This window comes from Anabrus simplex, chromosome 4 (assembly GCF_040414725.1).
Source record: "Anabrus simplex isolate iqAnaSimp1 chromosome 4, ASM4041472v1, whole genome shotgun sequence".
Lineage (NCBI taxonomy): Eukaryota > Metazoa > Arthropoda > Insecta > Orthoptera > Tettigoniidae > Anabrus > Anabrus simplex.
The window spans coordinates 307,724,411-307,978,911 of NC_090268.1; the positions used below are offsets into that span (position 1 = coordinate 307,724,411).

Below are 254,501 nucleotides of genomic sequence, written 5' to 3' on the forward strand. Positions count from 1 at the left end.
CGCAGTGATTAACTTAGAGTGGATCCAAGGAGATTATGAATTAAGACATATATTAACAAGGCTTGTCGTGCATGGATTTCAATATAAACTGTATGAATACAAGCATTCCATGACCCCTGCCATGAGTGTAAGTGCAAAAGATGTGGCGAACTCTGTGAGAGATACCATGTTCTAAAGTGCAAACTGAGAACAGAATTTTTGAGAAACTTTTGTGAGTCAGTGTAATACTTTGTATACTTGTATTGTTGCACATTGTACGCAATTAAATATTTATTAGATATCTTTCTGTACCATCGACACCTCAAGCCATTGCTCATCTAATTCTGAGGTTAAGCAAAAGGGAAGAAATCTGGCCGGAGGTTTACGTGACAGATGCTATGACAAGTAGAGACTGTATGGGCCCAAATCAGAACATGTGCAGTGCCATCAACAGGCTAGCTGTTCACGGATTTCATCATAAGTTATGTTTAAAAGAGATATATCACCAACCAAGCGACGAATGCGTGTGCAAACTGTGTGAGAAAATATGTGAACGATACCACTTCAATAAGTGCAGCAAAAGATAAAAGACCTTACATGAATATAGTAAAGAGTAGAACAATTTATATGCACATTCGTGCGCTCTTCTCATTGGTACATGACATATATTTCTTCCCAATAGTTGATCCGGTCCTGTTCGTCTGGTAAGAAGACGCCAAGATGGATAATTTCGGCGTGAAGATTAGAACCTTGTGTCCATGTGCTTTCTCCTACGTTTATTTATCTGTATGACTATTTGTTACTTCTCACTACTATTAGAGGTTATTGGGTGATAGTAAATTTCGCATAGTAACATCTCTCCTACATACTAATGAGGGATTCCTTACTCACCATAGCTCATAGCTTGTTGTGGATTGAGTTTTAGAGATATCAGTTCAAAAGGAAATGTTGCAATCACATTAACATTATTGCCGGATATAATCCTAAACGGAATAGTGCCGTTCCATTGCTGAGTTCTCTTGAACAATTTCTCAGTGAACCTAATAGGCCTAACAAGCTGTGTTTGTTCCTAAGTGATGTCAATATTGATGTTTAATCCAGTGACTAATGAAAAAGTATCTCAAAGTTCTAACTTGCTAATGTTTTGCTCATTGCAATAGAACATATCCAACTCGAATAAGTGATTCTGCTAGCACCTTACTTGACCACATATCGTTGAATAATTCTGAATTATGCTATACAGTATCAAATATTAATAATGACTCAAGTGACCATAATATTTTAGTTTTTGACATGCCATGGCCAAACCAAAACACTCAGCCATCATCTCCTCACTCTAATATTTCTGCAATACCTAGTAGGTGTAAGGAGAATGAATCGACCAATACCTAAATGACATCGGTGTACACAATACAGATACATATAATGCGAACAGTTGCCACATAGACATATTGTATGATTCATTCATTAACCAAGTACAACAAAAGGACAATTATACGAGCTGTCCTAATTAACATAATACAACATTAAGGGGCATAAACAAACATACGAAAATTCCTTGGGTTACTAATGATCTTCTTACACTTATAAAGAGACAAGTCTTCTTGCATGCAAATCTCAAACATCCTACTCACAAGACTAACATGCTTCTGAGACAAGAATACTGCAGATGTAGAAATACAGTAAGAAATTTGAAAAGAAGACTCAAACATGACTACTACTCAAACCTATTGAAATCTCATAATAACAATCCAAAACAGACATGGAAATTAATGAACGAAATCATTCATAATAAAAAGGTAACGAGTGTCTCATGTACCACGCTTGAAATTGAGAGCAAAGTAATAACTGATAAATAGGTTCTGTGTGACTCATCAACTCCTTTTGTACAAACATTGCCAAAAACATAGCTCTAAATATTCCTGAACATAATACTGTGCCTTTATGTGAATTTACTAGTCTTGAATCCCTTTACCTGTACCCAACGGGTGTAGCAGAAGTAAAGTCCATCATATTACACCCTTCCGGGCCTCGAATAGACGACCCACGCATAAGAATGCCTCCGCGTAACCTGGTAAACAATCACGGATGAGACTATATCGAAGAGCGGCTCGGAATTGCCTTACGAGCTTCGAACCGCTCCCCTCCTACTCTCTGTGCTGGCCTCGGCAGCTCGAGCACTTGGGGGGTGGTACGTTCGCAAGAGGAAAAACAAATACTCAAGATAGAGCCCTATGTAATGTGAAACTAGGATTCTCTGGGTTCAACTGTCTACTGGATACTGCTTAGCACTGCTACAAATGACAAGAATCATACAATGGGGGTTACGAAGACTAATTTATTCAAAATATGACATAATAAAACATACAACCCTATATAATGAATTCTCCGCAAACGGGAGGAAAAGAAAATAACTAACACTTTAAATTCGACTCGCCGAGGGCGTCGTCTGCACAAAGGTAGAATTGAGGTTTTGCGACCACTATCGTCTATCTTTCCCTCGTTAGTTCGTACCGTTGTCGTTAAATTTTAATATTCTGTCGATCACACCGTGTTGTCTGAACTACGTCCCTCTACATAGAACAAACTATTCTTAGTACGTAATTAACCGGTCCCTACACGACATGAGTGCCATATTAAAGGGTATTTACATAACACACATACAAAAACACACATACCACTGAGCTAAACCTGGGCTTCCCTTATCTGTCACCAAGACAAACAACGTTGAACATCGGTTCTGTTTGAACTCAAAATAATGCACACTAAATACTAAACACACTCTTATGTATACATCATGCATAAATGGGGCCATTCCTGTAAGAAAAAACATGGTTATCGCTGTCTTCTGCCACCGGCGCAAGCTTAATGGAAGCTTGCCCAAGGTGGCCCATTCTGACCTGGGCTCGAACTGGACGACTCCAGACTGAGAGGTACATTCCTGAAATTCCTAAACTAGATACTGTCTCATACTACCGGAAATTGGGGAGATCCATAATCATTTATTAATTACCTTCTAAATGGCCGTGATATTATCATTGCATAAGTGTTCTCATCCGAACAATTTAAACAAACAAGCAAGCACGGTGTGGAGGCCCAGAGCCCGAGTCTTACTACAATAGCACGGCAGGGTCGCTTTGTCGCGAAGGGAGAGAAGCAAACACGCACAAGAAAAGGAAGGGAAGGTCATTCGCTTAGTACTACCATCACTCATTCATTTGCTACGCCGGAATCTTCTCTGAATTACAACGGCCAGCCCTCCTTTCTCGGAGACACATATCTATGGCCCACTTCATTTGTTTATTCATCTTACCGCAGAAAGTCCAAGAAATACTGATTTATTCTCTATCTTCTCATTCTTATCGTTGAGCGCCGAATGTGCGCAGCATCACTTCCGAATTATCTCATCGTAACATTATCTGGGCATTCGGCCCTCTCATTACGTCTCATATCGCGTATACTCTCTCCTCGGGCATAGGACTCTCATGATTCCTCAGTTCCACGTTTCTCATCCTCTTCGCTCATCGCCCAAAGTTATGCATATATTTATATTTTTACCATACATAAGACTCTGGTTTCCCTGGGTATCATCTCGGTTTCAGACAAAAATACTCCATACAATTCTGGTTAACTAATCAAGAATCACGGGAAAGTCGCAAACCTTCCTTCACAATTATACCTAAATAACACATTTATGTACCTCTCTCGGTCAGGATCCCTTCTCTCATGCTGCACATGCAATGATTATATGTATAAGTTACGCATGCATCGTCTGACTGACCCATGAGTTTCCCCAACATATACGATAGCCATCTTGGACATTAACTAACAGCCTTTGGACATGGTTTTCCCTGCTCAACACTCTTGTTCTAACCACCCCTAGGGGAACTCAAATATTCTCCTATCCGTGTTTCCCATACTTGCTAAGATATTCTACATATTACTAAGAATAACCCCTCACGATAAACTAATCATTAAGGGAAAAAACGGGTCGTCCGGGGAGTTAGCTCCCTTGAATTTACGTTAACATGATAAAGAACAATAAAATTTCCATATTAGGACATGCATTATTTACAACATTTAGGTATTACAAAGGAAAGGCTCATCCTCCGACCCGGTTATTTATATATTTTGACATCAACTCATCTGTTTGGTGGCCGTGGTTTTTCCTTCTACGGGAGACCCATGGCGGAGCTTACTGCTGCATGGCCTCGGTGCTGGAGTTGAACGTGCTGTCCTTCGACCCTGCTCCACCCAAGTCCGTCATCCTGGTTAGCTCGTTCACTGGTGAAATCTTAGAGTAATCCAAAGGGTAACACTCCACAACTCGTCACACGGTCCTCTGTTTACCGCGACACACACACACACAAACTTTACACTGTAAACAGGCAGGTCATTCTAATCACAGCGGGTGCGTTCACAGCATGAATCGGGTGGCTCACGATACTTGAGAACCCTGGCTCGGAGTAGCGATTTGGACGATACCAATTTATTGATATCACGTACTCGTTTAGGCCGGCATTGTCCATAGCCGACTCCCGCTACTCGTTTATAAATTAGGCTCGCGGCTTAATTAATTGATACGCGGCACAGAGACATTTGCCGAGGCTCGCTTGGCTTCCCATCTACACTTCACAAGGCTTTTGTATTTCACGGCCGCGACGGACACAATAACACTGTTAGTATGCTGTCAATAGGTTTCGGACTGTAAAAGCTGGAACACAATGTAACACACTGTCCTCTCTCAGCGACCCGCTATGTACTGTGTCCAGCGAGGGCCAGCCCAGCCTTTATGATCTCCACACCGGAAGACAATGGGCGTAAACGTTTCACGGTTCATTAAGGACAACAGCTCCTTTCATCACAGGAATTCCAGACATTTAAATGATGCGTATTGTAACCCTCTCTTTCCTCTACCAGTGAACCAGGTGCGCTCCACCAGCGATCGGCAGTTCTGCCGTAATGTTTTTCCAGCCCTTTTAATTAATCCATTAGCGTCCCCTGGTGGGTGGAGTCAATTTTGAGCGCGATTGTTCGCTTGGGGGACGCTTTACATCCACACGTGTTTGCAATATGTTGCCGCTGGACATCTGGTGACCTCCTTTCGGCCCTTGAATAAAGTATTCCTATTTTCAGTCAGGGATTTGCAGAAAATTCAGCTCTATTCATTGGTGTGTCTCCCATAATTTTCCCATGTCTAGATAAAAATATCCTATAATTTTTACCCTCCAAAATTCGACGTTGGCATCCATGAAACGTGCATAAAAACCGGAAGTTCCTGCTGTTAGTTTGGAACCCTGGGAAACTAGGCCACACCTCGGGGCGTGTTTGACTACCGTAGCGTCGCGTTATATCTCCAACTCTGTCTGCGAGTTGAGAGGGCTTTTTCACGAGGGCTTGGTTCCGGACCGACCTTTGCTTTGTTTTCCAGACGATCTTTCGCGGGTTCCGTTCTGGCCAGACGCTGCTCGATCCCCATCGCCCATCTTCCTACCAATGACGCGACTTTTAGAAGTGATTTTAATAGGGTAGAAAGGCACCTATGATTTCAATGAGCTGTACAGGACACTGTACGGTTTCAATATCTAACCTTAAAAGTATGAATAGCTGCGGAATAGATGACATTAATACCTCACTATTAAAAAGCAAAGGGTCCTATAATAGGTTTACTGGTAGAGATCATTAATGAGTCCCCGACTACCGGTATAATACCCAATAAACTAAAGATAGCTAAAGTGATTCCTGTGTTTAAGGGAGCGAATATACTAAATCCGAGTTATTACAGGCCAATCTCGATTTTATCAATTGTTTCCAAAATTATGGAAACAGTTTTGAAGAAAAGACTTTTGGCATTTCTAAACAAAAATAATTTCTTCTATAAGGGGCAATATGGGTTCAGAGAGAGATCTAGTACCTAGGTAGCTATTGTTGATCTCATTACAATGTTACAATCCACCGTAGACAACAACAACATTGCAGCAGGCTTATTTATTGATCTTACCAAAGCTTTTGATACTGTTGGCAATAACATTCTTTTTAGAAAATTAGAAGAGACTGGAATTCCTGTCCATGCCCTGAAATGGTTTCAAAATTACTTAACAAAACGAAAGCAAATTGTTACCGAGATTAATAACTCGAGCTCTTCCAATTATGTGACTCAAGGTGTACCACAAGTTTCCATACTAGGTCCTGTTTTATTTCTCATTTATATTAAATATTTATATTAATGATTTAAATGGCTATATCACATTATACGCTGATGACACCAATATCTTCTATAGGGCAAAAGTAAGGACAGCCGGGCTGAGTGGCTCAGACGGTTAAGGCGCTGGCCTTCTAACCCCAACTTGGCAGGTTCGATCCGGTGGTATTTGAAGCTGCTCAAATACGACGGCCTCGTGTCAGCAGATTTACTGGCACGTAAAAGAACTCCTGCGGGACTAAATTCCGCCACCTCGGCGTCTCCGAAGACCGTAAAAGTAGTTAGTGGGACTTAAAGCAAATAACATTATTGTTAAAGTAAGGACACAGTTTTAGAAAGCATGTGGCAGGACATACTCACTCTCTTACTCTGGTACCAGTGTAACAAACGGACAATGAAACTGCAGAAAACCAAATATATAATTATTTTAAAACAGAAAATACTTTACTCAAATAGTGAGAACTTACTAATAAATGATGCGGAGATAGAGAAAGTAAATAAAGTGAATTATCTTGGATTAATTATTGATGAGAACCTGAATTTGTATGATCATGTTGAATACATAACTAAGAAAATCGCCCCAGTTGCTGGCATACAAAAAAGACTTATAGTATATATTTAATCCCTACACACATCCTCCTAGTACATAGCCACTTGCAGTACTTGTGTGTAATTTTGTCACATTGTATAAAGTCTTCCTTGAGTGAACTAATAGTGATACAGAACAGGGCAATAAGGAACATTTTAAACTTACCATTATACATCCTAGTAAAAGACCTGTACATTCAGACCTCTCAGCATAATTACTGAGCTTAATTCTGTCGTACTAATGTATAAAATAAAATGAAACATAATGTTTCACAACAGTACTTTAATAACCAATTCAGATAACCACAGGTATCAAACTAGACATGCAGATGATTTGGCCTTGTATCACATCCACTCTTCAAAATATGGGAAGAATAGTTGTAAATTCTCAGCAATTCAAGCATACAACAAACTTCTGCTGACAAAAATTGCCCGTACCTTAATAACTTTCGAACAAAAGGCAAAGGAAAATCTATGGAATAGATACATCATGGGTCAATGTATATAATCAGGCAATGTTTAAAATAACCACCCGCCCCGCTTAGTCAATCATCCCGTTGCATTGTTACTCACTTTTAGTACTAAATATTTCAAGTATCTTAGTATAATTAAGGGAACTATAGAATGGCATTTTATTTTTTACACTTTCGTTTTAAGTCACCTGATCAAATCATTGTAAGTATCAGAGTTTGTAGATCCGCCATTGAGTATATTAATCATTGTACAATTCCTCCTGTATGAGCCTTTGGCTCGTTGGAATTAATTATTGAAATTAATATCTATCTATCTATCTATCCTTTTCCAGATTTTAACATGTTCTGTCACATATGGCAATTTTTGTACTGTGCTTCTATCAAATACAGTAAAGACAATACGCGACACTTCCGGATTTAGCCTTGTTAAAATGGGAGACAAGTCGCAAGTGGCGCTCATGGTGGCTTGGCCTGAAAACTCGCGCTAAATTCAAATATCAACTGAAATGTATACACGGAAGTGGATAAATAAATTACGTCTAGAAAGAAAGTGCTACTAAGGTATTAACTTCAAAGTTGCTAAAGCAATTCTGGATACATGAACTGAGAATTATTTAACAGATTATTATTTAAAGACTGAAATTAGATATATAATCAAGATGTGAAGTGGACTGCTGTGAAAGGGCTTGATCTTTCACTTATGCATTACATTTTTCGCTTTAGAATTCCTGCCTGAACGTTCACGGCTAGACACCTGTCAACAAAAATATCGGCACATCCCTTACACACATGATTCAATGAATTTAGATTAAAGAGCTGGACAATTTTCCTTTTAACTTGAAGCCCACTAACTGAAAAAATCTATAAATTTAGCCTAAAAAACATCCATACTTTCGCTATAATCAATACTTGCCATAATGCCATTACATTAAAGTAAAGCAAATTTGCATCATCATATTGTTTCAACAATATATGTACATTTCTTAAATCACCCATGTTTTCTTCAGTGCTTCACAACGCATTACGGCATTCCAAATGTGGTAACTTGGAACACAACCAGCCACACTCATATGCATATGTAGGGTATTTTCCCTGAATTAAGTCAAACCCACAGATCACACCTACAACAACAGGTCGGTATTGAAGGTTAACTGCTGCACTATACAATAAAATATGCGCATTATATTTTAAGCCAGTTAAAATACGGGTCGAGCGGGTCAGAAGATTATGAAGTACTATAAATATATCTTTGTCACTGGAAGAATATATATGCAAACACAATATTACTTACATTTTCTTGTCACGAGGGAAACGGAAAAAAAAGACCGCGCATTCTTCTCTACTTCATAGTTACTGCAGCCAAACACAGCACATCCCTTTCCCCTCATGTTGAGAGGAGATATCAAGGAATGACACACGTTATTATTTAATTATGTCAACTCACTGAAAACGCATAAATAACACCAAAACCTTCACACACAAATACACGTGCTCTCATGACAGAATCAGTAATTCTCAGGACAATCCGCTAGAAAGAGCTCTAATAGCTGTCCCTCGATATATCACTGAGTATTGCGTATTGTCTCTACTGTATTTTGCTTCTATACATCCTAGCATATTGTGCTTAAAGGTCTATTCACACATATCCGTGACGTGTCAGTTCCGTGAAATTGCATCAGTGTCAGTGTTGAAACATATCGTTCTTTTGAATCTGACTGTCGTGTCCACACTTGTCCGGCGCTGTGCCGTATTTTCTGCGTCAGTATCAGTGCAGTATCCGTTCCGTGATATTTAGTATTGTCGCCAATGATATTTTTTGCTATTTCACGCACGTGTTCTGCTGTGAAGTTTGTACGCGCTAGTGAATATAAAATGAGCGACATAAGTTCAAGTAAATATTTGTTTCATTGTATTTGTACTGTATTATTCACTTACCTCAGACAAACTGCTAACCATTCTCTTGGTATTATCGCCTTTCTCCAGCGGGTATATTGTCGCTCTAAATGAACTTCCAGTTTTCTCAGCAATATGTTAAAACTATTTTCACACATTCTGAAATATTCAAAATATTTAGTTTGATCGTCAATTAGTAGCGAATTCGCCATCATATTCTCTACTGCCATGCCACATGTACCCACTTCCTTTTTTAAACTGACGCTGTTCCTCTTCACCTAGAATTATAGCAAAAGCCACCAATGACCTTGTATTCCATTCATCTGTATTTCTGAGTAGGTCGTTAGTATCCGTAATTTATATTTCGCTCCCTCGATCTTTCATTATTCATGAGCGGTTAGCTAATAATAATAATAAAGTTCATATATCCCAGTACTTGCACTTCAAGTCCCTGGAGTAGTAGTAGTTTTGATAGAAATATTTGAGAAATTATTGTAGACAACTTCGTATTTTTCAGTAGGCCTAATTAAGGACACTTTTTTTCTCCGTCCCGTGGAGTAGGGAAAATAATAGCAATCCACCAGCTGTAATAAACACATAACCACATTTCAGTAGAATTGTAGTGAAGATAAGGTATACTATATTAGATAGTATCTTGCCAGTTATATTCGTGTTTTTCTTCGTGTACGGCAATCCTTTTGATACTTAAGCATTTAACCAAACGCAGTGTAGTGTAGTGTAGATACATTGTAGTATAGATACAGTACATTTAGATAGTGTCGTATCTTGCCTGCTATATTCGTGTGTATCTGTTAGACCGTAATACTATTAATAATTTGTCTAAGCATTTAGCTTCGTTGGTAATCTTTGAGTACAGTAGTTCTTGCAAATTTCATTTCTGTTGTGCTTAGTAGTGACATACGGTACGGTACCTGTATCGTAACTAGGATACGTCTGAAAGTACTTTAAAAATTACTGTAGTGTACTGTACAGTAATATACGAGTAATATCCTATTAGAATTTAGTGTGCTTATTTTATTATTGTAAATTATTTGTGTAGTACTGGTGTAGTAGATGTATCCGTAGAAACTGTTACTAAAATACTGTTGTTGAAATTAGGATAGGCTAGATTGCAGTTTGGAATTGTGTAGTTCTTGTGTATTACTTTCGATATTCAGTAATTAACATCAGTTTTTATCCTGTTAGGGATTGTAGGATAAAAATAGAGTACAACTCAGTAGTATAGTAGTGTAGTCGTATATTAATTACCGTATTGTTGTGTGATCTTTGGGTACTATCCCAGACAATATATACCTCCGTTCTTTTATTTTTTGCAAATAAGTTTATTTAATTTTCATTTTTTCCACAAGAATGGCTGAGGAGCGCGAGTGTACAAACTGTGGGTGTGGCGAGGCATTGAGGGGTATGAGGGAGGAGTTGGAGAGTTTGAGGGAGATAATTAGGATTCTCACAGAAGACAGGAAGGAAGATAGGACTCCCTCAAACAATGTACAGGTTATAGTAGGTGTACAACAGGGAGGGGAAGGAAAGGGGGAGTTGTAGAAGACAGGTGGTCTAATGTTCTAAGGGGAAGGAGATTGCAGGCTAAGGGCTTTATTCAGGATCAGAATTCAGGACAGGTGTCTGTGCGAAATCGGTACGAGTCACTCCAGGTAGAACAACAGAGGGAAGATGAGGGACAGGGAACTATTGCTGAGGTCCGTGGAGTAGGAGGAAGGGAAACGGTAGGAAAGGGAAATGTAGAGTAGAGGATAGGAAAGACAGGTGGAACGGGGTCATGGGAAGGAGAAAAGGGAGGAGGAAGTAGCTTCTGCAGCTATCAAGAGAAATAGGCCTGACCAGGAGGGGAGGGGTTCAAATGAGGTGGGTAGGGTTGAGGCTCTGGACATGGGGGATTCCATCGTTAGACACGTGGGGAAAGTGTGTGGAGGAAAGGGAACCAGGGTAGAATGTTATCCAGGAATTAGGTTGAGGCAGATGTTGAGGAAAGTAGAAGAGAGGGAGGAGGGGAAGGAGAAGGTGGTAGTGTTTCACGTTGGTACCAACAACGTAAGGCAAGCTGATATAAGTAGCAACATAGTTGGAGATGTGTGGAATTTGGTAAATGCAGCACGGGTGAAGTTTAAGAAAGCGGAGATTGTTATTAGTGGAATACTGTGTAGGAGGGATACTGACTGGAGGGTGACTGGGGATTTAAATGAGATTATGGAGTGGGTATGTGGGAAACAGGGAGTGAAATTTCTAGATCCTAATGGGTGGGTAGGAGATAGGGATCTGCGCTCGGATGGCCTTCATTTAAACCGCAGTGGTACGTATAAATTAGGAAATTTGTTTGGAAGTGTAATAGGGAGGTACATTCAGGGAAACGGGATGGCCTAGCGAGCGGTGATAAGGGAACAGGGAACTGGAAATCAAGTAGGTATGACATAAAATTGTTAGTGTTGAACTGTAGAAGTATTGTAAGGAAAGGAATAGAATTAAGTAATTTAATAGATATATATTACCCAGATATTGTAATATGTGTTGAATCATGGCTGAGAAATGATATAATGGATGCAGAAATTTTCTCACGGCACTGGAGTGTGTATCGTAGAAATAGGATAGGAATGGTGGGAGGTTGAGTGTTCATTATGGCGAAAGAAGAATTTGTAAGCTACGAAAAAGTTAAAGATGAGATACATGAAATTCTAGGTGTAAGGTTCATTTCTAAAGATAATAGGCAACTTGATATATTTGGAGTGTACAGATCGGGAAAGGGCAGCACTGACGCGGATTCAGAATTATTTGATAGGATAGTCAGCTATGTGGGAAACGACATGGAAAGAAATGTGATTGTAGCGGGAGATCTAAATTTGCCAGATGGAAATTGGGAAGGAAATGCGAACGACAGGAAGCATGACCAACAAATGGCAAATAAGTTAATATGGGAAGGACAGCTGATTCAGAAAGTGATGGAACCAACCAGAGGGAAAAATATCCTGGATGTCGTGCTGATAAAACCAGATGAGCTCTATAGTGAAACTGAAGTAATAGATGGTATTAGTGATCATGAAGCTGTTTTTGTGGTAGTTAAAAGTAAATGTGATAGAAAGGAAGGTCTTAAAAGTAGGACTATTAGGCAGTACCATATGGCTGATAAAGCAGGCATGAGGCAGTTTCTAAAAGTAACTATGATCGGTGGAAAACGGTAAATAAAAATGTAAACAGACTCTGGGATGGGTTTAAAGAAATCGTTGAGGAATGCGAAAACAGGTTTGTACCTTTAAGGGTGGTAAGGAATGGTAAAGACCCACCTTATTATAATAGAGAAATAAAGAGACTAAGAAGGAGGTGCAGACTGGAAAGAAATATAGTTAGAAATAGCTGTGGAAGTAAGGAGAAATTGAAGGAACTTACTAGAAAATTGAATCTAGCAACGAAGGCAGCTAAGGATAACATGATGGCAAGCATAATTGGTAGTCATACAAATTTTAGTGAGAAATGGAAGGGTATGTATAGGGATTTTAAGGCAGAAACAGGTTCCAAGAAGGACATTCTAGGAATAATTAATGAACAAGGGGAGTGTGCATGTGAGGATCTTCAAAAGGCAGAAGTATTCAGTCAGCAGTATGTAAAGATTGTTGGTTACAAGGATGATGTCGAGATAGAGGAGGAGACTAAGGCCAAAGAAGTAATAAAATTTACATATGATAACAATGACATTTACAATAAGATACAAAAGTTGAAAACTAGAAAAGCGGCCGAATTGATCAGATTTCTGGGGATATACTAAAGACAATGGGTTGGGATATAGTACCATATCTGAAGTACTTATTTGATTATTGTTTGGTTGGAGGAGCTATACCAGATGAATGGAGAGTTGCTATAGTAGCCCCTGTGTATAAAGGAAAGGGTGATATACATAAAGCTGAAAATTACAGGCCAGTAAGTTTGACATGCATTGTTTGTAGGCTTTGGGAAGGCATTCTTTCTGATTATATTAGACATGTTTGTGAAATTAATAACTGGTTCGATAGAAGGCAATTCGGTTTTAGGAAAGCTTATTCCACTGAAGCTCAACTTGTGGGATTAAAGCAAGTTATAGCAGATATCTTGGATTCTGGAGGTCAAATGGACTGTATCGCGATTGACCTGTCTAAAGCATTTGATAAGGTGAATCATGGGAGACTACTGGCAAAAATGATTGCAATTGGACTAGACAAACGAGTGACTGAATGGGTTGCTATATTTCTAGAAAATAGATCTCAGAGAGTTAGAGTAGGTGAAGCTTTGTCTGACCCTGTAATAGTTGAGAGGGGAGTTCCTCAGGGCAGTGTTATCGGACCTTTATGTTTTCTTATATACACTGACTGACAGTGACAATGCAACACCAAGGAGGTGTGGTTCGAAAGGGATGAAAGTTGGGGAAAAAACAGAGACGGCACGGAAGAATAATTGATGTTTATTTCAAACCGATATGCATGTTACACAATGCGCACGGCATCGATTCAGTAGGATGTAGGACCACCGCGAGCGGCGATGCACGCAGAAACACGTCGAGGTACAGAGTCAACAAGAGTGCGGATGGTGTCCTGAGGGATGGTTCTCCATTCTCTGTCAACCATTTGCCACAGTTGGTCGTCCGTACGAGGCTGGGGCAGAGTTTGCAAACGGCGTCCAATGAGATCCCACACGTGTTCGATTGGTGAGAGATCCGGAGAGTACGCTGGCCACGGAAGCATCTGTACACCTCGTAGAGCCTGTTGGGAGATGCGAGCAGTGTGTGGGCGGGCATTATCCTGCTGAAACAGAGCATTGGGCAGCCCCTGAAGGTACGGGAGTGCCACCGGCCGCAGCACATGCTCCACGTAGCGGTTGGCATTTAACGTGCCTTGAATACGCACTAGAGGTGACGTGGAATCATACGCAATAGCGCCCCAAACCATGATGCCGCGTTGTCTAGCGGTAGGGCGCTCCACAGTTACTGCCGGATTTGACCTTCCCCCACGCCGACGCCACACTCGTCTGCGGTGACTATCACTGACAGAACAGAAGCGTGACTCATCGGAGAACACGACGTTCCGCCATTCCCTCATCCAAGTCGCTCTAGCCCGGCACCATGCCAGGCGTGCACGTCTATGCTGTGGAGTCAATGGTAGTCTTCTGAGCGGACGCCGGGAGTGCAGGCCTCCTTCAACCAATCGACGGGACGGGAAATTGTTCTGGTCGATATTGGAACAGCCAGGGTGTCTTGCACATGCTGAAGAATGGCGGTTGACGTGGCGTGCGGGGCTGCCACCGCTTGGCGGCGGATGCGCCGATCCTCGCGTGCTGACGTCACTCGGGCTGCGCCTGGACCCCTCGCACGTGCCACATGTCCCTCCGCCAACCATCTTCGCCATAGGCGCTGCACCGTGGACACACCCCTATGGGTATCGGCTGCGATTTGACGAAGCGACCAACCTGCCCTTCTCAGCCCGATCATCATACCCCTCGTAAAGTCGTCTGTCTGCTGGAAATGCCTCCGTTGACGGCGGGCTGGCATTCTTGGCTATACACGTGTCCTGTGGCACACGACAACACGTTCTACAATGACTGTCGGCTGAGAAATCACGGTACGAAGTGGGCCATTCGCCAACGCCGTGTCCCATTTATCGTTCGCTACGTGAGCAGCACAGCGGCGCATTTCACATCATGAGCATACCTCAGTGACGTCAGTCTACCCTGCAATTGGCATAAAGTTCTGACCACTCCTTCTTGGTGTTGCATTTGCTCTGTCAGTCAGTGTATATAAATGATATGAGTAAAGGAGTGGAATCGGAGGTAAGGCTTTTTGCGGATGATGTTATTCTCTATAGAGTGATAAATAAGTTGCAAGATTCTGAGCGACTGCAACGTGACCTCGAAAGTGTTGTGAGATGGACAGTAGGCAATGGTATGTTGATAAACGGGGTTAAAAGTCAGGTTGTGAGTTTCACAAATAGGAAAAGTCCTCTCAGTTTTAATTACTGCGTTGATGGGGTGAAAGTTCCTTTTGGGGATCATTGTAAGTGTCTAGGTGTTAATATAAGGAAAGATCTTCATTGGGGTAATCACATAAATGGGATTGTAAATAAAGGGTACCGATCTCTGCACATGGTTATGAGGGTGTTTAGGGGTTGTAGTAAGGATGTAAAGGAGAGGGAATATAAGTCTCTGGTAAGACCCCAACTAGAGTATGGTTCCAGTGTATGGGACCCTCACCAGGATTACCTGATTCAAGAACTGGAAAAAATCCAAAGAAAAGCAGCTCGATTTGTTCTGAGTGATTACCGACAGAAGAGTAGCGTTACAAAAATGTTGCAATGTTTGGGTTGGGAAGAATTGAGAGAAAGAAGAAGAGCTGCTCGACTAAGTGGTATGTTCCGAGCTGTCAGCGGAGAGATGGCGTGGAATGACATTAGTAGACGAATAAGTTTGAATGGCGTTTATAAAAGTAGGAAAGATCACAATATGAAGGTAAAATTGGAATTCAAGAGTATAAACTGGGGCAAATATTCATTTATAGGGAAGGGAGTTAGGAATTGGAATACTTACCAAGGGAGATGTTCAATACATTTCCAATTTCTTTGAATTCATTTCGGAAAAGGCTAGGAAAGCAACAGATAGGGAATCTGCCACCTGGGCGACTGCCCTAAATGCAGATCAGTATTGATTGATGATTTGATGAGACAATTCCACATCCGTAAACTTTGACATCTCGGCAGTCGCTGAACTGAAACTGAAACAATACTGATAGGTGTGGATAGCCATCACTGAGACATCACGTATATCACGGAACTGATACGTCACGGATGTGAGAATAGAGCTTAATAGTGTCGTCAGGACGAATAGAAGTACATAGTGTGACGACTTCTGCTGTTTGATGTGTTCCTACACTACGCGGCGCTGGTGTAGGTAAACAGGGATCAGCTGTCCCTGAACATGTGATTTTAAATGAGATCTGATGTGACTTAATTCGGAATTTATCGTTTAAATAAATTATTTAAAACCGTGTGTTTATTATTGTTATGTTTCAGGAATGTGCATTCTCTTTACTGACCGATGACTGCGTTTATGTGCGATCTGTGTTTCGTGCAAATTAAGATTATAGTGTTCCTTGTTTTGAAAGTAATATGTGACAAATTCGTAGGAAATATTTTATATTTAGTAATGATTTAATGACATTACTTCTGAAATTGGTTCGTCAGTGTCTTAACGAATATGTCAAACGGGTATGTGTGTTTATATAGAGCTATTTCATTAATTCACTACAAAATCAAACTCAGTTGCAGTTATCAGCTATAACCTTTAAAAACACATGTTCGACTGTTCGTGTACATGCTGCGTAATATAAACACATTAAAACTCTGCAAGCACCCACATGATGTTACGTACCGGTATGGCATATATATGTAATTCCTACATAACTACTTAAGTTAAATTATATATTAACATGCTCAGCACTCCACCCCATCAATCAGTTAACTGGACACCTTGGACATTTTCCGGGTATGTTTTGCGGTCGTACAAGCTTGCATTTCTTTCCGTACTTCTTTTGTTCGGAAATAAAATCGGCATCGTATGTAATGAAAAATTAATTTTGGTACCAAGTCCTGAGCATGTTCACTACAGCACCCAAGTGTATAAGAAACAGTAACCGAAGGTAAACTATCGAGGCATTTGTGATATACTTCACCCCATATGCTTCTTGTACACTAATATTTCTCACAACAACTTCCTCTACATGAGAAAACATCAATAATAATTTACTCGTTGGATAAATAAGATAGTTGGTTGCGTTAAAATATTCTTCTAGACTTGTTAGGCCCTCTGTATTGTTTTGCATAGAACCAATACATTCTGTACAGCCTATCACTTCGCTTGCATGTTTAACAATATACCCACAGAATTGATGAATGACATTAATTTTTGAACTGGTGAAAGGTGCTATTTGTTCATCCTTTCCAACTTGATAATGGTGGACCGAGCTAGTTGGCCGTGCGGTTAGGGGCACGCGGCTGTGAGCTTGCATCTGGGAGATAGTGGGTTCGAATCCCACTGTCGGCAGCCCTGAAGATGGTTTTCCGTGGTTTCCCATTTTCACACCAGGCAAATTCTGGGGCTGTACCTTAATTAAGCCCATGGCCGCTTCCTTCCAACTCCTAGGCCTTTCCTATCCTATCGTTGCTATAATACCTATCTGTGTCGGTGCGACGTAAAGCAACTAGCAAAAAAAAAAAAAAAAAAAAAAAATTGTGGCTGATCAAAGGTAAGCGTGCTGTAATTTTTTTCCTGAGCTGTACTTGTGATTTTGGCATTCTCTTTGACAACCAGCTTTTGCTATGGCTCTAATCTGACTAAAAAAATATGTTAAGGGTACTATCACTTTAAGGCAGATGTTTACGTGGGATAGCCTTCGACCACTTTGAGAACAGAGTGGGATCTTTTGGGGGTGAAACAAAATGACGCTTATCATTCGAATGTTTATTGTAACCCGAATTACAACCCGGGACATTGCAAGTTGTAGGCATATTCACATGCGGTAGTAAATTGAAGCATATGTCAAAGTATACGTCCTACTTCTCAAATGCATAATCTTTTTCACTTTTCAGTTCATGAAAAGTTAATGCCAGCTATTTTGCACTTATACAAGTGGAGAATGTATAAACCACTGAAAAAGACCACAAACTGTTTGCACACTTCCACAGTAAGCCGACGAAAAGCGCTCGTACTTGGCCCTTTTATCGACAGCAGCGCCTCAGGTTGCGGAGAACATGTACACCGTGTCTGTTAACATGTGATTCAGAGGGAGTCGTCACACTATTCATTTCTATTCGTCCTGGTGTCGTATAGTGTTTAATACTTAACTGGGTGAAAACTGACAAGCCCGTTCATATTTTAAGAAGGAGAAGAAGACCATTTCCTAACAGTAGCACGTGGAAAGAGGGGAGTCGAAGTCGTCTTATTTTTTGGTTTTCTGTAGACCGTGTGGACTGATTGTTCTGTGAATTGATTATCTCTAATTGCTAACTGTGGACGGACCCTCTCCTTGGAAGTGTTGGGATCATTCTCTTTGTGTTGGATGAACGACGATGTAAACCAAATATCATATTAGTTTGATTCGTGTTGGAATAACATGCAAAGTTAACTACCATACATAGAACTCATTTGGGACAGCAATCCCCGAACAACCACTGAAATTAACGTACACCAACATCACAGCACACCCACTCTTGGAGAATATGGGTTTTGCTGAAATTCGAAATCCGCCCAGTATGTCTCCTGAACAGCCGAAATTGGCGTGGAACATGACGCATGGTGGTAAGCAACGGAAAACTTCATTCCCACCAGCTAATCCAGCTCAAATAATGCGTGCTGCTCAAAAAGACAGTACGACAATTAGTTTTATTGCTCAAGAAGTCACCGAATTGTTGCGTGAAATGCTAAGGAATAATCCGAAAAGGGAAAACATTATCCAGATGGCCAAGCGCCTTTCTCATTTGATATATTATGGCTGTACATCATTGAGTGGTTTGCAGACTTTGGGAGAGGAATATTCGGGAATACTAATGATTTCTAGTAATGATCGTATACCAAGCAAATTGACTCTTTCGGAAATGGTATTGCTGAAATGTTTTGGTGATCTTATGGTAACGTTCCTTGTACGAAATGGATTTTTATATTTTCTTTCAACAAAGTTGAAAGCTCAGGGACTTCAACCTAAGAACACAAATGCAAGGAAATATATGGACTGTTTAATTAAAGATACTGTCTCGTGTTTTCCGTTATTGAATACTGGTGTATTTTATCTAACTGGAGATTACTATGACATTTCCAAGAGATTGACTGGGATTCGTTATGTACTTGTTCATATTTGGCTGCGTTGGAAAAATTCTCACTCTGGATTTAAGGTCTTAGGGGTTGTCTCGTTATTGAATTCACTTACGCAGATAGTTCAGGCTATTATGAAATACAATAATCAGATTGATGTAGATGAGATTTATTATCCGTCACAGTCTATTGGTAATTCAAACGATGAGTCCAGATGCTCATTCTGTTTTGACGTAAGAAAAAACCCTACAATTACCCCATGTGGTCATTTATTTTGCTGGAGTTGTATCATGCATGCACTTCAGGTGGATAATAAGTGTCCCCTTTGCCGTGAAAGTGTGAGCCCATCAAGGGTAGTTGTTTTGAAAAATTACTCTTAAGTGATATGCAGATAATTTACTTAAATTCATCAAATGATTTTATGTAGTATAATTCATGCCCTTGTACAGTAATGATGAATAAAACCCTTGTTGCATGTTGTTGAAAGTATTGTACATAGTCTGAAGGAGTTATTTTTACTTGTGTGAATTGGAACTCGTGTTTATCGAGATTGGTGGAATTCTAGACATGAGAGTTTTGGTGACATATTTATGGAAAATTTAGCAGAAATTACAAAGTGGAAAGTGATTTGTTCTGATTCTTTTCGTAGATTGCAGGCACTTGAGTGTACAGTACTCAGAATTTAGTTGAATGTGCTTATAGGTCATTCTCGTATTTATGTACAATCTGTATTAATTATGGACCATTTTATTTCCGTATTTTATTCATTTAAACTGTATGCATATTGTATCTAGCAATCCGTTCAGAGATAACTAGAGCCTTCATTTGAGGATCAGAAAATAGGTCCTGTGCACTCCTATTTGTCTTAGCGGCTGTCCTATCAAAGCTATTCAGTACCTCTCTTGCTATTTGAAAACTGCCACCATGGTATATGCATGCAATCAACCAGGTTCCCCAGCATATTAAAACTGGTCTTTTCTTCGGAGTAGTTTGGGACTGTACGTTTTTTTTACAGTGGAAACTAGTCTGTCTACTTCAGAACATTTTAATCTGACCTCTTCTGTGATTCAGTGAAAATCATCGGCCAGACAAGTAATGTACTGTAATGTGATAGATTTTGCTGCCTTTAACATGTAAGGTGCTGCATCTGTTAGAAGAGCTTGTCCTCATGTTCAGAGTCTGTATTAAACACATTGATTAATTGAACAGTTTGCATATCTGAGTGTGGTAACCACCTGTAAAACCTCTGAGGTCAGAAGAAAAGTTATTCTAGGCCTGTTAATTTCTAGGGCGTCTATCAGTACATTACCAACATAACGTCCTTCTGAATCTGTAGTCTCGTCAGTTGATACGTCATTTTTTCCTCCCCCATTAACATATTTATGTGCTTGAAGCTATTCGACAGGACTAGGTTATGTGCCGGAACTGAGTTTCACCCTCTGCCTCCCTACCATCATATATGTCATTCACCGAGCGAGTGAGCTGTGAGCTTGCATCCGGGAGATAGTGGGTTCAAATCCCACTGTCAGCAGCCCTGAAGATGGTTTTCTGTGGTTTCCCATTTTCACACTAGGCTGTACCTTAATTAAGGCCACGGTTGCTTCCTTCCAAGTCCTAGGCCTTTCCAATCCCATCGTGGCCATGAGACCTGTCGGTGTGACGTAAAGCCACTAGCAAAAAAAAAATATATATATATATATGTCATTCATTCATTCATTCATTTTACCTCATTAACATGTCTGATGAGGCTGACATCAGGGAGGGCATCCAGCAAAAATAACATGCTATGAAGATTCATACTTCATACTTCATACCCGACCCCATAGAGAAATAACTTAAGGGTTGGACACACACATTCCCATATTTGGTTTAATATGACTGTAACATTTTGACAGGTAAGTTTTTACACACTGTTGATTGATTGAATCACCAATGGCATTTAAAGAAGTCACTTTATGATTGGTTAGTTTTCCTAGTGGAATATTTGGACCAACAAACACTTCACGTAAATCTTTATGAACGAAAGATGACGTGATATTTGATGTCAGAACAATTTATTTATTGCTTGGGGCACTACCCTTCTTTTTACGGTGAACCATTTATCTGCAGCGACTTTAATTTTACACACTTTTCAAAACAATACAGCTCCATCAGTTGATATGTTTTCATCGAATTGTGACACATACTGTTTTAAATGGCTTGCAGTTCACTGTTCTTGTTTTGGCCACAACAAATCATCACACATCTACAACACATGCATCGTAAAAGTTCTGTAGTTGCCGGCTAACTGATTGAAGAAGCACACCTGCGTCAAAGCTGTCAACACTTCTAAAAAAAGCAAGACTTGATACAAACCACTTGGCACTTAGTGGATTACCCTGGGTTCTTCGAAATCAGTAACACAAACTGTACACACAAATGCACCAAGGGCAAGAAAGATTAAAACTGCTGCATACAGCTAATGAAAACAGATTATCAGTATCCAGTAATCGGGAGATGGTGTGAACCCCACTATCGGCAGCCTTGAAGATGGTTTTCTGTGATTTCCCATTTTCACACTAGGCAAATGCTAGGGCTGCACCTTAATTAATGTCACGGCTGCTTACTTTCGCACTCCTAGCCCCTTCCTGTCGCATCATCGTTGTAAGATCTATCTGTGTTAGTGCGACGTAAAGCAACTTGAGATACTATAAAAATAACTAAAAAGTGAACATTTACACATATGATTTTTAAAAACGACAAAATTATGAAAAACCAAAAAAATGCACTTAAGTGTTTAAAAAAAAATGTAATCTGGAAATTGTGGAGAAAATGCATTTTGTTGACCTTGAACACCATATATATAAAATATTACTGCTGAATGCACTTATTTACCACTAAGCTTTGTCTGTGAGTACTCAGGAAAAAGATGACTTTCGTCAAAATCTGGGCTCTAATAGTAACCAAAGAAAATCCAACATGCATCATCATATGCAATCTTGTTTCTGCATGTTCTTAATGAATTTCATTCTCGTGGCCGGTCTGAGCGGCTCAGGCGGTTGAGTTTTCGGCCTTCTGACCCCAACTTGGCAGGTTTGATCCTGGTATTTGAAGGTGCTCACTCACTCACTCACTCAGCCTTTTGTCAGTAGATTTACTAGCCGGTAAAAGAACTTCTGCAGGACTAAATTCTGGCACCGTGGCATCTCCAGAAACCATAAAAAAAGTAGTTAGTAGGACGTAAAGCCAATAACATTATCATTCTTGTGACTTCTTGTGCAGAAGAAATCAAACTAACTGTGGGGCAAAGTAACAATGCAGAATCATGAGGACTATATATTTCAGATTTAATCCTTAACTGCTGACCTAACAATAATCTGCCTGACATCGCAAGTGTTTGCTAGCTATTAAGTGGTTGGCCGTTTTGATTACTATGGATGTGTTATGTCTAACACTGAGGGCTGTGGACCTGAGTTCTGCAGGCCCATTGTGATGGCGAGGAATCAACAGCAAATTTTACTTGTATATGGAGACACACCTCCATTACAACAATGACGAAACTTATGCTTTTGCTGAGACTCGTTTTTCCCATTTCCACTTATGCAGCTGAAACCTGGACCTTAAAAATGACAGACTGACTCAGGATTGATCTTTGGAAATGTGGTGCTACAGAAGAATATTGCCAATACCTTGGAAGGCACACTCTACGAGCAAGTCAATTTTGAAACAGCCCGGCATCAAAATAAGGCTATCAACATTTATCAGACAGCAGCAGCTCAGTACTTCAGTCACATCAGAAGACCCAGTGGACTGGAGGAGATGATCATTGAAGGAAAAGTCACTGGACAAAGGCCCTGAGACCGAGCTCGATAGCTGCAGTTGCTTAAGTGCGGTCAGTATCCAGTATTCAGGAGATAGTAGGTTCGAACCCCACTGTCGGCAGCCCTGAGGATGGTTTTCCATGGTTTCCCATTTTCACACCAGGCAAATGCTGGGGCTGTACCTTAATTAAGGCCACGGCCGCATTCTTCCCACTACTAGCCCTTTCCTGCCCCATCATCGCCGTAAGACCTATCTGTGTTGGTGCGACGTAAAGCAACATGCATTAAAAAGGCCCTGAGGACATGCTCCATTGAGATGGGTAATGAAATGAAATGGCGTATGATTTTTAGTGCCGGGAGTGTCCGAGGACAAGTTCAGCTCGCTAGATGCAGGTCTTTTCATGTGACGTCCATAGGCGACCTGCGCGTTGTGATGAGAATGAAATGATGATGAAGACGACACATACACCCAACCCCGTGTCAGCGAAATGAACCAATTAAGGTTAAAAATCCCGTTCCTGCCGGGAATCGAACCCGGGACCCGTGTGACCAAAGGCCAGTATGCTAACCATTTTAGCCATGGAGCTGAACATTGAGATGGGTAAATCAACTGGAGAGAACCTCCAACAAGCAATTTACCTTGCCCAGAACAGAAACGCTTGGAGACAGGTCATCAAGAGGCTAGCTACACGATGTCACTATGCACTTATGGAGGGTTAGAAGAAGACCCGCTTGTATCACTCAGCCTCAATTTCTCTTTTTTTTTTTTTTTTTTTTTTTTGCTTGTATGAGTGACCTTGAAAAATTTATTATCTGTAACCTCCAGTTGTCTCTGTGTTCCCATTTTGATCAAAGCTGCCAGTATTTTCTGGAGGTGACTCTTGTAACAGCACAGTCGCTGGGACCTCACTCAGATCCACAGTTGTGTAAGTAAGTGTGTTCTTTTAATATTCCTCATTCGTGAATTGTCTGTGTCCATAGTGAAACCGTTAGCACTTTTAGCTGCCATACTTGAAAGGCCTGTTTTGATTCTTGGTACTGCCAAAGATATAAGAATTGCAGGAGGGCTGGTGTATGGTTAAAGTGGTATGTGCAGCTCTCTTCCATTTGGGATGTGCCTGAAAAGAGCTGCCCCGCTCGGGCCGAGGACACAAGTTTACTTTTATTTGTGAAGTACAGATATTTACATTGAATTGACATGGATGATAATCCTGACCATTGAAAATGAGATTGAAAGACCCATGTTTTTTAAACAGACACACACTTATTTTAGAAAATATCTCAGAAGAGGAGTTTGATTTATAAGGTGAAAAAAGTGTAAATTTTTTTCGTTACATGTAATTAATATTACGAGCACGTTTTAATATGCTCCATTATATGAACACTACATTTAGGATGAAGTTACGTAAATGTGTGTTATAGAATACAAATATTTGGACATTTCTGAGGCCTCTTCTTTTGTACCAATAAGAACTGCAACATTACAAGTACCTAATAATATTTTTAGGCTTTAATATTGCTATTATCTGCTTATGTTTTAATTTGAATTCATAATGTGTGTGTGTTTTAATGGTTCATGTTTGTGGGTTACTGTAGTCACGTCCTAGTTCGTGAACCATGGGGAACGGCTGAGTGGCCTAGTAAGTGGTCCTGAGAGTCGGGATACCAGTTGCTATGGAATGGGAGTGGGCATCTCGGACATATTCTGAGTCGTGGCCCTTCTTGTGCTCAGGCGGCCAGGACTGTACAATTCACTGGTGGTCCATAACCCGTTAGAGGAGAGATCCTCACTTGGACTATGTGCAAGTAGGGCAGCATCCTGCTTCATGAATTTACCGAGCTCAGAACACTTTAAGCAAGCCTCGGACCTATGGGAGTAATGGAGTCCCACTCCCATTTGACTGGCGAGGGACTCCTTGGAAACAACTTGGCGAACGAAATGGAATTCGATGGGGAGCTATCAATATTAATGGAACTTATGGAAGAAAGAAGGTAGAACTGGCTGAGTCAGCAAAGAGGATGCATCTGGATGTGCTAGGAGTAAGTGATATTCGGGTAAGGGGAGATAATGAGGAAGAGATAGGAGATTATAAGGTGTACTTGACGGGTGCTAGAAAGGGAAGGGCAGAGTCTGGGGTAGGGCTCTTTATCAGGAATACCATTGCACGGAACATAGTTTCGGTTAGGCACGTAAATGTGCGAATGATGTGGGTAGATTTGTCAGTGGGAGGAATTAGGACAAGAATTGTGTCCGTGTATTCACCATGTGAGGGTGCAGATGAGGATGAAGTTGACAAGTTTTATGAAGCATTGAGTGACATCGTGGTCAGGGTCAACAGCAAGGATAGAATAGTGCTAATGGGCGATTTCAATGCGAGAGTTGGGAATAGAACTGAAGGATACGAAAGGGTGATTGGTAAATGTGGGGAAGATATGGAAGCTAATGGGAATGGGAAGCGTTTGCTGGACTTCTGTGCTAGTATGGGTTTAGCTGTTACGAATACATTCTTCAAGCATAAGGCTATTCACCGCTACACATGGGAGGCTAGGGGTACCAGATCCATAATAGACTATATCTTAACAGACTTTGAATTCAGGAAATCTTTTAGGAATGTACAAGTTTTTCGGGGATTTTTCGATGATACAGACCATTATCTGATCTGCAGTGAACTAAGTATCTCTAGGCCTAGGGTAGAGAAAGTGAAATCTGTCTGCAAACGAATAAGGGTAGAAAATCTCCAGGACGAGGAAATTAGATAGAAATACATGGATATGATTAGTGAGAAGTTTCGAACAGTAGACAGTAAGCAGGTTCAGGATATAGAAAGTGAATGGGTGGCATACAGGGATGCTGTAGTAGAAACAGCAAGGGAATGCCTAGGAACAACTGTGTGTAAAGATGGGAAAAAGCGAACATCTTGGTGGAATGATGAAGTGAGAGCAGCCTGTAAACGTAAAAAGAAGGCTTATCAGAAATGGCTCCAAACAAGGGCCGAGGCAGACAGGGATTTGTACGTAGATGAAAGAAACAGAGCGAAACAAACAGTTGTTGAATCCAAAAAGAAGTCATGGGAAGATTTTGGTAATAACCTGGAAAGGCTAGGTCAAGCAGCAGGGAAACCTTTCTGGACAGTAATAAAGAATCTTAGGAAGGGAGGGAAAAAGGAAATGAACAGTGTTTTGAGTAATTCAGGTGAACTCATAACAGATCCCAGGGAATCACTGGAGAGGTGGAGGGAATATTTTGAACATCTTCTCAATGTAAAAGGAAATCATCATGGTGGTGTTGCAAACAGTCAAGCTCATGGGGAGGAGGAAAATGATGTTGGTGAAATTATGCTTGAGGAAGTGGAAAGGATAGTAAATAAACTCCATTGTCATAAGGCAGCAGGAATAGATGAAATTAGACCTGAAATGGTGAAGTATAGTGGGAAGGCAGGGATGAAATGGCTTCATAGAGTAGTCAAATTAGCGTGGAGTATTGGTAAGGTACCTTCTGATTGGACAAAAGCAGTAATTGCACCTATCTATAAGCAAGGGAACAGGAAGGATTGCAACAACTATCGAGGTATCTCATTGATTAGTATACCAGGCAAAGTATTCACAGGCATCTTGGAAGGGAGGGTGCGATCAGTCGTTGAGAGGAAGTTGGATGAAAACCAGTGTGGTTTCAGACCACAGAGAGGCTGTCAGGATCAGATTTTCAGTATGCGCCAGGTAATTGAAAAATGCTACGAGAGGAATAGGCAGTTGTGTTTATGTTTCGTAGATCTAGAGAAAGCATATGACAGGGTACCGAGGGAAAAGATGTTCGCTATACTGGGGGACTATGGAATTAAAGGTAGATTATTAAAATCAATCAAAGGCATTTGTGTTGACAATTGGGCTTCAGTGAGAATTGATGGTAGAATGAGTTCTTGGTTCAGGGTACTTACGGGAGTTAGACAAGGCTGTAATCTTTCACCTTTGCTGTTTGTAGTTTACATGGATCATCTGCTGAAAGGTATAAAATGGCAGGGAGGGATTCAGTTAGGTGGAAATGTAGTAAACAGCCTGGCCTATGCTGACGACTTGGTCTTAATGGCAGACTGTGCCGAAAGCCTGCAGTCTAACATCTTGGAACTTGAAAATAGGTGCAATGAGTATGGTATGAAAATTAGTCTCTCGAAGACTAAATTGATGTCTGTAGGTAAGAAATCCAACAGAATTGAATGTCAGATTGGTGATACAAAGCTAGAACAGGTCGATAATTTCAAGTATTTAGGTTGTGTGTTTTCCCAGGATGGTAATATAGGAAGTGAGATTGAATCAAGGTGTAGTAAAGCTAATGCAGTGAGCTTGCAGTTGCGATCAGCAGTATTCTGTAAGAAGGAAGTCAGCTCCCAGACGAAACTATCTTTACATCGGTCTGTTTTCAGACCAACTTTGCTTTATGGGAGCGAAAGCTGGGTGGACTCAGGATATCTTATTCATAAGTTAGAAGTAACAGACATGAAAGTAGCAAGAATGATTGCTGGTACAAACAGGTGGGAACAATGGCAGGAGGGAACTCGGAATGAGGAGATAAAGGCTAATTTAGGAATGAACTCGATGGATGAAGCTGTACGCATAAACCGGCTTCGGTGGTGGGGTCATGTGAAGCGAATGGAGGAGGATAGGTTACCTAGGAGAATAATGGACTCTGTTGTGGAGGGTAAGAGAAGTAGAGGGAGACCAAGATGACGATGGTTAGACTCTGTTTCTAACGATTTAAAGATAAGAGGTATAGAACTAAATGAGGCCACAACACTAGTTGCAAATCGAGGATTGTGGCGACGTTTAGTAAATTCTCAGAGGCTTGCAGACTGAACGCTGAAAGGCATAACAGTCTATAATGATAATGTATGTATGTATGTATGTGTGTTTTATTAGACTAACATAACTAATACATGAAAATTTATACTTGGGTATTTTCTAACCTATATATCCAGTAGTGGTGTGTGGGACCTCACGTCGGTAACTACGCACAAAATGTTTATGTAAGTAATTAAGGTTTAAATAGTGTGAATGTTGTTGAGCGGACTGAAATATGGCTTTTGAGGGCTAACAATAGTATCTCTCAGTGCTAACTACAGCATATTTTGCCATGATGAGTTACATTGGGTGATGGAGTGTAGTTAGTACTAAACAATGCGCTTCTGTGCAAACAAAGTTCAGATCTTGAACAGAACTGCTACGTAGTCTGGGTGAAGTTACTTGTTTCTAGATACCCTGTACTAGTAAGACGTTACTATTTGCTATTCGCTTTACGTCGCACCGACACAGATAGGTCTTATGGCGACGATGGGATAGGAAAGGGCTAGGAGTGGGAACGAAGCGGCTGTGGCCTTTGTTAAGGTACAGCCCCAGAATTTGCTTGGTGTGAAAATGGGAAACCACAAAACCATCTTCAGGGCTGCCGACAGTGGGGTTCGAACCCACTATCTCCCGGATGCAAGCTCACAGCCGCGCGCCCCTAACAACATGGCCAACTCGCCCGGTAAGACGTTACTATTAGCCACCAAACAGTCCATTCTGTGACCTGAAACAATGTTTGGATGTGGTGCTTGCAATGCTACTTCAGGGTAAAGTAATTATAATGGGTGACTTCAATTGGTGTATAAAGTGGTTTTCTCCCACTAGAGAAGGCACTGATAACTGTGATTTGTACAGTTGAACAATCAAGAACTGACGCATGAAATATGTGCTGTATCAGGTATCATTGTCCTCTGCTAAGGCATACAGCTACAACAAAAAGTGATGCAACTAGCTTTTTTTTAAAAAACAACATGTTCCTGATGAAATGTGACGGCCAGTACACAATGCAATTGTCCGTATGTCAGAGGTGGTCGTGGTGGTGGTGCTGATTGTTGTTTTAAGAGGAAGGTACAACTATGCAACCATACTCTATTAATACTAATCTGAGAGAAAGAATGGAAGGGATCCGACACTTCAAAAAATGAAGGTATTGGGCAAAGGGACACAAGGGCCACAAAGGGTGTGAAAATGAAAGACTCCCTAGGATTCGCAAAACCTGATACCTCCAGGGTCGACCAAGGGAGGTCGGATAGAATAGATGAAAGTGAGGAGTCTGGCACAAGTAAGTGGAATCAATATCAGGACTCAGCTGAGGTGCAGGGGATACAATGGTTGTTATTCTACACCCTCCTCCCACCCACGCACAGTGGTCCGCATGTTAGAATAACATAAAATAATACAATGAATGGACAAGAAACTACCATAATGGTTAAATAAATATATAAATAATAATAATAATATGGCAAGTGAAGCACTTCATAGTGTGTCTGTGTTAGTGTAGGTGAAAGGTCCTTAGTCCTCAAGATCCAGGGTTCAAATAGCAGTATTGAAAATTATTTATTTTACTGGACTCTGTTACTCTAATTGTGTAACTGCACTATACTAACATTCTCTGCATTTTCCACTCTGAATGCTTGCAATAAGTGCATAGTTCATTATTACTGCCCATTAGAGGACTGTTATAGAAATGTGAATATGCTACATACTATGCACAGAGAGGAATAGTCTTGCAATATTAAGCACATTAAGAACCAGGGTTTGAGCCTTACTTTTAGTGTTGTGTTAACCAATTATGTGTATATTTCTATTCATAGTGAAATTTGGCATTGTACTTTTAATTATGGTATTCTTGAAAAGGACTGTTTTAGATATGACTTAATACCATGTCCAGTATCCATCAGCTTGAGCAATTTGTTGGATATGAGGTGACATTGACTCAACAAGCTTCCCAAAGTATCCTCACTGTGGGCAATCTCCCATGTGTCCAATAATGCCCCACAAAGCATCATGCATATACAAGGGAGAGTGAGGCCATTGTTTCTTTATGGTGTTTCTACCTTGTCCACACATGTTCAATGGGGTTCAAGTCTAGAAATCAAGAGGCCCAATTGAGCTGTTCAATGGAGTCCTGTTCAAAAAACCAGCACTGAACACGACCACTCGTGTGGATTCGGGAGTTGTCTTGCATGAATTGAATTACCACATCTGAATCGCACTCTCTCACACTGCAGAATGTCCAAACATTGGGTTGATGTGAGACGTTCATCTATCCGATGAAGCACTCCAGCCCCATCAGAAAATATCTGCCAACACAACACAGATATGTGGCCACTGTGTGAACACTCGGCTATATATCTTGTATTGGGCTCTCAGTGGCCTGTATACATGAACTGGCCCAATCCCCGCCCCGAACTAAAAGAAGTCTTGTCAGAGAAGATCACATGATTTCAAATACCATCTGTTCATTGGGAAAGAGACCATGGTGACAGATTTTCTGCAATGGATTCCAGCTTCTCATAATCATTTATGGACGGTGTATGGACATCCAGGGAAATTAGTCTCGTGCATGAGTTCTGCCAAGTTTAAGAAGGAGTTCTTCTGTGAAGTTTCAACTAATCTCTTGTCCTCTTCCCTAGTAGAAACCCACTTCAGTCCAGTGACCAGTAGACATCCAATGTCCTCTGACACCCGCCATTGTTATATCCATCTCTGAACAGCCCTAGGTGAAACACCACACTTGAGTTGCTACCTCATGAATGCTGAAATTGCTATGTTGGATGAAAGCTAACATTTGCTTTCTTGATGCCTGTGAATAATGTGTCATGCCAGAATGGAATGAAGCATTTAGCATTGAAATTAGCTTGGCCAAACTTGGTGGCTTCATTGCCTGATGTAATAATGGTGTATTTGTTCAGGACGAAGAAGTCATTCACATCGGGATTCAGAACCTTAGCTCTTGTGGTAAGTATGAAGTTTGTAGCCTGCAGCTAACCCATTGCACCACATGAGAGCATGCCATGTGCTTATGATTTCATAGTGCTGTATACAAGTGCATATCACGAGGATGGGAGAGAAGGGTGTGAGAACTATGAGGCATGTTGCAAAACACATCCAGCTGACTGTACAAAGCCAAACATACCCGAAGTAAACTTGTTAATATTTCATGTCTCCAGAGATGCGACAATTTTTGATTGTTCATCTGTACTTGATAGACATCTTCATAAATGCCTAGAACTGAAACAATTCAATATGTCCCAACATAGTGCACCCAATATCTTGGATCTCATACAGTCCTCACTTGAACTTGAAACAGCTGACAATCTGTCATCCATTGACCTGGCTACTGTATGATTGGCTGCTAGTTATTATTAAATGCTTCATATCTGCACAATGGAGTACTACAGGAAAATATCTATATTGGTTACCACAAGATACTAGACTGATATTAACAAGGGAACTATCCATACGGTCATATCAAAACCGACAATTAAATTTCGCAGAGAGGATGAGATGACGGGTCCATAAGAAAGCAATGTACAAAAATTTAGCTGCCATTTCGAGCTGCAAGGTCCTGAAATTGACTTGGAAATGTCTAATAGGATTGTATGTGTTAACATATTACTTGACATGGACAGCTGGTTACCAGGGCTTTGTGTCCCACTGTGGGTGGGGGCGGTAGAATGACACCCACGGTATAACCTGCCTGTCGTAGGAGGTGACTGAAAGGGGCCCCAGAGGCTCTTAACTTGGGGGGGAGCTGGGTTGGCGACCACGGGGCCCTCAGCTGAGTCCTGGCATTACTTCCACCTACAGTACTTGTGCCAGGCTCCTCACTTTCATATATCCTATCGGACCTCCTTTGGTCAACTCTTGTTCTTTTTCGACCCTGGCAGTATTGGAGCACTTGAGGCCTAGGGAGTCTTTCATTTTCACGCCCTTCGTGGCCTTTGTCTTTCTTTGGCCGATATCTTCAGTTTACGAAGTTTCAGATCCATTCCATTTTTTCTCTCTGATTAGTGTTATATAGAGAATGGTTGCCTAGTTGTACTTGCTCTTAAAACAGTAATCACCACCTGAGCTTCCTGTGCCAGGCAGTTAACACATGTTCCAATGAGAGAGCAATTACAAATTCGGCTGATGTTCTAGAGTATGCATTACGTTTTTTCTGTGAAAAAGGTTTCTCCTTTTCCCATGAAATAACATTGGAAGAAAGGGAAAGTGGGTTGACGTGTGATTGAACTAATTGAAAATCATTCCATGGGTGCCAGCATCGTCTCAGAGTCGTGTCTGGAGAGAAACAGTGATAGTGGAGTAGTGATACCTCATCTGCATTATCTGAAGGAGAAGGCAGCACACCATTGCCAGGTATGAGAGATTTATAAGATGCAAAGGTATGAGAGATGTTACGAATCCAAGTTTGAGCCCCAACAGAGCTCGATAGCTGCAGTATTTGGGAGATAGTGTGTTCGAACCCCACTAAAAGCAGCCCTGAAGATGGTTTTGTGTGGTTTCCCACCACACCAGGCAAATGCTGGAGCTTTACCTTAAGGCCACAGCTGCTTTCTTCCCACTTGTAGCCCTTTCTTGTCGCAATGTCACCATAAGATTTTTTTTTTTTTTTTTTTTTTTTTGGTACTAGTGATGGGCAGTCTGAGACAAGGCCTCGGTCTTATGCCTACAGGTACACAATTAGAAATAGGAAAGGACTTCCATCTATCACTACTTATTTATTGCACTTATTATGCTATAATACTGGTTTCGACCCCCTACATAGGGTCCTACAGCTAGACGGAGCTGAATGTTGTTTGTGCTGAATAGGCCAAGAGCCAACCACAGGCCTTCTCCATTCCGTAAATAGGTGTCAACAAGTTACTAGGGCGTTCATTTCTTTCAATTCTACCGAGGTCTATTTTGACACAGTATAACTTAATTATAAAGGATACGCATTCTGGCATTGTATGCAGTGGTAAGTACACGAATGACTAGGCTAAGTACAGAAACTGACTTAGGTACACCTACCTGGATATTAGAGGCGTGTATTATTCAAACTCGAGACGGGTCAAGATGCGCTTTGCTGCATATGCAACCGCCATCACGCATGAGTGGAACGTGTAATCTAAAATGCCTGAGTTTGCTCCCAATTCTTTTGACAAGTAGGTATACATCGTTATAGACCCCACATTCAATATCATATGACCACTGCTTGTGTGTACCAATATTTTGGTGACGAAGGAAATAATTCCTTACAATGTTATAGAGCAGGGATGGTGAACCTATGACACCTGGTGGCACGCGAACACGACTTGTGTGGCATGTCATACAACATATTAACTTATTATAATGTTTTAGCATGTAATGAATATGTAGAAAATCTACCAACATAGCATCTTTAACATTAGGATTTAATAAAGAAGTATGTTACAATTAAATGTATGGAAAATTTTTCAATTTTTTTATTAGTTTAAAGCAAAAGTAGATCTTATTCCCAAAATTGACCTGTTTTTAAATGTAATTTTTAGTTATGTTTGCAAAATATAATCATGAAATATTCAGTCGAACGTATTCAGATTTAATGCAATCTAATGCCTAATTGAAGTAAAATGAGGGGAGTTTCATGATGATTTTAAGGAGAGTATAAAAGGTGGTATTGTTAAAAATGTTGATTTTTAGTTTTTTATGGAAAGTCTTTCTTTAGAGTTTCCTCATTAATTTGATGTATGTTTCATAGATATTGGATGACTACAAGTATTTATAAAGTTTAAAAATATGTTACTGCTCAAGCCATTTCTCCAGATATCATGAGCACTTGTTGAGTTAGATCTAGGGAACTATTTGCTCTACAAGGCAATAAATTACGTTGATGTATAGTGAACATCCCGCTGCATAAGTTGGCTACATTTCTTGCTATGATATCACTCCCTATCTGATGTTTATGTGGTAGGGAACACGGTAGCATCCATGTTTTGTAATTGGCATTACAGTTTGAAGCGTGATTTCTGAAAAAAAAAAACTATTTAAGCTCTGAAATTTTTACCTCACATTAACAGCACTATTGTTTGTATATGGATCTATAATGGCAGGAATACCACACTTATTTTGATCACAAATATTTTTACAAAATTAAAATTAAAAATTAAGAGCTTGACTTAAAAACCATATCTTGATTTCTAATAAATGTAGAAACATGAAAGAAGATCACTAAATTTATTAAATACGATTCTATATCCTATTAAAATCTCGTGTACCGAGCTCGATAGCTGCAGTCGCGTAAGTGCGGCCAGTATCCAGTAATCGGAAGATCGTGGGTTCGAGTCCCACTGTCGGCAGCCTTGAAGATGGTTTTCCGTGGTTTCCCATTTTCACACCAGGCAAATGCCGGGGCTGTACAATAATTAAGGCCACGGCCGCTTCCTTCCAACTCCTAGGCCTTTCCTATCCCATCGTCTGACTGTAATGGGTCAAACAAGGAATATTTGTTAAGATATTCTGTTAGTTGCCGATGGATTATCCATTCAAAGGGTTTGGAGAGAGATGAAAGTATGCACACTGGTCTATAGTCTGATAGGGAGACAGCTGGAGATGGTTTTGGTACCAAATTTATGATTGCCTCTTTCCATATCCTTGGATATGTTCCAGAACTGAGACAGAAATTATATATGTGAGTAATTACTGGGCAAATGATATCTAGAATGTGTTTAATGATGATGAAGGGGAGATCATCTACTCCAGTGGCATTTGACTTGACCGAAAGCAATTCATGCTTCACCTCAATTTCATTAACAGTATGGAATTTGAACATTGGTCTATTTGGTGGTGGTTTAGTCAGTAATTTGTTAATTGTATGAGTTATGATCTGTAGTTGGTGCTTAATTTTAACGCCAGAGAAGTGTTTATGTAAGTCGTCAAGTGATATATCTGGGTTACAGTGTTTAGGTTCAAGTTTCCCTATTCCCATGCAGCAAAGCTCTTGCAATGTGCTTTGTGCATTCAAATTATTAGCGGCTAGCTGCTGGTAGTGAAAGAATTTCTTATTTTGGATCACTACTTTAATTTTTTTGCGCAGAGACTGATTCATTTAGCCGATGTAATGAATCTCGATGGGACATAATGCGTTTAACGTCATCATTTAGCCATAGTGAGGGAGGTCTAGATACTTTTATTTTATTGATAAATAGGGTTCCAGAGAGCAAGAGCTCTGTCAAGAGGAACAATACATAGATAATCACAACAATGGCGGATTAAGGTCTAAAAAGTGAAAGAGTAATAATAGTGGTTTTACATATGCTTTGAGTATCACTATTTACCTAACGGAGAGGATTATATTAAGTGGATTATTATCAAAGTAACAATACAGGAGGAACAACTTCATACAGGGCATATAAAATTGTTTATAACTTAGACTGTAGTGTCTTATTCCCTGACTCTATATGCCGACTTTCATTACATTCTGTTAACCCTTTTTCTTGTGGCTCGGCATTGATATGGACTTGACAACCATCATCATCATCAGTTTTCCACTCCAGTTGCCTGGGTGTGGTTTACGAGCACTCTCCACTTCTGTCTGTCCATGTACCACTCTTCTCTCAAGACGACATCCCAGCTGACTCCTCTTGTTCCTATGTCCTCCTTCACTTGGTCCAGCCATCTCTTCCTAGGTCTTCCTACCGGCCGTTTTCCGGCCACGACTGTGTGTAGCCATTGTTTTGCTGTCCTCCCATCGTCCAATCGTTTGACATGGCCAAACCATTTCAAACGGGCCCTTGTCACTTTTTCATTCAGGGATGGGTACACACCAGCTTCCTCCCTTATTCTTTCATTCCTTACCCTGTCCCTTTTTGTCTTCTGTACCATAGTACGTAGGAACTTCATTTCTGCGGCTTGTAGTTTGCTATCCACTTGTTGGGTTGTTGTGCAGGTTTCTAGGCCATATGTTAGTATGGGGGTGAAGTATGATTGGAATAGAATCTGCTTTGATCTTAAGGGAACTTGTTCGTTCCAGAGGAGGTTCCGAACTTGATGGTAAAACTGAGCTGATTTTTGAATGCGGTTGTTAATCTCATGCTGTATTCTGTTATCACTTGAAATGATGCACCCAAGATATTTATATTGGTCTACTGTTTCCAGCTGTGTACCAGCATTATTTTTCCTTTCTTCTTCTGCCTGTTGACAGACATAGTAACAGTTTTCGATTTATTTATTGTTAATCCGTGTGCTTTCAAATGTTCATTCCAGGTGTTCAGCCTCTCTTGGACTTCCTTCTCTGTATTTCCACAAATGACTACATCATCTGCAAATGCAAATGCATTGATGCCCATATTGTTCTTCTGCTTAATTTCTTTCATGACTTCATCCATGACAGTGATAAAAAGTAAGGGTGAAAGGGTACTGCCTTGTTGCACTCCTTTGGTGGTTTGGAACCAATCAGAATTACCGTTTCCTATCTGTACACAACTGCAGCAGTCTTCGTAAAGCATTTTAACTTTCTGGATAAGACCTTTGGGTACATTTTTCTTTCTTAAGCATTCCCATATAGTCTTCCTTGGAACACTATCAAATGCCTTTTTTCACCGAGCTCGATAGCTGCAGTCGCTTAAGTGCGGCCAGTATCCAGTAATCGGGAGATCGTGGGTTCGAGCCCCACTGTCGGCAGCCCTGAAGATGGTTTTCCGTGGTTTCCCATTTTCACACCAGGCAAATGCCGGGGCTGTACCTTAATTAAGGCCACGGCCGCATCCTTCCACTTCCTAGGCAGTTCCCATCCCATCGTCGCCATAAGACCTATCTGTGTCGGTGCGACGTTAAGCAAATAGCAACAAAAAAAAAATGCTTTTTTCAAGTTCCAAAAACACTAGTGTTAAGTCTTTGCCCTTCTCCCAATGCTTTTCTAACAGTATTCTAAGTGCAAATATGAGATCGGTAATTGATCGGTGTTCTCTGAATCCATATTGTTCTTCCTGTAGTTGTGGTTCTATTATTTTCCTTAGCCTTTTTTCAAGTAGTTTCTCAAATATTTTCAAACCATGAGACAATAAAGTGATCCCTCTATAATTGCTACATTTCTTCCGGCTCCTTTTTTTTGAAGAGAGGTATTATTATTCCCTTTTTCCAATCATCTGGGACTTTCCTATCCTTCCATATTGCATTAATTACTCTATGAAGCCACTGTATTCCTATTGCACCAGTTGCTTTGATCATATCTGCACTGACTTCATCAAATCCTGTTGATCTTTCTTTGGGCATACTATTAAGGGCAGTCTCTACTTCCTTCCATGTTGGCGGGCTCTCTTGGTCAGGCTCATTATTGCAGCTTAAACTGACCTGCATGGTTACATCATTGGAGTCTTTCCCAGTACAGTTGTATAAATTATCAAAATAGGATTTCATGATCTTCCTTATTTCTGTCTCTTCCCTGACTATGTTACCATCTGGTTCCTCTATTGCTATTATGTATTCATTGTTTCTTCTTATATTTCGTATTGTTTGGTAAAGTAGTTTAGAATTAGCTTTGCTGTCTTGCTCTAGTTTATCTGTGAAATCAGTCCAAGCTTTCTGTTTTTCTTCGGCCACAATTTTCTTTACTCGTAGCTTCTGATCTCTGTATTTCTACTGCAGTTCGTTTACTCTAGATTCATTCCTTTGACTTCCTTTTTGCATTTCTTTGTTTCTGGCTTTCCTGGTTTCATTTTTCCTTTTCACAGCAATCTTCACCCGATCGTTCCACCAAGGAGTTTCTTTTGCCTTCATTTTGCTGTTAGTTTTACCACAAACTTCTACTGCAGCTCCGACAATGCTTTCTTTGAATCTAGTCCACTCGATGTTGCCTTCTTGTAATGCATCTGATGGTAATTTATTGGTCACTTTTTTTGTGTATTCAGCTTGTTTCTCTGCCTTCTTTAGCTCCCATGTCTTGATTTTTGGTTTCCTGTATTTCTGAGGTCTGTAAACTTTAATGTACTTTATTGCTGCAAGGAGAAGTCTGTGGTCACTGTCCAGGCTTTCACTTGGTATAACTCTGACATCACATATGGTCTTTCCTGCTTCATTGTCTAATATAAAATAATCTATCAGAGTTTTAGTATCTCCATTCCAACTGTATCTTGTTAGTTTATGACTTAGCTGCTTCTGAAACCAACTGTTGTTTATTCTCAAGCCATTCCTTACACATAGATCTAGAAGACTTTCTCCTTCTGGGTTCCTGTCTCCATATGGAAATTCTAAGTTCCCATGGAGGGAATTAGATTCTTTTCCACCAATAGAGCATATCAAAAATCAGATCAAAAATTAGATGGATGGCTTTTCCGGCGTTTGCTCTATTAACCAGCGTTTCGTCTTAGGTCTGACACTAGACTCTTCAGAGTGGGATGTGTCAGGCCCTACCCACTGACGCTGGGGTGTATGCAGGTGAACTTATCAGAAGCTTATTTATGAAGCACAGTCTGATAACTGCATACGGGAGAGACCTAAGACCTAAGACGAAACGCTGGTTAATAGAGCAAACGCCGGAAAAGCCATCCATCTAATTTTTGATCTGATTTTTGATATGCTCTATTGGTGGAAAAGAATCTAATTCCCTCCATGGGAACTTAGAATTTCCATTTGGAATTGCTAGGCGGGCATTAATTCCATTGTGGAGTTTTATCTCCCGTATGCAGTTATCAGACTGTGCTTCATAAATAAGCTTCTGATAAGTTCACCTGCATACACCCCAGCGTCAGTGGATAGGGCCTGACACATCCCACTCTGAAGAGTCTAGTGTCAGACCTAAGACGAAACGCTGGTTAATAGAGCAAACGCCGGAAAAGCCATCCATCTAATTTTTGATCTGATTCCTGTCTCCATAACCGTGTGGACCTAGTATATTTTCATATCCAAGCCTGTCTGATCCAACTTGAACATTTAGATCTCCCATTACTATGATATTTTCCTCTCTTTCTATAGCTTCTTCTAAATCAGTTCAGAATTGTTCTTTTTCCTCTTCCTTACAGCCAGTCTGTGGGGCATACACCTGGACTACTGTCAGCACACTCTTGTTAAGAGAGATGTTCAACTTAATAATTCTTTCATTAACATATATTACCTCACTGATGACATCAATATCCTCTCTTAATATAAAACCTACACCATTTTTGGCTTCTGTTTCGTTTCCATTCCAGTGTAGTTTGTATCCTTTTCTTAGCTTTCTTGTTCCTCTTCCCTTCCACTTTGCCTCACTCAGGCCAAGAATACAGAGGTTCCTCCTTTCCATCATATCTATTAGCTCCTCGCTTCTGCCAGTCAGGGTCAGGATATTTAATGTTCCAATTCTGTGTTTTGGACTCATCTTTTGGGCTTCTTCTCAAAACATCGTACTTGAACATCAGCCTTACGGTCATCATACGTTGCAGATGTTTGAGAAGATGTGTCTATCCGGTATTTATTTTGCGATCTGAGGCTCGTTTTGTAGTTGAAAGCAATCAATATAACCCGTCAGTTGACTTGCTAAGCCTAACACTGCTGGGGATTTTCTGTCAGGGGTATTTTCCCTTAGCCTTTGGCAGTCCCCTACCTCACTGCAAGGCAGCAGCTGATGAATTTATGTGTCATTTCCTACACAAGGGTCACATCAAACCTTCTAGGGGAAACTCCTCCACCGGTAGCTGTTGGTCTTCCCCTAGTTTGTCGGGTTTGGTATCGGCCGCCCAACCCTCGGTCAGACAGTCGCAGGTAGTTCCATTTACTGTCGCATACGGTAGCAGGATCTCTCCTGACCTGACACATTGGGCTTGACAACAAAAATAAAAATTCATGAATATCTGTGTTATTAAAACGAATTTAATTCTATATAACTTAAGTTATGTAGTATTTATCGACAGGACCACTAATAATATAAATATATGAGAATTAAATTTTAGGTCATTGTAGTTTAGGGGAAGGTGCCTAAAATTTAATTTTTATATACCTATGTTATTGGTTCTATCGAAAAGTACTGCATAACAAAAGTTATAGAGAATACAATTTCCGACCATACATTTTTTATTCAATTTTACTGTACCGACTATGATAAGAGTGATATTTCAGAGTTGGAAGTCATCTAAAACTGGTATTTCATGAACTTGAAAAGGATGTACTGGATTCCTGTCAGCATAAGACATAATAATACAACATCAATCATCACCAACTATTTAACAGCCATTTCTTCTCCTACTTCTGTTTTAGTGTACTTCATAAAACCTACCATTTCCTCTTATTGATCCAGTTTCATATGGCACCTTGTTTTCCTTCTGTCACCCTTATCCAGAAACTCTTGAATTGGGCATTGGATCATTGTCCTTCATCCACTTCTCGCACCTCCCTAGAGAGACAAGAGATGCATGTTGCTTTAGGGGAACTCCCTAGCTCTTTGTCATGATTCACTTTGATGCTTCATATAGGCTGTTATTATGGTGGGCTTGCCATACCCAAAGGCATTTTATACCTAACAGCCAGGTTTGAGTGAGGCCACCTCCAGCCTCTAATGCAGCCATCCCTTATCTGGAGACTGGACGCTGCCTGCTGAATTTCAATGGCATTAACTCCACTGGGGGCGCAGGACTGAAATTAATGAGCTCCTCCACCTAAAGCTGTTGGCCTCTTTAGAAAACCGGATTATTTGCCACCACCGAACACCTTATCCAGTTTAACTACTGCACCAAGTGAAGTTCAACATTTTCTCCAATCCCTTCATACTTATAAAGTTACCGGCCCAGTCGCTTACAGCCCTCTTTTCTTGAAAAACACTGCCAGGAGTCATGGCATCCTTCTGTCTAAATTATTTAACAAATGTTTTGCTATGGGCTCTTTTCCTGTGATCTGGAAATAAGCAAATATTGTTCCAGTGCTTCACTCGGCTAACAAATTCAGTGTTTCATCCTAGCAACCCTTCACCATAGTTTGGATTTTCACCGTGGATTTGCAAGATTTCGGTGTTATATTTGTTAAGAATTATGATTCAAAAGTCACATACAAATATATGCAGTGAAAGCCATAAAATGACTAGGTATTCTCTACCATTTCACAAAAATTTCTGATCCCATTGCTATTTGCCTATTCTTCCTTACAATTATTCAACCTCTCTTAACCTTTAAGTACACACGCTGGTATATAAAGTACACACGCTGGTGTATAAAGTACACCAGCCGTACTAACGAAGGTAATTTTGTTGTTGTAATGTTTCTGTGGGCCCTTAGGAGCCATCTGACCTATTCCTGAAATGTGCACTACAACTGCAAGCGGTGTCGTTGAATTCGTTACTGCTGATTCATGGAAATAGTGTATGCTGAACAAAGTAAACCACATGTGTAGTTATGCAAATGTAATATTGATTCAGTTATTTAACTCATCCATCCATATAGTCATTGTCGATTTCGCTGTCTTCTTTTCTTACATGATATTTTAATAGAATTAGGAACTATCTCCGTGTCTTGTACGGCTCTGTTTTTATAGGGCTTGTATACGAGTTAAAAGTCTGAAGCGGCTTACTGAAATAAGGCTATAGAGCAAGAAAAATTGGAAGAAGAGGATAGAGGAGACACAGATACTTCCAAAGAAGATTTTAGTGGTTCAAGACAAGAAAGGAATAGTTACGATAGCACTGAGGACAGTGACATTGGAGATAAAGTAACCAGGTGGAGTAAAAGCCCATTGAGAAGTAAGTTAAAAGTAGTACGGTAAGCATTATATTGTACAAATATTTCCTGGTCTGTGGCCATGTGCATGGAATATTGTGGATGAAAGAAGTGCTTTTTCACTAAAGATGTTATTCAACATATCCTTGCATGCACGAATTTTCAGGTCAAAAGCATGCGGGAAAACTATGACCATACTCGAGATGCAAAGGATAATGCACTGACTGAAGTACTGGCATTCATCATAATAATGGACTATAATTGCAACAAAGGTGGTGTAGATACCGTGAATTGAACGATACCTATATGGTATCATAAGAACAAGGAGATGGCCTTTGGCTTTATTTTTTCAGTTGGAGAATATAGCAAGAATGAACAATTAAATCTTACAGAATTCAACACATGTTGAAAATGGCCATAAATACCAAAGAGATTTTCTCCAAGCCGTGTTGATGTCTTTGATGAAACCACATCTTGAAGACGGAGCTGAACTTGGGAACCTGCCTGCAGACACCCAGCTCTTTCTGAGAAAATATAAAAGGCAAGAGCAACAGCAAGAAGACCTTCCATCAAAAATACAACAATGGTGATTCTTTTATGGCAGACAGAATAATGGGGGTGACAATGATGATACACAGTGCTTGTAAGAGATTGGTGTGTAAAGTACATCAGGTTACTGTGATCACTTGTCCAGAATGGAGCAATGGAGATTGTGGTGAAGACATAGAGTGACTGGGCTGAAATGTGGCTGAAGTGATATAAACAAAACCCCATGGCACTACAGCCCTTAAAGGGCCTTGGCCTACCAAGCGACCGCTGCTCAGCCCGAAGGCCTGCAGATTGCTAGGTGTCGTGTGGTCAGCACAACGATTTCCCTCGACCGGTATTCTTGGCTTTCGAGACCGGGGGCGCTCTCTCACCGTCAGATAGCTCCTCAATTCTCATCACATAGGCTGAGTGGACCTTGAACTAGCCCTCAGGTTCAGGTAAAAATCCCTGTCCTGGCTGGGAATCGAACCTGGGGCCTCCGGGTAAGAGGCAGGCACGCTACCCCTACACTACGGGGCCAGCGAAGTGATATAAATTAAATCTATATTCTATGTTTATGAACAATATTTCCAAGTAGTTTCAGAATAGTGATACTCTACTGTTTCTCCAAGTTGCCAACTACTTTATGTAATGTTTCCACATTATTATCCAATAAACTATTACAAGCAGTGGCGGCTCATGAAAAAATCGTCCTATGTGCTACAAAAAACGCTAAATACGCTGTTTTAAATCTGCATATTGCCATAATGAACATCTCGCACTTCAAACTTGCTGGAATCAGTTCTTTCATACAGAACACTAAGCTTTGTCATTTGTCTATTCTTGTCCTTTTACAGGAAACTGTTTTGAATATTCACTCAGATTCATCGATTCTAATAAATTTGCAACCTGTAAATGAAAAAGCAGACTCAAATCTACGACCTAGCTGCTCAGTGATTTTATCACAAACATCCTTAGTATCAGCCGTTGTGTAGGATTCATTTCTGCATCTTTTGCTTTGTGACATTTCGAAAGAATCCCTGACTAAAGCAATGGTCTTTATAAAAATGCCAACAGCATTTCCTATTTTCATTTTATCTGCCGATCTTGCTTGTAGTCGGGAGTACAAAATATCCACAGGAGGCATTATTCTGTGAAAGAAGGACAGCCAAAATAAGAACTCTTCATCCTCCAAATTCTGTCTGAGTCCATGTATTTCTTGAACTGTCTTTACATATTTCGACTTTTCCAGGTCCAGAAAGCATTTCAACAAAGCATCTTTATTTTCATGCACGACATTGACGGTTCTAGACTTGAAGTTCAATCTTGTTGATGAACATCCTGGAATTCATCGTGCTATCATTTTTTCCAAAGCTGCCAGACGTTGAGGAGATCTTGAAAAGAGTGCAGGAAATGCAGATAGGCTGCAGAAAAAATACACGCAGAGCTTGATTTTGAGAGGCTGTGTGTTCCAGTACGAGGTTGAGCTGATGGGCGTAGCAGTTAATGTAAATTGGCTTGGGAATAGTGAGCTTTGATTTCTCTTTGAACTCCACCTCTTTCACCACTCAGGACAGTTGCTTCATCATAAGTTTGGGCGATAATTTTCTCTGGATTAACCCGAAAAATACTATTGACCTGCTGCAATATGCACTCAGATATTGCATCTGCGGTTTGTCCATCTAGTTTAATGAATCCCCAAAATCTTTCCAGTGGTTTGGTCATTTAATATGTATCTGAACACAATTGCCAATTGTATCTTTCCAGACATGTCAGTAGTTTCATATGCCATGATAGTGGTGTATTTAGTGTTATGTACTTCCTCCAGTATCTTTTTATGGCAAAATTCCAGCACACAGTCTAGCAATTCATTCTGGATGGTTTTCGATGTGCGCTTAAATACCTTATTAGATTCCATGTGTTCCTTAATGGCACCATCTAAAGTGCTCATTAAATCAACTAATCCCAAACACTCCTAGATTTTCAGATACTGCAGATTCATCATGACCATGTAAAGCTAGTTTGAATGCCCCGCAGAAAATGTATACAATCAATGATTTTAAACAAATTATACAAATTACGTCTCTGAAAAGTGTCTTGATATGCCCTACTAAGTTGTATTGCAATATTCACGCTTCCTAGAGCACTCAGGTTCACTACATTATTGATGTGTTTTCTGTTCGACAAATCCTTCTTCATATACTCGTTGAATGTACCAGATCCTTCATTCCTTTCATACTCCAGATATCTTCATTTCCATATAAGACGCAAGGAAAACATAACAAAGCATTTCTTACATCGCAGCCACGTATCCAACTGTTATTGTTGTAAACGTTACAGTTGAAATGCCTGATATAACTGGAATTTTTCTCTCTCAAGGCCACCTGAGTTAAATTTAAGACTGGAGTGGGACGACCATTAATGTTTATGTTTACTCTTTTTCTTCTAATGTTCTCCTAGAAAGTGGTTCTTTTATCAGACTGTCCACACTATTCATGATGTATACTCACTTCCCAACTTACATCAGTGTAAATAGAATTGTGGGTATATATCCTCACTAAGAACACTAGTTTAATTTCACCGGGCGATTTGGCCATGTGGTTATGGGTGCGCAGTTGTGAGCTTGCTTGCATCCGGGAGATAGTGGGTTCGAACCCCACTGTCGGCAGCCCTGAAGATGGTTTTCTGTGGTTTCCCATTTTCACACCAGGAAGATGCTGGGGCTGTACATTAATTAAGGCCACAGCCTATTCCTTTCCACTCCTAGCCCTTTCCCATCCCATTGTCGCCATAAGACCTCTCTGTGTCGGTGCAACGTAAAGCAAATTCCAAAAAAGAAGTTCTTTTCACTTTGTGTACACTGCAGTGGATAAATAATTGGATAAATCTCCTTATGAACTTTAGCACTAATACAATCATAGAAAAGCACGCCCCAGTAATATAACCGCAAGATCAAAAACTGCACAAAGCAACTGAAAGCGCTGCCTACTTAATCTTTGGGACCTTCCCTATTACATAGCATAAATTACATTCTAATGCAGGATAACATTTAGGATCAGCCCAAGATTCTTTGACTGACCTACGAATTCCTTATTTTTGACATAAAAGGTTGGTTACATTAATAACAACATTATGTTTGCAATAGATTTCCCCCACTTCCACTTATCTTTGAGCCCAGATGATGCTACTCTCTAGTGGCAGAATCACCTACCACATTCAGCATCAGGGTAGCAGGAAGCATTGGGCAGTTCTACCCCTTGCGGGAGGGAAAGTAACTATAGACAGGATCAGTAAAAGTTGATCACGGTTAATTGTATACTCCACCGGTTATGGGGTGTGTTGGAAGCTTGGCTGCGCCAGTGTATTTCTTCCTTCAGGCTATAGGCCAGAGCTTATTTGACATGAGCACAAGCCAAGTTCCCCAGGAGAATAGAGCTAGGTGTTCGACAGATCTCGTCCTGATTTTCACAAAACACAAATTCATACCATACTCAAAACAAAGAAAAGGCACCAGGATAATTGCACTGAAAGTAAATAATTCTTTACATTTCCAAGCTACGTGCTGGATTCTGGTAGTACGTATTGACCGGCCATCACTGATTATAAGTATTGTAAGTATGGATGAACTGAACTATTATGCTTGTACACTAGTGTCCAAAAGTTAAGCATAAGTTACGAGTAAGCAGGGCAACAGGAAATAGACCACAAATCGCACAACATATGTACCTACCAACCTTACGTGTTCGCTCTGTATAGGAAAGGAGTGTTCTCTGCTTTGACTAGCGGCGTAACCGCAAGGTAAACACAGCCAGTGCATGCGCCCCATATTCCCTCAGTCATGTTTGCCCTGCTATAGTGTGTGGAGTGTAGCCTCGTGGTGAACGTGACAACATAATGGCACAACGACGCCATTTAAACTCACATTTTGCAGGGTAGAACACTCGGCCGCTTGGAAGCAGGCCAGACACAGACCAAAGTCGCCCTATCCTTGAATGTGTCACAAAGTGTCATTTCCAGGCTTTGGAGACAATTTCAAAACACAGGAGATGTTAGTTGTAGGCCAGTACCAGGTCAACCAAGGGTAACCACCCCACAGCAGGACCGATATCTGGCCTTAACCGCCTGACAAAATCGGAGTGAACCTGCAAGACAATAGTCGGCGGAGCTTGCAGCCGTCTCAAGGGTTGCCGTTTCCCGGCAAACTGTGTACCGGAGGCTTAGAACAGCAGGGCTGTTTGCCCAATGTCCAGCGGTGTTCGTCACGCTCACTCCAGCTCAGAGACGGGTCCATTTACTGTGGAGCCGTCAACATCGAAACTGGACCATGAATGAATGGAGGCATGTGCTCTTCACAGATGAATTCCGCTTCAGTTTGCAGAACGATTCCTGTCGCACATTAATCTGGAGAGAGCCGGGTAGCCGATACAACCACAGGAACATCGTGGAATGGGACCAGTATGCTGGTGGTGGCGTCATATGTGGGGCGGCATCGTCGAATGGATGTACGAACCTGCACATCTTCATGGGTGGTCCTAGGAACACTGTTAACACTTGGAGATGTAGGGATGAGGTACTGAGACCACATGTTCGACTCTTCAGAGGTGCGGTTGGTCCAGACTTCCTGTTAATGGATGATAATGCCTGACTGCACCGCGCTGCTCTGGTGGATGAATTTCTGGCTGGGGAAGACATTCATTGCATGGACTGGCCAGCGAGGTCTGTGGATCTGAATCCTATGCCTGGGATGCATTGTAGTGTTGGCTACTGAATGCATGATTCGAAGCAGTGTATCGATTCATTCAAGTGTCCGAGTGAATCGATTCACAGGAAAGGCGAGCTCACGGCTCACGATTCAGCTTACTCCCAGCGGACAGTGCTGAGTGGCGCACTCACTGGATGTTGACGGGGAGCCGAGCTTCCGCTGCAGCGAGACAGTGTATCATGGCACATCGAAAGAATCGTGAACGAGCCGGCTCAGTGAGACACAAGATACACACGGCTCCTTCGGCTCACTGGACACGCGGAGAGCCGAGCTTCCGCTGCAGCGAGGCATACAGTGAATCATGGCACATCGAAAGAATCGTGAACGAGCGCGGCTCAGTGAGACGCATGATACACACGGCTCCTTCGGCTCACTGGACACGCGGAGAGCCGAGCTTCCGCTGCAGCGAGACATACAGTGAGACATGCTAGACTGAAAGAATCGTATGCTATAATGGACTCTCGAGCTCAGCTCATTTGAAAATAATACCCATTTGCATTCACTGTCCTCTTCTTACAGGGAGGTTTAAATAATAGATGGATTTATTTGCAGTGTTAAAAAGGTAGTCATAACATAATTCTGAAGTAGGTAGTAAGTAGGTAGGCTATTAGGTTATACTATTTATTAGTTTAATGAATCTTAGTATTATAACTTAATTGACTTTTGACAATTAAACTCGACTCTAGCCTGCCCTATGACTATGAGTCATGCTCATGACCACTCAAAAGTACCTGTTTTATATTGGGAAGAACGGCTCAGTATTTTCTCAGTTCATATGTCACATCGTTGCACAAGACTTCAATCATATGTGGACAGACGCAATAACAGTATGTTGAATCAGAAAACCAGCGGGCTACTGTACATCTCGAGTAGCCTATACAAAATATGACGATTTAAAAAAATCCTCAGCTGATAGAAAAATACTTTTTAAAAAAGACTGAGCGAGTTGTCGTGCGGTTAATATCGCGTGGCTATGCGTTTGCATTCGGGGGGTGGTGGGTTCGAATCCCACCGTCGGCAGCCGTTAAGATGGTTTTTCCGTAGTTTCCCCATTTTCACACCAGGAAATGCTGGCTCTGTACCTTAATTCAGGCCATGGCTGCTACCTTCATAATCCTAACCTTTCCCACCCTGCGTTGCCGGAAACCTTCGATGTATTAGAGTAACTAGCATTTTTTCTAAGAAAGGAGTTCATAGTATGAAGACCAGATGGCAGCTGCGAGCACTGAATGCTGTTGCTGCTGTCTTACCAGCACATACTACACTGATGCAGTAGGAGCGGTGACCAATGAGCCGTGAATCGGATCACTGTATCGATTCAGTAACGTGAACGGAATCAAATGAATCGATTCAGTAAAATGAATCGAATGTCCCATCACTAATGCATTGGGGGAGGCGAATTTCATTCCGTCAGCCTTCACCAAGGACCCTCCAAGACCTTCGCATTGCCCTTTCAGAGGAATGGGTTCGACTGTCACAAGAGCTCTTGGACCATCTGATAGAGAGCATGCCACCTTGTTGCGAAGCATGTGTGGCTGTTAGGGGTAACCATACACCCTATTAACCCATTAGCGCCCACTGATACCATATGGTATCAGGAGACAGTAGAAGTTTAACTGAGCTGGTACCGGCTTGAGTCGCAAGAGGGGTTTAGTTGGAGCTTTATACGTTCTTTGGCTTGAAGTGACGCATGCGCCTGAAGAAGCTTCCGACACTTACGAGTGGTTTGTTGGCGGGAGCGCTTGCATGAATTCAGCTGTGATTCTCTGGAGTGAAAATCATGAACGTTCGATATGTGTAAGTATAATATTGCCCTTATTATCTATTATTCTGTTCTAATCAGTATATTATAACATTGATGATGAATCAAAGAAACCTTCTGTAACATTTGAATTTCAACAATGTTATTTGTGACAACACAGCAATGCCTCTAAGTGCGTGATACCATATGGTATCACTGGGCGTTTATGATATCAAGCCGTTGATACAGTAATTTTTAAAATATTATATCGTACATTGGAAGGTTACTTATGTGCTAAATGTAGTTGATTACATATTTATCTTTTATTAGTCCAGGGGTGGACTGACCTTATCAGAAGTGATGGATATATTGGAAGCAGACGATGAGTTAGGACGTCAGACTGAGGATCTTTTCATTGAACTACCGGATGGTAATGTTGACACAGATGAAGATTCAGCCAATGAAGATGAGGGAGGAATGGTTCATAACCTAACTGGACGTCAACTGCGTGCTGCAGCTGAAACACGCTTAGCAAACAACGAACATATTGGAAGAGATTATGAACCCCTTGAAATTTCCTCTAGTACTTTCTCACCATCCATGCAGCCTACGGAGAAGAATCAACAACAGCAGCAGCGACAACAACAACAACAACAACAACAACAACCTGAAAAACAAGCTCCTGAGTGGATTCTAGAAAGATTAGCCTATTTATGAATGGATTGACGGTGACTTAGAACGTGTTGATGTTCCCTGCCCTCCTCCTGACTACAAGGGCACATCACAACTTGACTTCCGTAGAGAAGTTGTTCAACTTGTTCAAGTGTATCTAAAACGCTATTGTGTCCCACAAAAGATTCCTGGGAGAGTAAGTGTTGCCCGAAATACAATGCCAGCTTTGAGATTTGATGGACTCAATCACTTTGTTGCAAACTGCAATAGGAGAAGATGTGCCAGTGAAGGGTGCAAGTCATTCGGCAGAACGTGTCTGAAGTGTAATGTAGGCTTATGCGTAACATGTTTTGCTACATACCATACTCAGTGAGCTGTGTTAACAGGTTGGAACAATATTAACAATTTATTGTACCCTGTTCAATGATAGCAGTGTAACCGCCCAGTGATACCATATGGTATCGGCTAATATCTCGTAAAATAAATTGTTGTTTGAAAATATTGTGTTATTTTCCCAATTTGTATACACTAACCATCAAAAATTAATGAAAATATCATTAAAGTAGGAACTTTTTTTTTTCTGGGCGCTAATGGGTTAACAGCATATTTTGTTGTGGAAGATATTGCCAAGTTTTGTTAGTTATCAAAGGTATACCTTAGCTATCTGAACCTTGCTGACACTGTTTTTTTTGGACAAGTTGTGTGGCACATGGTGTGTGAGTCAGCTTCCGTTTGTTCAGCAATGCGTCTGACATTCCTATCAGGTGGTATGGCCTTGTTTAGTGATTATGCTTAACTTTTGGATAGTGTAGAAGAGTTGAATTAATGTGTACCATTTATTGAAGATAAAATGTTTAAGTGATTTTGTGACATAATTCTCATGGTGTACAAAATACACCACGTGTGTTGTTATTACATATTAATAGGCGCATATAGTTAAACATTAAACTACTGATTTCTGATTTTCACAACAGCCCCCTCCTCCAGTATTAACCATTTAGAGCTGTGTCCTACTTTACTGGTGTTGTAAGGAACAGAAAACCTCTAATTTAGAAATCAATCTATACAACAGTTATTAAGTGCGATAAATGTATTACCGCAGTATGTTAGGTGGCAGGCAGCTAACCTGAGTTCCCTCCATGGGATTTTAAATGGATATTTCTGCTTGGAGTATCTAGTTTCAGTATATTCTCTCAGTTTCCCTTCCCACTTCATCCAGCAGATTCAAAGACCATCTCCACATTCCTCACACATAGCACAACACTTCTTTTAAATCCATCTTCCAACCCTCTTTAATAATGGTAGCAAGAGAGACAAGCGTGGCATATTGTTAAGTAAAGATGTATTCCAGAGCAAGTTAAATAGATTCTTAAAAATAAATTAATGTGAAACTAGATAACCTGTGCTGCTCCACAGCATTTGTTATAAATAGGTCCAATAATGTGTCTTAATATAAAATTCCTCCATATGCTGCCTTGGAACTGTCACCAATCAGCCTAGTGAACCTGAAAACTGTGAATTCAATACTAATCTCAGCGATTTTGGACATTTCTTTCCTTACCCCTTCTGACATGCATGCCGGAAGAGACTGAACTTGGACAAAGGGCATTCAGAGTGTCACAATTCATCTCAGTGACCCCGAACAGTATGGATTTGACACTAATATTGGTAGTTTCCGATTATTTTTACATGCCACTTCCTGCCAACCCCTAATTGTAGGGGTGCTAGGGTGTCTTACCCCCCACAGTACCAGGTGTATGCATAAGTCCTTTATGGTATCACTAAGAGATGGTGCCAGCAAACAGTAGGCCTACACAGTGTATGAATTTAACACATACGACACTTTGTTTGCCTGACATTAACCTACCTACCAACACACACACACACACACACACACACACACACACACACACACACACACACACACACACACACACACACACACACACACACACACACACACACACACACACACACACACACACACACACACACACACACACACACACACACACACACACACACACACACACACACACACACACACACACACACACACACACACACACACACACACACACACACACACACACACACACACACACACACACACACACACACACACACACACACACACACACACACACACACACACACACACACACACACACACACACACACACACACACACACACACACACACACACACACACACACACACACACACACACACACACACACACACACACACACACACACACACACACACACACACACACACACACACACTAGCGCCTGTGTTGAATTGTTCAATGATCATGTCGACGTTTGTGCCTGAAAAAGAACATTTACGTCTCGCGTAGATTTTCTTATTTAATCAAAAGACAAAGGGTAATGCAAGACATGGTTTTGACAATTTAAACCCGATGATTTCAATGTGAAAGACGGTGTGTGGTCTTATAGACCACAAAAGTGCAAAGACGAGCAATTGCCAGTGAAATAGTTATTGCACAATGCTATTGCCAACAAATGATTAATTTAAATCATGCATTGAATGAAAGACAACCAAGCAGACCTGGCCAACAGCTGGAAACTGCAGATGATGATAATGATGATGATGATGATGATTGAATGGGCCAGAAGACATGGCAAAGTTATTTTGTTACACGACAATACGTCGTCTCACACAGCAAAAGTAATGAAAGACACCTTGAATTCGCTTAGATGGGACATCCTTCTGCACCTGCCGTACTCCCCCGACCTGGCGCCATCTATCACCTCTTCACAGAGCAGCTTTTCAGCAATTTTGAGGAAGTTGGAAAATGGCTCGATGAGTGGTTTGCCACAAAAGATAAGCAGTTTTTCTGGTGTGGTATTCATAACTTACCTGGAAGATGAGCGAAGTGTGTAGAAGCCGATGGCAATATTTTGAATAAACAAAAAATTAATTCCCCTTGAAAATAACGTGTTTTCTTTAGCACATAAACTGGCAAAAACTTGTGCATACACCTGGTATTTTGCTCCAGATAGTAAGTCATATGTGATGTGTACCAATTTTGGTTGAGAGCTATGCTGAAACATATACACATACATACATCATTCAGATTATTTTGGACATTTTCTTTTTCACGCCCTCTCGCCCCCACACTCCCATGCTGATGGTAGCTGAACTTGGATGTAAATATCATCTGGAGTGTCACTATTCATCTCAGCAGTATCGAAAACTGTGGATTCATTAGTAATATGGGTCATTTTAAATTATTTTTACATATCACTCCCTTCCCACTCCACCCCTAAGTATCTTTCTCTCACTGTAGTTTTAATTCATATGTACCAAGTTTGGTTGAAGTTGCAGGTTTACCTGTAGTCACCATCGTTTTTTCATTTAGCTTGTAAGCGTAGCAGTAGCTAATGTAAAGATATTGCTCCTTAACTGTTCCTCTAACAACTAAGTACAGAATATATAAGCCTTCACCTGCAATTATTGGAGTGATCATTTAATGATTTGATTTTATGATACTCAAAATTGGCTGAACTTAGAGACCTATCAATGCTTGATGATTCATCGGCAGGTGATTCCGGAGAGAATGAAGCAAATTGGTCCAGTAGAATAGACGGACTGGACAAAACTGTTTTAGGAACTTTTAACATATATAGATGATTGTCACCACCTTGACCTATGAATGACTTGGCTATTGACATGGACATTTTCTTGGTTTTTGACTTGGACAGTTGTTATATGTATCCTCAACCGCACACAGTATGGGCGCTAGCTAAAATTGAAGAATCCAAGATCACATTTCTAGATCAACACATAAACAACAAATAGTGCAGGAAATGTTTTCTAAAAGATAAGGTGGTGGTAGTGATTATTGTTTTAAGAAGAAGTGCAACTAGGCAACCATCCTCTATATAACATTAATCACAGAGAAAAAATAGGAGGGATCTGATATTTCAAAAAATGAAGGTATTGACCAAAGAAAGACAAAGCCTTTGAAGGGTATGAAAATGAAAGACTGCCTAGCCCTCAGAAACTTAGCTATCTTGCCAATATACCTGGTGGTCGTTAAGTGGATATAATGCAACTTTTTCCAACAAAGAGATGTAGTAGCGTAGTTGGTAGAGGCACTGTATATGTGCCATGGAGTATAAATTGCAGTGGTTTGAATCCACCCACTGATCGCCACCCTTCTTTTTATCACTAACCAGAACAATTTGTGAGTACATTAACAATATTAATGGGGAACAGTTACCATAATTCCCTTATTTCTCTGTATAGCCATATGTATGATAATATACTCACGTTCATAAAAATCAGAACACTTTGAAAGCCTAGAGAGAGGTTCATATTCACAGGACAGGTGCATTAGTATGTTCTGAAGAAAGGATTAGCATTTGAACCCTGTTGGCCTTCAGGTTCAAGGTCCACATCGATATCTTGGCGCACCACCACTCTCTCGTTGTCGCTATAAACCAAAGGTAATGGATCAGCGTGACTTGAGCAGACATATGCAAGAAACGTACCGTCAAATGAGTGAGTTTGAAAGAGGGCGCATTATTGGCATGAGAGAACGTGATGCATCCATCTGGGAAATTGCTGCTCATGTGGGATGAAGTGTGCCAGCAGTGCAATGGGTGTGTACAGAATGGTTCACAGAAGGCCGTAGAACACGACGAGATGCGTCTGGTCGCACCACCCAGAAACCCCCCCCCCGAGAAGATCAGATCTGCATCCTCCTTGGTTCTGGCACAACAGTGGAACAGTGTAACACATCGTACACTATCAGGAATTACAGTCCATCACCGTTTATTACGGTCTGGGTTACCGGAGCTTCATCCATTTCTCCGCCTACCTTTGACTAATGTGCATAAAATGCTAGACTTCAGTGGTGTATGGAACAATGTCACTGGGGACAGGAATGACAGCAGATAGTGTTTTTGGATGTATCCAGGTTCTGTTTGTTTGAATATGATGGCTGCATTTTGGTTCGCCGCAGACAGGGGAAGAGACATGACAGTGACTGCATTTGCACAAGACATACAGCGCCAACTCAGGGCTTTATGGTGTGGGGTGCTATTAGGTACAACCACAAATCACAGATCGTGCATGTTCAGGGCACTATGACCAGTTTGACCTATGTGAATGACATCCTGCGACCCGTAACCATACCCTTTCTGCACGACTCCCCAGACTCCATGTTTCAACAGGACAATGCGTGAAAACATGTTGCTGCATAAACATGTGCCTTCTTGCTGTTGCAGGATGTTGGACTGTTGCCCTAGCCTGCCCCATCACCAGATTTGTTGCCAATCGAAAATGTGTGTGGAATATGGCTCCGTGACCCAATGCCAACCACCAAAGATTAACTGTGGAACCAGGTGAATGCGGCATGGATGTCTATACCCCAGGATGCCATTTGCGCCTTATATGCATCAATGCCATCATTCATGGAACAAGTTGTCAGTGCCCATCACTAGGCAACAGGACACATGCTGAATCTAGGTGACTGAAATGTTAATCTAAAGAAATAAAGAAATGAACTGGATTAAAGCCACTATATATATATATTTATTTATTAATAATAAAGCCAAGCTTTCGGCCAAATTGCATTGGCCTTCATCAGGGCATGTGAAGTTTTGCCTCTGACAGTGAGCAAAGAAATTATCTGAAGGAACATGGAAGTCATGCCCGTACTATCCACGGCCTACCCCAACTAACTGGACTCGAGGATCGTGGCGCTGTGCTGTGGTGGTTGGGAGGAAAGTTACTGATGCACCGCCCTCTGTCGACAATTTGAGTGCGCCCCGCTGTGCCATGGTAGTGTTATGCATGTATTTCTGCAGTACAGGTCTCCATGTATTTGGTAACTTGAAGCCGTCTTCCCTGTTGATGTTATTTGGGCGCAGCTCTATCTCTATGGCTTCCCTCACAAGACGAGCATAGAAGTCTTTTACAGGCGCGATGACCTTCGCCTGGTCAAGGAGGATTTCATGGTCTGTACTGTAGAAATGTTCTGCTGTGGCAGACTGGCTTATAGCGTTCTCCGTGGAGGATGAAAGAGCGACATTCTTTACCAATGTGATGTGCTCTTTCACCCTGGTGCTAACAAGCCTTTTTGTCATGCCAACATATGAACAACCACAACCACATGGAATTTCATATACGCCTGGTGTTTCAAGACGTGGCTTCTCTTTGACTGGTCCAGTTTTCACTGCAGACCGGAAGCTCAAATCCCTGTTTCGACCAGTCAAAGAGAATTGCAAGCTGTCCACTTCATGGCCGTATCGATGAATATAATCGACAAATTAATCTAAAAAGCCACCTAATCGATACTTTATTTCTTTTGCCTTTGGCAAACTTAAAAATACATTAACAAACACAGTACATGTTTTGACCACTTAGTGGTCATCTTCAGCTGTATATAAAAAATTCTTAGATGATAACATTTAAAAGAAAGCACATTGGATCTTAAAACTATATCCCATGGGAATCCAAAAACTATTGTTCTAGATGCTTTAAATAAAATGGAAGATGGGGGGGGGGGCGTGTTGGGGGTAAGGAGATTTATGTGAATGATACTTAAATTACAGTATCGTTTACAATTGTGTTTAAAATCGCGAGGCAAGCTGCCCGAATCAGATCGCCATTTTATATAACAGAAGCCACCACAGGGTTTTAGCAAGTTAAACGACTAACACAATTTCTTTTTTCACATTCCGAAGAGCAATTCTCGGAAGTTAAACAGTCTACACGGCCTTTTAATCACAAGAATATCACTCAAGGAAGTTATTAAATATAAACAATAAATACTTGAAGACTGGTGCATAGGACATAAACTTTCATTCAAGCACAAGTGTTTTTGAATAAGTGCCTTACCATAGACACTTTAGAATATTTTAAAGTATGTTTATTAAAAACAAAGTGTTTAACATCACCACAGACGCGAATTTTAATTAAGTTATTATTTTTCTCACATATGCCTGAAGATTATTACAAACACAAACTTTTTATTCACGCCACCTAATGTTATCAAAAATAATTTTACCATAGATGCTTTTAAAAATTTTAAATATGTTTTTCATCATTTAAGTTTTTTTTTTTAAACACAATTGTAAACGATACTGTAATTTAAGTATCATTCACATAAATCTCCTTACCCCCCCCAATCTTCCATTTCATTTAAAGCATCTAGAACAATAGTTTTTGGATTCCCATGGGATATAGTTTTAAGATCCAATGTGCTTTCTTTTAAATGTTATCATCTAAGAATTTTTTATATACAGCTGAAGATGACCACTAAGTGGTCAAAACATGTACTGTGTTTGTTAATGTATTTTTAAGTTTGCCAAAGGCAAAAGAAATAAAGTATCGATTAGGTGGCTTTTTAGATTAATTTGTTGATCAGTCAAAGAGAAGCCACGTCTTGAAACACCGGGCGTATATGAAATTCCATGTGGTTGTGGTTGTTCATATGTTGGCATGACAAAAAGGCTTGTTAGCAGCAAGGTGAAAGAGCACATCAGATCGGTAAAGAATGTCACTCTTTCATCCTCCACGGAGAACGCTATAAGCCAGTCTGCCATAGCAGAACATTTCTACAGTACAGACCATGAAATCCTCTTTGACCAGGCGAAGGTCATCGCGCCTGTAAAAGACTTCTATGCTCGTCTTGTGAGGGAAGCCATAGAGATAGAGCTGCGCCCAAATAACATCAACAGGGAAGACGGCTTCAAGTTATCAAATACATGGAGACCTGTACTGCAGAAATACATGCATAACACTACCATGGCACAGCGGGACGCACTCAAACTGTCGACAGAGGGCGGTGCATCAGTAACTTTCCTCCCAACCACCACAGCACAGCGCCACGATCCTTGAGTCCAGTTAGTTGGGGTAGGCCGTGGATAGTACGGGCATGACTTCCATGTTCCTTCAGATAATTTCTTTGCTCACTGTCGGAGGCAAAACTTCACATGCCCTGATGAAGGCCAATGCAATTTGGCCGAAAGCTTGGCTTTATTATTAATAAATATATATATAGTGGCTTTAATCCAGTTCATTTCTTTATTTCTTTATGTTAATACAATGAGCCACGAAAACTTACGTTCATTAATTGAAATGTTAATCGTTTCTGCAGAACATACTAATGAACATGTCTTTTGAATATGAACTTATATCTAGTCTTTCAAGGTGTTCTGTTTTATATGAACATGAGTGTATCTGATCCATAGGTAAGATGGTAAGCCTAGAGAGAAGGCATATTTTATTTTGTTACTGCATTTATTTATTTTATTGTTTAATGCACAAAACATGTTAGTTCATTGCTGCGTTAAGCATAACATAAATGGGCCTTGTCTTTGATTCCTATGATTGAAGGCAATAGTCATGTAAGGAGTATTGCTGTATTTCAATAGAAGTATCTCGATGAGTTGTGAATTAATAGCTTAGCTTCTAAAATAGTTGGATGTTGTCAGATACCTTGAGGTTCGAATCGAAGTCTCTACCTTTTTTGTGTGTTCAGTGTTATGTTTGGCATTACTAACCACTGCATGATGCTGTGTGGGAGCTGGTAAACTGACTCCTAGTGGAATGAGAATATATCTCACCATAGTGAGTTAACAACTACTGGTGATTAGTTTTACAGCAGCCGGAACTTGTATTTTTTTATGTGCAGTCCTAACCACCCCGCAAGCTCGTCTAGTAACTCGTATAAAAGCCTTAGGCTTTGTTTACTGGTTGAAGTCTGTGAGGCACAGAAGCCATGAGACGAACGATAAATTGCTCACTCTCGGCAAACTCTTCCCAAGCCTCAGTGGCTGGATTCCAAACGTTATCTAGGCATCTTGGGGTGAGGTGAGAACTCCTTCATGACGTACTTTGTCTCAGCCCACATATTTTCGGTTGGGGTGAAATCCAGGGCGCAATGAGGCCAGTCTATAATAATTTTGTCCTGTTTGGTGAACCATCTCTGGACCATCCCTGATGTGTGTATGGGAGATTGGTCCTGTCAAAAGTGAATTACTCCCTTGAGAGACAGTTGCTGCAATGTTTGGACCATAATATCACTCATAATATGAATGTATTAGGCTGCATCTAGCCAATCTTGTATCCTGTGTGAAGCATTCCAAGTCCAGGGGAGTACATCCATCCCATACTAATAAAGACATGCAACCACTAGAGGAAGACTCCTTGATGTACTGGTGCTCGTATTGAGCCATTGACCCATTTTTTGCTGAGAAAAACAGAAGGTTCACCCAAGAACATAACATTTTCCCAGTCACAATCAATATTTTCATTGGCAATTGCTGGGCGATAGAGCTGATATTCGTTGGAGAGCTTCAGCATAATGGCTGTGCTTCTACTCTGCAAGCCAGCAGAGAAAGAAGTTGTTACCAGACAGTATCTACGAAGTGCTTTAATTGGCCCACATTCTGAAACAGATTCTGACTGATGTGTTCACGAGCTCATTACTCTGGACTGGTGCTGAAACATGCCACTGTCCACTACTGATATTTCGTGTTTTGTGATACTGCTGTCCTGACACGAATCCCATAGTGCTCACTTGTCCTGGATGCTGTCGGTTGACCCTTCTCTACAAGTGCAGATGCTGGTGGTAAGGTATTGTGTTAGAATGATTTCTGTGGTGGGCTTGATATTGGATCAATGCCCTACTGTAAATGCTTGTGAATATTTGGGTTAGTTCGTTTGAGCAGCAAAATACACTATGCCTCAGTGACTTACAGTACAATCACTTAGGCTCATGTGGTTTTGTGGATATGATTCTTGCTTGCTGTTTTGCACATGAGTATTCGTATTCCAAGCTGGACCTGTTTTAAAAAAATACATAAATTAAATTTGTCCATTTTGTAGTGCACTGTACTCATCTTGAACAACCATTTTCGGCGATGGCCAAATTTTGTGCATTTGTGTGAGATATTGCGACTATTGTTATATATTTTTCAGCTTCATCTAATCTCACGTGGAAGAGAAGTATTGTCCAGAAATGGTTTGCCTAATAAGATAAAATTAATCGCACAGACTGACTTTCTTGTGGATCTCAGCCCATTAAAAAAATGCGTGGGCTGAGACAAAGCACATCATGAGGGAGATAATTCCAATGTAATTAGTCCATTATTGGAAATCCTACATTTACCATTATTTATAATTTCCAATAATGGTTCAGATATATTGAAGTTATGAATTTACTCATTCAGGACAAATATTTCCAAGTTCTCTATGGGAATTGAAATCTATATCATGAGGGAAATCCGGGCTGACCCCACCCTGAGATCCCAAGATGACTTTTGGGATCTAGCCCTTGATGTTAGGGAGGAGGCTGATGAGAGCAAGCAATGTATTTCTCATCTCGATGTGTATGTTACACACAGACTTCAAGCGGTAATTGAAACAGATTCTGTGTGAAAATATGTGTTCCAGCTACTGTAAAAGTATCATTAGAAGTCATTAACTCACTAAAGTGAGATATTCTTATTCCATTAGGGGTCTGTTGGCTAACTCCTCCTCTACATTGCGTGATAGCTAGTAATGCCAAACATAATAATGTTGAACACGCAAAAAAAGGTAGAGACTGGGATTCAAATTTCAACTTACTACAGTACTGCAGTATCTGACCCAATTCATCTGTTCAATTTTCTCAACAGTTAGTCATTACAACTGATGATTGTTCCCAGCAGACAGAAATTATCCACCACTTTGATAACTTCATTATTTATCTTGATATCTGATGGTGAACCTGTTGTTAGAATTTTTGTTTTGCTAACATTAAAGTACAGCCCCATCTTTTCACTCTGTTCTTTAACTTTCATTATGATCTCCAAATCTCCTTACTTTTACTACCAGAGTGGTGTCATCTGTGTACTGCAGGTTGTTTATATTTAGACCAGCTATTGTAAATCTATAAGTGGTTTTATATACATTTCAGCTTTTCTTATTATGAACTCAGCAGATTAGTTGACAGGTAAGGTGATATATGCAACCTTGTCTTACCCCTTACTAATTAGAAACCATTCCATGTTGTCATGCTCAGTCCTAACTGTGGCTTCTTGTTACACATCAATACAATGAGATGTTCTGGAATTCCCATCTTCCTAGGCACATCCCATATCTTCTTACGATTTTCACAGTCGAAGGCCTTTCTGTAACCTATGAAGCACATGTAGAGCTCCTTCTGGTTTTCTTTTGCTTCCTCCCCTTCACCTCTCCACATCATTAATGATGTCTGTGTTTCCTCTGCCTCTTCTAAAACCAGTTTGAGTGTTGGATATTTCGTGCTCCACGTAAGTCTCTAATCTTCGCTGTATGATCTTCAACATCACCTTACTAGCATGTAATATTAGTGCAATGTGCAATCCACCAGATCTTCTTTCTTTGGTAATCTAACATACAGGATGTTTGATTAAGTCACTCCCTATTTTCAAATATTTATAATTTTTTTATTAGTCATCTGATTTTATTGAAACCAAGGCATTACACATACAGGACCTTAAAGTTTTATTTGCCATTAGCTAGATTTCCACATAAGCTCCTGCATTGGCAGCACATTTTTATAATCGATCCAGTATGCTTGCAACCACCGCTCTCAACATGTCATGTGGAACATTCGTTAGTGCAGCGGTGCAGGGTGCAATGATTTAAATCAGTTGTTTTTTATAATAAATATCTGTGATTAAAATCAATTGGCTTACTTATTCTCATCATATTACTTGCTGTCCATTGTTCAAAATTAATATAAAATAAAGTTGGAATTCAAGAGGACAAATTGGGGCATGTATTCGTTTATAGGAAGGGGAGTTAGGGGATTGGAATAACTTACCAAGGGAGATGTTCAATAAATTTCCAGTTCTTTGCAATCTTTAAGAAAAGGCTAGGAAAATAACAGATAGGGAATCTGCCACCTGGGCGACAGCCCTAAATGCAGATCATTTTGTGATTGATTGATTGATTGATTGATTGATTGATTGAATTGACATAACACGAACTCCATGATCTGAGGGGCCTAGGAGATAACCCGGACATCATCATTCTTCCCGCCAATATAGAATCGACCAGAGTCGTCATGAACCAACAAGATTATGACTGTGAGGCCCTACGTCAACTGTTCGACACTACCATATGTGCTCCCCTCAAATAAGATCCCACACAAGATCAGATTATGAATGTAGCCACTTAAATCAAACTCTGTGGACCACATGAGGGTCTGTCTAAATCTTCTTATCAGTCTCCTCATCTCAAACCAGCCCCATACTCTAAAGTTCCACATTATTCCTAAGATAAACAAGGTCAATAATCCAGGACACCCCATTATTTCCAGCCAAGGTTCTTCCATGGAACCCATTTCCACATTGGTTGACCAGCATCTTCAACCCTTCATATGTTCCCTTGACCCTTACATTCGTGACACTAGTCATTTTATTTAAAGCCTTGCCACTCTTCCCAACCCCCCTCCTGCCAACAGAGTGCCTTCTGGTTTCTATCGATGTCACTACTCTTTATATCAACATCCCTCACACAGACAGACTTACGGCAATCGAGACCTTCTTGAAAACACAGCAACCCAATGCCCTGCCTCACACTTCCTAATCCACATTGTTTTCAATTTCAAGGGACAATTATTCCATCAGATTTGTTAGCACCACTATAGGCACCAGATGGCTCCATCCTATGCCAAACTCTCCATGAGAAAACTCAAGAAGAATTTGCTTGCAACTGAACATCTCCAGGTTCATTGATGATATCTTTCTCCTGTGGCATCATGGAGCAAACCTACTTGACTCATGCCTGCTCCACCCCAACTGTCATAATTACATTGTCCATTTCACTTGGCAGATCTCCTCCTCCTCTCTTACTTTTATTGACATTGATGTCCACCTGCTGGATGGCAGAATTGACACTTGCCAACCACCAGCATAATCTCCATTATAACAGTTTTCACCCATATTACACAAAACCATCTCTACATTTAGACATGCCATCCTGGGCAAATGGATTTGTTCAACCTCTAAGGCCCGTGCCCCCTACAACAACAAGAATAACCTGAGGAAGGCGTTTACTGCTAGCAGTTACCCCCACCAAATTGGTTGACTGCCAGATCTCCTAGGCAATGAACTCTCCCCAGACTACCTCAGCAATCTAACCCTGTACCCTTCATAACCATTTATCATCCCAGTCTTCACAAGCACTGTATCATCTCTCACCTTCACTCTACGCCTGAGATCTTCTTCCAAAAATCCCCACAGTCACATTCAGTTACCAGTGGTGGTGGTTATTGTTTTAAGAGCAAGTACAAGTAGACAACCATCCTCTATATAACACTAATCAGAGAGAAAAAATGGAAGGGATCCAACACTTCAAAAATGAAGGTATCATCCAAGAAAGACAAGGGCCATGAAGGGTGTGAACATGATAGACTCCCTAGCCCTCAAATGCTCTAATATCGTCGGGGTCAGAGAAAAACAAGAGTTGACCAAGGGAGGTGGGGTAGGATAGGTGAAAGTGAAGAGACTGGCATAAGTACTGTAAGTGGAAGCAATGCCAGGACTCAGCTAAGAGACCTATGATCGCCAACCCACGCTCCCAAGTTCAGAGACTCTGGGGCCCCTTTTAGTCATCTTTTACAACTGACAGGGGATTCTGTGGGTGTTATTCTACTGCCCCACCAACAGGGGGACATTCAGTTGCCTACCTCATTCTCGCTCACAATGAACCTTACCAACCTCCACCCACTAATTCCGACACTTTCTCCTATGAACACAGCCGCCATAAGACTTTCCATTTACACATACCTAACACCACTTTTTACCAGCAGCATCACCAACAAGTCTTACCCCATACAAGGTCTTCATGTCTGTACTTCAACATCATCTACCAGTTTTAATGCAGACTCTGCCCAGCTTTCTACATTGGTTTAACTAGAAACACAATACCTAAACATACGGGGTGTCTGAAAATAAGTTATGGAAATTGTAAGATGACATAGTGTTCTGAAACAAAAATCGATATCTAGCGTATTTTATTTCCTTCTAATGAAAGCTCACCGGAAAATCGAGAAAGAAATGTAAGTTCAGTCATGAACAACTTCTGTGTCTGCCTATCCGAAGTGTGGCCCCAAGCTCTCTTGCTTGACAACCTTTGGCCATCTGTTACTGGAGCACACTGACATGTGTCTCGCTCACATACAACCTTTCTATTAATGACAGCACATCACAGAGCAGCATCTGATCATCATCCCGATAATATAGCATCTTTATTCTAATTATTGTGCACTAAGGTATCCTGAACCAACTGGCGTAAAAGACTGAATTCCTAGTAGTAGTAAAACTCCTCCCGATTTTGGGTGAACGCAATGCAGTTGTTTTATGAAGCATATTGGTAAACACAGTTCATTTTGTGCATGTCAAAGTTTGCCACACTGCAAAATAATTGCTGAAATGACATACCCTTGTAACCTAAGTTATGCAATAAAAGTAAACAATGCAAGTTAATCCTGTGTATTGGCAGGTATTAAAAGCTAAGTTTAGAACATATTATCCTCAGATATAGGCTAATAAAACCAACTACAATGTAGTCCGGTACGTTATTATTGTGTTTTGATAGGTGTTAATCAGAAATGTACACCACTATTAATACCAAACATCTTCTTTACGTTATTTAGATTTCCTGATGTAACAGGCCGGGCCTTTATAGCTCTGCTTAGAGTCCTTAGGCCATGAAGGAGATATGTTTAGTGATAATTGATTTCTGTTTAATTGTTTATGTATCGTACATACTGTTGACATTATTATTATTATTATTATTATTATTATTATTATTATTATTATTATTATTATTATTATCATCATCATCATGGTTGGTGGATCAGCAGAGGTGAAAGAAGGTGCCAGGATGAATGGGTCTAACTACAGAGTCAAAGTTAATTTAAAATTTTAACAAAGGTTATATTTTTTTCCTTTGTAAAAATTACAACAAAAAAACAAAATCACAGGTACTAGTAGCAAAAGACAAGTCTAATTAAGACAAGATTGTTGGTATAAACAGAACTTGTGCCTTAAGTCCTCACTTAACAATTCCTGAGCCTCGCACTTATTTTTACAAAGATCACCATATTATGCAAGGGCAGAACACCCCTCAATACATGGAGCACTAGCTCCGTAATTTACAATGTCAAGCCTCCTAGAGGCACTTTTACAATACATGAAAAGAGCAGACACGCTCTCAGTTTTTCAAGCCTAGTCAAGGCAACACCAAAAATGTCTTACACTTTCTGGCCTTCCATGGCCCAGCTTATAAATTGAAACAGGGGTATCTCATACCCAACCTACAGGGCCTTTGAGTAAAAGAAATAACTGTTAAGTAAATAGCCCAAACAAAAAGGAAGGAGGCGGATACTTGCACTTATCTATGTAGCTTCCTAAAACCTAATGGGCACAAGGCCGATGAAACAGGGGCTATTCCCAAACTATGGAGATGATCCGTATAAGAAAGAAATTTTAAAACATTAATGAAGAGAAGAAAATCAGTTACCAAAATGTAGTCACCTCAAACCAAAATGAAGGGGAGCTCGAGAGGGTAAATCACTCTCTATCCCCGAATTACAGTTACAGATTCAACTAAGTTTTTACATAAGCTGGCATGTTTAGAAAGATAGGTTACAGGGTAAAGGTTTCGGACCTTTCCCGCGGTTTAAACTGCTGAGCTAGCAAGAAATAAAGATGTTAAATGGCCATTACCTTGCTGAAGACCTGCTGCCTGATCAAAGAGGCACCACCCGCCTCCTGCTTCACATCCACATGCTTACATAGACGTTGATCAAATGGCCAAGAGATGTGAAAATCAGCAGTTAATAAACCCTTGGGGAAAGTTCGAGACCTTTCATGAATAATCAAGCCACACCCTCTCACTTTTATTGATAAATGAAAAAGTTACACACAAAATCGAAGAAGAAACCTGTGATAGGCTGAAAATTAATTACAGAAATTAGGGATTGGCTGAATTCAAAACTGGTGGAAAGAAAAGGTCAATATTGCCAATCCAAAAATGAATGAACATAATTTAGTAAAGGACAAACTTATGAATACAAAATTTCTTCAAAAAAGTTCCTTAACTTCGCACCAGAGTGCATGATCATAGTTTTTTTTAGCAGAGACATCTATGAGAGAATGTCTACACTTCTTGAAGAACGGAAAACAAAAAAAGTTGAAATCCACACAGTACTGGCAACTTCATAATCACAAAATTAAGGCAGTGACATCTTCAGAGCAAAAGTTTAAGGAGGTCTAGTTTTAAGTTCAGTGTTTCTCCTATAGAGGAAATCTTATTGGCGCAAGATTTAAATGTGCGTTGTAGAGGTGTACCTTTCAGTACAATTATTATTATTATTATCTTTCACTGTGTGCCTGTTTTCTTTCTTCTGACCACTTAGTCCCCGATCTTTTAGTGACTTCATTCTCTGGCTTTACGTAAATGTTTCTGTCCAGTATTTCTGATGGTTCTATCTGGGCCTTTTCCAGATCATTTTTAACATCTTGTATCCATGGTACATTCTTCAGTTTTTCAGTATATGTCGAAATCTTGTGGGTTAGCCGTGAAGACGATAGTCTGTGAACGTGTCCATAGAATTTTAGTCTTCATTTCCTGACGTCTGCGGCAAGGTTGGACAGTCTTTCTGTAGCTTTGCGTGATTTACTGTTAACATTAATATATTTATTTTATTTTTGTTGTATGTTTCACTCGGCACAGGGTCCAAGTGCAAAACTTCCAGGAAATTATGCTTTAAATTTTTCTTCTCCAATGCTCTGCTTGTCCACTACATAGGCTATTTGAAGTTATCGGTAGTCTCTCATAATGCATTGGCACTCCACTAGCCATTCATCTTGGTAGGTGTGCTATTTACAATGCTAAAAAGAGAGATGTTCCACCTATTCAAATTAGCACACTGGAGTGAAATGCTGGCAACAGGAATGAGTTAGCCTGAAAATTTATAATGTTCAATGATGGACCCATTATGTAGGTATTACATACCACTTAGATGAGCATCTTGTCTCCTATCTCCCAAGTCCTCCTAGTCCAAAGTTTTTCTTATATTTCATACCATATTTGGTTAATTTGTTTGTTAGCTTAATAAATACTGATTTAATAGGTACTATAGGTACTACAATATCTAAATTATTCTTAGCTTACCTTTACATATTCTTGAAGGCTGTTGTACAGGGCTTTGCAAACCTTTGGAATGAAATCAGAAATGGCAGGTTTTGACACTTGGAAGAAATGCTGTAGACTTCTGTAACTATCCCCTGTAGTTTGGAATGATACTACTACTACTAAAATGTTTTCATTCCTCCCCTGAAGGGGGAGGTGGGCCTTTTAGATGATGACGCCATCTCTCAGGCCGGGAGATTTGTTACGGTGAAGGAGATGCTCGGAGAAGGTGAGGGGGTCGGTGACCATGGCCTATACTAGGAACTGTCCCAGCATTTACCTTAGTGCAGGAGAATGAAAAACCATGGAAAACCATTCTCAGGACAGCCGACAGTTGGGGCCAGCCGTGAGGTCCAGCCCTGTCCCGTCTACCGAATGCAGAGGCGTAGAGCCGTGGCCACCCCTCTTCTGCTCGGTTGACCGGTCAGAGTGCAGAGCTGTTGGACCACGGACCAGCCGAGACCCACTCTGCATCTACCGACCTAGGAATGATGGTCTCACTTCCAATTTTAACTTGGGGGATAATGCTTTTGCCACTAATGTGTCTTGTTTTGATATTTTACCTTCCACAAGCTTTAATAGTTCATTAAAACTTTCCAGGTTCATCTTTAAACACATTTTAGACTCTAATGGATCCTCCATATGGAGTTCCCTAAGTAATTGAGATGACGTGCCATGACTGTCTCTTTATAAGAGCCACCTCCTTGTTCACACCCTCTTCTTCTCTATTTCCTCCACTAAAACTTTGCATGACTCAGCAATGAATTCCCAGCACATATCATTACAAATTTAATTTCTCACGGAACACTGCAGATACTGTGCACTCTGTCATTTCTCGTCATCTACTGCTGTGGCAATGTGAACAGGTTCTCGTTCAACTGGACTGGCCAGTGACTTTCCTGTAGCAAGTAGAGGCCAACTGTTGCCAACGACGATCTCATCAGCTGGTGTCATGAAATGCGGCACAAGAAAGGATTTTTCAAAATTCAGTTTCTGTCCTAGTTTTAAGCCCTTTGCCCAGTGGCATAGGCTAATACAGGGAAAAATTGAATTTGTCTTTCAAGGACAAGAAAAAGTTCATTTTAAATCTTATGATGTGAGGTACAAATCTTGGAAAGCCCCTATGAGACTGAAAATCATGTTTTAGGTCCTAAAGCCACCGTTTTTGAGATATTGGCGCAACACTGCCACACTCTTCTGTTTAAGTGCTGGAGAGCACATGTTGACAGACTCACAAACAAGGTGAGCATTACAACTTCTGCTGGGGTAGATTACATAAGATATGCAGAAAGATTGCAGGAAGATTATGATATTCTGTGAGATAATTTTATAGTGCTCTCTGTCAGTTGTCTCATATACAGAAATAGGATCAGCCATGCTTCTGCATTCTATCAGACAGCTTTAGACTGTTCGTTGAACTACCTATTATTTGTCATATCTTCTTTCCTTTTTTCCCTATATTTGATTAATATTTTCCACCTTTGCAGGCTCATTTTTTTCACAATATTTTTTAATTTTACAATTTGCTTTCCATTGCATCAACACTGATAGGTCTTATGGTGATGATGGGTCAGGAAAGGAGTAAGGGTGGAAAGGAAGTAACCGTTGCTTTAATTAACGTACAGCCCAAGCATTTGCCTCATGTGAAAATGGAAAACCATTGGAAAACCATCTTCAGGGCTGTCGATAGTGGGGTTTGAACCCACTATCTCCCGAATGCAAGTTGATAGTTATGTGGCCAAAACCACGCAGGCACTTGCTCGGTTATAATGCTTTAGTTGTTCTACCAGGCTTTCCTAGAGCTCCTGTATACTGTGTGTCTGTTTCTTATAGCTGATTTTATTTCCTTTTCCATCTTCTATACCTGGAAAAGCACAGATGAGCTTCTGCCTGCAGCTGTCTCATTTACAGCAGTATGATCAGACGTACTTCTGTGTTCCATCATACAGCTTCATACTGCTTCATACAACTCACTGAACTTTTATTTGCCATACATGTCTTTTTCTCTTCTTTTCTTTTTAATACTTTTTACCTTTTCAGACTCATTTTGGTCACAATGTTATAGTTGTTCTACCAGATTTTCCTTTCTGTTTACCTGCAGCTCCTGTATTGAGTTGGCTCTGCGGTTAGCAGCGCTCAGCTGTGAACTTGCATTCAGGAGGTACTGGGTTTGAACCCCACTGTTGGCAGCCCTGAAGATGGTTTTCTGTGTTTTCCCATTTTCACACCAGGCTATACCTTAATTAAGGCCTTGGCTGCTTCCTTCCAATTCTGCCCCTTTCCTATCCCATCGTCGCCAGTAGACCTATCCATGTCGGTGCGATGTAAAGCAGATTGTAAAAAAAAAAAAAAAAAAAAATTCATATTAAAAAAAAGCTCCTCTATACTACAGTTTCTGTTTCTCATAGCTGACTCTATTTTACTTTTCTTATCCATAATAGGATTTGTTAGGCATTGGTTCATTGCTATTGGCAGCGTAATGGGACCTTGCTATGTTGTACCAACTGAGGGAGATAGGTCCTGTGTTTTTCTGTTCCCTATCTTAATGTATGGTACTGACTTGCTGGTCAAATTGGCTTAAGGAGAGAGCTATTCTCATTCCTAAGAACAACACTGTAACAAGCATTAATGATTCCTTATTGGACAAACTTCCTACTAATGGTGAGATATAAGTCTGGACTTCATGGTGGAGATAGAGGGCACGATCCACTATCCTGTGGAGTTCCTCCACACTTGAAATTCACCAGGTTTTCCACCTCACAATCTCAGTCTGAAAGTTGGAGCACCTATAATGCTGCTATGGAATCTGATATATCTTAAGCTTTGTAATGACACCAGGCTGCGTGTGAAGTTTTTACATAGTAACATGATCGAAACAACCATCTTCATGGGATGTGGTGCAGGAGAAACAGTTTTCATCTGCTGCATTCCTTTGATTCGCTCAGACTACCACTACCTATTTGCAATTTACAAACTTCCCCTTCCCCTACTAATAGCGCCGCTCCTCCTCCTACTGCCCCCAGCCAAGTTCCACCAGGCGAGAGGAAACATAATTGTAACATGCAGTAGCGTGGCGAGAAGCAGGTCAGAGCTAGGCTCAGATGGGAACCGGCTATAGGGAGGTACATCAGTTTTGAGGGTAAGTCTCTGTGTTATGTAATCATAACAAAAACTCATTTTTCAATTTCTGAGAGTTCAAACCCACTAATATGTACTGTACATATATCTTTTTCTTTCCAGTCCTTGTCTTAAAAAAAAAAAAAAGTCATTAGATTTAAAGCTTCAGTATTCTTCAGTTGATGATAAGGTCCCATTCTCCCATTTCCAAGGCCAGAGTTCAAGTTCTACCTTAGTTAGTACACTGAAGCTACCATATGTCAAATCTCAAGAAATATTAGAAGCAAATTTCAACGCATGAAGAAATTTTGCAAGAAAGTGATGGACAGTTTTATGGAAAAAGAGTGTGTATTGTTTTTAGTGTATTTTTAAATATTTCAGAAAGGACATGGGTTCATCCATTTTAAGTTATTAGACAGTAATAATTATGTATTTTAATTAGATACGGGACGCTATGGCTGAAGAAGTCTTAAATTAGATGAAACATGTACCAAAGAATGTATAACATATTTTAACATTGAATGTGTTCTCACTTGTAAAGTGAAGTGTATTGATTTGGTGGACCATTAAACCTTATACTAGTTTCTAATACCACTATCTATTCAAATTACTGCAATTTCTCATTAAACTGTGCTTCACAGTGACAATAAACAAAGCTCAGAGGCAGTCTTTACAAGTTGCTGGTGTGGATTTAAGGAATGATTGTTTATTTCATGGCCAGTTATATGTAGCCTATTCTCATGTAAGCTCTCCTGACAGTCTTTTGATTCTGCAGCCACAGGGGCGAACGAAAAATGTAGTTTACAAGGATGTTTTATAAAACAACCTGACTTCAACAACACCTTGGACAACATAATTTGAACAGTAGTAGAATTCTGTTGTGACTGGCTATAGGCAAGGGAACCTGCCATTACAATGAGAACTCTCCAATTCGAGTCTGACCGGCACTAGGCAAGGGAACCTGCCATTATAATGAAAACTACCCAGTGTGGACTTGACATGAAAAATAATGCATGACGACCTCCCAGTGGTGTTTCTCGGGTAATGCTAAAAGGAATGCAATCTAATAAAATCTTATGTGTGTAGTATTTTACCTAGAATTCCATATATAATGTAGAATTCCATAGTGAAGCATGGGTACATGAGATAAAGGGTGATCCCTTTTTTTATTTCACTATTATTCTGTCATTAACAATGATACATGGTTGCTTTCAATTCTATTATGTACTATGCTCCTTGCCATTTCATATTTCAACGTAGGCACCAGTATTAGCAGCACACCGTTGCAGTCGGGGCGCAATGTTCCTGACAGACGGTTGCAACATGTCGTTTGGTACCTGCACACACACTTCCCTAATGACTGCTTCCAAAGTGTCCAAGTAACACGGTTTTCTGGCATACACCTTCTCTTTCAAAAACGCCCAGAAAAAAAATCCAATGCGGTCAAGTCTGGACTTCTCGGTGGCCTCTCAACATTACCGCGACATCCAGTAACGCGGCCTGGAAAATCATTGTCAAGCCATTCTCGTGAAATCAATGCAAAATGGAGAGGTGCCCCATCATGCATAAAGTGCACATTGTCCATGGTGTCCCAGGTTGAAACAATGGGATAAACAAAAATTTGAAGCATGTTGCAATGGTCTGTCAGGATCATTGAGCCCTGACTGCAACGGTTTTCTGGTGCCTACATTGAAATGTGAAATGGCAAGGACCATAGTACATAATAGAATTGAAAGCAATCATGTAACATCGTTAATGACAGAATAACAGCGAAATAAAAATAGGGATATAATAGTGGATCACCCTGTAGTTTGCATATACTTACCATTTGTTTTACTGTCATTACTTTTTTGGTGATTCGTTATAATTTTGCCACTGGGAAAAATACCCCATTTGTAAAATGAGTATTTTTGATTGATTGATTGATTGATTGATTGATTGATTGATTGATTGATTGATTGATTGATTGATTGATTGATTTACTTAAAATCTTTAATGTAAAACTCATGTTGATATTAATACTATGAAGCTGACATTGTTTCTTAATTTGCCTTTCAGATTCCTCTTGCAATAGAAAATAGAGTTGTATGTTTAGCTTTGACATGGACTTGAGGAAAAATGTACATTTCTAATGTTGTTAATGTGTAAATTGATAGCACACACTGCTGTTGTAGTTATTCTTAGCTAGTACGTTAAGTAATTGTAACTATAAAATTTCTTATGATGATTTTAAAAATATTTGAAAATAGAAAATAGAAAACATATATATCACAGTGCTTTATTTCAATTTAAAATTTTCCTTATCATTACAGACTGGATTGAAATTACTGCTCCATTTGTTGTCTAGGAGCATTGGTAGATTGTGGAAGATGCTGTGGGGCCCACATGCTCATCCGGTTTGTTGGCGAGATACTTGGTGGTAGTCCTAATAACTGCATTTGCTGTAAAGAACATTACACTTCATTATAGACTTAACACTGCTGGACATGTACACAGTATATTATCATGCTCAAAATTCGAAACTACTATCATAGAATAATAGAGCATTCTGGTTTTACTCGTATATACATACTGTATATTTAGAAGTATATGGACAAATAAGAACACGAATAGGAACACATACTAGGATAAACACTATCACAAGTCAGCATCAGAAGAAGGAGCAGCAGAAAGAGAAGACAGGGAAGAACATGAAAATACAAATGGGCAATGGCAATCTCCACATCGTCATACATTGTCATTTTCAAATAGATAGGTGCTCTTCTCATCGATCCCATTATATGACTTGATTTTTCACTTGTTTGTTCCTTTCCGTTACTTATATACAGAAATATGTACTGTTTGAAGAGAAGGGATTTGATATTGAACCTCTTTCAGCAAGAAGTGACAGCACAAGACATCCCATTATAGTATTCCGAACAGTGTTTTGTAATACATTCTACTATTCTTACCACATCTGCATACATAATTTTATTTCGAAGGGAATTGAGAGTGGAGAAGATATCCTGCAAGCTTATTTCAAATTTCTATAGGAAACAAAAAAAGAAAAAAGAAATGTGGTACCCTCACAAGCTAAGATGTTGTATTAACACCTCATTAAGTTTATTGTGTTATGTGATCTTTTATAGAGACAAACATTTTCCTGTTCCAAATTGGTATTGGGATTGCTGAGGAAAAAATTGCTGGAAATGACCTTCTTAAACTCATTCATATAAAACTGAACTTACTTTGTGCCCTTAAACATTTGAAAGGAAAGGAGGCTCAAGAGGATGGAGTGGATGGTTTCAGTAAGATCAACACACAACACAAGGCACTCTTTGAATCAACGAGAGAAATGAGGAAGTGACATACTTCAAATAACTAGGATGCAAAATTAATGAAGACTGGGACTTCTCTCATCATCATCATCATCATCATCATCATCATCATCATCATCATCATCATCATCATCATCATCATCATCATCATCATCATCATCATGAATTCCTTTCAGCAAGCCAGGTAGGATGTTTAAGAATGATGTGCCTCCATTTATTACAGTTCTGGTATGCTTCTTTTCTCTCTAGGACATCTCATGTTTCTCCTCTTTTATCTAGGTCCCCCCCCACATGGCACTACAGCCCTTGAATGGCCTTGGCCTACCAAGCGACCGCTGCTCAGCACGAAGGCCTGCAGATTATGAGGTGTCGTGTGGTCAGCATGACGATTCTTCTCGGCCGTTATTCTTGGCTTTCGAGATCGGGGCCGCTACCTCACCGTCAGATAACTGCTCGATTTTAATCATGTAGGCTGAGTGGACCTCGAACCAGGTCCAGGTATAAATCCCTGACTTGGCCGGGAATCGAACCCAGGGCTTCCGGGTAAGAGGCAAGCAGGCAGGCTAACTCTACACCACAAGGCCGGCATTCTCTAGGTCCTCTCTTATCTAATCTAACCAACCTTTTTCTAGGGCATCCAATTAGTCTTTGTCCCGGAACGATCTTTTCAAGATGCTTCCTTGGTGTTCAAGTCTCCTGCATCTGCTTAACGTGTCATAGCCAGCCTTTCTTCCATGGTCAGGTTGACCTGCAAGTCTCTTCATAACTGATCATTCCTAATTCTGTCCTTCCTTATTTTCTGTACAGCTGATCTAAGGAACTTCATTTCAACAGCTTGCAGTTGACTGACTTCTCTTTTATGTATGATGCAACTCTCCAGACTATACGTCATGATGGGCAGGAGATAAGTCTTAAACAGGGTCTGTTTAGTCTTCTGAGAACCTCCGTTGTCCCATACTATGTTCCGTACTTGATGGAAGAAATTGGATCCTTTTTGCACCCTATTGAACACTTCGTTCTTGGCACTTATGTCATTTGACATTGTACTCCCCAGATCTTTTCTCTCCCTCAAGGATGAGTTTACAAGGTGTATTTGTCCTACTAACTTTCATTACCACTGTTTTGCTCTTGCTTACAGTTAACTTATATTCTTTAAACTTGATGTTCCAAAGATCCAGTCTTCTCTGAACATCTCTCTCAGTTTCTTCCCAAATGGCAACATCATCAGCAAATCTTCCTTATCTATTTCTTTGAGTTCCTTTATAATAGTATCCATGAGTGAAATGAAGAGCAATGGGGAAAGAAAACTCCATTGTTGGACACCTCTTCTTGTTTTAAACCACCGAGATCTTCCGTCTCCTACTTGCACACTACTTTCACAACCATTATACAATACCTGAACTTTTTAAATTAGTGCATCTGGGATATTATGTTTTTCTAAACATTCCCATATTTTTCCTCTCCCCACCCTGTCATGCTTTTTCCAAATCCAAAAACACTATTATCAAGTCCTTCCCTTTTTACAATTTATTAAAATTCGTATCCACCTTATTCCATACATTAAAATGTTGTTAAGATGAAATTACAACATATATTTTATCAGAACTAGTTTCAACGCCTTATTTTGCGTCATCATCAGCTTTTTCCTAAAATTTTTCCATTAGCTGCCCGAGTGAAAAATTAGGTCTATAGTTCTTCTATTTCTTCTAAATCCATGTTGTTTTCCTTCAAATTGATCTTTCATTACTTCTCTCAGTCTCTGTTCTATAATCATCCCCATTATCTTAGGGCAATGTGACAAAAGGTTGATGCCTGTATTATTGGTACATTTCCTTCTACGTCCTTTTTTAAACAATGGTATTATAATTCCTTTTTTCCAGTCATCTGAGAACTTGTTCTCCTTCCATATAGCTCCCAGTGTTCGATGGAGCCACTGTATTCCAGGGATTCCAGCTGCCTTAATCATGTCTGCTGTTAGTTCATCTGCTCAAACTGATTTTCCACTTTTCATTTTCTTCTGGCGATTTTCTGTTTCCTTCCAAGCAATTGGAAGTTGTTCCTTCTGTAATTCATTGGTGACTTTGGTAACTTGTTCTTGTTCACACTCCCCATTCAATAATTTGTCAAAATAACTCTTCATCTCTTCTCTGATTCCTACCATCTCTGATGATGATCTCGTCCTCTGTTTCACTAGCTTTAATTTCTTCCCTATTTGATATTTTACTTTTCATTAACCTGTATAACATTTTCTGATTTCCTTTACTACCGTCGTCAGTTCTTTGGGTGAACAGTTCCCAGCTCTTCTCCTTTTCGGTTTCACTACTCTTTTTACCCGGAGTTTCTTATTCCTGTATTCCTCTTCCAGTCTTCCTATTTTTTCCTCATCCTTTGGTACAATTCCCTGAGCCTGATTATGTTTCTCAACATCTTTGTTTTTACTTGCTATGTTTCTTTCTTTAATTGTATGCTTTACTCTATCGTTCCACCAACTTGTTTCTTTCTCCTTGACTTTACCTTTCATTTTACCACATACCTCTAAATACCTCTAAATGCATTCCACTCTTCATCAACAGTACCTGCCTCATAATTTGGCAATTTAGTTGCTATCAAATTTTGAAATTACCTCTTGATATCTTCATTTTTCAGTTTCCATTCTTTAATCTTTAGCAATCTCTTTACTGCAGGCAGCTTTAACTGTACAGTTTAGATCCACTACTAGAAGTCTGTGGTCGCTATCCAAGCTTTCACTTGGGATAACTTTCATATCCCTCACTTTTTCTCCAATTAATTTATCAGTTATCACAAAATCAGTACCTAACTGTCTTTGATTTTCCATCCCAGTCATATCTGGTAATCTTATGGCTATGCTGTTTTTTTGAAGAATGTTTTTATTTATTGAAAGATTGTTTCTTACACACAAATTTAGAATACATGTTTCAATATTTTTAAAAGATATTCCAAATACCAGTAATTACATCTGTATTTTCTTCAGATTTATAGATACCAGTATCCTAATAAAATTAATTCAACATCCCAAGCGATTTTTCCGAAAACAAAAAAGTTATGATACTTTATATTTAAAAGAGATTAAAAACATTACTTTTCATGCCTGTAAAGATGTTTCATTTTTGAGATATACTCATTTTAAAAATTCACCCCCTTTGTCAGTCCTGCACACCCCCAGCCCCTTAAGTAGGTTTTCCAAAAACAAAACAAATGCGTGTCACTTTATTTTTAAAGGAGATTCCAAATAAAACTTTTCATAGCTGTAACATCTTCAGTTTTTAGATATAAGTATCCTCAAAAAGGTATTCAACCCCTTTCTCACCTTTTTTCACCCCTTTAAGAGGATTTTTCCAAAAACAAAAAATATGGGTTTTCTTATTTTTAAAGGAGAATTCAAATACCAATTTTCATATCTGTAACATGTTCAGTATTTGATGTATAAGTATCCCCATAACAGGAATTCAACTAAGCTCACTTCCCTTCACCCACCCCACCCCTTAAGTGGATTTTCTAAAAACAAAAAAATACGTGTTTATTTTTAAAGGAGATTCCAAATACCAATTTTCATGTCTGTAACATCTTCAGTTTTTGAGATATAATTATCCACCTAAAAAGAATTCAACCCCTTTTCCATTCCTTTTCACATGCCACCGAGCTCGATAGCTGCAGTCGCTTAAGTGCGGCCAGTATCCAGTATTCGGGAGATAGTAGGTTCGAACCCCACTGTCGGCAGCCCTGAAGATGGTTTTCCGTGGTTTCCCATTTTCACACCAGGCAAATGCCGGGGCTGTACCTTAATTAAGGCCATGGTCGCTTCCTTCCCACTCCCAGCCCTTCCCTGTCCCATCGTCGCCATAAGACCTATCTGTGTCGGTGCGACGTAAAGCAACTAGCAAAAAAAAACAAAAACACATGCCCCACCCACTGAAGTGTATTTTGAAAACAAACAAATACATGTTACTTTTATTTTTAAAAGATTAAAAATACCATAATTCACATCTCTGTAATGTGTTAAGTTTTATATATATACTGTATATAAGTTATGCTCATTTTAAAAATTTACCCTCTTTAACATTTCCCCTTAAGTGGATTTTCAGGAAACAAATTATGCATGCTCCTTTACTTTTACAGGAGATTTCAAATACCAATTTTCACATCTATAACCTGTTACATTTTTGAAATATACTAATTTTAATAATTCACCCCTTTTTTCACTCCTATTCACCACCCCTTAAGTAAATTTTCCAAAAACAAAAAAAATGTGTTTCTTTATTTTTAAAGGAAATTCCAAATACCAATTTTCATGACTGTAACATCTTCAGTTTTTGAGATATAAGTATCCACATAAAAGGTATTCAACACTTTTTTCACCTTTTTCAATCCCCCTTAACAGGATTTTCTGAAAACAAATATACATATTTCTGTATTTTAAAAAGAGGATTCCAAATACCAATTTTCATGACTTAACATGTTCAGTTTTTGAGATATAAGTATCCACATAAAAAGTTCAACCCATTTTTCAGTCCTTTTATACCCCCTTCCATGGAAGTGTTTTTTTTCTGAAAACAAACACATACTTGTTACTCTTATTTTTAAAAGTGGTAAAAGAAATACCAATTTTCACACCTGTAACATGTTAAATTTTTAATATATACTGTATATATGCTCATTTTAAAAATTTATCACCTTTAACACTTCTCTTTAGGTGGATTTTCAGAAAAATTATCGTGTTCCTTTACTTTTATAGGAGATTCTAAATACCAATTTTCATGACAGTATCTTCATTTTTTTTAGGTATACTGTAAGTATCTATATAAAAGGTATTCAACCCTTTTTGTCACCTTTTTACACCCCATTGACAGGATTTTCCTAAAACAAAAAATACGTTTCTTTATTTTTAAAGGAGATTCCAGATACCAATTTATATGTCTTTAAACTATTCAGTTTTCGAGATATAGATACAATCATTTTAAAATTCACCCCGGTTTTCACCCCCTTAGCGACAAAATATCCAAAAATCCTCCCTTAGTGAGTAACTACATTGTAATATGAATATATTGCCAAACTTTCATTTCTTTATGTCCAGTAGTTTTTCTTGGCGATGATGAATCAGTCGGTCAGGACAATTTTATATATCTATATAAAATAACATCCTGACTGACTGACTGACTGACTGATTCATCATTGCCGAGCCGAAACTAATGGACGTAAAGAAATTAAATTTTGGGGAGACATTTATATTATTGTGTAGGTGCTCACTAAGGGAGGATTTTTGGATATTCCTTTGCTAAGGGAATGAAAAGGTGGGGGTGAAACTTTTAAATGAGTACAACTATATCTCAGAAACTTAAAAATTTACAGATGTAAAAAAAATAATTGGTATTTGGAATCTCCTTTGCCGGCGCCGTGGTGTAGGGGTAGCGTGCCTGCCTCTCGCCTGGAGGCCCCGGGTGTCGATTCCTGGCCAAGTCAGGGATTTTTCTCTTGACCTGAGGGCTGGTTCGAGGTCCACTCAGCCTACGTGATTAGAATTGAGGAGCTATCTGACGGTGAGATGGCGGGCCCGGTCTCGAAAGCCCAGAATAACAGCCGAGATGATGCGTCGTGCTGACCACACGGCCCCTTGTAATCTGCAGGCCTTCGGGCTGAGCAGTGGTCACTGGACAGGCCAAAGCCCTTTCGAGGGCATTAAGTGCTGTGGTGGGAGGAGAACCTCCTTTAAAAATAAAGAAACATATTTTTTGTTGTTTTCGGACAATCCCATTAATGGGGGTGAAAAAAGGTGAAAAGGTTTGAGTACCTTTCATGAGGATACTTATATCTCAAAAATGCTACAGACGTGAAAAACCGGGCGAGTTGGCCGTGCGGTTACGAGCGCACAGCTGTGAGCTTACATCCAGGAGATAGTGGGTTCGAACCCCACTGTCGGCAGCCCTAAAGATGGTTTTCCATGGTTTCCCATTTTCACACCGGGCAAATGCTGGAGCTGTACGTTAATTGAGGCCACGGCTGCTTCCCATTCCTAGGCCTTTCCTGTACCGTCATCGCCATAAACCTATCTGTGTCGGTAAAAAGGGGCTGAATTTTTCAACGTGAACATATTTATAGTTTATCTCAAAAACTTAACATGTTACAGAAGTGAAAATTGGTATTTTTAATCTCTTTAAAGAATAAAGGAACATGTATTTTTGGAAAACCACTTAAGGGGGATAAAAAGAACTGAAAGGGGGGGGGGGGATTGAATTCATTTTCTTAGGATACTGATATCTCAAATACTTAAGATGTTACAGACGTGAAAATTGATCTTTGGAATCTCTAATTAAAGATAAAGAAACACATTTTTAGTGGAAAATCATTTTGTTTGGGACAGGGCTGAAAAAGTAGTTAAATTCTTTTTATGAGGATACATATATCTCAAAATCTGAATATGTTACAGTTGTGAAATTGGTATTTGGAATCTCCTTTATAAATAATCACACATTTTTCTGTTTTCAGAAAGTTCTTTTAAGGGGAGGGTGAAGGGAAGTGAAAAATATTGAATTCTTTTTATGGTGTTACTTATATCTCAAAAAAGAAGGTAACAGTCATGAAAATTGGTATTTAGAATCCTTTAAAAATAAAGATACAGGCAATTTTTGGGAGATAACTGAACATAAGGGACCGGGCGAGTTGGCCATGCGGTTAGGAGCACGCAGCTGTGAGCTTGCATCCGGGAGATAGAGGGTTTGTATCCCACTGTCGGCAGCCCTGAAGATGGTTTTCCGTGGTTTCCAATTTCCACACCAGGCAAATGCTGGGGCTGTACCTTAATTAAGGCCATGGCCGCTTCCTTCCCATTCCTAGGCCTTTCCCGTCCCATCATCGCCATGTAAAGCAAAATAGCAAAAAAAAAAAAAAAAAAAAAAATCTTAAGGGAGGGGTTGACAAAGGAGTTGATATCTTTTTATGAGGATACTTATATCTCAATAAACTGAAGATGTTACAGATATTAAAATTTATATTTGGAATCTTCTTTCAAAGTAAAGAAACAAGTATTCTTTTGTTTTTGGAAAGTCCACTTAAGGGGGATGAATAAATTGAAAAATTAGTTTAATTCTTAGTATGATGTTACTTACATCCCGAAAACTAAAGATGTTACAGACGTGAAAATTGGTTTTTGGAATCTACTTTAAAAATAAAGAAACACATCATCTTTTGTTTTTGAAAAGTCCACTTGAGGGGGTGAAGGAATTGAACAATTAGTTGAATTATTTGTTTGAGGATACTTACGTCTAAAAAAACAAAAGTTACAGATGTGAAAATTGGTATTTGGAATCTTCTTTTAAAATAAGGAAACACATAGTTATTGTTTTTGAAAATTCGTCTAAAAGGGGTGGGTTAAAATAAGTAAAAAAGCATTTTAATTCAAATTATGAGGATATTTATCTCAAAAACTGTCGTGAAAGTTGGTATTTTGAACTTTAAAAAAGAAACACAAATTTTTTTTCGGGTGGAGAAGTTTAATTCCTTTTATGAGGATACTTATATCTCAAAAACTGAAGAAGTTACAGTCGTGAAAGTTGGTATTTTGAATCTTCTTTAAAAATAAAGAAACACAATTTTTTTGGAAAGTCCACTTAAGTGGGGGAGGAGAGTAAAAAAGTGGAGAAGTTGAATTCCTTTTATGAATATACTAATATCTCAAAACTGAAGATGTTGCAGAAGTGAAAACTGGTATTTGGAATCTCCATTTAAAAATGAAAAGCACGTATTTTTTATTTTCGGAAAAGGCAGTTAATGAAGGTGGAAACAGAGTTGAATAATTTTTTATGAGGGTACTTATATCTCAAAAACTGAATATGTTAGATGTGGAAATAGGTATTTTTAATCTCCTTTAAAAATAAAGAAACGTGTCTTTTATCTTTTTTGACTTGAGAGAAGACTGTTTCTCACATCTACAGTTCTATGTCACATGGTCATTGTAGCCACAAATGGCAATACTACAAACGTGGTTTACATAGAATTTCTGGGGAAAATGAAACTCAATTTTTTGGTGGGTTTTTATACTTCAGTAGGAATTTTCTGATATTGTCTTAGCATAGTACCGAGGAACGATTACTTTTATCAAATTACGAAATCCTCACGAGTGAAGCTCGTATATTGATATAGATAAGTGTGCATCAAATGGCAGGAAGTTGTATTACTCTGGTCTGAACAAGAACCAGTTTCACGTTAGTGTAGCCCTTTATTTCACAGCCTTCAATGATAATATAAGTTATGTGCTCGTCATTGGCGGTACTGGTACTCCATCAGATTTTGTGTGGCACTGCATTTGTTACTATGGCAGCAGCTTTATGCTATTGCACCACTGGTGTGCACATACAGACAAGCGACTCAGTTTCAAATGAAACAACAGTTTGTGCTACAATGACTGCATTAACACAGTGCGGTCAAGTCCGCATGTCCGCCATGTTCCTCCAAACTACTCAAATAGCCGATTGTATCATGGCAAGTTTAGGGGCAAAGGAAGTGAAGAAAGTATGGATTCATTAAAAAGAAACACAATGAATCTCATAATTACAACTCTTATTACATATTTATTACTTGACAATACAAGAAAATTATGACACTAGCAATTACATACCGTACATGTAATTACATCTAAGTTCTTTATTAGTTGACAGCATGCTGCTTACACAGTTTGCATTATTCTGCTGTAGGCTGCATACAAACTACATACTGTATACACATAAGTTATAAGAGAATTTTTTTTATTTACAATAGATGACAGTTATACGATGCCAGATGATGCTGAATAGAAAGTAGTGTCTCGGACATCTGGCTTTCTTAATCATGATGTGATGACATGATGATTCACAGCGATTGAAATAGGTCAGTTTTTCTTTTGTTGAACAAGAGTTTCTGGTGTTAATTTCTTCGGTATATATGTGTATGGTAATTCAGTGAGACAGATGACTTCAACATACTGTTACAAATAAAACATCTGTTTCAGTACTATAATTTGTTTCAGGATGACCTAATAGATGCGCGCGCGCACACACACGCACGCACGCACGCACGCACGCACACACACACACACACACAATTCTAACCAGTTATGAATAGCCACACTTACTGATTACTGTCTCTTTACAAATTGCTCTTCCTTATGCCACAGCAGGTGGTCCAGCCCGTTACTATACCTGCAGACACTTAATTCTTACTTTCACTTTTCCCAAGTCCAGTCACCTCCTACAGCAGCTGTATGTAGACAGCTGGATCTGAACACAGGACTACGGGCCACTCAACACACGATGACTGTTCATTGGTTCGACTCCACAGACAGTCCAGTAATTCACACAGCCACATGCAGCGAACAACTAAACAGTTCAACAGTATTCAACAGCAGGATGATACAACAGAGAACATTAACGCAGGTCCATTTATCCTCACATTGATGATAGCGGGTTTCATCGCTGACTCACAGCGATTCTCAGTCCACAGATATACACAAGCACAGAGTACTCTCAGGTAGTACACGTCTTCCATTCCATCCTCTCCAGCCCATCTGCTCACTGGTCTCTCTGACATCACAATGGCAGCTCCTAGTTCAGACCGCAGAGGGACACTAGCGACAGCCAACACCTCTGTCGCCTTCAGCCAGGCCACCGAACCCCAACACACTGAGTCTCACACGGAGTCCAATACTGACTCAGAGTCAGCTCCACCTTGGAGCCTGACTGTCACCCGCTGTCCACGGCTAGCCTCCCTTTTTATAGTCAGTATTTTCGCGAGGTCACTAGAGGCAAAGGATTCCCGTTGAATCTCCAAGAAACTCACAGGTAAGCCGGCCGACGAGAACAATACACGGAAAGGCTGGCCCCACCCTACAAGCCGGTTGGGAGATCCCAGGTCATTACATGTAATGAATATCATTTTTGGTCCGTATTGATGATATTAGATTGAAATAATAACATTAAGTTATTTATTAGACCACCTAATCAATACAAAATCGTCTTGGATGATTTACATAAATTTGTTAGCTAATAATGGGACATGTTTCGCCTTCCCTGAAGGCATCATCAGCCATAGTCTTAACCTTAAATTAAAAATAAGCGTCTAAATAACATGTAGTAATGAAATGAATTTTAAAAATCTTGAAGAGATTTGAAGTAAAATAACATTAAAAATAACAATGATGGTTTGAAAATACAATGTGATGAGATACAATAGTGGAAGTATTAACAAAATTAACATTAGAAGGCTGCTAAAATAAGTACAATGGATAAAACAACAGATTGTTATACAACAAGTAGTAAGATTGCATAAAAGTAAAGTTGATAGTCAAGGCGGTTATAATTAGACGATGGCGAAAAATCTTATATAATCAAAGTAAAGAGGAGAGAATAAAAGTTGAAGTTAGTAGAGAGATCCAAAGTTCATCATGATCTTGAAGATAAAAGACGAAAGTCAGATGCATATGGTGAAGTTGAAGAACAGTTTCAAATAGGATCACTATGGACCATCTCAAAATTTGAAGTGATGTTCAAATGTTGTAAATTGTGAGTTTGTAGATATTCTAGTTGAAAAAGCATATAAAAGTGGAATCTGTAAATGGAAGCAAGAAACGTAGAGTTAATTGTGTGAAAAGATATTTGAAAAATATTGAAGTAGAATCGTATGCACTTACCATTTGACGGTGACAAAGATAGCTTGTAATATTATGAGTTAGAAGAATTTGCAACCGTAGACGTCTTGCTACGTGTGTTATAACTGAAGTTTTGTGCTGGAGGGGGATCTGTTTGCGTTGACGTAACTATTGGAGGGGGGCTGCTATTGGTGGGAGGGAAGGAAGAGAGTGTATTACTGCGCGTGTTGTAACGGTGTAAGGCTATTGGAGGGAGCGATGTTCCGGTGGGTGTGGCTATGGGTTTATTGGTTGTATTTGAATTAGAGGTACTAGCGGCGGGGGGAAGGGAGGGGGGTATATTAGCTGTAGGGGAGGTGGGAACTCTAATTGATGTGAGGTTGAAGATTTTTAAGAATTTGTTGGTGAGGGAAGTTGATTCTCGTAATAAAATAAGAATCTGTTCATACAAGGGGCTTTTTTTATCAATAGTGTCGTTTAGATTTTTATCTTTATTAAAATGTTGGTCGAGGAAAATAAATAAGTTTTCATATTCTGTCATGAGTTTGCTTTTATCGACTCTTTTTAGGATATGGAGGTCTTGTTCTATTGTGGTGAATTTATGCCCGGTGTCCCTCATATGGTTGGCCATTGCGGAGAATTTGTTGTGTCTTTGGGCATTGTAATGCTCGGCATATCTGGTAGAGAAGCTGCGGCCAGTTTGGCCAACATAAGAAAAATTACATGTAGAGCATTTCAATCTGTATATTCCTGATCCAGAGTAACTATTGTCTGTGATGTTGATAGAGTTGTGATTGAAGAAGAAATTACGATTAGTGTTTTTTGTTGTGTAGGCTATTTTTATTTCGTGCTTCATTAATGAATTGGTTATCGGGTAAATGCTATGGTTAGTGAACGTGAATTTAGCGTATTTTGGTTTGACGGGTTTTAATGGGGTTAAATTGGTAGCTAGTTTCAGTTTGGTTTTATTGATGATTTTATCAATCATACTCGTGTTAAATCCATTGAATTTAGCTATTTCCTTGATGAATAGTAATTCTTTCTTTAAATTAGTAGAGGACATAGGGATCTTTAATGCTCTATATATTAAACTGTGATAAGTGGCTTTTTTATGTGAGTTGGGATGTAAAGAATCATTTTTTATGGTTGTTGGAGAAAAGGTGGGTTTTCTGTATATTTGGAAGTCGAATTTGTTCAATGCTCGTGTGATTTTGTTATCTAAGAAGTTCAAAGAGTTATTGAACTCATCTTCTTTAGTGAATTTAATATTATTATCTAAGTTGTTGAGGAATGATAGTATGTTATTGCTGTTGTTGATTTGTTTATCAATGATAGCTATGGTATCATCAACATAGCGATGCCAAAGACAGAGTCCATTGATGTTATTAATAATCTTACTATGTTCGAGATTATCTAAGTATATATCGGCTAGTATTCCAGACAATGGGTCTCCCATCGCTAGACCTTCTTGTTTGTAAATTTTCTTATTGAAGGTAAAATAGTTGTTGTCTAAAACGAAATTAAGTAATTTTAACCATTCATCAATTTCGATTTTACTCAATGTGCTATGTTTCAACAGATTGTTTTTTATGATGTTAATAGTATTGTTGATAGGGATATTAGTATACATGTTGGTGATGTCAAAAGAACATAAAACGTGGTTTGGTTGTAGACTGAAATTATTTAGGGAATTACAAAGTTCGATCGAGTTCTTTATGGGGTTGGAGTTGTGAAATTTGAAGTGTTTTTTTAGGAATTTGTGTAGGAATTGAGAGGTTTTATAGGTAGGACTATTGATACTATTAATTATAGGCCGAATGGGGACATCATTTTTATGAATTTTGGGCAGTGATCTGACTGTAGGTAATTTTGGGTTCATTACAGTTAATTTCTGATAATCTTGATCATTTAAAATGAAGTTAGAATTTTTAAGAAGGTTCTTTAAGTTACGCTGTATTTTGTTTGTTGGATCTTTGTTAATTAAGGTATAGGTATTGTCTGAAAAAAAGGTTTCAGTTTTATTGATGTAATCTTGTTTGTTCATTATTACTATGGTGTTGCCCTTATCTGCTTTTGTAATTACTACGTTGTTGTTATGGATTTTGGATTTCAGGTTTAGAATTTGTTTCGAGACATTGTAGTTATTATTAGATGTTATCTCATTAATCAAAGTTGGGAGTTTCTTTTTTACTTCATATCGTACGTCATTCTGTTTATCAATTGGGATTTGTTTATCGATATTAGTTTCGGTTTCAGCGATGGTAGTGATGATGTCTTCTGCCTTTTTGTGATTGGGCCAATTATGTTTGATGCCTTTATCTAATAGATTTAATTCTTGGTTAGAGAAGGTTGCATTAGATAGGTTGATTGTAGTGGGAATGTTAGTCAAATGGGAAGGGGACACTTTGTTGTTTGTATTTTGGTCAGGAGTTTTACATTTGTTTTCTTGAAGACAAAAAGTAATTTATGGTTTAGGGTTTTCTGTTTCTTGTCTAATACGTAAGATAGTTTGATGTCAGTGTACCTTAAAAATGAGCTCCATTCAAGTGGGGGTAATTTCTGAGAGATTGTCAAATGAGTCCTATATAATTGTAAATTTAGTAAAGATTTCTTCTTGTATAATAGTTTAATTTCATTTTTCAACCATATGTTGTTTACTTTCTTTTGAGTGGCATTAGATTTTGAATAGGGATGACTTTTTCTTTGTAAAGATTTGAGAAATTTAGGTACCAACTCTAATTTCAAGCAATCTTTAAGAAACTTGATATCTCTAGAAATCTTGCCTATTTTAATTTTTAGGTTCAAGTACTTGTTAGGTTTTACTATTGCCTGGTTGGCATTGACATTACATGTAATGAATATCATTTTTGGTCCGTATTGATGATATTAGATTGAAATAATAACATTAAGTTATTTATTAGACCACCTAATCAATACAAAATCGTCTTGGATGATTTACATAAATTTGTTAGCTAATAATGGGACATGTTTCGCCTTCCCTGAAGGCATCATCAGCCATAGTCTTAACCTTAAATTAAAAATAAGCGTCTAAATAACATGTAGTAATGAAATGAATTTTAAAAATCTTGAAGAGATTTAAAGAAAGAATTACTATTCATCAAGGAAATAGCTAAATTCAATGGATTTAACACGAGTATGATTGATAAAATCATCAATAAAACCAAACTGAAACTAGCTACCAATTTAACCCCATTAAAACCCGTCAAACCAAAATACGCTAAATTCACGTTCACTAACCATAGCATTTACCCGATAACCAATTCATTAATGAAGCACGAAATAAAAATAGCCTACACAACAAAAAACACTAATCGTAATTTCTTCTTCAATCACAACTCTATCAACATCACAGACAATAGTTACTCTGGATCAGGAATATACAGATTGAAATGCTCTACATGTAATTTTTCTTATGTTGGCCAAACTGGCCGCAGCTTCTCTACCAGATATGCCGAGCATTACAATGCCCAAAGACACAACAAATTCTCCGCAATGGCCAACCATATGAGGGACACCGGGCATAAATTCACCACAATAGAACAAGACCTCCATATCCTAAAAAGAGTCGATAAAAGCAAACTCATGACAGAATATGAAAACTTATTTATTTTCCTCGACCAACATTTTAATAAAGATAAAAATCTAAACGACACTATTGATAAAAAAAGCCCCTTGTATGAACAGATTCTTATTTTATTACGAGAATCAACTTCCCTCACCAACAAATTCTTAAAAATCTTCAACCTCACATCAATTAGAGTTCCCACCTCCCCTACAGCTAATATACCCCCCTCCCTTCCCCCCGCCGCTAGTACCTCTAATTCAAATACAACCAATAAACCCATAGCCACACCCACCGGAACATCGCTCCCTCCAATAGCCTTACACCGTTACAACACGCGCAGTAATACACTCTCTTCCTTCCCTCCCACCAATAGCAGCCCCCCTCCAATAGTTACGTCAACGCAAACAGATCCCCCTCCAGCACAAAACTTCAGTTATAACACACGTAGCAAGACGTCTACGGTTGCAAATTCTTCTAACTCATAATATTACAAGCTATCTTTGTCACCGTCAAATGGTAAGTGCATACGATTCTACTTCAATATTTTTCAAATATCTTTTCACACAATTAACTCTACGTTTCTTGCTTCCATTTACAGATTCCACTTTTATATGCTTTTTCAACTAGAATATCTACAAACTCACAATTTACAACATTTGAACATCACTTCAAATTTTGAGATGGTCCATAGTGATCCTATTTGAAACTGTTCTTCAACTTCACCATATGCATCTGACTTTCGTCTTTTATCTTCAAGATCATGATGAACTTTGGATCTCTCTACTAACTTCAACTTTTATTCTCTCCTCTTTACTTTGATTATATAAGATTTTTCGCCATCGTCTAATTATAACCGCCTTGACTATCAACTTTACTTTTATGCAATCTTACTACTTGTTGTATAACAATCTGTTGTTTTATCCATTGTACTTATTTTAGCAGCCTTCTAATGTTAATTTTGTTAATACTTCCACTATTGTATCTCATCACATTGTATTTTCAAACCATCATTGTTATTTTTAATGTTATTTTACTTCAAATCTCTTCAAGATTTTTAAAATTCATTTCATTACTACATGCTATTTAGACGCTTATTTTTAATTTAAGGTTAAGACTATGGCTGATGATGCCTTCAGGGAAGGCGAAACATGTCCCATTATTAGCTAACAAATTTATGTAAATCATCCAAGACGATTTTGTATTGATTAGGTGGTCTAATAAATAACTTAATGTTATTATTTCAAGATCCCAGGTCATGCGAGTCACTAGTCCCTTCCTGAAAGTACAGAAAGGGGCTGCCACAGGCCTGGCACATAACACTGCCCACCTTCGAGAGCTGATTGTCCCGATCAGTTACCTTCTCGGCTGTTCTTCGGTATGGCACCCGTTGGTCTAGATGTGCCACCTTCATCTTGCACCTTGGCCTCCATCGTATTTGGTATATGATGTAATTTAATCCTCTCAGAACGTGGTAAGGGCATTTCCACATCCTCTGGAGCTTAAAAGACAAGCATTTCTTCCTTACGGTATTATATAGCCATCCTAGGTCGCCCTCGTGATTTCCCTTGGTGTCCACTCGTTGGTCATGCCCCACCTTTACTCGGTCGCTCTCTGTACTCTCGTACTCTCCTGGACAGTAGTGTGTACATCCTCTGGTGCACACACTCTGGTGTCCTTATCAGATCAACACAGTACCTATCGGTCGGGGCAGGATGGTCCTTAGATAGCCCGAACCCTAGATCCGTCACCAGGTGTCACGTCTCCAGTTTCTTTTGAATCCCATGATGATCACTTAGCAGGAAACTTTGTGCTCGGTCTCCATCCGGGAACAGAACTTGCAGTCTTCTGGACTAGGTCCACGAAACAGAGTGTCGACCTGTGGAACATGCTCTATCTCGTGTGGACTCTCGTCAACATTTCTCTGTCCATCTCCTGTCTTCTTCTGGTCATGCTCCATCTTCTTCTGGCCATCTTCCTTCTTTTCCTGGCCTTCTTTCATCTTATTCTGGTCACCTTCAGTCTTCTTTCAGCCGTCCTTCACCATCTTATGGAAGTCTTCCGTCTCCTTCTGGCCGTCTTCCATCTTCTTCTGACTATCTTCTGTCTTCTCTTGGTCGTCGTCTTCCAACTTCTTCTGGGAATCTTTTATTTCCCTTATCATCCTCTTCTGACTTTCAACTATCCTCTCCTGGCTTTCTTCCATCTTCTTTTAGCCTTCTTCCAACTTCTCCATAGTAATTTTATGGCCTTCTTCTGTCTTCTTTTGCTCATCTTTTATCTCCTTTTGATAGTCTTTCATTATCTCCTCCATCTTCTTTTGATTTTCTTCCATCTTTTCCTCCATGTTCTTCATCATCATGTCAAAGAGCACATTTAACTGAGCCTCCATTTTCGTGTGACTTCTGGTCTCAACTGGCATGCAGTAATTAACACAAGATGAAAAAGAAAGATTTATACGAGTGTGCATTCACTATACACCGACGTTCTGGAATGTTCCTGCTGGTGGTCGAAACCTGTAGTGTCTGATTCAGGCTGATTACAATGATGTATCATACATGGGGTCTATTCTAACTTCTGACACCATTTGTTACGAATGAACATCCATCTGTTTCATTACTCTAATTTATTTCAGGATGACCTAATAAATGCACACACACACACACACATATATATAAACACACACAATTCTAACCAGTTATGAATGGCCACATTTACTAATTACTGTCTATTTACAAATTGCTCTTCCTTAAGGCGCAGCTGGTGGTCCAGCCTGTTTTTCTACCTGCGGACGCGTAATCCTTACTTTCACTTTCCCCAAGTCCAGTCACCTCATACAGCAGCTGTGTGCATACCGCTGGATCTGAACACAGGGCTACGGGCAACTCGACACACGATGACTTCATTCGTTCGACTCCACAGACAGTCCAGTAATTCACACAGTCACATGTAGCAAACAACTAAACAGCTCAACAGTGTTCAACAGCAGGACGATACAACAGCGAACATTAATACAGGTCCATTTATCCTCACATTGATGATAGCGGGTTTCTTCGCTGCCTCACAGTGATCCTCAATCCACAGGAATAAACAAACACACAGTACTCTCAGGTAGTATACGTTTTCCGTTTCACTGTCTCCAGCCCATCTAGTAACTGGTCTCTCCGACACCACAACGACAGCTCCTGGTTCTGACCTTGGTTGGACACTAGCGACAGCCAACACCTCTATCACCTCAGCCCGGCCACCAAACCTCAACACACTGAGTCACACACGGAGTCCAACACTGACTCCGAGTCTACCTCTAGCTCTACCCCGAAGCTCAACTGTCACTTGCTCTCCGCAGCTAGCCTCCCTTTTTATAGCTTGGGTGATATGAGCCAGAATTTTCGCGAGGTCACTAGAGGCAGAACATTCCTGTTGAATCTCCAAGAAACTCACAGGTAAGCCGGCCGACAAGAACAATACACGGAAAAGCCGGCTCCACCCTACAAGCTGCCTGGGAGATCCCAGATCGTATGAGTTAACTAGCTCCTTCCTGGAAGTACCCAAAGCGGCTACCACGGGGCTGGCACGTAACAATGCAGTGACCAATTGGATTATCTTTAACTGCATTTTGCTGCTATATGGGTTTAGTTATTGTGCATTATTCTCTATCTGCCCAAACCTTCTGTTACACTTTTTCCCTGCCCAACAGTGATGGAATGTTTTGTAGTTGGCAATGAGGCGTGTGATTAAAGTGAATTTTTTTTTACAGTTTGTTTTACATCGCACCAACTCAGATAGGTCTTATAGTGACAATGGGATAGAAAAGACCTAGGAGTAGACAATGGGATAGAAAAGACCTAGGAGTAGGAAGGAAGCAGCCATGGCCTTAATTAAGGCACAACCCCAGCATTTTCCTGGCATGAAAATGGAAAACCATGGAAAACAATCTTCAGGGCTGCCGACAGTGGGATTCGAACTCCCTATCTCCTTAATGCAGGCTCACAGCTGCGTGACCCTAACCACATGGCCAACTGCTTGGTGAAATGAACTCACAGATAAAAGTGATCTATGAAGTGTTAGGTATGACGATAAGAAAGGAGTATCTCAAATTCCTGAAGGTGGCAAATCTTCCAGGAGTATTAAAAGTGAGTGCCCAATGTTATTAACTACTTGCATGTACATACCATTTTGAGTTACCCAGTCAAAGTTAAGCATGTCCATTTCACAAATTTCCCCCATATTCCCAATGATATGCTACATCATTCTGTGTCTTTCACATTAATATATATAGTTGGTCAAAATAATTCTGGTCACCTTAGTGTATCAAAACACAATTTTAATTATAGATGTGTGTGTTGCTGCACATTTGCTGCTAAAGCCAGTTTTACTTTTATTTCTTCTTGAATCAATTTTTAGCCTAAATACAATGCACCTCATTATGAATGTGTTCAATAAATCAAGACAGTCTGGTATTGGAATTGCAAAAATTTTGTTCTTCACTTCAGATACCAAAACTTTTTTAAATGTCAATAGACTTGCTTTGTGACTTCAATATATCAAAATAGTTAGAAAAATAATTCTTCAATTCAAATTGACTTCTTATAAAGTAAGCCACAGGGCTTTTAACTACCTAAACTACCAAATAACGCCCACACTGATAGGAGTCTGCCTTGGGAGAACTAGAGACTTGAGTGCAAGGACTAGATAATAACCAAAAGTTAAGTTAACAATAGAAACTGATCTTGCACTCATTTGTTCCTCTTTAGGTGCCTTGTCCTCACAGATTGTTGCTGATTAATAGCATGATTTGCTTCTTATCCATCTACTTTCTAAACAGCAGGAATTTGCTCGTTTCGAACACTGCTACAAGTTCTATTTATTGTAGATTATTCTAGTTTCCTTCTTCTTTTGATTGCATTAAGAACTTCCCATTCTTTGTGCAGAAGGTGAAAAACTTCAATATTAGTAACCCTAACTCTGCAAGGTATCTTCATATTCTATCAATATGCCCACATTTCAAATGCTTTCAACTACTTGCACAAAGCATCAGTTGGTGCCCAACCCCTGACACCATGTACAGGCTTGAAGAAGAAAAGTGCGTATATGCAAAGACATTTTCAATCTTCAGTGCAGTTGGAAGGTATTTAATAGTGGACAGTTTTCTTGTATGCAATAAAAGTTTTATCAAATTTATGTAAACACTTCAGTTGAAATGTAATTCATTAAGATATCACATGTAGAAGAGTGGTGCATGAGGCATAAAATAAAAATAAAAATGCAATGATTTGTTCATTATTATCTAAATGACAGTTAAATGATTTATACAGAGGCCTAATGCTATATGCTCTAAATAAGTTGTACCTTATAGTATGTCATTGTTTTATTCCTGAAATTTCAAAGCAGATTCTCTCACAGTTATTAAATTTCCATTAAAGTTCCATATCTTTATACAGCCCAACTTGGTTAATTCAAAGTTGAAGAACTTGACAAAGACAAGTATTAAAAGGTTGAATTAAAGCAGATATTTAAAAAAATGAAATTGCAGATAGAACAAAGTAGATAACATATTTCAAAGTTTTTTGCTATTTCACACTAAAAGAACAAAAAAAAACACCTTTCTCCACCTCTTCCTGTACACACTGTAATTTCCTACTGCACTGTATGAAAATATTCACTTTATCTGTGACTGCAGGTAGACCGAAGGGACTGAAGTATAGTACATAACAAAAACAAGTGCTGAGGACAGGGAGAGGGAGGGGGTATTCTGGATTTTTTTTGCAAGCTGCTTAACGTCGCACTGACACAGATAGGTCCTATGGTAACAATAGGATAGGAAAGGGCTAGGAGTGGGAAGGAAGCGTCCATGGCCTTAATTGAGGTACAACGCCAGCATTTGCCTGGTGTGAAAATGGGGAAACCATGGAAAACCATCTTCAGGGCTGCCGACAGTGGGGTTCAAACCCACTATCTCCCTAATACTGGATACTGGCCGCACTTAAGCGACTGCAGCTATCTAGCTCGGTATTCTGGAATTTAACAAACAAGCTTGACTAACCTGCATTCTTTTCAAAACCTTTCTAATCCCAGCACTCTGACTCGCAGAGAGAGTACCAGTATCTCTGGCTGAATTTCATATTTTCAGATTTCAATTAGAAAAGCAAGATCTTGGTGATATCAAGAGGAGAAAGAAAAGAAAAAGGCATTGTGTAAATTGGTGGTTAAAACCTTAAAATTGTGGTTAGTTTCAAATATCTAGGGAGTGAATTAATGCAGAATACAAGGCTGAACATGGAGATAAGCAAGAAGGTGCAACAAGGCAATGAATTCTACCAGTGTGTGAGAAACCTTGTCTGGAATAAGGAAGTGTAAATAGATAATGTACAAAATGTACTGTACACCCTTGTTAACTTACTTGGCTAAGACCTGGACAGTGTCAAGTAGAAAGGAGAGTAGATTTGAAGCCAGCAAAATGAAATGCTTTAAGAAGTATGACAGAAAAGTCAAGGAAAGACAGACTGGGAAACGACGATGTTTGAAGGAAGTCAGAACGTGAGATAATTGAAAGGAATACACTAAGATGGATTAGATATGTAAAGAGGATAGAGGAGAAAAGAATACTAAAATAGATGATAGAGATGAAGTTATGGGAAAGAGAGCCAGAGGGAGACTTAGAATAAGGTAGATTGATTCAATAAAGAAGAGTGCAAGAAGAAGAAATCTGGACTGGAACAAAATAATGGAAGAGTGGTGGAAGGAGAGAGGAAGTTGGAGAAGAGCCATAAATGCCTTGACCTAGCAGGAGCTGGATAAGAGGAAAGGAGGAGGATGATTACTTCAAATTATCCAAAATATACTGTAATTCAGTAACAGAATGTCATAGAACTGTGCAAAAAAGTGTGATATCCATTTAATCACCACTGATCTGCATTTAGGGCAGTTGCCCAGGTGGCAGATTCCATGTCAGTTGTCTACCTAGTCTTTCCTTAAATAATTTCAAAGAATTTGGAAATTTATCAAAAAACTCCTTTGGTAAATTACTCCAATCTCAAACTTCTCTTCCTATAAACAAATGTTTGCCCCAATTCCTCCTCCAGAATTCCAATTTTATCTTTATATTGTGATTATTCCTACTTTTAAATACACACTCATCTTTATTCACCTAGTAATGTCATTTCAGGCTATCTCTCCACCGACAGCATGGAATATACTGCTTAGTTGAAGCAGCTCGTCTCCTCTCTCCAAAGTCTTCTCAACCCAATTTACAACATTTTTGCAACACAACACTTTTGTTGGAAATGGCCCAGAACTAATCATACTGCTTTTCTTTGGATTTTTTCAGTTCTCAAATCAAGTAATCCTGATGAGAGTCTCATTCACTGGAACCATACTCTACTTGGGGTATTACTAGTACTTTATATGCCCTCTAGAGTCCCTAAATACCCTCATAACCATATGAATAGATCTGTAATGCTTTACTTGAAATTCTGTTTCTGTGATTAGACCAAAGATGATCTTTCCTTATATTAACACCTAGGTATTTACAGTGATCCTTCTGTGCTGCAGTAATTATACCTGAGAGGACTTTTCCTCTTGATGAAACTCACACCCTGACTTTCCACCCTGTTTACCAGCATGTCATTGCCTACTGTTCATCTCACAACATTGTCGAGGTCTTTTTTGCAGTTGCTCACAATTCTGTAACTTATTTATTGCTCTATACAGTATAACATTATCTGCAACATCATCTGATTACAGTTCTTTACTCATCATTTATATATATGAAAGCATGAAGGTCCAGTACTACTATATTGAGGAACTTCCCTGTTAATGATTTCAGGATCAGATAATTACCTACTCTAATTCCCTCAGTTCTATTTTCTAGAAAACTAGCCACCCATTCAGTCACACTTTTTTCTAGTCCAATTGCACTCAGTTTTGTCAGTAGTCTCCCTATCAAATGTCTTCGATAGGTCAATTGTGATACAGTCCATTTAAATTCTTCAATCTAAAATATCTGCTATATCTTGTTGGAATCCTACAGTTCAGCTTCAATGGAATAACTTTTCCTAAATACAAACTGCCTTCTATTGAACAAGTTATTAATTTTGCAAACATGTCTAATATAATCAGAAAGAATGATTTCCCAAAGCTTACATGCAACACATGTCAAACTGACTGGCCTGTAATTTTTTCTTTTCTTTATGTTTATCACCTTTTCCTTTATACACAGGGGCTATTATAGCAACTCTCCATTCATTTGGTATAGCTCCCTCATGCAAACAGTAATCAAATAAGTATTTCAGATATGGAACTGTATCGCAACCCAGAAATCTTATCTTTTGCTAGTTTTCAATTTTTGTATCATATTGTAAATGTCTTTATTACTATAGGTAAATTTCAAATCTTTGTTAGACTGAGCTCAGTAGCTGCAGTCGCTTAAGTACGGTCAGTATCTAGTATTTGGGAGATAGTAGGTTCGAACCCCACTGTCGGCAGCCCTGAAGATGTTTTCCCATGGTTTCCCATTTTCACAGGAGGCAAATGTACCTTAATTAAGGCCACGGCTGCTTCCTTCCCACTCCTAGCCTTTTCCTGTCCCACCGTCGCCATAAGACCTGCCTGTGTCGGTGCGATGTAAAGCAGCTTGTAAAAAATTAAAAATACTTAAAAAATGGTCATTAGAATTAGTCACCTCCTCTATCTGGACATTATCATTGTAACCAACAATCTTTACATACTGCTGACTTAATATATCTGGCTTCTGTAAATCCTCACATATTCACTGCCCTTGTTCATTATTGATTCTTGGAATGTACTTCTTGGAATCTGTTTCTATTTTAAAGTATCCTTCCATTTTTCACTAAAATTTGTATGACTGCCAATTTTGCTTGCCATCATGTTATCCTTAGCTGACTTCTTCGCTTGATCCAATTTCCTAGAAATTCCTTCAATTTCTCCTTACTTCCACAACCAATCCTAACTCTATTTCTTTCTAATCTGTATGTTGGAGATTCATAGAAAAGGACTCGTACACACTCTAACGGCGTTATATGATTTGGATATGCAATCTCCCTGTATATAGTTTAGTATTTCAAGTGTGAGCTCCTGCTATCTAGTGGAGCTACTGGGAACTGGCATATCGCTTGTATTTATGCTTTTGTTTTGTACTGGTTTGTAGTAAGTAAGAATAAAGATGGCAGCCATGACGAAGTAAAGTGATTCAGTGTTTTATTTATTAGTGATATCCCCAACATTTATGGTGCCGAAATAACCCATCTGTTCAAGTTACGATACCTTTCAACATGAACTTTCAAGATTTGGAGAACTTTCACGCCAAGTAACCACGGATCTCCTGTAAAGGGAATGTTTCATCACGCCACTCGACCCAGGATCACGATGAGTAGAACAGTTATTTCTTCTGAGATACAGTGTACTGAATCACTAACGTAGCATGCTATGTGGGGATTGTACGGCATTATTGCATTGGTGTAGATATTATTTCAAGAATATCGTTATTTCTAAAACAAATCCACGCCGGTCTGTGTGACTAGTGCTGCCACCTACTGGAAACAAGGCGGACTATTACCGGCCCAACTACCTACTGTCACGGGAACAAAGCTCTGCCTGCAGCACATTCATCTGCACCCCCTCCTCAGCTGTCATAAATCGCCCGTTTGTCACGCCGTCAGCGATGTCTATACAAGACCTGTCCCTTCTGAAAAGAAAGCAAACTATTCTGCGAGCAAATTTAACGCGCTTTGTCAATCTTTTAAAAGACAAAACAGGTACACCAGACTATGACGAAATAGAATATCTTTGTGATAGACTTCAGAACACTTTGCAATTATTAGTTTCCTCAGACGATGTTATACACGACCAGTTACCCGACACAGATTATGAAACAGATGTACAGGCATGTGAAATCTATGTCGACAGTGCAACAAGAGCTATACAGCATGCCAACAAAGTTCTTACACGGAAACCAGCAGAGACAAATGCGTCAGCATCCATTCCCAGTTCTAGCTATTATGTTCCACCCCCAGTTGTTCCAGAATTTAAACTCCCGACAATACACATTGAGCCATTCTCAGGTGACATAGAGTCCTGGTCTCGTTTCTGGGAACAGTTCGAGACAGCAGTTGACAACAACACCATGATTCCAGACATTAGCAAGCACGTGTTATAACGAGGATATCTACGAGGGGAACCCAAGCAACTCGTCGATGGTAGAGCACTTAGTTCAGAAACGTATGCCCAGGTCAAGACTTTACTTACTGAACGTTATGGTGACAAGGATAAAATAATTCAGGCTCATCTGAACTACCTGGAGAATTTACCACCCACATTATCAGAGAATCCTGATGATCTCAACGTGACATACCTGGAGTGCCACCGTAGAATTCAAGCCCTCAAGGCGCTCAGCGAAGACATTAATGTTTACGGACGCGTGATTGCCCCGAAAATTTTACGAGCTTTTCCAGCGGCAATCTGCACATGTTGGCTAATTCACGCAAAGCGCAATAAAATCCCCGAAGGTCGTATGATGTCTCTGATAGAATTTCTTCGTGAGGAGGTAGAAACGGCCCTTAGCACTCAGAAACTCAGGGGAGAGACCAGCATCGCACTTCCATCACTTTACCAACCTACAGCAGCTGCTATCCAAGTCAGTACTAGGCCACAAAAGTTAAGGAGGGAGCAGAACAAGCCCGCAATAACACCATTCTGTGCCTTCTGCGAAAGCAGGGGTCACTGGGCACAGGGATGCACACAAGTAGTCCTTCCCCAAGCTAGGGTGGAGAAGCTCAAACTCTCCAAAAGACGCTTTCTGTGCCTTAATCGAGGTCACAACGTTCAGAACTGCAACAAGAAGGGCAGAGTGTCATGCTCTAAATGCAAACAACTTCACCACGTATCCATCTGCAACCAGAGCCAATCCCAGTCAACTTCTGTCGGAAAGATTGAAACAGGGCCACCCGGTTTTTCATTTCTGCAGACAGCCCGTGTTCAGATACAAGGACCAACAGGGGCACACAAAATCACACGATGCCTTCTAGATGCTGGAAGTCAATCAAGTTTTATTGCCACGTCATTATTGGACACTCTACAGCTACCAGTAATCTGTACTCGAGACCTAGCAGTCACAGTCTTCGAAACAACTAGCAGTAGCTTTCAGCCACGTCGACTCACCCAATTTGAAATGATCGGATTTTCGACAAAAACCGCCGTTACTATCACAGCTTTCGAAAGTGCCAACACTTATTCATCTCACCCAGCAGTCACTTTTAACCACAGCAATCTGCCACTTGCTGATCCAAAAACCAACGACGCAGATGACTTGCCGATTGAAATCCTTATTGGTGCAGACAGTTATTGGAAAGTCGTGAAACTAGATCCACCACAGCCCATCACACCCTCTTTAGTCCTACTTCCAACAATCTTCGGTTGGGTCCTCACAGGCAACCGTTCTGGTAACACTGTCAATCATGTCATGACGAACCACGTCTCAGTCAACAATGACGAGATATCTGACAACTCCATGCAACGTTTTTGGGACCTCGAGACAATGGGCATTCGAGAGACGAAACACAGACAACTAGACGACACGGATGCTGCTATTCTTCAAGAGTTCCACGACAATTACTGCATCCATGACGGACGAAGAGTCGTATCCCTTCCTCGCAAACAGGATATAGTCTTATCCGATAATTTGGCAACAGCCGAGGCAAGGTTTCGAACACTACAGAGACGGCTACATCAAGACGCAACTTTCAAGAACATGTATCAGACGCTAATGTTGGACTACGTGCTTCGAGAGCAAGTGGAACTAGCCCCCGATACCGCAATCCCTGGAAATATGTTGTATCTGCCACACCATGCCGTCAAGAAGGAGAAACGAGATGCCACTAAATGGAGAATAGTGTACGACGCTTCCTCTCATGAACCAGGATTCCCATCCCTCAACGATACCCTCCACATGGGTCCAAATCTCCTACCCGAAATTTTTGCCACACTCTTAAGGTTTCGATTGCATCGAAAGGCCATCGCATGTGACGGTACCCAAGCATTCCTCCAGCTAGCTCTCAACGAAAAAGATAGAGATCTCACCAGATTTCTTTGGTACCGCATCGAAACTACTACAGACAGAACCTACACGACAACAGAGGACGTCGTAACATACCGATTCACCTGCCTACCCTTTGGCCTCACCTGTAGCCCGTTCCTCCTCTCAGCCACTCTCCGTGAACTAGCTACCCTACACTACAACACTTATCCCACGGCAGCACCTCTCCTAGATGCTTGCACATTTATGGATGACTTCACTGCCAGCGTAGAAGACGACAATACGGCCGTTACTCTTTATTATGAACTGACAGCCCTCCTGCGCCACATTAGACTCCCACTCTCCAAATGGGTCACGAATTCCTTGCCATTAATGAACATTTGGAAAGCAGAAACTCGAGAAGTCGTACTGCAGACACGAGTATTAGGTATCAACTGGAATGCGGAATCAGACCAACTCTTTACAACCCCAGGTGACGTCACTGCAAAACTATCCACACAATCAGCAACTAAACGACAGTTACTGAAAGCCACCGCACGCTTCTACGACCCACTTGGACTATTTTCACCCGTGTCAATCACTGCCAAAATCCTTTTCCAAGATACTTGGTGCCAAGGGCTGGCATGGGAAGAATTTTACCGCCTAATCTCGCCCATCGATGGAACGATTTGCTCTCACACCTACAGTACCTCTCTCCAATTCGGATACCACAATGGATTGCCATTTCAAATTCCGGTACAGACATATCACTGCACGTGTTTTGCGACGCCTCCGAAAGAGCATACAGCGCCGCATTGTACGTCCGGTCACTTGTCGACGACGCTTACACTGTTCGTTTAGTTTGCAGCAAGGCCAGACTGTCTCCTGTGAAGAAAGTGACTCTTCCCAGGCTTGAATTGTTAGCAGCCTTGGTCGGATCCCGACTTCTACATTATTTTTACGAAGCCACTGGAGTAACATCCATCCCTGCCATGTTATGGAGCGATTCTACAGTCACACTGGGGTGGATAAGAAGTAATCCCAACCGTTGGAAGACATTTGTCTGTAACCGAGTGACTGAAATTTTGACTCATACCATGTCCAGTCAGTGGAGACACTGCCCCGGAATCAACAACCCAGCTGACCACCTTTCTAGAGGACTTCAAGCACATCAACTGGAGTCCTTGGACGCATGGTGGCACGGACCTTCGTGGTTGAATGGACCTTCCTACTCATGGCCCAGAGATGTCACCCCCACTAATATGAGTCTACCTGAGGAAAGGAAGACCACTCAAGTTCTTGCAACCACCACCCCAGCACCATTGTTTGCTGCCTCACGATTTAGTACATACTGGAAACTTTTAAGTTACCGCGTGGATTCTACGATTCGTGAAATGTTTGAAGGAGAAAACCAAGTGTTGTCACAACTTCACATCCTCAGAAATGGAAGAAGCAAGAACGTACTGGATAAAGCAAGTTCAACAGGAATGCTTTGCTTCTGAACTGCAAGCCCTGAAGAATAATCTTCCACTAGCACGAGCTTCGAAGATCTTTCGCTACAATCCATTTCTACAACATGGTATCCTCCAACTAGGCGGACGGCTACAACACGCAGAAATCTCGAGCAACGAAAAGAACCCAATACTTCTGGATGGCTCACACGCTTTCTGTAAACTTCTGATAAAACAAACTCACATAAGACTTCACCATCTAGGTGTTCCCGCTATCCTAACTGAACTACGCACAGAATTCTGGATCTTGCGAGCACGCCAAACAATCAAGAAGGTCTTACACACTTGCCTTCCGTGTAAAGTTGTTCACCGGAGGAGACCGACGGAATTAGAAGCACCACTTCCTCTGGATCGTCTAGTCCTTCCAGACCATTCGAAGTAACGGGACTAGACTTCGCAGGACCACTGTACGTTACTTCTGGCAACCTCATGAAGAAATCCTACAACGCGTGCCTTACACTTGGAACTGTGCGGTGACATGTCGACAGACAAATTCCTACAGGTCTTGCAGAGGTTTATAGGCCGACGTGGTATACCACACACGATCTACAGAGACAACGCTCAGACATTCCATTCAGCGAACGCAGAGTTAACAGACTTGTGGAGAGAACTGACAGCGGCACGGACACAACACTATATGGCCCAGCAAGGTATCACATGGAAGTTCATTGCCCCACGTGCCGCTTGGTGGGGAGGATGGTGGGAAAGACTAATTGGCCTCACCAAGTGATGTCTACGGAAAATACTTGGACGTTCCACTATTGATGATGAAGGGCTACGGACTGTTTTGACTAGCATAGAAGCCATATTAAACACAAGACCCTTGACGCAACATGATGACAATGGTGGTGTATTGACTCCAGCCCACTTCCTCGTTGGCGATCGACTCACCACGATACCTACTGGACCAGAACCACCTAGGCGAGACCTTGTTAGAACCTTCAGACTACTCCAGCGAATGACTGACGACTTCTGGAAGCGTTGGAGTAAAGAGTATTTGCTACTATTGCGGAATTTTCACGAAGTTCACCAGTCCAGAGACCACGGGTCAAGAATCAGGGTCGGTGACGTAGTTTTACTACAAGAGGATACACGCCCAAGACACATGAGGAATAAAGCACGGGTCGAAGAATTACGCGAATGACGTGACGGGAGAACTAGAACGGTTATTCTTCGCACCTCGGACGGAAACAATGTGACACGACCTGTCCAGCTGGTCATCCCACTCGAGATAGACCAGGGTGGGGAGGATGTTGGAGATTCACAGAAAAGGACTCGTACACACTCTAATGGCGTTATGTGATTTGGATATGCAATCTCCCTGTACATAGTTTAGTATTTCAAGTATGAGCTCCTGCTATCTAGTGGAGCTACTGGGAACTGCCATATCGCTTGTATTTATGCTTTTGTTTTGTACTGGTTTGTAGTAAGTAAGAATAAAGATGGCAGCCATGACGAAGTAAAGTGATTCAGTGTTTTATTTATTAGTGATATCCCCAACACTGTACATCCTTCTTAGTCTATTTATTTCTCTGTTATAATATAGCAGGCTTTCACCATTTCTTTCCAGCTTTAAAGGTGCATACTGAACCCAGTTAGTTTTGATGTTATTGGCATATAAATAAGATGTCATGAAAAAATATGGGGAAGAAAATTTTGTATTGAAGAAGGATGTATGTGGAAATCCGGCAAGCCAAATCATGTCTCCAGAGCTACATGTGTAAAGGATTGGCAGATGTTGCATCATATAGGTCACTGGAACTTTCCGTTCGGTAGAGAGAGACACTTCAGAATGAGGTGAAACAGAGCTAAAGATATTTACCAGTGGAAAATTTGAACCAACAAATCCACAGATCAGCACGCAAATGAGTAATTGGAATGATAGCAGTAGTACCAAAATAATAACATTGCGAAGGAAAGTTGAAGTCCAGAAGAAAGGATTATAAAATGTAAATAAGGTACTACTAATAATAATAATAATTTTGTGTAGCTATTTCTAGCCGGTTGCAGCCCTTGTAAGGCAGAGCCTCCGATGAGAGTGGGCGGCATCTGCCATGTGTAGGTAACTGCGTGTTATTGTGGTGGAGGATAGTATTGTGTGTGGTGTGTGAGTTGCAGGGATGTTGGGGACAGCACAAACACCCAGCCCCCAGGCCATTGGAATTAACCAATGTAGGTTAAAATCCCCGACCCGGCCGGGAATCGAACTCGGGACCCTCTGAACCGAAGGCCAGTACGCTGACCATTCAGCCAATGAGTCGGACAAATTCGTGTCCTCATCCCGAGGTGGAGCAGCTCTTTCCAGGCACACCCCCAGTGGAGGTGTGGTGCGTGTACCATTTCAACCACATACAAGCCCTCCTGCCATTCTTAAATTTCTGGCAGTACCGGGAATCGAACCCGGGCCCCCGAGGACGGCAGCTAATAGCACTAACCGTTACGCTACGGAGGCGGACAATAAGGTACTTATAATTATGTATAAATTAAGTTAAAATATTCTGGCTGCTTGTGCAGCTAAAAGATGTGATAACCAAAGACAGGAAGTATGATGTAATGTAAAGGGGAAGCCCTGATATATATACCAGGAAGTAGACAAGCAGCATATGACGCCACATGCTAATCAGGAGCTTACTCTGATGTCTTGACGGAATGGCTCAGTCGCGTTGTATGAACGTCATTTGGAAAACATGGAGTCAGTGCATTGAGCATTTCTGTAGGCAGAGTAATGAGTGTAATATTGGAAAAAAAAACTTAATCCACAGGGATTTTCCCATAGGGGAGATATTAATGGTTGATTTTACAAACTGATACACAAATAGCTGTGTGAAGTAGTGAGCCATTTGTTGCACGAACAGAGTGAAATTTGATAAGTAACAAAGTTGTGAGTTAAATTAGAACTTGTAACTAACATTAACTACTAGATTCCAGTGGAGAATAGACTACAGGACTGAACTATTACACGGACAGAATCGTGAAAGGGATTATTTTATTTTGTATTTGTCTGTGCTTTGTGATAATTGATACTGTCTGTTTTTTTTCTATGCTCAGTGTATTTCATCTTGTGTGCGATGCAAACTGCAAAACTGTGTCGCGAATCATATTATTTCGGGACAGTGCACACCAGATGCTGACCATGGAGAAGAAGTCTAAGGATCATCGTATATCCAGTGTGATGATGGTGTGAACATGGCATCGTTGGACTGACCTGATGGCCTAAATTGGAACATTGCTGAATCATGGAATGATGCGGACAAGGATGAGTACATCTGATTTAATTTAATCTATGAACAGATACAGCTAGTTGTCATGTAAATTTGCATATAGTCATTTATTGCATGTAACATTTTAATTTATCTGAATTAATTATGTAGCAAGGGTCAACTAGGTTAGAATAAGTTACTTTGTGGTACTGATGCCTTGGGGTGTTTATTTTGTGTAAATAGTTCTAGTGTAATGGTGTTGATCTTGTCTTCAAAGTATGTTCCTGAGCATGTGTCGAAACAATCTTCTGTTAATACAGATTTTAATTCCCATAGGGAATTTAAAATATTTGTCCTGAATGAGTAAATTTATAATACCAATATAATGGTCCGTTGTTGGACATTATAAATTTTCCAGCTAACTCATTCTTGGTTGCCTGCGTTTCGCCCTCGTATGCTAAGTTAGGCTCATCAGTTGGGACTTAGCACACCACCCAAGACGCAAGGCTAGTGCATACCGTGGAGGCCACTGCATAGGCTACTTGGAAGCCACCAGCAGTACCAATGCACTATGAGAGCTATGTCTCATTTCCAAAAATTGATGCCTGCCTGGCCATCAGATAATACAGATGTTAATTCCCATAGGGAATTTAAAATATTTGTCCTGAATGAGTAAATTTATAATACCAATATAATGGTCCGTTGTTGGACATTATAAATTTTCCAGCTAACTCATTCTTGGTTGCCTGCGTTTCGCCCTCGTGTGCTAAGTTAGGCTCATCAGTTGGGACTTAGCACACCACCCAAGACGCAAGGCTAGTGCATACCGTGGAGGCCACTGCATAGGCTACTTGAAGCCACCAGCAGTGCCAATGCACTATGAGAGCTATGTCTCATTTCCAAAAATTGATTGCTGCCTGGCCACCAGATAATACAGATGTTAATTCCCATAGGGAATTTAAAATATTTGTCCTGAATGAGTAAATTTATAATACCAATTTTTGGAAATGAGACATAGCTCTCATAGTGCATTGGCACTGCTGGTGGCTTCAAGTAGCCTATGCAGTGGCCTCCACGGTCAAGGGGGTCAAGGATCATCGATCAACATATCCACTACATGTCCACACTTTTTTCGGCTGGGTGGCCCTCTTCTCTGCGCACACTCAGTCGGCCCAAGCATAACTAAACAGGCAGACGCCTCGTTGGCTGTCGCCTCCCCTATTCACCATGACTTTTCATCTTATTCTTGGTGTGGACCCCGCTATCGACGAAAATCAGCTTTTCAACGTTCTTCCCATCCGTGCAGTCAGGCGGCTACATGATCGCACCACTAATGACATGTCAACGCAGATCGTGGTGCAATTCTTTGATCACGTCGACACGGCAGCCCTCCAAACCAGTGGAGTAAACATCAACAGACGGCTTTATAAGGTGGTTCCTACTCATGAGTTCATCCTTCAACAGTTGCACTCTGACCCCGGCGATCCTCCCAGCGTTTATCTATGTCCCCCTCGCACACTTCAGCATTTCCCACCGCTCCCCACCTCTGTAACGACCACCCTCACTACTACTACTACCACCTCCATCCATTCTGCACTTACCCTCTCGAGTACTTCCACTCTTCCTCCTACAATTAGTCACCCCTCTCCCATCATGTCCACCCCTGCCCTCACCCCATCCGTCACATTGCCCAGTTCCCAACAGCCCCCTACCACCACAACAGCTGCCACCTTCACTGCTCAGCCAGCTTCCCAAGGAGAGTCCGCTGCTGCCGCAGTTCTTCACCGGCCTCCGTCTTCGAGCTGCGTCCTTCGTGGCATCGACCCTACCATCACGGAACAGGACATATTGGGGGAACTCCACATGGTAGGCGTTCCGGCACTTCGAGTGTTCCGTATCTACAACAATGCTGGCCCAATGTTTATGGTACGCCTCCAACTCCCGTCAGATGTAGACGTCCACAAACTGATCACCTCTGGCGTCTGCATCCGTCGTCGGCACTACTGCGTGGAACATTCTCGCTCCCCACCCCGAACTGTGTGTTCCCCTCCCATCAATTCTCCTCGTCGTCCTCGACCGGACCCGCCACCCACCCCACCCCCGCAATCGGTTTACCTACCTGCTCCCCAACCCCCAACTTTCCTGCCGCCCCTCCCGATCCTAGACCTTCTTTGTCTTTGTGCTACCTCCATTACTAACATCACAACCACCCTCTACTACCTCCTATTACAACATTACCCTCCTGCTCCTTACTAAACCTTTCAACCGAACCGCAAACTGTCCACTCATGTTTTGTTTTCACGATGCTCCTGGGTGCGGTACTGCTCCTCTTGTCCAACCTCGACGATCCGGCGCCACAAGCGCCCTCAATGAGTATTTTTTACCAAGTGCAATAAAGTGTCATCTACGTGCATTTCTTTCTCGCAGTGTTTATTACTATTCGCTACGTCTCTTTGGTTTCTTTTGTGCGATTTTATCGCACTTGCTACTGACGTACTCCGAAGGACAACTGAACACTCTCTTCTAATTTCCTCCTTTTTCGTTATGTCTAGAGTTAACATTGCAGCGTAAGAAGAGCTGCAGGCCAATTCTGTTTATTTTACGTTATAGTAGTGCAATGTAAGCAATGCTGTAGGACTTTCACAATTTTCTGTTTCAATTGTACCCTTCTGCACTGGGACATTCTACATATTATTTTACGTATGTGCATAACATACCCACTAGATCTTGTTAATCTCACTCTCCCTTTCTCATTCGCAAGGCCCAAGAGCCGCTAGTTCGGCTGATGGCCCACCCGCCGCACTCGTGGCGGGAATGAAATAACTTACGTTTCTTTCCTTTCCTTCCTCCACGGTATGCACTAGCCTTGCGTCTTGGGTGGTGTGCTAAGTCCCAACTGATGAGCCTAACTTAGCACACGAGGGCGAAACGCAGGCAACCAAGAATGAGTTAGCTGGAAAATTTATAATGTCCAACAACGGACCATTATATTGGTATTATAAATTTACTCATTCAGGACAGATATTTTAAATTCCCTATGGGAATTAACATCTGTATTAACTGATGGCCAGGCAGGAATCAATTTTTGGAAATGAGACATAGCTCTCATAGTGCATTGGCACTGCTGGTGGCTTCAAGTAGCCTATGCAGTGGCCTCCACGGTATGCACTAGCCTTGCGTCTTGGGTGGTGTGCTAAGTCCCAACTGATGAGCCTAACTTAGCACACGAGGGCGAAACGCAGGCAACCAAGAATGAGTTAGCTGGAAAATTTATAATGTTCAACAACGGACCATTATATTGGTATTACAATCTTCTGTGTCAATGAAATATCAGTGTGTGTTAATGTAGTGGGGATAAAGATTAGATGGCATTAGGTACACTTAGAGTAGTTTGTGTGAACATGTTAATGTATTGGCATGTTGCACGTGGATTTTGTTCTTCGAGAAAACCCATTAGTGTTGTGCATTGGACTCGAACCAGTAACCATCAATGAATATTACAGCTTATATTTAGAGTTTTTGAATGAGAATAGATGATTTTTATTATAGGTAAAGAATTGTGCTGTGAGGTAATTAATGTTTTCAACGTTTCTTTATGTGGTTTATTTAGGGACATGTTGAGATAGGATTTATTTTAAACATGAGAACGGTAGTGAGAGGAAGACAAATACATGAGAGACATGAGATAAGATACCATGAGACCTACAATAGAGGCAATAAATTGTGTATTCCGGATTATGGTGATTATGTTGAGATACTGAACCAGTGGAATTTAATAAAAAGCCAGAGGTATTCTGAAGAAAGAGTGAATATGTTCTTGCCTTGTTATGGAGATAGCTAGAGAAAATGCTGACATGTGTATTATGTCAAGAGAGTGTTGAAAGATAAATGTTTACTCTCAAGTATATGAGCCTCCTCATGACCGCGTCTGACTGTGGAAGATTATGTCCTGTTGAGATAAGGTCATTAAAGAATACTAAAGAAGTGATTTCATAAACAGTTCCAATTGATTCAGTAGAACCACGGCACAAGTTTATTTAATTAACATCATCTGAACATTATTTTGGTTAAAAATCAGGGCATTTCACGTATGCTGTAATTGGATATCTTGGGGGCTTCGATTCTTGACTGGGTCTCTGGACTTGGGTCTTCACTGATGGTTGTCATTATGGATTTATTTGTTAATGTGTGTGTGGTCTGCATTCCTTGTATGTATATTTGATAACAAATTCTGTTTTGTGGCTGTGGTAATTTGTTAGTTGTGGCCTCAGTTCCATGTGGTTGGCATGTCTTTGAGGCAGGGGTTCCATTCCCACTGCAGTAAAGCCAGTGTTGTTATAAATTTTTAGGGGATTTAGTTTGTTTATATCACGCAGGGCCTTTCGCTAAAGATTTACTATTAATGTGATTTTGTTAACGTAAATTTCCTTGTTGGTGGAACATAGTAATTAGACAGCTAGTTGTGTTTGTTTATGTGATTGAATTTTTAGTTGGATCTACTCATATCAGTGAATTGGATCAGATATACTCATTCAGTCTGTGTTTGGTTTGCATTAGTAAATCTTAGGAATGATTTGGCAAAATGATGATTTAACTTTAAAAAAAACACAGGTCAGTTATATTTTGGAACAGTGATGTTAATAATTTTAATAATGAAACCCAACAAGAGGGCAAAAATACTGTAATGATTTGTAATGATTTACGTCAGTAATTTCTTTGTAAACAGACCATGAAGAAATGTTTTTTAAAGTCATGTAAACAAACTTTAAACCACTCGATGAGTATTTTTCTCTAGGATTTCAAGATTTTGAGGGAGTGTTGTATAGTGTTAAAGGATTAATTAGTGGAAATGAGATTGAAACAAACCGACCTAACATATTCAATAAGTGATGTATTTGTGCTCAATTGAACAATAAGACTTGGAAGATATAAGAGAATTATTCAATATCCAAATGGATTATTAGTGACTTTTGACCTTGTGAAATTTTAGTAATGATTTATATATTTTTTCATAGTGCTTTATTTTTCTATGTTGTACTGCCAAAGTTTTAAGTCAAATTAGTTTTGCAAGGAGTTCTTATTCATAATCCTTTTTTTTTAATACTCTTTTTCTTGCCTTTGCTGATTTGAATCAGCAAAGCAATACATTTTTACCTCAAATAAGACAGCTACTATGGGATAAACAAGTACCACTCAAAACCAAGATGACACTGTATAAATCATACTACACCCCTATCCTCACATACAGCCTGGAAACCGCTACATTAACAAGAAAGGACAACTTGAAACTCCAAGCAGCAGAAATGAAGTTCCTACGCACAATGATCCAGAAGACCAGGAGGGATTAAATCAGGAATGAAAAAGTCAAGAGAAGATGTAGGACTAGAAGACTCCTTACTCTAGAAGATCCAAAAAGCAAAACTGAAGTGGTTTGGTCGTATGAAAAGAATGAGTGCCAACAGGTTTGCAAGAAAGGAGTATGAAAGAGAAATCAGGGGAAAGAGACCAGTGGGCAGACCTAGAGAAAAATGGACTTAGTGAAGAAGGATATAGAGGAGAGAGAGGTCAGGATTGGGAGCGGATTATGAACGAAGAATGGTTCATGGACAGAACAAAATGGAAGGGGTTCGTAAGTCACGCCTGGGAAACTGGAGTTGGTCAACGATGATGATGATGATGATCTTTCTTGCCTATTAATTCAAGGTAAGTTTTTTTAAAATTTTAAAATATCACCTGGGATCACCCGTATTTGACCCTGGGATGAACAGCCGGCGCCCAGCTTATAGGCTGGAAGGGTAGAATACATGTTTTCCCATTCCTCAATGATTGCTTTGAATCCTTCACATAGACTGTTTACATTTTTCACCAAACATATTTACTTTTTAAAAACCTAATTCCTGTCTTTTGAACTATATGGTACTGCCAAATAATCCTACTTTTACAACCTTCCTTTCTATTGCATTTATTTTTTATTATGACAAAAATAGCTTTGTGATCACTGTTAGCATCTATCACTTCAGTTTATCTATAAAACTCATCTGGTTTTACCAGCACCACATCCAGAATATTCTTCCTGTAGTGGGTTCTGTCACTTTCTGGTTCATCTGCCCTTTCCAGATTACCTTGTTTACCACTTGTTAGTCATGGTTTCTCTCATTCACATTATCTTCCCAGTTGACATTTATAAATGAATTTGAATTAAAAACATTCCAGTTAACCAAGTTGGACTGTAGTTCCTTTTGATACCATACAAGAAAATGTAAATGTGATACAGGATTTCAGAAATGTAAATTATTTATAATAAAAGAATGCCAAAATACAGTAATTAATTACGTTCATATGGTGCACGAGTTCCCTCTTATTTATACTTCCAGCAGAACTTGGAGAGTTGGCGGTGGTAGTTGTGAGGAGATGGTTCAGCAAACGTTTGGTATGTGGACTAGAACCTGCAACACTCAGCAGATAAAATACCATGCCTTATTTCACTTATATAATAACTGAATGGTCATATTGCTGAAAGCAATCTATGATAATTATATCCCAAGGTTTGAGGGTTGATATTTGTGACCTTCATGGTTGTTTAAGCTGATCTTTATAACGCTTCAGTGGGACACCACAGGTTCTCGTGCCCAAGTTAAGTCCTCTGTACAGGAATTGGTGAGAAAGCCTGATGTCACTCATATGGCAGATGTGGGCAGTCCATCTAAGCTGGTGGCCAATGATTGGGGGCTTCTGCACTGTTCATGCACGCTTTCTCAAGAACTGTGAGACTAGCGACATAGCTCTCCCATTTGATATTCAATATGAACTGAAGTTCCAACAGAATCAACAAGTGTTATATACAGATACACTTTGAAAAATTTGTATACTTGTTAATATGATGGAAAAGAAAATCTACTTAAATGGTTGCATATTATAAATGTGTTAGTGGGTACTGTAGATTTTTGGAGTACTTAGTTCCTGTTACATATCCTCGTACTTCACCTCAGCTAGATAGGCAGAACCGTAGCACCTAAATGAGTTTGTTGCTTAACATAATCTCTCTGTCCAGGAACTTAAGTGCAACTGTAGGACAAACACAGCATCCTTTTCACACCAGGTATAAAGAATAAAATAAATCAAAGAGGTCATATTCATTCATTAACATGGAGAAAAAAGGAGGAAAATACACACACCTGAAAAACTCCGGCCTCCCTATTTCTCACTCTTATATTGAAAATAAATTATGTTTACATATTTCATTTTGGTCTGAGGCCTGGGACATGACCAGGGTTCCTGTACTGTGTGTAATGAAAAAGAGGCCACTTAAAAAAAAAAAAAACAAAAAAAAAAAAACAAAAAAAACTAATTGAAATACAATTTTAGTATGAAAATCAGATAGTTGAATGAAAGTTGTCACAAATATATTTCAAAACACTGTTTAAGACAGTGTACAACCAGTTATTGTTTTGCTTTTGCCCAATCATATTTATCAGATGATCCTATTTTACTGAACAATTTTGCCATTCCTTACACATATTGATAAAACTGTTGATTAGATGTATCTTGGAAATTGTACTGAAAAATTAAAATATTCTTAACAGAATCAGGAGTTAGCTTGTTTATCTTTGGTCCACTGTGTCTGCATTGAAGAAAATATCCTCTCAGCATTGCCATTATGAACTGGAATAGCAAAATAAAACTGGATAAGTTTCAATACTTCAAGGTGATGAACAGCATTGTCACCTATGCAAAATATGAGAGACGAGATTCTTTTTGAATGTTTTATGTGATATTGATCAGTCACTGTCTATATTATTGATTTATAGATGATCACAATTGTAATTTGTAATTAATCTACTATGGAATCTTGTGGGTGGATTGTTACTTTGGTTATTATTTTCTGTTTTCAACATTTCAAATTTTAAGGATTTGTAGAAAACCTTGAATAATCTGTACTTTTTCATCAGAAAAGAAAACCTGACTGACCACCCTGTTTTATTAACAAAAAAGAGGTGAAATTGGTTGCTAAAATTTCTCTGCCATACAAATAGACACGTCTTGTAGGTAATCAATATCTGCATGGATGGGCAATTCTTGGTTATTTAGTTTGGATAAAGAACTTACTTAAAAGCTACTTCTAACATTCTTAAATGATTTATTTTATCCTACAGGCTATCTTAAAAAAAAAAAAAAAAATGGTTGGAAGAAGTTCTACAGAATGTGTCCTACTGATACCTTTACAATGTTCTTCAGTGGGGGTGATGCAGCGTCGCTCAGCCTGAAGCTTGGCCTTGATATCTCGAGTTGTCTGAGGCCATGCAGTCTGAGGAGTCCGTGGACAACTGCACAGAGAGTACATTTAAAGATTAGAAGGTCTATGTCGTACTCCTTCTTGCTTCTTGGGTTCTTTTATCTACTGTACTTGCTTAATGTGAAAGAGAGGATCAACAAATTCCATCCTCTAAACCTCTTGCCTTTGCAGACAAACTAGTAATATTAGGTAACACTGAAACAGAAGTACAACATAAATGGAACGACTGGAATGATGTGTTTGAAGAAATTGATCTCAAACTAAGTTGCTCCAAAACTGTCGTGCTGTGAATCAGTCAGCAAAGTAGGTGAACAAACATAACTATGGATGGAGTGGATCATATCAGATATCTGGGCAGTGTGGTTACAGAAAGTAATAAATGCCTCATAGAGATCACCAGCAAAGTCCAACAAGGAGCTTATTTTATACACCCATGTACAATTTCTATGAGATTCCCAAATCCCACAAAGAATCAGTAACTTTTTGTCCATCATCGCAAACAGCCTTGAAACCTGCTTTCTAACTAGCAGCTTTAAGCAGAGGGGATGACATATAAGAACAATGGTCAAAAAAAAAGTGTAAATATCTGTAAACAAGTAATACGTCAGCAAGTCCAAGTTAAACAATCACTTTATGGAACCTTATCTAAGGCAAGGCCACTTTAAATGGTTGGAACCACAAAGAACAGCTAGAAAGTTTGCTGGAAACTGTGGTTGAAAGCAAGAGATCCAATAAAACAGCACCTTGATCAGATTCAAGCAAGATGTGGAGAAATGAGGGCTGGAATGGTAGCTGATCCAGTAGGAGGAAGGGCACTTATATATCATACCCGAGAAACTGGAGATGGTGGATTGTGATGATGATGACAATGAAAGAAAATCTAGATAACTGACTGAATTAAGAATTAGCCACAGTGATTAATATACTTAACAGAACTTTGATCACAATCAAGTACCACCTTGATAAAAGAAATCATAGTATAAGATAGGTCTAGCTAAACTGTTCCTAAGGCATTCACACTCCAGCTGCACTACTGCCTTGAGCCACAGTGCAGTGACTGTATGGTGTTGAGAGGTGGAGAGGAGGAGGAGGGAAAGGTTAGAAGTCTAGTTGTGTGACAGCAGCAGTCACCTTGGCAGCCAATCTGTTTTCAAAGAGGTTTCAATACTTTGAAGGGTTCAAGATTGATTTTGATTTATTTATCAGATCTTTCTCAATTTTGTCTGAAAATGTTCCCTAATCCTTCCAGCTTGAGCTGATAGACTGTAGTGCAACATCTGTCTCAAAGACATTTCTGCAAGTACAAAATGCACACAATTTTCCTAGAATACTTCCTCAATAGCAATATTGCACAGTCAAGCTGCTAAAGTTATTTCAATGTTCAGTTTCATTTATTATTATTATTATTTTTTTTTTTCCCCCTGCTTTGAAATTAATCACATCCTGGTAACGTGCGAGTTTAACAGACTTTAACTGTGCAACTCCATGTGGTTGACTGCATTGCAAACCCTTCTTCCAAACATAGAACAAACCTAAATAAACTAACAAAATTCTCATCTCAGATCACACTGTTCTTTGTTTAAATGATAATATTTTATTAATGGTAATATGTCTTTTATAAAGTACATAATATTATTATCATTAGGGGTGGATTTCTATGACCTAAAAATGTATGAAATATTTATGCATTTATGACCTAAAAAACATAAAAATATGACCTATAAAATTCAAAATATGACTTAATGAATAGCATCTACGTTACATAGAAATACTTTTATTATGATTGCTACAGGCTGCAATTAATTTAGAGTTTTAAAAGTTTTAGTTCTTTGAAATCTTTAACCCAAAATCAACTAAAATGATAAATATTTCATGAACTCGTTACGGTTACACTGCATACTTCTAGGCAAGGACGGGCTCTGTGGAAGACATAAACACTGCAGTTACTTTCACGGTTCAATATTCAATCAGTTTTAACTTATACACAAAACATATATTATTTGAATAAAACTTTCATACTTGATCTACAGTAGTCTCCATTATCAGAATTAGGGGCCGATGACCTCGATGTTAGGCCCCTTTAAACAGCAAGCATCATCATCATCATCATCATTATCAGAATTGTTGTAATTTATGACTACATGCATCTTAAGATTGTTGAATGAGAATCCCCTCCTGTTGCCTCTGAGTATCGTCTTGTAGCGAGAAAAACTTCTTTCGACATCACATGATGTAACGGGAGCGTACTTGAATAGAGTTAAATCATTTGGAGAAAATTCCTAGAAATCTGCAGATGAAGGGTTTCTACAAAGAATGTCACTTATTCCACGTAGATACACAAGTCCGCTATTTTTTTTCCAGTACATTTTCTAATTTTCTACGCTCCCTAGATGCTATTGTTCCTTTCGCATGCTTTAATTCCTGTTCAATGCACTTTACAACATCCAGTGCATCACTTAGTTCTGCACCTGAAACTTCCAGTTGCGTGATTGCTCCATATAAAGAATTAAAATTGGATTTTATGTAAGCCAGGCCCGCTTTTAATGTAGTGCTTGAAAAATGAGTGGTTTTTATGGAGGACGATTCTGCAGGATCAAAAGACTTAACGATCTTCTCCACGACATCTAAGTTTTTGCAGTAGTACATTGCGGCATCAAGCCAAGTCCCCCATCGCGTTATAACTGGCTGGGGAGGTAGGGGTAGTGAAGGTGCTTCTCCTTGAAATTTCTGAATGCAAAGTGGAGCTTTGACAAACACTTTCTTACAATTTGATATTAATTTATCAACTTCAGGGTAGCTACTTCTAACTTCTTCAGCTGCGCTATGCAAGGCATGTGCAAGACATGCCACATGTGTCATTTTTGGGTATAGCATTTTAAGTCCCTTGGCTGCCTTTACCATATACAGAGCAGCATCTATTACAAATAGAAAAATGTGCTCTCTCTTTGCCCCGTTTGGCCACAACAGATTCATTGAATTGTCGAAGAGAATTGCAATGGTGGAATGGTTTGTCTTCTCTAGCATTTCACATGTCAGGAAGAACGTATCTCCAGGCTGGTCTTCCTTCAGCGTGCCAGCGATCACATTTGCTACATATCTTCTATCCACATCTGTGGTCTCATCTATTGAAACCCATATCTTACACATGCCGTATTATATCCAACATCTCTTCATAGCAACGGGTCAGATAGTCCTTCCTGAGAGTAGATTCGTTGGGAACAGGATGTTTTGTACATTTTTCAAGAAACTGTCTGAAGCTTCGGCTGTTAAGTTTCTTTAAAGGAATATTAGACAAAACCATCATCTTGCAGAGATCTTGCAAAAATTGTGAACACTGTGAACTTGATGTCGGGGTTTCGAATAGCAGACATTGCCTATTTTCGAGTGCAGAATATCAAGTTACACAATACTTATGTTTTACAGTATTACAGTGTTGTTGCACAGAGAAGCGTTTTTCGGCAGTAACTTTTACCTCACACAATTTACAGACACTCCATTTGTACTGACTATGTTTTCACCGAACTCCCGAGCAAGACTTCGCAACTTCCCACAAATTGAGACTTTCGTTTTAAGCATATTGAAAGGAACTGAATGACTGAAGCTCCCTAATGACCAAGGTCATTCAGTGTGTTGAAGGTGGAAGAGGGAAGGGCGAAGGAGAGAGATAAGAACAATGACTAATAACTGCACAATTACCTCTGCTTCCATGTAAACAATAGCCTGGTTTCCAGGAATTGACCCAGCTAGCAAACAATAGCTCCTACCTATTATAAACATTCCATACACTACTTTAGAATGGTTCTTCAGTAGTATATTCCAGTCTATCCTGAAAAATAATTTAGAGCTTATTCTGATTTTTATAATACAAAATTCAAATGAAAATTACTAAAATATGCCGTTATAATGATATTTTGTTCAAAATATGCCATAAAACTTAAGAAAGCCTAAATATGCATTTATATGCCCAATAAAACCTGTTTAATTTTGATTATCATGCTTGGAAACGTGTTGAAAAGACAAGACTTTAAGATATAATGTTAAGGGAAAAAATATGACTTGTCATAGAAATCCACCCCCTAATTATCATATTATGTTTAGTGACAAAGACTGTGAATGTGGATTTTGCTTCATCAGTCGGATTTCATTAATAACACATCTTCCACTACTCCTTCCTGACATGATTGCTGGCATACAGTACATAATTTGCTGAATATTGCAGGGGTAGCCAGATTGCTAGCCAGATTTATTTGCGCTCGTGGGGAAGCAAGTCTTGGCCACTGCTGATATGGTACCAAATAGCATTATATGATGTGTCATGTATGGTTAAGGCTCTATTGTAATACAATAGGTTGGAAGGAAGTAAAGAAGAGAAATAAGATACACTTGATATTCAAACTCCAGGACTGAAATTTATCATTATGGAATAAAATAAAATAAAATTTATGTCATTAAAAAAAGAAAATACATATGGGCTGATGACCTTAGATTTTAGGCCCCTTTAAACAACAAGCATCATCATCATCATCATCAAAAATTACATACATATTTTATTCAAAGCATTGCAGTCGATATCACGTAATCACATGCAAAAACCGGGGATTATCTATTGTGAACTTTTGTAATAGTGAGAAGTGACAGTACATATGACAAACTTTGTTTATACAATGCAAAATTTGTGTGCTGTATCTTTATTAATTATTATATTTTATTCATTTTATTCAAGTTAATTGTAACTGCATGCAACATTGTATAACCCTCAGCAGATTCTGAAGCAGGAGAATATCTTCACATGTTCTGTTTTCTTGATACTAATGGATGCAAATTTTCTTTTTGCATTACACTTCTAAAAATTCAGGACATCACCATACCATACCATACTCGAAAGAAAAGTGCCTAGTCCCCAAGTATGCTGTCTCTACAAACGTGGCAGCATCTGCTGTGTATGAGAAACTGTGTGTTATTGTAGTAGAAAATTGTTCTTGAGTCAGCAGAAGAGTTAAAATTTACCACCTAGCCAAATCCTTGTTTCCCTGTTCAGAGAAGATTAAACAACTAAAATAATGCTAGACTCGGCTAGGAGTCCTACAGTAAAGGTGCTAACTCATGCTTGGAAGTTAAGAGCCTCTGGGGCCCTTTTTAGTTGCTTCTTAAGGCGGGATTCCACTGAGGCAACATTTGGGCGACATGGAGCATGCGACAGTGAAGCATGCTGCAGTCGACTTTCAATTGAAGAAACACGGCATGACATGTAGCGTGCGGCTGTGTGGCATGAGACATGTTGCCATCTGTCGAACACTTTCTAGTGCCGCATGCGTCAAAAATATGCTTGTCGCACAGTGTCGCCCGGGATCCAACAGTGTGTGGATCGGTGCTACAATTTCCGTGCGACAAGATGAAGTGAGCTATTGAAAACACTGCGAATTTAATTGGGGATTATCACAATGCTCCGGAATTGCAGAATGTAACATTGAGTGATTATAAAAACAGTAGAAAAGAAAGCATATGTCAAAACGGCCTCCAGAAAAATATGACTGCAGTGTCCACGAACTGAAGAAAATTTTAAAAATGCGTTCAGCTTTCCACCGAGAGCATAAAAAATTCAGAAAATGAAAACTGGTGTTGCTTCTCCATTGAGAGGAAATCTGTGGTTCGCGTATAATCTACTTGCCTTTCTTCTTGACATCGATGCTCCAAACGTCAGGTTACAATGAGGAACGTGAGATGAATTGATTTTATGCTACTTTTTTCCTCTAATAAATGAAATAAGTTAACTGCTTATGAACTTTTGTAAATAAAATTGTGATTTATTCAATGCCCAGGGGACTGAGTGGCTCAGACGGTTGAGGCGCTGGTCTTCTGACCCCAACTTGGCAGGTTCGATCCTGGCTCAGTCCGGTGGTATTTGAAGGTGCTCAAATACGTCAGCCTCGTGTCGGTGGCACTTAAAGGAATTCCTGCGGGCCTAAATTGCGGCACCTTGGCATCTTCGAAAACCGTAAAAGTAGATAGTGGGGCGTAAAGCCATTATTATTATTATTATTACTATTATTATTATTATTATTATTATTATTATTATTATTATTATTATTATTATTATTATTATTATTATTATTATTATTATTCAGTTCCTGGTTTTTTCCTTATTAGTACTGGCAATAGTTTGCATTAGAAATAAATAAATCAGAGATAACTATTAAAATAGAATTTAATGACATGATAGTACTAACTACAACAACAACAATAATAATAAACTTGGCAGGTTCGATTCTAACTCAGTCCGGTGGTATTTGAAGGTGTTCTAGTAGACCTACGTCAGCCTCATGTCGGTAGATTTACTGGCACGTAAAATAACGCCTGCTGCACTAAATTCCGGCACCTCGGCGACTCAGAAAACCGTAAAAGTAGTTAGTGGGACTTGAAGCCAATAACATTATTGTACAATGATAATAATAATAATAATAATAATAATAATAATAATAATAATAATAATAATAATAATAATAATAATAATAATAATAATAATAAATTCTACATATCAGTATATTATGGCATTTCCATGCCTATGGATTTCTCGTAAACACGTCGTTTAATAGCATAACAACAAATGGTTCTCTTTTCTACACTGTTAACACACAACAATTAATCTACTTTTTATTTGGATATTCTTCGCCGCTACTCTAATTACGCAGTCTTCCAACACTGTTTCATCATAGTCTTTTTCTTCCTCACTATGTCTACTTATTGCCGGCCCCGTGGTGTAGGGGTAGTGTGCCTGCCTCTTACCCGGAGGCCCCGGGCTAGATTACCGGCCAGGTCAGGGATTTTTACTTGGGTCTGAGGGCTGGTTCGAGGTCCACTCAGCCTACGTGATTAGAACTGAGGAGCTATCTGACGGTGAGATAGCGGCCCCGGTCTAGAAATCCAAGAATAACGACCGAGAGGATTCGTCGTGCTGACCACACAACACCTCGTAATCGGCAGGCCTTCGGGCTGAGCAGCGGTCGCTTGGTAGGCCAAGGTCCTTCAAGGGCTGTAGTGCCATGGTATTTTTGTCTACTTATTGCCATAGTTGCCACGAGTTATCTTTCATTAGCCTAGTATAACTGTTTTAGAAATGTGAACTATAAGGGGGTAAAATAATCAAAATAGGGTTAGGATATTCTGCTTAAAACGAATACATTTTAAATTTTAAAATATCATTAAATTCCAGTGAACAATAAGTTTCTAAATCTTCCCGTACCTCTAGGCATACAGATTCTGTAATGGTACACGACCTTCATCTGACAAAGTATTCCAAAAAATCATCACTAATGGCTTTTGCCTCTTGAAAATTCCGACGTGGTTTGTTTGCCAAGGGCTCCATGCCTTATCATCTTGGATCACTCCGCGCCATGCACATTTCTGGGATGATTCGTGAGATGATAGGTTGATAAATTCGAAACAAGGAAGTATAGCTGCCACCAGCCGGTCAAAGTCGAGTGAGGAACTGTTGTCTTGGTTGCCTTGATGGAATAACGTTTGTAGTTGGCGACAAGTCTCCACAAGTGACGCATGCTACACCCGGCAACACATGTAGCATACCACATCTTTTGTGCCCGACTGACAACAAGCCGCATGCTACAAAGAGCAACATTTGTTGCCAGCCGCATGCTCCATGTCGCCCAAATGTTGCCTCAGTGGAATCCCGCCTTTACAACCCTTGCCTCATTTCCCAAACGTTAGGCTGATAAAACTAATAGGTCATAAGTTACAAGCTGTGAGCCCTTGAGGTAGCTCTCTAGAGCTAGGTTCATAAGAATAGAGTCTAATAGCCATCTTACCTAGTAGTCATTGTCCCAGTTCCCAAAAATTAAGCTAATCAAACTAATATGTCATAAGATACAAATTGTGAGCCCCTGAGGTAGTCCTCCAAAGTTATGCCTATAAGAACAATTAGCCCGTGGCACAGCTCATTAAAGTTGGTCACATATAACCACTGTTTAAAGGCCATCTTGCTTTGGGAGCCCTAGCACAGCTCTCCTGGGTTAGTCCTATAAAAGCCCATGTATACGAACTAGCCCATGCCAGCTCATAATTATTAAAACTATTAAAACAATTAAAATATTATAATAATAACAACAACAACAACAATAATGGAAGCACTAGTGATAACAGTAATAAAGCCTAAAAGTATAGTTCAGCATGTCACTGACTTAATCAAAGCATAATGCAACCGAAAGTTAACTAACTAGCCAACTGGACTCGATGCCAACACCAGCATCCTGCAGGACTTCTTTAAGGTGTTCCAAATTTCAAATACTTAAGGATTTAAAAAAGAATTTAAACATACATGTTTATATATTTCTAAATATTTTTGAGTGTGATTTGATAATTTTCTTTCAAGAACAAAACTTGTCATTCTATTTTTAATTTAGTTGTTACTTTTTCAGTTATAATTCTGTTCCATGTTTTCTTTTTCAGGTAGTTTTTAAATTTATTCATTTATTAGTTTAGACAGACTAAAGAGCCTAACAGTTATAAATTAACTGAATTAAAACTGAAAAGAGATGGCTTCAAATATCACCAAGTTATTTAAGATACCTATTCCACAATGTTTTCATTAATATGTTATTGAATAAAATGAGTTTCTTTCTTGACATATGATTTTTGTCAAGAAGTTATGCATTTGAATAGAAAACCAAATATTTTGTTAAGATCAAATTTTGTATGTTCTTATTAAGGGAGGTGAGAAGGAGGAGGAGGAGGAGGAGGAGGAGGAGACATAAGCAACCTTCCTTCTTAACTTTGAGAAGTTATTCAAGGGTGGTTCTCATTTTAAGACATGTATCATTTAATATAGGTAGTAGCAAAGGTAAGTCATCTCTATACAGCTCATTGCGGTTCTTGGAGTACTGCCCCCTTTTGATGAACCATTCGTTAGTCTGGTCTCTTGAGAGATACCCATCCGATATGGTTGCACCTGTGGCTTGGCTATCAGTCTCATTGGGATGTGCAAGCCTCCTCACTGCGGTGAGGTTACATGGTTCAGAAGGAAGGAAGTGTATGGCTTAAAATACCATAGCTAATATTTCATTTTGCATCTTGATGGATATCCATTTATAAGTTTTGCACTGTAGTCATGTTGAAAGTTCTTGGTTATATTTACACTGAAGATGCAATAGATTGTTGAAGTTACTTGTTTCATCACTATGCTCTTGTATTGCAAGCCCGTGCACTGCTAGTAGTAGTGGAAGGAGAATATGATTTTTTAGTAAGCAAACTTGGTTTTATTTAATTTGTTTCAGTTTTTCTTCTGAAGTCTGGCTAGAGACATTAACATTAGATTTTAAGGATTTAAATTTCAGTACAGCTTCCCTGTGGCAGCCTGGTCTTTCACACACTTTCAACTTTTCTACCCCTTTTTCTCCAGTTAGAAAAACCAAAAGGCTGTTTGTTGACTATTATAAAGTGTGCTTTTCTTGAGGTGATTTAAAGTGATCAAGGTGTTAGCAAATAAGGAATTGGTTTCCATTAGAATTAATTAAATGTGGTAGTTATGTACAAACATTAGAGAGGATAGTCTTATGGTTAGGAAATATATATCCCTGACTTTGAGAATACAAAGGTAATGCCACATTGATTTTAAAGAACCACGACCATAGAGATCACAAAAATCCTTGTGTAATAATAGCTGTTGGAATGACGAGCCCAGAGTCGGAGAGTATAAACAGTGAACATTGTGACATCTGCAGGAAGACAGTGAAACATGGTGATCAAGGAGTTGAATGCAAAAGCTGCAAAAGGTTGCAACACCAGGAGTGTAATGGCATGACAAGAAGAGAATATGATATAGTCAACAGAAAGAATTGCCAAGCTAACCTTGCTTTGCATCAATGTAAACCTCGTATGTTGGAATATACTCACATGAGTGACCGAAAATTTGAAGCATTAGACCAGAAATGAATTTCTTTATAGAAGCTATCTCCCAAAATATTCCAAAAATGATTAAAAAACCTGCTGAAAGAATATGTCAGGGAGTTGAACTCAAGTAGACTGATGGTCATTCACTCTCTGTGGGTTACTACAAATCATGATCCACTGCAAGCCATTACAGAAGTAGCCAATGAAAATAACAGCATGGCAACGAATCCCTCCCAGAAAAGGAAATGAAATGTCATATGGCTTTTAGTGCCGGGATATCCCAGGACAGGTTCGGCTCGCCAGGTGTAGGTCTTTCTGTTTGACTCCCGTAGGCGACCTGCGCGTTCAGAAAAGGAAAACAGATATGCTATCAGCAACAAACTCAGATACTGAACACAGCACAAAACCTGGCAGAGAGAAAGGAAAACAACATATCACTGGTGACAAACAGAGATTGGCCTAATGAGGACATGATAACCTGTAAACCCCAAAACCTAGAGAGAGGGATACAAGTAGTTGATAACCAATTAGAGTCAGAATTGATGATGGAAGTGGGAGGAGATGAAGGAAAGGAAGCAGGTGAATGGCAACCCCAACCCCATGGTGCAACAGCCCCAAAGGGCCTTGGCTTACCAAGCGACCGCTGCTCAGCCCGAAGACCTGCAGATTATGATGTGTCGTGTGGTCAGCATGACGAGGTGAATGGTAACTTGCAAGAATTAGTCAGACCTGCGAGAAGTATAGATGATGTTAAGTAAACAGAAAAGAGAGAAAGGATACCCATAAGAGGTACGTGAAAGGGTCAGAACAGCTTGCAAGCTGCAGAAAAAAAATGCTTGGTTATATGTCGGGAAGCTAACCCTGGAAACGACTGAGAACTTGAGAGGATACCTAATGGACAGTGGAATTTCAGGAGGAACCAACTGTATGAAGGTTGGTGATATGAGCAGGGTCTTCAAAATAGGATTCCCTCAAAAGGGTCTATATAGAAGTTATATAGTGAATCATTCTGGCCCATGTACTTACTTTAACCTGGAACATAGAAGGTCTCAGAGGAATCATAAACAACTCCCCTGGTGACATTTTTAAGGATTTCAATATATGTATTTTAACTGAGAATTTTGTAACTAAAGAGAAAGGCTTTTATAAGTTTCATTTGTTAACAAGGAGGTTAGAGGAAGACACTCTGGTGGAGCTGAAACACACATTTACCACTGTCCATAGTTCATAAGTACAGTAGGGTTACCAGATAACAACGGCTCGAAAGCAGGACTTTTGAGTTCAAAAAGCAGGACAAAACCAGGACAGAATTAAAATTGCTTACATTTTTTGTTAAAGCCATTTATTTAGTGTACCTTATTCATATTGCTTGGCCATAAGTGAAGTCTTGAAAGCAGGAATGTCACTGACACCTTATTCATGTTGATTGTATTTATCAGAGCTACTTATTTTATTGAGCAACTCCTTATTGCCTTTTAAATAGTCATAAAACTGGTTACAAGTGAAGTCTTTCATGTTAATTTCACTGACACCAACCATTTCACAGACTCAACACTTAACCTATTTCTTTCTTTGGTCCACTGTGCATTTATTAAAGAAAAAATTCTTTCTACATTGGCATTATGTGCAGGAATTGCAAAATACACTTCTGCCTATTTCAGTAGCTCAGAAGAACATGTAATATTGACACTATTTAGAAAACCAACCCATTTTTTATGGACTGGTTCCTTCAACAAATTTTCCTTCTGCTTTTGCACTTCAACATACCGTACTTTTGAAGATTTACAAATTGGTCAAATAATCTAACATCATCAATGTGTACACCTTTAGCACTAAGATATTTAACAGTATCTTCAAGGTCAGTCCAGTTGAAATCTGAAGTTAAGGTCATCCATTTAAAAGTACTGAATTATGCATTGCATTATGTACATCATGGACTTCTTTCATGAAGGAATCACTGTCCTCCTGCAACCCTTCCTCCTTCAAAGTTTTCATCATTTCTTTCACTTTCATAGGAACAAAATTATTTGAAAAACGAGCTTGTAAAATGCCAACAGTTTCTTCAAGTGCTTGTTTCACTTCAATAATGGAATTATTCTCCTTTTCAACATGAAGAATGTTCTCTTGAAAGACTGACATTAAAGACTGGCAAAATATTAAATACATTTCATTTAACTTATTGGTGAAAAACTTGTTCAAAATTGTTGGCGGGTTATCCACAGATAGAAAATAAGACCGAAGTGCTGGATACAGTTCAAGCATCCTTTCAACAGCTGGAAAAAGTGACAACCAATGAGTCTTTGTATGCTTCAATAGGGATTTGTAATTCACATCAACAAATTCACAAAAAGTCTTTAGGTCTTCATTCCTTATGGTGAATGTAGAAAAGTAGTTGAACACTTTTAACACAATGCTTTCAACGTCAATCGACAATAAATCAACTCCATGTTGAAGACAATTATGCAACACGTGTGCTGGGCAGCCTACTCCAATCAAGGTTTTTAAGCTGAGATTTGAGGTTAGAAAATACATTATTATCTCCTCTTCTTTTCAGGCCACCAGAATTCATATTGCAGTTATCTCCTCCAAAAGCAATGCACTTCTCCGAAATTCCATTTTATTGCAGGACATCCAACACCACTGAAGAGATTGTTGCAGCTTTTTCATTACTAACACTGTGCAGGTCAATTAACTTTGCTTGCAGCCATGTAGTCGAAATACTGCATGAGCACAGGAAACAGTTTTATATTCCCATGATTGCTGCAATCCGTACAAACACCCATGTATGATACGTCTTTGACTTGTTTAATGGCACTTTCTACACAGTGAGGTCCAAGTACATTATTGACAATGGCCTCAGACTTTGTATGAGCACAGTGAATATTTTTTCCCATTTCAGAATCAGGAAATAATTTAGATGGAAGCTTAGACATACAATCCATAGTTTTGTAGCTCCCATGATGAACAGCATTGTGGTACACAAGAACTCCCTCTGCAGCAATCGCATTTTCGTTTATTTTAGTGATGTGTTCTTTTTGAAAAATGTCAACACATTATTTGAAGTTGATGCACTTTGAACATTAGCTTTATGTTTGCCTGTTGTAATGTGACTTTCTAAATCCATAGCTCCACAATTAGCCACAGAAATGTATGTTCCTGGTTTACATACTAGACACATGGCTTCTTTACGGTGCGGCCCTTTTTGAAGCATTTATATCTTTTCTCCAATTCAGCAGTGAACTTACACTTTCTTTTCCCCATAATACATTTAACGTACCAACAGATCACAACAGATATTGTAGAGTAGATCACAAGGATTGTGGCACAACTAAGCAGCAATATGGACGAAAATGATTTGTTTTTAGCTTCTGTTTCCGTATGCTATTGCCAACTTTGACTATCGACTTCGACCAGCGATAATATACTAGTCAAAGACTACAGGAATTTAAAAAGTTCAAGCTGCAGCTGAAGTCAAAGGTTATGGAATAAGCGAGCCTAAATTTACGAAAATGGGTTTCCAGTTGGAAAAAGTTCATTTTAACTTTATTAGATAAAAATATGGACAATCAGCAAATAATTAAAAAATAAAAATGGACGCCAGGACAGATGCTAAAAATAAGGGCATGTCTTGGTAAATACGGACGTCTGGTAACCCTATAAGTACAGTATAGTAATGGGTTTCGTATTTTAATTTTTATTGTATATTATTTACATTGTTAGAAATAAGAAATGGAAATGTACTGTAAGCGGGCAGAAATACCTGTTGAATAAATCAAAGAGGGAGCACAAAGTATAAACATATACAGTATGCGGATGATATGGTGATAGCTGCTGATAACATAAAAGATTTGCAAAACGGAATGGAGCTTATCACACAATGGGCGGATGACAACGAGCTAAGAAAGAATCTAAAGAAGACAGAATTAATTGTACTCAGGAGAGGAGGACGCTTATCAAAAGGTGAGTACATTGTATGTGGGGGACATACATTAACACCAAAAAACCAGTTCACATATCTAGGGATCACACTACAAGTCTCCGGGACAACCTTTGCAGTACACATAAAGAAGAGACTAGCTGCTGCACTTAGAAGCATAAGTGACATCAAACATATGCAAAGAATGTCACTGGAGATCGCCATGAAACTTTTCCAAGTCAAAGTGCTCACATACGGATTAGAAGTAATATGGGAGTACCTATCAAGTAAATAGCTACAAGAATTGGAAAGCATGAAACCCAGATACTGTAAGAGGGTTCTAGTGGTATCTAAATTCACCCTATCCTGGTACATATATGTTTTAGCCTGGGAAACCTTCTTGATAGAAGATTTAAGACTGCAGATGCCTCTACAGCAAACTCCGGCATACGAGGAACTGTTACAAAAACTATGAGAGAAAAGGAACTCGATCGAGGAAAGCTTTTACAGTACAGACACACTGGTAAATAAGGATTGGATGAAAGAGGAATATGAGTTGAGAGATATGGTGACACACTTTGCAATACACGTCTTTCACCACTTTATCTGTGCCAGGAAATCTTACCACTGGGCCAGCCAGGAGTGTGTTATGTGTATTGTGCAATGAACAGTGTGATCCTGTAATGAAGTGCAAGAAGAGAACAGTCTCTCTCACTCATTTTTGCTCTCAACAAAGTTCTCCTTGAATGAAATGGAATTTACTTGATGCAATATGCAAATTTTGCACATTGTGCACAGTAAAACTAACTAACTAACTAACTAACTAACTAACTAACTAACTAACTAACTAACTAACTAACTAACTAACTAACTAACTAACTAACTAACTAACTAACTAACTAACTAACTAACTAACTAACTAACTAACTAACTAACTAACTAACTAACTAACTAACTAACTAACTAACTAACTAACTAACTAACTAACTAACTAACTAACTAACTAACTAACTAACTAACTAACTAACTAACTAACTAACTAACTAACTAACTAACTAACTAACTAACTAACTAACTAACTAACTAACTAACTAACTAACTAACTAACTAACTAACTAACTAACTAACTAACTAACTAACTAACTAACTAACTAACTAACTAACTAACTAACTAACTAACTAACTAACTAACTAACTAACTAACTAACTAACTAACTAACTAACTAACTAACTAACTAACTAACTAACTAACTAACTAACTAACTAACTAACTAACTAACTAACTAACTAACTAACTAACTAACTAACTAACTAACTAACTAACTAACTAACTAACTAACTAACTAACTAACTAACTAACTAACTAACTAACTAACTAACTAACTAACTAACTAACTAACTAACTAACTAACTAACTAACTAACTAACTAACTAACTAACTAACTAACTAACTAACTAACTAACTAACTAACTAACTAACTAACTAACTAACTAACTAACTAACTAACTAACTAACTAACTAACTAACTAACTAACTAACTAACTAACTAACTAACTAACTAACTAACTAACTAACTAACTAACTAACTAACTAACTAACTAACTAACTAACTAACTAACTAACTAACTAACTAACTAACTAACTAACTAACTAACTAACTAACTAACTAACTAACTAACTAACTAACTAACTAACTAACTAACTAACTAACTAACTAACTAACTAACTAACTAACTAACTAACTAACTAACTAACTAACTAACTAACTAACTAACTAACTAACTAACTAACTAACTAACTAACTAACTAACTAACTAACTAACTAACTAACTAACTAACTAACTAACTAACTAACTAACTAACTAACTAACTAACTAACTAACTAACTAACTAACTAACTAACTAACTAACTAACTAACTAACTAACTAACTAACTAACTAACTAACTAACTAACTAACTAACTAACTAACTAACTAACTAACTAACTAACTAACTAACTAACTAACTAACTAACTAACTAACTAACTAACTAACTAACTAACTAACTAACTAACTAACTAACTAACTAACTAACTAACTAACTAACTAACTAACTAACTAACTAACTAACTAACTAACTAACTAACTAACTAACTAACTAACTAACTAACTAACTAACTAACTAACTAACTAACTAACTAACTAACTAACTAACTAACTAACTAACTAACTAACTAACTAACTAACTAACTAACTAACTAACTAACTAACTAACTAACTAACTAACTAACTAACTAACTAACTAACTAACTAACTAACTAACTAACTAACTAACTAACTAACTAACTAACTAACTAACTAACTAACTAACTAACTAACTAACTAACTAACTAACTAACTAACTAACTAACTAACTAACTAACTAACTAACTAACTAACTAACTAACTAACTAACTAACTAACTAACTAACTAACTAACTAACTAACTAACTAACTAACTAACTAACTAACTAACTAACTAACTAACTAACTAACTAACTAACTAACTAACTAACTAACTAACTAACTAACTAACTAACTAACTAACTAACTAACTAACTAACTAACTAACTAACTAACTAACTAACTAACTAACTAACTAACTAACTAACTAACTAACTAACTAACTAACTAACTAACTAACTAACTAACTAACTAACTAACTAACTAACTAACTAACTAACTAACTAACTAACTAACTAACTAACTAACTAACTAACTAACTAACTAACTAACTAACTAACTAACTAACTAACTAACTAACTAACTAACTAACTAACTAACTAACTAACTAACTAACTAACTAACTAACTAACTAACTAACTAACTAACTAACTAACTAACTAACTAACTAACTAACTAACTAACTAACTAACTAACTAACTAACTAACTAACTAACTAACTAACTAACTAACTAACTAACTAACTAACTAACTAACTAACTAACTAACTAACTAACTAACTAACTAACTAACTAACTAACTAACTAACTAACTAACTAACTAACTAACTAACTAACTAACTAACTAACTAACTAACTAACTAACTAACTAACTAACTAACTAACTAACTAACTAACTAACTAACTAACTAACTAACTAACTAACTAACTAACTAACTAACTAACTAACTAACTAACTAACTAACTAACTAACTAACTAACTAACTAACTAACTAACTAACTAACTAACTAACTAACTAACTAACTAACTAACTAACTAACTAACTAACTAACTAACTAACTAACTAACTAACTAACTAACTAACTAACTAACTAACTAACTAACTAACTAACTAACTAACTAACTAACTAACTAACTAACTAACTAACTAACTAACTAACTAACTAACTAACTAACTAACTAACTAACTAACTAACTAACTAACTAACTAACTAACTAACTAACTAACTAACTAACTAACTAACTAACTAACTAACTAACTAACTAACTAACTAACTAACTAACTAACTAACTAACTAACTAACTAACTAACTAACTAACTAACTAACTAACTAACTAACTAACTAACTAACTAACTAACTAACTAACTAACTAACTAACTAACTAACTAACTAACTAACTAACTAACTAACTAACTAACTAACTAACTAACTAACTAACTAACTAACTAACTAACTAACTAACTAACTAACTAACTAACTAACTAACTAACTAACTAACTAACTAACTAACTAACTAACTAACTAACTAACTAACTAACTAACTAACTAACTAACTAACTAACTAACTAACTAACTAACTAACTAACTAACTAACTAACTAACTAACTAACTAACTAACTAACTAACTAACTAACTAACTAACTAACTAACTAACTAACTAACTAACTAACTAACTAACTAACTAACTAACTAACTAACTAACTAACTAACTAACTAACTAACTAACTAACTAACTAACTAACTAACTAACTAACTAACTAACTAACTAACTAACTAACTAACTAACTAACTAACTAACTAACTAACTAACTAACTAACTAACTAACTAACTAACTAACTAACTAACTAACTAACTAACTAACTAACTAACTAACTAACTAACTAACTAACTAACTAACTAACTAACTAACTAACTAACTAACTAACTAACTAACTAACTAACTAACTAACTAACTAACTAACTAACTAACTAACTAACTAACTAACTAACTAACTAACTAACTAACTAACTAACTAACTAACTAACTAACTAACTAACTAACTAACTAACTAACTAACTAACTAACTAACTAACTAACTAACTAACTAACTAACTAACTAACTAACTAACTAACTAACTAACTAACTAACTAACTAACTAACTAACTAACTAACTAACTAACTAACTAACTAACTAACTAACTAACTAACTAACTAACTAACTAACTAACTAACTAACTAACTAACTAACTAACTAACTAACTAACTAACTAACTAACTAACTAACTAACTAACTAACTAACTAACTAACTAACTAACTAACTAACTAACTAACTAACTAACTAACTAACTAACTAACTAACTAACTAACTAACTAACTAACTAACTAACTAACTAACTAACTAACTAACTAACTAACTAACTAACTAACTAACTAACTAACTAACTAACTAACTAACTAACTAACTAACTAACTAACTAACTAACTAACTAACTAACTAACTAACTAACTAACTAACTAACTAACTAACTAACTAACTAACTAACTAACTAACTAACTAACTAACTAACTAACTAACTAACTAACTAACTAACTAACTAACTAACTAACTAACTAACTAACTAACTAACTAACTAACTAACTAACTAACTAACTAACTAACTAACTAACTAACTAACTAACTAACTAACTAACTAACTAACTAACTAACTAACTAACTAACTAACTAACTAACTAACTAACTAACTAACTAACTAACTAACTAACTAACTAACTAACTAACTAACTAACTAACTAACTAAAAATAATTGAGGACTTGGTTGTTCTAAGAACAAATATAAGTGTTGTTGTTTTATATGTGTATTTCAAACCAGACTACAATCCAGAGGACTTCATAGACAGCCTACAAAAGGCTATTAATGTAGTATATAGTAGTGACAGAATAATTCTGGCAAGGAATCTAAACTGCCCAATAGACAAGGCCAGCAGGAAAACTGGGGATTACCTACTTGAAGAAGGCCTTAACCCTAGTGAATGTTAGGAATGTGCAAACCTAATATTTGCCACAACAGAGGAAGCAAAATTGATTTGGTGTTTGTATGAGGCCTAGTAGTGAAGAATTAAAAATTACTCAGTATGTAGGAAGCACATACCAGTTATCACAAACTTATGCTGTAGCTCAATAAGATGAGGACAGTGTCAAAACAAAATGGAGATCCTAAAAGGAAATCTAGATATTAATATATTGCAAGAAAATTCAGAGCAAATCCATCACATGCTGCAGATAATCAGAGAAGGTGGAGTTTAAGAGGTGTATTTACTAACAGAAGACTACATAAAGGAAGCAGCTACGATTGTTAACAACACTTGCAGAGGAAAGGAATAGTTTGACAGTGAGTGCTACTACAGGAAACAGACACCGTTGATGAAGTTGCGTGAAGTATGGCAAAGTATGAACAGTACTCATCTTGTGGAATGTCAATATGCCAGAAAAGAATATAAAAAATCTCCTAAAGGATAAAAAGTGGAATGCATGGAAAGATAAATTCGGAAGGTAATAGAGGAAATTGAAGAGTATTCTAACGAAGTGCTCTGCCCTCATCAGCCACAGCTCCTGCTGGATATAGCAACGGAAATCTGGGAGGAACCCAAACCCCATTGTGCAGCAGCCCCGAATGGCCATGGCCTACCAAGCAACCACTGCTCAGCCCAAAGGTCATGTGGTCAGCACGATGAATCCTCTCAGCCATTATTTTTGGCTTTCCTAGACCGGGGCCATCATCTCACCATCAGATAGCTCCTCAATTGTAATCACGTAAGCTGAGTAGACCTCGAACCAGCCCTGAGATCCAGGTAAAAATCCCTGATCTGGCCGGGAATCAAATTGTGAGCCTCCAGGCATAACGAGTTACATACATACATACATACATACATACACACACATTTTTATTCACAATCAGTATCTTACATATACATACAAAGGTAGTATAAGATAAAATGTGAATCCCACATAAGGTAAACTTGTGTGTGGGCTTCAAAAATACAATTGCTAGATTATGTACATCATGGCATCTAGTGAATATCATTTACTCCATTAACATTTTGGTGATATTTAATTAGAGTAATTTTGTGAACTGTTTTTCTGTATTTGGTGTAATAGGCCTAAACAAGAAGCTGGAAAGGAGGGGCATGGGTCAAGGAGAAGGTTGGTTTCTTAGTAGAGAGGAATAGTGTGCTAGTTGATTTAAATATTATAATGGAAATTTATAAGTTGATCTACTTTGTAATAATTGTTAATGAGCCATGTGAATAGCCTTTTCTTCAATGTATTCTGATTGCCACTGATCACGTCCACAGGTAATGCATTGTATATCCGTGGTCCTAGACAACTTAGATTTCTTTGTCCAAGTAAAGTGTTCCGGCGTGGTATACTTACTCCAGTTCTGTCTTGCAGCCTAGTGCAAATTTTTGGCTTGTGTTCTTTGCAGAAGAACTTTAAATTTTTACGTATGTATAGGGTCACTGACTGCACAAATAGCTGCCGTATGTTAAGTACCATGCTTTGCTGGAACAGTTCGTATGTTGGAAATATCAGTGGCTTTTTGTACATGACTTTCAGTATGTAGTTCTGGCATGTATTTACCTGAGCCAAGTGTGAATCAAGTATTCCACCCCAACTGTTAATTCCATATTGCAGTTGTGATTGAACTAAGGCAAAGTATACAGACTTCAAGGCTTTTGTTGAAATAACATTTCTAATTCTGTAAAATATATAAATAAGTTTCTGAAGTTTAATGATCAAATTTGATGCATGAAAATTCCATTTCAGATAACTATCTATAATTATCCCTAGGTATGAAACATGTATTGATTTCTGTAGAGTATAACAGTTGCAGCTTTCAGTATTTTTGCAAGTTGGTATGTGGAGTTTTAGTGTTAGATTGTCTGAGGGTTGCATTGTTTTATTATGTGAGAAGCAGAGGAATTTTGTTTTATTTTCATTTAAAGTAAGTAGGTGGTTGTTTAGCCATTTCTGAACTATGACTAGGGTTTCTTGAGCTCTGTTGAAGGTGTCCTCCCAAGTTTCACCCGTGACTGTGACTACCGTGTCATCAGCATATGAGTTAATTTCTACATTACAATTTAGCTCACACAGATCATTGATATATAACAGAAAAAGAATTGGTCCTAATACTGTTCCTTGGGGTACTCCGATTTTTACTTGAGCACTTTTACTTAGAGTATCCTTGATTCTTACCTTTTGTATTCTGTTAGAAAGAAAGTGTGAAAGAAAGAGAAAGTGTGAGCTCTTGAATTCTTCCCTGTTGGCTAGTATAGGGACTGCAATGAATCGTCCACTAGGGGCAGCACCATTAATATCTGAGGGTTGATATCTGTAGTTGTAATATGGTTATGTTCGGTAGTGTTGTTCTGTGAAGGCAAAAACTTAAGTGTCATGCATTATTTTTAAGTGAAAGTAAAGAGCGTGTGATCTGGTGATGGTATCCATTTATTTAGTGTAAATATAGTGCTGAGTTTATAAAACTTACAAACATGCCGAGGAGGGGAAAATGCCTCCTTGCTTCGTTCCAGGCTGTAAATCTGGCTATAAAACTATGAAAGGTAAACACTTCTTAAAACCACCTAAAAATGAAGCAGAATTTTCAAAATGGGAAAAGGTGATTCCCAGAAAAGATAAAAAGCTTTCTGATAAGTGTTATGTGTGTGATTCACATTTTTCTGACAAATTTATTGTTAAATCAGATTCATTCGTAATACAAGGCAAACAGGTAGAAGTTCCTAGAGATAGCCTCTAGCGTACTGATGTATCATATATGATACATTCGGTTGTTAATCTTTTTCTCCGCAACGGTGCCTGTTCTTGACGGAACGCCGGCTGTATCATGTTTCTCAAGGCATGCGCTGCGAGATATCCATTGTTTGAAGTTGCTTTGTTGAACGCAGTATTGGCAGAAGGTCTTTAACTACAGTCGTGGTAGAGGTGTCCGTCATGGCTAGCACAATAAGAGGTATTTATAATCATACTGGATTTAATTTTCGTTTTTATTATGTTCACTACAATTGCAAAACTGCATGTTTTCGTGTGAAATTATTTTCATTGCCATATGTGATCAGGGGAAATTTGAAAATCATGACTGTTTTCGATGTATCATATATGATACATCAGGTAGCTACCAATACAAATTGGCAATGCAGTAATGAACAGAGGGGTTGAAATATTTTCTAGTTAAGATCCATACTGGGGCATATTTCGAGTCAAAGCGCTATAAAAATGATTTTCCATATTATGTAGAAAGTTTATCTTTTAAAAGTATGATTTGGTATAGTAATTTTCACCCAAAATAAACTTTTCTTTCAAATTATTTTACAAATTTTTGCTGCAGGATTGAAAGATAGTGAGATATTCAAGCTCGTAGATCAAATTGACCCCAATTCTTCAGACGCAGAGCAAGGTCCAGATGATGATGGTGTTGATGATGAGTTCTCGGGTTGTTTACCGAGTACAGTGAATGATGATAGTGATGCTAGTTCTCCCTCGGACTCGGAGGATGAGCCTGAAACTCCTATAGGAAGTACTCATTTCAGAGGTTCAGGATTGTTACATAAAACTGCGTAAATTTATATTCCGTTGTTCAATTTATTCATGTATCTAGTAATCTGAGTGGTTAAATAAGTTTTCTTTTTTTTTAAGTTTTGAACCACCCCCTATTGGAAATCCTCAGGCACCACCAGACTACCCAGATGAACAACATCCTAAAAAACCTTTCGAATATTTCACCAAATATGTTCAGCCATCACTGTTTGAAGATATGTCTGAGTACATGAACATCAGGCAGGTGGCAGAAACTGGAAAATCACTGGGCTGCACTGGGGAGGAAATCTGCATATACTGGGGTTCTGCAATTTTAGCATCTTTGTTGGATTTTCCGCGGATAAGGATGTGCTGGGAGCGAAGGACTCGTTACCCCTTAATTGCAGATAATATCTCAAGGGACAGATTTTATTTAATTAGAAATTCACTTGAAATAGTTGATGACAATGCAGTGTCTAACGAGGCTAAACAGCAGGACAGTTTTTGGAAAGTTCGGCCACTCCTGGACACAATTAGGGAGGGATGTCTAAAAAATCCTCGGCCTAAAGAAGTGTCCATTGACAAACAAATTATACCCTTTCATGGCCAAGTGAAAATGCGACATTACATCTGAGGTAAGCCCAATCCTGTTGGATTGAAGAATTTTGTCATGGCCACACCAAGTAGTCTGCCTCTTGATTTCCTGATGTACCAGGGAAAAGGAGGGGAAATAATCTCTGAGAAAACACCCCTCCATGACAAAATTGATTTAGGTGGTAGGGTAGTGCTAAAACTCTGTGATTAACTACCTCCTGGCTCATCAGTTTTCATGGACAGGTATTTTACTTCACTGGTACTTCTTGAGAGCCTCCTTACCCATAAATCCATATTGGCAACTGGGACCATAATGGTCAGCCGCCTACCCAAAGGTGTCCAGTTCAAACGGGACCTAGACATGAGAAAGGAAGGAAGAGGCACCTTTGATCAAGTTGTCAGGAGAGATGAGAAGTTAGTCGTGACCACGTGGTTTGACAACAAGCCTGTTTACGTCGCCTCATCAGAGTTTGGAGCTCAGCCAGTTGATGAATGTAAGCGCTGGTCAAAAAAGGATGCACGTTACATTCAAGTCCTAAGACCCCACAGTGTGAAACAGTACAATCAGCACATGGGGGGAGTTGACTTGCTGGACAGAGTACAGGGAAAATATGTTATGAGAAGCCGAACAAACAAATGGACAATACAAGTGATCCACCATTTCATAGATTTTGCCTTGGCAGCGGCATGGATAGAATACAGACAAGATAGTCTATGAAGTGATTTTAAGAGGAAAGACATTCTAACTTACTTCGATTTCAAACTGGACGTTGCAGAAAAACTTATTTACTTTTACAAGGACAACGTAGGGGATGAAGAAGAGATCGAAGACTGTGAAGATGATACCAATGAACATGGAAAACGTAAAAGGCCAAGAACACCCCAGTTATTACCTCCACCATGCAACAGGTTTGAAAACGCTCTGCATATGCTGGAAATGATGAGGGACAAACAGAAGAACCGGTCCAGATGTAGACTTCCCGGCTGCAATGCATTAACTTGGGCCCGTTGTACACAGTGCAATGTTTTTTTTTTTTTTTTTTTTTGAGTTTATCCCTGGACAGGAATTGCTTTCTTGCTTTCCACAAGAGGTAGAACAATACATAACATGGGATTTTCCCAGACAATTTGATATTCCTTCTTAGCATTCTCAGTGAATTCAATTATATTTTTGTAAATATGTGTTCATTCAAACAAGACTGCTAACTTTGAGGTTTTTTAATTTTAAAATTCCAATGTAATGAATAATATTTTTAAAAAAATCCTTATTAACATTTTATATAGCTATTTAGTATTAAGAAAAGGTCTAATAATCCTAAAATATAAAAATAAAACATTCTAATAAAAATGTATTTACCATTCAGTCCAGGATATTTTGTCTCCATAGCGTCCTGATGTATCTTTGGTGATACATACCCTTCTGACTTTGTTAAGGGATGAAATTATTTTTTGTCAAATTTATAGTCCTACTGAACATCCATAGAGACAAAAAAAAGTGAAATTTTATAATTTTTGCCGATCAGATGTAGCTCAGGATGCTAGAGGATAGACAGAAAATGAAAACTGGCACTTTCCCTCATTTATTCCCCAATTTGCCACAATAACTCATGAAACAATTAAACAAACAAAAACAAATAATCTCAGAGGGATTTGAAGACAGTGAACCAACAGAAACGTTCACTAGAGAATTAAATATCCTAATAGATCTATTAAATACTTCTACACTGGCAGGCGCTCCTTATAAAGATTCAGTAGGGCATCAAACCTTAATGAAATGGAGAGATAACCTCAGTGGGAAGAATAATACTTTTGCTTCAGAAGGAACTTTTAAATCCGTAAGAGTAAAAATTGAGAGCACCATACAGTCTGAGTATTTATGAAATAATGGATTCCGATATGTGTTCACAGCCAATTTTAATCAGGATCCACTAGAACGGCACTTCGGTATACTGCGCTCATTAAGTTGTGACGACCACCCTTCAGTAATAGATTTTCTGAATTTACACCTGTTGCAGTCTATTTATATCCCAACCAAACTTGCCCTGTCATTGGGTAGTAATTGTGAACCCAAATTTGAACCGATGTTGACATCATTCGTCAATCAAATGACAACGCTGGCTAATAAGACAGAAGAGACAAATCAGGCTGTAGTATAAAATGCACAGAATACAATAAGGCAAGCACTAGACTTCAATGAGAAGATGGATAACCCCTTACTGGACTGGGAGAACAATTTAGATCTGATTAACAGTGATTTCCGCAGTCTTGCAAAGGAGTGTTTGATTTATTGTCTAGGAGGATATATAGTACACAACGTATCCAAGGTCACAAAATGTCATAAATGTGTCAGCCTGATTTACAGAAAGCCTACAGAAGAAATACTTGCCGCAGCCCTCACATTTATTAGGGACTATAGCAATAAATACAGTATTGACAGCACTTTCCTCACCTATCCTTCAAGAGCAGTTTATAGTGTGTTCGTGCAAGTTGAAAGTGGCTTTTTTTTTTTTTTTTTTTTACAACTTGCTTTATGTCGCACCGACACAGATAGGTCTTACGGCGACGATGGGACAGGCAAGGGCTAGGAGTAGGAAGGAAGCAGCCGTGGCCTTAATTAAGGTACAGCCCCAGCATGTTGAAAGTGTAGTGGAATAAAAAAAACTCTCCTGTGAACATAGTCTATAGGACGATATATTTTACGAGTGTTTGGACAGTTTGCACAGTGTCACTATTAATTTGAAAGAATTAGGATGCTGCGATGACCATGTTGCGGACATTATCCCTAAACTTGTATTACATTATATAAAGTGTCAATTTCATTTTGTAACAAGACAGATAAGAAAGGAACTGAAATCTTCTAAGACTACAAATTCTACCTGCAAGCTATCTAAACTATCTGACAACTGACTTCTGGAATGGTAAACAAAAGCATATTTTGCATGCAATAATTGTCTTTTATTCATATGCTGACTTATAAGGTCAAGCTCAGTTACTGCTGTAAAAGTGGCCTAGTGGAGGAACGGATGAACTAGGGGAGAGATCACACTTCTGCCTTCTACTTGCTATGCTCCGGGTAAGAGGCAGGCATGCTACCCCTACACTGCAGGGCTGGTAAATCTGAGAAGCACACAGAGAAGATATTGTGTAATAGAAACATGGCATCAAGAATAGAGGAAACTATTGAACCTTGTGTACTTTCTCAGGCAGGCAGAGGTGAAGAAGGCAATCCTCAGTGTGAAAAGCCTCACAGCAGCAGTAGTATATGGCATCTACAATGAACACTAGAAGATTATCACTCTCATTTCTAATAACAGCGGATACAGAGCTTTTAGGTAAGTGCTTAGAGACAGGTGTAATTCTCATGACATAGAGGAAGTCAATTATTAAGATTCTTTATAAAGGAAAGGGAGTGAAAGCAAGCGAGACTCGTATAGAGAAATAGCACTGGAATCAGCAGTCTTCAAATTATTTATGAGAATAAATATACTAGTAGACCCGTTGCTCCCAGAAAAACAGTTCAGTTTTAGAGCCAGGAGATAGACTCTGTTGTCAGCTGGCAAACTCTTACATGACATCCAGAATGTAACTGCCAAGAAATGCAATAAAATGTACATAATCTTCATTGATTGCTCAAAGGCCATCAACATGGTAAATAGATCAAAGTTACTGAGTTAGTTGGAGGAACTCATTGGCTATACATTCTGACATGCTCTTCTTGGTTTAAGAGCTAGCTTGGATTACATGATGATACTCAAGAGTAGCAAAGTCGCGCGGTGCAGGGTAAGCTAATAAGCCACGATGAATAAGCAGCACAATGTAAGAGTGGATGGGCCAAAGAGGGGAGAGGGGAGAAAGGGTATGAATGTATTCTCCCTACAATGTCATATAAATATCTACTCATGACTTTTGACTCACCCTCTGCAATAAACCAGACAGAAAGTGATGAGAAATTTAAGTCCTTTAGAGACATTATACACTATTTGGATCATATTTAAATTAGTTGCATCAATTGAAATTGAATCCTGAAATAAGAATACTTTAACCAGAATGCCCATTCTTTAACTTCAGCGAAGAGCATGGGTTGACGCCAGGGCATGTACGGTCCATGCTAGGAACTACAAAGAGAAGGGTATTTGAATAAGTTCTTTTTAAATTAAACTCCTTGTTTATTAAAGTTAGACAAACATATATCACCTTTTACAGACGTGAAGGATGGATTTGAAAATGTCCAAACACAAAATATTTTATTATTGTAAATCATTCACCAAATTTATTGAGCTTACTACTGTATGTCCACAGGGACATGAATCAACTTGTGAACTGTTATTCAGCATTCAGTATATGTTTGACTCGCAAGTCTTTAACTTATTCAATAAGGTTTTATTATATGTCATTGTTTTAATGTAGATTTCATAGGGTTTTATATCATGCACAATCAACATCTATCATGAGTTTTATATAATTTACCTATTTTCCAATTTATTTGTACAGCTGAAGATGATGCAAAAATGCATCGAAACTAGTACTGTACAACATTATTACTGTATTGAATAGGTGGACATTAAAAGTTTATTCATTGTAGTCTAAACAATGGTCGGAAGAGACGCTGTCCCTTGGTGTTGGCGTCGGTGATGTCCCACGTTGTCGGACTTCTTCTCCCTCACCATGGATCTCCTCTCAGCACCATGGCACTACGTTATCACATGGTGGTTGACGGATCTTGAAGTATCGGTGAGGATCGAGATCGAACCTGAGAGTCTGATGTCTGATGATAGTTTGTGTGTAATGTGGAATAATTAATTTAGAATTTAATTCCACTGAGATCCCATGAAGGGAGTAGAGAAGTGTATAGGCTTCGCACGGAATGTCAACGAGATCTTACATATCACTTCTCTACTGTACTGCACTGAATATTATTACACAACACAGTTCGTAGAATCTACAAGTTCCAAGGTTCGTCATGAAACAAAGAGATTAACAAAGTTCAATGTAAATACAATGATAGCCGCTCGATGCACTTGTCAACGTAACTCAAATCACAGTTCACAAAATCTTGAACCTTTTCTGACACTAAGGCACAGTTTTTGCAAAAATAAAGACTGTCATTGAGACACAGTCTTGTGAAATAAATTAAAGCATAGTTTTTGCAAAACAAACACTATTACTAAGGCACAGTCTTATGTAAATGAATTAAAGCATGGTTTTTATGGAATAAATACTGTTACTATTATGTTACAGTTTATGCAAGTCACTAATAATTCATGATTATTCACTCGAAGAAAGAATGTTAATTACTCAAGCTTTTCCAGTTCAGCTCATAAGTCTATTAACTATTGATGATTCGAGATAGTCTATCACCTCCTATCTCACACAAAATATAGTCTAAAGTTTTCACCTCTGACACTTAGAAATTTAGACATGAACACTTGTACTTTTTAACACAACTATCGTCGGCAGTCTGCCAGATAGAGTAACAGTCTCGAATAGATATCTCCCACAGCTGACCCGCACACCATGGCAGCTGGGAATACATGCAGATACTGACTTATGCTAGCTCAATGAACTCCTTTTATATGCATAGATCGGGCAGTGTGGTTTCAAATTTGACAATTTTCTACCTTCAATTATTCCGCTATCCTAGTGCCGATTTTGATGAAATTTGGTATACTACCCTTTGTTATTCGGGGCTGTACGGTGAAGTGATCAGAATTTTTATATCACATTTGGTACTGGAGATAATGAGATGGAAGGAATGGAATGTTCGATGGCTATGTCATCTGTCCTTGGCTGGCTCTCCTGCAGCAAGCGGATTGCATGCTTAACTGCTACATCTGTCACCTGCGCACACAGCGGTCTTTTCAAACCTCTTGTACAGGTGTTGTTATGAGTTGCGCTAGAAATGATTTGATAGTGAATGTCGCGGTGACATTCCCGTTTCAATACTTACTAAGTTTCATTTGCATTTTGAGAAAGGGTTCTTCTTGGATTTCTATTATGAGCCCTGGAAGTCCCATTCATCATGTATGGTGTGGGTTGGGTTATGTAGCTTGGCCACAAAGTGCGAGTAAATGAAAGACTTCCTAGGTCTTGAAAACCTAATACCATTGGGGTTGGAAGAGAGCAAGAGCTGACCAAGGGAGGTTTAATAGGAAAGATTAAAATGAAGAGATTGGCACAAGTAAGTGGAAACAATGCCAGATTCAGCTAGGACTCTGTGATTGTTACCCACGTTCCCACGTTGAGAGACCCTGGGGCTCCTTTTGGTTGCCTTACCATGAGGGGTAACTCTGTTAAGGATTTGAAAAGAAAGATTACTTGTATCCTCAGAATGATCCTGTTGAATGTGATGGTCAATATGCGGGGAAGCTGAAGTGACGTTAATTGTACAGGTATTTTTGTCCTCTTTTGTATACAGTATTTCATTCGGTTCACACTTGTTTCTGCATTGATTATCATATTTTTCTTCTCCCTACGATGTCATATAAATATCCACTCATGACTTTTGACTTACCCTGTGCAATAAGCCAGACAGAAAGTGATGAGAAATTTAAGTCCTTTAGGGACATTATATACTATTTGGATCATATTTAAATTAGTTGCATCAAGTGAAATTTACTGACCAGACAGTAAAACAATATAATATTCCTGAAATAAGAATACTTACTAAGTTTCATTTGCATTTTGAGGAAGGGTTCTTCTTGGATTTCTGTTATGAGCCCTGGAAGTCCCATTCATCATGTATGGTGTGGGTTGGGTTATGTAGCTGTAAATCAAAACAAATGTTACGTATAGTAAAGTTGCGTGTGCATATTTGTGCATGTGTTCTTCTTGAACATATACCTTGGAACTTGATAAAAATCTGTGGTGCAAAGCAGAATATGAATACTTGTTTACCCCCACTTCTCCTTTTTTTCTTTTTCTATTTTTCTCCTTACCAAGAAAAATGGTAGTAATTCTCAAAAATAGCTCGCTCAAGGAGTGTGAATATCTGTCCTGCTAATGAAGTTGGGAAACAGAACAAAGGTCATTGGGGGTTAAGAAGAAATTACTTTAGAGGAAACAAGACTGATGAGGAGAGGTTCAATCTATGAAAATGGTTTAGTAATTTAGATCATTAAAATCTGTACTCCATTCGTTACTTACGAGACATAATCAGGACTTTAACAACATCTCAGAGACATGAAGAATGGCTAGTGAGATGTACATAAAACTATCCTCCATTATCACACTTCTGATATGTCAATGGAGGACAATAATAAACGCCCCCACCAAAGTGGCTGCACAGCTTCAGTCTATTAATCACCATTGATCTCCGTATAGGACTGTTGCTCAGATGGCAAATTCCCTATCAGTTGCTTACCTAGTGTTTTCTTAACTGATTTCAAAGAAGTTAGAAATTTATCAATTATTCCCTGGGTAAATTATTCCAGTTCCTAATTCCTCTTTCTATAAATGAGTATTTGCCCCAATTTGTCTCCTTGAATTCCAACTTTATCTTCATATTATGATATTTCCTACATTTAAAAGTTCCACTCAATCTTATTATACATCCAGAGGCAGCACACTATTACTGCACATGCAGTGGATGTTGGGGAAACAGACTGCCCACATTCCATGGCTAGACTCACTGATAAGCTGTAGCAGCACAGGTGGACATTCAGTTTCATTATGATAAGCCTCAATTAATAATTGTCCAAAACATTTCACCAGGAGGGAGTGCTGAAGACTTGATGTATCTCTCTTTTGGTTTTATATGAAAATAGCTCATGCAAATAAATCATCATAGATATTTACTGAAATATGCTGAAAGCTTATTTCAAGTACAATGCGGTCATGAAAAATGAATATTCACTCAACTTCCTCATCTTACATACATACATATATTATCATTATAGACTGTTATGCCTTTCAGCGTTCAGTCTGCAAGCCTCTGAGAATTTACTAAACGTTGCCACCATCCTCGATTTGCAACTAGTGTTGTGGCCTCATTTAGTTCTATACCTCTTATCTTTAAATCGTTAGAAACAGAGTCTAACCATCGTCGTCTTGGTCTCCCTCTACTTCTCTTACCCTCCATAACAGAGTCCATTATTCTCCTAGGTAACCTATCCTCCTCCATTCGCCTCACATGACCCCACCACCGAAGCCGGTTTATGCGTACAGCTTCATCCGTCGAGTTCATTCCTAAATTAGCCTTTATCTCCTCATTCTGAGTTCCCTCCTGCCATTGTTCCCACCTGTTTGTACCAGCAATCATTCTTGCTACTTTCATGTCTGTTACTTCTAACTTATGAATAAGATATCCTGAGTCCACCCAGCTTTCGCTCCCATAAAGCAAAGTTGGTCTGAAAACAGACCGATGTAAAGACAGTTTCGTCTGGGAGCTGACTTCCTTCTTACAGAATACTGCTGATCGCAACTGCGAGCTCACTGCATTAGCTTTACCACACCTTGATTCAATCTCACTTACTATATTACCATCCTGGGAAAACACACAACCTAAATACTTGAAATTATCGACCTGTTCTAGCTTTGTATCACCAATCTGACATTCAATTCTGTTGGATTTCTTACCTACTGACATCAATTTAGTCTTCGAGAGGCTAATTTTCATACCATACTCATTGCACCTATTTTCAAGTTCCAAGATGTTAGACTGCAGGCTTTCGGCACAGTCTGCCATTAAGACCAAGTCGTCAGCATAGGCCAGGCTGCTTACTACATTTCCACCTAACTGAATCCCTCCCTGCCATTTTATACCTTTCAGCATATGATCCATATAAACTACAAACAGCAAAGGTGAAAGATTACAGCCTTGTCTAACTCCTGTAAGTACCCTGAACCATGAACTCATTCTACCATCAATTCTCACTGAAGCCCAATTGTCAACATAAATGCCTTTGATTGATTTTAATAATCTACCTTTAATTCCATAGTCCCCCAGTATAGCGAACATCTTTTCCCTCGGTACCCTGTCATATGCTTTCTCTAGATCTATGAAACATAAACACAACTGCCTATTCCTCTCGTAGCATTTTTCAATTACCTGGCGCATACTGAAAATCTGATCCTGACAGCCTCTCTGTGGTCTGAAACCACACTGGTTGTCATCCAACTTCCTCTCAACGACTGATCGCACCCTCCCTTCCAAGATGCCTGTGAATACTTTGCCTGGTATACTAATCAATGAGATACCTCGATAGTTGTTGCAATCCTTCCTGTTCCCTTGCTTATAGATAGGTGCAATTACTGCTTTTGTCCAATCTGAAGGTACCTTACCAACACTCCACGCTAATTTGACTACTCTATGAAGCCATTTCATCCCTGCCTTCCCACTATACTTCACCATTTCAGGTCTAATTTCATCTATTCCTGCTGCCTTATGACAATGGAGTTTATTTACTATCCTTTCCACTTCCTCAAGCATAATTTCACCTACATCATTTTCCTCCTCCCCATGAGCTTGACTGTTTGCAACACCACCATGATGATTTCCTTTTACATTGAGAAGATGTTCAAAATATTCCCTCCACCTCTCCAGTGATTCCCTGGGATCTGTTATGAGCTCACCTGAATTACTCAAAACACTGTTCATTTCCTTTTTCCCTCCCTTCCTAAGATTCTTTATTACTGTCCAGAAAGGTTTCCCTGCTGCTTGACCTAGCCTTTCCAGGTTATTACCAAAATCTTCCCATGACTTCTTTTTGGATTCTACAACTATTTGTTTCGCTCTGTTTCTTTCATCTACGTACAAATCCCTGTCTGCCTCGGCCCTTGTTTGGAGCCATTTCTGATAAGCCTTCTTTTTACGTTTACAGGCTGCTCTCACTTCATCATTCCACCAAGATGTTCGCCTTTTCCCATCTTTACACACAGTTGTTCCTAGGCATTCCCTTGCTGTTTCTACTACATTCCTGTATGCCACCCATTCACTTTCTATATCCTGAACCTGCTTACTGTCTACTGTTCGAAACTTCTCACTAATCATATCCATGTACTTCTGTCTAATTTCCTCGTCCTGGAGATTTTCTACCCTTATTCTTTTGCAGACAGATTTCACTTTCTCAGAGCACACTGATCTGGTGTGTAATATCTGGTAAAGGATCCCAGCTCAATGGCAGAAAAAGCAGAGAATATGATTCAGTATGGTGAAGCTAGCGGAGGAGGCAACCCATTCCTCTGGGGGTAGTACAGATGGAACCCAATGCCTTGTGGGATGAGGAGGGATCCTCAAAGGCTAATTATTATTTAAACTTTGCATTTTATTTGTTTATACATTATTTTACACTTATTTGTAATTGGCTAATGATGACCATGGATACTGTTCGAAACCGGTAACAATTTTAATTAAATAAGAATGTAAACTTACATTTCTTATTTTAAGAGTATTGAAAGGTGGAAAATTCTTAATTACATTAGGCCTAGCAAACCAGTAAAAGAGCTTATGTTTAGTTGCTTTCAAAACACATAAGAGTCTCAGAACGCATTTATCAACTAAATTGAGATGCCAGACTCATGTCAGGAATGATGGTTTATGGCCTGATGATAGACAGGGTCCTGCAAAAATGCAAAAATCCCGGAGGAGGCTAACATGGATTGGGATCATCAACTTACTGTCCGACTCATTGGCTGAACGGTCAGCGTACTGGCCTTCGGTTCAGAGGGTCCCGGGTTCGATTTCCGGCCGGGTCGGGGATTTTAACCTTAATTGGTTAATTCCAATGGCACGGGGGCTGTGTGTATGTGTTGTCTTCATCATCATTTCATCCTCATCACGACGCGCAGGTCGCCTACGGGAGTCAAATCGAAAGACCTAGTGTCAGACCTAAGACGAAACGCTGGTTAATAGAGCAAACGCCGGAAAAGCCATCCATCTAATTTTTGATCTGATTTTTGATATGCTCTATTGGTGGAAAAGAATCTAAATCCCTCCATGGGAACTTAGAATTTCCATTTAGACCTGCACCTGGCGAGCCAAACCCGTCCTGGGATATCCCGGCACTAAAAGCCATACGGCATTTCATTTCATCAACTTACTCAGTCTCACAGGAAAATGTGAAGAACTAGTGAACATCATGGAAAGGAGGAAATTAATGATACTGGGGCTGAGTGAAACCAAATGGAGAGGAAAAGGAATGAAGAAATTAAGAAAACAGTATACACAGTATTAGCATGGAAATGACGAAGAGATGAGGAACGGTGTTGGTTTCATCATGAGTAAAGATCTAGGAGAAGTCGCTGACATTCAGTATGTTAGTGAGAGAATAATAAAGGTGACTGTGCGTTTAGGGAAGGAAAAACTAACTTTGGTACAGGTATACACACCTCAAACTGGATGTTGTCAAAAGGATAAGAACCAGTTCTTTGATGATTTGGAAAAGGTTATTAGTAAAGAGAGAGTAATCATTATAGCAGATCTGAATGCACAGATTGGGACGTATAGAACAGGATATGAGAACGAAATGGGACCTCACGGATATGGTGGACGAAATATGGAAGGTGAACATCTCCTTGACTTCTGTATGAGGAATGGGTTGGTGATGAAAAACAGTTTGTTCAAGAAGATAACACAATACAGTTGGAATGTACTACAAAAGACTGTAACTGATGATGTCATCTCAGCTGAAGAAAGGAGCAGAATGGTAACAGATGTCAGAGTAATACCCAGCGAGAGCCTTGACAGTGACCACCGTCTATTAGTAGCGGACCTGAGAAACTTCTATGTGCCAAAAGTACAGAACAGGAAAATGCTAAAAATCAAAGTATGGGAACTCCAGAAAACAGATAAGAGAACTGAGTATCAGAAATGAATAAAAACCCTGTTACCAAGAGATGAAAGGAAAAATGGAGAGGCAGAATGGACCAGACTAAGGGAGACATTGGTTAAAGAAGCAACTGAAGTTTGTGGAAAGACAAGTATGAGAATAAGGGAGAAGGAAATGCCTTGGTGGAATGAAAGGGTGAGAGTAGCAATCAGGGAAAGAAACCTCTTATGGAAAGAAGGGGATCGGGAGAAAAATAAACTGGATCTTATTAGAGACAAGGCAAAAATCAGAAACCTCGAACAATTATACTGAAACAAGAAACGGGATGTTAAAAGAACAGTATAGAAGAAAAGACCAAGGCATGGAATATCACTCAGAAACTGGAGGAAGACGGCAGAGGCAATAAGAAACTACTGTATAGTGTTACCAGAGGTAAAAGAAAACCAATGAATACCATAACGGCACTTGAAGATGAAAATGGAAATCTGGCTAGGACAGAAAGTGACATGGGAGAAGTCCCAAAGAACCATTTCGACCACCTACTGAATAGACCTGTTCAAGAACAAACTACAGAACTGGAAATCCAAGCCTACAATGAAGAACCTCCCATCACCTGGACAGAAACTGAGACAGCCTTAAAATTTGTGCCTAAAGGAAAATCTTCTGGTAAAGATGAAGTGAATGCGGACATGATAAAGGCAGCAGGCATCCAGGGTATACAATGGCTACACAGAGTACTAAATGCCATATGGACAGACAACAAAATACCTGTAGATTGGGGCAAGGGCGTCATAATTCTCCTGTTTAAGAAAGGCAGCAGACAGAAACCCACCAACTATAGAGGAATAACCCTGCTGTCTCATGGGCCAAAAATTCTAGAGATCATAGAAAGGAGATTGAAAACCATCATTGAACCACAGTTAGAGGAGGAGCAATATGGATTCAGAAGTAACAGATCAATAGTGCATCTAATTTTTAGCACTCACATGCTGATGGAAAAGTATTGGGAGAAAGGCAAGAACGTGGTCATTGTATTCCTGAATATAAAAAAGGCCTATGATAGTGTTATAAGAGATAAGATCTGGGAGTGTCTGAGGAAAAGAAATGTGCCTGAAGGACTAGTAAAGAAAATTCAGATGTTGTACAAAGACTGTACTAGCTGTGTACATATTGGGGAAGGTCAATCATCAGCAAGGAAGTGCACTGTCCCCACTACTGTTCATCACTGTTATGGACAATATAATGAAGAACGTCAAGGAAAAGTAAGGTGAACTGAATGCAGTGACCTTTGCTGATGATATCATGATTTGGGGTGAAACAGAAGAGGAAGTACAGACCAAACTCAATGTATGGAAATCCCAGTTCCAGGAATGTAACCTCAACATCAGCGAGACCGAGACTGTGGTGATGGCAGTCAACAGAGAAGGGCATCCAGCAAGTGTAAAACTGGGAGACCACCAGCTAGAGTGTGTGGATAGTTTCTCTTACCTTGGAAGTGTAATCTCCAGTGATAATTTGGTCAGAAAGGAAATTACAAACAGAGTAAAAAAGGGATCAGAATTCTACCAACAAGTAAGAACACTTTTATGGGATGACATGATTTTAAAACCGGCCAAACTGATGATGTTTAACAGCTAATTCATACCAATATTGACCTATGGTATTGAAGCGTGCACCCTCACAAAAAGAGATTCATCAAGACTGCAAGCATCAGAGATGAAATTTCTTAGATCCACCATCGAGAAGACCAAGATGGACAAGTTAAGAAATGAAGAGGTGAGGAAAGAAGCCGGAATAAAGACATCCCTATTAGACTGAATCAGCACATCCAGACTATGGTGGTACAGGCATGTGATGAGGATGGAGCCTACAAGAACAGCCAGAATAAATTTGGAAAGACAGGTAGAGGGAAAAAGACCTGCAGGAAGTCCTAAAACCCAATGGATGGACATAATTAAGGTTGGTCTAGTTACCAGAGGATGGACAGTGGATGATGTTCTCCATGACAAGTTGTATATGAACAGCAAGAAGTGGAAGAGGCTCATTAACAGTACCTGGGAATCTGGAACTGTACAATGATGATGATGAAATGATCTCTAGCTTCGTCAATCCCAATTCTTTTAGGTCTATTTCTTCCCAGGCCCCAATGAACTCATTTTGGCTTTCTAGCTTCATCAGGAGGTCAGGCATTCACACTCAATGAGAAGATCATTCTTGAAAATGTTTCTACATGTTTCTACATTGATGGAGGAATTGTGGGATAAGGAAGAAGTCAAAATACAAGGAAATAAATAAATCATAAATAAATCCCCTGGCGCTATCGGCCCCGAGAGGTCATTGGCCTACCAAATGACCGTTTTTCAGCCCGAAGGGCTAAAGGTTACTAGGTGTGTGGTCAACACGACAATCCTCTCGGCTGTTATTCTTGGCATTCGTTATCGTGACCGCTATATCATCATTAGATAGGTCCTTAATTGTAATCACGCAGGCTGAGTGAGTGAACCTCGAACCAGGCCTCAGATGCACAGAAAAATAACTGACCTGGCTGGGAATTGAACCTGGAGGATCTGGGTAAGAAGCAAAAGAAAGAAAGAAAGAAAGAAAGAAAGAAAGAAAGAAAGTTAAAGCAGGCGTTGGAATATGACAAACTTTAGACAAACACATAAGTAAAAAAACATCCCAAGAGATTTAATATAGGTAGTGGAAAGAGAACAAAGAAGTTTAGTCTAAAACATTCTCTTTCTCTTATCTTTGACGATTTGATGATTTGTAATATTAACAAATATATGTGATATAGGTTTAATCCCGGGCCGTATTCTCCTTGAATGCAAGGCATTCCTTGCATGTGTTATGATAACACAAAGAACTGTTTGAAGTACAATTTCAGGTTGTTTCAAGTCAAATATTAATGATTTCATCTCTCAGAAGTTCAAAAGTTCTGCGCAGCTGTACTAGTTCCATTGCTTGACTACGTGTGGTGCTGGTGTAGTCTCACCATCTATTTATTTCACTCTAGAAATAAATAAATAGCAAAAGAAGGAGGTAAGGATGTAAGGCATTCAATCTTAAAATTGCATTCGGTGGCAGACATAGTTCTGAAACCCTCCGAATGATGTCACTGCAATTGAAACTTGGTCAGACTTTGTCACCCCATACACGTGCTACCCTCTGCCATCTGTTAGCAACTTGGAGAAAGTAGGCATGTCCAAGTTTACAGCTAAAGGGACCCACAGATTACGCCCCTGCGTGAACTCAACATGACGAAACTGACCAGTGCCACTGGGGTGACTTCCCTCCAGTGCTTGAGTTCTGGCTAACTAGTGAGTTCATTCATTGTGTGTTTTGCTGTTTAGTGAGTTCATTTTGTGTGTGCTGTTCCTGTGCTATTCGTCGTTTTTGGTGTTTTATTATTATTTTGCGCATATGTGGTATTAACGATGGATGAGTCTAAAACGGATATAAGTGTAAATCAGTTTGAAAAGCCATTTACTGGTTGTTCGTTTGATGACAATATTCCAATAGTTAAAGTCGGGAGACTTCCCTCACAAATTTAAAAACAGAAAACAAGAATTGTATACGCACATTCAATCCAGAAACTCACAGTAAAACTGTTTGGCTCGAGTTCACATGTAATTAGGGTGAGTAGAATTTAAACTTACTTAATACATTGTGTTACTGCATGGTTACTAGTTGCATGCCTCAGTGGAGATTCCAGGATACACCACTGGTTTAATCCTATTTAAATAGGCTGATAAATCCTGGTTGATTGCATTAGGGATGTTTGAAAGCTCAGAGTTTGAACACATCTAGTGGAAAGCAACAACCAGGAACAACATGACAGCTAACTTCTTTGAGAGAATCAATCTCGTCAGAGACAGACTATGACTTAAAGGTAGATATCAAAGAAAAAATCTCAGTTTGAATTGTTGTCATTAGTGTTTTGTTGCTATCTGGGAAATTAATGTCATGCGACTTACTTATGCAATGCTTATAAATTCTCAGATAAATGTCATAATATATAAAACATTTTATATATGTGCAAGAAGCAAATGGAGAGCAGCAATTAACCATATAAGCACATGAGGATAGAGTACACAAAAACAAAACGCATGCATCCAAGACCTCTTACTCTATCTTAAACTGACAAAGGCTGCAGCCAAATGTTTGGAACCCATTTGCTTCTTTTGATGTGTTCTTTCTTAATTTTTTTTCGTATTTGATTTGCGTCACACTGACACAGATAGGTCTTATGGCGATGATGGGATAAGGAAGGGATAAGAGTGGGAAGGAAGTAGCCATGGCCTTAATTAAGGAATGAACCATGGAAGTGCACGAGGATAGAGTACACATAAAGGAAACCCATGCGTCCAAGACCTCTTACTCTATCCTAAACTGACAATGGCTGCAGCCAAACATTTTGGACTTATTTGCATATTTTGATGTGTTCTTTTCCTATTTGATTTACATCACACTGACACAGATAGGTCTTACAACGACAATGGGATAGGGAAGGGTTAGGAGTGGGAAGGATGCGGCCATGGTCTTAATTAAGGTACAGCCCCAGCATTTGCCTGGTATGAAAATGGGAAACCATAGAAAACCATCTTCAGGGCTGCCGACAGTGGGGTTCGAAAACCCACTATCTCCTGAATGCAAGTTCACAGCTATGTGACTCTTTAACTTCATGGCCAACTTACTCGGTTTGATGTGTTCTCTGTCCACATGTACTTACTAGGAAGGTCACTGCTCTCCATCTGTTTTCTTACACATACATATTTTGCTCTTGTTAGCTTTCTTTCCTTAGCAAATGCAAAACATTTTGTGTCTTTCGTATAGATACAGAGAAATCATGTTGTAATAACTCTAACACACTGACATTCTTTTGCTTATGGATGACTGAATTGTTTCTGGAATCCTTGTAAGTAAGCAATGCTGATATTAATTTTTCTTATTAAACACATACCACAGTCTCTTGCTCCAGTCGGCTGGTTGAGTAGCTGATGTCCTGGTGTGGCTGGGTTTTACAGTACGTAGCTGAGTTCCATGTACTCGTGTCTGTCCAGTGGTGGGCGGGACGTGTTCAATAGGTGAGGTCCTTGGGCGCATAACAGATGAAAATCTTGTGGCAGAGAGTTCAAAAGGCTGTTTGTTTAAGGATGTAACTGGACGACGATTACTGGAACAAGAGCGTCTTCGGACAGAGCCAGTCCATTTGACACCATTAGTCTCTGATCGAACCAGGCGCTTCATATGCGCCATGATGTTATACATGCCTCCCACCGATCCATAACTATTGATGCTTAGCTCCTTTTCCACCACGCTGCGTGATAAACCTGTCATCACAGCAATCTTCTCCAACATCTATAAACATACACATTTTTAGTGCACTAACGTATTATTGTATATCTACTGACTTTGAAAATATATTTTTATTTTATGAGATGACATAAATATGTCCTGTCCTCTAATGAGTGACGTCATGTCAGGAATCAGCAAGTTCCACAGTATTGGGGTAGTGTTAGTAATAGAATGCACAAATGGATATTTTCTGCAAATTGGTGCCTGTATGAACTTAGACATTGTCTGGTCTCGATTACCATAGAAGAAAACTGATGATGATTTACAGGGTTTTAGTGAGATCAGTACTGTTATATGCTTCTAAAACATGCCTTTGTCAAGATCTGATGAAAGATAGCAAGGTATCTTTGGGAGATGCATTTTTGGGCCAGTAGAAGAAAACAGAGTATGGAGAAGATGATATGATTGTGAACTATTTAATGAACCAGGTATATTGATAAAGCATTAAGACCAAGAGGAGAGAGTGGTCTGGACATGTACTACTGCCAGTGATAAGAGGATAATGAAAATTTACTATGTTGCAGAAGGATCTCGAAAACTTGGTGGACCAAAGCCGAGCTGGGAAGAACATGTAGGTCAGGACATCAGGATTGAGAAAATTAAAAACTGGAGGAGCAAACATTAAACAGGAAGGATCAACCAAAACTTCCAAGGAAGAACTAGGTCCAAAAGGCTGTTGAGCCAATTATGAAGCAGATACTGAATCATATTGACCAAATAAAGAATTGGATTAATCAAGAGTGATGTAAAAAATCAACTAGCTCCATGGTATAGGAATAGCAGTTCTGACTCTCATCTAGGGGCCAGGTTTGAGTCCTCTCCTGTCCAAAGATTCTAATGCTGTACTTAAAACTGGATCATGGTATGCTCAGTACCATGAGAACAACTAAGACGCTGATCAACCAAGCAAGTTGGCTGCACAGAATTATACATATTATTTTACCATTTGCTTAATGTCGCACCGATACAGATAGGACTTATGGCAACAGTGGGATTGGAAAGGGCTAGGAGTGGGAAGGAAGCAGCTGTGGCCTTAATTACAGTACAGCCCCAGCATTTTTCTGGTATGGAAAACCATGTAAGACCATTTTCAGGGCTGCCAACCATAGGGCTTGAACCCACTATCTCCTGAATGCAAGCTGACAGCTACGTGACCAAAACTGCACAGCCACTCACTCGGTTGCTGCACAGAAAAGTCTGTGTAACTGCAAGCTTGCAGTTGGGAGATGTTGGGTTTGAACCCTACTGCCGCAGCTCTGAAAATCTTTTTCTGTAGTCTCCCATTTGCACACCTTAATTAAAGTCATGGTTGCTTCCTTACCAGTCCTAGCCCTTTTGCATCATTTCGTTTCTAAAAACTTATCTGAGTTTGTGCGATGTTAAACCATCTATTCATAGTGTATCAGCCGCCCAGCTAGTTTGTTCTTCTGATAATAGCCCTCCAATGTTCATGGCAGAGAGCTCCTTGCCTTTAGTTTCCCAATTCCGTGTTTTAGTTGGCCTATAAAAGTGAGGCATGTTCTTCCTCATTGCTTCTTTCCCTCCAATCTGCTTTCCATTATGTCCTGTAGCAAGCCTCCATGTCACGGCATATGTCCAATCCAGGTGAGTCGTCTTTCCTGAAGTTACTGAAAAATTACTCTTCCATCACCAACTTGATAAACCACTAGCAAAAAAGGAAATATGCTTTCTGATATGAGATGCAGTGGACACAGTCCAAGAAACAGTTAGGCTGCAGAGTTTAATTTACATGGAGAAAAAGGATCTTCTAAAATAAACAAATTCTTGCTAAGTGAGGAAGTTAAATTGCTTACTTAATTTCATATTTGTTTCATCTAGGCTTTGCTCCTTCAGCAAGTACATTTAATAGGTGGAAGATTGGCCATGTTATACAGGGGCATCCTGGAGTTAAAAAAGGATTCTGCTCTTGGGAGAGTCTACACCATTCATCCTAATATCAGCGAATGTTACTACCTTAGGATGCTCCTCCACACTTTTCATGGATTTACCTCCTTCTGACATTTAAGAATGGTAGATATTGAGATCCAACCAACTTACCAAGCTGTATTCAGAGTGCTTAGGTTTTTGGAAGACTACACTCTCTAGCAAGAAACTTTAAGGAGAAGCCTCCATTGTTGATAATCCTTATAAGCTACTGCAACTTTTTTTTCAGTTCTCATAGCTTTCTGTAGTGTTGGTAATCCAGTGGACCTCTGGAATAAATTTAAGGATTCACTTTCCGAGGGTTATCCCAAGGAAACTGAGAGAGTAAATCTAGTCAGCAGTTAAGAAAATTCACCCCTTCTGTTTGATTAGTGCTTGGCAGAACTTGAGGGGCTAATATATAGTATTGGAGGTCAGTCTTTAGAAAATTATGGCCTACCTTCTCCACAAATACTGAGTGATGCCATTGGTCTAGAGTTCTTGGGAGAAACTGATAGTGGTGGTGATGATTATTATTTTAAGAGGAAGTACAACTGGGCAACCATACTTTATTAACACTAATCACAGGGAAAACTGAAGATGTCAGCTAAAGAGACAAGGGCCATGAAAGGCGTGAAAATGAAAGACTCCCTAGGCCTCGAATGCTCTAATAGACCACTGTCAGGGTCTGAAAAGAATAAGAGTTGATCAAGGGAGGTTGGATAGGATAGATGAAAGCGAACAGCCAGGCACAATAAGTGAAAGCAATGAAAGGACTCAGCTAAGGGCCCCTTGTGGTCGCCAACCCATGCTCCCAAGTTAAGAGCCCCTGGTGCCCCTTTCAGTCACCTTTTATGACAGGCAGGGGATACCATGGATTCTACCACCCCCACCCACAGGGGGTTTGAGAAATTAGCTATGATCGATGTGATCTCAATTATCATGTGGACATGGATGAACAATGTGTGGTGTTGTAATTACTCTTCTTTATGTTCACCTCACAGTTGATAAATAAGAACTAGTTGAAACCAGTCAAAACATGACGATCAATGGGGAAATATTTACTGAAAGATTTCCTTATATACGACATTTTTTATCCGATTATTTTTGGCACTACTTTAAGGCCGTCAAATGATCGTGCTCTCGCCATTGCAACGTATAACTAGCCATGGCTGAAAACTTGTTGAGGTAAATAGAAACCTAAACATTCCAGAGTTTTCCCATGAGCTTTATTGAATTTAGCAAATTGAAAATTGGTGCATCTTCAAAGAAAATGGAAAATCTTGATGTAGATCTTGATATGTAGCTGCTCCAAATCAAATTCCAAATCAAGATTTTTCAAGATTTTTTTATTACAAGTGCCTTTTTATAAGAAGTGTATTTTAAATTGGACTGTTATAAGACAAGAAGTAGTAGTTTTAAGTTTTATTGACTTTAACGTTTAATCATTACATTAGACAAGATAGCTCACAGAAGCTTAAAAACTTGTGTTTTATTTTAACATCAGTTTTAATCTTAGTTATTAGGTAGCAGCTGATGATGTCCAAAATATGGAAAAAAACATGTTCCAAAAATAAAAGGTTAATGATATAATAATCAATAGATTATTTTGTGTAATGAAAAGATGGACCCTCTATTGTACCCAATTACACATACTGGTAGTATTTTTCAATACGGATCATAACAATAAGATTTATTAACATGTAATTCACTGTTATTGTCAACAACTTTCAGTGCCTATATAAATTTAGAGTGAATGTCCAACCCCCAAGTGAAGCTGAGAAGTCAAAACAAACTCATCAAAGTCTGAAAAAAAAAAAAAACCCAACAAAAAACAAGACGACCTAAAATTGATGAGGAGAAAGCCAAACTCTGAAGACGACAGTGCATAGATGTGAAATTTATCCTGGTTCTTCTGTGTATTTTTATACTTGTCCTTATCTCTCCTTGGTATTGTTCTTTCTATCAATATTGACTTGTAACCACTGGTGAGGTGCCCATATAAGATTTGTAAGCGCCACTTACAACTTAAGTGACAGATAATAATCATTACTGGTACATTACTTAATCTTTTTTCTTTGAATGGAAACTATTAGTTCTTAATATAGGCATTGATTTCTAAAAATACACATTAAAACTCATATTAACTCGGAATAAAACTGTGTGTATAATAGGTTAAGTATCAAAAACAGAAACAGCTGTCAGCTTGCATTTTGGAGATGGTGGGTTTGAACCCCTGTCGGCAGCCCTAAAGATGGTTTTCCGTGGTTTCTCATTTTCACACCAGGCAAATGCTGGGGTTGTAGCTTAATTTAGGCCATGGTTGCTTCCTTTCCACTTGTAGTGCTTTCCTATCCTATCATCGAGATAAGACCCATCTGTGTCAGTGTGATGTAAAGTAAATTTAACAAAAAAGAAAAAAAGAACAGATTCATGTGAAGTGATCACAAGATTGTTTACAGTGATCATTGATCCCTCCACCTTTCACTGCCTGAACACCACATGCAGTACGAAGAGATAACAACAACAACAACAACAATGCCTCAGCTACCGTGTGCAGACATTTCAATTTGATGCCATCTGGCTGTCTGCTCGTCAATTTTGACGTTCCGTTTTACTCTAGGCCCACTAGATGGCAGACCGAGTAAACCAAAACTCTCTTGGGCGTCTATGGCTGAGATTTAATTTTGTTGGGTAAACACCAAATGTGACACCAGAGATCTTTTACATGCTGACATTGTACGACTTGGAGTGTCGAATGGATTTTTCCCTGCCCTTCAAAAATCCGACTACCTCTGCCGGGTTTGAACCTGCTATCTTGGGATCCGCAGGCCGACACTCTACCACTGATCCACAGAGGCAGCTGAGTGACCTCATTGTTTAGCCAGTAAGTGGTTCAGGGAGTGCTATGACAGTTATGCAATAGACCCAGTGATATGGACCATTACAAAGATTTTGAGCTAGACACATAACTTCTCTCTAGTGAATGTGATGAATGTGAGTGTAACTATCCAACTGAAGACTTATTTTCTAAACCACTTCACACTAGGAATTACACAGACAAACAAATTAAAAGGGCAATCTACAACACTAATTCCAGAATTAAAGTCAAAAACAAGAGCTTTTATGTGACACCTGAAAAATGATGGAGACTATTGATCTGTCGCTGGCAGTGATGTTTGCTTTCTCTGAATTTTACCTCTACTAACTAGTTACCTGTATGGGGATAAAGACATTATGAATGATTCTCAGTGTTACCTGAGAAACACCACAAGGAGGTGACTGTACTTCACTTGTCAGTTTTTTCCTTTTATTAATTACTTCATAGAATATTCAACTAATAAAGAATTTAGAATACAGAATGAATATAAACTTTTAAATTTTGCTGTAAATAAAAATTGTATTAATTAGGACATAACTATATTCAGCTATCCTTTAAAAATCAATAAGCAAAAGATTTTATGTGTCTGATTTTACTTGAGAGCCTCATGGTAAACAATATTGGGTGTCCGTCTCCCTGGGGCATTGATCCCCTGATCCTCGAGCAGACCATGTACAGTTGGTTAAGCATCCTGACCTGTTTAGTTCTATACTGGTTGTGGACAGTGTCTCACCTTGGGACTTGTTGGTCATGGCAATGCATATGGTGACTGGGACTGCAGCCATTTGAACTCAAATGGATAGTTGCTTGAGATCAAGGAGATGTGAGGTATAAAACAGACTCGCGCACCACAGTCTCTGAGGAACCAGTATGGATTTAGAAAGGAATTTTCTTGTGAGGCACAACTGGTGGGATTTCAGCAGGACATATCAGATCAATTGGATTCAGGAGGCCAGTTAGATTGCATAGCCATACATCTTTCCAAAGCCTTTGATAGAGTGGAACATTGGATATTATTAACGAAATTGGAGGGAATAGGATTGGACGTACGGGTTACACGTTGGATAAAAACATTTCTAAATTCAAGGGTTCAGAAAGTCAAAAGTAAGAAATAATGTATCGAAGGAAGAGAAAGTTTGGAAGGGAATTGCACAGGGTAGTATAATCGGTCCATTACTTTTCTTAATATATGCAAATGATTTAGGGAACAATATAACATCAAAAATAAGATTGTATGCAGATGACATAATTGTTTATAGGGAAATAAATAACATTGAGGATTGTTCAGAATCACAAAGGGACCTTGAAAGTATCCAACAATGGGTTGAAGAAAATAATATGAAGGTTAATGGAGGCAAATCAACCGTTACAACTTTTACAAACAGGAGCTTTAAAACTGAATTTGAATATACTTTGGATGAGGTAGTTATCCCAAAAGATGGTAAGTGAAAATACTTAGGTGTGAGATTTGAAAGTAATTTGCACTGGAAGGGTCATGTTGATGACATTGTTGGGAAAGCATACAGATCGTTACATGTCATTATGAGGCTACTTAAGGGATGTAATAAAGAATTAAAAGAAAAAAGTTACTTAAGTATGGTTCGTTCATTATTGGAATATGCAAACAGTGTTTGGGATCCTCACCAAGAATACCTAATAAAAGAAATAGATAGTGTGCAGAGGAAAGCAGCAAGATTTGTAACAGGGGATTTCAGGGACCGCTACGGTAGCAGTGAAGGCCCTTCAGGAACTCTGAAAAGTGGTGGCAAAAGGGGCTCTGGTTAAGACGCAGCAGGTTGTTATGCTACTTAGGTTCCGAAATGGGTAAAAAAAAAAAAAAAAAAGTAAATAAATGCAATGTAAATTTTAAATGTAAATTCCACATACTGTATATCAGTTGACTATATTTGTAAGTGCTACAGGAGATATTATAAGTAGAATTTTGTAAACAATATAAATTTATTAAGGATGAGCTGTGTGTTTACTAGAAAAAATTGTTAGCGTAAATTGTATAATATTGTATTTTGGGAAAATTTTCTTCTCTTGTTAATTTAATATTTAGTGCTTGACAAGAATGTATTTTAGTGTACCACTTGCCACCGAGGTAGACACCTCATTTGCAAATAAAGAGAATTTGATTTGACTCGATTCGATTTGATTCGATTCGATTTGATTCAATTTGATTTGATTTGATTTGATTTGATTCAATTCAATTCAATTTGATTCAATTCAATTTGATTCAATTTGATTCGATTTGATAATCAGGGGCGGCCATACCTTATGTGCTGAAGTGCTGCTGCAAATTGCTAATTTGAAAAATAAATTACTTTAAAAATATTGTCCACAATCAAATACAGTGCATTGGAAAAGACGTCAGCGAAAGAATAGGAAATTATTCAACTCCCCTCACAACCAGGTAATTAGTCATGTGCGATCACAGCTCAGCGAGAATTTCTAAGCTTTTTGCCAGAAAGCAGGAACTCTGCCTTTTGCGCATGCATGCCCAACTTTTCTGATAGGCTGTGGAAACAACAGCCAAGACTGCCAGACATCACTTCATAGTGATTCTTCATTCGACCACAGAGAGGCAGCACACTAGTCACACTTGCATTACGACCGAAATGAGAGCATGGCAGGTGGCACCCTCTTGACTCAGCAGTAGTATTTAAGAGGGGATCGTTCAAAGCAAACGGGAAAACAAAATACTGTAGAGCTGTTACTGCCAGGTCTTTTAATAACAAAGAGGACCAGAATACTCCCAACTTGCCTATTCCATAGCCACATTTGTAAATCGATGAACTATAAAAATTGTACTTTTTATGTTTTCAAAATAAAGACATGATATTGTGATTTTCTTTAATAAAAATGTCTAGATTATAAATGTTACTATAAAAACATAACATGTCATTTTGCATTACGACATTGCTGGTTTTATTTCAATGATTTTGGTATCATTGGGAAGTTTTTTTTTTGCACTCACACCAAGTGTTTGAGTTCGTGAATATTTTGTCATTGCAGGTGTTATTGTGTGTTTTATTATGTAGTTTTATAGTTTTTTAATGAGGAATGTGTATATGTGTTGGGGTTGTTTGCGTGTTTGTTCAGTGTGGAAAACTCAGTGGAGACCCTCTTGAAAACTGCATACCGGTATATTTCTAAATACTTTTATTTTTTGGAGGGGGGATGGGTTACAGCACACAACTGATTTTCTGCACCAGCCACCACTGTTGATAATGTGTCTCTTTAAGCTATGCACCTGTAGCTGTGTGCTCTTACATAACTTGGGAGTGCTAAAGTTGTGCAGGAGCATGATGGGAACTCCAAATTTGAGCGTGAGCTTATGAGGAGGTAATCCAGGAGCAGTCACAGAGTCCAAGAACGTTACTGGGTAATGAACAGCATTGTCCTGGTTGAGAATTAGGTTAACTGATAAGTACATCCTCTCCTCATTCTGGAACAGGGCCAGGACCTTCATGTTTATCTCGGCTGCTGGGTCATTGGTTGGCGATCGGGTGGTACACCTGACCTTGGACCATAAGTTTTGGCACATATCCCCCTCGTGAACCTCATTGCTTCTGAATGATGTTATCTGGAAGGTCAGAAAACTCCTCTGTCTCTTGATCAACTCCAAGATGGGCCCTCATATTCACTGTGAAAGAGAGAGACTCATTGACCATCCACAGGAAAAATCTTTTGAGCGCTGCATTGAATTCATCCACGCATGTCCCCTGACACCACAACTGGTGTGTTTATCTGAAATTCCCGAGAACAATACAGTGACACCTTCTATGGTGTGATCGATGTTCCTCAGGGATCTGATGAAGGTACAGTCCACTGCCTCACTACTCAACTTGTGGGCTGTGGCACACTCATCCCATATGATGAATGAGCACTCTCAGATCACTTGGGCCATTGGGGTGTTCCTGAAAATGGAATATAAAGGGAACTCCACTTGATTGGGATCTTAAATATCGAATGGGCAGTTTTTCCAGTAGGGAGTAATGTTGCTGCAATCCCTGATGAAGCCACAACCAGAACTATTTTAGTCTCAGTTTTCACCTGGGCTAGAATAATTTTTATGGGAAATTTCTTTCCAGTTCCTCCAGGGGCATCAAGGAAAAAAATCATCTGGTGTGGCAGATTGTGAATACTGGAAAGAACATTCTCATAAACTTGACATTGCTCACCTGTCAGGCTTGGGTAATTTCATGCAACAAAGTCCAGAAGCTCATGTGGGTTGTAGCTAGTCTCCCTGAAATATTGTGACTTCATCCAATAACTGGCATAGGAAAGTTATGCTATTTAATGACAGACCTCCAGTATGTGCAATGATCTCTTGCATGTCAGTCGGACATATATTGTACAGTTGGGGAGCATTGGTGTAAATAGTGTTCAGGCCCACCTGTTATAATAATGTTATTGGCTTTACGTCCCACTAACTAATTTCTTCAGTTTTCAGAGACACCCTTGGACCCTTCCAAATACCACTGGACTGAGCCAGGATTGAACCTGCCAAGTTAGGGTTAGAATGCTAGCGCCTCAACCGTCTGAGAAACTCAGCCTGGTGGTCCACCTGTTGAGTTGCCCTCAGATAGTCCTCAGGTAGGAAGCCCTGGAGCCTTACCCAGGGATCTAGAGGACTGTTCAGATTACAGAATACCATCAGTACACAGAAGAGATCTCTCAGCTTTTGAGGTCTCTCAGAGATAGCAACTTCTCTGAGGGTTTCCTCCCAACAGGTGTCATCCTTCAGGAGTTGGACTTTCAGAGATGGCAACCTTTCTGAGGGTTACCTCCCAACAGGTATCATCCTTCAGAAGTTGAGAACCCAACAAGCAACTTGAAAGGATGTTTGAGTTCTCCATGGACTGTCCTCAGGGCATCAAACGAAGTAGGGTGCCACACAGAGTGGAGCAGTGAGCAGAGGTTTTAACACTTACTGCTGCTAGGGTGGATTGTGTACACTCTACCAATACAGAAGGCTAGACTTACATCTGGATGACCATCTACTAGATATAATTTTACAAAGTTTATTCCACCTACTCAATACAGTACAATAATTGCAATGTCTATAAATAGATTACAATATGTTATCAAGGGACTAGTTTCGACCCTATGTGGGTCACCATCAGCATAAATAAGATACACTTATGATTTTCCAAAGTCCTAAGAAAAAATTACATTGTGGAATAAAAATTAGAAGAGTGAACTGTGTATGTGGTGTGGTAATCTATATACACAAAATAACTTGTCCTGACTGACTGACTGACTGACTGATTCATCATCGCCGAGCCAAAACTACTGGACATAAAGAAATGAAATTTTGGGAATACATTCATATTAAGATGTAGGTGCTCGCTAAGATAGGACTTTTGGATATTCCATCGCTAAGGGGGTGAAAAGGGAGGGGTGGTTGAAATTTTAAAATGAGTGTATCTAAATCTCAAAATTTTAAAGTTTACAAATGTAAAAATGGTCTTTAGAATCTTCTTTTAAAATAAGGAAGAACGTATTTTTTGTTTTCGGAAAATCCCAATAGGAGGGGTGAAAAAGGTTGAATGCCTTTAATCAGGATACCGGTACTTATATCTCAGAAACTGAAGATATTACAGACATGAAAAATGGTACTTTTGATCTCTTTTAAAAATAAAGAAACACATATTTTTTTGTTTTTGGAAAATCCAATTAATGGGAGGGCAAAAAGGGGGTGAAGTTTTAAAATGAGTGTATCTATATCTCAAAACGTTGAAAGTTTACAGATGTAAAAATTGGTATTTAGAATCTTCATTAAAAATAAAGAAACACACATTTTTTGTTTTTGGAAAATCCCAATAGGAGGGGTGAAGAGGGGTGAAATAGGGGGTTGAATGCATATAATGAGGACACTTATATCTCAGAAACCGAAGATATTACAGACCTGAAATTGGTGTTTGGGACCTCCTTCAAAATTAAAGAAACACGTAATTTTTGTTTTTGAAAAATCCAATTAATGGGGAGGGGGTAAAAAGGCGCTGAGTGTTTAAAATGAGTGTATCTATATCTCAAAATTTTTAAAGTTTATAGATGTAAAAATTGGTATTTAGAATCTCCTTTAAAAATAAAGACACACGTATTGTTTTGTTTTCAGAAAATCCCAATAGGTAGGGTGGAAAAGGGTGAAAAGGGGGTTGAATGCCTTTAATGAGGATACTTATAAAATCAGAAACTGAAGATATTATGGACATGAAAATTGGTATTTGGGATCTCCTTTACAAATAAACACATATTTTTTGTGTTTGAAAAATCCAATTAATTGGGGGGTTGAAAGAGGGGGTGAATTTTTAAAATGAATGTATATATATCTCAAAACTTTTAAAGATGCAAAAATTGGTATTTAGAATCCCCTTTAAAAATAAAGAAACACTTATTTTTGTTGTTTTGGGAAAATCCCAATTGGAGGGGTGAAAAAGGGTGAAAAAGGGGTTGTAGGGCTTAAATGAGGATACTTATATCTCAGAAACAGAATATATTACAGTCTTGAAAATTGGTATTTGGGATCTCCTTTGAAAATAAAGAAACACACTTTTTTTTTTTTTTTCACTCTGGAAAATCTAATTAATGGGGGTTAAACAGGAGTGACAAATTGGGGTGAATTTTTAGACAGACTATATCTACAGTATATCTCAGAAACGTAAAATGATACAGATGTAAAAATTGGTATTTGTAATCTCCTGTAAAAGTAAAGAAATATAGGTGATTTGTTTTTGGGAACTCCACTTAAGAGGAACTAAAAAGGGGGGTGAAATTTTTAAATGAGCATTTCTACAGTATATCTCAAAAACATAACATGTTACTGAAGTGAAATATAGTATTTTTTATCTCTATTGAAAATAAAGAAGCATGTATTTTTTCTTTTCTGAAAAACCACTTGGGTGGAGGGGTCAAAGTAACTGAAAATGGGGTTGAATTCTTTTAGTTAGGATACTAATATCTCAAAAGCTGAAGATGTTACAGACGTGAAATTTGGTATTTGGAATTTCCTTTAAAAATAAGGAATACATATTTTATGTTTTTGGAAATCCACCTAAAGGGAGGAGGTAAATTGAAAAATTAGTTGAATTATTTGTATGAGGATACTATTATCTCAAAAATGAAAGATTTTGCAGACATGAAAATTGGTATTTGGAATCTGCTTTAAAATTAAACAAACACGTATTCTCGGAAAATCCAATGAAGGGGGGGGGGAGGTGAAAAATTGAAAAATTAATTGAATTAATTGTATGAGGATACTTACATCTAACAAAAACTGAAGTTGTTACAGACATAAAAACTGATATTTGGATCTCCTTTAAAAACAAAGAAAAAGTGTTTTTGGGCGAAATCATTTTGGGGATGGGGTGAAAAGGAGTTGAATTCCTTTTATGTGGACACATATCTCAAAAATTGAAGATGCTAGAGTCATGATAATTGGTATTTATAAGATCCTTTACTATTAAAGAGACAAGTATTTTTAATGGAAAATTCACTTAAAGGGGAGGGGGGAGTGTGAAAGGAAGTGAAAAAAGTGAATTCCTTTTATGGGGATACTTATATCTCAGAACTGAATGTAACAGACGTGATCATTGGTATTTGGAATCTCCTTTAAACATAAGGAAACACGCCTTTTTTCTTGGTGTGTGTGTGGGGGGGGGGGGAGGCGGTAATCAACTTAACGGCAGTGGTGTGAAAAAGGATTTGAGACCAATTGATTTTACTTTTCATAATGTACTTATTCTGATCATTTTTAATCTTTCCTGGGTTCATTTTCAAGAAACATATTTTCCTTTGGAGTACATAAAGTTAGATTACAGTAGATTCTCCTGGCATATAAATAAAAATTGAATTACATTTGAAATAAACGATATGATTGATATTGACCATGCAATTGTTCACCTCTTTAATAAGGTCAATAATTCACGGAAGTATATCATTCGTGTCCCCAGAAATCTAGCGCCACTTGCCTACGCGCGATGATGGTGCTGGTCACATTGTCAGCAATGACAATGGCAGAGGATGTAATTTACCACCAAGTAGAAGTTTGCATCTTGCTGTGGGTTTCAGACCATCAATAATAATAATAATAATAATAATAATAATAATAATAATAATAATAATAATTGTAATTATTTCTGTTGTAAATATTTGTACATATATGTACCTGTAGTTTCATAATCAAGAGGGTGACTCCTTGCTTAGGCCGAGTCAGCCCATTATGTTACCGGCACAAGCCGAGCCTTCCTAAATTGATACAAATAATAATAATAATAATAATAACCTAAATTCAACTAATATCACCCATCCTAATAATAATAATAATAATAATAATAATAATAATAATAATAATGATGTTCTGGACCGTTGTCAAAATGTGCAGACCGCGCTGGAAACGGGTCCTGGCCGAGTAATGACTAGGATTGCAGTCCGGCCCCAGGTTCAGTACCGCCAAGGCACCCAAGACGACACCACACTGGATCTTCTCAAGGATTTGATCCATATTAAAATGCTTATAGGAAAAGATGGCAAAGATTTAGGGACCCAACTGGCCAGGTGGAATACCTGGACCTAGCCGGGGAAGTACGAAATCGATTGCTGGAAAGAAAGATTGAAAAATAGGAGGAACTTTGCCGTAATCTTTCAGACAACGAGTTAGATCGCGAATTTCGGCAGATTATATATAAAACATTAGGCATTCAATTATAAATTTCATTATAATACCGTTGCGAAGCACGGGTATCTTGCTAGTCTATATATATATAAAAAAACTTGATCCGGCGTGGCTTCTTCTTGGGTGCCTTGGCGGTACTGAACCTGGGGCCGGACTGCAATCATAGTCATTACTCGGCCAGGACCTGTTTCCAGCACGGTCCGCACATTTTGACGATGGTCCAGAACATTATTAATATTTTTTGTATTATTATTATTAGGATGGGTGATATTAGTTGAATTTAGGTTGTTATTATTATTATTATTATTATTATTATTATTATTATTATTATTATTATCATTATTATTATTATTATTATTATTATTATTGATGGTCTGGAACCCACAGCAAGATGCAAGACCTCTACTTGGGGTAAATTACATCCTCTGCCGTTGTCATTGCTGACAATGTGACCATCACCATCATCGCGCGTAGACAAGTGGGCGAGATTTTTGGCGACACGAATGATATACTTCCGTGAATTATTGACCTTATTAAAGAGGTGAACAATTGCACGGTCAATATCAATCATATTGTTTATTTCAAATGTAATTAAATTTTTATTTATATGCCAGGAGAATCTACTGTAATCTAACTTTATGTGCTTCAAAGGAAAATATGTTTCTTGAAAATGAACCCAGGAAAGATTAAAAATGATCAGAATAAGTACATTATGAAAAGTAAAATCAATTGGTCTCAAATCCTTTTTCACACCACTGCCATTAAGTTGATTACCGCCACCCCCCCACACACACACACCAAGAAAAAAGGCGTGCTTCCTTATGTTTAAAGGAGATTCCAAATACCAATGATCACGTCTGTTACATTCAGTTCTGAGATATAAGTATCCCCATAAAAGGAATTCACTTTTTTCACTTCCTTTCACACTCCCCCCTCCCCTTTAAGTGAATTTTCCATTAAAAATACTTGTCTCTTTAATAGTAAAGGATCTTATAAATACCAATTATCATGACTCTAGCATCTTCAATTTTTGAGATATGTGTCCACATAAAAGGAATTCAACTCCTTTTCACCTCATCCCTAAAATGATTTCGCCCAAAAACACTTTTTCTTTGTTTTTAAAGGAGATCCAAATATCAGTTTTTATGTCTGTAACAACTTGAGTTTTTATTAGATGTAAGTATCCTCATACAATTAATTCAATTAATTTTTCAATTTTTCACCTCCCCCCCTTCATTGGATTTTCCGAGAATACGTGTTTGTTTAATTTTAAAGCAGATTCCAAATACCAATTTTCATGTCTGCAAAATCTTTCATTTTTGAGATAATAGTATCCTCATACAAATAATTCAACTAATTTTTCAATTTACCTCCTCCCTTTAGGTGGATTTCCAAAAACATAAAATATGTATTCCTTATTTTTAAAGGAAATTCCAAATACCAAATTTCACGTCTGTAACATCTTCAGCTTTTGAGATATTAGTATCCTAACTAAAAGAATTCAACCCCATTTTCAGTCACTTTGACCCCTCCACCCAAGTGGTTTTTCAGAAAAGAAAAAATACATGCTTCTTTATTTTCAATAGAGATAAAAAATACTATATTTCACTTCAGTAACATGTTATGTTTTTGAGATATACTGTAGAAATGCTCATTTAAAAATTTCACCCCCCTTTTTAGTTCCTCTTAAGTGGAGTTCCCAAAAACAAATCACCTATATTTCTTTACTTTTACAGGAGATTACAAATACCAATTTTTACATCTGTATCATTTTACGTTTCTGAGATATACTGTAGATATAGTCTGTCTAAAAATTCACCCCAATTTGTCACTCCTGTTTAACCCCCATTAATTAGATTTTCCAGAGTGAAAAAAAAAAAAAAAAGTGTGTTTCTTTATTTTCAAAGGAGATCCCAAATACCAATTTTCAGGACTGTAATATATTCTGTTTCTGAGATAAAAGTATCCTCATTTAAGCCCTTCAACCCCTTTTTCACCCTTTTTCACCCCTCCCATTGGGATTTTCTGAAAACAAAAAACATGTGTTTATTTTTAAAGGAGATCCCAAATACCAATTTTCATGTCCGTAATATCTTCAGTTTCTGATTTTATAAGTATCCTCATTAAAGGCATTCAATCCCCTTTTCACCCTTTTCCACCCTACCTATTGGGATTTTCCAAAAACAACAAAATACGTGTCTCTTTATTTTTAAGGGAGATTCTAAATACCAACTTTTACATCTATAAACTTTAAAAATTTTGAGATATAGATACACTCATTTTAAACATTCATCGCCTTTTCACCCCCCGCCCCATTAATTGGATTTTCCAAAAACAAAAAAATACATGTTTCTTTAATTTTGAAGGAGATCCCAAACACCATTTTTCAGGTCTATAATATCTTCAGTTTCTGAGATATAAGTGTCCTCATTAAAGGCATTCAACCCCATTTTTCACCCCTCTTCACCCCTCCTATTGGGATTTTCCAAAAACAAAAAAATGTGTGTTTCTTTATTTTTAATGAAGATTCTAAATACCAATTTTTACATCTGTAAACTTTCAACGTTTTGAGATATAGATACACTCATTTTAAAACTTCACCTCCTTTTCACCCTCCCATTAATTGGATTTTCCAAAAACAAAAACATATGTTTCTTTATTTTTAAAAGAGATCAAAAGTACCAATTTTCATGTCTGTAATATCTTCATTTTCTGAGATGTAAGTACCGGTATCCTGATTAAAGGCATTCAACCTCTTTTTCACCCTTTTTCACCCCTCCTATTGGGATTTTCCGAAAACAAAAAATACATGCTTCCTTATTTTTAAAGGAGATTCTAAATACCAATTTTTACATTTGTAAACTTTTAAATTTGAGATATAGATACACTCATTTTAAAATTTCACCCCCCCCTTTTCACCCCCTTAGCGACGGAATATCCAAAAGTCCTCTCTTAGCGAGCACCTACATCTTAATATGAATGTATTCCCAAAATTTCATTTCTTTATGTCCAGTAGTTTTGGCTCGGCGATGATGAATCAGTCAGTCAGTCAGTCAGTCAGTCAGTCAGTCAGTCAGTCAGTCAGTCAGGACAAGTTATTTTATGTATATAGATATATATGTAGCTAAACAAGAAATATGAATCTTTGGGCATCATATCAGAGTTGAATGTCCAGATCCTTAATATCCACTGTTGAACTTCAGATGCTGTTTCCAGAAAGTTGCTCCAACTACCTGGATAGCACCACAACTTGCACTTACTCATAGTATGGAGAACTGTTTGCTGTGGGGCGTCACAGTCACATTCTGGCATTGAAGTATAAATCCACCTATGAAGGGAGTCCTTGCATCTTCCATGTTTTGTCCTCACTCGATTCAGTGTGGGCCACATCTTCTGCGATAGATTAAGTACGCTGGGAATGTGCTCACCACAAAAAAATGTTGAGCACAGAAACGTCCGTGGTGGCTTCCAGCGATCTCTCTATTCCTCCAAAGGGTAGAAGTTGGTAGCAACCCTCATGGCTCCATCATGCAAGTTTGGGTGATGTGACTTGAGCCTCTGCAGTCTGAGTGTGGGAAGGTCTTCTAAAACTGGTAGTTAAGAGTTCATGCAGATCTTCTTGTACTCTCTAATTAGGGCATTAAATCAGGTGGCTTTATACCTGATAGACCTGGGAGCTAATATGGTACCAGATATTAAACGCATACTAGCATTTAGATGATGAGTGTCGATGGATCATATGGAAGGACTATTCAACCACACTGGTGCAGAGTACTCAGCACAAGAGAAAACCAATCTCAAAGCAGAGGATCGTAAGTGATTGCAGATGCTGATTATATATACAATGGTCATGCGGCACTCATGCTCTCTGTGCATGTTATATATCCTTCCTTTCTCTTATTTCTTATAGATCTCATTTAGGTTTCTTTACGATCTTGTTATTGATAATTAGTAATTGATAGCCCTAGTGAATATTAAGTTGCCTCTCTCTCTTATTTCCAGTTTTAAGGTCTATCATACTGTCTCACTTATGGACTAAAATCTGTGTATTTCACCCTAATGTTCCATATTTTGATGAAAAATATTTAGCAATGTCAAATGTCAGTGGCTCAAATACCTGATAATAAATGCATAAAGCATGTAAAATTTTCAGCATGTAACACTTCCAGAGGGATTACTCAGTCCACTCTCTTGAATCTATCAAAGTATAAATGTTAGTCTACTCACACAGCTGCGTTCAATGGGAGAAGGCTGTGTGGGAATTATATCTGGAATACTTTTCTTCTGCCGTAGTGTTACCCACGGATGGAACAGGAGCTCGTCTAAGGTGAGACGGTAATCTGTATTTGGGGTCAATAAACGCTGCACCAGGTTCCGGAACTCTGTGGGGAAAAGTAAATGTGAGACTGATCAATCATTTGTTAAAGAATAAATACCTAAAACATATTTTTTTTAAAATTCACATTTAGGACAGCAGCATAACTATGTCTGTAAGAGTTAATTCCGGGCTTCAGTGAAAAAAGTTCATTTTAGCAATTATCAAATAAGGCTTTTTTTTTTGTTGCATGTATGTGTACAAAAGAACTGAGAATTGAGTGCTCAGCTGTGAGCTCGCATCTGGGAGATAGTGGGTTTGAACCCTACTGCCCGCAGCCCTGAAGATGGTTTTCCGTGGTTTCCCATTTTCACATCAGGCAAATGCTGGAGCTGTACCTTAATTAAGGCCACAGCTGCTTCCTTCCCACTCCTAGCCCTTTTCTATCCCATCATCGCCATAAAACCTGTCTGTGTCGGTGTGACGTAAAGTCACTAGCAAAAAGAAAAAGAAAAATTGTCTAGTTTCTTCAGGAATTCCTCAATATCTCCTCGTTGTTTTCTGTGGTATGAAGTCCTTCACTTTGTTCCTCATTCTCAGTCTAATTTTCTTTATCCTGTTATTGATGTACTCTACCATATCCACATACTCCTCTAGCTGTTTTGAAAATTATCAGACCCACTCCAGTTTTTGCCCCTTGGCCACCACTCCAGTATAGTGTATATCCTTTCCACTTCCATTTAACTTTGCTCAACCCTGTCACTTCTATACCCTCTTTCTCCATAGAATCCACCACTTCTTCTGCCTTTCCTGTCAGGGTCATAAGGTTGATTATGCCACCTTCATGATGTTGGATATGACGTCATTCCAAGCAATCAAGAGAAATACACTACATTCCATTACCAACTCACGCAGTATGGAAACACAGTCATTGGCGGGAACTTATCACATCAAATACACTGCAGTTTTGATCTCGAGGTGCTACCTATCCAAAATAATTTATTAGTTTGTCATTTGCTGCATGTAACCAATCCACACCAATGACTTTGTTACTAGCCGGCATACTTAATTAATTCAGCTTTTCACCACACCATTAGCCCACACATAGAGTGCGCTGCTATCGCCTTAGGGAATGCTTGAGGCCTAACAACTGCTTTTTGGACCTATCCAGGGGGCATGAGCCCACAGTCCCTTTTTATTTGACCCCATCCCAATGCTTTTGCCACTAGCTAAACCTAAGGAATCCAGACCAATGGTTACATCAATAGCCACACCTAAAAATGTACAGCAATTATCTTGTCCATAGTTCGTGAGTTGGCAGCCTTGTGCACCACGCGATCATGTCGTTCGTGAGAAAGAAGCAAATGACAGTAATACTGCACCTAGATGTCTGTACTGCAAGTCATGACTCATGGTATTAATGTTGCGTAACACAAGGTTAAACTGCCATTACTATCACCGTCATTGAAGTTGATATTTTCGACAATGTGAAACCAAATTTTGAGCATAATTTATTACTGGACAATGTTGTAAAAGTGTTATTGTAATTTTGCTATATCTTGCATTTAACACAGCCTGTTTGTATGTGCGTTTGTATTTCTTGTTGTGTGTTGGTTAGTGATTTTATCAATTTCTTTGTAGAGTCTACTGTATTTGGAGTCTTTCTCTGTTGTGGATTATATTAGTAAATGAAAATGAAAATCCACTGGGCCAGGAAATGGAATGAATGAATGAACCCTCCATCTAGCGGCAAGGATAGGAATTGTGCCGGCTGCCGAAGTCTGTCGCACTCCTCTGGGGCAATGATTAATGAATGATAGATGAAATTAAATGATATTGGAGAATGTTGCTGGAATGAAAGATGGCAGGGAAAACTGGAGTACCCAGAGGAAAACCTGTCCCGCCTCTGCTTTGTCCAGCACAAATCTCACATGGAGCGACCGGGACTTGAACCACGGAACTGAGCGGTGAGAGGCTGGTGCGCTGTCACCTGAGCCAAGGAGGCTCAGTACTATATTAATAAATTAAAATTATTAATAATAATATGATCATCATGAATGGATTATAAGACCAAAAAGTTGCTTTTATCAACAATTTGGTTTCCAGATGGAAACCATAATTTAATTTCATTGATTGTGAATATTAAAGTATTCAAGCTCTTTAGGCTTTTTCAGTCATGAAATGACCAGTGTTTTACCCCAGTGTGGCAGTGGACCATCACTGCATTGTCTTGCAAAGGAAGCTTGAAAGGGTGTCTCAACAGTGCACTAGCCACCAGCGCCTTTAGAAAAGTGTGATAATCCAACTGGTGAGGCCATTGCCACATGGGGTAAAACACTAGTAATTTCACAAGTTTGAGTTTGCTTTTGGTTTGGATTGAGTTAACTTTTGTGACTAGTACAGTGACACTTTTTCATTTGCTGCTCATGATACAACTTACAAGTCTGTTTTGATCATTTTGTGAACTCTGACAATAAGAACTTCATAACTCCTACCATCTTTCTATTCAGAGGCAGATAATTTTTACATCATCTGAAGGCAAACTTTCCATCATTCTCCTATTGGCAGAGTTTTTTATTAATACAGTTGAGTCCTGAAAACTCGGCACTCGATAACCCAGCAGTCCACATAACTCCACCACACCCTGGTAGGACTGCCTCCTGAAAAAGAGTTCCTGGATGTGCAGAAACCAATGAAAATGATATCGAACAGTGGTTCCAGAATGATACCGAGCAAGACATTATGACTGATGCAGAAATTATTGCTGTCATCACATTTAATGAAAATATGCCGGAAAATGATGAAGACGTTGACGTTGACGTTGACTACTCCACCATACAAGCTCCTAAAATATCGCATAGTGAGGGACTAAAGGCTGTCGAAACCGCCCTTCAGTGTTTTGAACAACAAGGTGTGTCAGTAATGGACTTACTGTTCCTTCGTCGTCTTTTGTGATGGAAACAGAAAAATGCAGAGTGCAGTGCGGAAGACAACAGGACATTACGCAGGTTTTGCAAAGTTGGCTAGTTACTTTTCATGATGGGCAGCTTTCATTTATTCATTCAATTTCGCTAATCGGCCAACTAGGGACCATGATAAGCCTCACTTTACAATCTGGCATTTGTTCATTTTTCGCTTGATGCACATTGTCTTCATTAGCTCACTGTGTTTAGCACGACGTTCTTCTGTCCATTTAGCACAAGTTGCCTGTTTCTTGTCCTGGAAAGTCCCAAAAGTCTTGATGGCTGCTCTGAAAAGATTTTGGTGCTGTGCATCTTCTGCTTGTAGGCTCAGTTCTTTAAGATCTTTCTTCACATTAATATACCATGGCATGGCCGTTTTTGATTTTGAGTAAAATATACTGAAGATACGTTTCGTCCATCGAGAGTTGATCATCCGTCGTATATGACCGTAGAAGCGAACTCTGCCCTTACGCATTGTGTCCGTGATCTTTTCTATCTTGGAGTATACTTCTTGCCTGGATTTTCTAATGTAGATGCCATTTTTATAGTTTGGCCCAAGTATGGTGTGTAGGATCTTTCTTTCTTTTCTCTCTAAATCTGCAAGCAAACATTTCTTGGACAGGATAAGACATTCAGATGCATACAGCGATATTGGTTTGATGACAGTGTTGTAGTGACAAATTTTTGTGTTCAGGGAAAAGCACTTTTTGTTGTATATGTTGTGGGTGGTTTGGAAAGTGACTTCCATTTTCTTGATTCTTGATGCTATGGCCTCTTTGTCAAGTCCATTTTGCTGAATCCATTCCCCAAGGTATTTAAATTTACTAACACGGTTTATCATTCAATATTTGGTTGTGCCGTATCATCTTTGATGCTCGACATTACTTCTGTCTTTTGAAAGGAAATTTGTAAACCTGTTTGTTCTGCTACTTCCTTCAGCACATTGATCTGTTCTGTTGCACTTTCGAAATTTTCTGTCATAAGGGCTATATCATCAGCGAACGCTAAGCAATCTATTTCCACTCCATTTTCTTTGTCCCATTCCTTATGGGTTTGTAAAGGTTTCTTTCTTTTAACATCTTTCGCCACTCCTGTATTACCTTCTCAAGTATGCAGTTGAACAAAAGAGGTGACAGCCCATCTCCCTTGTCGAACACCTGTCTTGATCTTAAAGGGTTCAGAGAGACATCCTTGGAATTTTACTTTGGATTTGGTATTAGTTAGTGTTGCCCTTATTATCGCCAGCAGTTTCTCATCGACTCCCATTTCTGCAAGGATGTTAAGCAACACATCACAGTCGGTGGAGTCGTATGCTTTCCTGAAGTCTACAAATGTAGATACATAGGTTCGACCTCTCAGCATATGGGATCTTATTATGGGTTTTAGGTTAAGTATTTGTTCTGCACTTGAACAGGCTTTCCAAAAACCTGCTTGGTATTTCCCGAGTTTGTGTTCAACTTGCTGTTCTAGTCTTTCAAGGATGGATAGTGACAGGATCTTGTAGGCTACTGACAGAAGAGAAATTCCACGGTAATTGTTCACGTCTCTTATATTTCCTTTCTTGTGTAAAGGATGGATCAAGGCTAACTTCCAGTCCTTTGGTAGTTGTTCTTTTTCCCATATATCTACAATGGTTTGGTGTAGGACGTCAATTGTTTCTTCCGGGGCAAGTTTCCACAGTTCAGCAATCATAGAGTCTTCACCAGGAGCCTTGTTATTTTTCAATATCTTTATGTGGCGTTTGATTTCATCGCGATTTGGTGGAGAAAATGGCAGGTTTTGGCTCACTGGTTTGTTTGTTTTGATCGGATTGGCTGGTTTTTCACAGTTTAGAAGATCATTAAAATACTTAGCTAAGATTTCACAGTTTTCTTCATTTGATGTAGCAAGAGTTCCATCTTTCCTTAGAAAGCAAAGGGAAGGTGCCTTGTATTCTTGTACCTTCTTTTTAAAATTTCTGAAGTATTCACGGGTCTCACCTCTATGAAAGTCTTGCTCAATCTTGTCCAGTAGTTCCTTTTCATATTTGCGTTTCTCACTGCATATTATTTTTGCTGTTTGTGCTTGTTGTGTTTTGTACATCTTCCAATCTTCTCCTTTTTTCAAGGTGTAATACTTTTTCCAGGCATTCAGACGATCCCCTAAGGTCTTCTTGCAGTTATCGTTCCACCACGTGTGCTTCTTTCTCTTCTTGATTTCGGCCACTCCTTTTGCAGCTTGTATCATCTGCTTTCTTGTGCTGTTGAAGTCTTTTTTCCACTGGTTGGGCAAGTTCTTTGTATTCATTCTCTCTTTCTTTGAGCTTTTTTGTGTCAAAGCAAATTATGGTAGGTTCGTTCTTATTTTTGTTGAGAGGGATTGGCCGAAACTTGATTACTGATATGTAGTGATCTGAGTCTATGTTTATTCCCTTTTTTATGGTAACGTTCATGATTTCCGGACTTTATCTTCGAGATATAGCAGCTTTATGCCTTCATAAAGTATTTTTTTGAAGTCTGTCTTTTCAGGTAAATTACCATCATTTTCATGTAGTAAAGGCTCTATGCCTTCCTTTGTTTAAGGGCATTGGGCAGTTTATTCTCTGTTGAATTCTCAAGCAAACAATACATACAAGTACAGTACTGTATTTTCTGATGAAACACTCTTACTTATTCTTTTTTTAAACCACCTATCTTGATAGCTGCAGTCGCTTAAGTGCCGCCAGTATCCAGTATCCAGTATCCGGGAGATAGTGGGTTTTGAACCCCACTGTCGGCAGCCCTGAAGATGGTTTTCCATGGTTTCCCATTTTCACAACAGGCAAATGCTGGGGCTGTACCTTAATTAAGGCCACAGCCACTTCCTTCCTACTCCAAGCCCTTTCCTGTCCCATTGTCGCCACAATAGCTATCTGTGTCAGTGAGACGTAAAACAACTTGTAAGAAAAAGTCTTTTTTAACCCCATTCCCATTAACCTGGCATTTTCACGAACTCAGCCACCCTTCGGTCCACATTAGGCCGAGTTTTCGAGACTCTACTGTAGCAAATATTACTCATGTGAACTTCACATTGTGTGACACTTTCAGTGATGTCAAGAGCATGGTGCTTTTCTGACCTTCAAGTGGAATAGATTCCTTGTTAGAATACATCATCGCATTATAGATCCCATAACATTCTACTGGTTATAAGAACAATTGAATCAGTCATTTGAGAAATGCCAGTGGCTGTTTATGGTAGAAATTGACTTATCTCTGGACTGGTTATAAGAACAATTGAATCAGTCATTTGAGAAATGCCAGTGGCTGTTTATGGTAGAAATTGACTTATCACTGGATTCTTGTTCTGTGAGAAATGATGGAATAGAACAAGGGGAACCATCATGTGTCCATTCATTATTAACTATTAATAATTATATATTGTGGTCTAATTCTCTTTCTTTACTAGTGGTGTGTCACTCCATTCATAGTGTATCAGTCATCTAATGATAGCTTTCCAACTTTCATGGCAGAGAGTACTTCTGTTTAGTTGTCCCAGTGTGTGAATTTCCACTACTTGTTTAGATAGTCTATTAAAGCATGGCAGGGTCATCCTCACTCTTTCTTTCCCTACAGCCTGCCTTTCATTAAGCCTGATAGCAAGCCACCATGTGGCAGCATGTGTCCAGTTCAGTTGACTGTTCTTATATGCAGTTGCCTAAGAATTACTATTCCATCATCAACTTGATCGAGTACTTCTGCATTTGTGATTTGATCTGTCCAGGGATTTTTAATGAAGTGCCTCCAATATCACATTTCCAATGCCTGAATATGCCATGTTTCAACACCATACATCCCCCCTGATTAAACAAATACTTTCACAAATTGTTTCCTGAGCACTAAGCTCAGTGCACAATTGGTCATCATTTTCTGATATTTGTAGAACAATGGCCCTGCCATTCCACATTGCACCTTGACATTATTTGTCAACAGTAACTGTCCTCAGCTATTATCCTATCGAGAAATTTAAAATAAGATACAGATACAATACTTGTTTGAGTGTCTCACTATGAATGGAAATTTTCAAATGTAGTTTTCTTTGTTTCTCACGAAAGTTACTTCTAAGGACACATGAGGTTTCTCAAATGACCAACTCCGTTACTTTTTTAGGATTAGTTAACAGTCAGAAGAATTAAAATAATATTAACTAATAATAATATAATTGAAAAGTATAAAATTCAATTAATACCTGAACAATACCTGAAGATTTGTCCCCTAAGGCTTTCATCTGCATTGGAGTGAGACCTCGGTTGATCTGTATTAGCAGGTGTCGACGCTTTTCATGAGGAGATATAGTGTCATCTCTGGGAGAGAGGAAGGGCAGTCGACCCGTGACCATACCATACAATACCACACCCCTGCCAAATAATACAACTTCATGCTAGAATACAAATAAAGGCATATATTTTAGTTATCAGCCAGATCAGCTGTCATAGAAAATGTCAATGAAGAGACATACTAGGGGAATGAGGTAGTTCCTCATTGCTTTCATCACTGAGCTGGTGTTACATATTCAGTTACTCTCATATTGACCAAGCTCGATAGCTGCAGTCACTTAGGTGCGGCCAGTATCCAGTATTCGGGAGATAGTAGGTTCGAACCCCACTGTTGGCAGCACTGAAGATGGTTTTCCGTGGTTTCCCATTTTCACACCAGGCAAATGCTGGGGCTGTACCTTAATTAAGGCCATGGCTGCTTCCTTCCCAGTCCTAGCCCGTTCCTGTCCCATCATCGTCATAAGACATATCTGTGTCGGTGCGACGTAAAGCCAATAGCACTCTCATCTTGTCAAAGTTGGAAATCACTTAGACTGGCCAATGATAGTAACAAACTTGTTCTGGTTCATACCACAATACATAGCAGACTGGATTCAATTTACAGTATGTCAGTATGTATATAAAATTAAAGTAAATAATGGTTTTTTTTTTTTTTTTTTACATCTCACTAAATTAGAGTAACTTCTTTGAAAATGCAATGTTTTCTACTAAGGTCTATTATTGATGCAGTATAACATAATTGTAAAGAATACGCTTTCTGGTATTGCATGCAGCGGTAAGTATATGAATGAGTGTGGTAAGTACAGAAGCTGATGGCTAGCATAGGTGTACATCGTTACCACTCAGTTTATCACACCCCATATTTAACATCCATTTGATCATTGCTTATGTTTACCAACATTATGGTGACAAAGGAAATAATTCCTTGCAATATTATAGAGTATTCACATCATAATTAGGTAGATTGGTATATGATGGTGCAAATGTAACTGTGTCTAATTGTATGTGGCAACTTTCAGATGATATCCAAAACGAAACGTGAGTCATGGATATGGGATTATTTTGAAGAGATGCCAAATAACACAGTCCATTATGCTGTTTGTTCAAAAGAAATAAAATACATAAGCAGAAATACTGTACTTCTGGGATGATCCAGCACTTAATCACTGAAGGGGAATCATCACAGAGAACACCTATGGCCCAGTGTGTATCACAAGAAGCTACCCTGTCGACAACTGCAAGGTATCCAGATAGGTGTAAGTTATATTATATAGGGTTATTCGGCTAAGATATCCACCTCAAATGACTTGTGAACCATATAAGATACTAACAAGAGCCTGCATGGCTCACACGGCAGCGCACCAACCTCTCACCGCTGGGTTCTGTGGTTCAAATCCTGGTCACTCCATGTGAGATTTGTGCTGGACAAAGCGGAGGCGGGACAGGTTTTTCTCCAGGTACTCTGGTTTTCCCCTGTCATATTTCATTCCAGCAACACTCTTCAGTATCATTTCATTTCATCTGTCATTCATTAATCATTGCCCCAGAGGAGTGCGACAGGCTTCGGCAGCTGGCACAATTCCTATCCTTGCTGCTAGATGGGGGCTTCATTCATTCCATTCCAGACCCAGTCGAATGACTGGAAACAAGCTGCGGATTTTCAGTTTTCATTTTCATAAGATACTATCATTCTGTTTTCACTTTCGTTGATGGTATTAAGGGACTCATACTTGAAAATGCAGTACTTTTCCAGTCTTCTGACAAAAAAATTATCAGCACACACATTCCCATTTGAGAATGTTATTTCATGCAATAATTGGTGATGATATACTATCAAGATTACACTCATAGTTACTGGGATGTTATACAGATCTCTCGTTTTCTGTATTTGATTTTTAGATTCCACTCTTTACAGTAATTTACTGTCCCATTAATACTATTTTGCATTTTGGCAAATGTTAATGTGAGCAACAGGATATCATCTGCAAAGATCAGCCCCGGAATATCTTGGTTCTCAAGACATGGAGAAGCTCCTTTCTCAAAGCCTTCCGATTGAAAAATGTTTGAGACCCAGTTTTAAAAATATCTCTCCCACTACTACTCCATCCTTCGCTTTTATAGAACATGTTAATTCCTCATATGCATTTTCAGTTGCTCTTATCATCTTTCTGGATATCCCAGAATTTGTAAGTTACGGAAAAGTTAACCCTCTACTGCATACTGTTGCCTTTAGGCAACAAATAACTTTTCACCTGTATAAATGGATAAATATTGTAGACAGAGGTAGTTTCACGGCACACCTTCAACTGTACAATCAGTTAAACATATATCCCAGTGATGCCTTGTTTTTTTATTATTATTATTATATATATTATATTATACACATAACATAAGACAAAACAGCCCTACAACCAAAGGTACTCCTTCCACCCCGTCAACATCCACACGAACCAACCACCGTTTATTTTACGTGGGCCCTCCCCATCACATTACCACAGGCTTCAGGAGTACCTCTGGCTCAACCTCAAAGACATTACCGACCTACGGTTTTGCAAGTTGTACTTGCAGTACGTACCCATGGCCAGTAGGTAGTAATGTTCGGCCTTTGAATGTTAAAAGCTTAGCGTAAAATCGTGAAAAATCGGATATATATTCAACTATGGCAATCAACATCACATATGAGTGTTAAGCTATTAGCCCCACTTAAGAATTGCTAGTACATCTAATACACTGAACGTATGTTGAACATTAAAGCTTGAAATTTTCTTCACCAAACGAAAACGAAAAATAATTCATGCAGTAGAGGGTTAAAGATGACAAACATGAAATTCTAGGGGTAAGGCTCATCTCTAAAGGTAATAGGCAACTTGATGTCTTTGGAATGTACAGACCGGGAGAGGGTAGCGCTGACGTTGATTCAGAATTATTTGCTAAGATAATCAGTTATGTGGGAAACAATATAAAAAGGAATGTGATTTTAGCGAGTGATTTCAATTTACCAAATGTCAATTGGGAGGGTAATGCGAACGATAGGAAGTATGAACTAAAAATGGCAAACAAGTTAATATGTGAAGGGCAGCTGATTCAGAAAGTGATAGAGGGAAGAATATTCTGGATGTTGTACTAGTAAAACCAGATGAGCTCTATAGAGAAACCGAAGTAATAGATGGTATTAATGATCACGAAGCTGTTTTTGTCGTAGTTAAAAATAAATGTGATAGAAAGGAAGGTATTAAAATTAGGACTATTAGGCAGTACTATATTGCTGATAAAACAGGAATGAGGGAGTTTTTTAAAAGTAACTTTTTTTTTGCTAGTGGCTTTATGTCGCACCGACACAGACACGTCTTATGGCGGCAATGGGATAGGAAAGGGTAGGGAGTCGGAAGGAAGCAACCATGGCCTTAATTAAGGTACAGCCCCAGCATTTACCTGGTGTGAAAATGGGAAACTACGGAAAACCATTTTCAGGGCTGTCGACAGTGGGATTCGAACCCACTATCTCCCGGATGCAAGATCACAGCTGTGCGCCCCTAACCGCATGGCCAACTTGCCCGGTAAAAAGTAACTATGATCAGTGGAAAATGGTAAATAAAAATGTAAACAGACTCGGGGATGGGTTTAAAGCAGTTGTTAAGGAATGTGGAAACAGGTTTGTACCTTTAAAGGTGGTAAGGAATGGTAAAGATCCACTATATTATTATTATTATTATTATTATTGTTATTATTATTATTTATATATATATATAATATAATATAATATAATATAATATATATAAATAATAATAATAATAATAATAATAATAATAATAATAATAATAATAATAATAATAATAATAATAATAATAATAATAATAATAATAATTAATAATAACAACAACTCCCCCATGCGGAGGCTGCCGCAAGGACAAAGTATGTCAACTACATAGTATTTTGTCTTCTAAGTTACTGTTGACTTTGCTAGTGTGCCTGGTAGAAAAATCACCACAAGGCTCGGGAATGAATTTGCAATATGGTTCTTCAGATGTTATATAGATGACTGCGGAGTATGGTCACTGAACCTCGTATTGCGGTGATAGCGATGTCGTGAAGTCATGTCCGGCTGAGACTGAGAGAATCCCATAGCTGTACAAGAAATTTAGGGATTGTGCCTCGAGCTCCGATCATGAGTCCATGGATGGAAATATTGTCTAGGTGATATTTATCTTTATAGTAGTTTACATATGGCTGGTAAATTGACTTCTTTTCGGCGTCCACCTCTTTGGCCTGGCCAACGTGCGACTCGAAGCATATTATGGGATCTAAGATTAGTCCTTGCTTGCTAGCTGGTTGAAAGCCTATCATGTCAATACGCCTGTTACTCCCGTCGGTAGCTAGGCCAGAGACCTCTTCGTGCACCGTGAAACCGTGATCCCTCAGCGAGGTTGCAATCATGTGTCGTATTGTATGATGGCGGGAATTTCTCAATACCTCCCCGTGAGGGCAGACTCCCAGGACAGGGGCAAGAGTTTCGTGCTCTATGTGGCAAGGCTGACAGAGGGTGTTGTCCTGGGACCTTCCCGGCAAGGAGCAAACGGTGCACACATTAGCTGTCATCTTGATGGTCTCTCTCCATTCCGCACAGATTAAGCCTCGGTGATCTCTTATCCATTTGTTCCCTGGTGTGTATTCCTGGAAGAGTCCAACTTCTCTGTCTCGTATCTGTTGGACCTTCCTTACATTGGGGAGATGGCTATTTTTGGACATAACTCGATCATTCATTTCTATGCCTAGATCTTGCAAACAAATTGTACGTTCTTGTCCCAAGTTCCTAGTTGCATTAATGTAGCCATTATTTGCAAGTGATAATTTATTACGGATGTTAATATGCTGTAGTTTGGCTTCCCAAGTGGTGCGAAACAAATCGAAGCCTTTATACTTCCTTCCGGTGTATACCATATGATCCGGAACGTCTGCTGGTAGTTGTAATAATTCTTTAGTTCCACTCTTTAATATTTTATCCGCATCTGATAGAAAAGTTTGAGGTATCTTGTTTAGGGGAGTAACTTGGAGTGGGTAAATAAGAGTAGGTGATATTGAACTATTTAAAATTGAAAATTTCTGGTCAGGTTGCAGCAATGGTGTGCTAACAAGGGTGTCAATCTTGTTTCGCATCTTGTCAAGTACAGCTTGTGGATCCAGTTTAAGTTCATTGATGAAATTCACACCTAAGTAACGAATCGCACTTCCGTTGCACTGTGATTTACTTTCATAGTCGTCATTAATGATGATGTTCTCCTCCGTTAGCTGACCTTTCTTGATAGAAAGACAAGCTGATTTTGAAGCGCTGATGTCCAGGCCGAGTTCCTTAAATCTTTCTATGGCGATCCTCGCTAGTTCGGCAGCAGATTCAGTGTTTTTCCCAAACACGAGGACGGTTTGAAAAGTTCTCGGAATCACTGCTAAATGTCAGTGCTAGAGCAATGAGGTTCCCGCGCAATAATCACACATCCTTTGTGAGTGAACACGTGGCGCGGCTGCAGGAGTGTGATGGTGACGACTCTTTGTTGTTGTTCCCACGTAGCGATTTGTGACAATGGAAAAAACTGAGATTCGAGCAGTGATTAAATACTTTGTAAAGAAAGGTATGAAAGCAAAGGAAATTCATGCTGACTTTCAGAACACACTGAGGGACTCTGCTCCTTCATTTTCAACTGTTGCCAAGTGGAGCAGCGAGTTTAAATTTGGTCGGGAGAGCTTGGATGATGATCCACGTAATGGACGGCCAAAAAGTGTTACGACCCCAGAATTTATCGCAAAAGTGCATAAATTGGTCATGGAGGATCGTCGACTGAAAGTGCGGGAGATTGCTGAAGCTGTAGGGATGTCTTCTGAACGGGTACATCATATTTTAACCGAAGAATTGGGTATGAAAAAATTATCCGCAAGATGGGTGCTGCGGCTCTTGACATTGGACAATAAACGCACCAGATTGGAAATGACCGAACAAATTCTGGTCCGTTTTCAGTGCAACCAACAAGATTTTTTTGCGCCTGTTTGTGACTACAGATGAAACTTGGGTCCACTACTATACCCCAGAGACACAACATGCTGATTCACCACCACCAAAGAAAGCAAAGGCAGTGCTTTCGGCTGGAAAGGTCATGGCCTCAGTTTTCTGGGATGCAAAAGGCATTCTGCTGATAGATTATCTTCCTACTGGCCAAACAATTACGGGGCAATACTATGCAAACCTCCTAGACCAACTACAGGAAAAGATACGCGAAACAAGGCCTGGTTTGGCAAGGAAAAAGGTCATCTTTCATCAGGACAATGCTCCGCCGCACACAAGTGTTATTGCCATGGCAAAACTTCATGAACTGGGGTACGAATTGTTGCCACATCCACCTTATTCACCTGATTTGGCACCATCAGACTTTCATCTATTCCCCAAGCTGAAAATTTTCCTTGGTGGACGGAGATTTTCTACAAGGGAAGAACTGACAGCCAAATTGGAGAGGTATTTTGCAGGCCTGGAGGAATCTCATTTTTGAGATGGGATCAAGGCATTGGAAGATCACTGGACCAAATGCATTAGTCTACAGGGAGACTATGTTTAAAAATAAAAGCCGTTCCACTGAGGTAAGATACTTAATTCTAGTACATTCCGAGAACTTTTCAAACCACCTACGTATTACCGTATCATCGGCGAAACACATTATAGTGAGGTTAGGCTCCTCATTTGCATTTGAGTAACCGTAATTCCTTGCTAAAGAATCTTCAGATAGGTCTTCCACAATATGATTGGTAGCGATGTTAAATAATGGCGGTGACAAAGGGGATCCTTGAAGCACACCGCGATTAATGTTGATGGGTTTTGTTCCCTGTTTTCGTGTCTGTATCTGTGTTACGTTTCCCTCTTGTAGAGCAATTATCAGTCTCGTCAGTTTTTCGGGCACTCTGACCGACTCCAGTGTGCTTTGCGAAAAGCTTTGCGAACGTCGAGAAATATAATGCATGCATTGTTCTTTTCTTGCCTAGTGTGCTGTAAAGCGGGCTCCAAAATTGAGGTATTTATGTAAGTACTGGGTGTATTGGTGAAACCCCTTTGATTGTCATGAAACACAATGTAGTTCTGAAGCTGTTTATCAAGAACTTTCTCGATGACTTGTCTAATAACTGAGCAATAAGTAATTGGATGCCAGTTACTGGGATCATTTACGTCACCTCCTTTATGAACCAGAATTGTACGGGCTTTCTTGAAAGTCGATGGTACTAACCCTGTTGTTAGCATTCTAGTGGTGATGATTGTGATTATCTCTGAAATCGTGCTGTTTTTAATAGCTCGGATGATTACGTGGTCAGGACCGCTTGCGGTGTTTATCTTGATTTTCTGTGTTGCCTGAATAATATCTTCTTTAGATATGACCGGATTGTATAGGTCGTTAGTCTCCATGAGTTCACTCTCAGTGCCTTTTTGAGGGTATTCTGGTCTTTTGTGGTTGTTCGGCCTAGAAAATATGTCCGAAAAGAATGTGTGCAATACATCTTCTTTCAGGCTGCAAATTGGTTGTTCGTTTGTAAACACATTGCGTATGGCTTTTCGCCGCTGATTATAATAGTAGAACTGAGTTGATTCATACATGTACTTCCTATTTCTCTTCTCTCTTCCCCTTTTCATTGATCTTTCAGGGTTTGAAGAGGTCCTATATGAACGTTGGCCAGAATTAAGTTGGCCTTTTCTTCTCAGTTCATAATATTTCTGGGCAGGGTGTTTCGGCCCGGGAAGAATATGTGGTACTGAAGCTAAGAATTGGACAAAGTCATTAATGGCCTCATCAAAGTGGTCGTCTGTTAGGTTTTCAGAAAACTTTGATTTCCATTTAATTTGATCGCAGTTGTACTCGTCCAAATTCGGAGCTGGAGTAGTAGCGGTATTGGTTGTGGTTTTATTGGACTGATGATTCTCTGGGAAATTTTGTAAAATGCTGATTTTACTCTGCTTCTTGACCAGGGTAAAGAGACTAAGAAGGAGGTGCAGGTTGGAAAGAAATAGAAATGGCTATGGAAGTAAGGAGAAGTTGAAGGAACTTACTAGGAAATTGAATCTAGGAAATAAGTCAGCTAACCATAACATGATGCCAAGCATAATTGGCGGTCATAAATATTTTAGTGAAAAATTGAAGGGTATGTATAGGTACTTTAAGGCAGAAACAGGTTCCAAGAAGGACATTCCAGGAATCATTAATGAGCAAGGGGAGTGTGTATGCGAGGATCTACAAAAGGCAATATGTAAAGATTGTTGGTTACAAGGATAATGTCTAGATAGAGGAGGTGACTAATACTAAAGAAGTATTAAAATTTACCTATGATAAAAATGACGTTTACAGTAAGATAAAAAAGTTGAAAACTAGAAAAGCAGTTGGAATGGATAAGGTTTTGGGGGAAATACTAAGGACAATGGATTGGGATATAGTACCATATCTGAAGTACCGGTACTTATCTGATTATTGTTTGCATGATGGAGCTATACCAAATGAATGGAGAGTTGCTATAGTAGCCCCTGTGTATAAAGGAAAGGTTGATAGACATAAAGCTGAAAATTACAGGCCAGTCAGTTTGACATGCATTGCAAGTAAGCTGTGGGAAAGCATTCTTTCTGATTATAGTAGACATGTTCGCAAAATTAATAACTGGTCTGATAGAAGGCAGTTTGTGTTTAGGAAACATTATTCCACTGAAGCTCAACTTGTAGGATTCCAGCAAGGTACAGCAGATATCCTGGATTTGGGAGGTCAGTTGGACTTTATCGCAATTGACCTATCTAAGGCATTTGATAGGGTAAATCATGAGTGCAATTGGACTAGACAAAGGAGTGACTGAATGGGTGGCTATGTTTCTAGAAAATAGAACTCAGATAATTAGAGTAGACATAACTTTATCTGACCCTGTAATAATTAAGAGGGGAATTCCTCAAGGCAGTATTATTGGACCTTTATATTTTCTTATATATATCAATAATATGTGTAAAGAAGTGGAATCAGAGATAAGACTTTTTGCAGATGATGTTATTCTGTACAGAGTAATAAATAAGTTACAACTGCAAAATGACCTTGATAATGTTGTGAGATGGACAGTAGGCAATGGTATGATGATAAACGGGGTTAAAAGTCAGGTTGTGAGTTTCACAAATAGAAAAAGTCCTCTCAGTTTTAACTACTGCGTTGATGGGGTGAAAGTTCCTTTTGGGGATCATTGTAACTACCTAGGTCTCAATATCAGGAAAGATCTTCATTGGGGTAATCACATAAATTTGACTGTAAACAAAGGGTACAGATCTCTGCACATGGTTATGAGGGTATTTAGGGGTTGTAGTAAGGATGTAAAGGAGAGGGCATAAAAGTCTCTGGTAAGACCCCAACTAGAGTATGGTTCCAGTGTATGGGACCCTCACCAGGATTACTTGATTCAAGAACTGGAAAAAATCCAAAGAAAAGCAGCTCGGTTTGTTCTGGGTGATTTCCGACAAAAGAGTAGCGTTATAAAAATGTTGCCAAGTTTGGGCTGGGAAGACTTGGGAGAAAGGAGATGAGCCACTTGACTAAGTAGTACGTAATAATTTGCATACAAATTTTTATTTTTCTATTCCACCTATTCAATACAATTGATTTTGTGTTGTTAGAAACTCATTTAACTACAACACTATATTAAAAGGGACATGTTTCACTCAGTTTCCGAGCATCCTCAGCCTCTGTAACTTATCTCAAGGTTAAGACCTGTCATTGTTAATTTGCTTATAACTAATTTGTACTTAATTATGATTAAAAACTAAGTGGTAAAATACGTGAACATAGGCATTTGTAAACACCATGGACAGTTTGTATGTTGGGTATTCAGCCCGAAGGCTGGTTTGATCCTCTGCAGCTCCGCCAGCAGCTGTCATAAATAGCCTAGGTGTCACTGAAGAGGCATACTAGGGAAATGAGGAGTGAGGTAGTTTCCCGTTGCTTTCCTCACAGAGCTAGTAGTTGCTATTACATATCAGCCTGCCAATACCACTGAAATGCATGCACCAACCTACCCTATGAGCGATAGTTTCACACCATTCATAACAGGGACTGGCTGCATAAGGAATGGTATTACTAGCATCACTCATACCTCAGTCACTTTCATATTGTCAAAGCCGAGGATGAGACTGAGACAGGTCAATGAAAGTAACAAATTTGATATAGCCCATACCAGAAGACATAGTGCACTGTAAACACTACATCTCGCCAGCAAAGGCATATGGACAGTTTAACAATTTAAAGTGACAGTGCTAACATTGGGATAGACATTGATTCTAATAACACTGATGTACAAAACACTAACATTCTCACAGTAATGAGATTTGGATAAAATTTCCAAGTTCTTTGTTTCTTTAAAAAACAATTGTTAGCTGACTTCTTATATTGTATACATTAAAATTTGAGTCATAAATCCTGTTAAAACTCAATAGTATCTAAAGCAACAGTTGTTGCCTATGTTCACGTATTTTACCACTTAGTTTTTAGAATCATAATTAAGTACAAATTAATTATAAGCAAATTAACAATGACAGGTCTTAACCTTGGGATAAGTTACAAAGGCTGAGGATGCTCAGAAACTGAGTGAAACATGTCCCTTTCAATGTAGTGTTGTAGTTAAATGGATTTCTAACAACACAAAATCAATTGTATTGAATAGGTGGAATAGAAAAAATAAAAATGTGTATGCAAATTATAGCAAATTTCAATAGGGGTCTAAACATGAGAATAGTTACATGTAAGTGGTATGTTCTGAGCTGTCAGTGGAGAGATGGCATGGAATGACATCAGTAGACAAATAAGTTTGAGTGGTTGTCTTTAAAAGTAGGAAAGATCACAATATGAAGATAATGTTGGAATTCAAGAGGACGAATTGGGGCAAATATTCGTCTATAGGAAGGGGAGTTAGGGATTGGAATAACTTACCAAGGGAGATGTTCAGTAAATTTCCAATTTCTTTGCAATCATTTAAGAAATGGCTAGGAAAAAAACAGATAGGGAATCTGCCACCTGGATGACTGCCCTAAACGCAGATCAGTAGTGATTGATTGATTGATTGATTATCACGTGGTTGCTGTGGAGTGCCATATGGGTTTGTAACGTCTTGCGGAATCGAGAGCTCGTGCGCGATTCCACGTTAATATAGACACCACTTGCGCATGGCACTATGCAATAATCAGCTATACATTGAAATTCCGATGTAATTGATGCAATTTTGCTGACAATAATGAAGATTATTAAATAAACAGTTGTACAGTATTTACTTTTTAATTTGGAGCACCTAGCGATTCAAATGTGTGTTAATATTATGTAACTAGCATATGTCTAGGTTATGTTAGCCAGGCAGTCTGTAAAAACGGCAGGGCGGTGCGGCTATTAAACAGGTCCTATGGAGAACAATGGACCTTCACTGTCACTAAATGATAGTTTGCTGCCACTTTCATTAAATATTGCCTCTATCTCATCACTTGTTTTCTTGTAATTAGTTTTTTAACCTTTTTGCCAAAAATGCGGGGGAAATACGGAAATTGTAAACCACAATATTCTTCAGATGCACCCAGTTGACGAACTCAGCAGTTCTAATTATTTCTTTGTTCTTAATATAAATAAAACAAGAATAAGTGTACCGATATTACAATTGATTTAACATCAATACAGATTCTTGACAATGAAGTTGATAAATTGTATCCAAAGAGTTCTCATTTGAATCATTGAGATGAAGAATAGTTTCATCATTCAAGTGAGCACACTTAGCCATTATGTACAGAAGAAATGCAAAAAAAATATTGGTGTGCAGTGTGGCACAACATATCTGGAATCTACTCACATCTACAAAGCAATCATAAAACGACACTCAACAACATAAAGAGACATGTCCCGTACAGTAGATAACAGTTTCTGAATGCTCTAGATGAGTTTACTCATCATTATCCGATTGAGCAACAACTGTTGTTAGACTAATTTTATTGTCACACCTGGTTAAGAGCCAAATTTATGAAGTAATTTTTTTCTCCACCCTGTAGTCAGGTGCAACTGCTGCTTTTTGTCCAGTCAAAAGGTACCAGACTAACCTCATTCTGTGAAGCCATTTCATTCCATAATATTTCACCATTTCAGGTAGAATTTCATCTATTCCTGCCAGCTTTGTGATGAAGGAGTTTATTTATCATCCTTTCCACTTCCTCAAGTGTAATTTCACTAACATTATTGCCCTCTTCCTCATGAGCTTTTTGTCTGAAATGGTCAATATTTAGAAGATTTTCAAAACATTTCTTCCTGTCCAGTGATTCCTTGGGATCTATTACGAGTTCACCAGATTCATCCAAAACACTATTCATTTTCTTTTTACCACCCTTTCCTTCTTTCTCTTTTCCCTTTATGCCCTCACAGGCGTTGGGTCCTTCAGCCACTTCCCATATGAAATAGGGTCCAGTGCCAGTCTTCTTAATTCGGCTGGAGTCTTTCCTCTCTTTCGTGCCAGGTCAAAGATGTAGGTGTCCCAATCCAGCCTCGGTTGTCCCCTCTCTCTTTTTCCCTCTGGTCTTGCTTGAAATAGTTGTTTAGGCTTCCTTTCCTCTTCCATCCTCACCAGGTGCTCCCGCCATCTAAGTTCTTTCCTTGCAATTAAACTAATCAGTGGTTCTTGGTTAAGACAGTCTTCCCTTATCCTAGTATTTCTAACCATATCCTTCCTTGTCCTTCCAACTGTTTTATGCAAATTCTTCATTTCTATGGCAGTGAGTCTGCTCTCTAAATTACTCTGCAGTGTCCAGCTTTCAGATCTGTACGTCAGCACTGGAAGATATACTGATTTGTATTTTCTCATTTTGGTTTTCCTGGTAACTTCTCTCTTTCCTATGATGGTATTATTAATATTATAATATAGATTGTTAGCTTTATGGATTCTGTGATTTAGTTTAGAATCCACTTTCCAATCTGCTGTTATGATGCTGCCTAAATATTCAAACTGCTGAACCTGTTTGTTCTAAAATCTCATTCTGCCACTCGATGTTAAGGTCTTTTTGTTCTTTCCTATTAAGGTGCATAACTTTCATTTTACTAACATTAACTTCCATCCACCTGTCTTGGAGTGTGCACCCCTATTCCATCACTGCCCTCCGTAATTTATCTCTATCTGTTGCCAAAAATGTGATATCATCTGCATATACTAGTGCCTGTATCCACACTGGTCTCATCTTGAAATTTCCAACTTTGCATTTACTTGTTCGCCTCTTACATTGTTTAATAACTTGGTCCATGAATATTATAAAGAGTAGAGGACTAAGCCTGTCACCTTGCTTGACACCTCTTTTCATTGTAAATTCTTTTGAGGTTTGACCATTTATCCGCACTATACTTATAACCCTCCTGTATATACTTTTAATCACCCTACTCAGTTTGGGATGAATGTCGATAAATGCTGCAAATCGTTCTCCTTCCCAGTTTAAGATCTTTTCTGCTGCATTTCTCAAACAGAAGATCCAATCTTGTGTTTGCTGATGGGGACTAAATCCAGCCTGTTATTCTTCCAGTTCTTCCTCCACTTGCTCTCTAAGTCTCTTCTCTATTATAGTTGAATATAACTTCTGGAGAACTGATGCTAAGCATATCGCTCTGTAATTATGACAGTCAGTTGAGCTTCCCTTCTTGTGAATGGGAACTATGATGTTCCGCTCCCAATCTTATGGTATTTTCTCAGAGTCCCAAACTAACTTGAAGAGATCCCAGATCCATCTCTCTAGTTCTCTTCCTCCGAATTTCACAAACTCCGGGTGAATATTACCCCAGCCTGCTGTTTTACCAGTCTTGATTGTCTTAACTGCCTCTTGCACTTCCTTCAGTCTAATACCTTCTTCCTTTTCCCTCTCTCCACTGTTATCCTCTTCCATTGGTGTCATCACTACCATTCTATTGCTTTCCTTGAAGGTTTCTGTGGAGTATTTGCTCCACACTTCCAGGATGTCCTTTATGTTGGTTTTCAGCCTGTTATTTTTATCCTTAAAGTTTCTGATTTTCTTTCCCCCTTTTTCTTTGAAGCTTTTCACCACATGCCAGAAATTTCTTTGGTTCTCCTTATAACTTTCTTCTATTTCCCTTCCAAACTGTTCCCAGGATTCCTTTTTAGCTTCCTTGACTGCTCTCCCTGCTGCATTTCTTAGTTTGTATATGTTCCTTTGTCTCCCTCATTTTTGGATTTCATATATCTTTTCCATGCTTTCTTCTTGGCTGCAACTGCTTCCTTTACTGTTTTGCTCCACCATTTTGTCTGTCTCCTATTTTACCGAGTGAGTTGGCCGTGTGGTTAGGGGTGTGCAGCTGTGAGCTTGCATCTGGGAGATAGTGGGTTCGAACCCCACTGTCGGCAGCCCTGAAGATGACTTTCGGTGGTTTCCCATTTTCACACCAGGCAAATGCCGGGCCTGTACCTTAAGGCCACGGCCGCTTCCTTCCCATTCCTAGGCCTTTCCTATCCCATCGTCACCATAAGACCTATCTGTGTCGGTGCAAAGTAAAAAAAAAGTCTCCTATTTTGTTTGACTCTGCTGATCCCGCACACCTCTGTAGCTACCTGGTTAATCATTTCTTTCATCACCTTCCATTTGTCTTCCACGTTCCACATACCTCTGTGATTTTGCTCTTTCTGTATGAGTTTTTCGCTCAACATATTCTTATACTCCCATCGCTTGGAGATATCCTCTAAGACAGATACTTTCACTTTGACATAATTCATTTTTGTTGATTCTGGTATATATATGAATCAGGTTTCCATGTTCAGTGGTGAGTTCCGTACTGCAGAATACCTTCACATCCATTACATCATAGTGGGTATTTTTTGTGTACACATAGTAGTCTATTGTACTTCATACATTTCTGCTTATTGCCTCAAAGGAAATTTGGTGGATCTGTTTATGAGGGAAGAGAGAATTCCCTATTCGCATTTCATTATCTATGCAGAACTTAAGCATTCTCTTTCCATTGCTGTTCAGACTTCTCTTTACCCCATACCTACCCAAGCTTCCATGGTCAGAACTCATCTTATTCCCAACTCTAGCATTCCAGTCCCCCATTATTATCACCGATTCTATGGTATCTCTAGCTTTGTCCAATGTCCTCTGGAGGGAAGAGTAAAATATCTCCTTTTCTATCTCATCACTATCTTCAGTAGGAGCATATATTTGTATGAGAGCAACTTTTCATTTATTTACCAGATCCAGATCTAATCTCATTATCCTAGGGCTTACTGCCTTCCAGTCCACCACTTTATTACTTAATTGTTCACTTGTGATGATTCTGACTCCTTCTTTAGCTCTACTTCTCGTATCTACTCCTGAATATCTCAGAACATATCCCTGATCCAGTTCCATCTTCCCTGTTCCCTTTTTTTCTTCACTTCACTGATCCCGAGAATTTCGAGTTTGTACTTCTTCATCTCCTCTCCCACTTCCACTTCCTTGCCTGTCAGAGAGGTAATATTCCAGGTTCCGATTCTCATATTCTGTTTCTCTCCTTCATCGTCTTGTAATCCGTCCGGCTTCAAATCTGAAATTTTTTTCTGAATTGTTTTGAAATTCACTCCATACGGGTAATTAACCCTGTGATGAAGCTAAGACAGTGAGAAGATTATCAATGTATTCTGTAATAATCTTTTCATCAAAAGCTGCTCGACATTTCTTGATGTTAGGTGCAAATCTTTCAGACAACAGTGGGTGTCTCCATAAAAATGACTTCGTCCATTCTTTTCCAGGCAGATTGTTTTTAAATCTCTTTACAGAGCGACCAACACATCACCTGTAATAGTGCAAGAATCAACATGATTTCCATCTGAAGTTTCTCTTAAGGGTGAATTTTGCAAATGTTTATAAGAATGCAGGATTTCAGGACCATAGATTCTCTTTTCATAATGCTTTTGCGCTTGTATTGGGAAAGCCACAGGTATACACCATCAGCTCCAGACACTTCAGACGGAAATCATGTTGATTCTTGCACTATTACAGGTGATGCAGAGACTCATCTACTATGTTCGTATATATAGGATCAAATCTTGATGCAGATGGCCAGCATTAAACAGTGTTGGAATGTGAGAGACCATTTACCAGTCCTTCATGCTATCATCTCTGAAGACTGATAGTAGTTGAAGAGACTTCTGCAGTAATATTTAAGTAATAAATTTGAAGACTACTAGAATAATAAAAAGAGAAGAAGAATATTAATTGAAAACAGTGAGCTGTAATTCATCTTAACACATGTCTGTTTTCATAAGGATAAAAATACAGAGCATAATTTTTCTCTCTTTGCGAGACTGTGATTCCTCAATCAGCCAGCGCTATGAGCCTGCCACTTACCAAGAGATTTCCCACTTTCTCTCTGAACTGAGACACAGAGTATAGGAATTTATACTTACCTAACTCACGTTTGATGCTGAAAATGTCCCCTGGTATGCGTGCTACATATTGCTGTCACTTTATTATGAAATTATTATTAACTTTCACAAGTTCTTCACTGCAGATTGAGTCAATTTCAGCTCTTATGTTGTCTTTAAAATTTGTTGTGTGCAAGTTTCTTACATAAATATTATTTTTATGTGCCCGTCATAAATAAAAGTCAGATGGTGTTAAATCTGGACTTCGTGGGGGATACAAGTACTTGTTGACAATTCTCCTACCAAGAATGTGATACATTTCCATCACCAATGCATTGGCTATTTGAGCAGTGGCCAAATGTTGCTGAAAATACACTAACAAGGGGTTTGCATTAGTTAGTTCATCAAACAATGTGTCAAAGATTTAATTGCTGTAGCTCTCACTGTTAATTGTACACTCATCTGTAATGGTAGGAAAGATGGGAGGGGAGAGCAGGTGAGTGCTCGGTAGGAGGCAGATTCATAGTGCCAGCTGATTGGGGAATTATAGTCTCATGAAGAGATAGAAATTATGCTCTGTAGATGAGAAATCTTGCTTTTGGATTTAACCTTTTATTTACAACTACCTCTAACACTAATATAAATTATGTAAAGGGTCTTTTTTAAAAGGTTAAGAAGCTGGAGTTGTGTATGGTATTAAAGCAATGAACTCAGAGATTTGAATTGAATGACTTGACTACAGGTTATTGCAAGTGCAAATGATGTGCCCAAAATGATATACTGTATATCAGCAGAACGTGTCTGACCTGTTCACTGCAGTCTCAAAAACTTACACTCACGGATAACCACAAGGTCATTGAACTCACAGGCTCCACAGATCCACTTCAGGTCCATATTCTTTCCCAACAATGAACAGCTCTGGTGCAGCGTACTCAGGAGAGCCACAGTGTGTCTGGAGCATGCTTCCTGCTTTCCATGTGTTGCTGAGTCCAAAGTCTGGAAAGTGAAACACCTTCATACTAAATTACTTCATCTATTGTGGCATTACAAAAATTTGGACAAAATATTATTATTTTTATTATTACGACATGTTCCGAAGGTGCTTGGATTAAATCCTGTTTAAATTTGCTATGTAATAATAGCCATTGGACTCTAATCAGAGATTGGGTTATTTAAATTGCTCATTGTTGGTTGTCATTACCTAATTGGCATAATTGTCAATTATTCTGTACTCTCATAACCTTATTGGACGTTACATGATGCAAGCATCATTTGTTCTCTCTGACGGTGGGAGGTGAAGCTTTGATTCCGACTTGAATTCTCAACCTGGAAGGATGTTCTCTCCATGCCTCTGCACTACAATGGTGTCTCCTTGTTATTTCAAACCACCTTGCAATTGTTTGTGGGCCATAGTGTTATACACTAAATAATTTTATAAAGGTGGTGGTGAAAATGTTTATACTTTCTTAAAATTTTGTGCGTGTGTGTGTGTATTTGTCATGATGCCTGTATTTGGAGCTTGATCAGCAAGGCTTGTAAGTAATGGAATAATAAACGACTGCCTCACGTCGGTAAGACATCAGGTTCTGAATTTTTATAATACAACATCAGAATGGCTATTCGGAACAAAACTAAGTGTACCTACTTTGTGAACTTGGTGGTGTGGCAATGGCTAAACTACTACAAGGAAACAGTGTAAAATTAAAAATTGACTGGGTGAATTAACTTCCAAATGAAAATTATATGTAATTCTAAATTTTTAAATATAATTTCTGCTCTCAATTGCGTATGCAAATGGATTCGTGAATGTGAATCTTACTCAACTACCAGTACTGTTGTTTTAAAGGGACTTGTATGCCTTAGTGTAATTTATTGAGGTAATGAAATTATGATTTATTGACGCTTTTTGAATATAAGTTTTACCTGTCGTGAAGGCATACTTCTGTATGAAGTTTGTTGGTGATATTTTTCTTAAATTTCAAATGTATTTTAACATACTATTTATGTCTCATGAGACTGATTGGAGTATTGTTGAAATTGTGCCTTATTTCATTTTATTTTAGTTTTGAATGTATATTTCTCCTTAAATTTATCTTCTTCGGCATTCAACAGTTATTTTATATTTTTGTAGTCACAATTCTAAATTCCTTCATTAGCCCAAACCTGGCAGCACAAGTTCACTTCTAGTATACTGATAGGAGAAGAGCTGAGTAGAACTAAGTTTAATTGAGCTTCGTATCAACTGATGGACACATGGGATCAACATACTGTTAGGTACTAACTACAGGAAGAGTTATGATAGAGAGAAATGCAGGAAGATTCTTCCTAACTGGAAACTACATAGTGCTATTAAGAGTACTTGCCCACTATCTTCACATGTTCTCGACTTGCGTCCAGCATTATATTCTCCATCTTAAGATCCCTGTAAAGAAATGTTTGAAGATTTCAATAATAATAATAATAATAATAAAAATAATAATAATAATAATAATAATAATAATAATAATAATAATAATAATAATAATTGTTACGGCAGTGCACAGGTGGTGGGGAAAGAGGCGGCAGGGCCATAGGGCTGGACAAATAAATGACTCTAATATAAAAAACAAGAAATAAAATGAGGTAACAGTGATAGGTGATCGATAAAGCCCGGATTTTTATGCAGTAACAGGTTAGACTGCAAACTAATTTGGTTGGTAGGAGGTGTCGGCCACCCGCTCTTCAATAATGTAGCAAGAGTATCATAAATTAAAATGTAGCAAGAGTATCATAAATTATAGGGGTTCTGATGGGCTGTACCCCTGATATTTATGCAAACCTCATAGCATAATCGTTGTGAAGGTAGACTATACTAGCTACTCGCTTCAGTAAGTTTGCATTCTAACCTATTAATGCATAAAAATCCGGGCTCTAGTGATCGATCACTCTTAACAATATTGGTAACAAGATTTGTGACTTTATAACAAGCTGAATGCACTCAAAACTTCTTTAATAACAAGGAAGAATATTGAGCTCCCATTTTCCAAGGCCTACGAGTCTTCACATACAACTATAAATTCTACAACACTCGCTGCCCTTTCACTTGCAAGGGAAGCCAATGAAAGTTGCTAAGTAAACAGGAGATAAGCTCATACTACAGTCTTGACCAAGCACAATTTAAATTCCAAAAAGAGATAAGAAATAAAATTTAGAAAATTAGCCTACATAAAAGAGAAGGGGATGCTGAAATCATCCAAGCGATCCCATGGTGGTACATAACAGTAAAACCTAATAGAGCATGAAGTCCAGAGAAACAGAGGGTAACCCCACACTATCTTGTTACCAGGAGGAGAGAAATTAACAGCTGAAAATGGAAGAAAGGTTAAATTTGGAGATCCTAGTCACAAAAAAGAAAACTAAAGAAAAGGAAACGAGGGGCCACACTCGTGCTTCCTCGTGAGGCAAATGCATTAGGGTGGTTATATTCGCTGTTGGAAGAAGCTAGAAACCGGACATGTTACAGAAATAAATTAAATTAACAAAATCCCTACAATAAAACTGAAACACGTACGGTACTACCCTAAACTTTACATTCTAATATGTTGGAGAATAAGTATCTCCGTCCGCTACTGATGATTATTAGAGCTACATGTTAGGATGTAGAAGCCTATCTTACCGGTTAGGAGGTAGAAGCCATCTTACTGATTGGTCCAGCATGCCAGCTACTTTTAGTGGGCTGCAAACCTCAGCTGATGATCTACCGGTCAAGACAATCTTTAGCAGGGGTCAGACAATCCCTTTTATAATAGCAGGTTGAAGAGAAGACAGTAAAAGCAACCCATAGAAATGACCTAACAGGAGGTGCCAACCCGTTAACATTGCATTTCTCTCTAAATGAAAGTTTCAGTATAGGCTTCTAGGTAGCAACCTCAAACAAGTGATACCTGCAAGTAGACTTCAGATCTGCATACTAGGATAGCATCCGGCATATTGTCGCACAGTATCCTGCATTTGGGAGATAGTGGGTTCGAACCCCACTGTCGGCAGCCCTGAAGATGAATTTCTGTGGTTTCCTATTTTCACACCAGGCAAATGCTGGGGCTGTACCTTAATTAAGGCCATGGCTACTTCCTTCCCACTCCTAGCCATTTCCTGTCCCATCGTCGCCATAAGACCTATCTGTGTTGGTGTGACAAAGCAATTTGCAAAAAAAAAAAAAAAAAAAAAAAAAAGTATCGTCCCAAGATGTTACTAAAGCCAGATGTTTAAAGTGCTGCCTAACTCTAGGGAAAGACCCTCTTCATGTACTACTACTACTAATAATAATAGGTGTCTGCCATTTTGTTGTAAGACCTTGGGGAGAAGCGAGATTGGTCGGTTGCACGTCGGGAGTCGCTGACGTTACTATCCAGATGTAGGCCCCGCCCTGCCCGCGCAGGCAACCATTCAGGAACGAGTCAGGAGCTCTGGCCTGTCACTGAAAGCCTCCCAACGGTATGTGTAAGACCTGGAAAATAAACCCAGATCATTCCAAATCGAGAGGACCCCTAGATACGTCTTCTTTTGAGAAGTATCTCGAGGAGCCGACCTCCCTATTTAAGGCGGACTGGACGAGCTCAGTCGTTCAGTCAGTCAGTCAGTCAGTCAGTCTGTCAGTGGATAGTGTCAGTTGAGTGAGTGCATCAGTGACGTGAAGTGAATGTTACGCCCATAGAACTGAGTGTGTCGTTCTGTTCTGTCTGTCACCCAGGAGTTCAATCTCTCATATCGAACTGCCGTGAGTGAACACTGTGTCTCTGGTGCAGCGTGGGACAGTTCGACGAGGGATCGGCAAGGGACATTGAGCTAAGGTTGTTGTGAGTGTACGACCAATGGACAAGTGCTAGTGGCCGGTGTGACGATAGTGTACAACGTACAGAATTATGAGACTGTGTAATGCCTAAACTGTGAACTGTGTGGCTGTGTTAGTGAACTACAACGTGTATAATTGTGGAATTTGTTAGAGTATAAGTGCCAATGGTGAATTGTGTGTACAGAGTTGCTCAGCTGGGCGCCCGTCGAGGCTAGCCCTGTGCGGCCGAGCTTGCTTACCTGAAATGCGGGCAGCTTACGTACCAAGCGTACGTCACAATCAAGCGAGAAAACGAATGCACTGGACACGGGGCAGGAGCAGTAACGTTCGATTGTGACTACTGAGCTCTCCTCGTACAATTCAACGAAGTGTTGATTGGAGTGAAATGTAAAAAGGAAGATATTATAATCGCAAGAAAAACATCTTTTAAAAACATTCGGGTTTGATTTATATTGCGCTCGATAATAATAGACATGGTTTTATTTTCCTATATTTTATACATCCTAAAAAAAGTTGCACGAGAACATCTCTCAACATTACATCTTACGAATTCATGCAGATACTAAAACACCGAATTGCGTTAAAACTAGACGTGATAGAAAAAAAATAGCATCATTTTCGGAATCAGGGCAGCGATTTCCATAAGAATTACATATTTTCTATTTTACCGCAAAATCATGTTGGCTATTGTTATATGTAGCCTTTAAATAGCGAGTGAGTTCCATCATTACTGAAGACACAGATATTTACTATCCAAGGTCTGCAATAAAGAGATTCTCTTTTTGTTGGGGGCGAGTAAATGGAGAGTCCCAGGCCGAAAACTATGCCCTCTTACTCATCTGTTTCCTAGTCAGGAAATCTCTATTTTACTGCACTGGCGGTGAAGAAACTATCTGACTTGGAGACGGTATTTTCCTCCAAGTCAGAGTTGAATCCCCCTCTTCATTGGAAAAAAATTTGGAAAATAATGTTGAAAGGATTTAATGAATCAGAGGGGGAACCTCGCAACCCAAGATACGGTCCTTAACCTTTTCCATCCCATGCCCGAGTTAAATCGGTTGTCAACATATCTCCCGCTGTCCCAAACACGATTTAATTCGGATTTCAAGCACTGCACTCTTTTCCACTTCCGAGTCCAGTCTGGCGCTGTAATTTTGTAGTTTATCACATGCTCTGTTCAGACGGCGGATAATTCCTAAATCGCCTTACCGTATTTTGTCAATAATTATGTGCCTTGTGCTTTTCTTTCACAGCTGTCTTCTACGACGAGTGCGCAGAAGTGTAAGGAAAGCATGAAGAAAGATTATATTTTAGAAATGTTAGAGAATAATGATGAGCCTGACTTGTATGAGTATAGTGAAGATAAGTTGTAGTAGAACAAGTTCTAAACATTTGTCAAGTTCCGGTAGAAGTGCCAAGAGAAAACTATTGCTAATGTTGTCGTACCATGACTGTCCAGTAACTAATATAGGTTATTTTTAGCCTATTTCAATCATTGTTGAAACATAAAGAAAAATCTGGTATGGGACATGCATAAGGTTTTAAAAACTTGGGAGTGAAAGGGTTAAACCAGGTCATAAGTGGGACAAGGGCCCCGATGTTTTTACCGTGTGTTCGGCTACTTGGTCTTTAATGACCTTTTATAAGAGCTGAGATGCCCGGGTCTGTTGAATGAGCTTGGATAATTTTAGACCTAGTCATCTTAGCTATCTTATTTACCTGAGTTCTAGGAGTCGGAGTACCGGGCGAGTTGGCCGTGCGGTTAGGGGCAAGCAACTGTGAGCTTACATCCGGGACAGTGCGTTCGAATCCCACTGTCGGCAGCCCTGAACATGGTTTTCCGTGGTTTCCTATTTTCACACCAGCCAAATGTTGGGGCTGTACCTTAATTAAGGCCACGACCGCTTCCTTCTCGCTCCTAGCTCTTTCCTATCCTATCGTCGCCACAAGACCTATCTGAGTCGGCGCGACGTAAAGCCAATAGAAAAAAGGGGGGAGTACGAATTTCGGATCTATCTTTCTGTTAGATCTCAAGATTGGAGCGCTAGGGGGCAAGGTCGTCCCACTATGAAATGTTCAGTCGAGTACAACCTTCGAATTATGCTCGCTGACCTGTCGAAGTCAAACCGAGAAAATACCAGTTTATTCAGGCCTTTACTGTTGATGTCGAGAAACTGGACCTCTTTCGGGCAATTCGTTGTTGAGATTTAATTGAACACCAAACGTGTTTCCAGATATCTTTTACATTATAACTTTGTTCGACATGGAGTGCTGAATGGATCTTTTTCAGCATTTCAAAACTCCGACTACCTCTGCCGGATCTGAATACGTGATCATGGACCCGAAAGACGACACTGCACACCGATTATACTAATGATTGCAGCTGAAACGTGATAACCGAGTGATATCATCATTGGTTTCTTACTAGGTGGCCTTAGTACGAATCCCGTGAGATTCTTCTTTTCTTTTTCTACTACTACTACTACTACTACTACTACGCATTTGCTGTTCAGATGTAGTGTTTACAGTGCGCTATGTCTTCTGGTATGGGATAGAATAAGTTTGTTACTTTCATTGATCTGTTTCAGTCTCATCCTTGGCTTTGACAATGTGAAGTGACTGAGGTATGAGCGATGCCAGTAATACGACTCCTTATGCAGCCAGACCCTGTTATTAATGGTGTGAAAATATCGCTCATGGGGTCGGTTGGTGCATGCATTTCAGTGGGCTTGGCAGACTGATATGTAATAGAAACTTCTGGCTCTGTGGAGAAAGAAACGGGAAATTACCTCACTCTCCATTTCCCTAGTATGCCTCTTCAGTGACATCTAGGCTATCATTACAGCCGTTGGCAGTGCCATGAGGATCAAACCAGTCTTCAGGCCGAGTATCCAACAACAACAACAGCTACTACTACTAGTAGTAGTAGTTTTCCTGGCATTTTCCTCAGTTATCTGGGGTTGGCACTAATGTGGATTATGTCACATTTTATGGTTGGATGCCCTTCCTGACGTCATGGTGTGTGAGTTTCAGGGATGTTGGGGACAACACAAACACCCAGCCTCCGGGCCATTGGAATTAACCCGGACCCTCTGAACCGAAGGCCATTACGCTAGTCATTCAGCCAATGAGTCGGACATAAGTAAGTAAACTCGTGTCCTCATCCCGAGGTAGTGCAGCTCTTTTCAGGCACATCCCTAATGGAGGTGAGCTGCTTGTACCCTTTCAACCACATACCAGCCCTCCTGACATTTTTCAATTTCTGGCAGTACGGGGAATCGAATCCGCGCCCCCGGGGATGGCAGCTGATAACACTAACCTTTACGCTACCGAGGCGGACACTAATACTAATACAGCACTACTATTACTACTACTACTACTAAGTTTTTATGAAATACGTTTGCAACTTTAAGCTTTTTTTTTGCAAGTTGCTTTACGTCGCACCGACACAGATAGGTCTTATGGCGATGATGGGACAGGAAAGGGATAGGAATGGGAAGGAAGCGGCCGTGGCCTTAATTAAGATGTGAAAATGGGGAACTACGGAAAACCATCTTCAGGGCTGCCGATAGTGGGGTTCGAACCCACTCTCTTCCGAGGAGTCGCACTTAAGCGACTGCAGCTATCGAGCTCGGTAAACTTTAAGCTATACTTGAAGGATGGATGTATAGAGGTTATCCCGGGAGGAATGGTCAATATTAAGGAATATGGCAGAAACGATCATTTGAAGCAAAAATCTCCATACGGACATATGTCCTATGCCGAATGGTTTCCAAGATGGAACATATTTAATGTGCATTTGGTTTCGGGATAATAGCGCTAACGTATGTGTCTTACCCACCCGACCTCTTTGACGTTTGATTCTAGCCCAGCCTACCTCGTTGCTTTCGACCTCTTTGCTCGGGATGTCTTTCTACCATTAGACTAGCCCGTTGAACTCTCAGCTGTGCATGGTATGTTGTGAGTGAAGTAGTGCGAGGGGTTGAGAGTATCAGGAAGAAGCACCGGTTAATTGTGTTTGTACATGCGTTGGCTAAATTGCCACACATCTACACTAATTAAGAATATGCAGATATGGTGTATGTTTACGGCTTCTGCGATGACAGCACTCCTGTTGCTGTCGAGGAATATTGTTGGCGCTTTCCGACACGTCGAATTCCTGATCGTAGAGTGTTTACCGAAGTTTTCAGCACATTGCGCGAAACAGGTATTCTTCCAAGTTCCCATTTTCTTCTGAACGTGTAGTTCAACAACCTGAGCAGGAACAGCAACACAATGTTAAAATGGTGCAGCGTAGTCCTACTACCAACACACAGCGACTTTAGATACGTATCAATGTCCCATCAACACGTGTATTAGTGATGGGACATTCGATTCATTTTACTGAATCGATTCATTCGATTCCGTTCACGTTACTGAATCGATACAGTGATCCGATTCACGGCACATTAGTCACCGCTCCTACTACATTTGTGTAGTGCTCGCAGCTGCCATCTGGTCTTCATACTATGAACTCTTTTCTTAAAAAAAACTGCTAGTCACTAATACATCGAAGGTTTCCGGCGACGCAGGATGGGAAAGGTCTTGGATTAGGAAGGTAGCAGCCATGGCACAGTACAAGGTACAAGGTAGAGTCCCAGCATTTCCTGGTGTGAAAATGGTGAACTACGGAAACCCATCTTAACGGCTGCCCACCATTCTTCGAATACAAGCGCATAGCTACACGATACTAACCGCACGCCCAACTCGCTCAGTAATTTTTGAAAATATGTATTTTTCTATCAGCTGAGGATTTTTTAAATCGTCATATTTTGTATAGGCTACCCGAGATGTACAGTAGCCCGCTGGTTTTCTGATTCAACATACTGTTGGTTAAGTTATTGCGTCAGTCGGCTCACTTACTGTCCACATATGATTGAAGTCTTGTGCAACGATGTGTCATATGAACTGAGAGAATACTGAGCCGTTCTTCCCAATATAAAACAGGTACTTTTGAGTGGTCATGAGCATGACTCATAGTCATAGGGCAGGCTAGACTCGAGCTTAATTGTCAAATGTCAACTAAGTTATAAGATTCATTAACGTAATAAATAGTATAACCTAATAGCCTACCTACTTATTAGCTACTTCAGAATTATGTTTTGACTACCTTTTTAACACTACTAATAAATCCATCTATTATTTAAACCTCCCCTGTAAGAAGAGGACAGTGAAAGCAAGTGGGTATTATTTTCAAATGAGCTGAGTTGGAGAGTCCATTATAGCATACGATTCCTTCAGTGTGCTATGGTTCACTGTCTCGCTGCAGCGGAAGCTTGGCTCTCCTCCAGTGTCCAGTGTGCCGATAGGGAACCGTGTGTATCTTCTGTCTCACTCAGTCGTGCTCGTTCACGATTCTTTCCATGTGCCATGATTCACTGTCTCGCTGCAGCGGAAGTTCGGCTCCCCGTCAACGTCCAGTAAGTGCGTCACTCGGCACTGTCCGCTGGGAGCAAGCTGAATCGTGTGCCGTGAGCTCGCCGTTCCTGTGAATCGATTCACTCGGACACTTGAATGAATCGACACACTGCTTCGAATCATGCATTCAGTAGCCAACACTTACGTGTATGGCGAACATTACATGCGAAAAAACCGGGCGAGTTGGCCGTGCGCGTAGAGGTGAGCTTGCATCCGGGAGATAGTAGGTTCGAGCCCCACTATCGACAGCCCTGAAGATGGTTTTCCGTGGTTTCCCATTTTCACACCAGGCAAATGCTGGGGCTGTACCTTAATTAAGGCCACGGCCGCTTCCTTCCAACTCCTAGGCCTTTCCTACCCCATCGTCGCCATAAGGCATATCTGTGTCGGTGCGACGTAAAGCCCCTAGCAAAAAAAAACCATGCGAAAAACTGGTACCTATTTCAAAACATCAAAGAGGTTGGGTGGGTAAGACACATGCGTGCGCGCCACTAGCCCAAAAACGTACGTACATTGAATGTGTTCTATCTCGGAAGCCATTCGGAATAGGGCATATGTCCACATGAAGTCTTTTACTCCAAATGATCGTTCCTGTCATATCCCTGAATATTGACCATTCCTCCTGGGATACCCTATATATGTACTACGTATAGGAAAGAGGTACCGGAGTAGCAGATAAAGAGCTAGTTGCTTCCTATTTTCGTCATCTCCCTGAACCAAGCAGTCATTTCACCGCCTGCCATTTTATTTAAGTACAACTAAATCAATACTTATTTCGACTGATAATGTACTCCGAATGCATGTGGTAGGTGAATAGGCAAGTGTATAAGATTAATGACTCTGAAGACTGGTTTTAACTCACAAGGCTAACCAGAAATTACGATTCAAGCCTATTCGGCCTTATAACATACTACCCACACTACATCACTACATGTATGGCAGCCTATGTGTCTGGCGTTATAAAGTTCTCTGGCAGTAAATTTAGCCATTCGTCGGTGGGATTTCCACAGAACATTCGCTTCCCGTTCTCTCTCCACTTACCGAACATCAATATTCAAGTGCCTCCTTATTGAAATGCCGCCGCGAGAGGGAAATATATAAATACATGAAAGCACTAACTTCAACACAGAATCCGTCCATCTTCTCAGATTTACAAAAGTATAACAGTGTTCTTGTGTAGGTTAACATTTCGTCAGATAAAACTAAGATGAAGTTAAATTATGTAACCAACAAATAAAAATATGATTGATAAAACCTTATCATTGGGTGGGTGGTGGGGCGACGGTAGAATAACATCCGCGGTATCCCCTGCGTGTCGTGAGAGGCGACTAAACGGGTCTCCAGGGTTCTTAACTTGGAAGCATGGGTTAGCGATCATGGTTTACTTAGCTGAGTCCAGGAATTGCTTCCGCTTACTTGTACCAGGGTCCTCACTTTCATCTGTCCTATCTGACGTCCCCTCGTCAACTCTTGTTCTTTCTCGACCCCGACGGTATTAGGTTTGCGAGGCCTAGGGAGTCTTTCATTTTCACACCATTCGTGGCCCTTGTCTCTCTTTGGGCGATGCCTTAAGTTTTCGAAGTGCTGGACCCCTTCCATATTTTAAAATCTTTGATTAGTGTTAATAGAGGATGGTTGGCCATTTTTACTTCCACTTTAAACCCACCACCACCACATCAGTTCCATCTGTGGATAAAGTGGCAGATTTTCGGTTTCAAGATACCAAGATCGTGGGTTCAAACTCAACACATGAGGTCGGAGTTTTGAAGGGTAGAAAGAAACGTCCATTTAACTCTGCGTGTCGTACGATGTCGACATGTAAAATATCTCTGGTGTCACACTTGGGATTTACCCGACAAAATGAATTAAAACTTAGTCATTAGCACAATAGATATACATTTTTCTGCTCTCTGGTGAAGTAAAACAGAACGTCAAAATTGACACGCAGGCAGCCTATTGAAGCACATTCTTTGAGGGAGATCTACGTTCCTTCCTGTCCTCCGTGGCAATGCTAATTATCTCCCTCAAACTCTCCAACTCCTCCCTCATACTAGTTAATGTCCGCTCGCGCCCGCAGTCCCTACGTCTACGGTTGCCTACACTTGCATTCCTTAGCCATTCTTTACTCTTCCTTATGGGGAAAATGAAACATCAGCAAAAATAAAATAATTTATTTTGTGAAAAAGGCGGAGGCGGGCTTCTTAGACGATGACGCCGTCTCTCAAGTCAGAAGATTTGTGGTGGTGACGGAGATGTATGGAGAAGGTAAGGGGTTTGGTGGCCATGGCCTACAGTATACTATGAACTGTCCCGGCATTCGCCCTTGTGCAAGATAATGAAAAAGCACAGGAAACTATTCTCAGGGCAGCCAACGGTGGGGAACAGCCCTCTCCGTCTTCCTAATGCTGAGGTGTAGAGCCAGGATAGAGCCGTGGCCACTCGTCCTCTGCTCGTTTGACTGGTCGGAATGCCGCGGCCAGTTGTAAGCCGAAACCTACTCTGCAACCACCGACCCACACCGTTGCCTACCCGTGAGAAGCTCAAGGTTTGGTACATCAGAACGTGGGCCAAGAGTTTTCAGCTATAGCCGCTAAATGTTTCCCCTGTTTCGCAACTAGTTTATATTGCTTTGTGTGTAAACACTCCTGCAGTATAATAAGTGTTCCTGTTAGAAAAGTAAGTACTTTTCAACCTCCTGTGGGAGCTAATATTTCCAGTAGAGGTTCCAGATTTTATAGTGAAAGTGTGCTCCTAAAATATGTAAATATGGTAAGATCTCGCGTAGACTAGAAGAATACTGGTGAATATTTTAGATATTACTTCACTTTTGGAATGAATGAAGCAGATATAGCCTATTAGTACGATGGGGTCGCCACTCCCAAAGTGATTTATTAATGACTGATAGATGCTATGAAACGAGAATGGAGAGTGTTGCTGGAATGAAAGATGAAAGGGAAAACCGGAGTACCCGGTGAAAAACCTGTCCCACCTCCGCTTCGTCCAGCACAAATCTCACATGGAGTGACCGGGATTTGAACCACGGTATCCAGCGATGAGAGGCCGACGCGCTGCCGTCTGCGCCACGGAGGATGCACTAATTAATTAATGAATTTTTTATTTAATTTAACATTTTAATTTAAAATTAATTAATTAATGACTAAATGGATGATTTGCCTGATTGGTTTATACTGAATAAATAAATAAATAAATAAATAAATAAATAAATAAATAAATAAATAAATAAATAAATAAATAAATAAATAAATAAATAAATAAATAAATAAATAAATATAAATAAATAAATAAATAAATAAATAAATAAATAAATAAATAAATAAATAAATGATTAAATGGATGATCTGCCTGATTGGTTTATAATGACCGGACAACAGGTTGTAGGTTTTCATTTTCACTTCACTTTTATTAACTCGCATAGACAGTTTTGAAATGGTCCATTTTGAGTCCCTTATTATACATCGGATGATTCCAAAAAGACAACACAGTTTCACGTTTCACAAATTTGCCAGGGACGCCGAACTGAGAAAGAAATGGATTCTGTTATTTCTAGGTAAGGGAAAAAACCAGACACTCTTTGCAGTGCTAAGGAATCTTCTAGAATTTGCGGCACCCATTATGTGACTTAAGCATTAGTGCAACTAAAAGGAGACTGCTTCCTAACAAAGTTCACCCAATTTTTCATGGTTGTTCTTCTCATAATCTGAAGCCTACCTCTGAAAGAAAGAGACCAGCACCAAAATCAGCTTCTGTACCACCAAAAAGGACGGAGACTAGTACAAGGACGAAGCGAAGACGTTAAGATACAGTTCGATAATGCACAGCCAACCAGTTCGGTAGCAAATACTCACGAAATAGATACCAGGCATCATTTCCATCTTTAGGCAAAGCAAATATTAAAAAATAAGAAAAGTAAATCGAAGACTAAGGGCAGGAATAAGTAAATTTAAAGAAAAAAAAAACAATTGAAGGAACACACGTAAACGCAGCAATAATCAAAATAAACCAGAAAGTACAGAAGTTTAAGGAAAATGTTAGCAATGGAGAAATTAAAACATCTTTCAAATAGAACAAATTGATTCCTAAGGCAAGACAAGGTATAAGGAAACAACTTTGAAGGTTATGTGTACTTCAGCACAGAAAATCTCCCTCCAGATAATGAATAGATCGGTGGATGTTTTGAAACCTACCCATAGAAGAAAACTAGAAAGGTACATCGGGAACACAAATGGTGAAACGGGAGTAATGTCTGTCATTATATAGAATCTTTACTATGAAATAAACCAGTTCAACTGTGCAGAGGAAAAAAATAAGATCCGTTATTATTGATCAGATTGTAAGGCTCACATAGTTTATGATCACAATCTTGGTGACTAGTTAGGATGCATTGAAGCCTGAACTAGAGGAGGTAGCCAGAAGTGATCAACTCAGTAACAAGCTTCTCTCTCTTTGTTTGCAAGGACTATCGACGCTTTATGGGATACCTTTCGCATTAAATGGGGTACAGCTGCACACTCTCACAACTAAAGTGAGGGGATTCAGATCTTCAACATTGTAACAAACTACAGTTAAAGTCGATGTGATTAGGGACATGCATAATGATCTCTTATTCCAGAAATAGCTCATTATTGCGATGGAAACAGGCCTCTTTCGTTTAGTTTTGACAACAGTCGTGACCCGAAAACTTGCAATCTCAATTGTTGGTGAAAGAATTCGTCCATGAAGGCAAATTAATTTCCAGCTCACCTTCAACGCTAAAATACCTAACGAGGAAAGTTCTTAAGGCTGAGATAATTCAGCGCAATTAAAGCAAGAAAATCAAATTCAGTAAGGAAACACATGAAGCGCTGTCAGTGGGATTTCATTATGTGTTAAGTACTGTAGGAATTTATCTAGTGACCACGTGGAACACGTGTTCAGTCACTTGCGGAGGAAAGGTTTCAACGACATGACGGACGTTAGATATTGCTTTTATGCGCTTTGATAAAACCATCTGATTCTTCTAATGGTGAAAGGCATACTTTCAAATAAATAGATTCTATCAGGACACAGCTAGTAGTTCAAAAGAAAATTAAGGTTATGATTCTTCAGAATGTTCTAATACTCATAGACTCGCCTCGTGAAAGTAAGTTACTGCAGCATTTTCCGAATTGAACCCATTTTTATTTTTTAAATGTTATACTGTATGCCACTCAGCTGACAACATCTAGCATGTTATCATAATGTCTGAGCTGCGTTTATGGGGTAGTTTGTAGCTGAACCGAATATCAGCTGAGACGGATTTGTTTCTTTATTTTCGGAAACGCCCGTTAACATCGAACTTGTAGCGTTATCAATTATTGGTGACTATCTTGTCCAAAGGGCAGAAGAAAATACAGAATTCCCTTCTTGCTTTGAGCTTCTATCATTAGCTGCCAGTGACAGTCCACTGTTGTGCTTCACTAAGGCACAAGATCAAGGAAACTTTCCCTCGAGAAAATCTGTGTATTTTAAAAATAATATTTTAAATTTCATTGTAGTGGTGTTGAGACATTTGGGACATGCCCAGGTGTTAATGATACTGAAGGATTAATCATTTAATGTTATTTGCTTTACGTCCCATTAACTACTTTTATGGTGTTTTGAGACGCCAATGTACCGGAATTTAGTCACTCAGGAGTTCTCTTACGTGCCAGTAAATTTACCGACACGAAGCTGACGTATTTGAGCACCTTCAAATACCACCGGACTGAGCCAGGATCGAACCTGCCAAGTTGGGGTCAGAAGGCCAGCACCCATTCTGAATTCGCTACTGAAGGATTATATCGTCTCCAAACTTAGAGAACCGAGCTCGATAGCTGCAGTCGCTTAAGTGCGGCCAGTGTCCAGTATTCGAGAGATAGTAGGTTCGAACCCCACTGTCGGCAGCCCTGAAAATGGTTTTCCGTGGTTTCCCATTTTCACACCAGGCAAATGCTGGGGCTGTACCTTAATTAAGGCCACGGCCGCTTCCTTCCAACTCCTAGCCCTTCCCTGTCCCATCGTCGCCATAAGACCTATCTGTGACGGTGCGACGTAAAGCAATTAACTAACAAACTTAGAGAAACATTGAAGTGCTACTATTAGGAATTTATTGAGAAAACCGCAAGCATTTGAAAATTTACCCGTCTGCAAATCATGTTTTAAGAGGTAGACCATAATTACAAAACTCATGAAAATATTTTTTAGTGGTGTTAGAAAAGGTAATTATGTAGCCTAAGTATTTGTAATCTATTCTTCTCGGGTAACCTGCGAGTGCTGCCTAGCGGGTAACAGTAGAATTCGTACGGTACATATTTGGACTTGCTCCTGAACGGTGAGTCGCGACGACTCTTGGGCTCGCTCGGCAGTTCACGAACGAACGAACTGATCTCAAGCGAGAAGTGAAGACGGCGAGCAGCCTGACTACCCAGGTTCGCTCCATCCTTTCCAGTTCGTGAACGAATGAACGAACGGACTCTTTTGAACGACTCAGTTGAGAGCGGAAGCAAATGAACTAGCTTCTTTAAAGACCAAGCTCGACCTATGACTACTGTGAACAGGCGACGGCCCTCCGATTGATTGAATCGGCTAATGCGTCTGCAGCGCTCCTCTGGTGATCTCCGGTACTACCGACGAAGGAAACGCAAATACGGAGCTTCGGAGGTGAACCGCAGATAATGCAGACAACTTTCAATTCTTTTTTTTTTTTTTTTGCTTTACGTCGCACCGACACAGATATGTCTTACGGCGACGATGGGATAGGAAAGGCCTAGGAACTGGAAGGAAGCGGCCGTGGCCTTAATTAAGGTACAGCCCCGGCATTTGCCTGGTGTGAAAATGGGAAACCACGGAAAACCATCTTCAGGGCTGCCGACAGTGGGGCTCGAACCCACTATCTCCCGATTACTGGATACTGGCCGCTAACTTTCATTTCAGCTGGATCCTGCGACTCTAGCATATTATGTGGCAATTTCAAACTTCTAATTTTCACCTCTCATACTTTGTTCAGTATGCATGCATATTTGCTGTTTTACTTTTACATGAATATAGTGACTCAGTAAGAAGAGTTGTCTATGCTCACAGCTTAGAAACTGCTTATTGTAACCGACATTCCACTTGGGCCGGTATTATAATAGAGGTTTAAACTAATGGTCAGTTTAAACTTCGGTTTATCTGTTAGTTGTGCATTATAAAACTTAATCATAAGTTAAACTAGAGGTTAATTCTACTGCCACTCATCTACCGTGTAGTTTAGGAATACATAACCTTACAGCATTGCAGAACGCATGGATCTCGAAGATATTTTTGAGGTGTTTGAAGAAATACTAAGCGATGATGAAGAAGTGGTTCAAATTATTGAGCGACCACGGGCACCACGAGTTTTTCGAGCAAGGCTACGTTACTTTCATATATGGAATGAAAAAGTTTTTAAATAGGTTTAGGCTTACAAAACAGACTGTCATAACGCTTTTTCAGCAAATTGGTGCTAGAATAAAACATGCAACGAAAAGGTAAGAATGTAAAAATGACTTTTTGAACTATTTGAATGCCAAAGTGTAAATTTTAGAAAATAAAGTGACTTCCTTCTTGTTCAGAAATCATGCTGTAGAACCCCTCGGTCAGCTAGTAATAGCATTGCGGTTTTATGCCTCCGGTAGTATGTTTATTACAATGGGAGATTTCTGAGGAATTCGTAAGGCCACTGTTACACGGACTATATAAATATTTCTGTACTAAATGCACAAGCAATTCTATTTCCTCAAAGTAAAATTTGGACAACGCTTATTGCTTTTATCCGTCATTTTTCCTACAAGAAGTAACAAAACATTATCGACAGTCATCTTTTCTAGCAAGTCACTGCTACCAAGATCGTATATTTCCTTCTTCACCTCAGTTTAACTTAGGCCGGCCATTATAAGACTCAATATCGGTTTAAACTCAAGTTACAGTTTTAACTCGATCTTCAGTTTAAACCCTCATTATAATACCGGCGCTTTTAGTAGGTTACTTTTGCGGTTTTTGGAGTACTTTTTCGCAGTAGTTCTTTCACGTGCCGGTATATCTACCTACACGAGGTTGGCGTACGATCCTTCAAATACCACCTGACTGAGCTAGGAACGAACTCACCAACACTGGGTTCAGAAAGCCAACACTCTACTGCCCGAGCCATTCAGCTTGCGAGGTTCTGATTTTGTAGAGTGGCTTCATATTTGACAAAATAATATGTAATTATGTCAAGTGTGAGCCAATCGGGCAAAGCAGAACGCCACGTTACAAGTGGATTCGGTTCCATTGTACATCTGTCAGATATAAACTTACTGTAACTTGATAAACAACATTGAAAGCATTATAATGCAAACATTTGTCGATAATTATTTATGAATTTAAAAAATCACTTTAATAGATGAAAAATTTAACAATAATACGTACTGCATTCGATATGATTATTATGTTCCTAAATACATTCTATTTACTTTTGAATTTGTTTTTGATTTCTGGAATATATATGAAAAGCACAGAGTGGTGGTTGTGTAATTATTGTTTTAAAATGAAATACAATTAGACAACCAACACTAATCGGAAGGGAAAAGGGAAGAGGTCCGACACTTCTAAAAATGAAGGTATCGGCGTGAAAATCAAAGATTCCCTAGGCTTCGCAAACATAATAACGTCGGGGTTGGAAGGAGGCAAGAGTTGACCATGGAAAATCAGATAGGGAAAATTAAGGTGAGGAGCCTGACATAAGTAAGTGGAAGCAATGCCAGATTGAGGCAGTGGAACCGTGGCTGTCAACCCATACTCCCAAGTTCAGTACCTTGTATGACAGGCAGGGGATACCGTAGATGTATTCTGACACAACACCTCCCTCTCCATTGGGGGTTCAAAAACACAGAAGGTGAGATGACAGAATAGAACCTACTGGATGTTTTGTTTCGAGTGAACGGAAGAATTCGCTTACAACAAGACTCTCAGACGTTAGGATCACCGATTTTATTGATACTTTGTGTATTAATATAACATATTATGCACAGTAAATGAAATAAGACAATTATATTCTTTTTACACTTCTACAGTCAGCTCGTCAGCAACTATTTAGTGGCAGCATTCTGGATTTCATCTGCACTGGGATCGTGTCCCGTCGTGGAAGAAATTTTTGCTTACAGTTCCTTAATTTCTTTGAACTTGTACGAATATGCGCATTTATCGAAAAAAAACCAACAAAAAAAAAACAACAACAACAAGTTAGTCAAGTAAACATATATACTAAAAAGTAAGACCGTGATTCGAAGCAGTCACCCCAAGGATTATGTACGGATAAGTGGTGATCGTTACTCTAGTGTGCACTAAGCATTACGGATAAATCATAAGATTGGCATTTTTTTTACAACTTGATTTACGTCACATCGACACAGATAGGTCTTATGGCAACGATGGGATAGTAAAGGTTTAGGCGTGTGATGGAGGCGGCCGTGGCTTTAATTGAGGTTCAGTCCCAGCATTTGCCTGGTGTGAAAATGGGAAACCACGGAAAACCATATTCAGGGCTGCCGACAGTGAGGTTCGAATCAACTACCTCCCGGATGCAAGCTCACAGCTGCGCGCTCCTAACCGCACGGCCAGCTCACCCGGTATAGTCATTATTTGAACCTGAATTTCTATTTACTCATGAATGGTATGGTCATGGTGTGGGTTACTGTAGTCACGTCCTAGTTCGTGAAGCATGGGCAACGGCCGAGTGGCCTAGTAAGTGGTCCTGAGAGTCGGATACCAGTTCCTATGGAATGGGAGTGGGCATTTTGGACATATTTTGAGTCATGGCCTTCCTTGTGCTCAGGTGTCTAGGGCTATACAATCCACTGGGGTCCCTAACCCGTTAGATGAGAGATCCTCACTTGGACTATGTGTAAGTAGGGAAGCATCTTGGGTTCATGAATTTACCGAGCTCAGAACATTTTAAGGAAGCCTCGGACCTATGGGAATAACGGAGTCCCACTCCCATTTGTCATGCGAGGGACTCCTTAGAGACAACGTGGCAAACGAAATGGAATTCGATGGGGAGCTATCATTGGGCTTTTGGAAGAAAGAAAGTAGAATTGGCTGAGTCAGTCTGGATGTGCTAGGAGTAAGTGATATTCGGGTAAGGGGAGATAACGAGGAAGAGATAGGAGATTATAAAGTGTACTTGGCGGGTGTTGAAAAGGGAAGGGCAGAGTCTGAGGTAGAGATGTTCATCAGGAATACTATTTCACGCAAAAGATTTTCTGCTAGGCACGTAAACAAGCGAACGATGTGGATAGATTTGGCAGTTGGAGGAATTAGGACGAGAACTGTTTCAGTGTATTCACCATGTGAGGGTGCAGATGGGGATGAAATTTACAAGTTGTTATGAAGCATTGAGTGAGATCGTAGTGAGGGTCAACAGCAAGGATAGGATAGTGTTAATGGGCGATTTCAATGCGAGAGCTGGAAATAGAACTGAAGGATACGAAAGGGTGATTGGTAAATGTGGGGAATGTATGGAAGCTAATAGGAATGGGAAGCGTTTGCTGGACTTATGTGCTAGTATGGGTTTAGAAGTTACGAATACATTCTTCAAGCATAAGGCTATTCCCAGTTTCACAGGGGGGGGGGGGTTTAGGGGTACCAGATCCATAGTAGAGTAGAAATCTATTAGGAATGTACGGATTTTTAGGGGATTTTCGACGAACCAGACCACTATCTGATCTTTAGTGAACTAAGTATCCCTAGGTCTAGGACAGATAAAGTGAAATCTGTCTGAAAACGAATAAGGGTAGAAAATCTCTAGGACGAGGGCGTTAGACAGAAGTACATGGATATAATTAGTGAGAAGTCCCGAACAGTGGACAGTAAGCAGGTTCAGGACATATAAAGAGAATGGATAACATACACGGATGCTGTAGTAGCATCTGCAAGGGAATGGCTAATAACAACTGTGTGTAAGGATGGGAAAAAACGAACATCTTGGTAGAATGATGAAGTGAGAGTAGCCTGTAAACGTAAAAAAGAAGGCTTATCAGAAATGGCTCCAAACAAGGGCTGAGGCAGACAGGGATCTGTACGTAGATGAAAGAAACAGAGCGAAACAAATAGTTGTTGAATCCAAAAAGAAGTCGTGGGAAGATTTTGGTAATAACCTGGAAAGGCTAGGTCAAGCAGCAGGGAAACCTTTCTGGACAGTAATAAAGAATCCTAGGAAGGGAGGGAAAAAGGAAATGAACAGTGTTTTGGTTACCTAATTAAGGTGAACTCATAATAGATCCCAGGGAATCACTGGACAGGTGGAGGGAATATTTTGAAAATCTTCTCAACATAAACGGGAAATCTCCATGGTGGTGTCGCGAACAACCAAGCTCATGGGGAGGAAGAAAATTATTTTGGTGAGATTACGCTTGAGGAAGTGGAAAGGATGGTAGATAAACTCCATTGCCATAAAGCAGCAGGAATAGATTAAATGAGACCTGAAATGGTGAAGTACAGTGGGAAGGCAGGGATGAAATGGTTTCATAGAATAATAAGATTAGCATGGAGTGTTGGTAAGGTAGCTTCAGATTGACAAATGGTGTAATTGCACCTATCTATAAGCAAGGGAACAGGAAGGATTGCAACAACTATCGAGGTATCTCATTGATTAGTGTTACGGAGATTTCCGTGGTAGTTAGAGGTGAAAGAAGGTGCGGGGGTGAACGGGCCTCAAAATACGAAATTAAAGTTAAGATAAAATTTAACAAGGTTATATTTTCTTTTCAAAATTAAGAAATAACAAGCATGGCAGGTACAGAGTAGCAAAACCACTATTCGAGAATGTACAATTACAGAGTTACAGGATGGGCTCCGAGAGCCAAACCCACAATACATGAACAATTAGCCCAATCTTACGATATACAGAAATTCAACAAAGGGGCAGAAGACCCCAATCATGCCCAGGAGCACTTGCTCCCAATTACACAGTAAAGCCTCCTCGAGGCATACAACACTCAATTTTCGAGAAAGAGCCACTCGCTCTCAACATTAAGCCTATTAAAGGCCACACCAAACTCCACCTTCAAGTTGTCCTCTAGGGACATAGACACAGGGGTAAAATACCCAACCTACTGAGGCCTATTAAGTGAGACAAAGGTTAATTACATGACCTCTAAAATAACCATTTGAGAGGAGGCGATCTGCACTCCTAATACACTTGTTTAAAAACCTAATCTGGCACTAGGCCGCTAATGCAAGGGCTAATCCCATACTAAAGAGGTGACTTAAGAAAGAAACAATTTACATTACTGTTACGAAAGAATCGGTTGAGAAAAATAAGTTCACCTCAGAACAATATGAGTGGGAGCTCGAGAGGGTTAAGCACTCTCTATCCCAATATGCAGTTTTAAAGATAGAATAAATACAAAGTGTCTTTACATTTTAGGGAAAGTTACATGGTGGAAACGCTTCGGACCCGCCCCGAGAGTTAAACTGCTGAGCTAGCAAGAAAAGAAGTTATTAAACGGCCATTACCTTGTTGTTGAACTGCTGCCCGAAGAAAGAGGCGCTACCCGCCCCCTGCTATGTACTTTACACACTGAAAGATGGTACTGAAGTGGCCCGGAGACCCGAAAATCAGCAGTTTATATACTCTCGCGGAAAGTTCGAGGCGTTTTTGGAATGAGAACACCCGCCCACAAAAACTTTATTGGCTAGGGTTAAGCAAGATATTCAAGTTGGGGCAGACACATCAGATTGGTCAGAAATTAATTAAAGAAATTCGGGATTGGCTAAATACAAAACAAGGGGAAAGAAAGGGGTATACAGCCAACTTAAACAATAACAGAAAGAAATTTAACAAGAAACAAAGTTTTGAAATAAAAATTTCTCCAAAAAACAGTTCTTTCACTTCGCACTAGGGTGCACCATTGTAGTTTTTCAGTAGTGTCCTCTAGAAGAGAAAGTTCACACTTCTTACTACAGGTAAAACAAAAATACATCAAAAATGACCCAGTTCAAAAACTCCAAAATTTCCAAGTAGTGACATCTTCTGAGAAACGTGAAGATTGCACCTATCCAGTAGATAAAGTTCAGACTTCCTCCAGCAGAGGAGTTTCAACTGGCGCAAAATTTTTAATTAGCGGTGTGGAGGTGTACCGCCCGGTACAGACCTCCCCCCCCAAAAAAGTTCCTCCAAGGGGTAACACAGAAGAACATAAACTTTTGTTTGAAAACAAGGTCCAAGTTATGATGTTGCTATGGAGATTAATTGCAGAAGCATTTATCAAAATTGTTGAAATTTGATTTGATCCAGTTTCAAAAATTCTCGTAGAAACAGCTGAAGTAATGGAATTGAATTCAGAAGAAAAACTTTTAATACTTGAAAGTGAAGAAAAATGTTCCTAGTCCACCAAATATTGCAGTAGAATTCCCAAGTGTAGTAATTGCTGATAGTAAATGTCCATGTAGTTGATTAAATTGGATGGCCAGACCGGCCGCTGCAGCTTGTGTCCAGAGGAGGCCGCTCGGACCCCTCAAGTACCCTGAGATACCGCTCGCCCGCACTATGAGAGGAGTAGTGGTGTTGAAGCACGCCGCGCCCGCGGCGAACATATACAGGCTGCGGGCAAGTAGCAGGTCGTGCGCCGCACATCAGCCTTGGCCGGGAGGAGGGTTCCGGCTCGCCGTACACTGGTCGACCTCGCTGGAGGAGAGGGGGCCCTTCCTCTATTCCAGTAGTGGTACGGTGCCGCGCGGCTGCGGGGGCACTGAAACATTAAAGCTCGGCGGCAGAATTTCTGTTGGACCAGAATGATTTTAGGGTACATTCATAGTGGTGAGGTTGAGGGGCCAGCGGCGTGGAGATATTTATTTAATTCCCATAAGCCACAGTGTGATGTGGAGCAGGAGACGGGAGCGTGGTAATGGCCGTGGCAACGACAGGATGGCAGTTTAACGGTTCGGGGAAGGTTTTACAAAATGCTTACATATAAAACAAAATATTATAGAAGGGGCAGAATGCCTTAAAAGTGAAAACTAAAAAAAAAAAAAAAACAAATATAACCTTCATATTCCTTTCAAGATTATATGAGGCAAGTTAGCACCGAAATTATACAGGTTTCACCTGCGACAGGTGAACCCTAAATATCCTCTCGGTGGCTGGATTGCTTAATAACAACGTAACCGGCGTAAGGAAATCGAGAATGACACACGGCCCATGAAATCTGGGGGCAAGCTTGCCCGCGGGAAGAAAATTCTTGACCATAACCTGGTCGCCTACCTTCAAATTGGTGGGTCTCCGTCCACGATCATATCTTTCCCTAACCTTTTGATGAGAGACTTTAAGATTGGCTTTAGCCTTCTTCCAAAGATCTTTAATGTTGTCTGGGTCTATTGTCTCCGGTAGAATGTCACTCAGAGACCAGAGGTTAGAGAGCGGCGTGTTGGGAACAAACTTGAACATCAAAGACGCTGGAGTAAATTTATGTGATTCATGAACCGCCGAATTCAAAGCAAAAGCTAACCAATGCAGGGACGTGTCCCACCTGGAATGATCTTCATGATGATAGGCAATAAGCGCGGACCTCAGATTACGATTAACCCGTTCAGCCAAAGATGGTTGAGGGTAATAAGCAGACGTCGTCACATGAGAGATGGACAGGTCAAAACAGAATTTACGAAAAAGATTTGATGTGAAAGCCTTAGCATTATCAGACACAATATATTGACACGGACCAAAAGAAGCAAAGATAGAATTTAGACAAGTAATGGTGGACTGAGCGGTAGCCAGCTTAGTCGGAAATAACCAGGAAAATCTGGTAAAACCATCTACACATACAAGGATGAACTTGTTGGCATTTCCCTTTGACTGGGGGAAGGGTCCTACATAATCAATATACAGGAGTTCCATGGGGCGCGACGCTTGATGAGAAGACAACAGGCCTACCTTGGTGGACATGGTTGGTTTACTAAGCAAACAGGATTTACAAGCCTTTACTAGTTCACGGATTTCACCGTCCATACCCTTCCAGATGAACCTTTCACGAATCTTTTCACGAGTCTTAAAGATACCAAGATGCCCGCCTAATGGGGTCTCATGATAGTACTTGAAGATCATAGGTACAAGAACAGCTGGAACGACAACCTTCATCATCTTATCATGCCTCGATGGGCAACATAAAACACCATTCCTCAGAACATAAGGGATGACATGTTCCCCAGAAGAAAGGGTTTCCATTATCGGAGCCAGCGTCGGATCTTCACGTTGGTATTTCTCGATATCCCTAAAGAGCATGGGAGCATCTGTTAAGATGGCATTAACATCAGATAGCATGGACTCGGGAGGAGATGAAGTATCGACTGGTTCATGGTTCTCAACGTCGTTGGAAAACATACGGCTGAGTCCATCAGCGACAACATTTTCGGTACCTCTGATATGCCTGACATCGAATTGGAAGGCAGAAATACGGATGGCCCAACGGGCTATACGACCAGTACGACGCGGCGTACCTAAGACCCAGCTTAAGGCTTGATTATCTGTCTCCAGGTCGAATTTGACATGTTCCAGATAGAGACGGAACTTTTCTAAGGCAAATAAGACTGCCAAACCTTCGAGCTCATAGATGGAATACTTGGCTTCTTGAGCCGATAGAGTCCTAGATGCATAGGCGATGGGTCGCCTCCCTAGTTCAGTCTCTTGAAGAAGGACTGCAGCTACCGCCGACGACGACGCGTCGGTTTGGACGATGAATTTCTTTGAGAAATCAGGCATAGCCAGGACAGGGGCATTACAGAGAGCTAATTTAAGATCTTCAAAAGCGGCTTGTTGAGAAGGTCCAAACTCGAATTTGATGCCTTTCCTACGAAGAAGGTTCAAAGGCGCCGCTCTATTAGCGAAGTTAGGAATAAACTTCCTGAAGAAATTCACCATACCAATGAACCTGGCGATACCTTTGATATCCTTGGGAGGTTTAAAATCACGGATGGCCTGTGTTCTAGAATGATCGACGGCAACACCATCAGGTGACACAATATGCCCTAGGAATGACATAGAGGGCTTAGCAAAGGCAACCTTGGACAACTTGACAGTTAACCCAGCCTTACGAAGGCGATTGAGAACTTCTCGCAGATGATCTAGATGTTCTTCAAAGGTCTCCGAAAATACGACGACATCATCCAAGTAGTGATACAAGTATTCAAATTTGATGTCGGAGAAGACCCTATCTAGCAGCCTAGTGAGTACAGCTGCTCCCGTGGAGAGCCCGAAAGGCACGCGGTTGTATTCATACAAATTCCAATCCGTGCCAAACGCTGTAAGATGTTTAGACTCTTCCGCTAGGGGAATTTGATTATAGCCCTGATTCAAGTCCAAGATAGTAAAGAACTTGGCCTTACGAAACCATGAAAAACAAGAATGAAGGTCAGGAAGGGGCACAGATTGTAACACCACCTTCCGATTGAGAGCCCTATAATCAATGACAGGCCTGAAGCCCCATTGGGGTTTCGGGACTAGAAAAATAGGTGAAGAATACGCCGACTTACAGGCCCTAATAATACCATCCTTCAACATCTGATCGATGATTTTTTTCAGAGCCTTCATCTTAGGTGGAGACAGCCTATATGGTGGAAAACGGACAGGAATGGAATCCGTGACCTCAATTTTGTATTCGATAAGGTCAGTAACACCAAGAGTATCAGAGAACACCTCTGGAAACGACTGACACAACTTACGAATACTATCGGCCTGCTCCTCAGGTAGATGTCTAAGGTCTAACAACATCTCATCCTGGGTAGGCGACATAGACAAACATGATGCAGAATTACATTTCAATAATGGGATTTTACAATTGGAAGCAAATTTGAAAGTGCACGACCTACTCTGAAGATCAAGCACAAGACCAGTGTGAGAAATGAAGTCAGCTCCCAATATAATGGGGCAAGACAAGTGCTTGGCCACAAACAATTTGATTTTCCATGTAAATTTAAAAATACGGATTTTGACATTTACAGAACCTAGAATTTCTAATGGAGATGAATTAGCCGAAACATATTGAACAGGAGATGAGCCATAGTCAGGTAGTTTACAAACAGATTTCAATTTTGAATACCATTGATCCGAAATAATTGAACAAACACTGCCTGAATCTAATAGAGCTGTTATAGGCTCATTATTTAACTCAATTTTAAGAAAAGGAACCGGTGCGGGGGTATCCGCCGCAATCCTAAGACATTCTTTGGGGCATTCAAAAGATGAATTTGAAGATTGAACGTTCCCAGAATTTTCGACCTGTTTACCAGGGGCTGAGCCTCGGGAAGAGGGATTAGTCGACTCAGCCGAAGCCACTAGTCATTTTGTATTATTGGCATTGGTGGAATTTGCACCAGAGGTTGAGCAGGAGGGGGTGCTATTTGAATTTGGGCAATTTTTGGCGTTATGTGAGAAAGCCCCACATTTAAAACAGCCTTGTGATGAACCAGCTCCATTATTTGCCCTACTAGTTTTGACCAATGGACATTTATTGCGAAGATGGTCAGGCGACCCGCAGGCATAACATTTACGGGGTGTGACTGGTCGGCGAGGTGGAGGCCGAGTATTACTAAACGAAGGAGGGGGTTCTTTCGCGACACGCAAGGAATCGGCGTATCTAACTCCTTCCACTGAGACGGCCAATGCTTCAAGTTCAGAGAAAGTTTGCGGGCACGTCGCGAAACACAAATATGACCTATAGGATGGTGAAATGCCTTCCACAATAGCTTGTACAATCTGATCCTCAGGGAAGTGAAGAGCAAACACCCTAGTATAGAATTTAATATCTTGGATGAAATCTGCCAAGTTTTCATCCAAGCGCTGTACCCGATAATAGTACTTCTGAATAAGGGAGGACCTTGCCCTAGCCGGGATGAAGTTAGCTAGCAAGTGGGCGTGGAAGTCTTCAATCGATGATTGCTCGGCAATGGCTCTATTTTGTCTGAGAGAATACCTATTGCATAAGGATAAATTATCTGTAAATTTTGACACGGAGAAAGAGAAAAAACAAGGGCATGATCTTGAAATTCAACTAAAAACCTTAAGAATGAAATAACTTCACTGGTGGTATTAACAGAAAACTTAGAGATACCTCTGAGCAACATTGCTAATGGATGAGGCAAGCTGCTGAACCCAGGTGACATAGTAGGTAAAGGTTTCAGTGGCAAAGAAGTTAGTTCAGAACGTACATTATTCAACGACGTACGGCGTTCAGACTCGTTGTCCAATGGGGCAGAGATAGTTTGAGCTCCAACGGTTTTCCTATTGACTTCTCCCTTAGGAGGCTCTTCCTCGCTACCTACATTCACCGCAGCGGGTTGATCAGTTTTGGGAGGAACTTCCCCAGTTAACAATTGAGTGACCTTACTAGATAATTCAGAAAGATTTTCAAGCACCGTACTAGCTTCCTTCCTCTGAACGTCATTCAACTTCAGAGACAACAGATCGTTAATTCTATTTGAAAAATGAAATAGCCTGGCTTGCACACGCTTAATTTGATTAGGAGAAGGATCATGTTCGTCAAAAAAACTAACTACAGATGCTAGCCCAGTAATATTCTCGATGATCGTGGAAAGAGAGTCGTCAATTTCTTTCTCTCCCAAAGTGGGGATGGAAATGGGCAAATCAAGGGACTCTCTAAGCTTGTTTGTGTCTACCGCAACCGTGCCTCCAGATTGCACATTTCTAATAGTCAATTCATAGATCAACTCCTCCTTGCGCAAATAGTTAAGATGGAGAACATCGCGAGGGCCGGGCATGATGACAGAACAATTTTGAAACAAAAAAAATCAAAAATTCCTGCAACTGAGAAAATTGTTAGAGTTCGAATCAAAGCAATGTTTAGCCGTCAAAAGGGGCTAAATTGAGACCCATTCAACCACGCTCTGCTACCACTTGTTACGGAGATTTCCGTGGTAGTTAGAGGTGAAAGAAGGTGCGGGGGTGAACGGGCCTCAAAATACGAAATTAAAGTTAAGATAAAATTTAACAAGGTTATATTTTCTTTTCAAAATTAAGAAATAACAAGCATGGCAGGTACAGAGTAGCAAAACCACTATTCGAGAATGTACAATTACAGAGTTACAGGATGGGCTCCGAGAGCCAAACCCACAATACATGAACAATTAGCCCAATCTTACGATATACAGAAATTCAACAAAGGGGCAGAAGACCCCAATCATGCCCAGGAGCACTTGCTCCCAATTACACAGTAAAGCCTCCTCGAGGCATACAACACTCAATTTTCGAGAAAGAGCCACTCGCTCTCAACATTAAGCCTATTAAAGGCCACACCAAACTCCACCTTCAAGTTGTCCTCTAGGGACATAGACACAGGGGTAAAATACCCAACCTACTGAGGCCTATTAAGTGAGACAAAGGTTAATTACATGACCTCTAAAATAACCATTTGAGAGGAGGCGATCTGCACTCCTAATACACTTGTTTAAAAACCTAATCTGGTACTAGGCCGCTAATGCAAGGGCTAATCCCATACTAAAGAGGTGACTTAAGAAAGAAACAATTTACATTACTGTTACGAAAGAATCGGTTGAGAAAAATAAGTTCACCTCAGAACAATATGAGTGGGAGCTCGAGAGGGTTAAGCACTCTCTATCCCAATATGTAGTTTAAAAGATAGAATAAATACAAAGTGTCTTTACATTTTAGGGAAAGTTACATGGTGGAAACGCTTCGGACCCGCCCCGAGAGTTAAACTGCTGAGCTAGCAAGAAAAGAAGTTATTAAACGGCCATTACCTTGTTGTTGAACTGCTGCCCGAAGAAAGAGGCGCTACCCGCCCCCTGCTATGTACTTTACACACTGAAAGATGGTACTGAAGTGGCCCGGAGACCCGAAAATCAGCAGTTTATATACTCTCGCGGAAAGTTCGAGGCGTTTTTGGAATGAGAACACCCGCCCACAAAAACTTTATTGGCTAGGGTTAAGCAAGATATTCAAGTTGGGGAAGACACATCAGATTGGTCAGAAATTAATTAAAGAAATTCGGGATTGGCTAAATACAAAACAAGGGGAAAGAAAGGGGTATACAGCCAACTTAAACAATAACAGAAAGAAATTTAACAAGAAACAAACTTTTGAAATAAAAATTCCTCCAAAAAACTGTTCTTTCACTTCGCACTAGGGTGCACCATTGTAGTTTTTCAGTAGTGTCCTCTAGAAGAGAAAGTTCACACTTCTTACTACAGGTAAAACAAAAATACATCAAAAATGACCCAGTTCAAAAACTCCAAAATTTCCAAGTAGTGACATCTTCTGAGAAACGTGAAGATTGCACCTATCCAGTAGATAAAGTTCAGACTTCCTCCAGCAGAGGAGTTTCAACTGGCGCAAAATTTTATATTAGCGGTGTGGAGGTGTACCGCCCGGTACAATTAGTATACCAGTATTCACTGGCATCTTGCAGGGAGGGTCCGATCAGTGGTTGAGAGGAAGTTGGATGAAAACCAGTGTGGTTTCAGACCAGAGAGGGCTGCGAAGAACAGATTTTCAGTATGTGCCAGGTAATTGAAAAATGCTACGAGATGAATAGGCAGTTGTGTTCATGTTTTGTAGATCTAAAGAAAGCATATGGCAGGGTACCGAGGGAAAAGGTGTTCACCATACTGGCGGACTATGGGATCAAGGGTAGATTATTAAAATCAATCAAATGTATTTATGTTGACATTTGGACTGCAGTGAGAATTGATGGTAAAATGAGTTCTTGGTTCAGGGTACTTACAGGAGTTAGACAAGGCTGTAATTTACACCTTTTTTGTTCGTAATTTACACCGATTATCTGCTGAAAGGTTTGAAGTTGCAGGTAAGGATTCAGTTAGGCGGAAATGTGGTAAGCAGGCTAGACTATGCTGACGACTTGGTCCTAATGCAGATTGTGCCGAAAGTCTGCAGTCTAATATCTTGGAACCTAAAAATAGGTGCAATCATTTTGTATGAAAATTAGCCTTTCGGAGACTAAATTGATGTCAGTAGGTAAGAAATTCAACAGAATTGAATGTCAGATTGGTGACACAAAGCTAGAACACGTAGATAATTTTAAGTATTTAGGACGTGTGTTCTCCCAGGATGGTAATATAGTGAGATTGAATCAAGGTGCAGTAAGGCTAATGCATTTGGCTCGCAGTTGCGATCAACAGTATTCTGTAAGAAGGAAGTCAGCTCCCGGACGAAACGATCTTTACATCGGTCTGTTTACAGACCAACTTTGCTTTACGAGAGCGAAAGCTGGGTGGTCTCAGGATATCTTATCCAAAAGTTAGAAGTAACAGACATGAAAGTATTGAGAACGATCCTTGGTACAAACAGGTGGGAACAATAGCAGGAGGGTACTCGGAATGAGTAGATAAAGGCTAAGTTAGGAATAAACTCGATGGATGAAGCTGTACGCATAAACAAGTTTCGGTGGTGGGGTCATGTGAGGCGAATGGAGGAGGATAGGTTACCTAGGAGAATAATGGACTCTGTTATGGAGGGTAAGAGAAGTAGCGGGAGACGAAGACGACGATGTTTAGGCTTAGTTTCTAACAATTTTAAGATAAGATGCATAGAACTAAATGAGGCCACAACACTAGTTGCAAATAGAGGATTGTGGCGACATTTAGTAAATTCTCAGAGGCTTAGAGACTGAACGCTGAAAGGCATAATGGTCTATAATGATGTATGTATGTATGTATGTATGTATGTATGTATGTATGTATGTATGTATGTATGTATGTATGTATGTATGGTTGAGAAGTACATTTCCGAGCAGTTATGGCTTAAAACAGCTCTGCACTCGAGAGGCGGTGGGCTGGTCCCACCATCGGCTGTCCTGAGAATGGTTTTTCCAGGGTTTTTCAATCACCTAAGGAAAATGCCGGGGCAGTTCCTTTTTTTGGCCACCGATTATAAGGTCTTTGTCTGTTTGTTAGGTCGTTAGCCCATAGGCTGGTTGGATCCTCAAATAGCAACACCAAAGTTGTCCAGCTTCATGGCTAAATGATTAGCGTGCTGGCCTTTGGTCACTGGGGTCCCCGGTTCGTTTCCCGGCAGGGTCGGGAATTGAAACCATAATTGATTAATTTCGCTGACATGGGGCTGAGTGTATGGGTCGTCTTCATCATCATTTCATCCTCATCACGACGCGCAGGTTGCCTGCGGGCGTGATATCAAAAGACCTGCACCTGGCGTGCTGAACTTGTCCTCGGGCACTCCCGGGACTAAAAGCCGTGCGCAAGTTCATTTTCAGTACCAAAGATTATGTGGTTGTAAGGAAACTACAAAGACCAATGGTACCGGGCGAGTTGGCCGTGCGGTTAGAGGCGCGCGGCTGTGAGCTTGCATCCGGGAGATTGTGTGTTTGTATCCCACTGTCGGCGGCCCTGAATATGGTTTTCCGTGGTTTCCTATTTTCACACCAGGCAAATGCTGGGGCTGCACCTTAATTAAGTCTACGGCCGCTTCCTTCCAACTCCTAGACCTTTCCTATCCCATCGTCGCCATAAGACCTATCTGTGTCGGTGCGACGTAAATCCACTAGCAACAGAAAAAAAGACCAATGATAGCACCAAAATGAGCCGTACTAGGCTAGATGAGGAGTGAGGTAGTTTGCCATTGTTTTCCTCACTGTGCCAGAAAGTGCTATTGCAGCAAGACTGACCCTATGAGCAACACCTTTCGTAACACTCAGACGCAAAGGTTGTGCTCTGAATGTCGTTACTCATTACTCAGCACCACCCATTTCCCATCAGTTTCCATATTGTCATGGCCATGGGTGAACCTGGGACTTCGGTGGAAGCTACACTTTGCTCTGGCCTGTGCTTGGAGATGGGTGCAAAAGTACTGTATCCGTATGTGTTGAAAATGTACTCATAACGTCAGCTCTCCTAGTAGGCGGCAGTTTAAATCCTGTAATATGCGTTGAAGTTTTGAAATGGAAGCCCACGTGCTTTTGGTTCGGTTTACACGCGAAGATGTAGGTATCATGGCTTATGATCAAAAGATTAAGCTCACCTGTTGGTCATGATATGTAAGGCGTCAAGTCTTTAAAGTCTGACACTATGATTAGGCGATTAAAGCGCCGTTGGTGAAAAAAAAAACCTTAATAATCAACATGTTAAAAATGTTATTTGTGTTTTACGTCCCACTAACTTCTTTTGCGTTTTTCGGAGATGCCGAGGTGCCTGAATTAATCTCGCAGGAGTTCTTTCACGTGCCAGGAAATCTACCAACACGAGGCTGACATTTTTGAGCACCTTCAAATACCACTGGACTGAGCCAGGATCGAACCTGCCAAGTTGGGGTCAGAAGGCCAGTGCCTCAACCATATGAACCACACAGCCTGTCAATCAGCATGTTGTCCGGCAGGGTAGGGGAGGTGAAAAAATGAAAATCCACAGCCTGTTTCCAGTCATTCGAGTGGGTCAAGAATGGAATGAATGAAACACCATCTAGCGGCGAGTAGAGGAATTGTGCCGAAGCCTGTCGCACTCCTCTGGGGCAATGATTAATGTCTGACAGATGAAATTATATTGGAGAATCGACTGCTGTTGATGGTCATTCGTCCGTCGGACTGGAATGTTAAGCCTTAAGCAAACCCTTTGGTATTATTCGACAAGTCTACGTGGCGACATCGGGTTCCACCCCCTCCCTACCTCATTATCACCACACACCTAGACTCGAAGGTCACCCACGAACATAAAATAGAAAAGTGGTGGTGGTGGTGGTGACTATTGTTTTAAGAGGAATTACAACTGGGCAACCATCCCCTATTAACGTTAATCAGGCTGAACAAATGAAGGGATCCGACACTTCGAAAAATGTAGGTATCAGCCAAACAAAGACAAAAGCAATGAAGAGCGTGAAAATGAAATGTTCCCTAGGCCTCCGCACATAATACTGCCGGGCCGGAAAAGAACAAGAGTTGACCAAGGATGGTCAGATAGGATAGATGAAAGTGAGGAGCCTGGCACAAGTGGAAGCAATGCCATGAAAAGGTAAGGGCCCCGTGGTAGCCAACCCATGCTCCCATGTTAAGAGCTCCTGGGGACCCTTTTAACCACCTCTTACGACAGGCAGGGGATACAGTGGGTGTTATTCTACCGCACCGAACCACAGGGGGATCAAATAGAACGATACGCCAGACCTCTCCAGAGGTAACACGAAATCAATCAATCAATCAATCAATCAATCAATCAATCAATCAATCAATCAATCAATCAATCAATCAATCAATCAATCAATCAATCAATCAATCAATCAATCAATCAATCAATCAATCAATCAATCAATCAATCAATCAATCAATCAATCAATCAATCAATCAATCAATCAATCAATCAATCAAAACATTTACAATCACGTTAATAAGCAAGTTTACGGGATGGAAGCAGGTTTCTGATACAGTGTATGTCCCTTGAACAACGACTGCACGTCAAGCTGCTGCTGAATAAACTAAGGAGTGTAGTGAAATACAGACAAGTATGGTATTTTCACGGAGGATCAGCTGTTGATAATCTGTCTCCAGGAGGGGACGTGGTTTTCTCGAATTCACTTCCCAATCCAATTTCCTCCAACACGAACCTTGAACTACGTCAAGCTCCTCCTTCTCAACCCAATTAGAAGGCAGCTTCCATTCCTGGCCGGTTTGATCGCAGGTCGAGCGACCCAGCCCGATTCGATTATTCGGAAGGAATGCTGGCAGTGAGTGGAAATCGCATTAGAAGCGTGCAGTGACGAGGGAAAGGTGGGGAGATATTATTAGCCCTGCGAAATGGCAGTAACAAGTTTAGCTCAAGATGCAAGCGTTTGGACGACAGGTCAAGCGATCACCCCTGCTCCCTTCACTTTTCTCCTCTGGTTCGATGAACTATATCTGCTGTATACCAAGAACATTTTCATTTCAGACTTTTTTTTAATAGTTGCTTTTACGTCGCACCGACACAGATAGGTCTTATGGCGACGATGGGACAGGGAAGGGCTAGGAGTGGGAAGGAAGCGGCTGTGGCCTTAATTAAGGTACAGCCCCAACATTTACCTGGTGTGAAAATGGGAAACCACGGAAAACCATTTTCAAGGCTGCCGACAGTGGGGTTCGAACCGACTATCTCCCGAATACTGGATACTGGCCGCACTTAAGCGACTGCAGCTATCGAGCTCGGTTTCAGACATTTTACAAAACAGCATACCGTACATCTATTTTGTGGATACATTTACACTGTTGTACTTTAATCTTGGATAGTAAATATCTATGTTCCCATTCGTGATGACACTCCGTCGCCATTTAGAGGATGGCTATTATCATCGGGAAATTCAAGCAACACTACAACACTGTGCAAAATCAAGTCGTAAAATTGTTGAATTATGTAAATATATTACTTTTTGCTGAATTAATAACAGAAACGTTACTGTCATTCCCATTCAAGGAATTGTAAATCGTAGCTTGTACGCTTAAATCCTGTACGTTTTTAAATTTAACACAAAAATTATAACGTGTTAGTTTTCATTGAATGTATAAATATAAGACAATAAGACTGACTGTTTATATCAAGCGCAGTATAAATCAAACCAGAATATCTTGTAAAGGTCGGTTTTCTTGCGATTATAGCGGTTTAAAAAATACTGTATCCCATTCAGCATTTCGGTGAGTAGTGGAGGAGAGCGTCACTGTTCCCTTCCCTGCAAAGTGCGTTCACTCTCTCGCTTCATTGTGACGTATGCTTACTACGTAAGCTGCCCGCATCTACATCACGTCAGCCCGGCCGCACTGGGCTAGTCTCAACGGGCGCCCAGCTGAGCACTAGTCTAAAGTAAAGTACCACATATTTTTCAAGTTTAATTCCCACAATCCCAACGTGGCGAAAGTGATTCTGGTGCCAGCATCGCACAACTTGGTTAGAAGGTCGTGAATCTGCTGCACCAGTGGGTTTTTCAGGAAACAAGTATCAATAGACTGCAAAGAACTAAACGAGTCGGTTCACATGAGAAGGTGGCCTCTTTCATCTCTCAGCGCAAACTGCAGAGCTTCTAAATTGGCGAAGACGTCCGCAATATACACGCTACAGGCGATCACTTTAACTTCAAAGCTGATATTTACAGAAGTAGTGTTTTTCTTATTTATATGAAAGCATTTCAAATAGAGATACCAATATTAATAATACCTATGAAAAACGATGTATTTTAAATATTCACTCTCAATTAAAACGGCAAACCCCACCAAACGCCGAGGTTAAGGATAATGGAAGCCTTTATCTTCCACTCCTCCAAGGGCCTTGATGGCCTGTACGGAGATGACTTTTTTGATTTTTAATGTGGCTCAGTGGTAGAGTGTCTGCCTCCGGATCACAAGATCGGGGGGTTACCCTCAGGAATTAACCAGGTACTCAATTTTGGTATAGGCTGAGTGAACCTCAAGCCATATGTACCTCCGGAAGTGGAAATCTCGTTTCTTAAATATTTTGACTTCCTCGGCCAGGCAGCTACATTGCTGGGTTCTCTTCCAGTCGTTCCGGCTTCGAAAATCTGTGACACGGGGTTAGGGTTTCCTCGTGAAAATTCTTTTTAAATTACTGTTGAGAGCAGAGGCAGATGTGGAAGAATTGGCACTCAACTTATGACTTTCATGATCGTTATGTACCACTGTGAATCAGCAACTTATCCGATACATGTGTCATTAAGAAGGGTAAACTATTGTCACTGAATATGGACAATAAACCCCCCCCCACAATAATCCACCTGCGTTCATTGTCTTTGCACTGATTGAGAGGCTTAGAAAGATAACTTCCTGTCTGGGTTCACTGTACTATACTGTACTCTTTACAAAAATGAACTTTCGATCACAGCCGCGTTTTCTGTCTATAGGTTGTTTTCCAGTTATCCAAGTAAGAAAGTTGTGGAGGATGACTGATTCCAAAATTCAGTGATTCTAATAAAATTCGGAAGGGAGTCTAATCTAATAAGAGATCCAACCCCCAGAAGTGCAGCCAGTCTCTGTCTTGTGATATTATTTGACCTTGTCGGACCTCATCTTGTATTCTCTGGATCTCATCGCAGTTTCCGGCATTGTGCGTGATGTAACGGGACGTCCACTTCTGTCTCCATTGTCTGGAGATGTGATCTTCCCCGCCTCTCATAGAACAATGATCAGGTTATCTAATCAATTCGTTAAATATCCCTGTCTTCTTCCTCTGACCTCAAATCACCTTGTAACTGGTGTTGTTCAATTTTACCGTTAACTTTGAAGTCTATAAATCTTCTCCTATTCTCTTTTAATATAATATGCTCATGCTTATGTATTTCTTTGATTCGTAGGCTAAGAGTCGCCGAGTTCCAAGTTGCCGTGTTCGATGCCGGCCGAGGTGGTCAAGTTTTACAAGGGAAACAAACATTTTGGCATTCCAAATCTGTTGGCATCACATTCTATTCCAATGTGCTTATTATTCTGGAACATGCATACGTTGGTACATTTGAGAGTCTCATTCCCAACGAAAGTTTCCTTGCTTCTGGATGTCAAAATCTTAGAAGTTCTAGCAAAAATGATAATTTTTTTGAAATGGTGTGGTATTAGAATATAAAAGTGAAATTAAGATGTGATGTGTATTATTTAGACTGAAAATGGACATGAAATACCTAAAGTTGGAATAAAATGTAAGTAAATGCTTGATTGTATGGGAAAATGTATTGTAAAGTGTTCTTTATTGTTCTATGTCTATTGTTTTATGTTGATGTCTGTGATGTAGCCGAAGGTCAATACTAAAACAAAAGAAGAAAAACAAACAACAAGAATTTTGATGGTAAACTCTGCGTCCACCGACAACATTGGCTAAACATTCATAGGAACCATTCAAAATTGTCTACATGCTTGTGACATTTGGGAATTATTTGCGTTGTTGTTACGGTTAGTTACATTGTAAAAATCCGTACTGAATAAATTACGGGTAGAAGTTCTGACCTTCTGACCCTAAATTGGGGTTTCGAACTCGGAACAGTTCAGTGGTATCTGAAGATGCTCAAATACGTCACCCTCGTGTCGACAGATTTATCAACAGAAAAATTAATCCCTAGGAGACAAAATTCTGCTATCCCAGCATCTCTGAAAAGCGTAAAAATAATTAGTGAGATATAAAACCAATAATTATTAAAAATTGTAAAAAAAAAATATTTCCTTTTATGGAGCGGTGGTAGTGTGTCTGCCTTCAGATCCCAAGAGCGCAGGTTCAAACCCGACAGAGTCAGATTTTTGAACGATGGAAAAAAGTCCATTCGGATCTCAGTGCCGTACGATGTCGGCATATACATCTCTAAATGTCTGGTGACCTATTTGGTGTCTGTTGGACAAAGTTAACTAAACCTCAAGCCATACTGTAGATCACCAAACTGAGCTATAGTTTCTCTACCATCTGGTAGACAAATCGTAATGTCGAAATTAATTCGCAGTGAGTTTGATGGGCCTCCAATAAAAATGTTCACAACAGGATATTATTATTATTATTATATTAATTATTTAATTATATAATATATTCATATTTATATTTAATTATATTTAATATATATTTATATATATTTTATTTATTTATTTTTATATTTTATTTATATATAATATATTTAATCTATATTTATATTTAATATAATTATATATTATACTATTATTATTATTATTATTATTATTATTATTATTATTATTATTATTGTTATCATTCTTCTTATTATTATTACACTATGTACAGCTATATAAATACTGTGATGCATCAAGAGACGAACAAGCTCAGTCAGTCTATTCCGATTGGTTGTTTACAAGTTTCAGGGGAAGCCGCAGAAATTGGGCGTGGTATTAGTTGTACAAAATCGCAGACCTTTTTATAATGACGGCGGGTGGGGGAGTGAGGTGCATGAAAGAAATGCATTACGTTTTACGTTAAATTTAAACGCCTGTTCCCAATGAATTCACACAATTTCATCTGAGTGAAGGGTGGGGTCTCAAACCCTCAGTACTCCTCTCTCTCTCTCTCTCTCTCTCTCTCTCTCTCTCTACGCCCACGCACCCGCCCCATGGTGCAGGGGAAGAGGGTAGGAAATCCGACCCCTCGATGAATGAGAGTTTCGAGCAAAGGAGAAAAATGATGGATGATGAAAAATTAAATCCTCTCTAGTACTCCGTAGAAAAAAAAAGGCAGTATGGAAGAAGACAAAAAATTGAACAAAAGATGAAGTCCAAGGTGTATATGGGTTAGTGGGAGTAACAGATTGCACTGCAATCTCACCTGTGAACAATTCCTCGCTTGTGCATGTGTGCGAGTGCAGAGATGATTTGCCAGCCATAGCGTCGAGCACAACGTTCATCCAGCTTTCCTACTCTATGGCGCTTTATGTAGGTGCAGAGGTCCCCTCCAGTGGCGAGCTCAGTGATTAAGTAGTATATGGGACCCACCTGAAATAATAATAATAATAATAATAATAATAATAATAATAATAATAATAATAATAATAATAATAATAATAATAGAGATCATTAATTACTAGAAAAAATAACCATCAGCTTCTTGAATGGATGGGTTGCCAACAATGGACAAAGCAATAAAATAAAAATACAATAATAATAATAATAATAATAATAATAATAATAATAATAATAATAATAATAATAATAATAATAATAATAATAATAATAATAATTTGAATAGACGTGTTTTCCGGAGTTGTCTATTTTTAGTTAAATTAATATCTTGCGCTTTTAAGTCAGCCAACACGTTATAAATCCGTCACTTTGGTGGGCGAATAAATTAACAAAAAAGAGAATATAAAATACCAATAAGAACAGATCTTGGGTAGCTAACAAACAGAAACACAAATAATACAGATATCTTCTTCTTTTTCTACCGCTTTTTTCCCACACCTGTGGGGTCGCGGGTTGCACATGTGGATTTGGTCCTGTTTTACGGCCGGATGCTTTCCCTGCCGCCAACCCTGTATGGAGGGATGTAATCACTATTGCGCGTTGCTGTGGTGGTTGGTAGCGTGGTGTGTTGTGTGAATATGAAGAGTCCCCGGGCCAGAAGATTTAATCAGAGGCGATTAAAATCCCCTACCCGACCGGTAATCGAACCCGGGACCCTCTGAACCGAAGGCCTCAACGCTGACCATTCAGCCAATGAGTCGGACCAAATAATACAGATATAAAAGGATACAAAAGAGAGAATAATTAACAAAATACAGTTGATAGATAGCTGTAAACAAACTATATTAGAAGATGGGCAAAGATGGAAAACGTTGAAGGGCTGTGAGTGAAAAGCAGGTAAGTTACATTATTTGATGATAAAATAAGTTTGTGCACATTATAATGGCCACCGCCGATATTTATTTGAAAAAACAATTCAGGTAAGTGATTTCATTGTGCAGTGGATCTCTCACTTTACATTCTTTGTAAAATGTCATTGCTGTTGAGGACAAAATCCAAGCAGGTGATCCCATGGGCTGTGGTTATTTTGTTATGTCTCATGGTTGTGAGTATACATGAAAAGTGTAGACATGTGCGAGTAATTAATACTGTAAACACAACATAAAAATGGTGTCACTTCAGTGAACAGAGAAGATTTCTTCACAGTTCAGCCCATGGAAAAATTTTCAACGATGACCACAATATAGGATGGAGGTCATACTACGAGTATTTCATGACACAACATAGGATGGATACATTTGGTAAAGAAGGATTCTTCAACTATGCTTTTGAAATAAACTCTGAATATCATCAGCAGCAAGTGGTGGTGGTGGTGATTATTGTTGTAAGAGGAAGTGCAAGTAGGCAACCCTCCTCTATATAACACTAATCAGAGAGAAAAAGTGGAAAGGATCCGACACTTCGAAAAATGAAGGTATCGACCAAAGGAAGACAAGGGCCACGAAGGGCGTGTAAATGAATGACTCCCTAGGCCTCCAGTGCTCTAATACCGTCGGGGTCGGAAAAGAGCAAGAGTTGACAAAGGGAGGTCGGAAAGGATAGATGAAAGTGAGGAGCATGGCACAAGTAAGTGGAAGCAATGCCAGGACTCAGCTGAGGGTCCCGTGGATGCCACTTTTAACCTTAATTGGTTAATTTCGCTGGCACGGGGGCTGGGTGTATGTGTCGTCTTCATCATCATTTCATCCTCATCACGACGCGCAGGTCGCCTACGGGAGTCAAATCAAAAGACCTGTATCTGGCGAGCCGAACTTGTACTCGTACACTCCCGGCACTGAAAGCCATTCACCATTTCATGTCATTTTTTCTGAATCAAAGGAGTTAACCTAAAATGAATCAAATTCCACGGTCCAGCTATGGATCAAACCCAGCATTCCATGGCCCAAAGAGTTACGATGAAACGTTTCTGAACATCCTCCCAAGTGAGAGGAAATCTCACGTGTACCTTGGCGGTACGTCAGTCCTGTTGTTAGTGACTACTCTCAGGTTAACAGAAGAGCAACGACGTTCGAGCGAGTGTATGCATACAGATCTCGAGAAAAATAAATTAAGAATGAATCACGAAGCTTGGCTTGTAGGTGGGATGTAACGGATGTAAGAGGTCTGCCTACTCGGTTTAGAAGCCCTGGTCACGAACCACGTCCACACCTCTATCTAGTGACTCACCACCTTACCTCCGTCTCCCCAGCGGCAGGCTTCAAACATCAACATTAAAAGAACATATTATTCTCTTTTATGACTAGAGAGGGGTTGAATAATTGTGCAACCTGCTTTATGCCATACAAATGTCAGCACATAATGCGTGGAGGTAAAAAAAAAAAAAACAAAAAAAACCGGACAGGGTGTTACTGAGGTTGTTTGTGGTCCTTTTTATAAACTTTGTGGGGTGCGAAGGGCCAAGGGTTTAGAGGCAAATTTATGCACAATTTTTTTGCAAAGAGACGGAATTCTATATTTACATGTGGTTCACACCTTAATTAAGGCCACGGCCGCTTCCTTCCCACTCCTAGCCCTTTCCTCTCCCATCGTCGCCATAAGACCTATCTGTGTCGGTGCGACGTAAAGCAAGTTCATAAAAAAGGAAATAATCAGGGGACGTAAGGTCTGGGGAGCGAGGTGGCCATAGCCCTTTATCGATTATCCATTTCCGAAAGACTTAACTGAATACTTCCTAACCTTTGATTGGATGTGCGTGTGTGTGTGTCGGGCGGGGGTGTTCTTATTGTATTGATGAAAGAGTAATAGACTTCTGAAATGTACTGCGCGGTTTCGGTCACGTGGCTGTCAGCTTGCATTCGGGAAATAGTGGTTGGAACCCCACTGTCGGCAGCCCTGAAGATGGTTTTCCGTGGTCTCCCATTTTAACACCAAGCAAATAATCACCTTAATCACTGCCATGGTCGATTCCTTCCCTGTACCATCGTCGCCATAAGACCTACAGTAAATGTGTTGGTAGGACGCAAAGCAAATTGTTAAAAAAAAAAAGCTCTTCTGAAATAATGTTAACAATTTTCCTACGATCCGCGATCTGGAAATGGTAGCCCAAAATTCGATTTTTGTGTGTGCATATAGTGGAGTGCATGGGGATTGGCTGACGCCCAAACAGCATATTTTGAAAATTAATAAATCCAGAAAGGCTAAACCACGTCTCATCACTGAAATAAGTTCTATCCGAAACTTCAAGTCGTTTTCGATTGACGAACAGTTGGCACCAAGTCGGTATAACGATGGACGAGGCTGTAGACTAACTGGTAACAAGTGAATACTGTCTCTAAATTCAGCTACTACGTTCAGACTTCTTGCCTTCAACCAAGCAACAAGCCTACAGAGAATGATCCAAAAATTGGAACTCGACACAGCATATAAGAGAAACGCCCTACACTACAATCCAATCCACCATCCCTAAGCAAGTCTGGTTCAAGAACAAATTAATGCGAAGGCGCCTAACATCCTTAATTAGAATGCATCTTAGTCATGGACACTGGCAAAGCCACCTTCACAGATTCAAGATTTTGGACACCTCTCACTGTCCAGAGGACCCTGGGGTAGACGACGTGAACCAACAGGACCATCTGTAATCATCTCTAGTGAACAACTTCATTGCTAACTTCAGCTGTCATCCTCTTATCGTACCCAACTTCACAGTTATGGGCTCATATCGCACACTATTTATCCTATGTTGGGTATTCAACCCGAAGGCTGGTTTGATGATCAACAGCTCTGCCAATAACTACTATAGATGGCCTAGGCGTTACTGAAGAGGCATACTAGGGAAACGAGGTCCGAGATAGTTTCTCGTTGCTATTACATATCAGTCTGCCGGCCCACTGAAATGCGCGCACCAACCAACCCTATGAGCAACATTTTCACACCAATCATAATAGGGACTGGCTGCATATGGAATGGTATTATTAGCGTCGCTCAGTCACTTTCATATTGTCAAAGCCAAGGATGAGATTGAGACATGAAATGAAAGTAACCACATTGCTCTGGCTCATACCAGAAATCATAGTTTACTGCAAACACTAGGTCTCGTCAGCAAAGGCATTATTTATTGTATATGGGTGTGCATTATGGAAAATGATCAAACAGCTGAACAATGAATAGCACACTCCAACCATACCTTCTTGAACCACTGTTAGGAATATGGTGGCCTGATATGATATCTAATGCCAAACTTTCGGAAATAACTAATCAGAGACCAATAGCGGAACAGGTCAAGAAAAGAAAGTGGACATACATAGGTCACAGCCTTGCGACAGGACGAAGGATCAATTGCGAAGCACGCTTTGGAGTGCAACCACATGGCCGGAGGAGACAATGTAGTATACGGTGGAGATGGAGAAGATCTATAGACCGGAAACTTGCAGCTGTGAACAAAATTGGACAGAAAGCAAGAGAACTGGCGAAAAACAGAGTGCGGTGGCGATTCTTTGTGGAATGGTAGTGGTGGTGATTATTGTTTTAAGAGGAAGTACAACTAGACAACCATCCCCTTATAACACTAACCAGAGAGAAAAAATGGAAGGGATCCGACACTTCGAAAAATTACAGTATCGGTAAGAGAAAGACAAGGGCTACGAAGGGCGTGGAAATAAAAGACTCCCTAGGATTCGCAAACCTAATACCATCGTGTTCGAAATAGAACAAGAGTTGACCAAGGGAGATCGTATAGGATAGATGGAAGTGAAGAGCCTGGCGCAAGTAAGTGGAAGCAATGCCAGTACTCAGCTAAGGGCCCCGTGTTCGCCAGCCCACGCTCCCAAGTTGAGTGCCCTTAGGGCCTCTTTTAGTCACCTCTTATGCCAGGTAGGGGATACCATGGGTGTTATTCTACTGCCCCCACCCACAGTGGGTGATTCTTTGTGGGAGCCCTATGTTCAATTGTGAACTGAAGAATTATACTGTTAATATTTCTATATGAAGATCTGTCTCAATCACTGTCTCTCTAACTGAAGTGTAGTGTCTAATGTATTCGGAATTGGGACCGATGACCTAGCTGTTAGGCCCTTTTAAACAACAATAATAATAATAATAATAATAATAATAATAATAATAATAATAATAATAATAATAATAATCATGTATTCAGAATTTTAAATTTCCAGGTAATTCAAAATCGGCATAGTCAACAGCCCTCTTCACTACATAATCATCCTTGCAACTGAGATCTACAGGATGTAACAATAAAGTATGTTAAATTTTCACGACGTATTCCTCACACATAGAAGAAGAAAATATGTGATATGCTCATGGGTCAGGAAACGCTTAATTTCCACGTTATAACAACATACCACATGAAAGTCTCGTCTAGATGAAATGTTCAAGATGCCCTCCGTTAGCGCTGATACGTGCATCAACCCGCCGTAACAGAGTACATCAGCGCATCTGGGATTGATCATTATTAATTATTTGGTTACTGTGTGGTTCGTTTTCATAAGCACTATATGGTTCATTTTCATAAGATCTTTAAAGTCTTTGCGGTATTCATTCATAAACTTCACTGTTTGATGACTCGTAAAGCTGGTCACCATAAAAGCGCATATTGCGACTTATCTATTTAGCTCATGGTTCAAATTATCAAACCCCTACAAACTTCAACCAATCAGCAACTTCCTATCGCCACAATTTTATCACTTTCATTTTATCGCATCTATGCACTTGTTTTGTATAAAACAGTTAATGTTACTGCTCTTTAAGCCTCACCAAGTACTTTTACGGTTGTCGGAGACGTTAATGTGCCGGAATTTTGTTCCGTTGGAGTCTTTTTACCGGCCAGTAAATCTACCGACACAAGGCTGACGCATTTGAACACCTTCAAATACCACCGGACTGAGCCAGGATCGAACCTGCAAAGCTGGGCTCAGAAGGTCAGCGCTCTATCGTCAGAGCTACTCAGTCTGGCTTTTTATATATATTCATCAGAATAGCGCATTGAAACATCTGCAGTAATACCTTTTAACACAGACTGCACAAACAGGACATAGCAGTGTGTTATTTTGATGAAGCCGACAGCCGACATATTATTTATCTAATGAATAATGAACTACTTGATTTGTTGTACAATATGTAGTCATAAATAATAATAATAATATTAATAATAATAATAATAATAATAATAATAATAATAATAGTAATAATAATAATAATAATTCATGGTGTGGGTTACTGTAGTCACTTCCTAGTTCGTGAAACATGGGCAACGGCTGAGTCGCATATCAAGTGGTCCTGAGAGTCGGGATACCACTTACTGTGGAATGGGCATCTCGGACATATTCTGAGTCATGGTCCTCCTTGTGCTCAGGCGGCTAGGACTACACAATCCACCGGTAGTCTTTAACCCGTTAGAGGAGAGATCCTCACTTGGACTATGTATAAATAGGGTAGCATCCTGCTTCATGAATTTACCGAGCTCAGAACATTTTAAGCAAGCCTCGGACGTATGGGAGTAACGGAGTTCCACTCTCATTCGACAGGCGAGGGCCTCCTTGGAAACAACTTGGCGAACGAACTGGAATTCGATGGGGAGCTATCAATATTAAGGGGGCTTATGGAAGAAAGAAGGTAGAACTGGCTGAGTCAGCAAAGAGGATGCATCTGGATGTACTAGGAGTGAGTGATATTCGGGTAAGGGGAGATAACGAGGAAGAGATAGGCGATTATAAAGTGTACTTGACGGGTGTTAGAAAGGGAAGAGCAGAGTGTAAGGCTGTTTATCAGGAATACTATTTCACGCAACATAGTTTCTGTTAGGCACGCAAATCAGCGAATGATGTGGGTAGATTTGGCAGTTGGAGGAATTAGGACGAGAATTGTCTCAATGTATTCACCGTGTGAGGGTGCAGATGAAGATGAAGTTGACAAGTTCAATGAAGTATTGAGTGACATCGTAGTCAGGGTCAACAGCAAGGATAGGATAGTTCTAATGGGCGATTTCAATGCGAGAGTTGAAAATAGAACTGAAGGATACGAAAGGGTGATTGGTAAATGTGGGAGAGATATGGAAGCTAAATGGAATGGGAAGCGTTTGCTGGACTTCAGTGCTAGTATGGGTTTAGCAGTTACGAGTACATTCTTCAAGTACACATGGGAGTCTAGGGGCACCAGATCCATAATAGACTATATCTTAACCGACTTCGAATTCAGGAAGTCTGTTAGGAATGTACGGTTTTTTCGGGGATTTTTCGATGATACAGACCACTACCTGATCTGTAGTGAACTAAATATCACTAGGCCTACGATAGAGAAAGTGAAATCTGCCTGAAAACGAAAAAGGGTAGAAAATCTCCAAGACAAGGAAATAGGACAGAAGTACATGGATATGATTAGTGAGAAGTTTCGCACAGTGGACAGTAAGCAGGTTCAGGATATAGAAAGGGAATGGGTGGCATACAGGGATGCTGTAGTAGAGACAGCTAGGAACAACTGTGTGTAAAGATGAGAAAAAGCGAACATCGTGGTGGAATGAGGGAGTGAAAGTAGCTTGTAAACGTAAAAAGACGGCTTATCAGAAATGGCTCCAAACAAGGGCCGATGCAGACAAGGAAATGTACGTAGATGAACGAAACAGAACGAAAGAAATAGTTGTTGAATCCAAAAGGAAATCGTGGGAAGATTTTTGTAATAACCTCGAAAGGCTAGGTCAAGCAGCAGGGAAACCTGTCTGGACAGTAATAAAGAATCTTAGGAGGGGAGGGAAAAAGGAAATGAACAGTGTTTTGGGTAATTCAGGTGAACTCATAATAGATCCCATGGTATCACTGTGCAGGTGGAGGAAATATGTTGAAAATCTTCTCGACGTAAAAGGTAATCTTCCTGGTGGTGTCGCGAACAACCAATCTTATGGGGAGGAGGAAAATGATGTTGGTGAAATTACGCTTGAGGAAGTGGAAAGGATGGTAAATAAACTCCATTACCATAAAGATTAAATTAGACCTGAAATGGGAAGGCAGCGATGAAATGGCTTCATAGAGTAGTAATATTAGCATGGAGTTGTTGGTAAGGTACCTTCAGATTGGACAAAAGCAGCAATTGCACCTATCTATAAGGAAGAGAACAGGAAGGATTTTTTTTTTTTTGCTAGGGGCTTTACGTCGCACCGACACAGACAGGTCTTATGGCGACGATGGGATAGGAAAGGCCTAGGAGTTGGAAGGAAGCGGCCGTGGCCTTAATTAAGGTACAGCCCCAGCATTTGCCTGGTGTGAAAATGGGAAACCACGGAAAACCATCTTCAGGGCTGCCGATAGTGGGATTCGAACCTACTATCTCCCGGATGCAAGCTCACAGCCACGCGCCTCTACGCGCACGGCCAACTCGCCCGGTACAGGAAGGATTACAAGAAATATCGAGGCATCTCATTGATTAGTATACCAGGCAAAGTATTCACTGGCATCTTGGAAGGGAGAGTACGATCAGTGGTTGAGAGGAAGTTGGATGAAAACCAGTGTGGTTTCAGACCGCAAAGGGGCTGTCAGGATCAGATTTTCAGTACGCGCCAGGTAACTGAAAAATGTTACGAGAGGAATAGACAGTTCTGTTTATGTTTCGTAGATCTAGAGAAAGCATATAATAGGGTACCGAGGGAAAAGATGTTCACCACACTGGGGAACTATGGAATTAAGGGTAGATTATTAAAATCATTCAAAGGCATTTGTATTGAATGAGTTCTTGGTTCAGGGCACTTACAGGGATTAGACAAGGCTGTAGCCTTTCACCTTTGCTGTTCGTAGTTTACAATGACCATCTGTGGAAAGGTATAATGTGGCAGGGAGGGATTCAGTTAGTTGGAAATGTAGTGAGTAGTCTGGCCTATGCTGACGATTTGGTCTTAATGGTAGATTATGCCGAAAGTCTGCAGTCTAATATCTTGGAATTTGAAAATAGGTGCAATCAGTTTGTATGAACATTAGCCTTTCGAAGACTAAATTGATGTCAGTAGGTAAGAAATTAATCAGAATTGAATGTCAGATTGGTGATACAAATCTGGAACAGGTAGGTAATTTTAAGTATTTAGGTTGTGTGGTCTCCCAGGATGGTAATATAGTAAATGAGATTGAATCAAGGTGCAGTAAAGCTAATGTAGTGAGCTCGCAGTTGCGATCAACAGTGTTCTGTAAGAATGAAGTAGGCTCCGGGATGAAACTATCTTTACATTGGCCTGTTTCCAGTCCAACTTTGCTGTACGGGAGCGAGAGCTTGGTGGACTCAGGATATCTTATTCATAAGTTAGAATTTTTTTTTTTTTGCTAGTTGCTTTACGTCGCACCGACACACACAGGTCTTAAGGCGTCGATGGGACAGGAAAGGCCTAGGAATGGCAAGGAAGCAGCCGTGGCCTTAATTAAGGTACAGCCCCAGCATTTGCCTGGTGTGAAAATGGGAAACCACGGGAAACCATTTTCAGGGCAGCGGACAGTGGGGTTCGAACCCACTATCTCCCGGATGCGAGCTCACAGCTGCGCGCTCCTAACTGCACGGCCAACTCGCCCGGTAAATTAGTTAGAAATAACAGACATGAAAGTAGCGAGAATGATTCCTGGTATAAACAGGTGGGAACAAAGGCAGGAGGGTACTCGGAATGAGGAGATAAAGGCTAAGTAGGAATGAACTCGATGGATGAAGCTGTACGCATAAACCGGCTTCGGTGGTGGGGTCACGTGAGACGAATGGAGGAGGATAGGTTACCCAGGAGATTAATGGACTCTGTTATGGAGGATAAGAGAAGTAGAGGGAGACCAAGACGACGATGGTTTGACTCAGTTTCTAGCGATTTAAAGATAAGAGATACAGAACTAAATAAGGTCACAGCACTACAGTAGTTGCAAATAGAGGATTGTTGCGACGTTTAGTAAAATTCACAGCGGCTTGCAGTCTGAACGTTGGAAGACATAACGGTCTATATTGATAATGTATGTATATATTATAATCTATTAGCTTCATTGTCCGTACTGATGATTGTAGTATACACAAATACTAGATTATTCTTCACAACTATAACTCACCTATGCAACTTAGAACTTACCATGAGCAAGTAATGAAAAATAACGTTTTATCAACACAGTTCAATATGTTTTTAAGTGTGTCACAAGAATACTATTGAACATTTTAGACTAAAAGAACATTACCAGAAACATATTTCAACACTATAAAATATTATTTTAATGAATTGTATTTCATTCATGTCTAGATTAAGTACCTAGTGTTTTAGAATTGTACATTGTTATTACTTCTAGGTTCTTAGCAGCTGAAGATGACCTGAGAAAAAGGTGGAAACCAGTTCTGCGATATTATTGTGATATAGAAATGTTTTAGGCACCTTATATTAATAAAAGTATTGATTAGGTGGAAGGTTCCCGTCTTTGAATTTGTATGTATGTGTAATAATAATAATAATAATAATAATAATAATAATAATAATAATAATAATAATAATAATAATAATAATAAAGTGACCTCAGCTACTGTGTGCAGGCTTTTCTTTATATGGCAGCATGTAGGTTGCCCGTGGGTCAGCTTCCTATTTAACAGATAGCAGAGTAAGGCTGTTTTAGTTCATTTTGTCAGGTAAATATCAAATGTGTCAATAGAGATATTTGACATGCCAACATCGTACGACAAGGGGTGTCGAATGGACATTCCTTCTGCTCTTCAAATATCCGACTAATCTCCCGGGTTTGAACCTACGATCATGAGACACTGTATAACTGATCCGCAAAACGAGCGCTTAAAAATAGATGCTAACTCATTTCACTACAAGTTACATAGTCACTCAATAAATGAGCGCATGATACTGTATGTTCCCCGTATTTAATATTTTATCAGATTTACATTAAATTATTATCAAAATATAATTATTCTTCCATGTAGATTAAAAAACCTCGCTGGATACTAACAACACACATACTGTACCTGCAGGTTCAATTCCTTCTGAGAAAAGTGTACCTGCAAGGAACTTTTACAATACCATACGCTCATTCTAGACTATAATTGACATGTACAACCTACATATATGAATAAAGAAATAATGTTTCATTTTGGAGGATGGTGTTTATCTGTTGTCTTTCCAGGACGTCAAATTTGACAAAAGTAAAATATTTTTCATCCTTGTGAGAGAGAGAGAAAAAAAAAAGAAGGGTCGAATCAGAATGGGTTAATGGGGACTCTTGTAAAGTCAGTCGCGAGCCGTTTGTGGTTGGCGAGCCCTAGTCGAAGTAACCAGCTGGCAAGTCCTGCTTCTATTTGCACGTAACATAGTGTCAAAGCAGGATCCAGCCGGCAGCTGCAACCCAAATCTAATAGCGCTCCAGTGCAAACCTAGCGGATATGACGGAGGGAGAAGAGAGACAGACGAATTCAAAGTACGAAACTTGCTGGGTAGGCAAGATTTCCCAACTGAATTCTCGTGGAATTCTTTCATATCCTGCAGGCCAGGCCGATCACTGCCGGCTTTAGAAAGCATCTTTCTGCTGCCTTTCTGCTATGCTGACGACGGCGCCAAGTTACGGCAGTAAAGCTTCAAATCTGCGAGGCTTCGTGTACGAGGCTGAACATAAGTCACAAATGGAGAGGGCTGGCGAGAGTATTCGACATATACAGTGGCCTGAGAGGAGAATATAAAATAAACATTGCCTTTTGGCATTATTAAATATTCTGGAAACATTGCGGTAGAAGGTGATTATAATACCATACTGTAACCGTATAAAAGTTGAAATAAACGTACGACGTCAGGAAGACAGACTTCCAAGCAAAAATTCAAAAGAAAATTGTCTAATGATCTCGGGTCATGTTCAATGAGTTTTTCGATGATTGGCCTATCATCCCATCATCATCATTATCATCATCATCATCTGTTTACCCTCCAGGGTCGGCTTTTCCCCCGGATACAGCGAGGGATCCCACCTCTACCGCCTCAAGGGCAGTGTCCCGGAGCTTCAGACACTTGGTCGGGAATACAACTGGGGAGAATGACCAGTATCTCGCCCAGGCGGCCTCACCTGCTATGCTGAACAGGGGCCTTGTGGAGGGATGGGAAGATTGGAAGGGATAGGCAAGGAAGAGGGAAGGAAGCGGCCGTGGCCTTATGTTAGGTACCATCCCGGCATTCGCCTGGAGGAGAAGTGGAAAACCACGGAAAACCACTTCCAGGATGGCTGAGGTGGGAATCAAACCCACCTCTACTCAGTTGACCTCCCGAGGCTGAGTGGACCCCATTCCAGCCCTCATACCACTTTTCAAATTTCGTGGCAGAGCCGGGAATCGAACCCGGGCCTCCGGGGGTGGCAGCTAATCATGCTAACCCCTACACCACAGAGGCGGACCTATCATCCCATTCATACCAATAATCGTGCTGTTGAAGAGAGGATAAACTCGCCTCTTATTTTAAAATGTCAAAAGAAATATCTTCCTCAGAGGATGCCCTGCCGAGGCGGTACAGACGTACCCGACTTACCGGGAACGACACGGTTTCGAATCCTTGTCAAGGAAACGAAAAAATTAGAAACAATATTTCCACTTCTGGAGGAATACTTGGCCCTGCGTGCCTGGTTAAATCTTGGGACAAAGGTCGCCGGGCATGGAGCTAACTACTCTATTCTACCCCACTTCGTACCGAGGTTACGAAATATAGAAGCCTTTACCTCCAAGGGACTTCATGGCCTGTACGAAGAAATCATATTTTAACTATTTAAATGACTCGAGAAGCTTTATATTCTCCTAAAATAAATACAATGAATGAATAGATGAATTTATAATGTACTGTAGTGTGGATCGGAGATGAATCTTCATAGCGAGATTTTACGACCGGACGTCAGCCTCATCACAGGAGTTAATGAAATTAAATGAATGACGTGATATATAATAGTACGAAGGGAGAGGGTAAAACCCGATGCCGGCACATAGCCTACTCCTAACGGGGTGTGCTCAAGGCTTAACATCTCTATCCGAAGGACGAATCACCATCAACAGCGTCATATGCCCTCGCTCCATATGAATACTCCGGAGAGGTTTGGAATTACATACAGGCTTTTGGCACACAATCTAGTGATTAGAAATTGTATAGACACTACCATCGCCTCTTCTACCCTGTCGGCCAACATTCTGATAGTGACATTATGTTTTCGGCCATCGAGACTCGAACCGGCTAAGCACGGTGTCGTCCGACTCGTTGGCTGAATGGTCAGCGTACTGGCCTTCGGTTCAGAGGGTCCCGGGTTCGATTCCCGGCCGGGTCGGGGATTTTAACCCGGGGGCTGGGTGTTTGTGCTGTCCCCAACATCCCTGCAACTCACACACCACACATAACACTATCCTCCACCACAATTACACGAAGTTACCTCACATGGCAGATGCCGCCCACCCTCATCGGAGGGTCTGCCTTACAAGGGCTGCACTCGGCTAGAAATAGCCACACGAAATTAATAATTACCACGGTGTCAGACGATAAAGACTTGACATCTTGACGATCATGGTCACCATGCGGGATGAATGGATGATTTGACAATACTGCCCAAATATAATCGAAATTACGGAATTTCATCCAATTATCTTGAAAATGACTGACATATTGAACACATCTAGTTACTGTAATTACTCGCCTAAATCGTAGGTAGGAGAGTCGGTCTGAGTAGTGAATCCCGGTATTATTATTATTATTATTATTATTATTATTATTATTATTATTATTATTATTATTATTATTATTTACAATTTGCTTTACGTCGCGTCGATGATGGGATAGCAAAGGCCTAGGAGTGGGAAGGAAGCAGTCGTGGCCTTAATTAAGGTACAGCCCCAGCATTTGCCTGGTGTGAAAATGCGAAACTACGGAAAACCATATTCAGGCCTGCCGAGAGTGGACTTCGAACCCACTATCTCCCGGATGCAAGCTCACAGCTGCGCGCCCTTAAAAGCACCACAACTCGCTCACTATTATTATTATTATTATTATTATTATTATTATTATTATTATTATTATTATTAAGTAGAGTCCAGATCGTTACTTGCTCCTTCAAAATCTGGAAGACCTTCATTTACTATATCAGTAGTCTCAATCTTCGTCGAAGGATAACTACTAGTTCTAATACTTAGATACGTGGTGAAAATACTTTAAATTAAGTTTCTAAAGGCCTCATGCATGCTGTTCTTGATATTTCCTCAATAATAAGAACCATTAAGGTTACTCGATGTGGGAACTTTTGAAATGAATGCACGGTGTATTACAGACATATAAAATCAATTGATTGCGAACGAAATATTTTCAATATCAACCAAATTAATTATTTTATACCTGGTATAAAATAAATAAATAAATAAATAAATAAATAAATAAATAAATAAATAAATAAATAAATAAATAAATAAATAAATAAATAAATAAATAAATAAATAAATAAATAAATAAATAAATAATTAAATAATATTACTCTTTTTACGTCCCACTAACTAATTTTAACGGTTTTTCGGTGACGCCGAGATGCCGGAATTTTTCCTGCACGAGTTCTTTAACGTGCCAGTAAATGTACCGACACGAGACTGACTGAAGTATTTGAGCACCTTCAAATACCACCGGACTGAGCCAGGATTGAACCTGCCAAGTTGGAGCCAGAAGGCCAGCGCCTCAACCGTCTGAGCCACTCAGCCCGGCAATAAATAAATAAATAAATAAATAAATAAATAAATAAATAAATAAATAAATAAATAAATAAATAAATAAATAAATAAATAAATGTTTTCGTCATAAACAGTTCAGTATCATTACTTCTTATTAACATTTAAAATTACCCCAAGTCTTCTTCGTACAATTATGCTAATAACCTATCTTTTGTTCTTATCATTAAGGGGAAGAAGGAACTGAATATAGTGTAATATATTTTAGAATTCTATTGCATTCTTTCATATTACAATACACAAGCCGACAACACACTCTAGTTACACGTGTTCACTGCTGCCGCACTCTAATATACAGCTATCTCAATGCCCAGCCGCTAGCACAGAATGTGCTGATCTGGCCTTTTGCCCGCTTTTTCATGAGTTGAGGCTGCATGAGACCTGACTGAGGTTAAATTCCACAATTCTGCGTTTGACTTAGCAAAGCAAATCGATTGAAAGTAAGCGGACACACGTTGGGAGTGATTAGTTAATATAATTATTATGTACTAGCAAATGTACCCGTGCTTCGCTACGGTATTCTGCATTGTATACGAATATTGAAGTAAATAGTGTACATACAGTAAATAAGATTGTTTTAAAATAGCATGTCTCTTAGCGTTATCCGAGAAACAGCATGGAGAGGTCCCCATACGTTGTTTCCAATGTAAAGTCTTTGTTACGGATTTGTGATGATAACGGCAGGCTCACTTGCCTACTGCCATTCACAATCGAGTTGGGAAGTTTACATTATAATTGCTGGCCCCATTGCCTACTGCGCGCTCACAATCGATTTGGGGAGTTTCCGTTAAAATGGCAGCCCCCTTTCCTACTTCCAGACATATTACAAATTGAGGAGTTTTTATTATAATGGCAGGAAACTTCCCTACAACCAGTCAACATTGAGTTGTGCAGTTATCATTATAATGACAGACCCCTTTTCCAACTGCCATCCAGCTTACTGCCAGTCACACCAAGTTGGTGAATTTCCATTAAAATAGCAGGCCAGTATGCCTAATGCCAGTCACGTTTTACATGGGTACATCTGTTTATAACTGCGGGAACGCTTGCCTACAGCCAAACACAATCGGGTAAGGGGAGTTTTAAACAAACCTCCATGCTCCCTTGCCTTCTGCAAGTCAAATAGAGAAGTGAATTATTCATTACAATGGTAGGCCTGCCTTATTAATGCCAGTTACACAGGAATTGGAGAAGGACCCCATTCCTACTGCCAGTCAAAGTCGGTGTGGGGAGTACTGATTACAATAGCAAACACACCCTTTCTCGATCGCTACAAAATCGATATCAGTGAATATATATAGTTCGACATACGAAAGTATGTACTTGTTTACAATATTGCAGACCTTCATGTACAGATTAACTGCTGCTAAACGGTACATCATATCGATAAAGGATTGTACCATAAGACACCGGATATAGCGGCCTAAATTACTGGTCTTATGATATCTCATCTATTCATGGGTCAGATTGAGTTAGAAACGTGGAATAGGGTAAAATTTGTGTAAGAATATCTCACATTGCATTGCTTTTCGGATAATTAAGTGACAGCTACATACATAGCATTTGGCTCACATATGGCTACTGGGTGGACCAATTTTCGTGTAGAGTTTGATGATTCTATCTTTCCAAGTGATGGATGGTATGAATTATGTATGTGAAAAGTCCAAATTTACTTAACATCGAGAAATAGAGAAAAATCAAACGTAAAAGGGATAGAAATACGACAACAAGTCGTAAGACCAAGGCTGTAGATCACTCCAAATTGAACGAGGATTGTGCCATCCGTTATGTGATAATACTTCCCGAAGGTCTGCACCATCATTAAAATTGCCTCCATATTTCGATATTCTTCGGGATAAAAAGGGAAAAAATTTAAAGATCTTGGAAGTTTTCCGTCCGTTACAGGCTAAAACGTATAATTTTGCCAAATTTCAATATCCTTCTTCGACTGGCAGATTATGGCGCAATCTAGGTTTTCGGTGAGGAGTGTAAAAATTAGGACTTTCAAGAAACTAAACCAAAAAGTATGCAGATGGACATTATTACCCCTTAAACGTGTAGCTGTACAAAAATTTCGCCAAAATAGTCAATGTACAGGCACACAGTCGTTACGATTTTATTTACATAGATAGATAAGGAACCAGCTCCACGTACAACACCTTTTGGGCTATATCCGCTGGACTTAACCTGAAAACGGACCGTTTATGATATCTCCCTTATTAATCCTCCTGTCGAAAAAATGCACAGGAAAAAAAGTTTTAGAAATGGATTTCCATCAAGTTTGGTCGATTTCCAGTCAGGTTGGTCTTGTACTGTATATATTGCGTAAGAGTAAAATCACCAATTCGGTTCCCTATAAACCGCCAGTCCATTCCGGGAACATGAAATGTTATTGACGATTAACACCTACCATTGGATAGGTGGATGTTAATGCAAAGTTTGACTCAAATATCATCATTAGTTTTCAAGTTGTGAAACATACGCTTTACACGCACCCGCTCTTGAGTTAAGTCCGGTGGGACTTGTACCGGAAAACGGTCCCTTAATGATATCTCCCTTATCAATCCTCGTATTGAAATGATGCACATGAGGAAAAAGGCTTAGAAATTAATTTCCATTAAGGCAGGTAAATTTACATTAAGTTTGGTTGTGTATATTTTGTGGGAATGCAAAATCACGGTTTAGATTTCGTATAATCCCCCAGTCAATTCAGGGATTTAGAAACAATATTTGCCCTAAAACCTACCAAAGGACAGGTGGATTCTAAATATCAAGTTTGGTGGAAATATATCTAGTAGTTTCCAAGTTATAGACAAACAGACAAACAAACAAACAAACAAACAAACAAACAAACAAACAAACAAACAAACAAACAAACAAACAAACAAACAAACAAACAAACAAACAAACAAACAAACAAACAAACAGACACCAAAACAGAATATATGCAGATGGTCATTATTACATCTGAAACGGATGATTGTACGGAAATTTCGCCAAAATTGTCAATGTACAGACACACTCTAGAAGTGCAGACATTTATTTCGATAGTTACTGCTTTGAAACTGTACGACGTATCTACAAACGGACTTCACCATCAGACGCCCCTTTCAGTGCTCTACATGGTTGGTCCTATGATATCTTCTCGTATCTCCTATATTTATGGGTTAGTTGAGTTAGAGTCATTGAATGGGGTGAAATTTTGTACAGTTTTCACACACTACTTTATATTTTTGATACTCATGTGACAGCTAGAATGATAAAATTTGGCTATAACATGGCCAATTGTCATGTCAATGTGCGTGCCGAATGTCATGATTGTACCTTTCTTATCAGTGTGCCAAATGATAACATATACGTGTAAAAGTACAAAATCAACTTGAAATCGAGAAATACAGCTGTATTTAACGTATTAGGGATAGAAATACGACGAAAAGTCATAGGACAAAAGTTGTAGATCTCTCCAAAATGAAACCCCATTTGCTTTCTGACATGTGATACGATTTACTGATTAGCCACCAATTACCCGGAAACGAAGGTCTGCACCGTCGTTAAAATTGAATCCATATTTCGGAATTTTCCTGGGCCAAAAGTTATACATTTGCATAGCTTAGAATATTTCCTCAAAGAAAAGAGTGTCCAGGATTAAGGATTAGCACTCGCATACATACGTGGTAATTAAGGAAGAAAATAATACAGTTTAGAAGTTGAAATTAATAGAAAATGGATTATAACTGAGGACATCCAGATGACGACAAATATGTAAATACCAAGTGAATGTATTGGAAAATCAAACGCTCCTCAATAAATTATGCCGGTGTGAGTTATGGATATAAAGCGGTAATCGGAGAGAAATTTAGGCGTAGGGATTCTTAGGTAATCAGATAAGAAGATGAACATTTGTGTTATTACTTAAGCTATTCGAGGACGGTTTTAACCTCCAATGATATTCCGCCAATATCCCGCAGAATGGCCGATTGACGACTCTCTTGCTTTCTACCCAAGGAACAACCACGAATTTAAAGGAATGTTGAGGAAAATGGCAACACGTTACTTCCCTGCTGGCAAGCAGTCAGAGACGTTGCCATGGTAACCCATATATTCGTTGTCGGTCTGTCGGTCACTCAATGCAGAGCATGGTATCGTCAGAAAATAGTAAATTTCTCCGTCATTTGAAGAGTAAGGTAAATTATGAACATAACAAAAGTTGTTTATAATGAAGAGACCTTTCACATACAGTCCACAGAGTTTACAGAAAATCAATAGTATAAGAGAAAATGGAGGAAAACCGTTGTGGTTTTCCTATAAAACCCCCGTCTTTTAAAAGATTTTAAAATGATATGCATATCGAAACCTTCCCCGGGATGAGTATACTCTAAATATGAAGTTTGGTTGATATATATCCAGCCGTTTCGACGTGATGGTGGAACAGACAAACAGACAGACAAACAGATACGAAACGTAAAAACCACCGATTCGGTCTTGAGTTGACCTAAAACGGATAAATATCTGAAAAATTGGCAGAACAAAAGAAATTACAGACAGCGGACCCCCTACAATTTTATTTATATAGATAAGCGAACGCCTGCCGCGTAGGCAACCAGTGATTCAAATGACCACTCATCAACAGTATTGTTGACATGGAGGCGTGATACATGAGTGACATCGTGTCTTGCTCCTCGTCAAGGTAGTCGTTGTTCGACTCCCGGCCAATACATTTCCTTGTGGTTTCGGTCTCCACATAAAACTGGACAAGCCGTGGCTATGATCAGAATATTAACTGTCAGATTTATAACCGACAAATTATTATTATTATTATTATTATTATTATTATTATTATTATTATTATTATTATTATTATTATTATTATTATTATTATTATTCATCCATTCATTCATCGATACGGCCATCTGTGGGCCTCGTTTACACATCTACCTGCCCTTCTGTTACGCAGACTAATGCCTTCTCTTTGCACTCTCGCCAAATATCCTTAAGTCCTTTCTCGTTTTTCCACCGAGATGTTCCGTGGCTTGACCATTGGCTTTTCGGGTGCGTCCCTCTCTCCTGCAACCTTTTTCCTAAATATGTTGTTCTGCCCTGTTTCACTTCGTACTTGACACCACTTCTGCTAGGCCTTTGTGCACCTGTGTAAGCCAGTCTGTGTTTTCCACTTTTCTTGCAGAAGGAGTATTTTGTTGGCCAACCTTTCTTAATTCATCCTTTTAATGTGGAGCTGGCCTTCTGACCCCAACTTGGCAGGTTCGATCCTGGTTCAGTCCGGTGGTATTTGAAGGTGCTCAAATACGTCAGCCTCGTGTCGATAGATTTACTGGCATGTAAATAACTCCTTCCTTCCTTCCTTCCTTCCTTCCTTCCTTCCTTCCTTCCTTCCTTCCTTCCTTCCTTCCTTTAAGGAAACCCTTGTAAAATAAGCCACGGGAATTTGTGGAAAAACAAGTGCCACACCAAAAGAGAAGGAAACACCTTGGTGGAATGACCGAGTGAAGACAGCAGTAAAAGATAGAAATATACTGAAAAGAAAATTAGATCTCGGAAAACAGAAAACAGATGATAGACGAAATGAATGAGAAATTTAACATCTAGCACGGGAATACCGGAAAAAGAAACTGGCTGTAAAAAGACTGATCAAAGAAGAAAAAGAAAAGTGCTGGGATGACTTTACTACAAGGATAGAGGAAGACTGCCAAGGAAGTAGGAAACTACTATACAGAATAGTAAACAGTAAAAGAAATGAAAATATAAACATCCTTGAACTGGAAATATATGATGGTAGCTTAATACAAACAGAGATCAGGGAATTGTAGCTTTAGATGTAATCGTTAGCAAATATGCCAAAATAATTATGGGACTACCTAACTGTACTGCAAACAGTGGAGTAAGAATGATGTGTGAAGGGGTGAGTATGCGAGCTGAGATTGCTAAGCGAATAGTCAAGTATTGGTTGAGATTAAAGACTGGGGGAGGTGGTGAAATATTAGGCTTGGTCTACCATCACCAAATGAAGCATTTAAACGAAGGCTATTGGGTGGATGGGGTGAAGAGTACATAGGAATGGGATCATACTGGGTGACTAAAATTGAAAGGGGTGACAGGAGAGTGAACGATACAGAAAGACAAACAATTAGGACAGAATGCAACAGTAAGAGAACACTAATAGAATTTTGTAAAATAAGTGAGAATATAACAATAAGGACACAAATGTTAACAAAAAGGGTAATGAGAGGAGTAATCTGGTGACTGATGGGAGTGTATAAAAATAAAGCTTTAAGAGAAAAAAATGACGAAAATAAATGTATTTTATGTAATTCAAATATGGAAGTGGCTCATTTGATTAAGGACTGCAAAGAAACAAGAAACATTAGAGAGAAATACATAGAATATTGGACAAAATTCTAAATGAAAATGAACTGTACA

The 254,501-nt window shown here is 39.5% G+C and overlaps 2 protein-coding genes across 2 annotated transcripts; one reads left to right on the forward strand and one right to left on the reverse strand.

Annotated features, from left to right (window-relative positions):
- The first annotated feature begins 18,086 nt into the window (after positions 1-18,086).
- LOC136872679 (peroxisome biogenesis factor 10) lies at positions 18,087-19,477 on the forward strand. Its single transcript, XM_067146491.2, has one exon. The coding sequence runs from the start codon at positions 18,399-18,401 to the stop codon at positions 19,365-19,367; it is 969 nt and encodes a 322-aa protein (XP_067002592.2). The 5' UTR covers positions 18,087-18,398; the 3' UTR covers positions 19,368-19,477.
- Positions 19,478-71,618: 52,141 nt separating this feature from the next.
- Positions 71,619-233,263, reverse strand: LOC136872264 (serine/threonine-protein kinase par-1-like). Its single transcript, XM_068227400.1, has 10 exons — positions 233,206-233,263; positions 194,504-194,633; positions 177,157-177,314; positions 169,892-170,046; positions 160,238-160,432; positions 151,783-152,180; positions 141,719-141,817; positions 111,791-111,897; positions 109,907-110,019; positions 71,619-71,742 (listed from the first exon to the last, which is right to left on the reverse strand). The coding sequence occupies exons 1-10, from the start codon at positions 233,261-233,263 to the stop codon at positions 71,626-71,628; spliced, it is 1,530 nt and encodes a 509-aa protein (XP_068083501.1). The 3' UTR covers positions 71,619-71,625.
- Positions 233,264-254,501: the final 21,238 nt, after the last annotated feature.

Coding starts and splice junctions, on each gene's coding strand:
- LOC136872679 (XM_067146491.2), top strand. CDS start 18,399: ATGGGTTTTGCTGAAATTCGAAATCCGCCCAGTATGTCTCCTGAACAG.
- LOC136872264 (XM_068227400.1), bottom strand. CDS start 233,263: ATGGCTGGCAAATCATCTCTGCACTCGCACACATGCACAAGCGAGGAA. Junction 141,818..151,782: donor GACTGGAGCAAGAGACTGTG/GTATGTGTTTAA, acceptor TTTGATTTACAG/CTACATAACCCAACCCACAC. Junction 71,743..109,906: donor AACTCGTGCACCATATGAAC/GTAATTAATTAC, acceptor TGTTCTTTACAG/CAAATGCAGTTATTAGGACT.